This window comes from Hydra vulgaris, chromosome 04 (assembly GCF_038396675.1).
Source record: "Hydra vulgaris chromosome 04, alternate assembly HydraT2T_AEP".
Classification (NCBI taxonomy): Eukaryota; Metazoa; Cnidaria; class Hydrozoa; order Anthoathecata; family Hydridae; genus Hydra; species Hydra vulgaris.
The window spans coordinates 8645001-8855000 of NC_088923.1; the positions used below are offsets into that span (position 1 = coordinate 8645001).

The 210000-nt window shown below is 28.4% G+C and overlaps 4 protein-coding genes and 1 long non-coding RNA gene across 7 annotated transcripts in view; 2 read left to right on the top strand and 3 right to left on the bottom strand.

Moving 5' to 3' along the window:
- Positions 1-12905, bottom strand: part of LOC100215728 (TBC1 domain family member 2B) — an 84807-nt gene extending 71902 nt beyond the window's left edge. The window contains exons 1-3 of the mRNA XM_065795374.1: positions 12479-12905; positions 9527-9569; positions 9278-9311 (exon numbers count right to left, since the gene is read on the bottom strand). Coding sequence (XP_065651446.1) covers positions 9278-9311; positions 9527-9569; positions 12479-12598 — 197 coding nt within the window. The 5' untranslated portion in view covers positions 12599-12905. The remainder of the gene's footprint in view (positions 1-9277; positions 9312-9526; positions 9570-12478) is intronic.
- A 9736-nt stretch (positions 12906-22641) lies between these two features.
- LOC136079544 (uncharacterized) lies at positions 22642-26130 on the bottom strand. The gene is made up of 2 exons (XM_065795375.1): positions 24286-26130; positions 22642-23163 (listed from the first exon to the last, which is right to left on the bottom strand). Exons 1-2 carry the CDS (start codon positions 26072-26074, stop codon positions 23132-23134), a joined length of 1821 nt encoding a protein of 606 aa, XP_065651447.1. The 5' UTR covers positions 26075-26130; the 3' UTR covers positions 22642-23131.
- Positions 26131-49962: 23832 nt separating this feature from the next.
- On the top strand, positions 49963-167849 carry LOC136079546 (uncharacterized). Of its 3 annotated transcripts, none has more exons than XM_065795376.1 (10): positions 49963-50304; positions 52181-52292; positions 60338-60475; positions 108887-109090; positions 124017-124292; positions 143867-144337; positions 150172-150660; positions 151263-151538; positions 167077-167267; positions 167373-167849. In XM_065795376.1, exons 1-10 carry the CDS (start codon positions 49987-49989, stop codon positions 167394-167396), a joined length of 2499 nt encoding a protein of 832 aa, XP_065651448.1. In that variant the 5' UTR covers positions 49963-49986; the 3' UTR covers positions 167397-167849. The 3 variants fall into 3 exon arrangements, with proteins under 3 accessions (XP_065651448.1, XP_065651449.1, XP_065651450.1); XM_065795377.1 differs by having other exon boundaries at positions 60341-60475; XM_065795378.1 differs by lacking the exon at positions 124017-124292.
- On the bottom strand, positions 88027-95787 carry LOC136079545 (uncharacterized). Its single transcript, XR_010638015.1, has 3 exons — positions 95619-95787; positions 88274-95337; positions 88027-88195 (listed from the first exon to the last, which is right to left on the bottom strand). It is a non-coding gene; the product is annotated as an uncharacterized LOC136079545 (long non-coding RNA).
- Positions 167850-179829: 11980 nt separating the features above from the next.
- On the top strand, positions 179830-181392 carry LOC136079160 (uncharacterized). The gene is made up of 3 exons (XM_065794882.1): positions 179830-180142; positions 180252-180823; positions 180922-181392. Exons 1-3 carry the CDS (start codon positions 179830-179832, stop codon positions 181390-181392), a joined length of 1356 nt encoding a protein of 451 aa, XP_065650954.1.
- The last annotated feature ends 28608 nt before the right edge of the window (positions 181393-210000 follow it).

A 210000-nucleotide genomic window follows, 5' to 3' on the forward strand; every position in this document is an offset into this window, starting at 1 on the left:
TATATATATATATATATATATATATATATATATATATATATATATATATATATTTATATATATATATATATATATATGTCGTGTGTATATATATATACATATCAGGGGCTATTCTAGACCATTTTCAACAGCGCCAACCATATTTGGGCTCCGATATGGGCGCCATCCAAATTAAAAAATAAAATATGCATTAAATATTGGAGCTCTTTTTCCTTCTTTTCAAATTAGCCAATTAATAACCATACTTTAATTGAATAAACAAGTTTTGCCATCCAACAACCATGATATTCAAGATGCTTATCTTGAACATCATATGTCTTTTTTCAATTAACCATCTTTAAAACCTATTTTGCTTCAACCAATCATCTTTAAAACCTATTTTGTTTCAACCAATCATCTTTAAAACCTATTTTGCTTCAACCAATCAACTTTAAAACCTATTTTGCTTAACCTAATAAACTGTGATAATAGCTTATAAAACTTTATTGTTATGTTTATAAAATTTTTGTCATAATATTATTAAAGTTTAATTGATGTAATTTATTAGTCAAGTCATTTTTGTATATAAGCTATTTTTGTATATAATTATGCCCTCAACAATTTTCATTTCTGTATAAAAACTGTAAATATAATTTAATAAACAAAATAAAAGTAAACAAAGTAGTCGTATTAACAAGCTATTTCGGCAGCATGGCATCCATGGCGAAAATGATTGGAAAATTTGATGGATCTGGAGATGTTGTAGAGTGGCTGAAAAAGATCAAACTGGTGGAAGAGCTGCAAAAGAGGCAATCTTTTATTGATCATTCTGTTATTTCTTAAAGGCAGTGTGTTGGCATTATAAGCAACTTGGGGAGAGCCAAAAAATCTTTGTTGCGGACATTGAAAAAGCTCTACTAAGTGCATTTGCAGTCAATGGTTTCCAAGCTTACGAGCAGTTTAGAGATCGGAGATGGAATGATGGTGAATCTGTCGACGTGGTATTTGGCCAGTTTGCGTTAACTTATGGGTTTGACCAACATTGAAAGCAAAGAATTATTGCTAAGAGCGTTCATAATTGGATTGCCGAGTGAAGTTTCAAAGCAGCTATGAGCGCAAGTAAAAATATTTGGGATCAGTTTACAGCAGGGATGCGGAGTCCCAAAAAGGACTCCGGATTTGAAAATTACAAAAAGATTACTTTATCCTAGTTTTTGGTATCCAGGAGTATTAAAAATATAAATATGTTTATGGACTACAAATAGAAAAAAAATTAAGACTTTTAGGTTAGAGGAACAACTGTTTTTTGAACCCGGAGTCCTTAGGTATAATGGTGGCATGGACTCCGGGACTCCAGGACTCCGGGCTTAAAAACAATAAGTTTCAAGTCATTAAATCTCATGAACTTTTTTTCTTATAGCAGATCATAAGTCAACAATCATGTTTAGAGCTTCTGGATACTACGGACTTGAAAAAAGTAGAGATATAAAGCCGGAGTCCTTTTGGGACTCCGCATCCCTGGTTTACAGGATGCTTTAAACCATCCAAGAGTACACATGACAGAAATGACAAAAAAAAGAGTATGTTTCAACAACAATCTCTGGGTTCTATAAAAATGTTAAGAAACCATCTGCTATTGATTTTTAACTGCTAAATGTTATTGATTTTCAACTGCTAAAAATGTGGCAAGCCTGGACATAATGCCCGATCTGTTTTTCGAAGAAACAAATTGTTATTTTGCAAAATTTTGTTTATTGCATCAGGGAAAACTCAAATGGGAAATCGCCAGCGCCAGCTGTTTCCCTAAACAACTAACGGCGCTTCCAATAGGCATTGTGCAGGTAAACAAATTTGCAGGAAAAGCACTGGTTGACAGCGGATGTACTCAAACTATTATTTAAAACAACATGGCTCAGAAAGCTGGTGTTCGTGTCAGAAGAAATGAACTAATGGTGTTGGCTGTTAATGGAGAATTTGTGAAAATGGAAGGAGAAGCTACAGTAACACATTGAAGGAAAAAAACTCAAAACCTCAGTAACGACTCTAAAAAGTGTTATCAATGGTATTGATGCTATTATTGGTATGGATATCATTCATCGCTATGGAGGAGTGCACTTATACAATGGAAAAATTGAATTTGGTTTTGTTTTAATTTATACAGAGAAACAAGCTGTTGGTATAAAGGAAAAGGATTTTGATGCTTATTTTGATGGTACAAAATGGACTGCTAAATATAACGACCTCAGTAACGACTCTAAAAAGTGTTATCAATGGTATTGATGCTATTATTGGTATGGATATCATTAATCGCTATGGAGGAGTGCACTTATACAATGGAAAAATTGAATTTGGTTTTGTTTTAATTTATACAGAGAAACAAGCTGTTGGTATAAAGGACAAGCATTTTGATGCTTATTTTGATGGTACAAAGTGGACTGCTAAATATAAATGGAAACAAGGTCAACCACAACTGAAAAATTTTGTTGCGCAGTAAAAGGTAAAACCCCAGTTGATACATCAATTTAATGATGAGATAGACTTATGCGTGAAAAATGGCTGGTTAAAACCATGCAACAAAGAAGAAAAAAATACAGAAGGGATTGTCCCATTAATGGCTGTTGAGCAGGAAAATAAAGGAAAGAAAAGACCTGTTTTGGACTTTCGCAAATAAAATCAGTATGTTAATTCATATAATACTTTAGGTGACACATGTAATGAAAAAGTTAGAAAATGGTTAACTGTTGGTGACAAATTTGCAACGCTTGATCTTAGATGCGCTTATATGCAAATACACATCGATCCGAGTTTATGGGAGCATCAGAGGGTAGTCTACAAAGAAGAAAAATACTATCTTACACGTCTTGGTTTTGGGTTAAATTCTGCCCCAAAAATAATGTCTTCAATCTTTGGCAGTGTGTTGAATCTCAATGCAGGTATTAGCGAAGCAACTGACCACTACATTGACGATATAATCATTAATTTGGAAAAGATATCAGTTGAAAAGGTCGTAAACCATTTGGCGCGTTATGGATTGGTAACCAAAGAGCCGGAGCAATTTGATACTGCAGGAGTGTTAGGTTTGCAACTATTTAGAAATGAAAACAAGGAGATTCGTTGGAAAAGTGGAAACATGATTCCAAAGTCACAAGATATCAAAAACGAAAAAGTAACACGATAGAAACTTTTTTCAATATGTGGACACTTATTAGGTCACTATCCTTAAGGAGGTTGGCTGGTTGGCTCAGAATTGCCTGCAGTTTTATAAAACGTCTTATTCAAGGAGATGCTTGGGATGATCTAATTGGAGATCAAGCTCAGTCATGGTTGATCGAAATATTGCGCCGATTGGAAGTTAGTGATTCTGTGAGAGGGAAATGGAATGCTAAAGGGATTCAAAATGGAGCAACATTGTGGTGTGATGCAAGCAGCATGGCCATGGGGGTTGCTATAGAATATGATGGCATAATAAATGAGGATGCAGCCTGGTATCGAAGTATAAATGATGCCATGCATATTAATATTGCTGAATTAGATGCTGTGGTACGTGGGATAAACCTAGCTGCTAAGTGGGATATAAAGAATCTGTCAGTATTCACTCATTCAATAACAGTTCATGGATGGGTAAAAAGTATGTTGACTGAAAGTCATCATACTATATTTCGATCAAATGGATTATCAGAAATGCTTATCAAAAGAACACTTTCTCTATTGCAAGACTTAATAAAAGAATGTAATATAAACATCGTGTTAAAATGGGTTCGATCCTCCAAAAACAAAGCTGATGTGTTGACAAGAGTTCCAAAGACTTGGTTGAATGAGCTTTCACGAAGAAATACTAAAGAACTATGTGGAGTAAGTATTGCTGAAGAAAATCGTAATTGTCACTCAAAGCATCATTTTGGCATTAATCGGACAATGTTTACAGTGTAACAAAGACTTCCGCACGTATCAAAAAAAGATGTTGAAGAATGTGTTTGCAAATGTTGTCAATGTAAATCAATTGATCCAGCATTGATAAAATGGGAAAATGGAGTGCTAGATGTACCAGACACATGGTATTGAACTGCTTGTGATGTGACTCACTACAAAGGGTTGCCATATTTAACAAAGAGTGACTGCGGATCAAGTTGTTTGCAGTTTGGAGAAAGTTGGCTTGCAAAGATACCAAAAGTGTAGCAAGTCAATTGGAATCCATATTTAGGGAGCATGGCCCACTGCAAAAACTGTTGATGGATAATGGAGTGGTGTTTAGATCCAGTGAATTTTCAAACATATGTAAAAAATGATTTGTAAAAAAGATATATAGATGTGCATATAGACCATCAGGAAATGGGATTGTTGAGCGTAACAACCGCACAGTAAAACAAACAGCTGCGAGGGCACAAATATGTCTGTTACTAGCTGTATTTTGGTACAATGTAACACCAACAATGGGAACACACGAGGAATCTGCACCTGCTTCTCAATAAAATAAGTATGTCTGTTGACTATCAATTCAAGAGAAGAAAAACACAGAAACTCAGGAAAGATCACAATGAGTTATGAAAACTTATAGAATCGGAAAAAATGTTTGTTAGCCCCGCTGATGCAAAGTGCACTTCAGTTTGGAAAATTGGTACTGTAACTGACATAATTACAAACACAAACATTAAAATTGATGGTGTACCTAGACATGTGCAAAATGTGAGAATAGCTCCTGCCTCAAATTCTATAAATGCTTCAAATAAAATTGTTATCAGTGAAGAGGTTGACAGTGATGAAAGTGATTTAGAAGATTTAGACATTTTTGCTGCACAAGAAGAAGAAACCAAAGAAACAGTTGTTGACGCTGAGGAGAAAGCTGACAGCATAGAAATTGTCGACAATTTATAACCAGTGATCAGACGATCAACCAGAGAAAGGAGAAAGCCGACATATTTAAATTACTATGTTACCTAAGAACTTTAGTTCTTAGGGTGATGTGATAATAGCTGATTGTTTTAAAACTTTATTGTTACGTTTATAAAATTCTTGTCATAATTTTATTAAAGTTTAATTGATGAAATTTATTAGTCAAGTCATAAGCTGTTTTTTTATATAACTATGCCCTCAAAAATTTTTGTTTCTGAATAAAAATAGTAAATAGAATTTACTAAACAGAGTCAAAATAAAAGTAAACAAAGTTGTCGTATTACCATAAGCTTTAAAACCTATTTTGCCTTTAGAAAGTTATCAATGTGTTGTAAAGTTGTAAACGTTGTTCAGGTTTAAATTTTATAAAAGTCTTTTAAGTGCTTTTTAAACAGTTTTACAACTTATTTTAAACTTATTTTAAACACTTTTAAGGTGTTTTTTAAAGACTTTTACAATTTACTTTAAATTTATTTTAAACACTTTGTGTTTTTTAAATACTTTTTTCAGTCAAGTATTTCGTACTTGTATTCTAAATACAATTTTGGATGTGTTTTTTTTTTCAATGCCTTATAAAATACATAATATTTATTAACTTTTTTTATTAATATTTTTTTTTTTTTACTATTAATTGATTAGTTAAGCATAGCTGATTATATTGTAATTCTATTAAGGTATAGAATATACAATGATGTCACGTAGTTTACAACTTAAGAGATTTTTAATTAACTATTAATAGGGTTTCTAAAAAACCGCATATATAAAAAACCGCGGTTTCGGTATTAATTAAGAAAAAAGCCGCAGTTAAGCCGTGGTTTTTGGTTTTTATTGTTAAATAATGAAACTTATTTAATTTTATCTAGCATTGTTTATTAAATAAGTTATTTAAACAAAATGTTTTAACATTATGTTTACATTTTGAAATAAAACTTACAACGACTTATTTTTATTGTAAAAAAATTTCAGCTCGAAAAAATGCGTTTGACATCTGTTGATGTGGGTTTTATAGAGAGAATCGCATTGTAAATTTTTTCAAGATTTTATGTTCTTCTTCCTGTATTTTGGTACAATGAAAACTCTTGCTTAAGTTTTTTGAATTGATCAGTAGATTTAAGCAAGTGTGTGATGATATCTTTATTGAGAAGTGCGTTTAATTCATCCTAAAGAGAAACAGATGAACTTTCCAATGTACATGTACATGGTGCTTCAGCTTGTAGTGGTTCCTCATCATTAGAAGTAAATCAAAAAAAACCTAAACGCAAGTTTTCCAGCAAATTTAAAAATTTTGGAATATAATGGAACAACTGAAGGATCTTTCAGACACCTTAACAACTGCATAACATTTCCATTAATTCTTTCATCGACGTGTTATTTTAAATTTGAATGCAATAAAGATGCAATCTCTGTATTCATAGCAAATAGTTTTGGAAGCATGAATTCAAGAACAGTATCTGCTTTCAATAATGTTGCATCTTCTCTGCTATGAAATTCCACTGCTAATTTTACTGGCTCTAAAGCAGCATGTAATGAAGCTAATGACTCAAAATCTAAATTGTTGATTGTATCAAGAGCATTTAATTCAGCAAAAATCCGGAATAAACATTTCTTAGTTTTTAATAAAAGTGCAGCCATGAAAAAAGTGAATTTCAATGATAACGAATATCTTGATCCAGTTTGATTTCTTTACCAAATTCCTCAGTAACATTTTTCTGAAAAATTTGATTACCAATTAATGACATTTTTTTGAATTTCACTGCTATTCGTGTATTAATTAAATTTTTATGGTAGTCAACATTAATCTTAATGTTTACTGATTCAAAACTAAAATTATCATTGTATTAATATAAATGTATAAATATTCATCCTCTTCAAAATCACTGTCCATTTCCTTGGAAATCTCTTGTATAACGTGTTGCATACACCAAGATGAATTTCACAATCAAAGCAAAACTGATCAACAATGTCCATTAAATGGATGAGCTTCTGATTGATTGCTGCACCATCTTGAGGTGAACCTACTATATCTCTATCCATACAGACACCAAATGAATTCAAATGATACTTAATATTTTGAATTAAACTTTCAGCTGGACAAGAACTATAAATCTTAATGAGGCTAGTATTATATATTTTTTTACATTCACTTTCATGCAGGTTGACACCAATGTGTGCCTTAAAGATGTGTATTATTCATGAATTTAGCTGAATTTATGTCCCATTTGAATTTTTTCGATAATTTTTTGTTTCACCACTTCCTTTTTATAAGAAAAATTTTGATGGAAATTCATCACAGCTGTTGGACTTTTAGGAAGATGATTACCTCTTTGTTGAATTGATGAGCAAATAAAATTGTTCGTATTTCCATTAATTGAAACACCATCTGTAGTTAGATCAGCTACAATTTATTTAAGGCTCATTTTTTGTAAACAACTGTCCATGGTTTAAATTTTTTATTTCCGTGGTGGATTTGAACTGCTGCTTGATTCTCCAGTCAAAGGACTATCGATAGTAAGTCCACGACACAAAATATGATTCAGCAAAGTAGTTGTGGATCCACAGGAGCATGTTACAACAGAACCGTATCTATTACAGCTGCCTTCAGCATCTCTTGAATTTGGAATTTTACACCAGATAGCAAATTTCCAAACTGATGACATGATTTTATTATTTAAAAAAAATTAAAATTATACTTTAGCCTTTATATATATAAACTTTTTTTTAGAATACTTGAATGATTATAAAAATTAAAAGATGTGTTAAGCTTTCCAGCAAAATACAATCTAAATAATAAAATGAAAATTTAATTACTTTTAAATTTGTTTTTTTATACTTCTCTATAATAAATAAACGTTCAAAAGACATTATACAAAAAAATCACCAAAACCATTTTTGAAAACCGACTGTTTTGATTTATATCTGTTTTGCAAAAAATTGTGGTTTTGGTTAATGGTTAAAACCGATTGGAAACCCTAACTATTACTGTTAATGTATTTATACAGTTTTAATGCAAATTTTCAAGGGTTTTAATGCAATATAATTTACTAAAATCACAGAAATTGTAAATGGAGAATTTAATTTTGTAAAGATAAAGAACAATGTAATTCAATTGTTTTGTTGGGAGAAAACAATATATATATATATATATATATATATATATATATATATATATATATATATATATATATATATATATATATATATTAGGGTGCATCCAACGCCCCATACATTCAAAAATTGATCTGTCCCTATTCTTAAAACTTTCTATTGGTTCTCACAAGACACCCTGTTAAATTTTTTCAAAATTGAATGAGATTTAGGGGGGCCACCTCAAGTCTGAAACTTGCAACAAGACCCTAAACAGAAGGAAAAAAAGTTTTTCAAAAGTATGTCATGTTGGGTCGCAAAAGAAGCGAAACTTTATAAAAATTTCAAAAATAGTTATCATTTTTTGTTAAAAATACCTTGAAAATTTTTTTTGACAAAAACATGAAAAAAAAAGGTTTTTTTTAATTTTTTGTTAAAAAATAATAATTTTTATGCAATAAAACTTAGAATAATAATTCTTGTGTAAAATTTTGTTATTTTTGAAATTTTTATAAATTTTTGCTTCTTTTGAGAAGAATTATTAAATAAAAAAACAGAAATAATATCTAAGTACTGTCACGAAAACAAGTTCTTGCTTGACAACCACGAGCCCAAAGATTAAAAAACTAAACCACACTTGCAAATAGTAACAGTTTTATAATTGTTTTTGAATGCCACAATGTTTATTAAGAGTATATTTTTCATGAAACCTTTAGTAGTAAAAATTAAGTAGTTATTTTTATTCAATCTTGTCAAAAAATCAATTATATATATAAATATATATATATAAATATATAAAAATATATATATATATATATATATATATATATATATATATATATATATATATATATATATATATATATATATATATATATTACAATGGCATAAGATGATATAGATTCAGATTCTAACAAGATTCAATAAAAAGATAGCATGTCATCTGACTCAGGAACCACAAGTCTAACATTGTCTAACAAAAAGAGTGTTGGCCAGATGTAAAATCTCAATGAACTCTTGTCTTTACAAATTGACAAACTTCAAACCTGCTAAAGCATTTAAATAATTATTCAAAAACTCTAAAAACTACTAACAAAAAACTAGCAAAAAAGCAATGTCTAAAACTTTTAAGGAACTATTAACTTCCCTCCATATTCCTAAAAAAAAAAAACTCATTCCAGGAACCCAATTCTTTCATAACAGGTTCGCTCAAACAATGATTATAAATAGCATAAAGTATATTCCATATAAATAAAATCTAAAGCACTAACAATACTAACATAACTAAATATATCACTTTAAGAGTTAGGAAAAGTTAATTTACCATCTATGCTTCCATCCTTTGAGTATGCCTTTCGCTACAAAAAAAAAATCACAAAAATTTAAAAAATTAGTATCAACAACAATGATGATGATAACAATGAAGGTTATGATGATGATGATAATAATGATGATGATGATGATGATGAAGATGATGATGATAATGATGATGATGATGATGATAACAATTTAAAACTTTAGTAAGTAAAACATAAATTTATACTCTTAAGAAATCACAAAAGTTTCAACATACCACCTAGTTTTAACAGGTACCCGCACAGACGTTGATCATTTTCCTAAAAACATACACATAAAATTTAGGACATAAAATGGATAAAGGCATTATGTTGCAAAAATGCACAGAAAAAATCCATTTATTTATGCAGATAAAGATTTTAAGCAATGCTCTTTCACATGAACTTAAAAATATAAGCCATAAATATGAAACATGAACTTAAAAATATAAACCATAAATATGAAACATGAACTTAAAAATATAAAACATAAATATGAAACATGAACTTAAAAATATAAACCATAAATATGAAACATGAACTTAAAATATAAACCATAAATATTTATATATATTTGCTATAGAAAATTATCTAGAACAAAGTATGTTTAAAACTTCATCTTTAAATATCTCAGTCCAATATTGGACTAAAATAACACCTTCATCCAATTATCTTTTCAACATAAAGAGCCAAGCATATTTAGAAAAAAAAAGGCAGAAATTATTATTCATTATTTAAGAAAATAAAAAAAGATAAGTCATTAAAGACCTTTAGGCGTAAATACTAGTACAAATAAATTTTTTTTCAAAAATCATTCAGCCTGAAAATAAGCAGAATAAAGTGTTGATTAATGGGGCAAGTGAAGCTTTTTAACCTCCAACATAATTATGGGTAAAATAAGGAAAATCTTGTCAACATTAAAGAATAATCTTCCTAGCGATAGTATACAATAAAAATAATTAGTACAGATCTTCAAAACAGGTTAATACCAGAAATGGCATCTGGTTGTAAATAAATAAAACAAGATGTCCACAATGTTATACTGAACAAATAACAAAATGACAAAATGACATTTTATACACAATTGTGGAGTCAAAATAATAATAAAAATTTAAAAATTAAAATCTCTTGATATTTAAAATTTAGATATTTTTCAAACCCAGATTTCTTCGATATTTTGTTATTTTTCTTGTTTTGACTTCTTAGTCATTCTTCAAATTAAATCAAAAAATTGAAAACTTTCACTTCTTATCGAATATTACATGCCAATTATAAGGTACTGGTGGAGCCTCAAGAAATCATCAAGTATATAAAAAAAATTACTTTATTGGTCACAGGGTTAGAGTCAAATACATATTAGTATTTGAATTTGTATTTGTATTTGGTAAAAATAGACTAATTCAGTGTATTTGTATTGTATTTAATTAAAAAATTATTTTAAGAAATACCAAGAAACTTTTTCTTTTTTTTTTAACATAAATTTAAAATTTGCTTCTAAGGGATATTTGTTAGAAGACTTGTTTTCATTCTTCTATTTAGTAGACTATTTATGATTTATTTAAGTTTAACACCATTACGTACAGTATATAAATATATCTTCTATTCTATTTATTTCCATTCTATAATTAATTAACAGTTAAAATAAGATTCCTTTCGATTAAACTTTTTTCAGAATATTCTACAAAACAAGCATTAAAAAGACATTAATTTTTCTTTAAAATAATCACTAGAATGATGGTCATGTTTAGCTTGCAAATAGTTAATTATTTTACCTAGCAGTATAACAGTAAAGCCTATGCATTGAACCACTGAATTGGATATTATAATATAATAAAGATTTATTGAAAACAACTGATATGAGCATAACAATTTTTATATACACGAATAAAAGTTTGTTTTAAATATGTTAGGATGTTGATATAAAAGTGATTATAAGTTTGATTGTGATCCATAATAATTAACAAGTTGATTCCATTTACAAAAGTCACACTATGTACAAGTGTTGTGAATGGCTATTTTTTTTATTTATTCAGAACCTTATATTATATATGGGTCAATCCTGTTCAGAAATTCACTTTTATATTTTTGACTTAATGTTAGATTAAATTTAAAATTATTTGCCCTCAAAATATATATTTTTATCATTTAGTACTTCTTAATACTCTTTTGTTAGCAAATAGACACATAAATAGCCTGTTCTGTTGATTTTAAATAACTTTCTTAAGACTACTTGTTTTGTTTAGATTGTTTAATACAGGTTATAATAATTTTATAGAACCTTGTGGAACACCGCTCAGCATCTCTAACCAATCTGATTTTGTATTGCCAATTATAACACGTTTTTTTCTATTTGATAAATATGCTTCTATCCAATTTAGCTTTTTTTTCTATACCATAACCACATAATTATTATTAATATTATTATTGTTATCATTATTATTATTACTATAGTTATTATTTATTTATAAATTTAGTTATTATTTTTGTATAATTATGATGTTGTTGTAATAGTTAAACTAAGAGTTTTTATAGTAAATATCATGCATCATAAACATAGGAATTATTTCATATTTAAAAAAATTTTAAACTACATTTATTTGAACTTTTCGATTTTAAATTTTTTTATTTTATATTTTGAATTTTTATATTTTAAACTAAATAAATAATTTATGTAAGATCATTTTACATATTAAATAAGTATTCATTAAATATTATCTTTAATGAAAAGAATACTTTTATTTACATTTGTTTTAAAAGAATATTAAATTTAAATTATTTTGAATAACTTTTAAGATTTACTGTTTTTAAAATTAGTGGAACATTTGAAGAATGATCAAATATCAACTGTTGAATCAAATGTGTACAGATACAAGAACAGAAGTGAAAAGTTGTAGTTTCAAGCTTTATTGCAATCTTAAATTTAAAAAAATTTTATAATTATTTATTTATTAGTTAAAATACCAACTTAATTGGTTTAAAAACCAATTAAATAGTTATTCTGAATTTAAGATTGCAATGAAGCTTGAATTCACAACTTTCCAGCTCTATTGTTGTACTCGTATATGATTCAAGTCTTAAGTAAACATTTACGTGTGACTTTTTTAAACAAACTAGCTTGTGCAAAGTTAACATAGCTATAAGCAAAACTTTTTTAAACAATTAAAAAAAAATTATTATTAAAAAACTACTACTTGTTTCGGTTTGTTTTCATGATTTAGATCTTCGATACTTCTACTTGAATTAAGAGATCCCAATAGCTCCCATTCACTTTCAGTAAAAGGAGACAAGCATCGATAAGTTCCAATATCCATGATAAGCCATTAACAAACTTGAACTTTAATTTCATAGGACCAACATAGTGGCACAAAAAGAAATTGAAGTAAGGGTATTGTAAAAAATTCTTTAAATTTAAATCTATTCTTTATTGTTTACATAAATAACTACTCAAAATATCTATTAACAGATTAACAGTTTTCAACGAAGATGAAACAGGATTTTCTTTATTTTCAAAATATTGGTTTGATTTTAACCGGTAACAATTACAAACGCAATAACCAAATAATTTTGCGGAACGAATTATAAAGTTAGCATCATAGATCATATATTTCTTGCGACTATGTTTATATTGAGTAGTTAGTAACCGCAATATCAGGATTACTTATCAATCAGGGTACATAGTCCCAAATACTTAAGGTGTACCGGACATGAATTATACATTTCCGGTTATAAATCATATTTACCGGGTATGTATATTATTTGCGAATGACCGGCCGGTTATAAAGATATTGACTTAAGTGCAAATTTTTTTTTACCACGAAAAATCAATTAATTGATGCAAACAGTTTAAAATTTGAAAAAAGATCTTTAGAGTTTTTGGGATATAATTTTGAGTTAAAGTGACGATGGACATAATAGCTTAAATTTTTAGCCCCTCCTGAGAGATTAGATTCATGATCAGCTTCCTGTTCTAAGCAATCAAAAAGTAATTAAATATTCTTGTCTTGACTTGTTGTCAAGACAAGAGTATATAGTTGCGTCGTCAGCAAAAATTTTATTCGATAGAGTTAGGGGTCGTCCATAAAGTACGTACGCCAAAATATTTGAAATTTGACATCCCTCCCCCCTCTTGCCATGCGTTCTTTTAAGCCTCTACCCCCCTTAAAAAGTACGTTCGTTTTTCAAATACCCCCTCCTAACTATTTTTTTTTTAATAAAAAAGTTTATTGAAAAAAAAAAGGTGGAGGCACCTTAGATACTTTATACAACAAAAAATCCTTTTTTTTTTCCGAGACACCATTGTGTGGGCTTGGCCGAGAGGTCAAAGATATCAATTACGAAGGCGGAGACCGGAATTCGAGTCCCGTTGAAGACCTTAATGTACTATTTTTGATTTAATGATCACACCTATCCAAAAATGGTCCCAACCTCAATTTTGAGGATCAAAAAAACGACCGATGAGGCATTAATCTGCAAGGTCTCAGGTATCACCAGATGTAAAAACTAAAATCTAATCTCTATAGCCAAAGGAGAAAAACACATATAAAGTTTTTTAGCGCTACTGATTGCACTTGGAGCCCCGTTGTAAATCTATTTTGTTTGTTTTTTTCACTTTTGGGTTAAAGAGTCTTTAAAAAATATCAAGAACTCTTTACATAAATGTGTTGGCTATAACCTGACAAAAAATCAGCTCTTTAACACTTGCAGTTTGTGTACAGGGACCTAAAGTAAAGGGTATGGCACTAAAAGCCTCTTTAAAAAGAGACAACGGATGCTTTACGTTTTTATTCTAACCTTATAATAGACTATGGAAGTTTCAAAATTTAATAGAATGAAGCCTTGGCATGTATCTTTCAGGCAAAAAAATAGAAGCAAGATATCTTTTATCTGTACAAAGATATAGCTTTTAAAGTAGGAATCTCGCCTTTGAAAAAACGGCCAAAATATAGCAGCTTTTTGTGGTTTTTATGCTTCTTAAAGATTCAAAATTACATCAAATAACTAATTTAGTAACAATATCATGTGACTAGTGGAAATGGGATTCTATGGTTATTAGACTTCACACTTGTGTGTACTTTGTCTGCAAAAAGAGCGCTTATTTTGTCCAAGTTTGTATAAAATATGGGGAAGAAAACACATAGTTAGAGGCATTTTTTCTAATTGTTCTGAATTGTTGTTTTTGTTTAAAATGATTGACCAAATATTGGATATAATAAAAATATTTTTTCATATTGTAAAAATTACTTAAGAGTTGTAAATTCAAAATTAATTAGTAATTTATAAAATAATTTCAAAATTAATGCTAGAATCAAGTTTTTTTATATAAATGAAATATGTATAACCTTGTTGTGCTTTTTTTATTGTATTGAAGTATCTCCTAAAATCTTTTATTGCTTTGACCAAGTTTTTGCTACTATTTAAAAATGTGAAAACAAATGTTTCTTATTTTCCGGGAAAAGCCACAACATTATAGTAATTACATTTAAGCAGTCAACAGCCTTAACAACTAAAAATATTTTTTAACAACACAAGCTTGTACTGAAGTTATTTTTCAAAGATCAGTTTTCTAACCACTGAAATACCATATAAAAGAAAAACTCATCAAGATTGTCAGAAATCTGAATGCTTCTTTTGTTTTTCAAAATGTGACAGGAATATTTCTGATTTCATCAAGGAAAGAATACTAAATATTTTTTCTCGAAATTCCATTGATTTTAGGGATGATAGAGTTCCATTGAGCTTATGCAATTCCTGAAGAGAAATGGTACAAAAGCATGGCAAAGGAGATAGAAACTTGCCTCTTTCCAAGCTACATGGCTTTAACAAAGTAATTATTAGACCAAAGACCAGGGGATTTGATTCTTGTAATTGTTTAATATGCCAGGTTGGTACTAAAAGTACATTCTACAAAGCTCATTTTTTCAACCGATCAAGATTTGAAAGAACTATAAGTAGCTTTGATAAACTATGCTCAAACTGTCTCAGTGTGGTCAAAAGAGGAATAACACATGGTTGTTCAACACATGGTTGTTCAAGCCACCAAGTTTGAAAACTTAAAGAAAATGATAGCAACTAATTCCAGAACTGCTGTAACAATTGCGTCTTCTGTAATAACTCAAAAGGTATCCTCTCCATAGGGCACAATTAGGTTGAGCAGAGAAAGTGGTAAAGCTTTAACTATTACTCCAGGTCCGTCCAGAGCTCAGTGCATATCAAGAACTTCTCTAACTACTTTAGACATGGTTCAAGTTCAGATAAATACTGGTCTTTCAAATAAAAAGATGCAAGAACTGGCTGTAGCATCAAACAAAACTACAAATTCAAAAATTGCTGAAATAAAATTTAGGGAAAATTTTACAATGGCTGGTTGGAATGTTGAAAGTTTATTTAAAGTTCACTTACAACAAAAAACTGATTATTTGGCAAAAGTTGTTCACTGCAAGAGTTAAGGGGATTTTTATAACTCAATTCTTAGAGTTAGAGCAATCGCTTTACTGGCTCTCATCAAACTAGGTATTGATGGTGGAGGATCTTTCCTCAAGTTCAGCTTGAATGTTATCTCCAATAGTGGATGTCAAAATGTCAAAACAAGTTCAGCCTCAAATGACAAAAGCTTATTGACTGTAGAACATGGGAAAGAAACAAGTGCCAAGCGTCAGATACTTGTTGCTGTTGCTGAAAACATTTCAGAAACTTATGAAAATGTCAAAAAAAATTTAAGTTTATTTGGGAAAAGTTATGTACCTTTCTTTATTGCATGTGACATGAAGTTTGCAAATATCATCTGGGCATTCAGTCTCACTCAAGCAAACACCCTTGCTTTCATTGAGAAAGAAAATGAAAAAATATGCGCAAAGGATTTTTATAATGTTATTTATAACCCATTGTTTGACCAAGAAGATGTCAAATAAGTTATTGAGTTTATTCCCCAAATAGAACTTCATCTTCTCCTTGGAATTGTCTTTAAAAGTCATCTTTACAAATCAATACTAAAAAAAAGGCCTAATGGCAAAGATTGACCTTTACTTCCCAAATTAAAATTACAACCTTATGATGGTGGAGAGTTTGTCGGGAATGATTGTCATAAGCTTCTGAAGAATATGGATGTTTTGCAAAGAATTGTTGAAAGAGAAAAAGCAGACCATATGCTTGATTTTGTGAAAACATTCCAACATTTTAAGAGTGTTGTTAGCTCCTGTTTTGGAAGGACATTAAATACTGCATATGTTCAACATATCAAGGACTTTAAAAACTCATATCTTCAACTCCCAGGCACCCCAAAAGCCCATGCAGTGTTCTACCATGTTCCTGAATTTATTGATTCAAAGGGTACAGCATTGGGCATTTTTAATGAGCAATCAACAGAAGCCTTGCATTCAATCTTCAGTGCTCAATGGGCTAGGTACAAAAGAAACTCTGATCACCCTGGTTATGGAGACCAGTTACTAAAATGTGTTATTGACTATAACAGCAAACATCTTTGAATTCGATTTTTTAAATATTTTATTTTTTTTAAAACAGTTAAACAGTGATTTCTAGAATTTCATTCTAGAAATAATTGATACAACATTTGTTGATAAAAAATATTCTTGTCAGGAATTTTTGTTTATATTATAAACTATATTAACTTATCTATAGTTTCATAAAATATCATAAGTTTACAAAAAATTATTCAGAAGTATATATCTTATTTTGCAAGTACTAAATAAAAAAATCTCAACAGCAATTTGAAGAAAAAGTAATAAACATCATAACACCACCATAAAGTAATTTTTTTAAAAGGAAATCATTTTATGTCTGTATGAATGTGTTTTTGCAATGGGAGATTAAGGTTAAATGGTATTTCCTTTGTTTGATATCTTGTTAAAACTCATTTCAGTAAAGATATATTTCTTCTTTAAATTAAAAAAAGTTGTTATTATTGTGTGCATTTCATTTTCATGTGCAACGCTATGCACTAACAATGGCACATTATTTTTACTTAAACTATTAAAGAGTGAATCATAAAACTGATCACACTTCCAATGTGAAACAACATCAGGACACATTACTTAGAAACACCCAATATGATTTTAACATTAACCATTTGCCTACAACTGTAACTTTCTGAAAAACCATCTAAATTAAAACAACTAAAAATGCAAAAAACCCAGATATCTTACACTTGGAAACCCAAATATTTGAGAAAACTGATGTAAAAACAAACTGTGTGCTATATCAATTAAGGTGTTATTAAGCCAGCTAGGTGAGTCTCCTAAAATATCTAAGGCCTTGTTTTTAGACTGTATTGACAAACTTAAAAGAAAACTTTAGAAAAATTTGAACCTCCAAATCATCTTTTTACAATGATACTATTATTAACAAATAGCTTTTTTCAAAGCTTTACCATTACCAGTTTAAACTCTGAACCTTTTTCTTGTTAATTGGTTTAAGGAAAATAGGCAGATTTTATAAAACATCTAAAATTTTAGAGTTTTTTGAAGAGTACCAAAAATCTATAAAATAAAGTAGTTACATAAATTGTTAATTTTTCAATATATTTACTTGAATGATCAGTAACTGTAATAATATTTTTTTCCCCCAAGTTTTGTTAAGGCAAAAGGTCCAAAAGGTCTAAAGGAAGTTTGTGTACATATGGCCAGATTTTTTCAATGCCCAAATTAAAGGCCCCAGAGCTGTCTAAAAATAGCAAAACTGATACGATCACAACTCTATACTAATTACTTTGTATTAGTATAAGGGTAATTCTCGAGAAAAGTAACATTTTCAATAGTTAATTTTATAAAAATTAAATATTAAATTTTTTAAACTAAATTTTTTGTGGTTATAGCTTTGAGTTAAATGTCAGTTTACTAAAAAAAAATTAAAAACTTAAAGCGTAATGCACAGACGTGACAACTTTACCACAGACGTTAAGAGTAATATCACTTATGCTGTAACAGCTATAAGTGTTGTTCAAGTAATTTTCAAAAATAATAATCATCTGTAATCAATAGTTTTTATTAGCTAATATAAAATAGTATATGGTACAAGTTTTTAAAATTTTTTAAGTGTTATTAGTACGTAAATTAGCAAATGTTTTTGAATGGTAAATCTTGTGGAAAACTGTATTGCCCCCTGTTGTTGAGGTTTGGCTGGCACAATATAAATACTACATTGCCTTTATCGATGACAGAGATGTCATCTTTCTCTAGAAATGAGAATAATTCCTGGCCAGATCTTCTCAAAAAATTTATGACAAACTCATTTCCATCTGCAACTAAGGCTTGAATTAACCCAACATAGTATTTGACAACTTTTTTGGAAGTTTGAAACTTCACAATCACAAAGTCATTCATTTTAACAGACAAGTTGTCCTCCTCACTATCGCCGTAAACACTGTGATAACCTAGTCTTGTCTTTTTCTTTTTACATTTACTTGGGCATTGGTTTTCTTGTGCCAAACCTTTGGATATTGTTCCTTCAGCAAGTGCTTTCTTCCTTTTCAAGGATCGTTGACCTGGTAAAATATGTTAAGGAATTTCTTAAAACAGAAACAAATAAAATTATTTATAAAAAAAAAGTTACAAAATTAAATAACAGTTAAATAAGGTTTTTGATGCACAACTTATTTCAATATTTTATGAAAATACAAGGCTCGCTGAAATACTAAATATTAATGTTCAAACATTCTTGATGGCTAAGTACCTAGAACATTTAAGCAATGCAAAAGTTAGCAATATTCAATATGAGCCAATTTAAATTTATACATTAAAAGGATACGAGGATGAAGATCTGTCAAAGATTCAGTAGGGATTAGTACTTCTCCAATACTATAGTGATTGTATTTTGTACCATTGTCACATTCAGTGCATGTCAGCCTTCTCATATACAACGTTTCTTTTTTAGTGGAACTCCAAAACACCTCATGAACTTGTAAAGTCTCCTTGAAAGTTGTTAGGTTTTTGGGTACACATTTCTCATAGAGATTGAAATCTGTTTTTTTAATAGTATAGATGGTTATACTTGGACACTTTTCTTTTATTTCTTGAACCAAACAATTAATATCAGGAATGTCTGCCATTATTTTGATACATCCCCCTATTCCATCAGGGGCACTTTTTCTGTACCCCTTTTCTGTGAAATGCCGTCTCATTGTTTTAGCTCCAAACTCTTTTCGAAAAAAAGTACCTAGCAAATAGAACATGAACTTGTTTCGGTACTGTTGAGAAGTACTATCGCTAAGAAAATGAACTGTCTCAATGATAGGCAGCTTTTCTTTCAAGTCATTAATAACAGGCTTTAAATGTGCACAGATCCCAACAAAGTCGTGTTGCCTGTTATCTGAAAATATACAGTAAGATTTGGCCTTTATTTTGTTTTCAGAAATACTGTAATAGTACGCCACAACTGTATAGATTGACACTTGGTTTCTTGATCCACCAAAATGGAGCGATTGAATTTCTTTTGAGTATTTGCAATTGTAATTTTCTGAAAAATTACAATGAATGAAAATGTCCCTAGGCCCCAAGTTATTTTTTATTTCTGATGTAGCTTTGTACTGGTGTTTTATATTGCATACATGCCTCATAAACTTTTCCAACTTGTTTTTAATAAAATGTAAAAACAACTGTTTTTTAGTTAATGTTAACTCTCCTTTTACAGTTTTGAAACATGTCTTCATTTTACCTTTTACCAAAACTTCAACTCTTTTTTTAGACCATTGGGGAAAAGTTGCTTGTTCATTCTCAAGTTCTTTACAAACTATTTTTTTGTTTAAACAGCATACTCCACATTTTCTTTCTAGGCACAATTCTCTCAGCTTGCCATCACATGTTATACTTTTTAGCAAGTCATTGGGATATTTATATGCCAAAATCGTTAAAGTATACAACTTTTCAAGAACCAAAGCGAAATTCTCATGGTCAATACAAAGACATGTATCTCGTTTACGGAAGTCTGGTTGAACTACCCAAAAGGGTCTCAATTTACAAAATGTGCTATAAGATGTTGAATTGAACTCGTTTGTTTTTTTAAAGTCATTATACAAATTTAACATTGTATCATTCAATAGTCTTTTCTGTTTTTTCAGTTTGTTTCTTGTTATTGTTTCTTTTTTCCCAGCAGTAAGCCTACTAGAACTATCTTTTTCTAAAAAGTTTTGTACTTCCATCCTAAGTTTTCGTTGATTCAGTATATTTGAGAGTTGATGTGTATGGCATGGATTGCGTGGTAAGATATATCTAGAAGTAAGATTGTTAAGGCTTCTTTGAAGTCTGTACTTCTTTATTATCTTTCAGCCTGATACCCTGGCAAAAATCATTTTTCCGTTAATACATCTCTCAGTAGAAAAATTGATTGTATTTGTGTCTTTAACATTTCGCTAAAAAGCAAGCTTTTCTTTACTTCCTTTGAGCATTTTGTACCACGAGTCATTTTTTTAACCACCTTTCGAGGAGTATTATCTTTTGCAGACTGCAGTCTGTAGAATTTTTGTTTGTATTTATCACCTCTTTGCTTTAACAATTTGTTTTTTTCTTCTAATTTTTGGATTTTTTTCTTTAACCCATTTCTATACTTTCTACGAATTTTTAGCCCACTGCTATTTTTGGAACTAGATTCTTGACTGGGACCAGGAAGTACATTGAAGTCTAGTTCATTGTCGATAGGAATATTTACAATTGGACTTTCAGGTGGTGTTGACAAATATTTAATTAGTTGTTGTCTTTTCTTTTTCATTTCTCGACTTCTTTTTGTCCTTTCCTTCCAACCTTTTCTTACTGATCTTTTATCCCTTTCTGAAATTTCATGAATTTTCTTCCGTGTTGCTTTTTTTCTTTCTCTGTCTTTTTGTTTTTGTTCTTCATACTTTTCTGGGTTTTCAGCTTTCATCTTCTACCTCGCCTTTCCCATACTTAGTTTTTTCAACTCTCTAGTTTTTTCTATCTTTTCCATCTTTGTAATCTATCAGGCTAGAAACATTTATCTTTTCTCTAATAATTAATTGGCTAAATGAGCAAAGTTTTAAAATATTAAAAATAGTATAAATAGACATTAAAAAATCCATATACAAGTATAATTGTTATTTTTTGTCACGTCCGTTCCACTAGTGTCACGTCTGTTGCTTCCTGTATTCCACAGATGTGACAGATTAAAGGAAAAAGCCTAAAAGGGGTGCTATGTTTTGAGGCTAGGACTCTTTTCCCCTTGGAGTAAATATGTCCAGGTAATAGCTAGTAATTAAAATTATTGCTTATAAAAAAATAAATTTATATACTCCATAAATGTTTACCACAGATGAGACACACTCACACTAACAAATTCAACTTTTAAAGTTTCAACGCTTATTAACACAAAACAACTCCACCAAACCTTCCTTCAATTTTACTCATTAATAAAAATGTCTGGTATTTCAGCTAAGATAGCAACAGAGAGCACTACTGCTTCATCCTACAGCTTTTTTTTAACGTTAACAACTCTATCTACAGACGTGATCCTTGAGCTGGTGACACGAGCTTCAATCACATAAAAGTTACTTTGAAAATATGTTTTGAGGAAAATAATTTGTCAACTCTAATTTTAATGTGTTTTTAATTACTTATTACACATTAAAAAAAAGTAAAGCACTTCTATCAAGGAATAAACTACTAGGGATTAGCAAAAGGTCTGGGTGGTGACATTCCACGGGCGTGACTTGTCACAGTCTGTGGAACATAATTTATTCACTGAAAATACTATTTTGGATTGGGTTAGATTAGTTTAACATTGTATGAGGTGTAAATTTATTATTTGTACCCGTTAAAAATAAAAATAGTATTAACTTGAAAGAAAAAATTAGTGGTGACAGTATATTGCTACCTTTCTGGAGTACGGCTGTTTCAGGCGAGCTTTACGGCTTCTTGTTATTTTTAGAAAATATTCACGTATGGGATGTTACTAAAACCTTTATAACTTTTATAACATTAGAGATAATTTTGTTCTGTAAAAAGAATAAAAACACCAATAAAATGTTTTATCTGATGACATTTCACAAATATATTAAAAAACTTCTTTAATTTTAGAATAAACGCGTCAAATGACGAACTTTGCTAAATTTTAGTAATTTGATGTTACTTTTTATAAAAAAAAATCAAAAAGAATATATTTTCGATATTTATTATTTAAATATACACATTGTTGGACTATTTTAAAAACAAAAAAATCTTAACTAAAACAGATTTATTTTAGGCCAGTAAAGATAATTGAATTTTCACAAAATTACGAAAATGTCGTTATAGGGGAATAAACTGTTAAATGACTAGTTTTTGAAAATTCATTCTATTAAATAAAACCAGATTTAAATTAAGGAATATTTAGCCTAAAAATTAAAAGCTTAAGCTTTTAAAAAACTTTTTATTATGTGCACACAGTTCTGATAATATATTGTGAAAATGTTAATAAATAAAGACTCGCCAACTTTAATTTATTTTTGCGTGTTTAAATATACAAATAAAATTTGAAATTGTTTTTATTCTCTTAAAAAACTATTCTATAATCAGTTGGTCCACTGATAAGTTCTTTAAGTAGTATTTCTTTGTACACCCAGTTGATACTAGACTCATACTTCATTTTAAACCAGAAGAACGGTTGCTTGACTCGATATTTTGTGACAATAACTTGTACTAATTCTTAAATTATATTTTTACACCAATTTATATGAGAATTACATTCCATTCGTTAACAAGAGTGGAGGTAAGTAGAGCAGCATTACCACAGAGGTAGAATTAACTTCTAATGATAATAATCGTTAGTCATTTTATCAATGCTAACTCATCGCCTAACTAATACAAAGTTACACTCCCAACAATCTTCCCATTCGATGTATAGTTTTAATAATTTCCTTTCAGCAGAATACATAATGCTAAATAATAATAAAAAATATAATACAATACAAATAAAATATTTATTGACAAATAGATGAACAAGATATAATAGGATTAATCTTATCTGATGTTAGTTGATTAGCCTCAAGAGAAAAAACCCGGCTAACTTAGTTTATTTTATAGTTCAAAAATTGTCTCGCTAAAAAAGTTGTTTTCATAAAATTCAAGATATTCTTGTTTGGGTCGTAAGGTATTAAGGTCACGTGATTGTTTAAAAATGTAAACAAAAATTTACGCATAAACAATAAAAATTTGTTGCTAAACCAGCCAGGTTTGATTACCATATTTTTTAACATAGCTGGAGATACATAAAATAATTTTTTGATTTTCATTTTTATAAAGAATTGAATTTTCAATAATTTGGTGCATATTACAAAAAAAATTTGATTTACATTGTAAAGTGATAAAATTAAAAATAGAAATGCATTAAAAACAAACTTTTCTTACAAAAATGAGCAATATACACCAAAAATCAGATAGAATAGACATTTATTGATAAGTGTTCCAAATTTCAACTATCAAACATGTAGCTATGTCAGAATATCTTAGTTGGTTTAAGGTGGTAGTATAGTAATTAGCAAAAAAAAATCACCTTTTTCAAATAAAAAAAAATTCTACAATGTGTAATATAACATCAATAAGCAAAAAAAAAAAAAAAAAAAAAATTATGACAAATCTTCTTCAGCATAATTATCGCTGAAGGCCCATAAATGGGGTAAACTGTGACAGAGATTTTTCAAGAACCCTTATATATTTTTTATTGAAAATTTGGCTGGTGATATATTACATGTGGCATTGCAACATAGACTAGAAGATTTTGATATGGTCAAAAAAATCAAAAAATATTTGCATTTGTGTAAAATTTTGCAATTTTGGGGGTAATTTATGAAAAAAAATGATTAAAAATTACTGAACGAGAGAAGCAATAAAAATTATCCTAGTGTATGTTGTAGATACTAATGTAGTGAGTATGTGTGCCAAATTTCAAGTAAATCTGATAATTGGTTTTTTAAAAAATCCACGTCGCAAACCCCAAATACATGATTTTGAGAAAAACGCAATTAAAAAAAAAAAGGAGAATAAAATAGTTCAAAATTCACCACTTTTATAAGTTACACCTTCCAGTTCTTCATTTTGGTCACAAAAACCTTTTTTTATTGCTCTTAACTTTTTTCTTCTTGATTTTACTTTAGTACTACATTGTTTTTCTGCTTTAATGATTCGTTTATTGTCTTTACGTAAACAGTAATTTTGCGCATTTACACCAAATTCCATTCCAAGCTCATTAAACAATTTATTTAAGAACTGCTGCCCTTCATTAAAATTTAGTACAGCTGAGGCTACTCCTATACTTAGAGCAGTTCTTTCAATAAATATATCTTTTGGGCATCGCTTCCATATCAACTGGTTTAAAGACTCATTGGGATTCTGCGTTTTTCCATGCAAACATTTTTCAAGAAGTTTATCGGAACCAAGGTCTATAAATATTGGTTTGATGGTGTTGCAGACAGCAGCGGGAATACAAATATTTTCTTTATATGAAATTTTGCCAGTCAGTTTGTCAGACTGGAATTTGCACCAAGAATCTTTGGTACGCAAACAAAACTGATGACGCGTTTCGCCATCACAACTTTCAGAACAGTGAAAAAGTACAGCTGCAACACTCTTTTTCATTCCATATAAATTTCCAACGTTTTGCCTTATTGCCTTACCATAATAATTTTGCAATGTATTTATAACATGTTCTGTTAAGCGACCTGCTCCTCCTAACTTTTTGCCATCACATAAAGTTTCTTTATTTTGTTTTTTTAAGTTTCTTAATCTAGTACCAACACGTTTTTGAATATGCCCAATGCACTCTGCTTTTTTTATTTCAAAATCTCCATAAGGTTTTGCAGAAACGACATTAACATATGAACTGCTATCTCCATCTCCTAGAAACGTTGTATATCTCAAATTATTTTTTTTTTCAGAACGCAAAAATATTTTTATTGTACCACTTGATTCCATAGAGGAGGCTGAACCGGTATGACTGATTTTGCACTTTTTATAATGTAAGGAGTGAAAATCATTATATTCTTCATGATGTGTGTACTTTTTTAACTCCCATATAGAACACAACTTACAAGTTTTTGTTTCTATTTCGTAATCAACACACTTACCATTTTCTACAGCAACAGCTGTTACTAATCCATTGTTTGAGGTGTATCCACGTTTCTGCCATGATCCATCAAACCCACAAATAATATCTTTAGATGTTTCATTGATTGATAGTAACTCATTTGCTGCATTTGACATGCTTTTGTCAACCAAACTTTGATAGACATCCAACATTATGTGCAATGTGTCATTATAGCAGTTTTTATTCATTGGAGGGTTCATGTTCATAATTCCACAAAATGTTTCTATTGCTGAAAATCCCTTACCCATTTCACGAAATGCAATTACTGTACGAGTGTTTATGTCAAAGCGTTTTCGTCCAACACAATTAATTTTTTTATCCATTTTAGCAGATGAAAAAAAAATCGTTTCCCATTCACAATCACTGCAACAAATTTTTAGTCCAATACTTAGGCCATATTTTTTTGAAGAATCAAACTGCATATTTACTAACTTGTTACATTCTGGGCATTTAAGGACCATTATTGCTTTTTTAAGTAAACCAAAGTTCATAATAAAGTTAAAGTCTTCATTTATCTGTTGAGGTTCATTTACAACTTCTTTGTTGAACAACTTCTTGTAGGATGAGGAACATGGTATGTTTTCAACTGAAGGTATGGCTACGGTTTCATTATTTTTGCAGACATTTGTATGTCTGTTTCCATAAAACTTTCTTTTCTTATTTTGGTATACTCTTTTAGAAGATTGTTTTCTTTTCGTTCGACCCATTACACTTTTATTAAAATAAGATATTTAAAAAATTGACTGATGTATACTACACTATAGACTATTCGTGAACTTATAAAGAGCATAAAATAGCAATAAAGCGTGCTCATTCGCGTATAAATCGAGTCAATAAACAAGAAGTAACTGCTGATTAACAATTTTCATTATAAAAGTTTAGCATGAAACTGTTTTTATTATATTGTTTATATATAACTGTTTATATTGTTTATATATAACTGTTTTTATTATATTGTTTATATATAACTTTGATTGCAAAAATCCGTAGCAACCTGGTAAATAAAGCGTTGCTACGAATAAAAATTGATATTGAACAATTTAAAAGCAATTTCAGAGGTATATACTGATTTTTTTATTATAAAGCAAGATAAGATTTCGACTCTACAATAGTTATATTAGCTAAAAAATGTATTTTTGAAAAAATGAATTTTTCAATTTTAATTACTATACTACCACCTTAAGACAAGTTTTCCGTAAAAATCGTAAAAAACAGAAAAGTGATCTTTGGATCATCTTTAGCAATATTTTAACAACATCTTATTTTAGTCCGTTTAATGGAAATATTCATTTAACAAGGAAGGATAGTTCTTTTACATTTTTTTTATTTGAAGATGAAAGAATTTATAGAAAAAATACTATTATTTTAAAGTTAGTGAATTTTTATACTTTTTACGCGGAAATACTTTTCTTTTTTTAAAACACAAAAATTCTTGCGACGTCAAGCTCGCTTTTATATTGAGTGAAACAGCCGTGGGAGAACCACCCATAAGTATATTGACTTATACTAATAAAATTCCATCATATATAAGGGTTTAAAAATCAGTGGCCCTAGGTACAATAAGCTTTTTTTGAACTGTACCTAGGGTCACTTGATGAAAATTAGGTTCAAATCCATAATAAATTTACATTTAATTGAATTTTAGATTGTTTTCAATAAACATTTCTAGTAATACTTAATTGCAACACCTACATATATATCAAAATTAACTAATAATTCTGAGCAAAATTGACAAATAAGTCAATGCATATAATGGAAGTCCCTAAACAACTGTGGGTTTTGAGATGCTGAGACAGTACAAAATTAACTTCAGAAACATACAACAATATAAAATATACAATAATAATAAACTCTTAATCATAAATTATATAAAAGTTTAACTTATATGGTGGGTTATATATATACATACCACAAAGTTGACATTTTTTTAAAATAGTAATTCATTATTCCATCAGAGAAATACTGCTAAACATCTTTAACAGAATAATTATTTAACAGATAATTATTTATTTGTCGCTTTTTGAGTTTATACCTAACGGAAACAAGGCTACTTATTTAGCGATAGATTGAACCTACCTAACAGAAGCATTAGGCCGTATCTGCGCATGCATGACGCTTGCGCAGAACTGACTGTCTACTTATTTAATGCAACAGCGGACGTTTTTTTTAGGCACCCCTCTTCAGTAAGCCCGTAAAAAATAAGATCAGTAATATTGAAAACAAAGCCTAAAACCCAACGCCGAGGGTAGGCTACCCATACCCCTTATTTGAAGGAGGGGGGGGGGGGGAAGCAGCAAACTTTGTACCTTTTTGCTAATTTAAGGAGCTTTTTATTTTAGCAAAACCTAGCGGAAAAATTCGGAAGATTTGAGACACTAATAACAAGTTTTTTTTAGGGGGCCTCCGTCCCATTAGCCACGGGACTGCGAAACCTGTTTTTTGTCGACTCAAAAAATAGGCTGCCTGAAATACTCAGGGCCAGTATATAAGAAGTGCATGGGCTCTAGCAGGATTTTTTGATGTTCCAGATAGGACACTTTCACACATTGTTCAAACTCCAAACTTAAGTATTTATATTTCGTTTTAGATAATCAAAATGAAAATTTTACTTCATTAGTGCCTTCACTTGGGCAGGGTGGAGGGTGGAGGGGGCAAGTAATTTAGGGCTTTTTTGCTCCCAGGCTTCCACCATCCTAATTTTTTGCAAGGCCTCCTCATTTGGCATAGATATAAAGATACTTAAGTTTAGAGTTTGCACAATGTGTGAAAGTGTCCTATCTGGAACATCAAAAAATCCTGCGGGCGCTCATGCATGTGTGTGCCAAGAGGGAAACTAAACGCTCTATTCCCTATACCACACATCTTTTTATGTTAGCAAACTAGAATCTTTAATGAGAATTTTAACTTTTCTATTGATTAGCTATTTAAGTGTGATAAATTAAAAAATCGAAGTACGTACTTTTAAATTGAAAATGCGCTTTTGTACGCTTTTTGAAGATCCCCTACCCCCTACCCTCTACGAGCGAACGTACTTTATGGACGACCCCTTATTTAGATGTTGTAGAGCTATGTCAAATTGTACAGCCGCGGTGCAGTGATTTGAAATTATGTAATAAAATAGGCGAAATTGATAAAGGAGGCGTGAATTGCCTAGTTGAATGTTCTTCCGCGGTGCTCTGTGATAAGACCGTGAGGGCTTCAGGGAGCACCTTAATATCTACATTAAAAAAAGGATGTTAGATTGTCAGGAACATTAAAATGATACTCAATACAAATCAAGAATAAGAAACTACCTTTTTGTATCCCAGAAGTTACTGGTTGACCTTCGAGTATGACTTTGATAATGTGGGTAAAAAAAAAAGATTAAATGTTCTTAAAAACTTTACTAGATACACCATGCGAAGCCACCAGACGAGACAAGAATACCAGACTTTATTCGAAGTATATATATAGCTTAAATAGTTTAAAGAGTATTAAAAGATTCTTAGAGAACACTTTTATAAGAATATGATCGGAATATTGTCAGAACCGCAAGCAGTAAACGAGTTTTAGTCGAATTGGCTTGAAGGTCAAACAATTGATTAACCTATTTGTCTGGAATAACAGGAGGAGTGTGGCCATTATATTTAAAATTCAAATTAGAGAAAAAGTTTTAAGCAAACAATTCTGCATTATTCATGGGAGACGTAATAAAATCAGACCCATGTATTAGAGATGGAATGCTAGACTAACCTTTGCTAATGACACTGTTAATGATTTTTCCAAAAGACTCGGTCAGTTTGATCAGGAATGACATCAAATAGAGTGCTTTTTTGAAAAGAAGGAGAACGATATTGAACAAAGACAAATGTGATTGAGTAAAGAGGTGCTAAACGGAAGCACATAAAAGAAAGATTACAGGATTTAAGCCCGGTTTCACATGAATTGATGCGAAAGTATATGTCCAAGTATGTCATCAATCAAGAGGTAATAGCCTTTAACACTAAGATCAGAAGATGAAACAGCCTATTTTAACTTTACTTTCGAAAAGAGAAAGTTAGTCTGGTGAATTCTCTTAAAAAAATTGTTGTAGGTTTCATGATAACCTATACGTTTGGTAAACCAAAACTTCTTGGGAAAATATTTCCTGTAAACAAATTAAATTCTTAATTTATTTTTGACTTTAGAAGAAGTAAGAGAGTCTAATGGTGAAGCAAATGCAGTTCCATGTGACGGAAATAGAAGAAGCAGCAATATCATACTTTGCATATGACATATAATATCAAAGTAATAACTATACTTGATGTAGTAATAATTATACATCGCAAATGGAGGAAGTATTTTCTTGACGGCGAAAAGCTGAAAAATAGAAAAAAGAAAAAAGAAAAAAGAAAAAATTATTAAGAATAGAAGATTTACAAAAAACTAATAACGTGAAAACAATGAAAATATTAAAGACTATAAATTGAAGAAAAATATTAAATAAACAGAACAAATAAAAGCAAAGTTAAAAGAAAAAATAATCCAGACCCTAATAGTATAAAGAGGAGGGGGGGGGGGGAGTTTTTTAAGGTTTAAGTCATAAAACTTTTTAGTTAGTTTTTGAGAATTTTAGGATTACACTTATTTAATCTATGTAACTGTTAAAATAGGTCATATTGGTATTCCAACAATTCAGTATTTATTTGCACCGCACAAAACTATTGAAATTTTTTATCACTTTTAGACAGCCTCCCTTACTTACTTTCATTTTCAAACAACATGTTTTGTTAAATATGAAAATTTTCAAAAAAACATTTTTTCCAAACAGGGGTTAAAGTAGAATAGAAAATTCAGTGGAACGGTGTTAAAAAGTTTAACTTGTGTGTTCAAAAGGATGCGGAACACCCCATTTGGGTGTGGAATTAGTCCTTCAATTTTTTGCTGTGGGTGCATTTTTGTAAGGTACATTTTTGATGTATTTTGAAGTCTCGGGTGAATACCAAAATACTACTTCTAATTAGCGTTACTTCTGAGGTTTAGCGTTATGAGGGAAGGGGGAGGGGTCAGAAACATAAGTGGAGGCAACGGAGGTTGGGGGAGGCACACTTACCCCTGGAAAAAACTTTTTTTGCACTTGTGATAAATATATTTTATTGAAGCTTTTATATGCCTTTAATTATCACTATTTGTACGTCTAAGACTCTAAACAATTTAAATTTTGAGTTTGCTAAATTTATTTAAGTTACAGCCACCATGTAGAATCAGGTTGTAAGCAAGAACTCTAAAACTCCCAAAAAAGACCAACAACAAATCAACATGATAGGTACCATTGCCAAAGAATCAAAAGAACGCGAAAACCGATCGAAGAATATCGTTATCCATGGAATAAGCAAATCAACATTATCCGACCAGAACGACCAAAAACAACTTGATCAAACTGAAATTAACAAAGTACTCGACCTTATCAGTGCTGACAAAGACAAGTACCTTACTTTTTTCCGCCTTACACCTCGCGACTTTGTGGGTATCCCAATCAAAACGGGACCGCTAGTCATCACATTTCCTGACAAAAGCGACCGCAACCATGTACTAAAACTGTCCAGCTTGTTCTTTCGAGCCCCAGCAAACCAAGTCAACTATACCACACTCTTTGTAAACTCTGACTTAACGGCAGTCGAAAAAAACTTAGCATGGCAACTACGCACTGAAAGCAAAAAACAAAACGCATCTCTACCTGCAAAATCAACAACATTGTTCGTAATACGAGGCAACAAGATCAAAGAAATTACCAAAACCAGATAACCACTAATCAACCAACGTCTCCAATTGACCACACCAATAAACAACCTAGCACTCAACTGCAAACCGTCTTTAAATACCCAGTACACTCCTGTACCCAACTCAACAAATAATAAATAGCCAACAAACTCAACATCAAATAACCACAACAGACAACGTACGTTGACTTCAATAAGCCAAAAATCTCTTCCAATAAGCTAAAAACCAAAATTACAACAACCAACACAACCAAAAGCAAAGCCAGAAAACTTATCTACTGAGCCAATAACCCTTGCTCACTTAATGGTCAAAAAATTGATGATCTAAGAGCCAAAATAACCTCAATAGACACTTTACTTCAACCACGCATAATTTTGATTGTCGAAACTTGATTCACCAACACATCCGACACAAAAATAGCTGGGTACCAACTGTTTAAAAAAAACAGATTCGGAAGAGGAGGAGTAGTGGCCATCTGCACAGAGGAAAACCTCGATTGTTCTTTTACCAAAATTGACCAACTCAACCGCACCACTATTAAGCAAGTCTGGATCAAATTAAAATTTAACGAAGAATCAATTCTAATTGGCTGTCTTTACCGCCCTCATGACCTAAACGACTCAACGCTCAATGAAATAGTAAGCTCAATAAGCACTGCCTCTGACAAATGCAACTAAATTGGGTGCTCAACCTCACTGGCGTACGGCGACTTCAGCAACATTGTGTATTTAAATGTCGACGTAAGAGGTGGCATCGCGACTGTTGCATACATACAATACGATTGGCCAACAAATAGCAAATTTCAAATTCATCAAAATCATTTCAAATCATTCAATCTATCACACTTGACAACCTATCACAGAAAATCATTTGACCCAGCTTAAAACTTTTCCAACCTATTACAGTACTCGTGAGGAACCTCCAAAAAGTACTCTTGACTTGATCCTGACCAACAAACCAGACCGATTAATTTACATAAAAGAAGCTAGTCCTCTCGGCCACACAGCCTAAGGGCAGGCACACTGTCTTATTGAGGGAAGTATAGCTCTCACCAAACTAAAAACTAAAGAACCCAAAATAACTAATTCCTCTAACTTGAGCAAAGCTGACTACAACTCAATCTCTACGCATATCAAAACATTCGACTGGCATTCCGCTTTTGACAGCTTAAAATTTTCCGAAAAATATCAAATATTAATCGACAAATACAACGAAGCAACCTCGTTACACATTCCGTCAACAACTTCCGCATACACTAACAAGCACAAAACATGGGTGACCATAGATATTGCAAATGCTGTCAAATTGAAAAGCGAACTCTGGGGCAAAATTATTGCAGCCAGCCAAACAAACATGCCAACTCTACGCAAACAGCATAAAAAAGCAAGCAAAGCAGTAAAAAAACTAGTAAAATCTGTTTTTGCTTACAAAATGGAACTGGTAAATAATAGCAGGCATGACCCAAAAATCATCCATTCGTACGTCAAAAGCAAACCAAAACACATGCCCGCATCCGTCAACTTGAAACAACTAATAATCAAACTACAACAGATCCTAAAGTAATCTGCAACAGACTAAACGAATATTTCCAATCAGTTTTTCGAAATTGAGCCGCTAGGGTCTATAGCAACATTCAACCTTCGTTCCTCAAGCATAAACCAACTGACCACACTCGCATCATACGAAAAAAAGAAAAAAGAAAAACCGTCAAAGAAAAACTTTCGAACCTGAGCAAAACTAAATCAATGGATTTTGACGACATTCATCCACGAGTCCTGAAATACTGTGCTGCAGGCTTAAAGCTGGCAAAGTACCGTCTCAATAGAAGAAAGCCGATATTACTCCTATCTTCAAAAAAGTTTGCAAGTTGAACACCTTAAACTATCGACCTATCTCAAGCACTTCTGTCCCTTAATGGAAAGTTTTTTACACAAACTTATTACTGACCACTTGAACAAAAATAAACTCATCAACTCTGCTCGACACGGGTTCCAAAATAGAAAAGGTTGCGTCACAAACCTACTCGAAACTTTGAATATCATATTCACAGAATATGATATCACAAAGTTCCGCACCGTCGTCTGTTGCACAAGCTGAAATCTTACGGAGTGTCCGACAACTTGTATGAATGCATCAAGAGCTGGCTAACCAACCGCCTAAAACGCGTAACCATCGGTTACAATAAATTCGATTGGAAAACAGTCTCTAGCGGTGTGCCACAAGGATCTGTTCTTGGACCACTCCTGTTCCTTACCTACATTAACGATTTGCCTGACAAAATACAACACCACTTTAAAATGTATGCAGATGACTGTAAAATAATCGGAATGATAGAATCGAACCATGATATCATAAAACTCCAAGCCAACATCAATAAAGCAGTGAAGTGGTAGCACACATAGCTCATGTCATTTAATTTTGACAAGTGCAAAGTTATGCACACTGGGAGCAGCAACAACAAAAAATTGACTGCAATTTATACAATGAATAACCTGGACGGCCAACTGCACCAGCAATCATGCACGTTATCTGAACGAGACCTAGGCGTTTTTATGACAAGCAATCTAAAAGTTAAATGACAAGTCTGGGCGGCTGCATCAGCTGGCAACCGAATGCTTTGCAGGCTCAAGATGGTTTTTTGAGGTCGAAGTTCTGCATTATGGCGCACACTGTATATTTAGTACGTTCGCCACTCTAAAATACCTTCCGTATACTCAAACTATCAAGCCTTAACCTGACAACATTAACTGAACGACGAGAAAGAGCAGGCCTTATCGAGCAATATAAAATTATGAGCAAAATTGACAAAGTTAACTTTCAGGTCCCTCAACTTCAACCAAACACGGAATCTTCAAAGACTAAACTACCAAAAGCACAACTTGTCCGAAACTGCGCTGAAAGAATTAACTTCTTCACCAACTGTGTTGTAAAATTATGGAGTTCTTTAACCCAAAAAGCGGTGGACGCAAAGTACTTGAAAAATTTCACACACAAACTTTCTTTGCTCTGTATTTTCATGTCAGAGAGACCTGGTGTGCCACTCTTTGTCAACAATTTGTAAAACTTTTTTGACTATGAATAAACCAAACCAAACCAAAATTTGGTTAACAATTATCGTTTAAAAAAAAACATTCAATATTATTTTAATGATTGGGTTATTTAAAAATATTTACACTACCTATTACTGAAACAAACATTAAAAAAGAAATTTACTTTTTTGCTAGTTTATACAATTTTTTTTAGCGAGATTTCATTTCCATCGGGAACGGTACGTTCGTTGGACCCCTTATAAACATTATACTGACATGTGATATCTAGAAGGCATTGTATAGACGTCTTACGGACGTCTGTGCTCGCCTCTAAAGTCAATGTTTTCGGCAAGCTTACATTCGATAAAAAATAATGTCAATAAAAACATTGTTTTGTCATTGTTGATCACAGATAATCTTTAATCTTTTGAAACTACTCTCATCATAAACAGGTAAGGAAAAGTCAATTCAATTTTGTAGAGTATAGACAAGTTAGGAAGATATGATGTCAGCTATTTTTTTTTAAGAATGGATGTAGGTCCTTTATTTGTAATTCAGTCGTCATTGCTGGAGATACTGATGCATTCATTTTAAAGGTAAGGCCAGTGCGAGTAGGTTTTACGTGGGGAGGAAGGGCCATACGGGTTTTTCCATAAAATATTTGTAGCACATCGTTAGTGTTTTTATATACTTTCATATGTTGTTTACCGTTTACAAAATCATTGTAGTTTTATGAACATCTATGAACAGTCCCAGTAGTTTTGATACACTGAGCGTTAAAAGGTGCCTTAAGAAGTCCTTACGGTCTCATCACAGAGCACCGTGGAAGAGCATTTAAAAGAAAGTTTATGCCTTCTACCTTATTTATGTTATAAGACTTGTCTAGAGGTGGCGTTGAACCACGGATATCTAGCTTCTGAGGCGCCCCCACCGTCTCCTATATATCCACCCTTGTCGAAAAGAAATAAAAGTGATCCTAAAGTATACAATTATAATTTTAGAATCACCATTATTTCAACAAACAATTTAAATAAGTTTTTTAACATTTAAGTTCAATTTTGTTTGAGGATGATACCCACTGGTTTAATTCCACTTAAGATATCAGCAAATTATTTCAAAAAGTGAATCAAAAAACTTGATAAATTGTTCTAATGGTTTAAATCAAACAAATTGTCTTTAAACATCGTTAAAACTAAATACATTTTTATACCATCGTTTTCATAAAAACCCAGATATTCCCCTAAAACATCCTGATTTTTTTATTGATAACAAATTAATAAAAAGAGAACAGTTAATAAGATTTTTAGGTGTACTGGTACTGTTAAGTACTAAGATTTTAGGTTGTGGTACTGTTAAGTACTAAAGTTTTAAGGTGTGGTACTGTTAAGTACTTAGGTTTTAAGGTGTGGTATTGTTAGGTACTAAAGCTTTTAGGTGTGGATAAAAAATTAACCTAGAGGAACCACATAGGTCTAATTAAAAATAAAATATCAAAAAGTATGTGTGTATTGTACTAAGCCAGACAAATTTTTAAATCTTGTTTGAAAAACTTTTACTTTTCTTTAATTTTAAACATTGTTTAAAGTTGCTTGGTGCAGCACTAAAGTTGCTTGGTGCAGCACTAAAGTAACGAAAGTGAATAAAGTGCTTAGTAAACAATAACAGAATATAAAGATAAACTCAAATGTAGATGGTTTCTCTCACACTCAAACATTATTTAATAAACTCATTATTCTAAATGTATATAAACTAAACTTTTATCATACTTTCATTTTCATCTTGAAACTTGATTTTAAAAAATCACCAAGTTTATTTAATTTACTTTTTGAAAAAATAAATCACATATAACCTAACAGATTTTCAAAAAACAATTTCATTCAATCGAAATCATATTATTCAGCTACTAAATTTTCAATTGCTAACTTTTTTTTTTTTAATTTTTATTTAGGTGCCGGAAGAAGTCCTTACGCACTTGCCTTTTTCAATGAAATTTTTCTGAATTTAAATAAATGACTTTTACTGACTGCTTTTATTATATGATTCTAATGAATGAATGAATTACGCTAGTTACTCTCTTGTTAAATGCGGTTTTTATTAATTAATTAAGTCTCAAGTGACCAAGCTCTCTCCATAATTTTTGTGCATAAATTTCAAATGGATTATTGTTAAATCTATTTTAATATAGAATATGCCTCGAAACAATTTACATGCAAAGAAAAAAGCAATACACCGAAAAGCAAGTAGCGCTTGCGGTTGTTAAAGTACAAAGCGGTGAATTTTCACTTAACAAATCTGCTAAATCATTTAACATACCAGTAGCAACTCTTCACAGGTGTTTCCACGGCATTTGGTGAAACAATTGGCAGTGGTTCAAGCACGAGATTTTCAAAACAACTTTAATCAGTTTTTGTAGATACGCTCATCAAACTATCCGATTGGGACTTTGGAAGAACTTACAATAACTTCATCACACTAGTTACAGAATATTTGCAACACCCAGTGCACTGAGTTTTATTGCTCCAAAAAGTGCCACTGAAAAACTCAACTCAACCTCAAGTACCTCAAAACGACTCAACATCATCACAAGAATAGAAAAGTTTATTTGATTGTTTTTTTAATTGTTATTATTGATTGCTTTTTGCTTTTTAATAAAGTGTTGTTTTAATTACAAATATATTTGCGTGTTTCATTCTCCCCGAATTTCAGTGTAAAATGGAATAAATTTTTTTTTTCAAATAAAGTTTCAAAAAAACTTAAAAAATATTATTTGATTTTTACATATTTAAATACAGCTCAATATTCTCTGCAACTTTAAAAGAAAAAAAATTTATTTTCTGTAAAAAACAAATAATTAAAATCCTTAGCTATTCCATTTGACCCCATTATATATTCTATAGTCTCCAAGAAAGATCAAAAGTAAGAGTTAATTCTAGAAGATAAAGGGTAGACTCATCGAGTACATTAAAGTTCATAAATGTTGGAAGATCTAGGTTATTGCGATAAGGATAAGCTGAAAAAAATTGAGTTTTTATCCGAGTTAAAGTTCACCAGCTACAGAGAGCACCATGTTGTAGCAGAAGTGAGCTCCTTTTTAAGTACAAGAATAAATGGTAGTATTATCAGCTAATAATGATACCTTAGATGTTGGAATTTCTGGGAGATTGTTAATTTAAATTAAAAAAGTAAAGGTTCAAGAATAGAACTATGACGAACCTGAAATTACAGGATATGATGAAGAGTGTTGTCCATCAAGGACAAATTTTATACTACGATTGGTAAGGAAGGAGTCAATAATCTTAAAGATGTTACCTAATACACCGTAAGAAAAGAGCTAATAGAGAAGACCAGCATGCCAAACTTTATCAAAAGATTTAGAGTTGTCAAGTACAATAGCCTTAGTCTCTCCATATCTATCTAATGCACGATGGAACCTACCAGTTATTACAGTTGAAAAATCAGCAGTAGAACTAAAAGATCGATATCCATATTGATGATCAGAAAGTGAGTTTCAAGTAAGATTCAAGATAAGAAATTAATTGTTTGTTAATTAAAGAATCAAAAACTTGCTTATGATAAGAAGAAAACTAATGGGATGGTAGCTAGACGAGTCAGATCGCTCTTAAGACTTTTTGAATATCGGTATAACAGATGCCAGTTTACAGCAGGCTGGAAATCAAGATTCTGAAAGACACTTGTTAAATAGTTTTGTTATCAGTAAAAAATTTGTTATCAGTAAAAAGAAAGACTTCTACCAAGGGCCTTTACGTAGAAAATTACGGAAAGAGTCCCAGTCAGTTTTAAGTTAGCTTTAAGAGGTACAATGATTAGGGGATTTTAATGATGAAGTAGAATGAGATAATAGTTTTAGAAAGATCAAGCCGTGATCAGAAGCATCTTAGGGTAAATGTGGAAAAACTGAGCACTGAATAGGATCAGAAGGAAGACACAAGTCGAATAGAGAAGACAAGTGATTCGGATTGCCTGGAAAGCTAGTTGGAAAGTTATATAGATGTGTTAGAGATTAAGAAAGACAAAAGTTGTGGGCCTTAACACCTGCAGAGTTACTGACACTAGAGCCAATTCATTCAGTGTGATCAGCATTTAAGTTACCAACAACAACGATATCGGCTAAAGGATAAAGAGAAAGGGCTTAGTCAATTTGATCAAAAATAACATCAAAAAGAGTGGAGTCTTGGAGTCTTGAGATGAAGGAGAGCAATATACAATAAAGAGTAAGGCAATAGAGTGAAGTGGTGCCAAAACAAAAGCACATAAAAGAATAGTCTGTGGACTCAAGCCTAGTTTCCCGACAAATGTGTGAACTCTTATGAATGTAAATGTCTTAATGGGTAAATTCCTTTGAATGTAAATGTCCATAACCATCAACACTAAGATCAAAAGATGAGACAGCCGAACTCAAATTAGGCTCACAAAGAGCAAGGTCTCGTAATTTTTTCAAGAGATAAGGCTTAACAGAAGAAAAGTTACTTTGAAAACCACAAATATTAGGGAATGATAGATTTAGAGAACTTGGTGGTGACAATGGTTTTTTGTGTCTTATAGTTTTTGGCACTTTTTTACTCATTTTTAAATTTGTTAAAAAACTTGACTCGAAACACATATTTTACTTAGTACACTATTTAATAGTCCAATCAGTTTCCTCATTACAACTAATAAACCCTGAACCGTAACAGAGGACTACAATTATGGCCTCGAAAATGCACACTAAAACTTTGATCAATTTAGCTATTGATTGAATTAGCCTCTCTAAGAGCTACTACAGAGTTCGGGAAACCTGACTTGCAACCGGCCTCAGAAACATTAAACTGAGTTTTAGAGCTCTGTCCTCATTAGGAGATAATAGAATGAGTTGCCTAGTCATAACAACAGAGACACAAGTAATACCTATGCAATGATTGATGAAGATCCAGCATTCAACTTCCTAAACTGGAAACAATGCATTATAAATACATCTACGCCAGTCGAATAGATGAAGGAAGAGTGCAAAGCAGATCAACAGGTAGAACCTGTTTACCCCTTAAGTCTTTGGCTAGGATGTCTTCTACAAGATAGTAGCCAGTTGCATTTAACGTCTGCTCAAGCTATTTTTTTTTATCGAGACACCATCTCTAGCCTTTACTAAATCAAGATCCCTGAAGCATGGGGATGTGTTAAGTCAGAGTTCGCATCTCCTAGTTTTTGCCTAGTAAAGTGTACCTCACAAGGTAGCAGAACATGAAGCAGGTTGTACTGGGTTACATATTACCAGTTGCAGGATAACCTGACCTGACATTTAAAACAATGACAACAGTTTAGTTCAGTTTATTTTAGTTTATTTTGGTGGTCAATAATTTAAAATATTTACAACAATCCGTAAAAAAATTATACTGTTTTAAAAAATCTTAAATGTTCGCCATGTTTAAATTATCAGCGAAGATGCATTAGGCACCTCTATACTAACAGTCTTAAGATACTTGTGCACATCTGCGACACAATTACCATACTTTAAGAACATAACAGAATACCAGAAACATAGGTGAAGAGAGTTTAATTCCAGATATCAATTAAAAATTCTCTTTTGACTTATTTAAATGTTCATCATGTCGATTTTTAAACATGTTGACCAAAATCGCGTCAATTACTATTTGCGGCAGGGTATTTCACTGCAATACAACACGGTTCGTGAAGAATTTCTCTCTTGGCATGCAATTGAGTACTCTTTGCTGTGCAAGTTGTTAATTATGACCACACATAATATACTTTGACGAAGAAGGACGATTGAATGGTACGTGAAAGTTTATTTCATCAATTTCTTGCATGAAATTGAAAATTAAAACTAAATCACCTTTTTTTCTTCTTTCTTCAAGTGTCGCAAGACCTAACATGACTCTTCGCTGCTTGGTGGTGAAATGCTTAATCTTAGAAATTGTTTTTGTGGCACAATTTTGAACTTTTTTTAGCGCTTCTATGCCTGCCCGTTGGTACGGTGACCACGCTTCGATGACGTACTCGGGTTAAGAACGAATATATGTGGTGTACAGTTCTTTCCACAGTGAAAAACTACGGCTGCGAAAAGGTTTTTTTAGTCCCCTAAAGGAGCAATTAGCGTTCACCACAGCAGCTAAAACTTGAGTATTGAGTTTAAGATCATCCGAGATAAGAACTCCAAGATCTCTCTCTAAATGAGTAACTTTTATTGCAAGTGGCAGGCCGTCTGGTCTTGTCATGAAATAGTCTCATTTTGATACTTTTTTCTTCGGCCAGTATGCATGACTTTACACTTTTCAGTTTGTTTCAGTATGCATTGCTGGCTCATGATCTTTAGGTTATGTGCTAGCAACTGTGTGCTAGTGCTAGCTTTGTCCAAGTCTGCTTGGAGACTCTCCGCGTCCCGGTCAAAATTTATGACGCCAATAATTTTGATTTCATCAGCATAAAACTTGATCTGATGTTCCAATTTGTCGGGAAGATCATTAACGTATAGAACAAACAGTAATGTACCTAAGACTGAACCTTTAATTTCTTGATTTAAAAATATATGGCTGATGATTGCCGCTAGGAAAGAAACTCTGAGTAGCGACAAAAATTTTGTATTTTCTTCATTTTAATATTTATTAAATACATCGGATCTACAAAACATTTGTTTTCATATTATTGATCACTGTTAAACAAAAAATATAATTTTTGGTGCTTTAATAAAACAAAAAACATTATACAAATATATATATATATATATATATATATATATATATATATATATATATATATATATATATATATATATATATATATATATATGTATATATACACACACACATATATATATATATATATATGTATGTATATAAATTAGTGAAAAAATTTATCTTATTTTCTTCGATAAGTTGTTTGGCCATCAGTAGGCTCATCAGGAAGCTGATGGCGAAACAACTTGTTGAAGAAAAGTTAGATAAGGGTTTTTACTAATTTATTATTGCTCTGTTCTTTAAGAACATTGAGCGCTCTATTTGTAGAGCACGCTAACATAATTTATATATATATATATATATATATATATATATATATATATATATATATATATATATATATATATATATATATATATATATATATATATATATATATATATGTATGTATACATATATATATTCTCTGTGACAAGACCCAATGGTCTTCTTTGAGTATCCGCGTTCTTTATTTACTTTTTATTTATTTATTTTTACGATATCTTCACTTGTAATTTTTATCTTTTAAGTTTGTATTTGTATCTTAAATATTGTAATAAAGAACAAACAAACAAATATATATATATATATATATATATATATATATATATATATAAATATATATATATATATATATATATATATATATATATATGTATATATATATATATATATATATATATATATATATATATATATATATATATATATATATATATATATATATATATATATATATATATATATATATATATATATATATATAGTTAAAAAGACTCTAATTGTTAAAATAAAATTTTAAAGTTTTCTTATATTATAAATATACTATACACGATTGCTCCATATACCACCTGCAAAATCAACATATGCTAAAGACGTTTTTGCGGAACGCTAAACAAATGACGGAACTAAGAATAGGAAGTAACTTTAGCAATCAGAAATTATCAAGAGAGGAGCAAATCTAAAATTGAAATTTCAAGTTTTCTACTTGAATGAGACATTATGTTTTGTGTTATTATTATTTTTTTTTTCAATTTCTTTAAATACAATAACATAAATACAAAAATTCAAATTAAAACAGCTTGAGCAAAAACGACTTGTAATTGTAAGAGAAGTTTTCTTATATCACACACTATTCTGTATAAAACGTTATATAAGTGAATTTTTTACATTTGCATATAACATATTTGCTTAATGTTATATTATGTTATATTTGACGCCATGCAATAAAGCTGCGCTTATTTAAAGAACCCGCTTGAAAAGCGTTGACTAATTGCAATTGGTATAAGAAATTGTAAATTGGTTTGTTTTTCAATTATTAGTGGTTTAATGGGCTGTCATCGGTATCATTTTATGGGGGTTCGAATCCGCTCCATAGAACAATATATTTTTAATTTTTACAATCTGGCCGTATATATTTATTATGGGTGCACTGATGCCTACTTTTTGCCGATGCAGATCTCGAATGGTACAGGCCGATACCGATGCATCGGGATCGATACCAAGCAAGCTTTTAAAGCTTGCTTGGTTGATAAAGTTTGCTTAATTTTAATGCTTGCTTATTTGCTTTAAATATTTTAACGCTTAGTTGCTTTGCATAAGTTAGTTAGAAATTTTAAATCTCTCTCTCTCTCTCTCTCTCTCTCTCTATATATATATATATATATATATATATATATATATATATATATATATATATATATATATATATATATATATATATATATATATATATATATATATATATATATATATATATATATATATATATATACAGTATCGGACAAAACGAGTGCAACCAAATAATGCTAATTTTGTTTCTTTATATAAAAGTGCTGCATTTTTTCAATTTAGAGAAATAACTATGTAACTGTTTAGAGACAAAGTTCTCAATTTTTATTCATCTCAAAGTTCATTATTTGTACACGAAAATTAATAAATTAATCAATAGTATTAAAAAAAGTTGATTTTCTTCTGGACAAAACAAGTGCAGCTCGACAAAATGTTGACCAAGCTGTATTTCGCTATCAATATTTTGTGGCAAATCCTTTGTTGTCGACCACAGCCTTGCATCTTCGAGGCATAGATTTGATCAGGTGATCAATGAAACTTTGTGGAGTCGCTGCCCAGGCCTGTTGAATTTGTTTAAGCAGTTGATCCTTATTACAAACACCTTCACAATTAATTCTGCGGTTGACGATCTTCCACTGGTTCTCGATAAGGTTGAGATCCGGAGATTAAGGCGGCCACTCCATTATCGATAGGTGGTTGTCTTGAAACCACTGCTTGACTACTTTTGCAGTGTGTTTCGAATCGTTGTCTTGCTGAAAAACTCATTTTATTGGGATATTACATTTAGCATGAGGTAACATAACATCTTTCAGGATGTTTTTATGCATGAAACGGTCCATTATTCCATCGTTTCGATGTATTGGACCTAGACCGTTACATTGCCTCCACCATGCTTCGCGGTCTTATGGCAGTAACGTAAATCAAGGCGTTTTCTGGCCGGTTGACGTACACGGCAAATGCCATCGCTCCCAATGATGTTGAACTTTGATTCATCACTGAACAGGACAGTTCGCCATTTCTGCACATTCCAGTCAATATGAGATGTAGCAAACAGGAGTCTTTTCTTCTGGTTTTTTAGTGAAATCAGCGGTTTCTTTGCAGGGCGTCGAGAAAACAATCCGGCTTCAACAGCACGTCGTCTGATTGTTCGGCCCGATACAGGCAGCTCTAACAGCTTTTGTATCTTGACTGATGATATCCAGGGATCCTTTTTGACAGATCTGACGATCATAGAATCCTCTCTAGAAATGGTGGAACGCGGTCTTCCACCTTTGTTATCTGCTACCGACCTCCCCGTAGAACAATGTTTGGAACATAGTCTTGATACGGTCCATTTTTTCACGCGATATTTATCACAAATACTTTTTTGTGACATTCCACTTATGTAATCGCCAATAATTTTCTTTCTTAGTTCCAATCCAAGACTGCCGGTAGCCAGTTTTGCACTTGAAGTCATAAAAATAATAAAAATAAATAATCACGCTTCTTAAAGCTTACCGTGTTGCATTTACCTTGTGATGATACAATAATGCTCTGTGGAACGCAACGTCTTGGTTGGATGTGGACTGTATTGATGTAATGAAACACTTGTTGTATTTCACTTCTTGTATTGACGCTCTTCGATAAAACATTTTGATAAAACTCACTTCGATAAACTGTCTTGATAATACTGACTGATTGACTTCTATATACTGACTAAATTACATGTCGATTTACATGTCTCTTATATAGTAAAATGAAGCTGTGTGAACCTGTTCTGGAAGATTCTAGATGCTACTTTTCGATGCTTCTGGAAGCTTCTGGATGCGTCTGGATGCTTCTGAATGTTTCTGGATTTTTTTGGATGCTACTGGATACTTCCAGATGCTTCTTCTGGAAACTTCTTGAAGCTTCTGCATGCTTCTGGAAACTTCTGGATACTGCCAATAATTATTAAAAAACTTCCTTGACGTTGACACGGACCAGACTTAAGAAAATGAAACAAACCAAAAAAGTTGCACTTGTTTTGTCCGCTGCAAAATGGCACTTGTCAACGAAGTTCTGCCTGTGTGCTGTCACCTGTCAGCTGATTGCTCATGTCATGGCATGCTATGACTCCAGACTCCTGAACTGTTTGCTGTGGTAGTATAGTTCGTTTCGTTTTTAAGACATGTTAAATTAGGAACACTTTTTAGCATTATTCGATGTTGGTTGTAAATGTACATACAATATAAAAAAACTGATTTTTCAAAACAATCGGACGATTGTTACCAGGACCGATGCAAGCATCGGTACACCCCTAATATTTATAGCAAAAAAAAAAAAAAAAAAAAGGCTTAAAATTGTTAAAACTTTAACGTTTTTTTCTTGTTACGTGATTATTTTTTTTCGCCTCCACAGCTGCACTTTCTGGAATAGCAAAACTGTTTTATTAAATTTTTCTTTATTAAGTTTCAGACAATAATTTTTTTTAGACCGTTCGCAAATTTCTCCCGGTGTTTTGATGTTTTTAAAAATTTTAGGCTTTTTGAAAAGTTATCTTCCTTTCGTTTGTTATAGTTTATAATATCTTTATTTATGTTAAGTATATAATATCTATAAAACTTCAAAAGTGTTTTATTTTGTATTTTTGAAAAATTAAAAAAGGTGTTAAGAAAAAAAGTTTCCAGTGGTAGGATGTGAGCCACAGCGCTTTGCTTCAGAAACTCTGCAAGCTAACCACTTCGGCCACCAAGGAGTATTAATTGTATTGTATTAGTTAGGTTTTAACTCCATTTAATAAACAAAAAACTTTATTAAAAGTTAAACAAGTTCTATAAATTAAAATTAAGGAGATACTATCGATCAAATCTTAAGGAGATGTTGCCGCAATACAATTTTCAAGTGAAAGTAAAACTGTAAAACTTGATTTATGTTTCAATATGTTTTACCATTACAAGTTTACATAAGTTAGATATTTGCATACATTTTTGTTCACATTTTCTTTTAAATAAAGCTACTCTCTCGTTCATTACCTCAGTTGCATTGGCTGCCAAGAGTTCATGTCAAACATGCGCGAAGGGATACTAACTAAGTTCTTGTCAATCCGTATCTATAGACATCTTAGATGTCAAGTTAATGAAAAATTTACCACTTTTTTAATCTGAAAATGCCAAAAAAGTAATTGCAAATAAAGTTTTTTGTTTAAAAAAAAAAAGAGTTAATGCCGTATGGACCCTTTAATTTTTTTCTCAGAAAAGTTTATTATATCTGCCTCAGAATCAAAAAAGAGTTTCTTTTTTAGGGTACCATTAGATGGTGCTTAAGATGAAAGAAAAATTGTGTTTGGTTTCTTGTTATTAATGTGACAAGCAATTTTAATGCAATCATATATAAGAATGTCATGACACTAAGGTTACTCCTCAAAGGGTTTTGCGAGACACTCTTACGAAAGAGAACTGGAGTTAGCAGAAATAAAAAGAAACAGTTCCTTTTGTCGAAGTTCATGTTCCTTTCTTATCTCTGTCTTATAATACTTTTTCTTTTTCAATTTTACAAGAGAAGACACTTTCGAAAGTATTAGTGATCCTTTTTAATTTTAGTTGATCTCTTTGTGTTTAATTCCGTTACTGAAAGTAAACTAAGCACTTATGCAAAATCGAGAGTTTTCTCATACGATTTCCCAATAAATGATAGACATATCATGACATCGGTTTCCAGTATTTGGCTAAACCATATCTTATATTTATTGCTATGGGTACTTCCTTTAAAGTTACATTTCCAGTTTTTTTTGGAGTAGTAGAAGTAAAAAAACAATAACAAAGTCGAAATCATCAGAATTATTCTTCAAGTGAGCAGCTTGTTCAAATTTATCTTGTCGCATATTTTAAGATATTCATGAATTTCCTTTAATTTATTATTTGCAAAGCATTAAAAAGTTCATCTTGTAAGTTATTGTAGTATTGATAGAACTACTGATTTGCTTGGTCAAGTACCTTTATGATTTCATTTGTTTCAAAGTGATTTAGGTGCAAATACAAATAAAGTGATATTCTTTTTACATAAAAATAAATTTTTTTAAAGGCGAACCGTAAAGAATGGCCATCAGAAAGAAACACAATCGGTTTCATTATATCTCACTTGGCTTCCTACCCGCAGCCAATAATAAAGTTTTATTGTAAACCAATCTCCGTTGTTGCGATGATTAAAATTTTGATGTTGTTGATCGCCTTTTGTAGTACCACTTGGCTTGTTATGCATTTTTGAGCCTAAATAACCTGACACAAAATCTCTTCTTGAATTAAAAAGCAAAATGTCAACTATTTTAATTATACAACTATAATTAAAATAATTTTAATTTATTGTTATTTTAAGATATTTTATTAAAAACTTGAATTTATAAACCGTCAGCCGAGAACCAAGAGGTCGTATGTCCACATTATGTGTTTTTTCTGATAATTATCAATAAATATTTAACAATCAATGGAGTATGTGTCCAATAAATCTAGTTTTAAGAATGATACAACTTTTAAAAATATTAAAAAAATTAGTCGCACATTCTGGCTATAAGTCTTAACAAATTAAATTTTAAAACTTGATTTTCTCGGAAATACAGAAAAGTGGACATACGACCTCTTGGTTTTCGGCTGACAAAACGTCTTTTCAAACATCGTTCTAGCTGTTAATGTTTCTTCGATACAGGAAAACACCTCATTAAAATATAATCAAACAACCGATGTTTCATTTCATGTTGCATGCTGTGAGTTTAATATTATTTCAATCTAAACTAAGTTTTCGAAAAATTTTTAGTTAGATACCAAGTGTTAATTATTAATGGTTTTAATCTTTAATTGACATAATAAATTTCATTAAAGTTTTCTTAGTTTTGAATTACAACAAGTTTATGGGTGTATTAGAATAATATTTTAGTGTCGCCAAATGATTTAAAATTTTACTCCAATAATCAACGTTTAGTTAGATTTTTTAGATTTATAACTGTAGATTTTACTTTTATGAAAGAAAAAATATTTCATTTAAATTTTTAATGATTTAAATCTTTTAAATCTATAATAAATTTAAGAAGCCGTAGAAGGCTTCGCGTAGGCAAAGTATTAGATATTATATAGGCTATGTATGAAGCTTTACTTTTATGACATTTAAACTTTTAAACTTCATCAGATTTTGTGATTAATTTTGAAATACTTAATTGAATCATTTAGTTTAATGTCTTTATATATATATATATATATATATATATATATATATATATATATATATATATATATATATATATATATATATATATATATATATATATATATATATATATATATATATATATATATATATATATATATATTGGTTTAATAAACATAAATGCTACCACTATTTTTGAATCTTTTTTGCAGTGAGCTCTAATTTTAAATAAATAATTTAAGTATAATTTAATAACTTTTTTATTGTATTTTTTTGCTATTGCCTATTTTGTCGTAATTAACAAAAAAAGTTAAAACTTATATCAAACTTAAATCAACATGGTTTCGTCAATAAAAAAGCGAGTGTGACTAATTTTTTGGAGTCGATTGGCGTGATGTCAAAAGCATTATCTGACAAGGTTTCTATGGACTTTTATAGACTTCAGTAAAGTGTTTGATATGGTTCCTTTCGGTTACTCCGCAACTACTTAAAATTCTATACACAGCCTTTGTACGGCCTCATCTGGAATTTGCGGTAGCAGCCAGCAACCCATCTTCATGAATAGATATTGATAAAATCGAGAAAGTACACAGAAGCGCTACCCGTTTAATAACTTCGTACCGTCATATGTCATACAAAGATCGTCTGAGTATACTAGACTTAACTTCCTTAGAAACCCGTTGCATTAGGGGAGATCTGATACAGGCCTATAATGTTATTAACAATATAGATATTGTCTTTTGGAGTGAACTCTATGTCCATCGTGTTGGGGTGTCAAATAAAATAAAAACTAGTGAACATCATCTAAAAAATGGCTCGTAAATTTGCTCAAAATTGCGAGCAAAAGCACCAGTTTTTTACAAATAGAATAGCGAATCATTGAAATGCAATGCTGTCAGAAATTGTATGCGCTTCATCTGCTAACAGTTTCGAGGCTCAGCTTGATGTGGAAATTTTAAATAACCCGCATAAGTATCGAGATTATAACTAAAAAAAAAAATTAAGTACAAACTTTATACTTCATACTATATGTCAATGTAAATTTTTACATATTGATATAAATAAAACTACTACTACTACAACAACTACTACTACTACTACTACTACTACTACTACTACTACTACTACTACTACTACTACTACTACTACTACTACTACTACTACTACTACTACTACTACTACTACTACTACTACTACTACTACTACTACTACTACTACTACTACTACTACTACTACTACAACTACTACTACTACTACTATTACTACTACTACTACTACTATATTTTATTACCGTAGGATGTTTGTATATAAATTTAAATAAGTTTTTTTTTAACCCAACTGAAGATGACTATAAAATAGTCGAAACATGTATTGTAATTTTATATGTTCAAAAAATGGTTTTTATTAATAAGTGGAGAAAATCGGTCTTATTTCTTGATTGTTTTATTTATATTGTGCAGAAAAGAAAATTTGGAAATATATATATATATATTTATATATTATATATATATATATATATATATATATATATATATATATATATATATATATATTTATATATATATATATATATATATATATATATATATATATATATATATTTATATATATATATATATATATATTTATATATATATATATATATATATTTATATATGTATATATATATATATATATATATATATATATATATATATATATATATATATATATGTATATATGTATGCATATATATATACATTTGTATACATATATATATGTATATGTATATCTATATATATATATATATATATATATATATATATATATATATATATATATATATATATATATATATATATATATGTATATATATATATATAGAACAAAAAATTGATTTAAAAAATATAAAAAAATTACATACAATTTTCCGCGTGTAATCTTTTTTGCAAAGTTATATACTTTTTATTTTAATGTATATAGAATATTTTTATATATATTTATTCCTATATTCTTTATTCTAATACATATACCATTTTCGTTTATTTAAAGATTTAAAACTTAGTCTTGATTTTTCATTTAACTTTGGCAGCCTGATTAGTTTTTCAATTGTAATAATTTTTTAAATAATGGTCAATCTATCTTATTATATTAATTTTTGATATAATAAGATAGATTGACCATTAGTGGTATGCACCAATAGCTAGCCAACGTCAGTACTTTTAGAAATTACTAGAGCTAGAAAGCTGATGACATTCCTTTTTTTTACTGTTACTACACAACATTAGTAATAAATGAACGACCACTTATGGCGCATACCACTAACGGTTCGCTAAATAAAATATTTAAGAATGTAAAGTATATTAATATTACAATCATTTTTTTTTAATTTTATCAAGACTCAACACAAAAAAGAAAAAAATGTTACCTGTCTTCTTGTTTTGTGTATCTACTTTCTTAACAAACTCAAAGGCGCAGTTTATTTATCCAGAAAGAAAGTTATCATCTCGCTACTCATTCACTGTTTTTCAAGATAGACAAATAACATATAGTACAAGTCTTGTGGAAACACACAGGGATTACAAAGATTGCATTACAGCTTGTTATAATATTTTTGATAGATGTAAATCTATAGATATCCAAATTGTGAGCAATACAACTATAATTTGTCGATTTTTTAGAGAAGATTCTCCACCAACTCAGTTGGCAAAAGGAAATCTCTTTGTTTCTACAAAACCAGTACGGTATTTCTTGTTTTTGTTATTTACGGAAAATTTACGGGAAATTTTGTTTTCTGAGTTCATATATATATATATATATATATATATATATATATATATATATATATATATATATATATATATATATATATATATATATATATATATATATATATATATATATATATATATATATATATATATATATATATATGTATATATATATATATATATATATATATATATATATATATATATATATATATATATATATATATATATATATATATTGATTCCCGTTTTACTTTCTTGTTGACCCAGCTGTTATTCATAATTGTTTTATTAATTTATATGTTAATTTGAAAAGTTTCATTTAAAGCTTTTTTAAATAATTTGATAAGACCTAAAAATAAATATACATAAAAATGGGTCGAAAAGCAGTAAGCAAAGAAACAAAGTGGCAAATAATAGGTATGAAGGATGGCTTATACCTATTAATTGCCACTTTGATCAGTAATAGATAAATTGCAAGGAAATACAAAATTTCAGAAAATCGCGTTAGATTTACTCTAAAGATATTTAAAACAACAGTTGGTATCCAACGTCATACAGGATCAGGAAGGTTAAAAAAAACTACTGAGCGCAAAAAGAGTCTTACATTTCATCAAGTAAGAGCCAATCCGAGATTAAATTTTTGTGAACTTACTAACGCATTCAACGCGAACCGTGAAAAACATATTTTGTCAAATACAGTTAGAAATATTTTATCAAGACAAAAAAATTGGTGTTTATAAGCTGTTAGAAAACCTATGTTGACAGCCAGAGATCGGCTCACAAGGCTGGGTGGTCTTTAAAGAAGTCGGAGCAAGTAATTTTTAGTGATGAAAGTAACTTTGAAGTAGTAAATAGAAAAAGCAAAGTTCTTGTTAAAAGATTTAAATTGGAAAAGTATAGTAATCGCTTCGTTTTACCGAAAAGTGGCGGCGAGAGTTTTAGTTTTTGGAACTGTTTTAATTAAAACGGAGAAGGAGTGTGTAACATTTATACAGGTCCAATCAACCAACATAAATATATAGCGACGCTAGAGAACAGCAAGGTTCCATCAGTGGACATGTTGATCTATTGAAACAAATGGTGGCAATTTCAACAAGATTTGGCGCCTGCCCACACAGCTCGAACAGTAAAAGCATGGATGAAAGAAATTAAAGTAGATTTATTTGCCTGGTCAGCTATACCAGATTTATTACTAAATTTGAATCCAATTGAATCTATTTAGGCTTGAATGGAAAATATGATCCATAAATAGCCTAAACTAAGAATTAGATACCATTTGGAAAGGAGTTTCAAAAGAAATCTTGAACAATCTTGTAAAATCAATGCAAAAAAGATGTGCTGCATGCAAAAAAAATTTGTTTAAAATAGATTTTTCTCGCAAATAAAAAAAGATTGTTTAATATCATCTTTAGTTTTTATTTTATGGCAGTTTAAATATGCTTTAAGAAACAAAATTTTGCAGCGCCTATTTTTTTTGAAAGCATTGTGTGTGTGTTTATATATATATAAATAAATAAATAAATAAATATATATATATATATATATATATATATATATATATATATATATATATATATATATATATATTTATATATATTATATATATATATATATATATATATATATATATATATATATTAAGTGCAATGTCGACAGCGTACTTTGTATTTGTCTCAAATCTGTGTAAAGTCTTGAAAATAACTATTAATATGAGTTGTTTTTGTAAGTTTATATGTTTTAATAGTCGAAAAATTTCTCTAATAGCATGAAAAGTTTTTCAAGGATTTAAATTACATATAATAAAGTTAAACTATGCAGACTTCAAAATTTATTTTCTTTAGCCAAAATGTTCTCTCAGCTGCAGTTTAACATCGAAGCCTTGTGGAAAATGCAAATGCTATCCATCATGCTCAGCAAAAAATCGGCGACAGCATATATGTAACTGCACAACAGGTATAACACCATTTTTCAACAGGTAGTAGTTATGTTTTGATTAAGTAAAAAGTTAAGTAAAATAAACAAATTTTGGAGAGATTTGTCTCATAAATAAAAAATTTAGGTAATATACGTATTAAGCATCTTTTTAAATTTTACGATTTTATTTTAAACATTAAGGTCAGGAATAGTGAAGTCGGATTTTATCTGGGAGCGTCAAAAAACTTTATATATATATATATATTTTTTATACTTTTATTTCCCTTTCACCTCCCTTTTTTACCCAAAAAAAGGGAGGTGAAAGGGAGGAAGAGAGGAAGCAAACATCGAACGAACTGGCGTAACTGGCGTAAGTGCGAAATTTGCATAAGTGCAATGCAGTTGCAAAAACTGGCATAAGTGAGAATCGTCATAAGTGCGCCAAAAAAATTTGCAAGCATTGGAATAAATGCGAACTGATATAAGTGTGCACTTATTCCAATTTGCGCTTATGCCAGTTTTTGAAAATTCCTTCAGCGCACTTATGCTAATACGCACTTATTGAGCCTCCCAAGCGTAACCTTATATTTTTAAACAATTCCAAATAAAAATTTAGTAAAAAATCTTTTTTTTTATTTTTATAAAAATATTAAAAGTAATTTAAATAATTGCTTAAAAATCTAAATAATTGCGTAAAAATTTAAGTGACCTTATATTTTTGAAAGCCGCTACAATAATTTTAATAATTGCTTTAGTTATATCACATCATTAATAACAAAGCCATGCTAACTCCAGAGCATACTTTATTTAAAACTTGCGCTCCTTGTATTTCTGTACATAGATTTGTTGAAGAAACTGTGATCAAAATAAAGTTTTTCTCAACTAAAGTTTTCATAACTTTTGTTTAACACTCACTGTCTATATTGTGAAGTCTTGCACTTGTTTTCTCCTCTATAAATGTTTCTGTAGTAGTAAATGAGAAATATCTGTTTTATTATCTCTTTGAAAAATTTTCCACTGATATAAGACAAGCAGAAGTCATTTTAAGAAGCTCTTCATCAATGAAGAATAAACTTGTTTCTGATTATAAAGTGTTTGACTTTATAATCATGGCAATTTTTAAAAAACCAAGAAAAAAAACATTCTGCCAACAAAACAACACGATAAAAAATTGCATGATCTTATGTGACATAAAATGTTTTTATCCAGGGTCCAGTAAGAAGTCTTCCAAATACTGCAAACACAGACATTTGTTTGATTGCGGTTGTATTACAAAATATCGCTCAAAGAGTTGCTTTTACACTTTGCTTTGTTAAAATAAAATAAGTATGCAAAAGAATGTGAAGGAGGTTTTAACGATACCTTAGAATAATACCTCATGGTAATTTGTTATTGTCTAAAAAATTTACAAATTCTTGTTGACCATCTTTTATGTCTTTACATCTTTACATTTTTTTATAGCAAAATTAACCAAGGTTGCCATGCAATCATTTCTAAAAACTCTTATTTTCTGAAGGCCTCATTGCTGAACAGCAAGATGTGGCAATTGTATTAAGAGGGTGAAAATGGTAGTTTATTTCATTAAAATATTTCTTCCAGGTGGCGTATACTTTGCTCATGATAAGATGAATAAGATCAAATCAAATCAGATGTATTCTGAAATAGATTTTACATTTCCTGGGATATTTACATATAGTACAAGTACTAATTTTAAGTAAACACCATAATAAGAAATTAAAACACCAATCTAAAAAAACAAAAAACAAACAAAAAAAACAACAAAAAAACAACAACAAAAAAAAACAAAAAAAAAAAACGTAAAAAAGTACATTACTTAAACGAAAAACTTTTGGAATAATAATTAAGTAAGAAGTTTGATAATTTAGGACAAAATTCAAATTACTTTTATACATCTATCTAGAATAAAAGACTTTTATATACCTAATTGAAATATAGCAATAAAAGAGAGGTAGATTATAATAATATACAGTAACAACATTGTAAATAATGTAGTTATATAAGTATCGGTAAAAATAATAGGTAATAATAATAAAAACTCCAGTTATTGGTAATAATAATCAAAATAATAATACAAACGATAAAGATAACAATTCTATTATTAATAATAATAATAATAATAATAATAATAATAATAATAATAATAATAATAATAATAATAATAATAATAATAACAATAATAATAACAATAATAACAATGATAACAATAATATTAATAGTAATAATAACAACAATAGCAACAATAATAATAATAATAACAATAATAAAAAATAGCAATATTTATAATAGTGAGAGTTGGAAATAGAATAGTGATATTAATTTGAGAAAAAGTTAAGAAAGAGCAAGTATTAGTAGTAATAAATCAGCATTGAAATGAAGAAAGTAGTAGAAAAGAATTTTAGAAAAGATCAATTATTAGTAGTTATAGACCAGCATTGAAGTGAATAAGGTTAAGATGGATAGTAGATAGTTAGTAGTAGAGCAGCATAGAAATTAGCAAGAATACTTCTTTAATAAAAAATTAAAAAGACTGTTTTTGAATTTGGAAAATGTAGGGAGAGATTTTAACTGTGAGGGGAGACTATTACATGTGCATATGCTCTGATATTTAATCGATTCATGCCAACAGCAACTCCATCAGAAATTGTGTTAGTATTTTTCTGTTAATTTAATTGCGAGATTCAAGTGAAAATAAGAATTTAAAAACGAAGAGGTTTAAGTAAAAATAAGAATAAATAAAAGCCATGATCAATGGGATTAGTAATATGTTTTCCAGCTGTTTTACAAGGCAGTTGGTCCAAATCATTGACTAGGCATTAATCTTTAAACGCTATATGAAAACTGTTTGTAAGAACACTTTTTTGTGTTATTGCATCAAACCCAAGAGTAATATACTAAGTGGATACTAGTTTCTTTATATAAAAGTGCTGCATTTTTTCAATTTAGAGAAATAACTATGTAACTGTTTAGAGACAAAGTTCTTCAAGTTTTATTCATCACAAAGTTCGTTGTTTGTGCGCGAAAATTAATAAATTAATCAAAAGTATTTAAAAAAGTTGGTTTTCTTCTGGACAAAACAAGTGCAACTCGACAAAATGTTGACCAAGCTGTATTTCGCTATCAATATTTCGTGGCAAATCCTTTGTTGTCGATCACAGCCTTGCATCTTTGAGGCATAGATTCGATCAGGTGATCAATGAAACTTTGTGGAATCGCTGCCCAGGCCTGTTGAATTTGTTTAAACAGTTGATCCTTATTACGAACACCTTCACGATCAATTCTGCGGTTGACGATCTCCCACAGGTTCTCGATAGGGTTGAGATCCGGAGATTGAGGCGGCCAATCCATCACCGATAGGTGGTTGTCTTGAAACCACTGCTTGACTACTTTTGCAGTGTGTTTCGGATCGTTTTCTTGCTGAAAAACCCATTTTTATTGGCATATTCCATTCAGCATGATGTAACATAACATATTTCAGGATATTTTTATACATGAAATGGTCCATTATTCCATCGATTCGATGTATTGGACCTAGACCGTTAGCAGAAAAACACCCCCAGGCCATTACATTGCCTCCACCATGCTTCGCGGTCTTATGGCAGTAACGTAAATCAAGGCGTTTTCTGGCCGGTTGACGTACACGGCAAATGCCATCGCTCCCAATGATGTTGAACTTCGATTCATCACTGAACAGGACAGTTCGCCATTTCTGCACATTCCAGTCAATATGAGATGTAGCAAACAGGAGTCTTTTTTTTTTCTGGTTTTTTAGTAAAATCAGCGGTTTCTTTGCAGGGCGTCAAGAAAACAATCCGGCTTCAACAGCACGTCGTCTGATTGTTCGGTCCGATACAGGCAGCTCGAATATCTTTTGCATCTTGACTGATGATATCCAGGGATCCTTCTTGACGGATCTTACGATCATAGAATCCTCTCTAGAAGTGGTGGAACGCGGTCTTCCACCTTTGTTATGTGCTGCCGACCTCCCCGTAGAACGATGTTTGGAACATAGTCTTGATACGGTCCATTTTTTCACGCGATATTTATCACAAATACTTTTTTGTGACATTCCACTTATGTAATCGCCAATAATTTTCTTTCTTAGTTCCAATCCAAGACTGCCGGTAGCCATTTTTGCACTTGAAGTCATAAAAATAATAAAAATAAGTAATCACGCTTCTCAAGGCTTACCGTGTTACATTTACCTTGTGATGATACAATAATGCTCTGTGGAACACAACGTCTTGGTTGGATGTGGACTGTATTGATGTAATGAAACACTTGTTGTATTTCACTTCTTTTATTGATGTTCTTCGATAAAACACTTTGATAAAACTCACTTCGATAAACTGTTTTGATAATACTGACTGAATTACATGTCGATTTACATGTCTCTTATATAGTAAAATGAAGCTGTGTGAACCTGTTCTGGAAGATTCTAGATGCTTCTTTTCGATGCTTCTGGAAGCTTCTGGATGCGTCTGGATGCTTCTGAATGTTTCTGGATATTTCTGGATACTACTGGATGCTTCCAGATGCTTCTTCTGGAAACTTCTGGAAGCTTTTGCATGCTTCTGAAAACTTCTGGAAACTTCTGGATACTTCCTTTAATTATTAAAAAACTTCCATTACGTTGACACGAACCAGACTTAAGAAAATGAAACAAACCAAAAAAGTTGCACTTGTTTTGTCCGCTGCAAAATGGCACTTGTCAACGAAATTCTGCCTGTGTGCTGTCACCTGTCAGCTGATTGCTCATGTCATGGCATGCTATGACTCCAGACTCCTGAACTATTTGCTGTGGTAGTATAGTTCGTTTCGTTTTTAAGACATGTGAAATTAGGAACACTTTTTAGCATTGTTTGATGTTGGTTGCAAATGTTTTGTCCAATACTGTACATAAAGACTTAGGTGATGGCCAAACTTAAAACAAAAATTATTAATGAAAGTTGATACATTTCATCATTTAATATATCAACATTAAGTTAATGTGCTAAAAATTGAATTAATGTGTTTAAAAAAGTCTATTTTCCAAATAGTCATTTAGGACGTTATATGTATCAATTTTTGAATCTTTATAAGTTAAAGTTAAAATATTTTAGTACATATTTTTAATTTTTTTTGTTTTTATCTATTGCATCTTGAAGATGCAATCGATAACTAATAAAACTTCTTGGAATAATAAAACCTCACTAATAAAAATAATGGAAAATCGGCACTTACTTATATTCGCAGTATATGTAATAAAATTTCTAAATTCTCAGAATCTTAGTGTTTTTTGTGTTGTCGAAACTTAGTTAAATAACAGTTGTCTGCACTGGACATTATGCTGTCCTTCGCTGACAGAAGAAGTAAATGTGGTGGAGTAGCAATATTTTTTAGCAGTTTTATACAATATACAAAGGTTGATATACCACCTGAGTTTCATAAATTGGAAATTGCCTGTGTAGATATAAACATTAGTGTCATATATTCGAAATTATCGGTTATTATTGCAGTGGTAGTAAAAAAGCCAATGACAATTTGGAAACTAGTGTCAATTGTTTTGTTATGATGTGTTTCAATGAAAGAAGTGTGGTTATACTATGATATTTTTTACTTACCTGATCTAGATTGGCACTATTTTTGATGGTCCGGATAGTGCTATGGATGACTTTTTTTTATGTTTTTTAAACAACTATGGTCTTACTTAGTATTTTGACCAATCAACTCGCAAAAATAACAACTTAAATCTTGTTTCGTGTTCTTCCTCATCGTTTATAAGGGATTTCTGCATTAAACCACTTATTATGAACAGTGACCAATATGTAATTCCATTTACTCATAATTTAAGGTACTTATATAATAATGATGAAAAGAAAAAAAGTGGGGCGAGTACCCCTCGGCCCTCCCCGGTGTTGTCGGCTCTGCCTCATTATGTTAGTATATTGATAAATGACAAAGTAATTGCATGGAAGAGATCAAAAATATCAGGTTAACCTGATAACAAAGCAGCTTATAAATCAATTGTCTCAAAATGTTCTGCTGCCATTAAAAACATTATGCATCAAATAAACTAATGATGTTACGAAAGAGGAACCTTGGTACTTTATTTTATTTTGTAAATGGCAAACTGAACTCAAGTAGTAAACTCAATGAGATTATTCGATCTGATAATACACTTTCTTAAAACAAAGAAGAAATATCTCATAATTTTAATAACTTTTTTGTAAGTGTTTTTATAATCGGTAATTGCTTGTTACCTAAGTTTATAGATCGTGTCAACGCACATTCAACTTGTCTGATGTTCATTAACTTCCTGCTTTCTATCGTAGAAAAAGCACAAAGGGTGCTTAAACTAACCACATCTAATGGTCCGGATGGCATTCAAACGTTCTACTAAAGCATTCCGCTAATAATTTAGCTCCTTAAACTATTTGCTTGATTCAAAACTGGTGCTTTATCATTAAAGTGGAAAGTCATTCCGATTCATAAAATGGGACTAACAATTAACCCAAGCATTTAGAGACTTATTTCTTTGACATTTACTTGCATATATGTATTTTTCTATATGTATATACATACATACATATATATATATATATATATATATATATATATATATATATATATATATATATACATACATACATACATACTATATATATATATATATATATATATATATATATATATATATATATATATATATATATGTATATATATATGTATATATATATATATGTATATATATACATACATACATATATGTATATATATATACATACATACATACATATATATATATATATATATATATATATATATGTATATATATATAAATATGTATATATATATACATACATACATACATATATATATATATATATATATATATATATATATATATATATATATAAATATATATATATGTGTATATATGTATATATATATGTATATATATATATATATATGTATATATTTATATGTATATATATATGTATATGTATATATATATGTATATATATATATACATATACATATATATATATATATATATATATATATATATATATATATATACATATATATATATATATATATATATATATATATACATATAGTAGGATTTTCCGAAAACATTTTTTGAAAAGTCTGCTGATACCCCTAAATGTGTTCTATGTCATAAGTTGATACTAAATTTAAAAAATTTTTAAACAAAAAAAATTTTAGGGGTTGCTTCAAGACCCTTAAACATCAGACGGGTCCCTAATATTTAAAAACAATTTTTTTTTTAAAAGCATATAATATTGTGTCTTAAAAGAAGTGAAATTTTATAAAAATTTTAAAAAATAATAAAAAAAATTTATGAAAACATAAATAAAAAAAGTTTATTTAAAAAAACTATGAAAGTATTTACCTTTTTTATTTTTTGTTAAAAAACGATTGTTTTTAAGCCATAAAATTTAAAACAGTAATCTTTATATAAAATGATTATTGTTTTTGGATGTTTTGTAAAATTCTGCTTCTTTTTAGACCCAACATAATATGCTTTTAAAGAACTTTTTTTTTCAAAATATTAGGGACCCGTCTGATGTTTAAGGGTCTTGAGTAACCCTTAAAAATTTTTTTATTCAAAAATTTATTAAATTAGTATTAATTTATTATATAGAACACATTAAGGGGGTATCAGCAGACATTTTCAAAAAAAATTGTTTTTTGGAACACCCTAATATATATATATATATATATATATATATATATATATATATATATATATATATATATATATATATATATATATATATATATATATATATATATATATATATATATATATATATGAAACTTCAAGTTGAAGAAAAAAGTTAGATAAGTGTTTTTTACTAATTTATTATTGTTCTGTTCTTTAAGAACATTGAGCACTCTATTTGTAAAACACACTAACATAATTTATATATATATATATATATATATATATATATATATATATATATATATATATATATATATATATATATATATATATATATATATATTTATATATATATATATATTTATATATATATATATAGTTATTTTTTTAGCAGCAGGAATTACAAAAAGTTGCCAAGAACATTACAATAATGGTTTCACTCAAACTGGTGTATTCAAAATTATTTCGAATGGCTTTCCAATTGAGACTATGTGTGAAATGGATAAAGTTGAGCATAAAAATCCTAAAAGTGAGATTTTTTTGAAGTAAAATTGTAATTTTAATTATTAGCTTTTAATAACAGATAAAAATAAATCACTGATAGAAAATTATAGATAACAAATATAAGATAACAACTTTAATTTAATGTAGATAAGAATTTAAAAAGTGCACTTTATTAAGTGCACCAATATTTTTCTTCTTTTTAAGTAATAATAAAAAATATGAAAGTGATAATTTTAGTTTTAAGGGAACTTTAGAAAATGGAATAGCTTTTTTTTTTACTAATTTTTTTTTATTTTTTACTATTTTTATTTAAATAAAGCTATAACCTGGCCAAAACCTTTCATTTAATATGATAGGTGATCCGGTTTGATTAGGTTTTTAAGATCTAAAACCAATTAATTTTAATTTTTTTAAATTTTTATCATTCAAAGTAAGGTCTTGATTTGTCCTTGGTTTTTAGAATTGTAAATTTGTTCAATAATCTTTGTTTTGTAAATTTTTCTTATCTCGGAAGTAATAATTGGAAGTTAGGATAATAAAAAAAGGTGAAAACAGCAGAATTTAAAATGTATAATTATTAATGAATGTAATGAAATGGAGATAGTTCATAACTAGTTATCTATTAGGCTATATGCTTTGTAACTTGTTAATGTGTGTGTGTGTGTGTGTGTGTGTGTGTGTGTGTGTGTGTGTGTGTGTGTGTGTGTGTGTGTGTGTGTGTGTGTGTGTGTGTGTGTGTGTGTATTTTAAGCAGCATAGTAGCACAAAATGCATTTTTATTTCGAACAGATTTATAGTCTCCAATAAACCACCTTTATTGTCAACTCTACAGTTACAGTCCATGTGAGAAAGATCTAGATAAAACACCAATAAAGTTTAATACATTTTCACATATACCCACCAGAAAAAAAAACGTTTTTAAAACGTTTTAAATACGCATATTGAAATCGCTCCTAATACGTCTTTGTATAGTAGAACGCAAATCTGAGAACACATATCGATAAGTCGTTAATAAGGCGTCTTGAAAATACGTGTGTTATCTCAAGTAAAAAAACGTATTTTAAACGTTTTTCAAAACTTACATAAAATGTCTAAAATGCGTTATTTTTTAGTATAGAACGCAAATCTAAAGATACGTGTTTTAAAGATATCTTTTAAACCGCTAAATTTAGCGGTTTAGCAATGTTTATAAACATTGGGTCTTTTTAATAAATTCAAACCATAAAAAACGACACATAAATTTTTAGTTTAAATTCAAAATTTCTGATAAAATAATATATACAGTAAATTATATATATATTTTATAATAAATTATATATATGTATCACCTAATGAATATAAAATGAAATTAATTAAATCTATTTTGGCGAAAGTTTTAACTCAGTGGGTGAATTTTTCAACTTGTTTCCTACAATTTTCGTATAGATCTTTGATCAGCATTTGACCATTTGGCCATAACTGCGCTTATAATTTTATTAATATTATTATATATATTATTATTTATATATATATATATTATTTATTATATATATTATTATATATATTATTATTATAAATATAATACATTATACATATGTATATACTATATAAAACCGTTAGTACAGATAATTATAACAGATCTCACTGTAAATTGCACTACTGTACTCTAATTTGTCAAAGGAAATCTTTTTTTTTGAGGTACTTTAACGGTCCTTTCCCTTCAAATTCATTTTTGATCATAGCTCAACACTGAACAATCTAAAAAATGAAATGGTACAAAAAAAATTATATATATAACCAGATAATTAACTATTAAAGATATGTTTAAATCATATTCACAACTAAAATCGAAATGTTTTTAAATTGTTACCAGAATTAAATATAATTATTTAAAAAATGTATTAGTTATAAATTTACTTTGTTATTATATAAATTAAATTAAAAAATTTTAAATTTATAAAAAAAAAGATAAATCAAAATATATAACATAGATTATTAATTAGCATTTGTAATATTTTTAATTAGCATTTGTATTTTTTATTAACATTTGTAATATTTCATTTAAAATTCACATTAAGATGAATTTAATTAAAAAAATCAAATTTAAAATTATTAAAATTCAAAACTTTTAGATGTGCTAAAAATAATCATTAAAAACATTAAAGGATCATATTAAACATTAAATTAAAATTTCAATAATGAAACTAGATTTGAATTAAAGGGGAAAAAGCAAGGCCAAGTTTTAGTTGAACAAACATAATATCCATTATCTTGTTTTTCTTTAAGAAAATAAAAACCATTTTCAATTTGAAAGACTGAATTACGAAAGCATATAGATGGAATATTAGTTTTAGCAACTCGAATTTGATGTGTAATACTCACTAATTCAGCTTGACGTTTTGCCACTTGAACAATAGGATTTTTCGAATTTCTAACAAAAAATTTTAACACCTTCATATAGTTTTCAAAAGGAAATGCAAAAACTTTGTTAAGTGAACACTGCATACTAATAACATCTTCATGAATATGTGATAAACTATGTACATTAAAACACAAAAACTATTATCATAGAAATGCTTAAAACTTTTTACAAAACATGATGATAACGAATGAGCAAAATTAAGGTGATCTTGGTTGCCTTGCAAATTCTGATGGTAGTTTACCATTTAATGCTAAAAGACAATCAGTAATAGCTTTTACTTAAGTGGTCGATAGTTTACATGATTTTGGTCCACTTTTTAGAAAATTGAGTAACCTTTTCACAACACCAAGACATACCAAATGCATATAATCCAAAACAAAATCGTTTAAACTAACTTGAGAATTAACAAGAGAACTCAAAAAATGTTGATGAGTATTTTTGTATTTAAAATTATTAAAGTCAGTAGTATTACGAAGTGAAAAATCTTTATTGTCATTAAATATTACTCTGTTATCTATATATGACCCCTTAATTTCACATTGTTCACATGAATAAAAGCCTCTATGGCTAATAGTTTCCTTAAGAAAGGCACGAGCAGGAGCATCACAAATAAAAGATTTAGTGGAAAATTCATAAGTGCAACTTTTATAAGTAATGCCTTTAGCTTTAAGTAAACTAATTTCAGCAATAAGGTCTTTTAAATACTCAGAAGGAGAACTAGATTTAGACATACCGCAAAAAAGAGCTATCATAAAAACATTAGAAGCATCAAATAAACCAAGGATAGGCCATATCTGAACCTTAGATGATTTAAATATGGGAACTCCATTAACATTAACACAAAGTTCTATCTTACTATTTTTATTAGTGTAGTTGGGTATTATTTGCAACTTTTTTTAATGCCATTTTTTATTCCAAAATAAATGTAGCGACCCTCACACGTTTCCTCACATTCAAAATGCTTGGGTGTCTTAAGTAAGGTACAAGCATCTTTTGGGAGTATATGCCCTTGTTTTCTAAGCATGGCTAGTAACTCATTTGTACAAAGTCTGGGAAGATTATACTTACTTTCAATGACAGCTAAATCTTGGCTTAAAGTTGGATTATCTTTTTTATCAATATTATCTTCATTGTTATAACAAAAATCAAAATCTGAAGATGTGTTTTCTTCACTAAAGTTAGAATCATATTCGATTTCTTTTTCTAAATAATTTTTCAGCATTGTTAATTAAGCAATTATTTTCTGTGTGAGAGAGTTCACTGTTTAGTATAGATGTGACTGGGTATAGAAATTTATCTTTTAAAAAAGCAGATAGTTCACCTGCACCCTTCTGTACCTCCGAAAATAAGCCATATATTTTTATTTAATTTACTTATAACTATAAAAAAATAAATTCAATTACAACCAAACATTAGACCCTAACCTTAAATTCAAAGCTAAAACAAATTTTGAAATAAAAGCTGTTTTCTTTATTCTAAAATCTATATATACAAATGTGAGTATATATATATATATATATATATATATATGTGTGTGTGTGTGTGAGTCTGTGTGTGTGTGTGTGTGTGTGTGTGTGTGTGTTTGTGTGTGTGTGTGTGTGTGTGTGTGTGTGTGTGTGTGTGTGTGTGTGTGTGTGTGTGTGTGTGTTTGTGTGTGTACAAGTAATTAGAGCAAAAAGTAGTTACATCATGTTGCACATATAGCATATTACAAATCAAGTTCAAGATATTATGAACTTACTACTTATTTGTGCATAAAGGTTATATATCTTTTTCTTGATTTTTTTAAATCTTTGTTTGAATTCTTTTAAAACCACTCTTGTCACTAGTCAAAGTTTTAATTTTACTTTGTTAACACTAATCTTACCACGACTTTGCAATTCAAAAGTTCAACAATTTCTAAAAATAATGTGATTTTTATACAAAAATAACATTTATTAAAATAAGCCATTATAATAAAGAGTCGATCTTCGTTGTTACAATAGTTGTAATGTTTTAATTAATATTAGCTAAATGCATCATTATTAATGCAATAAAGTAGCTATATAAAAAAAAAAAACATAATTACACCTTTTTAAAGTACCTAGTTATGCTATTATGTTATTTATTAGTAAAAAGTAGATTTTTATGATAGAAAAATAGTATATTTCATGAACCCAGTTTTTAGCCCAAAAATTGCCAGGTTTTCATTAGGTTTTCCTATGTTAACTATAACTATATATTATATTAGACAAACGATCACTTTACGAAGTAGTTTAATTCAAAGTTAAAAAAATGGCGTTTATCAAAATCCTCCTAATTACGAAAGCATTTTAAAATAATTTCGATTTAAGTTTTCAAGTGTTTAGAACAGCGGTTCTCAACCTTTACATTGCCGCGACCCTTTTAATACAACCCCTATGATATAGCGACCCCAACTGTGAAATTATTTACGCTTATAGGCCTAAGTAACTGTACTTATGCTGTTGTTATAATATAAAATTGTATTTCGCAGTATAAATTTTCGCATATACAGGAATTATTTTCATTGTAAAAACTGAACATAGCTAAAGTTTTATGTTTAATCACAAAACAATATGTAATTACATTCAAAATAGATTTGTAATTATAATTAAATTACAAGTAAATGAATTTTTATTTTTATGACTTGCATTTATATTTACTTTTCTATATCACGTATTTACTATATTCATGTTGCATACTTATATGAAAATTTGAAAAGCATGACGTACCTCACACTTGCGAGGGTGTCCACCAAGAAATTGATGTATATAGATCATGAATTTCTAACACTCTTATTGAAACCTCTCTTATAATTCTCCATCCCCTCAAGAATTCTGTCATATTTATATTTTGAATAATCGAGTCTAGTTATATATAGATCTCTTAATTATTTTCTTTCAAGTATGATTGCATTAATTAGCATCCTCATGATTATATTATTCAGTATTAGCCTATTCAATTAGTCCCATTAAGTTTGTCGAGTGATTATTTACGACAACTACCACTGAAAAAAATTTGTACAATAACATCATGTTAGAATAGAGACAAAAATCCCCATATTTCGATAGTCTTAGGCGACCCCTGGGAAATTCGACCCCTGGCGGGGATGCGACCCACAGGTTGAGAACCACTACTATGGAATGACTAAATAAAAACGTGTTCTTCTAATCTAAAAAACGTCTTGTCTAGCTCAGCTGGGAATAAAACATATTTTATGCGTAATATGAAGATGACATAATATACCGACTTTAAAAAACGTTTAAAATATGTTTTTTTCTCATCTGCGCTAGACAAGACATGTTTAAGATAGAAATAATACGTCTTTTTTACGTATTGTGCCTGCTGGGTATAGAGATGTCAAGAAAGTAGCTTATAGCCAATAAGAAGTTTCTACTTTCACAAAAAACTTTATATCGGACTAATTCAACTCCAAAATGTTCAACTTCTAGTTGAAAAATAAGCCATTATAGCATCTGACATGAGTTTTTGATTTTTTTTTATCAAAAAAATAACCAGAAAGCAGCTTTTAGGTACATCAAAGCAAAAAAATATTCTAACAGTTTGATCACAATTTTGTTATCATTTTTTTTTACCTAACATGTGAAAAAATAATGATAAATAATCAAAATGCCAAGCATTTAAAGTCAGGTCAGGTCTAGGATCATCATGATTACCCTGCTACTGGTAACATGTTATCCAGTACAACCTGTCCTGCTGCCTTGTAGGATTCACTTTCTAAACAAAGGCTAGAAGAAGTGAACTTCTTGTTATCAATACTATCTAATATCTGTCATGCATGTAGTAGTATCCATTTTTGTTTGTTATATAGTTGAACGTGGATTAGTTACTGTGTTAGATCAACTGTAATTGTCACTGAATAGAAACATACAGTATATGTATTGTATTTTTCTATACATATATACTGTATGTTTCAGAACCTCGGGTACAGTTTTCATTCATCCATAAGTTTGTATCTTTGTGTTGTGTATGAACCTCTCGATAGGTGTCAGCTCACCCTTAACTTTATGTAGGTACATAAGTTATGTTTAAATATGTTAAATGAAATGTTTTTCTTAATGCATACCCAATTTCTCCACTTAAATATGTAAGAGTATTGCGTGCGAAAGTAACTTCTTTTAAATACTCTGGGTCAAGTCAGGTTCATGATCATCACAATCACCCTTCTGCTAGTAACATGTAATTCAGTACAACATATTCCGCGTTCTGCTGCCTTGAAAAAATCACTTTTCTAATTAAAGACTGGAAGAAGAAAAATCTGAATAAAAATACTCTTGCCTTAAGGCGCTTGCTTAAGAAAAGACTAGAGATGGTATCTCAATAAAAATATTCTTCTTGGGAAGATATTAACTGCATCCAACTACTGTCTCGTAGAATGCCTCCAGACAAATTTTAGGGTAGGAAGAAAAGTTCTATTGACAAGTCTTACACCCCTTCTTTGTTTGTTAGACTGGCGTAGATGAAATCATGTTTTACATTGTTTCTTGACAAGGATGATGAATGCTAGATCTTTTAGACTGTACTCATAGATTTTTGCTTATGTCTTCTTGATAGTGGCTATGCAGCTCTTCCTGTTACCTTCAAATGAGGGTACAGCTCAATAACTGGAAGGCCTTCAGGCAAAAACTTTAGGGTAAGCAGAACAGTTCTGTTGACAAGTCTTACAACCATTCTTAATTTGTTAGACTGGCGTAGATGTAATCATGCTTTACATTGTTTCTTGTCGAGGATGTTAAACGCTGGAACTTTTTGACTGAAGTCATAAATTTTTACTTGTGGTTGTGGCTATGCAACTCTTCCTGTTATCTCCGAATGAGGGTAAAACTCTAACGCTCAGTTTAATGGTTCTGTGATTACAAAGAATGTTAGACAAAGGTATGTCTAACATTCCATCTCGAAGATATGGGTCTTATCTAATTACCTCTCCCAAGGATAAGGCAGAGTTATTTGCAAAGAACGTTTTCTCTAATTGGTCTCTCGAATCGAATGGACACACTCTTCTGGCAACTAATCTAGAGTAATTTGGATATCTATTAAATATTCAAACCACTCTAGATTTTTTTTTCTAAAGTTGTTTCTCTATTAAACTTATCTATGGTTTATATGTGCATACATGTGGTTTATATGTGCCCAGACAACATTCCTGTCATAATCTTACCAACAGTTAGTTCAAAACTCTTTTCAATTATCTCTAAACTATTTAATAAGTGCTTGACTGAATCTTGTTTTCATTCATTTGGTCTTTCTGCTCAAAATGGAAAATTCAATAAGTTATCTCATCAATATTGAAATTATTAATGCAGGGTTGTTTTTAAAATATCAAAGGGTTGTTTAAAAATATCTTTTTTAGTATATCAAAGGAGGAGTATGAAACATTTAGCCATTAACAAGACTCCAAAAATTCACAGGAATTCAATCGCTTAAGATACATTATTTATTGCAATCACAAAAGAAATCTTTAAAACATTAAGTAATTTCGAATAAAAACATTAAGTAAGTGCGAATAAAAACATTAAGCAATTGCGTATAAAAACATTAAGTAATCACCAAATAAAACATTAAGTAATTGAGATTTGATTGAGCAATACAAGCAATACAAGCAATTTCAAAATATCATGTGATCTTATCTTTTGTCTGGAGTTCGATGACATTTAAGCAAACAGCCTGATGAAGGTTTGAAAGCCTTGGTTATTATTATTATTATTATTATTGTTATTATTATTGTTATTATTATTGTTATAAATAATCTACAATAGAAGTAGTTAGCTTCTATGAACAGGACATCTAAAGATGCCATGCTATAGTAGACTTTATTCTTGTGGAGCGACAAAAATTATTGTATTTGTTTTTAAACTCGATGACAGAATGTGAGGGAACAACAAAGAAAGGCAAGGCGTTCCATTGGGATGCAATTCTACTAAGTAAGAAGTTATGTCTGTGTAAATTATTTAAAATTTCTCTGATAATGGCATGGTTGTGGATTTTGATTCGTAAGTTTCCTGCAAGACAGTTTGATAACAAGTAGGTGTTATACTTGGATTTAGGAACTTGACTTTATTAAAATTCTTGTAGATTTTAAAATACTGAATCAAATCACATTTCATTTGTCATTCTAAAAGTGTTGTTAATCCCAAATTTGCCAATCGAGATTTGAAGTTCATGTTTCTTAACTTAGGTGCAAGTTTAGTTGCTCTGCGTTGAATTTTTTCGAGTCTCTCAATATTTTTAATTAAATAGGAGTTCCATACTGGAACCCCTATTTAAAGTAATAACTACCCCATATAGGTAGTATATAGTTTTATAAACATAATAGGATTCCAGTTAATAAAAGCTCTTTTAAGAATACCAAGCATCTGGTGAGCTTTTAATGCTGCATTACTTATTTGATCAGACCACTTAAGTTTATTGTTAAAATAAATTCCTAGTGACTTTTTAATATCAACATTTTCAAAAGGAATAAGACTGTTTAATAAGTTAAGCGTACCAAAAGAGTAGTCTAAAACATCGAAATCACCATAAAAGCTTATTACTTTGCATTTATTTATAATAGATTCCATGCCCCAAAGCTTAGACCAATGCAGTAAGAGATCAATATCTTTTTAGACTAGTTCTAGATCAGATGAACTTTCGATTTTTGCAATTAATTGAGTGTCATCAGCAAATAACTTACAGAAATTAGATAAAAACGAAGTATCTTTTCCATAATCTTACAAACGACAGAAGTTAGTGAAATAGGCCAATAGGTTTCTAGTACGATAGTACGACAACCTTTCTTGTGAATGGGTAAGACATTTGCAAGCTTCCAATACGATGGAATTTAATCAGAAACTATGGAGCATTTAAATATAAGTAGAAGTGGCTTACTGAAACTAGCTCAGCAATTTTTTAAAATATCTTTGAAGTATCAAGGGATGATGATAAAGTTTCTAAATTTTTGCTAGAGAATAAAGAGCTGACGTCTGGAGAACAGATTGCATTAATACTAAACATTGCTAAACTTAAGTTACTTGTGATGGGAGAGAACAATTTTGAAAAATTGAAGATTGAAACATTCTGCAATTGATAAATAGAACAAATTACAATTTCACAAGATTTTTGACAGTTTACAAATGAATAGAGCCATTTCGGATTGGGTTTACAATTTGAAATAAGGTAATTCTCGTATTTATTGATAGCAGTTGTAACTAGTTTTTTAACGATACAAATTTGCTTATTATAAAGAACGCGTACAGTATCTTTATGTTTAGATGAAGCGCATTAAATTTTCTTAAATAGACTAAATTTTTCTCTGCAAGCTTCTTTAATAGCAGGATTAAACCATTTAGGATTGCATTTATTGTAACAAAATCTAGCGGTACGTTTTGGTATACATAAGTCGCACAGTTTTATTATATTCTAAACGGAAAAGTTCGAAACATTTGTCAGTTAACTTGCCATAAAATAATTTAGCTCTATCAACAGTATGAAGACACTTACTAATTTCAACGCAATTTTTTTAATCTGAACTCCCAAATAAGATATTGTGTAAGTGATTTTTTTGTGTGCAACTGAGGGGTGGTCTAACGTTGACTTTGTCTATTCAATTTGGATCATCACAGAGCAAGATGTCAAGGTTATTATTTTAAAAATTTGTCTCACGAACAAATTGCATATAGAATAGAGTTGCGAAGGTAAAATTTAACGGAAAATTTTGAAAATTTACCGCCTAGTAAATTTTGAAATTTTTTTTACTTATTTTTATTATTCTTAAAAAAAAATTTTTTAAGGAAAATTTACCCTCTTTGAATTAAAATTTACAGGTAAATTTTGAATCAAATTTTATCGGAGAATTTACACCACTAGTATAGAAACAGTCGTTGAAAAGATTAAGAAAATCATGGCTTGATTATTTATTTTTGTAAATATGCTTCAAAAAATAGACCAAATAGTATCGTTGTGATTGAAGTCACCAAATATTACAGTGTTAGTGTATTTTCTACAAATAACTTTGCACGCGCATATGATTTGTTAATAACTATATTAGATTCTTGATTGATGTCATGATGACGATAGACACAGCCAATGAGTATGCGCTCTTAGCCAATACTCACCTGACACAAAACTTGTTCGCTTTTTTGGTTGTTATTAAATTTACATTCCAACAATTTGATATCATTTCTAATATAAATTGCAACCCCACCACCTCTTTATTCTATATTGCGTAGATATACTGAATAACTGTCTAATTGAATCAAAGAGATTGGAGTGAACCAGGTCTCTGTGACAGCAATAATATGTGGATATTTAAGCAATGCTATTGAATTACAACAAGTTTGTTGTCGTTTGTTGATTAATTTTAACAAGTTGATCGAAGCTTCTTTGATTATGGCTGAAGACTCAAACCTTGTTCTGGATTTGATCCCACAAATGAAACTACGCATTTTTTTAGAGGGTTGTTGAATACATTTTAAAGAAGTTTTTATAGTTTTGGCTGGAAGTAAAAGGTTGCTTAACATACAAATGCTTTTCACTGTGTCAATTTGCAAAGAAATATCTTGCGCATTCATTTATGAAGTCATTAAAAAACCTTTTAAATTTATAATATTATTAAAAATTATATTATAAAGTTTTATTTAATGTGTGCAGTGAAAACAGTATTGTGTATCGTGTAGTAAAAACAGACTTTTTTATTTAACATAAAAAGTTTAATATTATATGAAAAAAAATTTTGTTTAAAAGGTGCTAATTAAAAAATGTTTTTCATTGAAATCATTAAAGACTGAAATCTCCCTTGGACAAAATTAAAAACTTTTTATATTTTGAAAAGTTAATCTGCCATATGTATGCATTTTTACCTCGAAAGGGTTATGCTGGTAATCACCACAAAAAATAATACTGAAGTTTACAGACTGTGAATATAATCTAAACCAAGCTTTCGTATTTTCATTTGTTTTAACAAAGTGTTTAATTACTTGCTATGAATATGTCTATATTTTTTATGATTCTCCTTCTATTTAATATGATATAATAATTTTTCTAATTGGTTTCAAATTAGAAAGTTTGATATGCTCATGCATGATAAGGCAACTTGCCATCTGGCGAAAATTGTCAAAATATGTTTTTTTTTAGCCATTTCTTCAATTCATTGAAATAAATATTTATTAAGTTTGAAATTTGAACAACTAAACAATCTTGTTGATGAGCATACAAGGTAATGCTGGTTGTTTGAGAAGCAAGATAAACTCTAACTCTACCAAACGTTTCGTCTTGACTTTTTTTGATTGTTATTGAATATGCTGGTGTTATAGGATATTAATGACATAGACATACACAATAATATTGATGACTTTTTAAAATAAGAGTTAAACAAGAGTCTGATATAGCCAACCGAACTTAAGAAATAAACTATTGCTAACAGAAACATTGGCTAAAATGTTATCAACATAGTGTTTACAAATGCTATGTTGATGACTTTTTTGCTGCATTGCCATCAGAAAATGATGCATGCCAGTTTTTTGACTATATTAATAAAAGACATATTTAAAAATCTTTTTTTACGGTAAAGGAATCTAAAATCTCTTTCTTGGACATTAACATACACGCTGTAAATAGTTCCTTATATACTCCCATTTTTTATAAGGAAACGTATGCAGGCTTTCATACCTCCTTTTTGTTGTTTCATGTCTTTTTTACACAAGGTAAATTTAATAAATGCCCAATCGACAGAACCTTTAAAATCAATAATACTAAACTTGGTTTTTACTATAACATTAACAATCGTTTTAACATTATCAAAAGCAGGGGTGTTCTCTCATGGTTGTCTGGTGGCACTGAACGATTCGTTTTTTCCAAGGGCGATTGAAAAAAAAAATGTCAGTTGCCCAGCAGGACGACCAGACAGTTTGTTACTTACAAAAGTGTGTTTAAAAATATAAAAAATAAAACCATTATTTGATCTATGAAGATTTTATTCCTTACAATTATTCAAAAGAAATCTTTAAAAAGCATGTAAAGTAGTATACACTTCGTTTAATGATTAGTACCCTGTTGTGCGTTATATAATTTTACTAAGCTTAATAAAATGAAGCTAACACGCGTTTTTAAGTGCGACCGCATGCAGTCATGCACTGTTTTTTAAAATAAATGTAGAGGTTTTACAAATAGTGATTTTGCCGAATACCATATACTCACTTGCCCGAAGCACCGAATATTCGGTGACACTTTTGGTTCATTGAAGTGAATACGTTTACTAGGCTGTGTACGTTAATGTCTAATTTGTAACTCGGTGGTGTTACAGCGCGAATAATTTGTTGACTGTTACATCAAGTTGTTTTCATTACAGTCATGTATAATAGTTTCATACTCTTTAAACCATTCAAAAAGATTACGAAAATAACCAGCTCAGGTATATCTTGCACTTCTGAAGTAATTTGAAAAGTTGTTATTGATAGGTATGGCACAAAGAACTCTAAACTTGTTAAATATGATAACTTTTCCAGGGTGACTAAAACCAGAACTTTTGATTTAACTTATGATTTAACTTTAATGGAAATGTCAATTATACGGAAGGCTATTTTATTGATGCGCGTTTTTTAAAAACTAATTTCAAGGGGTTAGTTAAAACCCAACGAGTAAAACACCAAAAAGTATGAAAGCTCTGAAAAAGATTAATTTAGAGAAAGGTAATCTTTCTCAGTGAAAGGCTGCTTGACACTGATGAATCTCCACCGGTGTCTAGTAACACCAGTGATGATTTATCTCCATTTAGTAAGAAAAAGTAATGTAAATAAAAATGATTAAACCAATCTCTACAAAAAATATGGGCACATATGAAGATGTGGAAAAGCAAAGTCATTTGCAAATTAAATGAGCTTTTACGTAATACTATTCGCCTAAATTGGTCAACAAACCCTTACAAATTGTGGTCAGCAAGTACAAAACATCATCGTAACAGAACTTGGAAAAAATTTTTATTGTTTGCCAATGGCAGTGTACATAGTAAATGGCTATTTTTGAAAATATATATATTTTATGAGGAATTTGCAATCATTTGCTATCATCAAATGATAAAAGTGTTGTTATAATAACTTAGCACTTTAGACTTTAAGTATCAAATACGCCGATTTTTTTTGTAACAATATGGTATTCGGCCGAATAGTTTGCAATATTCGGTCGAATACCAAGTAATAAAAAAAGTAGTTTTTGTAATGAAACTTTTGTTAAGATTGACAAAAAGAAACGACATGAAACAGACATCGACTACGACAAAAATGACAATCTTTAAAAGTTGATTTGCCCTTATGATTGATACTGTTAAAGATTCTCCTGATGTCACGAGTGCCTAATTTATGAGATGAAATACGAGATTTTAATATATATTTATAATACAAATAGTATAATTCAATATAACTTATTTATATATATATATATATATTATTTATATTATTATATTATATTTATATATATATAATGATAGATTTCAATATAATATATATATATATATATATATATATATATATGTGTGTGTATATATATATATATATATATATATATATATATATATATATATATATATATATATATATATATATATATGTATATATATATATATATATATATATATATATATATATATATATGTGTGTGTATATATATATATATATATATATATATATATATATATATATATATATATATATATATATATATATATATATATATATATATATATGTATATATATATATATATGTGTGCGTATATATATATATATATATATATATATATATATATACACACACATATATATATATATATAAATACATATATATATATATATATATATATATATATATATATATATATATATATATATATATATATATATATATATATATATATATATATATATATATATATATATATATATATATATATATATATATATATATATATATATATATATATATATATATATATATATATATATATAAATGGTACCCTAGTAGTACCCCACTCAACTTGTTTCTTCGCGCAGCGGTTCAGTTCGTTATGGTTTGTTTCGAAGTTATAGAGTTGATAGAGGGTTGTGACCTCAACTAAAGTAGCCTAAACAGGTTTTTTCGGCCATGGGGAGGTAAATTAACGCAACAAAAAAAAGGCTAGACACGAATTAATAAATTCTCTCCTTTTCTTTTTGTTGCGAAAACATCATAATACTTTTTTTACGATTTATCTGCATACAATTACTATTAAACGAAAAGTTTAATTGTTAGTAAAAATTTTTTTCAAATAAATATTCTTCCGTATTTACAGATCACAAACTGTTACAATTGTTAGATTTAAGGATTAAAGATTATTTAACGTGGTTTCGCTAAAATGCGCAGTTAAATTATTTAGGAATACAGTAAATTTGCCCGTGAAATGACTTTTTTATAACTATTTAATTTGATATCATTAAAGCATGTCTTTTATTTTTTTATATAAAAAAGCTTTTTCTAAACTTTGATTTGAATATATACCGTTAGTTAAATATTATTAAAAGTAGTAAATTATCACTATAAAAATGCCGTAAATAATATTTCTCATGACAAAGTAAATGTTTTTAGTTCGGTTAACGTGTTGTTTTTTTTTTTGACTTTCTCCTCTGGGTTAACAAAAAATCCATTGACTGTTTAAAAGGGTAGCGTTTGACTTTCGTCACGCGGTTAAAAAGCACATAAAGTTAAAACTAAGGATTCTGGGATCGAAATGCGGACAAACATCTCAAAAATATATAACAACGATGTAGTTAAGGCATTTTTTAAAAATCAGAGCGTCTGTATAATATTTAGTTGACTACGACATTTCCGTTAAATGATCAGGTCTGTGAATTATGAAAAGACAAAAAAAAAAAAAAAAAAATTTTGCTGTATCATAAAATATAAATGTTTGTAGCGAAAAAACTTTTTTTCTTTTTATTTAGCCGTACAAATATTTACAAGTTCCTTGTTTCATAATATATATAAAAATAGCAAGGACGAGAAGAAGACAGATTTGCCTTATCACCAAGTCCCTTGTTTTTTCTAGACATTTATATAAATACATTGTAACTAAAATTAAAAATTAAAAGTGAGAGAAAAAAGAAAAATGTTTCAAAGAAGTTAATATAAAATGCAAAATAGTTAAAGTCTTTCAAAGTTGTTTTTAATACAAGTTAAAGAAGTAGTTTTTTCTCAATAACACGAAGATTAACTTACGCTCATGCAATGCTATATATATTCAAATTTAAAAGTTATTCATTAAAGTAAAATTGTAATAAATCATTCAAGAAAACCAAAACCAACAGCATAAAAAGAAAACATGAAAAATGAAAACATAAAGGTTTATTTATAATCAGAAGACACTATATATACATATATATATATATATATATATATATATATATATATATATATATATATATATATATATATATATATATATATATATATATACATGTATATATATATATATACACATATACATATATGTATATATACACATACATAAACACACATATATACATATACACACACACACACACACACCCATACACATATACACACATACATATATATACATATATAGACATATACACACACATACACATACATACTTTTTCATAATATAATTGAATATAATGTATGTAATTAAAGACTTTAGACCTTTTCAGACAAACAAAGCATGCACTAATAAATAACTTTCAAATATAACATTTTTATAGATAGATTTAAAAAAAATTCTCTGTTTTTTCATTATTAAAAAGTAATAGTTTTAGCTTTTATTTAAATTGTTCAAGAGTTGTAAGTTTTTTAATATTATTACTAATTATCTTACTCCATACATTAGGCCCTCTAATAGTTATTGAGAACTTGGTTGACTCATATATAGTTTTGGGTTGTACAAAGTTGTTACTTGAATATTTAGTCATGTATTTGTGTTGAATTTTATTAAATAATTTTTTGAAGATATTTGATATTGTATTATTATTAGTTTTATACATAAAAATTAGCAGATGATATATATTTATTTGGTACAAGTTTGATATTTCTAGATTGTTGAACAATGGTCCAGAATGTGAGAAGCGGTGTGCATTTGATAATAATCTAATTGCATGTTTTTGTTTCCTAAATACTTTTTTGTCTTTGACTTATTGGTGATTGCACCAGGCAATGTTTGCATAATTCAGATAGGAATGAATAAATGAGTAATTTATGTATTACAAACATGATTGATCTAAGTATGGTTTTGCTTTATAGAGTAATCCGATATTTTTAGAAATTTTATTTTCAATCATGTTTTTGTGGTCTTTCCAATTTATGTTTTCATCTAGAATTACACCAAGAAATTTCATTGAACATTCTCTTTTTACGATGTATTCTCCAATAATAATTTTTGGAAGTGCAAGAGGGATTTTATCTTTTTTATGGAGGCGATGAAAAATAGTCTAATTAGTTTTAGTTAAATTAATTGTAAGTTTATTCATATTTAACCATTCGGTTAGTTTTAGAAGTTTATTGTTGACCGTTTTAAATAATGTTGTTATATCACTGTGAGAATAAAATAAATTTGTGTCATCAGCAAATAAAATAGAATCTAGAATATTAGAAGCTTTGCTTAAATCATTAATATAGATTAAAAATAAAAGTGGTCCTATTATAGATCCTTGAGGAACGCCGCAAGTTAAAAAAACTAACAATATTTGACATATTGTTAGTTTTTTCATTCCCGAATGAAATATATTGTTTTCTATTAGATAAGTAGCTTTTAAACCAAGCTATATTTATATTTTTGATTCCGTAGTTTTCTAATTTTTTAATTAAAATACTATGATCAACAGTGTCGAACGTCTTACTAAGATCTATGAAAACACCTAAAGTGAACTTGTTTTTGTCAAAACCTTGAAAAATAATCTGCATGAGATGAAGAATTGCATGATCAGTAGAGTGTCCTGTTTTGAAGCCAAATTGTTTGTTATAGAGAATATTATTTTTTTCTAAAAATGAGTATAATTTGTTATACATAATGCGTTCTAGTATTTTCGAGAAGCATGGAAGAATGGAAATAGGTCTATAGTTAGAAATATTAGTATCATCTCCAGATTTAAAAACTTGTATTACCCTTGCAATTTTAAGTTTTTTTGGAAAGACTTCTTGTTTAAACGAAAGATTAAATATATACAAAAGAACTTTTTTAATATAGAAAATACATTTAACTACAACATTACTACCAACATTATCAAACCCTTGTGCTTTGTTTAATTTTAATGAACTCACAGCATCTAATAATTCTTTTTCAGTTAATTCAGCATTTTCCATAATTGAATTGCTAGGAGTCAAGTATTTCTCCTTGTTAAACTCACTGTGTTGTAATTTTGATGCTAAATTTAAACCTGCATTGACAAACACCGCATTAAATGTTTAATCAATTATAGATTCTTTAGTAATATATTGATGATGATAGTTTAGTTATTTTGGAAGACCATTTAGCTTAAGTGTTTTTTTTCCAATTACTTCTTTGATGACTTGCCACGTTTTTTGAGTATCGCCTTTAAATTTTATTATTTTATTTGAATAGTATAATTTCTTTGAAAGCTTTATAATTGATTCAAAGTGACTTTTATATTTTTTATACCTTAATTCATTTTCATAAGTTCTTTTTTTCAGAAACGCTTCATACAATCGTTTTTTTTTTTTTTTGATGATTTTATTATTCCTGGTGTAATCCAAGGGTTTATAAATGTTTTAGTTTTAATAATTTTTGTTACCACTGGGAAAGCTTTATCATAGTGTTTTTTGAATATTCGAAGGAAACTGTTATAAGCAGTATCTGTGGTTTGAATTTGTAGAATTTTATCCCAGTTTTCAGAAAATATAGAATTATTAAAAAGTTCAATAGAAATGTCATTATGTATTCGATTTGTAATAATAATTTTTTTTTTGAGGGGTGTGTTCGACACTTTATGCGCGATTATAAATATTGGAAAATGATCCGATATATCAGATATAATTATTCCAGTTTTTATTTTATTTTTTGTATATTCATTAATTATTATTTGATCAATTGAGGTTGCTATTCCTAATAAGTTGTGTTGGTTTATTTATAGTTGGAATAAACCCATTTTGAAATATGATGTTCATAAAATTTTTTACATTTTTATTTGTGTCGTAATCAAGCGCATTATAATTAAAATCCCCAACAAAAAAGACACGTTTGTCACATAAAGTTTTGTTTTTGATTAAATTTTTAAAGTGTTTTTCAAAAAATTTGTTATTGCCAGATGGCGGTCTGTACACAACATGTACAATGATGTTTTTAGTGATTTTATTTATAACTTCAATCGTTAATGATTCGCAATCATTACTAGTTGCACTAAAATCGGTTAGCGGTTTAAAATTTAAAGAGTTGTGGATAAATATACATACTCCTCCACCTATTGTCTCAGAATTTCTGACTTGATGAATAACTTTATAGTTTTGTAGTAGAAAATTTGAATCTTTTTCAACTTGTTTATCTCAACACAAGGTCTCTGTGTGACAAATAATTTTAAAATTAATTTCAACACTATATAAAAAATCTTTAAATTTATCAAAATTTTTTTGAAAGCTCCTAATATTTAGGTGTAAAATAGAGAACTCATTAATATCTATATCAGCAGAAAGATTAGAAATATCGGAATTATAATAAGAAGGGCATATGTTGCTAAATATTTCATCAGTGTTAAAAAAAATTAACGTCTGGATCTGAATGATTCTCTAAAAGTATATTTTTATTTGTCTGGAATGCCCTAAAACTAAATTCACAAAAATTTATACCTTCCATAATAACAAGAAAGGTTATACTAACAAAATACTTAAAGTACAAAATAAAATAATTAAAGTTTAAGAGGTAATTTCCTGAATTCTTTTACTATTAATTTATCATAAATTACAACCGAAAACATACCATTTTTCCTATGTATCTTCATCTGCTCGAATAGTTTTTTCCTGATAGATGCAGTTTCCGATGAATAATCCTCATTGATATATATTCCCGATCCTTTTAGTTCACTCGCACTTTTTAAAACTTTTACTTTATCTTTGTAATTTAACAGTTTCATTACTATTGATCTTGGTCTGCCTGCTTCAATTTTTCCTGACCTGTGTGCTCGCTCAATCACAATTCCTTTTAAATTAAGTTTTTTTTCAAAAATATTTAATACCTTTAGTTCGGTGTCATCCCAACTTTCATTTTCATTTTCCGATAAACCCTCTATTTGAAGATTATTCCTTCTTTGTCTATCCTCAAGCTGCCTTAGTTTATTATCTTCCGTATCTCTGCAGACCATCAATTCTATCGTTTGTTAACTTCAGATTTCCGCTTATTAGTTTTAGAATATCACTATGTTGCATAATAAACATTTCGTTGAATATATCTCGTACAAGCTTTATTGAAATAATTTGTTCCTCGTTTGATAATTTATCCAAGATGTATTACTTTATTTTATTTATGTTCTTTTTTTCCGTTATTAGTTCCTATTTTTAAGGATATATAAATACTAAAACTTAAAAATACTACAATTTATTTTCTTTTAATTATCAAGCTTTTTTTTTTTTAAATTTTCATAAAATCTCAATCACATGTTCAAATTTGAATACGATTTTAAATAAATACGTTGTTTAGGTAAAATGAACATCATAGTTTAATAATATGTATGATCTGTTCTGATCATTTATTGGCAGTTTTTTTAATTATAAGTTCTTTCTTGGTAGGAATTCTAGTACTTTTTGTAAAAATTGATAGAAATATTCTATTTTGATAGTTATACATAGTTAATATAGGTCAGAACCAATTAGAACTATGATCTATAAAAAATTAAGGCACTTTTTCATAAGGTTTTAACTAAATTCATGTTAACGCCGACGAGCGAAAGTGATCTAAAGACTCCAAAATGGTATTTTTTAGATTCACTATTAGTGGTAGTAAAAAGTTTTGAAAATTATATATATAAAAAAGAAAAGTTTCTTTAAATGTTAAAAAATTTAAAACAAAAAAAGTTATACGATCTAAATCTATCAAATAATTTGTAAATCGCCTTAATTACACTGAGAGTTTTTCAGTTTTCAATACAAACTTTCAATAACTTTTTGAATTCTTGTTTAGTGTTTCATGAAATTTATCATCATTTTAATCATTTGTGTTTATCTTGTTTAGTTTTATCCGAAGGTAAGAAGTTGTTTTAAAGCATTTCTTTGAATACATGAATTTATCGGTGGACGTAACCATGTTCTTTAGTTACCATAACAGGCCCGTAGGAACAAAAATTATACAGGGAAGGGGGGGGGGGTAGTTCTTTTTTTTACTACTACTGTGAGGGAGGGGGAAGTGAGGGGGGCAATATTATAGATCAAATGGTAGTAGGTCACAAATTTTTGTCAAAGAAACTTACGACGAAAATACGGACAACAAATTAGGTCTTTTCTATCCTTTTTTTCTTTTATAACTTAATTTGTAATCGTTTGCTTATTTCTAAAAACTAACTTTTTTTTCTAAAAACTTTTTATTTGAAATATTATTTGTGGAAGGGGGGGGGGGGGGAAGAGGGAGGGGGCAAATGCCCCTGCTGACCCCCCGGTTGTTACGGGCCTGAATAAGAAAATTACGTTACTTAATAATTTAATAAACGTTTCTGTTGCAATTACCACGCTATTTGTAAATAAGTATTGAAAATTGTTTAAAGTATTTTAAACATTAACTATATTTTAGTAAATTTAATTTTAGTAGTTATTTGTGTTTTAAATAATTAGTAATTAAATCTATAAATACTTTAAACAATTTTTAATCAATATTGCATAACTTATTTACATATATTGAATTGCATAATATTTTAAAAATTAACAAAAGTTTTACGTCTTGTATTCGAATAACAATTCAAATAAAAAAACATAAGCATTCATTAAACCTATTTACTGTTATTTTAATTTTAAAATCTTGATTTAAATATTAGTAAATCTGTTCATTTAACTTATACTAAAGGTTAATAATTTTTAAGTGATTTTAAGACGCCTTTTAAATTAAAGATAATTAAAGAAGAGATAATAACGCTAAACATAATTCAAAAAATGTTATATTTTTTTGATTAAAAAACATATTATTATTTAAAATATATATATTTTTTTATTCATTAAGTCTAATATAAAAAATTCATGTTTAATAATGTTACATTTACTATGGATTTTTTAAACATTAAAGACATTGAAGTTTAAAAATAATAAGATTTTAATAAAACTTTTATTTAGTTATTGTAATCGTTATTTTTATTATTTTTAAAGTCAAAAAGAATATGTAAAAGAAACAAAACATTCTGAAAAAGAAGTAACTAAAATAAAGTGAAAATTATTTATACACTACTGCATTTAAAACCGAAATTTTTTTTTTATAACTTATAAAAACAAAAGAAAAGCTAAAAGATAAAATAATTTTCGGGCGCTTTTTTTTGGGCGCCCATACCGCTTCAGCGATACTAAAACAGGCCTGGGTTCGTCCCAGAAAATGGTTTTAAATCTTTTTAAATTTACTTTTTTTTTTTTGTATTAGTACTTGTATAAGGATTACACATTAGGCCACTGCCTACTAGGTGTTTTTTTTTAAAATCATAAAGAGTCACCCTGGCATTTGTTTATTGCAATGCTAATAACACAAAACAATAACATTTACTTTTTTTAATGTTACTTTCACTTCGGGAAATTGGATTTAATAATCACACTTTTTTAGCCATTTTGATATGTTTTATAAAATATTTTTTAGTGGTCTAAAAGCCCGATTTTCTACTTTTGGTGCCCGGGTGCTATAATAATTTTAGGGGCCCACAGATATAAATATAATTTATGGTAACAGGCTTCTTGGATTTTTGCAGTTGGTTGAAAAAAAATGTTCCAAAGATAAAAACAGAAAAACTATTGAAACTAAGGTAAATCAAATTTTTAAGAATTACAATAATTTTATGCGTATTTTTAGTCATTTTGAATAGTTGCTTAACTAATTACAAAAAAAAAAAAGTATTAATAGGAAGTTCATTAGCGTTTGAGGGCCCCTAAATCGTGGAACCTGAGTCCATTTCACTAACTGCCCCCCTCCGCCCTGAAAGTATATGTAATTAGGAATTTAATATTAATATTTCATTCAGGAGTTATAGAAAAAAACAAATAAACAAAAAGTATAACTAATATACTAGATATTCATTTTATAAAATAGTCACATAAACTTATTTAGATGCCTCTGAGGTTAATTGATTGAGAATTGTTAGGCATATCTATTACCTAAAGGTTTAGGTTTGATTTAATAGACTCTTTCAGATTTTCTGACGTTATGCAAAGAGTTGTTGGGAACTCAACCTGAATATCATCAACAGAAACAAGATAATCCCAAGACTCAGCATCAAAATTTATTTTCATTATGGATTTCTGCTTAAGCTTTGGTTTAAAAGTAATGTCTTCTGTCAATGCTCTTATTTTAAGGATTTGGTTGAGGACTTGATTTTTTATATTCAGATTTTCATCCAGCGGCATGCAGTACAGGAAATTTTCTTGAAAATAACAATATGAATGTCCTTGTAAGTTGTTAAAAACAATGCTCTGAATCTTGCTGTCTTGAAGTTTGACTAGTTGAATGGTTTTGTAAAGAAGTTGACATGCATCTTTGTATTTTCTGAAGAGCTTAATAGCGAACCACACTACACGATAGACTTGAACAATATATTTAGTTAATACTAATAACTCAGGAGATGGTTTATCATTCCTAACATAAACCATCATTATTCTTAAGGCTAGAGTTAGCCATCTATCATGAAAAATTGTTTCAGGTTTTTTTGCAAGAAATTTTTTAGATATAAAACCTTTTGAGATACCCACACAGTACTCATAAAGCTTTTGCTGGTCTGTACTAAGATTGCTTATAACCTCACTGCTAATAAACAACTATAATTCCGAATATATGGGAACAAACTCAACCAATAGCTGTTCATGAAGAGTTTGATGAGATGCAACATCTCCAATAGGCCCCTTATAAGACTTAGGACCATTTGTGTTTCCATATTATTCAGATATGTGTTGCAGTGGAAGTTTAACTTGATGAAACATACATCCTAAAAGGTCAAACTTCTTTTAAGAAATTTTCGAGTTTTATAACCAAACCGTTATCTGCACCTGTATTAGAAGTTGTGTTATCTACAATAACAGCAACTTAGCTCTGAACACTATTATATTATGTTAAAACATTTGCAGTAGCGTTTGCCATGGTAGCGCCAGCTCCATTAGGTATAACTACACGAGTGAAATAATTTGGTGCTGTTGGCCCATATTCTGCTGTAAATGTAAGATGATGTTCTTCTTTAGTTGAAGCAACAATAATAGGATCTTCATCAGTGTTATAACTGGCAGAATGTACTAATGTAGACTTGTCAACTTTTCTATCAATTCCAATAACCTTTAACTCTTTAACATCAGTTAAGTGTTTAGAACTTATGATAATGCTGATTCTTTTTTTTCAGTTATTATTTGTGATTTATTAGATTTTTTTACAATATCATAGTCTATTAATACAGCTGTTTTCAATGCAGCTGTTGCAGCATAGCTTATTTTGAACCGTATAGCAGCTTTTGCCAAATTTGTTAAATGAGTATAGTTTTTTTCAACTGACACGGTTATAGAAAAGTCTGGAACAGATTCAAACTTATAACTCAGTATATCAGATTGGAATCACATTGAATTTCGGCAGCTTAATACATCTTTTTATCTTCTCGTTAGTTTCTCTCTCTTGCTTTCTTTTTTCTCTGGCAGCTGCTTTTTAATCTACTGTACCAATTTGAAATCTTCCTGTTATTCCAATTTTCGATGTTTGATCTTTTTTAAATACTCTCTATCCAACGGTGGTACCTAAAACAATTTTAAACATTTTTTAAAAGGTGTTTACTCAGTTCAATAATAAACTTGTTAAAATAACTCTAGAATAGAATGAATACAATGAAATAGTCTTAAATATATTATACAATATCCTAAACACCTAAGAAAACTACAGTTCAAACCATCTCTTAGGCCTTTTTATTATTAATAATAAAACAAAATAAAGTATTTTGCTGAAAAAATGAAAGAAAATTTTATTCTATTTTTATTTTTTCACTCTGACGTGTATTTGATTGTTACTACAGATTAAAGAATTAAATAAAGATTAAAGAATTAAATAAAGTCTAATTTTTAAAATTAAAATTATTTACCTTTTTGCCGCTTTCACAGAGACAAGCAAAGTGTGTTGTTTTGCAATCCAAGGGATTCTTACACTTAACAGATCTATGCATAAAAAAATTGCATGCATTATAAAAATATTTAAAATCTATTAGAATAATTTTAATATCATTTTTATAAAAAAGCATTACAAAAAAACTGAAAACAAAAACATATCATTTAAATTATAAAATTATGTAAAATTATCCAATACAATCTTATTAATTTAGCATTTAACTTATACAAAAATATTATATCAAGTTATAAACAATTATTTGTATAAAGCTTAGCACATGCTAAAAATAAGTATTGCATATAAAAATGAAACTTACAATTTCCCTTACCTATTATTGCAAGCTACTACTAAAAGTTCACAACCACAAGAAGACAAATCAAGCAAATGCTCAAAGTTGTAATCAAGATATTCCTTGTTTTTGTTTGCATTTTTGCATTTTCCTTCAGCAGATAAAACTCTCTTAAGAAATCTAGGAATTTTTTTGGCTACTGACTTCTTGCGGATCAGAGGAAGCTTAGGATTTACTCTATTCCAGAGACTGATCAACTCATTTGTTACTTTTGAAATTATCTCTGAAGAACTAATACTTGTTAATTCATACATATTTTTACAAATAAGGTATGAATATTGAATTACTTGTCTGTAGGTTGGAAGCTCGCTTATTGGAAGCTCTGATGGCAAACCAGTATACCTCTTGCTTTCATTACGAGTTCTTAGTTTTTTATTATTTTAGGCATTTCCCTTCATGTGTGTGTGTATATGTATTATATATACACACACACACAAAAACATTTTTCAGGGTGACTCTTATTAAATTTTAATCCTGGCAGTGGCCTATTACACAAAGGAATCTTTATACACGCTTAATAAAAAAATTGTTATAAAAATCAATAGTTAAATTTGTAAAAACAAAATTTAAATTTTACAAAAATTTAAAAGTTTACCAATTATGAAGTAACATAAACTAATTAACATGCTAGTGGCAATAAATAAAGCATTACTCCATCAAATAATCTAAACTTTTGATTGTTTATTTTAATTTGGATCTAAATAAACATGCTCATTGAATAGTTCAAAATAAACTCGTGCTTTTTACAATTCTTTTTGATTGCATTGCCTCTTATTTTGTAAACTTTTCACACAATTAAAAATTGTGCAATATATATCGTTGCTTGTTTCTGTGAAAAAACAATTCTTGTCTATAAAATCTTTTTATAGACAAGAAAATAATCTTGAGAGTTAATAAACTCCATATTCCACACTTCTGAAATAAAGCTACATAACTAAGGCTATACTGATATATAACTTGATACATGCTTATGTTTTTTTACAGATAACTTTTAGGACTTTGTTTTAACCCTCAAATTTCTTGAGCTGAAATATGAAAGTTGATAATTTGTTGATCCAAGAAAGTCGTAAAAGTAGAAAATTGATATTCATTAAGGTGATAAAGTTATGTTTTTCATGCTCATATAATAAAGGACTAAATGATACAATAAATCAACAATAAAACCATGGCTATTTCCTACAAGATATAAACTTTTATCTATTATCTGCAAGATGTAAACTTTTTGTTTAAATATATAATTTCGAAAGCATTATTTTTCTTTCAATCTTTTTTTAAAGTTTGTCATCGAATCTTTAGTTATTTCTATTTTATTTTAAATACACCAGCTTAAACATTCAAGGTAGAATCTGATGAGAATAAATCCAAATAAAATTTTTTTATTGCACTTTTATACACATTTTCTTCAGAATAAGTATTAAGTTTCTTTGCATTTTGTTATGTTTGTCCGCATTTGATAAACATTTGCCAGAAAGTTTTGGCAAAAGTTTATCAAATCTGTTTTTAGAACCGCAACGGTACCCCATTTGTCTAATTTAACTTAACGTAATCGTTTTTTCACGGATACTTATTTAACGTATCAAGTCACGTTAAATAAGTAGACCGTTAAATAAGTAGACAAATTGAACAGTCGAGGCATTTTTTGTTAACCCAGACAAACAAATTTAAAAATAACTTACGTTAAACGAATTTAAGTCAAGCGAATTGTTATTTCACGGCATTTTTATAGTAATAATTTACTACTTTTAATAATATTTAACTCACGAAGTATATTCTAGTCGAAATTTATATCTTTTTAGTATAGTATGGTAAGAAACATATTTTTAAGAAAAGCTTTTTTCTTTTCTTAGGTCACTTACTGGGTAAGTATACTAAAATAAAAAACATACTTTAATGATATCAAATAAAATAGTTATAAAATAGTCATCTCACGAGCAAATTTACTGTAATTAATAAATAACTTCGCATTTTAGCAAAATGTTTCACATTAAATTATTTATCTAACAACTGTATTTCAAATTTAATATTTAATTAAAAAAGAGTTCTCACTAACAATTAAGCTTTTCGATTAAAAGTAATTGTTACTTGATCGCACGCACATAAATAGTAAGGAAAGTATTATGATATTTTCACAGCGGGAAGAAAAGTGGAGGATTTATTAATTAGTGTCTAGTTTTTTTGTGTGGGTTAATTTACCTTCCCAAGGCCGGAGAAAGCCACTACAGTCGAGGAGGCTATTTTAGTTAAGGTTACAACCCTCTCTCAACTCTGTAACAACGAAACACAAACCATGACGGACAAGGCTGTTTCGCGAAGAAACAAGTTAAGCGTGGTACTACTAGGGGCGCGGTGGTGATCAAACTCGGAACTTCTCGATTATGAGGCGAGCGTTCTACTACTACATCACTATTGCACTACTGCTGAATAACAACCTAGACGGTTGTTATTCGACGATTTTAGCGGTGTTATGTATATAGCACAATAATTTACTATTTCTTACTATGTGATGCTTTAAAAGACATTAAAGAAACGACACACTTCATGCTAAACTAAAACTTTATTTTGAAAATAAGATCAAAAAATCCTTACGCAATATAAATAACAAAATAAAATAACATGGTTTCTATGTCCTTTTGAAAAAATTTAACTTGGTTGAAACTTGGGCATTTTCGGAAGAAATTCGATTTTTCCACATGAAATTACAAGCCTATATAATATAGAAATATAGTATAACATAAATTGTATAATAAAAATGCAGTGAAAAAAAAAATTAAATAATAAATACCTGCTTTTGTGAAAAGAACTTAACAACTGGATTGATCAATATATGTTAATGAATTTATTTACAAAATGAACTCTAAATTTGTGCCAGAAAAATTTGAACCTTTGAAATGTATGAATGTTAAAAATGCTAAAACAGTCATGCCATTTACAAGCCAGAATAGTCTAAACTATTACAGTATTCTATAATAAATTGATCAAATATCTCATTAAAATTAAAAATGACATAACCATATTTTTAAATATTACTCTTGTTGTAGTAGAAGTACTTATAGTTAACTGCTACAAAAACAAACGCTTGTAAGTAAAGAACTTAGTTTAATAACAGTAGCTATTAACTATTATATCGATAATCCTGATTGATATAATAAATAACTGATAAGAATAAAAAATAAACTACAAAGTAAGCAAAACAAATCATCATGCCAATAACGAAATAAAGAAGAAGTAATAGTTGACCTAAATTAACCAATTATATAACTTTAAACGACTATAAGACATATATAAACATAAAATAAATAACTAACTTATTAGTTAAAATTTTAAATATATTAAATAACTAAATAAACTAAACTATTAACTAAAACATAAGATACATAAACAAACCGACGATAGAAAACAAAAAAACTTTTTTATGTGTGTTATTTAATAAAAACTAAAAAAACTGCAGAAACAACAGGATATATAAACACTAATGATGTAACAGGAACTATAAATCCATATCCAGAAAAACTTGAATGACAATCAATTATTATTATTTTGTCTGCACTTACAAAAATGATTGCAATCAATAGAAAAGACAGACCTTTTACGACTCTTACACAGTAATGAAGGGAAACATTTCTAATACACCATTCTTAATACATCTCAGGTAATGTTGCCTCATATCATTATGTTTCCATATAAATAAATTTGGATCGATACCATTACACAAAGCTGTAGCATTTGCTATTGCAAAAAGACCACAATCATTTCCATTTGGTTGCGTTTGACAATCCATTACTTCGACAATTAAAGAACTGCTTGTTTAACAATTCAAGGATGAATTGTCAAACAAGTAACTCTGTGCACTATCAATGGTATATCATCTTTATTTGAACTAATAAAAAGTGAGTTGCAGAACTAAATACAAAACCGGGAAACAACATCAGAGGACACATTACTTAAAAGCACCCAATGTGATTTTCTAACATTAATTATCTGCATAAAACTGTAATTTTCTGAAAAACCACCTGAATAAAAACAACTAAAAATACACAAACTTTGAAACCCAGATATTTTAGGAAACTGTAAACTTTGTGCTATATAAATCAAAGTGTCATCAAGACAGCCAGATGGATTTCTTAAAATATCTAAGGCTTTTTCTTTAGATTATGTTTACAATTTTGAATAAAAAACTTTAGAAAACTTACATTTACTTTTTTAATTATACTATCTCTACATTTACTTTTTTTAATTATACTATCAGATTTAACACTTTCTACAACAATATCAACTGGCTTTTCTTCTTTAGCTGCTAAAATGTTGTTATTATAAATATAGTTACTATTACTATAGTTATTATTAGTATTACAATTGCTAGGAGACATAGGAAAATCACTTCACTAACTTTTATTTTCTTTCTTTCTAAACCATGCATTAATGTGGATGCAATCTTTAATGCTGTGGAAGTAGAGTTTGTATTTTCATCACATGGTTTTTTGTTTATATGTATTTGGTCAGTGATTTGCAAACAATAATTATGTTCTTTTAAAATATCTGAAGAGAGAAAATTTTTCACTAAAACCTTGTCACCTATTTGAAAATTAAAAGACTTGAAACTTTTTAAATGTTTTTTATCATGTTACTTTAGCATTTTTTTTGCAATATTGGAATCCATTATTTGTTGAATCTGTGATTCAGTTGCATTACTTTCTGCAATGTCAATATTATTTTCATTAAAATCAGGATCATTATCATTAAGAGCTAAAGATGAAAAAAGTTGTGCCTCCCTGCCAAACATTAAAGAAAATGGAGTGAAATTAGTTGAAGATTGTACGCATGTACGGAGACCAATTAATACTGGTTCTAATAAAGTATCCCAATTATATTGGGATTCATTAACTACATTTGAAAGAGCTCGCTTAATAACCTGATTTGTTCTCTCATCCTGTCCATTTGTTTGTGGATGATAAGCAGATGTCATTAAATGCCTAATATTGAAAGTAGAAAACAAAAATTCATTCAAGCTATTTACAAATTCTCTACCTTGGTCTGATAGTACTTTTTTTGGAGGGCCAATTCAATAAAACAAAGTAACAAGACACTTAGAAACAAAAAAAACAGATTTTTCTGGTATTGAAAAAGCTTTAACATACTCCAAAAGTCAGTAACAGTTAAAATGTATTTATTACCTTGTGTTGTAAGAAAATCATTTTTAATGCAAAGAAGACAATTATTATATGAGAAAATTTGATAAAAAATATATTCAATTGAAATATTTAACCCTGTTACCTAGCCAATAAAAAGCATTTTTTTAGCTTAATTCTTGTGTTATTAAGGCCAACATGAGCTCCATGATTATAGAGTTGTGCACATCTAAAAGCATGTTTTTTTTCTTTACCTGTTAAAAGAACTTGCAGCTTATTAGAAGCAGTTACATATTACAGCCTTATATTTAAGAGGAAAAAATAAAAAACAAGTGTTTCCACACTTTCATTAAATCACTTTCAAAATAAATGTTTATTTGAAGACTAGTTTAAAGAATATTATTTGTAATGTTTACATTTGTATGCCAAAGGTGTATGCAATGGTTACTTTTGAGTATTGTATAAGTTTATGCAATATTATTCATTACAGAACTATTTCTGTAATGTTTAGAATCGTATATAAATTAGGTACGTGACATGAAATTTTAAAATTAATCAAACACTAGATTGTTATATATCATTCGAAAGGTTTTTAATTCAGTATTTTAAAGGTGAAAAAATTATGAAAATTGAACAATTCTACAAAAAGTTATGGCATTTTGAGTACCGAATTTTTGATATATGGACTTCTTGAAGAAACTGTGATCAAATTTGAGGTTTTTTTAACTTAAAACGTCATAACTTGGTCAATTCTTATCGAAATACATACAACTTGGTATCAAAAGATAGGTCTAACAAAGGGCAATATATATATGCAAAGGGTGTACAAAGAGCGCTAGAGGAGCGTCTACAAAACTTTTTATTGTATTGAAAAATGTAGATTTTTTAAAAGAAAATATTATTATTTAATTGAAATTCATAATTTTTATTTGTATTTTTTAATATTATAACAGGGTACCATCAAATATGATTTGGATACTTTAGGTTGATAGGCTAAAAGTCCTTTTGGCTTCGGGCGCACCCTCTGATCCAATATCAAGATTATTACTTTGTATCTTCATATAAAATGCATGCAATTTAGTATCAAAAGAAAGAAAGGTTTTAAGGATAAATGCGTGAAAAGGGTGCAAGAGGCTATTATTCAGAAGCTCAACACCTCTCACACTTTGGGTAGGGTGGGTTAAAACTTAAATATTATTTTTTTGTAATAATAAATAGTATTTATATAAAACACAAATTTTTCATAAAAAAATCAAACTCAACTATATACAAAAATTAATATACAAAAATCTCCTCTTCAAAAACCTCTTTTATCATCAGGCCCATATGCAAAAGACCCTTTTTGATTTAGGCCCAGGGTGGCTTTGGCGCTAAACCAAGAAATCACTCCTAGACAAGTCTATATTTAAAACAAAAATATTAAATGAGTGTTCAAAAAATTAAAACTAAAAACAAAAATTAAAACACAGTAAAAATCTTGCCAATGAGGTCTTGGTTTTCACTCTGGGTGCAAGATGGCAGTGATGACGTGGATGAAGCTGGTAAATTTAATTTTTTAAATTTTAAATGTGAAATAAGTTTAATAAAAATTATAAAAAATAGTGTTCATTTAGTAAAAAACCATTTAAAAAAGCAAATTTACAACATCATTAAGATATATCTACCAAGTTCCTCCCTTTTGCGCCTCTTACCTCCTTTAGTGTCTAGAGTGTCTTTAGTGTAATAGAAAGTGAGAAATACCTTTTATATTGTCGCTTCAAGACAACTTGCACAGCATCAAGACAAGCAGAAGTCATTTTTTTAAGCTGATTATCAATGAAGCTTATACGAGTGTTAGTGGTTAGCAATGGAGCATATATTGATTTTAAAATGTTAGGGGCAAGAGTATTCCCAAAAAAATCTGTTCTTCTGCAAAACTGAGCAGCTGTATTAAATTTACTATTTGTAATTATTAGCAAAACTTTTTTTCACTAACTGACTACCAGAAACATGATCAAAAGTTGCATCCTCGCCTAAAACATAAAACTTTTCCATTCAAAGCTCGTTAGGGAGTTTTCCAAACAATGCAAGTGTGCACATTTCTTTTATTGCAGTTTTATTACATTCAAGCGACATGAAACTGCACACTCAAACGATATGAAACTGCAATTGTGTCAAGAGGGTGCAAATGGCAGTTCAGCTCATTCAAAATCTTGCCCCAGGTTGCACAAACTTTGCTTATAGTAAGATGGTTGACCGTCTGACATTGTGTTAGATATATTTTCAATAATCGAATTATGACATTCATCGAAGCTACTTTGGTAAAAATCTGAATAAACAAATGCCATATAATCAATTGAAGTGCATATATGACTTTTATAATCAAATGCTGTTCCTCCTGGTAACTGATCTAGAGCAAACACAAGACATTTATCTTATGATGTTAAGTTAATGCTATTAATGTGGACACTTTCTTGTGTTGTAGCATCAAACCCAAGAGTAGGATTATTATTATGCATAGCCCACTCTGCTGCTTGCAAATCTGGAATACTGCTATGTTCACGAGCTCTTTCCTCAACAGTACTTCGATGAGGAATATTATTAAAAGTAACACCCATATAATACCCTATTTTGCTCATAAGATATGGAATGTTACTTGTTGGTTATATTACACAACAGCATATTATAAATTATTAATCTTATTTGTAATAAATATGTTTTTTCATCTTCTGGCATAATTACATTTCTTTCTTCCTTAATCTGGAGCAAATCATTCTCCAAACTAGCAATTACCCTGTTACTTGTAAAAAACAGCAACATTATGCTTAGTTTCGTGTTGCCTTAACTTATGCTTTTCATTTATTTTTCAAAGCTTTTTTTTCAGCTTTAAAGTAACGAATCTGCTCACTGTAATTTTATTTTTTTGTGTGTGTTTTTTCAGATCTGGTATTTCTGCCCTTACAGCTTTAATTATTTTTACTTTTTGTTTAACATTTTGTCTTAGAATACGTAATTGGTTTGGTATGCTGTTTAATTCAGCTTTTAAAAGTGCTAACTTGTTCCAACATTATTTGTAAGAGTTAGCTTTTTTTTTTATAAGGCCTAATTTCTCTCTAAATATATGCTTAGTTATGTCTCATTTTCTATAACCTGCAGATGTTGATGTTCAACTATTTAAAGAAGATAAAACATTAATATTGGTATATGAAACATCTGAGAAGCCTGATGATAATACAATATTAGACAAACTTGATATATGGCTTAAAAAAGGTTTATTGCAAAATTCATAAAAATTTTTTGTAAATAATAAAAGAATATGTCCATTTCTACAAACTGTATTACACTCTGTATTAGACAAACTTGATATATGGCTTAAAAAAGGTTTATTGCAAAATTCATAAAAATTTTTTGTAAATAATAAAAGAATATGTCCATTTCTACAAACTGTATTACACTCTGTATTAGACTCAATGCATATTTGCGACAATTCAAAATTAGCAGTTAAATACTTTTTGCATTCACTATAAAACCCAAACTTTGTTTTTGGCCCCATGATAGCAGAAAAAAGTTTAATTTTTATAAATAAAATATAATATATTTAAATAAAGGTAAATGTAATGACATTAAAATCCTCCTCACTGCAAGTATGCGTTATTGAAGCTTAAAAAGTTATCTAATTAGAGAATAATGTTAAAGTGTCTGAGTATGCTTTTTTTTCAATGAAATTTGGCAGGTAGTAAGAAAAAAGGTTATTAAAGGTGAGAGAAAATATTAGAAAAATGAACCAGCATTCCTTCGATACATACTTGATGTCCAAACAATAACAAAATTTTACCTAATTGGAGTAGAGTTTTAAAGTGTCTGTATGCTTTTTTTCAATACAATTTGACAGGTAGTAAGAAAAAGGTTATTAAAGGTGAGAGAATATATTATTTATTAAAGAATATATTAAAGGTGAGAGAAAATATTAGAAAAATGAACCAGCATTCCTTCGATATATACTTGATGTCCAAACAACAACAAAATTTTACCCAATTGGAGTAGAGTTTTAAAGTGTCTGAGTATGCTTTTTTTTCAATGAAATTTGGCAGATAGTAAGAAAAAAGGTTATTAATGGTGAGAGAATATATTAGAAAAATGAGCCAGCATTCCTTTGATATATACTTGATGTCCAAACAACAACAAATTTTTACCTAATTGGAGTAGAGTTTTAAAGTGTCTGAGTATGCTTTTTTTTCAATGAAATTTGGCAGGTAGTAAGAAAAAATGTTATTAAAGGTGAGAGATTATATTAGAAAAATGAACCAGCATTCCTACGATACATACTTGATGTCCAAACAACAACAAAATTTTACCTAATTGGAGTAAAGTTTTAAAGTGTCTGAGTATGCTTTTTTTTCAATGAAATTTGGCAGGTAGTAAGAAAAAAGGTTATTAAAGGTGAGAGAATATATTAGAAAAATGAACCAGCATTCCTTCGATATATACTTGATGTCCAAAAAACAAGCAAATTTTTAGCAACAATAAATTCATAATAAATAAAATTTTAACTCAAAAAAAATCATGTAAAATTAAAGTTCCATAATTCTAGTATTCAAAAAAATATCTATGCTGATACATATTTCTAAAAAAAAACAGAGCAAAACAAGTTCATACCATGCAACTTTTCAACTAACTTGAAAAAGCGTGTCACAGAATTTGGCCGAAAAAACAGCTTTGTAAAATCCGGATTTACGGGTACCTATATAAATTATATGCAAACGTTTACAACACATGTAAACATTGGTAAACACATGTGACATATGTATGCAAAACGTGTATGCAACGGATACTTTTATATATGTTCATTTGTCAAATGAACAATAATTCTGCAATTTTTACAATCGCATATAAATTATACGCAAATGTTTACATTTGTATACAATGTTTACATTTTATCTGAGATTAAATTCTAAATCTTCAAAAAAAGTCCAAATACAAAATTATTAATACATACAATAATACAAAAATATTAATACATACCAGTAAACTGAAATTTTTAAACATATTTTAGAAATGATTTACGCTGTTTTAAACTCATTCATTTCTTAATTGTTCCATCATAAAGATATTTATTAACATCTTCAACTGAGTAATCGTGGTCAGTACTGAATAAGTGGAAAGTTATTAAACGCAAGCGCAGTAAAATTTGCTTATTTCAAGAATTTTAAATATGGCCACGGATACCGAATATAAAAACTTTCTCATTGACAAAGTGCTACTTTTACTATTTTTGGCCATTAAATATGCATTTAGCCGTTTATTAAAAGGAAATTATTATAAAAGTAACTACCAGTATATAATGCATTGATTCAAACAAAATAAAAAACCTCTCCAAATGAAAAAAGTATAGATTCAACAATAGCTGCTTTAGTGTGTTTTGTTTATTGTTTTCAAATCCTTTTAAAATATAAAAAGTTGTTATTATTTTATTCACTATAGCCAATATTACAGGTCTATCTTAAAGTTGGGTGTTGGGTAGTGGGTAAGTTGTTGGTGAAATAAATAAAGCTTGAGGTGCTGGCTGTATGGCCAGACTAGTTGGTAATGGTAATTTTAACAAAAAAAAGAATTTATAAAAGTAAATTTAAAAAAAATAGTAATAATACTTAAAATAACTTTTGTAGACTTTGAGAATCTATCTAAAAGTATTTACTTTATAGGTAAAGTTGAAATTTGCTTCAATATTAAACAATATTAAATTACTCACAAACATTATGTTACTATGTACAATATTATAGTATCATATAATATAAAACTTTTGACTGGGTAATATACTTTAAATCTTTGTTTCAAATAGTATTTGTCACACAAAAAACTATCCAACAAACAATCCACAGCAAAGTTGTCCTCAGTGAACATTTTTGTATGTGAATTCTAAATCTTATACTCAACAATAAATTTGTTAACAAAGATGAAATAAACAAAATATTTGCATCCAAATATAAATCAAATAAAGTTGTTTTAACAATCATTAGCCAAATCGTCTCCCCCCCCCCCTCAACCCATTTTCCAGTTACGAAATTCAGGAAAACAGAATTTAGGTACCAATAGATACTTTATTTTACAATAAAATTTGGCAAGTAGAAAGAAAATTAGTGCAAACAGTTTAACAGATAGTTTTAAAAAATAACCGAACTTTTATTTGACAACATCTTACCATTTTATTTGACAACGTTTTACCATCAACAAAATTTTCATGAGCAATTAAGTCAATAAAAAAATCTAGTAACCATACATAAAAGTCACATATAAATTGAGGTAAACTCTTCTTTTTTTCAAAAACAATCTAAATTTATATATGTTTCTAAAAAGAAACACAACAGAAACACGTTTCCTTGATGCTACTAAAAAAAAAGTTCGAAAAACGTTTCTTCAGTTTTTTGGCATCGGTATCGGTATCGGCATCGGCCTCATTTTCCGATTTTCCAACCGATGGCATTTTTATATTTTTATCCTGCATTATGATAACAATTAAATAATAAATAAACTAAACTTCATGCATTACTTAGAATTTTTTTGATAAATTTTTATTTTGACTTTGTTTACAGGCAATATTGTTTTATTTTTAAGATGATGTTTATAAGCTTTAATTTAACAGCTGAATGTACTTATACTTTTACTATTATTGTGTTGTTTTTAGAATAATTTTATTTTTTGTTGTTCTATTGTTAAACTTAAAAGTAACTTACTTAAGCATTGTTATCTTATGTGTTCAAGTATAATCTACTATATTTCTATATTTTTATTTGTTATTTTAGTTTTATTTCAATTCACCTGCCCAAGGCCATTGCATTCGAGTAGGCTACTTTAGATTTGGTTACAACCCTCTCTCAACTTTATAACTCCGAAACGCAAACCTTGACAATAAAGTCCGCTGCTTGAGAAACAAGTTTAGCGCAGTACTACCAGGGACATGGTGAGGATAGAACATCACAAAATAAAATAATTATAAAAACATTTTAATTATCTAAAAATAGTTTAGATACCTAAATAACATATGATTGTTGTTTAGATATCTAAATTACTATTAAATTAATAAAGAATTTATAGTAAACTGCTTATGATACTACAATTTTCTTTTTAAAAATGAAATGAAAAGGGTTCCTCGAAAATTGTATTTATTTTTTAAAAGTTTACTTTTCATAATAAAAAAAAACTAAAAAATGTATATTTTTTTAACTGAGTTTTTTTAATATCTTTTATAATAATGGTTTGACTCTAATTTGAGTTCAAGTATTTGTTTACCAGTACTGATTCTATGAAAAAGATTACATGATTTAAAGTTGTATATTAATTCATCGGTATCAGCATCGGTATCGGCCTTTTCCCATCCATCGGCATCGGCCAAAAAAGTGCTATCGGTACATCACTAATATATATATATATATATATATATATATATATATATATATATATATATATATATATATATATATATATATATATATATATATATATATATATATATATATATATATGTATATATATATATATATATATATATATATATATATATATATATATATGTATATATATATATATATATATATATATATATATATATATATATATATATATATATATATATATATATATATATATATATATATATATATATATATATATATATATATATATATATATATATATATATATATATATATATATATATATACAGTATTGTGAAAAAGTTAAGAACCACAAAAAAAAACAAATCATAATTTATTTTTATTTTAAAATTTTTTTTTAACCGAAAATATTTTTCTGGTAAAAAGAATAATAATAATAAATTTTAGAAAATAGACAAACAAAATAAAAAATAATAATAGTGATAAAAACTTTTAAACAAATATAAAAATGTATTTAAAGTTTTATAGGTAATTTTTATTTTAAAAAAATTGTGAAAAAGTTAAGAACTTTAGGGCCACTTCTATTTCTTGTTTATATAAACGATTTAAATAAATTTTCTAACATTTTAAATACAATTTTATTTGCAGATGATACCAGCTTGTTTTATTCCAATAAATATATTATTCCAAACATTAAACAAAGAACTAGACAAACTAACCCAATGGTTTAAATCAAACAAGTTATCTTTAAATATTACTAAAACAAAATACACTTTATTCCATCGCCTACATAAAAAATCAGATATTCCCTTAGAACTTCCGGACCTTTTCATTGACAATCAATTAATAAAGAGAGAGCAATCAATAAAGTTTTTAGGCGTGTTTCTTGACGAAAATGTAACCTGGAGGGAACATATAGGTGTAGTTGAAGATAAAATATCAAAAAATTTAGGTATAATGTACAAAGCAAAGCAGTTATTGCATCAATCTTGTTTAAAAAACATTTACTTTTCTTTTATTCATTGCTACTTAAGTTATGCGAACATTGCTTGGTGTAGCACTAACGCGACGAAAATAAAAAAATTGCTTAGCGAACAAAAACAGGCTATAAGGATAATTTCAAACGTAGATCGCTTCTTACACACACAAACACTATTTAATGAACTCAATATCCTAAATGTATGTAAACTAAACCTCTATCAAGTTCTTATTTTCATGTTCAAACTTGATAAAAATATATTACCAATCTTATTTTATTCAATTTTTGAAAAAATAAATCACATATACCCTACTAGATTTTCAAAATACAACTACATTCAATCCAAAACTTATTATTCCGCTACTAAATTCTCTATTGTAAACCGAGGACCAAAGTTGTGGAACATAATATTAAATAATGAAATGAAAACTAATTATTCTCTAAACCAATTCAAAACAAAACTTAAGCAATTACTTTTGTTAACTGAAAATGAATTAAATTTTTTCTAATAAAACTTCTTTATATTAGAAATCAATAATTAATAGTTAATTAATTACTTTAGATTATTAATACATAATTAATCAATAATTGTACATATATTTTTATCATTTTAAATGATAATCTTCTTTTTGAGAAATTTATTTTTTATTTTTGCGTTATTTATTAATCTTTTACGTTTATTTTATACTGTTTATTTGCTTTTACTTAATTGGCAATGAAAAGTATTATAAATATAATTAAATAAGTTAAACTATAAAATGCTCTACCAATAAAATGTTTTTATATAAAATCATATCTTCTTATTTTTCAAACCAATTCTTAAATGTTATTTTTGTCATTTAATATTTTAATAAATTTTGTTTCTTTTATTTTACAAAGCAATTGTTATATCTTATTTTTTGAAAAACTATAAATTTTAAACGATATGCGATATATTTAAATTTTCTTTTTTAATATATATCAGAGATATATACATTGAAACTTTATTTTATTGTCAAACTATATTTTGTCTAGTAATGACGCATTTTTTGGGGCTAAATGATAAGACTAAATTTGTCTTCTTCTAGCGCCAGTCATGTAATTATTTTTTTATAAGTTACGACTGTAAATTTTTTTTTATCGGCAAAGTGTAAATAAAAAAAAATAAAAAAATAAAAAATAACCACAGAATAAAAAACGATAATTTTTACCACCTAATACCGCGTAATTCTACCATGAATTTTTAAGCACTCATTTATACGATTTGGCATTGAGTCTATTAAATTCTCTAAAATATGTTTGGGAACATTTCCAAGTATTGCTGGTAAAATATTGCGCAACTCCTCAAGGCTCCTTGGTGCTTTCTTGGCAATCTCTTTATCAAGCCAGCTCCAAAGATTTTCAATGCAATTTAGATCTGGGCTATTTGGTGGCCAAGTTAGACGCTCAATATTTTTACTTTCGAACCATTCAGAGACAATTTTAGCCCTGTAACATGGTGCATTGTTTTGCTGAAAAATGAACGGAACGCTTTGCTCAAGTGCATCAATTGACGGTAACAAGTTGTTATTTAAAATATCGACATAATAAGTAGAGTTGAGTCGACCATCAAATAATTTAAACATGCCGAGACCATAATATGTCATGCAGCACCATATTCCAACCGACCCGCTACCTTGTTTTATTCTTTGAAAGATACAATCGTGATTTTTCTGAAGGCTGCCTGCGAATCATAATTCGGTTTTTTCGATTATCAACCTCGATATTCATCTCATCACTGAACATTACTGTCCTCCATTTTTGTTTAGACCATTCTTTGACGGTTTGGCAAAATTCTTTTCGCTTTTTTATATGTCGTTTGGTAAGTCACGGTTTTAGAACAGCTTTTTTCCATAACATATTGTTAGCTAATAGTTTCCTACGCACAAGTGATGCCGAGGCTTGACGTCCATTTAAAAGCTTCCATTCCCTTCTTAATTCATGCGACGGCATGGTTCGATTTTTCTTTGCCAACCTGATTAAAAGGCGATCATCATTGGGTGTCGTCAAACGCGGTCATCCAGAACGATGGCGATCAACGTAAGATTTCGTCTCTTTGAATCTTTTGATGATTGTTAGCACCGAACTATGTGATCGCTTTACTATTCTTCCAATTTCGCGAGCGGATTTACCTTCCTGGTGAAAATGCACCACTTTTACACGATCTTCATAGGTAATAGCTTTTCTGCTCATTTTTTCAAAAGGAAAGAATTTTTTTTTGTTTGAAAATAAATACTTTTTTTAAAAGTATTTGAAAAAATTAATTTTTTTCAAATGTTTTTATTGGTTCTTTGGTAATAACTCAGGTCATTAAAAGAATATTTTAAAAAAAAGGGAAAAATAAATTTAAAAAGACGTTTCCGCCGCATTTAGCACAAAAAATTCTTTGTGGTTCTTAACTTTTTCACAAAAAAAATATTCAAAAAAATTAACACATAATATTTAATCCTTATTTTTTATAGGTTCTATTAACTAACTTTCAAAAAAGAAATTTTTTCCTTTTTTCTCATGCTATATTTAATATGTTTGAAAAAAAAAGACTATTTTATTATCTATAGAATAAAAATTAATTAAATTAATTTGAAAAAATTTTTTTTTTTTTATTTAGTGGTTCTTAACTTTTTCACAATACTGTATATATATATATATATATATATATATATATATATATATATATATATATATATATATATATATATATATATATATATATATATATATTTATATATATATGTTGTTGCATGTTATAATGCTACATATATATATATATATATATATATATATACATATATATATATATATATATATATATATATATATATATATATATATATATATATATATATATATATATACATATATATATATATAGATGTTATAATGCTACATATATATATATATATGTTGTTGCATATATATATATATATATGTTGTTGCACATATATATATATATATATATATATATATATATATATATATATATATATATACATATATATATATATATATATATATATATATATAGATGTTATAATGCTACATATATATATATATATATATATATATATATATATATATATATATATATATATATATATATATATATATATGTATATATATATATATATATATATATATATATATATATATATATATATATATATATATATATATATATATATATATATATATACGCCATTAGCCATAAATTAAGGCTCACTATTTTTTTAATAAAACATTAGTTCAAAATAAAATAAATTAAAAACTAAAATGTTTTTTATTTTTTTAATTTTTTAATATTATAAAGAAAATTGAAAAAGAAAATGCATTATGAAAATCCAAAACAAAGATCTAAACATAATGATTTAAATTCCAAAAATTAAAAAGTAATGAAACATGTTATTTCAATTTCCCTATCCTTAATGTAATCTGTTTCAGTATAACGTTTTTAAATATGTGCAACAACTGAATATCCAACAACTAATATTTAACTTATTGGCTATATGACAATAAGATTAGCTATTTGACAATGAGTCCTCGGTTTTAAAGAAAAATAGATTCGTAGCGTGTTTTTTCAGAGATTCTCAACCATAATTTTAGAGTTTTGTGCTGTATTCCTTTACTCGTTATGTAGCTTTTTTAATATATAATTTATTTGTGTTTTTATTAGTACTATTACATAATTAAAAATTAAAAAATTAGTGTTAATATATGCTAATAAAAATTAAATTAAAAATATCAAAGAAAATCATCAATTTATTATATTATTTTTAAAAATAAAGCTGTGAGCAATAACTTTTGATCAACAAAAAAAATTGAAATAATATAGTAGATGTTATAATGCTACATATATATATATATATATATATATATATATATATATATATATATATATTATATATATATATATATATATATATATATATATATATATATATATATATAATTATATAATTATTACATATATAACTACAGGCATAGAAAATAAATTTTAGGGAAACAACATCTCAATTAAATAGTAAATTCAATATTAATTAATTAAAACTAATGCAATATTTAAAAAGTTGAATATTTTTCAAAATAATCTTAATCAAACAAGATATTAAAAAAAGTCAGCTCTCATTTATGACCAATAGTATATATATATATATATATATATATATATATATATATATATATATATATATATATATATATATATATATATATATATATATATATATATATATATATATATATATATATATATATATATATATATATATATATATACAGGGCCGGCTCAAGGTATATGGCGCCTTTGGCCATTTTTCAATTGGCGCCGGCCCCTCCCCTCTCCCTCCTTGTACAAAAAAAATAAATCATATTATGGAAATTCGTGGTGAACTTTCAATATTTATTTACAATTAAACCTTTCTTGCTTTTACAATAGCAAACGATTTAATCATATCTTCTAAGTCCAATTCTTTTGCAATTGCTTGTTCTATTGATGACATTGTCAGACCATCCATTCTATCCTGTTTCATTGTTGAGCAAAAATACGTTTTGATTAATTTCATCCTGGAAAAGCTTTTCTATGCTGTTGCAATAGATACAGGTAGAGTTAAAAATATTCTGAGAGAGACAAATAAGTTTCCCAAAGCTGCATTCAAATTGTTTGAACAAATAAAGTCTAAAATATTTCTTGGAGAGTAGTTTACCTTATAATGATTTCGCCAATACTTCATCTCTTCAGACAAGTCAGTTCCAGAAACATCTTTCAACTCATTGCAAGATATAATTTTTCTAAACCCATGCATCTTTTTATAGTAATTTATCTTCAGTAATGTACTTGGCATTTAAACTGTAAAGAAAGTTGAACTGATTATTATGCTGCATAAGCATTTCAAACCGATCCTGCAAAGATCCAATAGCGTGATCTAAAATGCTGTTAAAGACGTTAATCTTAAAGCTTTCCTCTTCAGTCATTGATTCCTCTTGACTTTCATAAGCAAACATTCTTTTTTTGGTATTACCACGCTTTTTTTCAAATTCGGGCACAATATCTAGCTTAACAGACAACTTTCTTGCAGTTTCTAACATCTTTTGAAGTTGTTTATCAGTTCTATAATCTTTAACATTTTCCAAAGAGTTAGAAACTAATGAAACAGCCTGAGGAATATTTAAATTGATTTCTTGAAGAGATTTGCTGATTATTTTAATCTGACTCAGCACATCATACCAAGTGATAAGGAAGCAAACAAATTTAAAGTCAATTTTCTGCAGTAGTGCTCTGGACTTTGTTTTTGGTTGCTGTGACTGAAGATACAGGTAATACGATATTCCAGAAGCTTTCTAAAGCTTGTATTATCTCTCTCAGTTGATGTTTCAATGGTTTTAATGTATCAATTCTACATGCTCATCTGGTTTCACAAAGTCCTTTCAAAGCATATTCCTTGACTTTTCCCTGACTTTTTAGCATAAATAATAGCATTTTACACAAGAATTATTATTTTAAGTTTTATTGCATAAAAGTTATTATTTTTTAACAAAAAATTAAAAAAAACCGTTTTTTTATGGTTAATGTCTAAATTTTTTTCGAGGTATTTTTAACAAAAAATTATAATTATTTTTAAAATTTTTCTAAAATTTTGCTTCTTTTGAGATCCAACATGACATACATTTAAAAAACTTTTTTTTCTTCTGTTTAGGGTCTCGTTGCAAGTTTTAGACTTGAAATGGCCTTCCTAAATCTCATTCAATTTTGAAAAAATTTAATTTTGTGTCTAGCGAGAACCAATAGAAAGTTTTAAGAATAAGGATCAATTTTTGAATGTATGGGGCATTGGGTGCACCCTAACATATATATATATATATATATATATATATATATATATATATATATATATATATATATATATTATATATATATATATATATATATATATATATATATATATATATATATATATATATATATATATATATATATATATATATGTGTATAAGATATCAGAGTGGCCCGGCAATTTTTGATTCGATTGTGCCCGACTTTTTCCTGACTACAATGAAATTTCCCTGACTTTCCGATATAAGTATTTGGTAGACGCCTGTGTTTGTATTCGGAGGAAGTTTTGTTTTATTGTTACAGAATATATTTCTTTTCTTCAAAAGTGTATATCAAATAACATAACTCAAAAATTGTTTTAAATAAAAACTCCAATATATACTAAAACAGCAAAGAACTTAATGAAGGAACACAGAATTAGCTATACAGAAAGCTATTAGTTCCTGCTCGTAACGAAACAAAACACTGGTTATACTCAAGTAAGAAATTAATTGATTAATTAAATATATCTCTTCAGAATAAAGTAAGATTAAACGACTATGAATTAATTAATAGTATAATGACCAAGTTAAAAAATTATCATTATATTACATTATATTTTATTACTTTTGACATAGTTAATTTATATCAGTCCATACCCATAAACGAAGCTATTCCAGTTATTATGGATATATTAAATAATGACATCGACGACTTAAAGACTCAAACAAAACTTTCGCTTGTAGACACACCAAATAATAGAACTTTCGTTGAGTATTTGCTATTTTTATATGAAAACAAAATCCGAGTAGTGTCTAATTCAGATCCTATAGGTTTGTCCTTAGTGGTTGTTATTGCGGAAGCGTTTCTACAGAGTGTAGAAAGAAAAGCACTTAATGTGGCTGTTATTCATACATGCGAACCAAAAACTTTTATGAGATGCATTGATAATTGTCGCGCTCGCTTTAACTCAATAAAACAACAACAAATGTTTCTAATTATCCTAAAGGAACAAAATCCTGCCATAAAATACATTGTTGAAATCGAAACCCTCTAAAAACAACTTAATTTTTTAAATAATAATATTATGAACACAATGCATGGAGCTTATGAATTTCAAATACATCGAAAAAAAGCAATAACTAATATTCAACTTAAACCAAATTCAAATATCAATCCTAATATTATCATAGGCGTATTCAAAGGGTTTTTATGCCGTGCAAAAAGAATATGTTCTCAAAAATACCCCCAACAAGAAATTGATTTCTGAACGGGAAAGACAAGAACAATTTAACTGATATAGGTGCGCGGTATTACGCGGTGTATTGGTAGAGCGCTCGCCTCATGGTGGTACCGCGCTCAACTGGTTTCTCCGCACAGCGGCCTTGTTCGTCGAGGTTCGTGTTTTGAAGTTATAAAGTTGAGAGAGGGTTGTAACCACAAAAAAGTAGCCTCCTCCACCGAAGTGGCCTTCTCGGCCAGGGAGAGGTGAATAATAATAAAATATCACCAGAAACTATATAATAAGATGAAAAAAATACCAATTATCAACCAACTAACAACCAACCATTTGTAAAGCTACCATGAATACCAATTGTTGGTACTAAACTTAGAAAAGAATTTAAAAAACAAGACATAAAAATTATATTTACATCAACTCCAAATTTAAACAATATATTCTGTAAAAATAAAACAAAACTTCCTCCAAATACAAACCCAGGCGTTTAAATACAAACCAAGGCGTTTACCAATTAAAATGTTCATGCAACTCAATATAAATTGGCGAGACCAAAAAGAAAATTCCAAAAAGACCAAAAAGAAAATTCCTGAGCATTCCAAATCATGCCAAGGTTCGTTTGACTGGTTAAACCCGAAAACCATATCAGTTACTCCAGAAAATCATATTCTGAAAATTCGAGAATCCCTGGAAATAAACAAAGCCCCCAAGCTTTTGTTGTGATAACGTCACAACAAAAGCTTGGGGGCCATTTTATATTAGATTATCTCATGTCAACATTGAATCCTATTTTGTATTTCCTCTTGTTCTTTTTAATGTTATCATTTTAACGGTTTGTTTTCGTTATAACAATTTTCTTTGTAACGATTTAACTTGATGTCATGAGGTATAATAAAGCATATAATCAGCGTCATCAGTAATGACGCTGATCACAGTAGATCAGCGAAATATCGAATAATGTATATATATTAAAATAAAAACAAATACTCTTTGGTGCCTAATAGAAGGGGGGATTGGAATAAGCGGGGGGTTGGAAATATCACTAAAACTTAATAAGCAGGGGGGCTAGAATAAGCGGGGGGGGGGGGGGGTTGAAAAATTTCGAGTTTTTTTAAATACTTAAAGCAATAACTAAGTAATGTTTTTGTTAATTATTAACATATATATTAGTGTTTGAAAACAAGTAAATATATAATAAAGAAGTACTAAAGTCCAAAGAAGAAATATCAACAGAAGTCCAGAAGTCTGATATTATAACGTATACAAGTAAATAAGTACTGTAAAAGATGACGTGACGATAGAAAGAAAAAAATTTATTTTTAATGAATAATGACGTAACGATAGAAAGAAGAAAATAGAACGTTTTTTTTTAAAACAAAGTTTTTTGAATGATTTTAATAATAATAATAATAATAATAACAATAATAATAACAATAATAATAATAACAATAATAACAATAATAACAACAACAATAATAATAATAATAATAATAATAATAATAATATATATATATATATATATATATATATATATATATATATATATATATATATATATATATATATATTATATACATATATATATATATATATATGTATATAATATATATATATATATATATATATATATATATATATATATATATATATATATATATATATATATATATAATATATAATATATATATATATATATATATATATATATATATATATATATATATATATATATATATATATATATATATATATATAATATTCTTTCTTATGAAACATTTTTTAGCCTGTATGTGAATTTTATAAAAAAAGTAACAGTATAAATTTTGTAACTGACAGGTGCTAAAGTGTATTTTATAACAAGCACATGGTAAAACTTTTATGCTGCGACCAAGGTATACCTTGCTGCTAACGATAGCAACTTCAATTTTTACCATCCTCCTCTAATAATTAAAGGAGGATGGTAAAAATCGAAGCTGCTATCGTTAGCAGCAAGGTATACCTTGGTCGCAGCATAGAATTTTACCATGTGCTTGTTATAAAATACCCTTTAGCACCTGTCAGTTATTAGATTAATAATTATTTTAGTTAATTAATAGTTATTAGACTAATAATTATTTTAGAAATAGAGGATCTTAAAAAGTTAATTTTTTAGTTAACTTTATCAAGTGCTACTTTAAAGAAACAATTTTGATATTTTGAATTTATTTTTGCCTTTCCAATCTATGTTTTTGAATTACATAATTATATAATGGCAAAAATTGAAGCTGCTACCGTTAGCAGCAAGGTATATTTAAAGGTATGTTTAAACTATATATTAATTCCAAATTTGGATTTATATATGGTTTAAACACTAGGAGAATAAAACCTCCACTTTGGTGTGATAAAGAGGATTGTCATTTCTTGAAATGTGTCACAATAAAATTACTCAGTTTTAATATTTTAATCCGTTTGCAAAAATTGAAGAAAATATAGTTAAGAGAAAGTTTGAAATCCATAAGAGTGTGGAGGCATAAACATAAATTTTAAAAAAGTGAAACTAAGTAATAAGTAAATACAAACTCTTTAAATTTTTTTTATTGTAATATGTTTTTAATTAAATTTAAAGGAAATAAATATGGCAAAGCTGTAGTTTTTCCATACCCCCAAAACTGCCAATGATGGGTACACATATACTCACTTTTTTTAGTGAACTTTAATATTTTTTATTTTAATACACACAATTTACTTTGGATTTTGGTTTGTCCATGTCAATGTAGATAACAATGTAATCTAGATAACAATGTTAAAAATTGTCAGAAATGTTTTAAGATTCATATTCTGTATATAAACAGAGTTGTAAAGGTGTCAATATTTTTTTAGTTAATACTCAAAAATGCATGCAGCAACCATCAGCAATCATGTCGTTTTCATTTGCTTTATCAGTATCATACTGTGTAATTACTTGTGCACAAAAAAAGTACGACACAGTAATTTTTAACACTCCTTGTTTCTGCGCGAGTTATATTGATGTAGATAATTGGTGTAACGGGAGGTCATGTACAAGGTCTGAGTACTGTAAAATAGGTGAGAGTTTTATTTGTACTTAGGTATATTATGTTTAATTTCTGAGTATAATAGTTTTGATGTTTAATGCTGAATAAATGTTTCTATAAATCATGATATATTTAAATATTTACCTTCATTAATTGCATTTCTTTCATATATTCATTTAAATCATTACTTGGTTTTTTTGTGAAAAAAAAGTGTAACAGTTGTTAATTTATTCCTTGTTCATACTTACGATAAACATGTTTTATCTGTCTTATTTTAAAGGTAATTAAAATTTTATGGTTCTTAACAAATTTAAAATTGATGTTAATTTAAGCACGTCACAATAAAAACTATTTATATAAAACCTTGTCAGGTTGTTTTATTTTGTGTTTCATTACCCTAAACTGTATTTTTAAATGGTGGAGGAAAAAACTGTTGCTGAAGAAAAAGTTAAATATAGAAAGAGAGGTAGACATTGGAATGACGTTGAAGCAAAAATACTAATTAGTAAATGGTCTAAAAATAATATTCAAGAAAAGTTGAAGTCATGCACAAGGTTTGCTTTGTTATAATGAATTGAAATAAATATTTGTTTTCTTGTTTATAAAATACACAAGAAAATAAATGTTAATGAATTGTAATTTTTATATAATATTATTGTATATGTTTATAAATAATACACATATTATAAATAAATCTCTTGTTTTTATTATTATTAGTGTGATATTGCGTTATTGTGTTATTGCAATATTGTGTTATTATATTTATATTATGTATATTGTGTTCCTTTACATTTTAAATAATATAATAACAACCTTACTACTAATTTACTTGTATTAGTTTTGATCTGGTCTACAACAAAATTATTGTATTATCTTATTAAACAATGGATCATAAAATATTCCTAGAAACTCTTCTAGATGAACCATCAGAAGAAGAATGTCTATTATGGAAAAGAATGATACAAACGTTTATCTTAAAAGCTAAAGTAATAGATGCAGATAAGTTAGATGTCTTATTTGTTCTATGTGGTGCTAAATCTTTTCCACTCATTGAGAATCAGTTTAACTTTGAAGATGCACTAACTATTTTAGTCAATAAATTTTCAAAAAAAAACTACACCTATAATGATACATCACATGTTAAGAATAACAAAGCAACTTGAATCAGAGTCTGTCGATTAATTCATGGAAAAATTACAAATTTTAGTAAGAAAATGCCCCATGAAACTACTAACTGCAAATGAACGTAAAGAAATCCAATGATTTGCTAACGCCTGCTAGAATCATCTAGTGGTTCACTAGAAAAACTTTTACTTACAGCAACAACTATGGAACTTGCAATCAAAGACACTAAAACTTTTTCCCTACCTAAACAACGTCCTATTTTTGCGGCTACAAAACACTCTTGTATTTGATGTGGATGTCAATAACATGACAAGTCTCAATGCAATGCTTGAGAATAAAGCCAAAGTATCTAAATAAAACACCTATAAAAAGTGCGGCAACAAACTTCAAGTGCAATAATGACATCAACCAAGATAATGTCCCACATACAGCCACAATCTTAGCCTATATAAATCAAAAATCAGGCCTTGCCAATGCAATAATTAATGGAATACCTGTGCAAACCCTTATCGACACAGGCTCTGAACTATCATTCATTTCTCTAATTTTTATATCTAAGAACAACCTTAACTTTAACACAAATATCAGGAAATCAGTTTGTCTTGCAGATAATTCACTCTCACAATTGTATGAATTTAAAAAACTCCCATTTGGGTGCACAAATTTCGTAGTCATCTTTCAATGCACCATGGATTATTTTGTCTTAAAATACAAACTACAAAAAACTTACCCTTACCTAGATGACATTATATGTGGATCTAATCAAGAAGAACACAACAAAAACCTCACAGCATTTAAAATAGCAGCAAAGGATTTTGGAATGAAAATGAACAATAAAAGTGTAAGTTTTTTCAAATCTCACTCTGTTTTCTTGGAGACCTAATAGAAAACAGAATGTTGAAACCAAATCGTGAATGTTTCCAAACCTTACAACAATATCCTATTCTAACTAACATTAAACAGTTAAACAGCTTGATAGGCTTCTTCGCATACTATGCTAAATGGGTTCCTAACTACCATTCTGACTAATTCTCGTGACTCAATAAGCAAAAAGATCCCATTCTCAGATAAAGCTATCTCTCCCATTAAGCAAATAAAAGACCAACTAACCTCTGCATCTTTAGCTACACCTTACCCAAATATTCAATTTAAACTTGAAACTGATGCTTCTCAAATTGCTGTTGGCGGAGCGCTAAGTCAAGAAGGAAGCACTGTTGCATTCTTCTCCAGAGTCCTATCAAGGCCTGAAAGTCGCCAATCTGTCATAAAACGAGAAGCAATGACTATTATGGAATGTTGTTGTCAATGGACCCATCTACTGTTTTCTGCTCCGAAGTTCGATATTTTAACAAATCAAAAAGCTGTTTCCTTCCTTTTTAATCAAGGACAAGTTTCCAAATTAAAAAGTGACAAACTTACAAGATGGTGCTAAGAACTCTCTGAATATCGGTTCAATATTTCATAGATCTGGAACAGAAAATATTGCAGCAGTTGCACTCTCTAGAGGGTCATTCCATGCCTAATGGACCAAAATTTTAGGATTTCAACATAGACTCCTCAGATTTTGATGAAACTTAGTGGGTTTGTTAATATCAATAAGAATAGCAATTCCTAAAAATTTCAGCATAAAATCTTTTGTGGTCATAAAATCATTAGATATGGTCATTTGAAGTTTATGATTTTTCCAAAAATAAAAACTTCAGTAGCAAAAACACATTTTGTTCATACTTTGAAGCTCTAGATTTAAAAACAAAATTTCAGAAAACCTACTAGTTTTTTTTTATTATACACAACTCTAGACTTACTTTAATAAAACTTTGACATTAAGTTCTTGAATGTCACATTTTTTCCATAATGGCTACTTAAAAACCCCAAAAAGTTGTTTGCAAGTTTAAAAAGTTGATTTTTCATGAATCAATATACAAAACCTGCAGTTTAAGAAGTGAAAAGAAATATTTTTTTAGTTTCTATATATGGTAGGCTTCTAAATTTTCAGAAATTTACTGATAAGATACAATTCAGTAAAAAATTAAAGACCTCTAAAAATGGCTGGGACTAAAAATTAGGAAAATGTGCCTCTACTTCAAACCACCAGTAACCTAGGATCAACACTGGCTTTAATAAGATTTTTTTTCTCTTCTAATTTAATTGACTTTATCTCAGTGATTTCAGAAGAAAAAAAAAAGTAGGTAATCATGGGGAAGTTACAAAATGAGAACAATGAAAATTACCCAAAATGCATTAAAAACAATGAAAGTAAAGGTATTGTTGTACTTTAATTTGTATTATATATTGTAATAATTATGTATGAATTTAAAAGTATTTCATAATAAGTACTAGAGATAAGTCTTTAATTAAGCCTGAATTAAACTCAGATTTTAAATAACCCTAGCTCTTTCCTGCCCCCTCCCCCTCCCCCATCCATTTACTTTTTAACATGTTTTTAAAAAATGTAATTAAACACTTCTCCTTACATGTTGTGTTTGGTTTTGTCTGACGTATGAAGTGCCTTTATGCCCAAACACACCACTAAACATACATATAAAAACTGAAATTTAGTTTTTAATAAGCGAGATGTTCTGAGTTTGATCCCCACCACGCCCATGGTAGTACAGCGCTCAACTTGTTTCTCTGCGCAGCAGCCTTATTCGTCAAGGTTCGTGTTTCGGAGTTAGAGAGTTGAGAGAGGGTTATAACCACTATTAAGTAGCCTCCTCATCTGTAGTGGGCTTCTCGGCCTTGAGAAGGTGAATAACGAAAAAAAAAAAAAAAAAAATGTTTTCATATAAAACTTATTAGTAGCTTATTAGGTAAAACTAAAATGTAAGACTTTTTCTTTTTTTTTTTAAACATCTTTGCTTCCAACAAGGCTGCAAGCAACCGCTAATTAGAGTAGGAGCAGGTCCAACTATGTTTACAAAGCGTTTTTGCACCTTGTCTAAGAGAGAAAGGGTATCATTAGAAGATCCGCCCCAGATATGACAACAGTATTCCATACAAGGCTGGATCTGAGATTTATAGAGATAGAGAATAGAATCTGAAATAAGAAAGTGTCAAGCTCAATAAAGAGATGCAACCTTAGCAGATGCTAATTTTGCAACAGATTTGATATATGGTTTCCAAGAAAGATCGGAAGTAAGAGTTAATTCTAGAAGATGAAGGGTAGATGACTCATTGAGTACATTACCGTTCCTAAATATAGGAAGATTTAAATTATTGCGATAACAATTGGCTGAAAAAAATAGAGTTTTATCTGAATTAAAGTTCACCAGCCACTGTGAGCCCCATGCTGTAGCAGAAGTGAGATCTTTTTCAAGCTCAAACGCCCCCTCCAAGCAATCAGAGAGTATTGGCTTCTTATCATGACAAGAATAAATGGTAGTATCATCAGCAAACAATGCCACCTCAGATGTGTGAATGTCTGGAATATCGTTAATGTAAATTAAAAAGAGTATAGGGCCAAGAATTGAACCTTGAGGAACCCCTGAAGTTACAGAATAAGAAGAAGAGTGCTGTCCATCAACTTTTACACTATGATTGGAAAGAAGGATTCAATAATCTTAAAGATGTTGCCGGATACACCATAAGAAGAAAGCTTATGGAGAAGACCAGCATGCCAAACTTTTTCAAATGCTTTAGAAAAGTCAAAAGCGATGGCCTTAACCTCTCCACCTTTATCTAATGCATGATAAAACCTATTGGTTATAACTGTTAGAAAATCAGTTGTAGAACAAGATGTTGAAATCTATATTGATGATCAGAAAATAAGTTGTTAGATTCAAGACGAGAGATTAAGTGTTTGTTAATTAAAGGTTCAAAAACCTTGCTTATGATAGGAAGAAGACTAATCGGTAGGTAGTTGGAATCAGATCGCTCTCCAGAATTTTGGAATAAAGGGATAACAAATGCCACTTTCCAGCAGGCTGGAAAACAAGACTCTGATAAGCACTTGTTGAATAGTTTTAAAAGTATAGATGACAGCTTTAGAGAACACTTCTGCAAAAATATAACAGGTTTGTTGTCTGGGCCACTAGTTGTCAAAGAGTCTAAGCTAATCAGTCTAAGGAAATGACTTTAGATACAGAAGCTGGAGTGATTAGAATGTCATGCAATTGATCAACCTATTTTGACAGCAATATCAGGTAGAACGCAACTAGTGGAATCACAAGATGAGATTGATAAAAAATTCTTAGCAAACAATTCAGCTTTGTCTTTAGGTGAGGTGACAAAGTCTGAACCATACAAGAGAGGTGGAATTACAGATTTGCCTTTATTATTGATATTATTAATGATTCTCCAAAAGTCACGAGAGCCTAATTTTTGTGATGAAATATGAGATTTCATGACCTGAGAATAGCGGGCTTTGTAGTTAGACAAAATCTTTTTACAATGGTTTGTAGCACTAAAAACAGACATCTGTTTTCTGGAGAATTGTTTTGCCGATAAATATGGAAGTAAGTTTTAGTCTAATATACCTAATATTTAATATCATGACTATAAATTTTATAATATTTTTCCAATCCATTTACTATTCCTATTAATTTGACTTATTTGATTATCATTTTTAAATTTAGATTACATCTTTTTACAAGTTTACAAGTTTACAGAGTTAAATGACTTTACAACACAATGCACAAGTTGATTATGTAATAAAGAATTTTATTATGTAATAAACAATCAATATAAGCATTGAACCTTTGAAATAATTTTTGATAAAAAGCTTAGACCAAAGTGGTATATTCCTATTGGAGGTGCTTCAGGTCTCCATTAAGTATGTGTTTGTGAGTACCACCAAAATGCAAAACTTTTAGCTTTACAAATACCAGATATTTCAGACCATAAAGACCTTTGACATTAGTTGTATGTGACTTAACAAATCGAAACTGCATGCTGCACAGTTGCAATAACTGCTCAGAAACCAACACACTAAAAGAGTATCTTACTGCTTTGTTTGATAGACACAGCATGGAAGATATCACTTTTAACCAGTGGCAAAAAGCCAACAAAAAACATGGTATAGTTCCAGTAACTCTCCCTGTGTATGTTTTTATTGAAAAAGCTTGTCAACAAATAGACCAATTTAGAGACCACCATTGTATAGCCAAAAATCAAGCAGCATGTTTGCAGCATCTAAAAATACCATTACCAAGTAATCATATTTACATAAAATGTAAAATTGTTTGTATCATTTCAGATCATTTGCAACACAATACTTATACACAATATATATATATATATATATATATATATATATATATATATATATATATATATATATATATATATATATATATATATATATATATATATATCAGGCCTTGTTACGAGATTTCGCTGCGTAGCGAAAACGCGTAGCGCATTTCTAAGTAACTCAACTCAGCAAATATATTTTGCATCGTTAGAAGTTATATTGCGTCACTAGCGTCTTTACAAGTACCGCATTGTAATTAAAGTTATTTTATTAACGCGTTAAAAATCATACAAACAGTTTGTTTTTTTCTCACTATAACAAAAGTTACAAATAAAATCTAAGTTCTTATTAAAAAAATCATTTTTATTATTTTTTTCAAATATGAACTAAATTTTATTTTGAAAAAAATATTTTTTTCATGAAACGTAAAATATTTGTTTATTTTCTTATGATTTTGTATTTGGTTTTTGGTTATTTTATTAACTGTTAATACATTTTTTCTTATTTAATTTGTGAACTCTTTTTAATAATGTTTTTAAACAATAGTTTTTTTTTGTTATTTATCCAGTTACCGATAACATGTTCGTGATCATAATTTATTTTCATAAATTAAATGAACGTCATTAAAACTTTACGTTATTGAATTAACAATAAACAATATATCTTATTAATAAAATATTTACATCAAAATAAATTGTGCATTTTTTAAACTTATTATGACTAAAAATAATTTTTATATTTAAAAGGAATTTATATATTTAATTCCTTAAGATAAAACTTAAAACACTTTTTTTTTTTAACTAATTTTTAATAACAAAAAAAAAATTATGAAACAAACTGTTTCTTTAACAAAAAAATCTATTATTTTACAATTGCGGTTAAACTTACGACTTTATTTCTTCTGAATAAACGTCACGTTAACGGTAATCAAAAGATAATTTAAATATTCTAAAAGATATAAGTTTTTGCGTAGCGCAAAACTGCTGAACGCGTAGGCAAATCGCCTTTTCGCAAGCAAAATGCGAGCTGCGTAGCGCTTCTTAACAAGGCCTGATATATATATATATATATATATGTATATATATATATATATATATATATATATATATATATATATATATATATATATATATATATATATATATATATATATTAGTGATGTACCGATTAATCGGTGTCAGTATTGGCGTCGGCTTAATCGGCCACTTTTTGTACAGTCGGTATCGGTATCGGCATCGGCCTCATTTTCCGATTTTCCAACCGATGGCATTTTTATATTTTTATCCTGCATTATGATAACAATTAAATAATAAATAAACTAAACTTCATGCATTACTTAGAATTTTTTTGATAAATTTTTATTTTGACTTTGTTTACAGGCAATATTGTTTTATTTTTAAGATGATGTTTATAAGCTTTAATTTAACAGCTGAATGTACTTATACTTTTACTATTATTGTGTTGTTTTTAGAATAATTTTATTTTTTGTTGTTCTATTGTTAAACTTAAAAGTAACTTACTTAAGCATTGTTATCTTATGTGTTCAAGTATAATCTACTATATTTCTATATTTTTATTTGTTATTTTAGTTTTATTTCAATTCACCTGCCCAAGGCCATTGCATTCGAGTAGGCTACTTTAGATTTGGTTACAACCCTCTCTCAACTTTATAACTCCGAAACGCAAACCTTGACAATAAAGTCCGCTGCTTGAGAAACAAGTTTAGCGCAGTACTACCAGGGACATGGTGAGGATAGAACATCACAAAATAAAATAATTATAAAAACATTTTAATTATCTAAAAATAGTTTAGATACCTAAATAACATATGATTGTTGTTTAGATATCTAAATTACTATTAAATTAATAAAGAATTTATAGTAAACTGCTTATGATACTACAATTTTCTTTTTAAAAATGAAATGAAAAGGGTTCCTCGAAAATTGTATTTATTTTTTAAAAGTTTACTTTTCATAATAAAAAAAAACTAAAAAATGTATATTTTTTTAACTGAGTTTTTTTAATATCTTTTATAATAATGGTTTGACTCTAATTTGAGTTCAAGTATTTGTTTACCAGTACTGATTCTATGAAAAAGATTACATGATTTAAAGTTGTATATTAATTCATCGGTATCAGCATCGGTATCGGCCTTTTCCCATCCATCGGCATCGGTATCAGCATCGGCCAAAAAAGTGCTATCGGTACATCACTAATATATATATATATATATATATTATATATATATATATATATATATATATATATATATATATATATATATATATATATATATATATATATATATATATATATATATATATATATATATATATATATATATATATATATATATATATATATATATATATATATATATATATATATATATATATATATATATATATATATATGGGCATTTCCATTTTAGTGAGTCAAAATAAAATGAAATTAAAAAATGAATATTTTTTCAATTTGGAAAATGGAATTCAAAAGAAGATATATGATATTTTGATCCAAAGGAAAAATTATAGATCACAAGTTTTATTTTATGTTATATTTATTCAAACTTCTTAATAAATAAAAAATATTTTCAAGACAAAAAACAAAAATTCTTATTACATTTGATTATTTGTTTAAAGTTGATTTCATGGCCCAGATTTTTTGATTTTTAAATATAATGATATCTTTTAACATTTTATTACCATAAATTGCAATTAAGTATCTTGAAAGTATCTTAAATTTTATGCCAAAGTGAACGGCATTATAAATTTCTATGCATGATTTAAAAGATGTAATTATTTGAAAAAAGAAGTGTTAAAAGTTTCTATGAAACTGATTTTTTTTACTTTGCATATTTTTAGGAATTGAATGGCAAAAGTATTTTTTTTTTTCTATGACTTTAGCATTGTTTTTTTGCATCATGGACAGACATTTCATGCACGGACAAATATTCATCAGTGCATGATAATTAGTTTCATAAGCTTTATAGCATTCCCAGTAAACATATGTCTTCCGGGATATATCCTTCAGGTGTCTTATGAATGTCTGGGCGTCCAGGAGACATCTTACAGGTGACCTCCGGACGACACGTGCCCAATGGGTTTGAATTGTATATTTGTTGATTAATTAGTTTGAGTATAATTTAGTTAGATTGAAAATAGTTGCTTAAAAGAATTTAGAATTAAAATGAACAAAATTAAGCATTCAATAGTTCAGAAAAAATTTACAAAGAAACATCCAGAATATTGGATTGCTAAAACTAATTGAATGAAAAAAAAAAAAAGAGCTAACATGAACGACATGGAAAAGGAGGAATTTTGTCGAAAAGATTGTGAAGAAAAGATCGAAAAGAAGCGAAAGTCAGAGGTAAACCAATCTACATCTGATATTGAACAGTCCTTTTTATTACCGCAGAGTTTTGGAAAGGCACTTAAAAAAAATAATTCAGCATTACCTGCTAATTCAAACAAAAGAAAATACCTTTTGAAAGAAGTTTGTAAATGTAAAAATATACTACTTTCTCATATTTCAGAGTCAGGCCCTGACTATGCCGGTTTGGATGATGTTCTTAATTTTTATTTGCAAAAAGAAATCAGTAGAATAGCTCCAGGGTGCAAAGATGTTTCTATTAATAAGAGAAGATATGACACATAATTTATATGTAGGAATCACATTTTATTTAATAAGGTTTTCAGTTTTTGTAAACAGTTTTTTTTTCTTTTAGAAACAAATTCATCATATGCTGATGACCATAGGAGAAGCATATTCACTTTTAAAAGTGAACATATTAATTTAAATTTGGGGAAATCTAAGTTTTATTAAGTTTTTTTTCTGCGGCCATTCTATTTCAAGCTAGTAAATGATCTTCCCCACGATATTTGCCTTTGCATATACCATGAAAATTTCAGGTTGTCAACAAATGGGCATTCAAAAAATTTTTATATTATGTCAGACATAGTTGACAGATCTGTGTGTAATCAAAACAACCAATTTTGCATGTTTATGGAATGTGAAGCGAACTGTGGGTTGGCAAAGTTTGATGAATATGTATCTAATGCTGGTAGAGCAAAGACATACTTTGCCGAAGTATTAGAAATTGTAGATAATATGGCACTTGCTAAATTCTAAATGAACAAAATGAACTCATTTTTATATACTCATCTGTTAGGTTAGGGTTAGGAACTTCTCCTGGCATGACTAGCGTGAATTAAAGACATTTGTACCGCAACCACATTTGATAACCGTGGACGCATTATTATCAAGCCGAAGTGTTACAACTAAACTTATTGTCAAAAATTTGATATTATATCTTTCTCATCTTTAATATAATATACTAAGTATATAATACATTATCTTTAATATAATAAATTAAAATGTTTTTTAATTAAACATGTATTTAAAATAATTAATATTGATATATATGTTATTTATGATCTATCTATGAGTCACTATCTATTGATTTCCAAAAATACAATCCAAAAATGACTGTTTACATGTTCCGTTCGTTACTTTTTTTTTGTCAGTGCATGATTTTGGTTTAAACCACTATTGTGTAGCAAAGATACATCGTGGAATGCTGTAACTTTGTAATAATCTTTAAGAATGCTTGTAAAATTACCTATAAAAACAAAACACCCGTCACTGATTAATTTTTTTCCCAATTAATTGATAGATATAATAAAATATGTATAATAAAAATGATATGTATGTATATGATATATATATATATATATATATATATATATATATATATATATATATATATATATATATATATATATATATATATATATATATATATATATATATATATATATATATATATATATATATATATATATATATATATATATATATATATATATAAAAGATATGTATAATAAAAAAAACAATTAGTTACTAAATTTTGAAACACATTTTCAATGACTTTAAAAGAAACCAAGCTAAAACAGGATTACTTTTGTTAATAATGTTACTTTTTAGTTTAATAACAAGGACGTTATTAAAAAAATTAATTTTATTTTGGCTTGTTTTTTACAAGTGTTTACAAAAGCCTGCAAAATTTTACTTATTTGCTATTACTTTAAAAGAAACCATACTAAAACATTGCTTTTAAAGCGTGCCTTTATTTAAACTCTTTTATTGTTTAAATGAAGTAATGTTCGTTTGCGTACTAAAAACACTTTTAAACGTTTTGAAAAGAGTTTTTAAGTTTTATTGAAATATATATAATTTAATAGGATATATAGAATTATTTTGTTTATTATAGTTAAATTTATTATTATAGTAATAATATCATATTTTTAATATTATATACTTAATATTATAAGTAAAATAATATAATAATTTCATATTAAGTATTTAATAATTACTTATTAAATACTTAATACAATATTATTATTTTTAAAGGTTTAAAAAAAGAAAAGTCAATACAACTTCTATTTTATTTTTAGCTCCCTTTTATTTTAATTTCCTCAAGTTAATATGTTTTTTTATAAGTAAATAAATTTAACGAACTAAATTAGGAAAAACTCACTATTTTGTATTAATATAGATAACCATTTACAATCATTAAGTTATTGCATATTAATAAGGCTGTTTTCCACAAGACAAGATTATTTCGTCGATAAGCATGTGCAGATAAAACATTTCTGCTAATATTGCTGATCGATGCAGCAAAAAAAAAAAGATGATTGTTATGAATGAAAACCAATCATATTTAAATATGATTGGTTATCATGTAAAGTTAACAGTAAAAAAAAGCGAAAGTATGTTGTTTCTTTTAAATGGCAACAACAACAATAAACAAAATGCTCAACTTGATGTCCTTATTTACTTAGAACTTACCCTGAAAATTGGCAAGCATTAGCAAATTCATCAAATAAAGATGAATTTACTAATGCTGCCAATTCCGAAAGTTTTTCTTCACAAGAAGGTTTATCTTCTTTCAGAGTTAAATCATTTATTACTTCTTGCAGTAACAGTTTTTCAATAGAAGTGTTTCTATGAGAAGTTAGTATTTTCTTTGAATGAAATAAAAAATAAATACAAAAACTATTTTATATATATATTTTTTTCAAAAGCATGTAGCTATAGCTGCCATTTTTCAATGATAACGAAAATAGTAGCGTGAAAAATAATGCAGAAATCAAAATGTCGTTTTGTCATGACGAAAAAGTTAAATATCATTAATTTGCACGCACTTTGCAAATGCATGAAATATTGTTTCGAAATAATAAAAAAATGAATAAATTCAATAAGCATGTTTAACATATCTAATAATTCATTAACTAGAATAAAAGTTATTTGAAAATAAATCTCTTTTATAATTTAATAAAAGGTTATTTGAATAAAAAAATTATTTAAAATAAAACTCCCTTTTTTGAGATATACTTCTTAAATTAGACGTTTGTCATTAAATACGAACATCAACGTTTATTAAAAAAACAATTTGTCGTGCCCTGTAATAATAATAATGATAATAATAATAATAATAATAATAATAATAATAATAATAATAATAATAATAATAATAACAATAATAATAATAATAATAATAATAATAATAATAATAATAATAATAACAATAATAATAATAATAATAATAATAATGATAATAATAATAATAACTAGCTGTCATGACCCTAAATTACAGGTCTAGGGGAGTTTATTTCATATCTACCTCTATTTTTATACTTATTTAGCTATTTATATATCCCCTATTTCTTCACTTTAATGTTTTTGATCAAAAGGTAGAGAAATAATTTATTTAAATGGTAGAGCAAAATAAATAAATATGTGCATTTTATTTGCATGCTTAGAGCTTTTACCCTGAAGAAGAACTTTTACCCCGTTTATTTATTTTGAAAGATAGTCTCAGTTAAATGAAAACACCTTCCTACTTAAAAAAAAACCCGTCATTTTAATGTTCTAGATGCGCAGATTAACCTTATTGATTGGTTTTTCAAAATTCAAAGATTAAAAAATAAAGTTTCATCCATTCATCAAGACTATATCAAATTTACAAATCGAAAGAGGACCAGGAAAATAGGTCACGTGGAGCTAGGAATATCAAATTCGCCCCTTATAAAACGTTTTCAGTTTTTCAATCTGGGCGTATATATTTAAACCAAAAAAATAAATATAGCAAAGAGACTTTTAATTGTTTTTTGCCTCCATGGCAACATCCTCTCGAGTTGCAGGACAGTCTTATTAATTTTTTTTTTATTAAGTTTCAGACCATAATTTTTTTCAGACCATCCGCAGCTTATTAGGACTAATTACCTGAGCACACAAAGTTATCTTGACATACTTGCAACAATTTTCTGCCGATGTTTTGATGTTTTAGAAAGTTTAGGCTTTTTAAAAACTTCTCCCTCTTTCATTTGTTACAGTGTATAATATCTTTACATAAATCATGTATATAATATCTATAAAACTTAAAAAGTGTTTTATTTTGTATTTTAGAAAAATCAAAAAAAAAAATTTAAAAGAAAAGATTTTATTAAATGGCATATAAATGCTACAGATCAAAGTTAAAGAGATATTGTAGCAATGCCATTTTCAAGTAAAAGTTACACTGTAAAGCTTGATATATGTTTGAACATTACATAATTCAAAGTTTACATAAGTTAAATATTTGGATACACTTTTGTTAACTTTTTCTATCAAAAAAAGTGCTGCGGCTCTTTCTCACCATTACCTTGGTTGCAATGGCTGCCAAGAGTTCTGTGTCAAAAGTCCTCGAAAGGGCACTACTACTACTATTAAGTTCAGCATTATTAATCTTAATTGATTATCTTAATTTTTTATATTTTATTTAGTCCTAATTAGTTAATAAACAAAAAATCTAAACAAACAAAACCAGTAAATGAAAGCAACAGTTTATAAACAAAGCAAAACAAAAAGTGATGCTGCTGGGTAATTACAAAATTCAAGTTTAAACTGCTCAAAGATTTGCCAAATGTCACCAGATTATGAATAAAATTTTTGTTTTTTAATCAAAAAAAAAAGTAACATAAATCTAACTAAGTCTAGATGAATATACAGGAGGTTTCAAGATGATAAATAAAAATAAATTTTGTAAAGAAACAGCACATTGTATTGGGTTTCTATATATATAAAGGATGTATAGCAATTTTGAGCATTAATGGGAATAAAGTAGTCTGTGGTCACACTGCAAGTAAAAATAAAACAAATAAAATTGTTTTTTGTTATCAAACTTTGAATTTAAAATTGAACAAAATTTTTTTTAAACTTGTACTTTATTAACTCTCTCACCCAATTCCCTGTTCACAATTTAATAAAACTAAAAAACTTAAACAAAATAGTTAAAAGTTATAGTAATAGTTTTTCAGAAAGTTAAAAGTAATAGTTTTTCAGAAAAGTTTAAAACATAAAAAAAGAGCAAAAAAACATAACATTTTGTTTAAACATAAACAAAACACCATTAGAATCTGTGAAAAAAAACTTGCATAAGAGCAAAAAAAAAAAAAAATACCCAAAAAGCCCTTTCACATTTTTTTTTCCAATTATATATACATTTTTCATAGGTGTCATCTATCATTATTAAAATCATACTATAATTGTAATATTGATTCATTTTTATATGTTTATTTTTTATTAACATTTTTTTCAGGAGATTTATCAACTGATTGCACATTAACATCGTTGAGTTATAAGTATTTAATTTATAAATACAGAGAGTCAGTTTATTTTAACGTAGATTCATGTGTAAATTTTTGTACAAATTATCAGAATATAAACTCAACTTATAATGGGTATGTTGCAAGTGGAATAGCTGTAACAAATGATGACTGTCAATGTCTTTATGGATTTACTGGTAAAACAGCATCTGCTTATTATGGATGTTTGTATTATGACAATGCTCCAACAACAGTTACAAACTTTAAAGGTAGAAATAAAATGTATTTGTTTATTATTTACTATAATTAAAACATCATAACAAACTTGTGTACGTTGGTAGTTAACTAGCTTTTTATTTTTTTTAAATAAATTTACTTCCAATAAGGCTGCAATCAATCACTATTTAACTTGTGAGTTAATAGAAAGCAGAAAAAGAAAGCGGTTAATAATAAGCATAAAAGGAACTGTTACAGTATAAGAATGCAACTTTGCTGAATGACAAGTTATACGAAATTGAGTTTTAGTTAATGGAACTAGTGATGATATCTTGCTTGAGTAGCGGCGGTGGTATGACTATGTCTATGTATGACGGTGGTATGACATTTTGTATTAGAGTGACTATGCATCGCTCTAATACAAAATGAGGAAATAGGCTTATAAATAAAGAAGCATTTAACATTTCGAGCTGATTTTTTCACATGACATTGAATTTTTGTTTATAGTTCTATATTTAAAAGAAAATTATCCGGTTTTTGTAAAAAAATAGTTTACTGTATTTGTTTCCGGTTCATCCGGACTAATTACCGACTAATCTAGAAAGTTACATAAGTCTGGATATTTTTATTCAAAAAACAGTTGGCGCCAATATTTTATAGAATTTTACAAACTATGTCATTAACACGATTTAATAATAAACAATATATTTGAGTATAAACTTATTAAAACGATAAACAAATCTGCTATCATCTGATTCTTTGCTCTTTAGTTTCTTATTAAGTCTCTCAACATTCTAATAGATATTTTTAATAACTTGTGGGTATGAAAATAGTTTTTTTTTAAATCCAACGTAGAACATACTTAAAATGTTATACTTATCAGTATAACATTTTACTTCATGATAGATCTTTCTAGATTAGCTAATTACTAGTTAAAATTTATTAAATTATTTTTGTAAATTTTTTTTAAAAACAAAAAACAACACAACTTTGAATGTTAATTATAAACTATATTGATATTTTTTTTACCAAAAAAAAAAAAAAATTAACAAAAATATTCTAACAAAAATAGTCAAAACTATTAACAATAGCATAACATAAAAAAAAAACACTTGATAGAGTTTAAGTTAGGCAAGCATGACTAACTCGTGCAGTTTTGTTTTCCTTGTTTCTGGCCTCAATAGCACTCTCAGACGAAGAAACTATTAGAGGATACTTAAAATACCTAAAAAAAGAAGCATCATGAATTATCATTTTATGCACAGATTGTGACGTAGGTATGGTTTTTTTAAATGTGAAATGATTGCAAATATATATTGTAATGATGTAGTAATGATTGCAAATAGATATTCAGATTTCTGATTGAAAATCTATATATCCGGTCTTGTAATCGTGTGATTCATATCAATGAGTAAGTCTCGAAATAACTTCTTTATTCTGATTTAGGTGCTCTTTAATGTACACTATAAATAATAAAAAAATACATTGAAGCATATACAACATCAACAAAATTAAAAAGTTTCTTTGTGAAACATAGTAAAAACAATTTGTGGGTAGCTGTGTGTGTGTGTGTGTGTGTGTGCGTGTGTGTGTGTGTGTATATATATCTATATATCTATCTATCTATCTGTATATATATATATATATATATATATATGTGTGTATATATATATATATATATATATATATATATATATATATATATATATATATATATATATATATATATTTTATATATTATAATTTAATATTCATAGTTTATTCAACAATAATAATAACAACCTAATATTTAAAACATATTGTACTCACAAGAGATATTTACTTTGTTGATTTTTAACCAAAAAATGTTTTATATTTAGTTAGAAACAACTTTTTTCTTTTTACACAAATTTTTACACTCACTGTGTAACCAGCCTAAAAATGATAGAAACATGGACTGCAAAAATATAGCATATGCAAATACATTTTTACTTGTGAAAATGCCTTATGAAAATATGGCTTGGAGGAAAATCATCAAACAAAAGTTTGCTGAAATTGAAAGTTACCATTTTAAAACAATAAACTAGGCTCAAGACTAGGATACAAATGCATCGCTTAATTAATAACTTAAAGACTAGGAACAAATGCTCCGCATCCAGTTTTGTTTATTATACTTATTAACTAACCAACTTTTAATAAAACCCACTAGAGTTGAATTGATTTTATACAATGTTACTACAGAGTTAGTCAGAATATTATTTCAATTCTAAAAAGTCTATTCATCGCAGAACATTTATAACAAATAAAAAACTGGCTACCTCTGTAGTAAGATGGCCTAATCCATCAATCTTTATGGACACACAAAAACAATTATGCAAACATTTTGTTTTCTTATCTTGGTTTTTAATTTACAAAATGTATTGTTTATTTGATAAGGGATCGTCCATAAAGTATGTACGTTTTTTTTTTGCCTCCCCCCCTCCCCCTCACACACATTTTGCCATACGCTTTTTAAGTAACCTCCACCTCCCTAAAAGTACCTACGCTTTTACCAACCTAACATTTTATGATATTTTTTTAAATTTAGTGTCTCCGTACCTACCAACCCAACATTTTATGATATTTTTTTAAATTTAGTGTCTCCATACTTTTATAATTGACCTACTGTACCCCCTTCTTATATGCACCATTTGTAGACCCCCTCTTCCTCTCCGAGCGTACATACTTTATGGACGAACCCTAGCATGCAAAAAAATTGAAGAAATTTGAAAATTATCGTATGTAAAATATAGATATAGTGAAAACCCGGGTTATTTTACACCTAAAAATCCTGCACTTAAAAAGGCAAATTAAAAAAAATTTGAAATAAATATTTTTTTATAAATTAATGCTTACTTCTTTCGGTTAAAAAATATTAAAAATATTAAAATTGAAAAATTTTTTCAGAAAAGTAAAATCCTATTTCTGCTTTGCAATGCATAGTGAGGTGGTATTTCTGCTTCATGATGCATACTGCGGTGGTAGGATTAGTAGAAAAGAGAAAGTGATGCAACCATATAATGATGGGACAAAGGCTCAAGCTTGCCAGCTAGAGCAGGCCAAACAACATTTATAAAACAATTTTGTCTAGAAGTTTTTTTTGTAGAACCAGTATAATTATGACAACAGTAATTAATTGAAAATATTGTACTTAAAAGTAGTTTTCCGTTGTTTTCTCAAAATCATTTTATCTGGACTCAGCGCGTTTTGCAAATGGGCTCCTCATATGATGATGATGATGATGATGATGATGATGATGATGATGATGATGATGATGATGATGATGATGATGATGATGATGATGATGATGATGATGATGATGATGATGATGATGATGATGATTTTGATGATGATGATGATGATGATGATGATGATGATGATGATGATGATGATGATGATGATGATGATGATGATGATGATGATGATGATGATGATGATGATGATGATATATATATATATATATATATATATATATATATATATATATATATATATATATATATAGGATATATATATATATATATATATATATATATATATATATATATATATATATATATATATATATATATATATATATATATATATATATATATATATATATATATATATATAGTATATATATATATATATATATATATATATATATATATATATATATATATATATATAGTATATATATATATATATACTATATATATAAGATGTGTCCACACATACTTTTGACACAATGATTTATTTACACCCACTCACATTAAGTTCTGTGTGATATGAAAATAAAAGATTTGTTTAAGATTTTCTGCCAATTTATCAAAATCGTCAATTTCGTTATATTTATATTATATTTATATGTCAAAGTTTATTATTTCAATAAAACAACATTTGCACACATTAAAGGTTTGCAAATTAAAAAGTTAAAATCATGATAAAGTTGATATCATCAAGTGCAAAAAAAAAGAGTAAATCAAAGCTTTCTGAATGTATAGGTCCTGGAAAATATATGGTTGCATCAGAGTTACCAATGCTAAGAAATCTTTTTAGATATCGCCTGATAGTTTTTACAAGAAACAAACAATAAAAATAAAAGAAACTATCCAATGAAATACTTAATAAATTATGTTTACTTAAAGTTGATTGATAAGTGGATCCAAGCCAATACTTTATTTTTATATCCTGTAACACATAAAACATCTTATCACTGCAATATTAGTAGATGATTGGAATATAGCCAGTCTGGCTGCCATAGGGAAAGCAAGCCTGAATAATAAAGATTGATTCATGACTAAACTTGACAGGTTATTTGATATACTGAATTGCAATTCCCAAATTGTAATTTAGCACCAAATTATAAAACATAAACTAACTGGTTAGTGCACTCCATATAAATGAACTTCCTCTTTTATTAAAAACTCTTGATGGAGAGACTGAGCAGCAAATGAAGAGGGAGTATAGTAGCAAATGGAAATTAATCAATCTTATAAAAATATGGGTACAAAGCAGTTTCTATCATCAGAATTGGAAATATACCAAGAGACTTGGCTTTATTCGGAATTGGGCCAGTTAATTATTCCAGATAGTTGACAGCTGCCTTTAGATTTTGCAGAGTTTGGGTCTCAAAACATGGATGGGCAGAACTTAAAATACTTTGAGTTAAAATGAAAAAGCTAGAGTTAGTACAGAAATCAACCCTGATGATGCAACAACACTTAAATAGCTTATCTTTGGGTTATCTCTTATGAGCATGTTCTTATATAAGATCTTACAACAGATGAAGTAAAACAAATAATATTTGAATGTTCCTAGTTAACCTTGTCAGTCAATTAAGGTCAAACAGGTAACTGAACTAGCATGGAAAGAATATTTTCATGAAAATAAAAATGGTCTTATGAGAAGGCTGTACTTATTGAGACAGTTGATATCTATTGATTGATCAAAGAAAGATTTTATCTTAACGACAAAGATAAAAAAAATGTAAATTTTGTTCTGTTATATAAATAAAAAAAAATTGATATAAAAAATAAATATAAAAAAATCAATCAATAAATAAAAGATAAATAAATTAGTTAAAAATAAATAAAAGGTATATAGTTGTCAATTATAAATAAGCAATTATAGATTTTATGTTAAAAAAGCAATTCAAAACTATTTGATCAACTCTTATTTTGACAAAAAGTATGCAACCACAAGCAGGGCATAGTCGGATCCAAGATCCGGAGCCAAATACTTGGGTACCTGTACCACTTTTTTATTGAACCAAACAGATCCGGATCCGGATCTGTTTGGTTCGAATATTCCCTTTTTTTTTTATATATAAATAAACTTTTATAATATTGATGTTGGATACTATTAAAGTCAACCCATAGTTTTAAACTGTTTCACTTAGAAGCATTATAATATTTTAAAGCACTTAGAAGCATTATAATATTTTAAAATTGTTTTAGAAAAACAATTTTAAAATGACTTTCCTAGAATTTAAAAGCAATGCTCCTATTTGGGAGCATTTCTTAAAGTGCAAAGTAAATGAAGCAGCTCAATGCAAAACTTGTAACATCATTTTAACAATCAAAGGAGGCTTTAAAAGTGTTATGCAAAAGCATCTAAATATTAAGCATAAAATCCTCAATGGATGGCACTCCATTGAGGATTTTATGCTTAATATTTAGATTCTTCAAGGTTCAATCTTTTGCCCTATACTCTTTTTAATTTACATTAACGATCTTCCAGATATTCTCACATCTAAGGTGGCATTGTTCCCTGATGATACTACCATTTATTTTTGTCATGATAAGAAGCCAACAGTCTCTGATTGCTTGGAGGGGGCATTTGAGCTTGAAAAAGATCTCACTTCTGCTACAGCATGGGGCTCACAGTAGCTGGTGAACTTTAACTCAGATAAAACTCAATTTTTTTCAGCCAATTGTTATCATAATAATTTAGATCTTCCTATATTTATGAATGGTAATGTACTCGATGAGTCATCTACCCTTCATCTTCTAGAATTAACTCTTACTTATGATCTTTCTTGGAAACCTTATATCAAATCCGCTGCAAAATCCACTAAGATTGCATCTCTTTATCGAGCTCGACACTTTCTTATAAAAATTCTTATTTCTCTAGTTTTTTCCTCGAACATCAGTTCTTTGAAATTTGCTTCATTCATTTTGCTTTCCTGATTCTTATAATTTACAATCTTTCAAGTTGTCTGTCAATCGTTATCTTGCTCTACAAATTTCCTCTTTTCTCTTCCCATAACTTCCAATTCTAATAGTAGTTGCTTGCAGCCTTGTTGGAAGCGAAGATGTAAAAAAAAAAAAAATTGCCATTATTCAAGCCTCGGAATTAGGAAAAATGAGGTTGGCAATAATTCTCCAACCTCAATCTTTTGGAGGTGGGCAAAAAAAGTTTGATACAAAGGTATAAAACCATAAAACATAGAAACAAGGTTGGCAATTTTTTTCTAACCTCAAACTTATTTAGGTCCGCAGTTAGGTTGGCATTGCTAAATGCCAATCCTAATTCTGAGGGTTGCATTATGACATCCTACAAAAACAGTTCATCCCAAAAAGATATTAGAAATTTTGTACAAGCAAAAAATACTTTTATCAATATACTAACAGACCTCATTGCAATTCATGGACTTTCATTTAACACCGTAACTAAAAGTAAGAGAGTACAAGAATTTGCTTTAGCCAAAAGACAAAAAATACCTTTTAGTTTGATTTCCATTAAGACTATTTTACTGGATCATGCTAAAGACAACAAGGCTCAATTAATGACTGAATTAAAAGACATAAAAGCTAACATTTTCAGATTTTGCTGTTTATGAATATGCATCAATTAAAATGCGTTGTTATATGAATATTAATGTGCACACAAATGTTAGCCTTTAATCTCTTGGATTTGCATGTATTTTTAGGAGTATGCCATCTGAAAAAACTGTTGAGTGAAAAGTTGAGTGAATTAAAACTAGAATATAATAATGATATTGTTAGTACAACTACAGATGGTATCTGTTATGGTTAAATTTTGGCCATTTAATTAACCCACTACATCACATTTGCTATGCCCATGCAATCCATTCAGCAGTAGGGGATGTACTTTATGTGAAACCAACTGAAGTTTTAGACCAAAACAATAATTTTAAAATTAATGGTAGTAAAGATGAGAGTGAGGATGACAGTGAAGAGCTTAATTAAGGTGAAGAGCTTGGCTACATCAAATTTAAAAATAGTTTAGTAGGGGTTGTCATTATAAAAGATTATTATTTAGTTAAAAAAAAGTTTGCACAATAATTAAATTGTTTAAAATACCTGTTAAAATTGACAATATATTGCACTTGCATGCAAAATCAGAATTTGGGCATAAATTTAAACCTATTTAAGATTGCTCGACACGTTGGAACTTATTATTTGATATGGTTGACCGCTTTGTAAAGTTAAGCAAATGTACTAAATTGGCACTTATCCAAGTTAAGTCTCCAGTAACAATATCAGATTCAGAGCTGTTAATTCTTAAAGGTTTAGTTTAGGCTTGAACTAAATCTTTAAAAATTAGCAGTTCTAATCTTTAGGCCTGTAAAAAGTTTTAGCAGAAAAAGTTTTTTGTTTTGTTTTAAGTCAACTACAATCATATGAATCTGACATTAATCAAATGCTGACATAAGCAAAAACTTATATCAAGCTTAAAAAACAAGAATTCTAAGCATTAGAAATCCTAATTTGATTCACATGAAAATGTCATGGAATATTTAAACAAATTTAGTTTTCTATTATCTGGTATTTTTGGTGCTTTTGGAGTAAAGCAAAAAAAATCAGCAGTTACATTGTTAGCTAAAGACCTTTTACTACAACTTTTACCTCAAGCAATCAAAAAAAGTTTGTATAGAAGATACTAACATATAGGTAAAAACTAACCAACCAACATCTTTTGAAAGTAAAAAGGCCTATTGTTCATATGGATTGTTTGTAACCAAACTTAGGAGTAGCTTAAATGATAACACTATTGATAAATTATGTTACTTTATTATGTTAAATTATGTTACTTTATTATGTTAAATTATGTTACTTTATTATGTTAAATTATGTTACTTTATTATGTTAAATTATGTTACTTTATTATGTTAAATTATGTTAAAAAGTTACTACAAAAATAATAAAAGTGATAAAACTTGAAACTAAAAATGTTTGTTGATATGAAATGCTTCAAAGAATTTATTTCACACAATTAAATGTGGTTATATATATTTTAAAATTAATAAAAATTCCTTGTGTAAAGTATTTTTTTAATTTGTTTTAAATCCAGGTAGGATTCAGATTCAGATCCTAATTATTTTTCCAGATTCGTTATACCCTAACCACAAGTAAAAATTTATAGTTCTTGTAAGAAATTTTTTTGTGAATATAAGTTTTTAGAATACAAAAGAAAAAAGTAATATGACACACCCTAATTAACATTTTTAATAATAACTTTTTTAAATTAAATCTAATACATAGACATACCTAATTAACTTTTTTAAATTAAATCTAATACATAATTATTAATACATAGATTAGATTTAATTAAAAAAAGATTTTTAATTATATCTAATCTATGTATTGTTAGTTTAATATGTGCAATCAATCAAACAACTTTTAATACATAATTTTTGATTGTAATAAGTTTGAGTTTACAAAAACTAAAAGTGCAGTATTTAAAGTAGTCTATTGACAAGGGATCGAATGTTTTCATCAAAGGGAGGTTGGAATGAAAGGGGTTGAATGTTTTCAGGAAATGTAAAAGATGGAATTAGTATCAAGTTCATTGGTGTCATTACTTAGATGGCAGATAAATTTTTGTATATATGTGTTTAAATACATTGTTGATTTTTTGGATCTGGAACTGAATTTGAAAGTGAAATGTGAATGATTATTATTGTGTAGACTTATTGTGATTATATGGTTTGGATTGTTTAAAATTTGTTTGAGTTAGCTGAAGTATACAGCATCAATATGTTTATATAATGGGAAGGGTTGGTTCACAGCATCAAGTTGTTATCAATGGAAAGATTGCATCACAAGGATCAATACCAGCTGCATTTAGAAAATGGTTTTGAAAGACTTGCATTTTGGATTTAGTTTTTATTGGTCCTAGAGGTAAACACAGCTGCGTTGTATGTAAAGTGGCTAAGGCCAAAAGCACTGTAAGCAAATATAAGCATAGGTTGAGACCATCAACCAAATATTCTGAGTTGCTTAAAGAGAAATTTGTTAGTTGCAATTTTATTATATTGGCTAGACCATTATTTGTCAAATTTGAGGCTTGAATTGAGGTCGATGCCAAGGTATTTACACGAGTTTACAATTTCAAGAATTTAGCCTTTTAATGCATGACTGGCTTTGCACCTCCGTCAAAAACTTTGCATATGGCAAAGTTTGCATATTGTTGAGAAATATTTTATTATCATTGCACAACTGTTGAAAACTGCTACTTCTTGTGGAAGTATTTCTTGTCTGTAATGCCCATTAGAAGATAGTTATTTGTGTCTAGTACATAGATGAGAGAAGAGTTTGGGCAAAGCTTCTTTGTATCACTCTTGGTAACACATTGCTTCATTCGTAGGCTTTTTGTTGAGTATGACTAAAAATAATGCTTAGGGTTTAAAAGTCACTTTCAGTCACAATCCAGTAAGATGAAACCATGATTAATGGTTCATTTTGAGTTATTACCAATTATGTAAGCTAGGATATCATCTGCTTATTTCTTGTCTGTAATGCCCATTAGAAGATAGTTATTTGTGTCTAGTATATAGATGAGAGAAGAGTTTGGGCAAAGCTTCTTTGTATCACTCTTGGTAACACATTGCTTCATTCGTAGGCTTTTTGTTGAGTATGACTAAAAATAATGCTTAGGGTTTAAAAGTCACTTTCAGTCACAATCCAGTAAGATGAAACCATGATTAATGGTTCATTTTAAGTTTGTGCATGGAAAAATGTGGTTAACAAGGCTGTATGCTTTTGCAAACCAAAGAATACATCAGTTAATGAGATATTGTGTTCAATAGCATATCCCCAGTCATCTATTACTTGTACGATGTAATTCTTCCAGGGGGAAAACCAGGAAGAAAAACATTAGCTATTTGATAATAGTTTATCTTGTACATACAGTATAATATGTTTTGCAAGGATGTATTTAACTAATTTGCATGTTGCAAATGTTGCAGAAATTGGTTGGTAATCAGTTGGTAGAGATGGATTATCAACTTCTGAAATGGGTATGATGTTTACATAAAGTCATTCAAATAGTACAATACATTTGTTTCAATGTCCCTTGCAATGATACTTTACTTTTAATAGTTGAACCGTCTTTAAATTTAGTTTTATCACTTGTAATAAAACTGAAAAATTTTTTAAAATCAACTTTATTAAAAATAATCGTACCAATTTCTTTGTCAGGTTTAGTGTTTCATTTTTTCTAAATTTTTTCTAAATATTTTTTTCTCAGACAACTTAATGTTGTGTATTTATAAAGCTAGATGTTTGATAAATGAGAAAGATTACTTCTAACCTTGTTTTTAAATTGAGTGTAGAAAGAGTTAGCAAAATCGTTAAAAATTTTTGAATGTGGTTGCAGAAGTAAATGTGTAAATATTTTTATCAAAAAACATAAAAACAATAAAGACTCTGTTTATATTAACAGACAAATAAACTTATTAATATAAAAATCTATTAATCTATAAAAGTTAATCTATCCTAAGCTGCTCAAATCTAATGTTGTCTTCAAATTTTCTTGCACTAGCTATATTGCCAGTTGTATTAGAGAAACCTCCAGGCCTTTGACAACAAGTATTAATGCACACCTTAAAAGGGATAAACAATCTCATGTTTATAAACATTTAAATTTATCAATTAATTGTAAAAATCTAAATAAGAACAATTGTTTTAAGGTTTTGGAATCTGCCGAAACAAATAAAAAATAAAAAAGTGTTTAATATTTAAGTAAAATAGCTTTATATGGTAAAAAGTATTTGCATCCTATTTAACATTTAGGAAATTGAAACTGTTTTTCTCTAATTGAATTTAAAATAAGTGAATAAAACTAATTGAAATAATTACCGAACTAAATATATTGTTGTTAATTCAAAAATGGGTGGCAAAACATATGTAGGGTATCATAGGAAAGATAATTTTGTAAAACATAATGTAGGAAGACCCAACACATTATTAGCAAACATTTGCTGTTTTGTACAAAAGCTAATAATTGTTTTTGTAATTAATTTACTGAACATTAAAGATCAGACATTTTCAATCAGTTTTTGGTAGTTTTTTTAAGAGAGAAAAATAAAAGCATATATATGTAACATGGTATATATAAATATAATAAATATATATATATATATATATATATATATATATATATATATATATATATATATATATATATATATATTTATATATATATACATAAATACATATATCTCTTATACTGCTGATTTAGGTGGCAGTGTGACATCATACTGAAATAGCCTGCTTCCGGGGTTTTCAGTACATACATTGACTGACAAATAGCCTGACTCACAGTGAAGTGCTGCTACATCGACTGAGGGTTTAGAATAAGACAGCAATCTTTTCATTCATTATTCTTCGTTTTCTTCTTTTTCTAAAATAACTGTATTATAAATTTGCTATAGTATATATATAAATATATATATATATATATATATATATATATATATATATATATATATATATATATATATATATATATATATATATATATATATATATATATAAATATATATATATATATATATATTTATATATATATATATATATATATATATATATATATATATATATATATATATATATATATATATATATAAATAAATATATATATGTATAGTTATAATTTAGTAAAAAACACTTATCTAATTTTTGATTACTTCAACACTGTGTTTCACCTTTATGATATTATTGCTCTGTTATTTCTCTCTATTATTTACTTACTCTGTTATTTATCTCTATTATTTCTACATTATGATATTATTGCTCTGTTGTTTTAGAACATTGAGCACTCTGTTTGTAGAATACACTAACATAATTTATATATATATATTTATATATATATATATATATATATATATATATATATATATATATATATATATATATATATATATATATATATATATATATATATACATACATGCATATATATATACATACATATATATATATATATAAACACAAAAATATATATCAACCCTCGGAACTAGGGTCGACATTCGGCAATGTCGACCTAACTGCTGACATTAAAGTGTTTGAGGTCGGCAAAAAATTGCCGACCTCGTTTTTATGTTTATGTTAACCCCTTTGCATCAAACTTTTTTTGCCGATCTTATGCCAACCTCTAACAGGACCTGTTAGGTCGACAATTTATTGCCAACCTCATTTTTTTAAATTAAACACACATAAATATGTGTATATATATATGTATATATATATATATATATATATCTTTATATATATATATATATATATATATATATATATATATATATATATATATATATATATATATATATATATATATATATATATATATATAAACACGCATAAATATATATATATATATATATATATATATATATATATATATATATATATATATATAAACACACAAAAATATATATATATATATATATATATATATAAACGCACACACATACACACACATATATATAGTAATATATTTGAGCTGTGACCAATAATTCCGTGAGTGTACCAAGTACACTTAGACGACTATATCATTATTCAGCATAGTTACATTGTTTAAAATCTATATGTCAAGTTTAGCTTCAAAATAATTCACAGAAATAGCATTAATGGCATCAGTAGGTTGTCGATTTCAGTAAAAAGATGCTCTGTTTGTTAAAAAGTAATGCTGATGTGATAATCGGTCATTTTGTGATTATGTATCGTTTAATGACCTCTTGCTGATTGGCAAAATTTCATTAATTAAGTTTACTTTTTCAATTCCATTGAATAACTTATACATTTGAATCAAGTCACCCCAAATCCATTTCTCAACTAAAGTAGTGAGACCCATTTTATCTAATATTTTCTCATAACAGTTTTTTTAGTGGTGATATCATTCTTCTAGCACAATGCTTTACCTTTTCTAAGAGATTAATTTTATTTATAAGACATGGTAACCACACAGATACAACAAATTCAATTAATGGTCTTACAAAAGTTGTGTATATAATTTTTAGTAATTCACTATTATACCCAAAACTTTATTTACTTTACTTGCACATAGAGTTATTTGATTTTTCCATTTCAAGTCAGAGTTAAATACTACACCAAGATCTTTTAGGGCGACAGTGGTACTTATAGATATATTTTGCATAAAATAAGTTCTTTTTGGTTTTTTTTTACCATAGTGCATTATCAAACACTTCTCAAAATTAAACTTTATTAGCTATTTGTTGGACCAGTTGATAGCTTTATCTAAGTCATTTTGCAATAGGTTAACACTTACTTCTCAATTAACCCTTAGTAATACTTTTGTATCATCAACATACATTTTCAAAATACTAATAAAGTTCTCAGGCAAATCATTAATATAAATAATAAATAGTAAAAGGCCAATAACCGAGCCATGCGGCACACCACAAAATACTTCCTTCCAAAATGAGACAGTTTCTCCCATGACAATTCTTTGTCTTCTATTTTTTAGAAATGCTTGAATCCATTTTAATAATGTACCAGAAATCCCATAACATTTAAGTTTTATCAATAGTCTTTTATGGGACACTGAATCAAATGCCTTTGCAAAGTCTATGTAAATTACATCTACAGGTATATTCTGAGATAAATAATACGAGATTGCACATAATGTCTCAATAAGGTTGGTTGAACAAGATCTTTTTTTTAACAAAGCCACGTTGATTTTTCAAAAGAAGATTATTTGCATTTAGAAAATTCATAATTAAATCTTGCACAACCCCTTCTTGAGTTTTATAAGGTATGCAAGTGAGTGAAATTGGATGATAATTCATTGGCGACAGTTTACTTCCTTTTTTAAATTGAGGCCTAATATTGGCTGATTTCCACTGAACAGGTAGTTTACTAAGCACAATGAGCTCTTCCATATGTGCAATTTTTTAAGAATAAAGGTTTAATAAGATCTGCTCCACACGACTTCTCTGTATTTAAACATTCTAATCTGTTAAGAATTCCTTTGTATGAGATTGTATCAAAATCAAAATTTTTATTGATTTTAGATGCAAATGCTGGCAAATTAAAGTCATTCTCATGAACAAATACATCTTGCAACTTGTTATTTAGTAAACTTACGATCTGATTTGGATCATTTGTCAATATTCAATTTTCATTATTTAAAGCTTTCATTGAGTTATTGATCTGTTGTTGGCTATTCACATATTTGTAAATTAACTTTGGATTTTTTTTCAAACATCTTTACTTCCAACAAGGCTGCAAGCAGCCAGTAATAAAAGTTGGAAGTTACTGAAAGTAAAAAGATAAAGATTGTAGATAGATAACGATTGACGGACGACTTAAAGGATTGCAAATTATATGAATCAGGAAAGCATGATAAAGGAAGCGCATTCCAATGAGCTGATGTTCGAGGAAAAAAACTAGACATATAAGCGTTTTTGGAGCACTTAGGAACAGTCACAGAAAAAGGATGAGACTTAATTGAATGACGAGTAACACGAGAATGAATTTTAGTAGGTGGCACAAGAGATGCTAGCTCTTTAAAGCAGTGCCCATTATAGTATTTGTAGAAAAGAGAAAGAGAAGCAACACTACGACGATGTGATAATGGTTGGAGGTTGGCTGCAAGAACAGGTCCAACTATGTTTACAATGCATTTTTGCACATCTAAAAGATAAAGGGCATCATTAGAAGAACCGCCCCAGATATGGCAACAGTATTCCATACAAGGCCGGATTTGAGATTTATAGAGATAGAGAATAGAATCCGAAGTAAGAAAGTGTCGAGCTCGATAAAGAGATGCAACCTTAGCAGATGCTAATTTTGCAACAGATTTGATATATGGTTTCCAAGAAAGATTGGAAGTAAGAGTTAATCCTAGAAGATGAAGAGTAGATGGCTCATCGAGTACATCACCGTTCATAAATATAGGAAGATCTAAATTATTCTTAGCCAATGTCACAATGGATTATTCTTAGCTAATGTCACTAGGTTTTTTTCATAATTTTTTCTAGCTTTTCTTGATTCGTTTTTGAATATCTTGCAAATTTTTTGGTATTCATTCACAAGAGAAGAAACTTTCCATCCTGAGGAACAGTTGCAAAATCTAAGGGTCTTTTTCAATTTTATAATTTTTTTAAGATCATTGTTTATCCAATATATTCGCTTTTTTTTAATATTTTATTTTTTAATTAGGAATGTATAGTTTATACGCTGCATTCATGTAAAATATAAATATATTATACATTTATTGAACTGATTTCCCATTAAAATAGGTTAACCAATCCTTATTAGAAAACAATCTATTAATTGAATCGAAATTTGCTTTCCTATAATCTCGTACAGTTGCTTCCTCATTTATAAAACTTTTCTGATCTAACAAAATTTTGTAACTTAGAACTAAGTGCCCTCTTTCAATATTTCCTAGAGCTGGATGTGGTTCAATTTGGAATAATCTATTCTTTTGTGTTGTAAATAATAAATCAAGAGTGTCAAGGCATTCATTGTTCAATAATTGAAACATTGGAAAAGAAACGTACTGAATGAGAAAATAATCATTCAAAATATCATAAAATCTGTATTCATGAGAGCTATTATTGTTTTCGGTCAATTTTATAACACCTGTAGACCATTTAATGTTTGGAAAATTAAAGTCCCCCATAATTATAATATCCTTGAAATTGCGTTTATCAACATATGATCTTGCAGTTTCAAATACCTTATTGAAGATTTCCATATCAACTATTTCATCTGGTCTGTATATACATCCTAATAAATAACTATCGTTATAGATAACAAATGCAACCCATATTTCTCAATTTTGTCGGAACTCAGAGTTTTATCTTCAACTTGATAAGATAAAAAATTGTTATCTATGTATATTGCAACACCACCACCAATTCCACCATCTTTACGATCATTTCTATAAAAAAAGTAACCTTTTAAATTTGAAATAGAAGTCTCTCTGAACCAAGTTTCTGTTACTCCAATAATACATGGATTTACATCACTACATAATACCTTGAACTCCACCATTTTATTGTTTAGTGAAGTTGCATTCATATATAAACACGTAATGTGGTCAATCAGCTTGTAGTTTCTCAAATTTGACAATTTTGTTTCCACGAATAGCATATTGAAATGTAGTATCAGCAGCAAGTTGAGAGATTAGCTTATTTCTTTCTTGTCTTAATTGGAAACCTAACGTTCTCTCTGCTTCAGTAAGATCTGGTGAAATATACATGTTTTTAAGGTTACTAATGTTAATTTTTTCGATTGATACAAAAGAATGTTTCTCATACTGGAGTTTTCTAATTTAACTAAAATCGGACCCGGTGTTTCCTTTTTTTTTTTGTCCGCAATCTTCACACATTTTTTGTTTTAACCTTGGCTTCAAGATTATTAAATAATTCCGCAATTTTTTTATTATCATCTTCAATTTTTTCAGATTGCAACGATTTTTCTGATTTGACTATTCCATAAACAAGTACCTTTTTGGCTCTTTTATTTCTTTCATTTTGTTCATTGACAGTTGCATTTACTACTGATAGTTGCTCTGGTGATCGCTTTTTACTCACTCCGCTAATTCATCCAGAATTTTTAAGTGGTGGGAAATCTGCCCAATTCTCTTCCATAGACTTATCTCTTTTCTCTAAATCAGAAAGTTTATTGCTTTTTTCGGTTAATTCAAGTTCTAATTTAAAATTTTTTTTTCATCATTTCATCAATCTGCTTAGTATGCTCTATTTTAAAAGCATTTAATTCCCACTGAACAGTTTGAGAGTTCACCATTATTAGAAGTTGATAATATTATTCAATATATATTGCTCGATATATATTTCTTAATTTCTTAAATCGGGTTGTGACTATATCGAAAGAATCCAGCACAAAGCTACTAAACTAGTATCATCAGTTAGAAGTCTTTCCTATACAAAAAGACTCGAAGAATTAAACCTAACTACACTAGTGGAAAGTAGACAAAGAGGAGAGCTAATACAAATGTTTAAAATTATGAATAATATTGACAAATTAGAAAAAAGCAGCAATCAATCATTTCGGCTGTCAAAGTGTACCTAATAACACACTCACTGGCTGTGCCAGTTACAGCGTATTATGTTAGTTATTCTACAAATAGAGTGTTCAATGTGCATAAAGAACAGAGCAATAATAAATTAGTAAGAACACCAATTTAATTTTTTTCTTCAATATGTATATGTATACATTGTGTGTATATGTATATGTAATGTGAATATGTATATACTAAAAAGTTCATGGGGGCCCGTGGCACCCGTTTTAACAAACTTTTACACTTGCAAATGATATTTATTTTGAGAAGTGAAGTGAAGCCAGTGAAAGTAAATAAATCTTTTATATATATATTATGCATACCTAATGAGTGTTGGTAAGTGAAAAAAAAACAAAATTAAAAATTTAAATGACTGAAAACAAATATTAAAAATAAAAAATTCTAGGTTAAAAAATTTCATTAAAGAATTTCTCTATAAACTATATTACTATCGAGTCCTTAATAAAGGGGGGGGGGGGGGGAGGCCTTTAACAATTTTTGGAAAAATTTCCCATCCAAATCGAGCTTATTAAGACCCCCTCCCCCCCCTTTTTTTTTAATTTATTTATTAGGAACTTGTTTATTAATTTTTAATTGTTGTCAGCAAAACTTTATATCTCAAAACTAAAATAAAAAATCAGCGAAAATTGGCCTTAACAATTAGAAAATAATTCTTTCAGTCATTGATAAAAACAAAAACTTGCAGTGTAAACAGGCTTTAAAAATGTAAACAGTTCAGTGTAAGCAGGCTTTAAAAATCGTCGACCTGGTAATCTCGATTCAGCATATTAAATCCTATTGAATTTATGTTAAAACGGCTGTTCAAAAATGCTTATTTGACCGCAAGCCACGCTAGAATTAAATAGTTTAAGGCATATTTTGTGAAAATATTAGTTCGGATTTATAAACTAAACTTTTTTTGTAAAAAATACTTATATTGTATCATACAAAAATTCCTACTCCCCTATTTATTAACTCCCCATTCTCTCTCCCCCTGTTTACTATATCTAGACTAAAATTCCCAGCCCCCTCCTTTTATTTCTCCCCCCCCCCCCTCCTTTGTATTAAGGACTGGAGAGTAAGAGCATTAATGATAACTTTTTCCTTTAAAAGAATGACATTTTACAGGCATTTATGTTATTTATTAACTGAATTAGTTATTTATTAACCGTCGTGTCTTTTATTATATTAATATTTATTATTATTAATATATTAGCATCAATTAGTTAATTAATAAAAAAATATTAAAAAAACGAAAATAGACTCCAGTAGGAATTGAACCCGGAGTGCAGGCACCACGATCAAATTTATTAACCACTACACTACACAATTTTGTGATTCAATAAGTTAATAAAGTTTAAATAAAAAAAATTTGTTTTGACGAATGATATTTTTTAAGTGATTAACGTGCTTAAAATAAAATAACTTCCGCATGATTATTACATAAGTGTTATGTCAGCGTTACACTATCAGGAAATCAGGAAATCAAGGAATCAGTGACCTGGGTAAATATATATTAGATTATGTATATATGTATATATTATGTATATATATATATATTTATATATATATATATATATATATATATTTATATATATATATATATTTATATATATATATTTATATTATGTATATATATATATATGTATATTTTGTATATATATGTAAATATATATACATATATATATATATACATATATATATATATATACATATATATATATATATACACATATATATATATATATTTTTTTTTTTTTTTTTTTTTTTTTGTTATTCACCTCCTCAAGGCCGAGAAGGCCACTACAGACGAGGAGGTTACTTAATAGTGGTTATAACCCTCTCTCAACTCTATAAATCCGAAACACGAACCTTGACGAACAAGGCCGCTGCGCAGAGAAACAAGTTGAGCGCAGTACTACCAGGGACGTGGTGGGGATCGAACTCGGAACCTCTCGCTTATGAAGCGAGCGCTTTACCACTACACCACTACCGCATTTATATATATATATATATACTTATATATGTATACCGCATATATATATATATATATACTTATATATGTATATATATATATATATATATATACATATATATATATATATATATATATATATATATATATATATATATATATATATATATATATATATATATATATATATATATATATATATATATATATATGAATATATATTTACATATATGATACAATATACAATACATATATTTTATATTTTTTATATTTATATGTATTATATGTTTACATATTATATTTTTTTCATAATTGCATTATAAATATTTACTATTTAAAATTTTCTAGAAGTCAACGAGCAAGCAATACAAAATTCGAACTTAATTACAACATTATCTTTTTTGGATAAGACGTTTTCAATTTCTTTTATGCTAAAACCGATGTCAAATAGAGGCATGCTGTATAATATTATTCATTTTACTATTTATGGTAATATTGGGTATTATGGAGAAAGAATCCCTGGTGTATGGCTTGATGAATATTCAAGATTATGCATTTCTTTTGCGCTTAATGGTAATACTAATTATGATTGTTATACCCCACAGCTATCACTAAACGTATGGTCAAGTCTAATTATTACACAAACTGAATTAAATGGAGATTATACATACACAATTTATTTAAATGACAAAATTGTTATCAATATAAGAAATACTCAGCCACAGTTTTTTAAAAATGTCAATGTTTATGCATCAGATCCATGGCATAATGCATTTGATGGTTATATTAAAGATCTCAAAATTGTTAATGGATATGTTGGTTAGTTTTCTTTTTAAATAAAAGTTTTTTGTTTTTTTGTTCAATTTTGATTCCAAATTTTAAGTGCTTATATTATGTTTATGAATATATTATAACTTATATTATTTTTGTAATAGTTAGGATTTATAATAATTGTTTTATTTATTTTCAATTCAACCTTACCAGTTTGAACTTGACAGCAAGAAAAATAATATCAGCCAATTGGTTAATATAGATTCTGCTATTTTTACTTAATGAAGTTTATGTAATATAATAAAAATTATAAGAAGTAAATTAATCTTATCCTCCTTTATTTACCTTGAAATTGGTTGTCTTATTATGCTTTTCCTTAATTTTCAAACATTTCTTTGATGTATTAGGCTCACCTAATACATCAAATGTTATCAATACACATTTCTCAAAACACAAAGAAACTAATCTTGTAGATTTTACTTAACTAATTTAAAAAGTTTTATTTAAATGTCTTTATTTTTATTCAATTTTAAATTAAATAAATTCAAGTTCTATGATTAACTTAAAACATTACTGATGTACAAAAAAATATTAAATAACAAAAACCATCACCACTATCAAATTGTTTTAATCTATCTTTTACAAATATTCATAGTCTTTGAAGTAATTTTACATTGGTTAAATCTTAACATTTGCAAAATTTATCAGACTTATTTTAAGACAAATTTGAATTCTCAGTGTTAATGGCCATTATTCTTAGATTTGCAAAAGTCACATGCTTGGTGTAGACATAAAATTACATATCAATAATTTGTAGTGAAATCAAGTTTGAATCCTCTGACTATTCTTTCATGTGTTTCCATTAAGAGAATTTTCACTCTGTCGCTTTTCTCTTTGTTCTTTACCATTCAATGATCTCCCTAATTCAATTATCTCTCTAAATTTTTATTCTCTTACTTTTTTTTCAGAATCATTGTACTAATTACAACTATTGAAAAGCTGACTGGGATTTTTTTATGATTTTGAAAGTTTTCTAACAGTGTCATCAACAAACTCATCAAATATTTTATCTCTAATTCATGGGTCAGATTTTGTTTCCTCCCCCATTAATAAAGCAGAGCTATTTGCAAAGAACTTTTTCTCTAATTTATCTCTTGAATTTAATGACCACAACCCTCATTGAATATTAATCATTGTTAGATATCCAAATCAATCTTTATTAACATTATTTTTCTTTTAAACATTTTTACAGCTTGTGCAGATAACATTTCTGTGATTCTGTGAGTCTTATAAAAGTGTTCTCCATAATCATATACGGTGTAACTTATAAAGATACGAAAAGCATTTTAAAAAAAATAAGGACTATAAAGAACTGTATGATGACAAAACTCTTGATGAAAATTTACAAAATTGGTTCACTGAAAATATTTAAAATGTTTTAAAATATAATAAAAATACCTTTTTAAATGAAAAATTTATGTTGCAAGAGCTTTTTAAATCTGCAAAAAATGTCCCTTGCAAAAAACATATCTTTAATACTCCTTTAAACTATTTAACAAGTAGTTAACTGAATCTTGTGTTCCTGCCTGCTGAAAAATGACATCTGTGGTTCCAATTTTTAAAAACTCTAGAAAATACTATGACCTCTCTAACTATCCATTATCCATCTGTCTTCTCTCTATTATTATAAAGGTCTTTGGATCTTTACATAACCTTTTTACCTATTCTTTACCTCATCTTCATAACAATATTGCAACTTACAATCAGATTTCAATCTTACTATCTGACAATCAGCACAGATTTCAATCATTTTATCTACAGCTGAAGCGTTAACTCTTTCATGCATTAGACGGCGAGGCAAGGGCTTTCGAAGACTGGTATACTAGACTTTTCCATAAGCTTCATATAGTTACATCTGAAAAAGTCTTTAAAATTATTTTCAATCTTTTTTTTTTCTAACCACAGTATTGAAGTCTTCCTTTAAGGCAAGCACTCTTCATTATTTCCAGTAACTTCTGGGGTACCACAAGGTTTTATTCTTGGTCCTGTATTGTTTTACATCTATATGAATGATCTTCCTAACAATCTAAAATATAAAAGTAGTTCTATTTGCTGGCGACACAACTATATACTCCAGCTTTGACAAAAAGTCATCCCTTTTTGATTGCTTAGAACTGCTGATCTCGCTTCTGTGACAGTTTGGGGCTTGAAATAATAATGAATTTTAATCTAGACAAAATCCCTATTGTTTTCTGTTTTTAACTACTGCATTTTTTTAAAAATTCAAATAATATCCTATGATAACTTCTAAATTATACACTAAAATGGCAGACCTCAAAAATTACCAAGAGATGTATTCAATTAGGCACATAAAGAGAAAATTAGATAAGAAACACAAACCTGACATACTTATTACCCAAAAAAAAGAAAAACAAATTTAGTATGTTTTAGTATTGTAAGTTCAGCACTGAGAATTACCAATCTGAATGCGATATTAAGCATCATAAAAGAAAGCTTGTGCCCTTTTCTTTGTCTTTTTATAAAACAACTGATGAATCAAAACTATTATTAGTCAAGTGATAGTAAAAGCTATAAAAAGATTGAAAATTTATGTCTTGTTTTTGGTTTTTGGATTAGGAATAGAAGACCACAAGTTTTGACTTAATTTCTTGACAAATAAATTTTTTTTGCATAAATTTATTAGAAATAACATGTTATGGCAACAATACAATAGTGCTAAATGGATTTTTTTTTTTTTCTTTTTTTTTTTTTTTTACATCTTCATTTCCAACAAGGCTGCAAGCAACCACTATTAGAGTTGGAAGTTACTGGAAGAGAAAAGATAAAAATTGTAGAGCAAGATAACGATTGACAGGCGACTTTAAAAATTGCAAATTATATGATTATCAGGAAAGCAAGATGAAGGAAGTGAATTCCAAAGAACTGATGTTCGAGGAAAAAACTATAGAAATGAGAGTTTTTAGAGCACTTAGGAACAGTCACAGAAAAAGTATGAGACTTAATTGAATGATGAGTAACACGAGAATGAATTTTAGTAGATGGCACAAGAGCAGTACCCATTATAGTATTTGTAGAAAAGAAAAAGAGAAGCAACATTATGACAATGTGATAATGATTGGAGGTTGGCTGCAAGAGCAGGTCCAACTATGTTTCCAATGCATTTTTGCACCTTGTCTAAAAGAGAAAGGGCATCATTAGAAGATCCGCCCCAAATATGGCAACAATATTCCATACAAAGCCGAATTTGTGATTTATAGAAATAGAGAATAGAATTAGGAATAAGAAAGAGTTGAGCTTGACTAATAGATGCCATCTTTGTGGATGCTAATTTTGCAATGGATTTGATATACAGTTTCCAAGAAAGATCGGAAATAAGAGTTAATCCTAGAAGATGAAGGGTAAATGACTCATCGAGTACATTACCATTTATAAATATAGGAAGATCTAAATTATTGTGATAACGATTGGCTGAAAAAGTTGAGTTTTATCCGAATCTTATCTTTATCTGAGTTCACCAGCCACTGTGAGCCACATGCTGTGGCAGAAGTGAGATCTTTTTTAAGCTTAAATGCCCCCTCCAAGCAATCAGAGAGTGTTGGCTTCATATCATGACAAGATTGAATGGTAGTGTCATCAGCGAACAATTCCACCTTTATCTAATGCGTGATAAAACCTATTGGTTATTACTGTTAGCAAGTTAGTTGTAGAACGAGAAGATCAAAATCCATATTGATGGTCAGAAACTAAGTTATTAGATTTAAGATGAGAAATTAAGTGTTTGTTAATTAAAGATTCAAAAACCTTGCTTAAGATCGAAAGTAGACTAATGAATGGTAGTTAGACAAATCAGATCGCTCTCCAGAATTTTTGAAAATAATGATAAAAGATGCCGCTTTCCAGCAGGCTGGAAAACAAGACTCTGATAAGCACTTGTTGAATAGTTTTAAGAGTATAGATGACAGCTCCGGAGAACACTTCTGCATGACAACAGGTATGTTGTCCGGGCCACAAGCTGTAGAAGAGTCTAAGCAGGAAATCACTTTAGATACAGAAGCTGGAGTGATACGAATGTCAAGCAATTGATCAACCTGTTTGTTGGCAATATCAGGTAAAACACAACTAGTGGAATCACGAGATGAGTCTGATGAAAAGTTATTAGTAAACAATTCAGCTTTATCTTTAGGTGAGGTGACAAAGTCTGAACCATACAAGAGAGGTGGAATTAAAGGTTTGCCTTTATTATTAATACTATTAAAAATTCTTCAGAAGTCACAAGAGCCTAATTTTTGTGATGAAATTTGAGATTTCATGACCTGAGAATAGTGGGCTTTGGCATTAAACAAAACCTTTTTACAATGGTTTCTAGCAGTAATAAACAGATGTCTGTTTTCTGGAGAATTGTTTTGCTGATAGATATGGAAGAAACAATTTCAATTGGCAATCGCAGCAGCACAATGTGAGCAAAACCATGGAGGAGAGTGAGGCTTGACCTGGAATCGTCGAGTGGGAACAAAAGATTCCATGCCAGCCTGAATCCACGAAGTTATGTAAGAAGCACATTCGTCGACAAGAAGATAAAAGATTTCTACCCAAGAGCCACCACGAAGAAAATCACGGAAAAAGTCCCAGTCAGCTTTAAGGTAGTTGTAAGAGGTACAATGATAGGGGGATTCAGGTGATGAAGAAATATTAGTTTTAGAGAGATCAAACTGTGATCAGAAGCCCCTACGGGTGAATGTGGAGAAACTGAGCACTGACTAGAATCAGAAACAAGACAAAAGTCGAGTAGAGAAGGTAAATGATTCGGGTTATCTGGAAAGCAAGTTGGAAAGTTGACTATTTGAGACTGATTGAGAAAGGCAAAAGTTGTGGGTTTTAATGCATGCAGAATTACTGACAGTAGAGCCAACTAAAGGTTTAGAGAATTTTGTGATGATGCTGGTTTTTTGTGTTTTATAGTTTTTGGTACTTTATTCATTTTTAAATTTGTTGAAGAACTTGGCTCAAAGCATAGATAGTACTCAGAACACTGTCTTATAGCCCAAGCAATTGCCTCTAACTACTAATAAACCCTAAGCCGTAACAATGAGCTCCAAATATGGCCTTTGCAATGCACACCAAAAGTACAAACAGGGACACCATCTATGCGCAACATGACACTGTTAATACTTTAATATTTTTCAGCTGTTTATGGAATCAGCCTCTCTAAGAGCTACCACAGAGCTCTTTAGAGATAGGCTTTAGAGATACAGCTCTTTTTTAGAGCTGTACCCTCATTAGGAGATAATTGAATGAGTTGCCTAGTCATATCAACAGAGACACAAGCATTCGACATCCTAAACTGGAAACAATATATTAAAAGTACATCTGCGCCAGCCTAATAGATGAAGAAGGGGTGCGAGGCTGTTTTTTATTTGTTGTAATAGTTATTTAAATGCCTGCATTCTATTACAATGAGAAAATATAAAGCATTTTTTATAAGTATTAAAAACTTTTAAAGCTCTTTTTCATATTTTTTATCAAATAAGTAATGATATTATTAAAAAAATGGACAGCTAGTGTGAAAATACACAGAAAACTCTTATCTTAAGAAATATATATATATATATATATATATATATATATATATATATATATATATATATATATATATATATATATATATATATATATATATATATATATATATATATACATATTCATATATATATTTTTCCTAGTTCTTAGGGCTGACATATATATATATATATATATATACATACATACATACATACATACATACATACATACATACATACATACATACATACATACTTACATACGTGTGTTTATATTTATAGATAAAAACATTATTTTTTTAGATTTTGTAGATGAGGTCAGTGAGTTAGTGATTAAAAAAAATAATTTGATTGCATTATTATCATACTTGGACGAAGCATACTCAGTTTCATTTAAAATTAAACCCAATTCCTATTCAAATGGATGGAAGAGTGTTATTCATTTAACCATTGGGAAAGATTTAGATAATTATGGTGATAGAACCCCAGCATTATTTTTTTGTGATGATAGCTCAGGTAGATTATACATTACTTCAGCAGTTAACGGAAATAAAAATTATATGTTCATCACCCAGCCACTTCCGCTGAATCAGTGGTCTAGCATACAAATATCACAAATCCGATTAAATGAAAAGTATGTATTTTCAGTGTATTTAAATGAATCAATGGTTCATAGCATTGAAAATACAAAGCCACAATCTTTTGAAAATCTTAAAGTCTATGCTGCTAGTCCTTGGTTTGATGCACAAGATGGCTCCATTAAAGATGTCAAAGTCATAAGTGGAAGTAATGGTAAAAAAAAAATTTTAACTTGTTGTTTTTTTGAACATTTTTTTGTTTGTTGAACATTTCATTTTAAAATTGTTTCACTATTGCTCTGCAAATGAAGCATTTGGTGTTAAACTATTTATAGAATTAACCTGTTTTTTAGTGATGTCATGATTAGTGATGTCATGATGAGTGTGTCTATTAGAATTAGGACGTGAATTAAAGAAAAAGTTTTTTTTGACAATAACTTATGATTTCTTACTCTAATAAAAAAAGCTTGTTGTTTATATAAATACTTGAAAAATTTTAACTGCGTGATATTTTATTTTTAAAAAAATGCTCTTGGTAAGCAAACCACAACAAAATTTGACTAGTCTTTTTTTTTTAATTTTGCTAATTCTTTGTTAATTTAAGTTTGTTTTTTTTAATGCAAAGTTTTAAAAATCTTTTTTTTTAAGATTTATTACTTTTAAGAAGCTACTTTCTGTTTTTGTTGTTTTTTTCTTTTTCGATTTTATTCTTTTAGTTTTATTTGAGGGAGCTCAAAAATTTCTTTTTGATGATTTAAATTTCAAATTGTATTGGACATCTTATTGATGATTTATTGTTTTATGATTTTCTTTTAGGAGTCTGGATTCCAATGATGACACGATTCGCTAGTTGGGAAACAACTTTTTGGGATAAGACCTATGAGTCTTATGAAAATGGTTTTGGTTTGGTAAATCAACAATGGATTGGCTTAAAAAACCTTAATCAAATAACAAGCACTTTTTTTACAGATATGAGAATTGATTACGCTTTCAAGGAAGATATAACATTTAGTACAATGTATTATAATGTTACAATTGGCTCAAGTGAAGAGAAATATATCTTTCAATATGAAAAGTATAATCCAAGAGGATGTAAGTTTTTTGTTGTTGTTTTTAATCATACTACTAGTTTAAAAATGTTTAAAAAAAATATTTTGAATAGGTAAAGCAATGCATTAGTTTTCCTTTCTTAAAGTTTTTATGCTTTTTGTTTGGTTGATTGTTGTTGTTGTTTTGTTTTTTATTTCAACATTAACATCATTTTTTAATGAGGATGTGTTATTGGAATCATATCTTGGTCCTAATAATTATGCCGTTTGCCTGCATAACATTTTGTTAAGTTTTATAAACTTTAATTAGGAGTAATTAGTAAATCTATATCAGTGAGTTAAAGGAATACCTTAGAAACGTACCTAGTTATGCAGTTATCTAAGCAAGTACTTTGTTTTTAATTTTGTAAATGAGACATAAAAATAGGTGATTAACAAAGTTTTGATCATTTGTAAAAAAAATTGTATTCATTTAAAAAAATAATACATACCACCTAAAATCTTACTAAATCACTTACTGTAAAATGTTTTTAATGTCATTTTTTTACTAAATTTTTTCATATTTACTCATTTGCAAAATTTACTCATTTATGTTCTTCTAAACTCGCAATAAAGATTTACTTAAGTTCTAACATGTTTACTAAGCACCTAATAAAAATAGTATTTGCCTAAATTTAAGGTAAGAATATTATATTACTTTTTTTCTATTTATTATCTTTATTTTTTCTAACTTTAGAGTTTGAAGAATACAAGCAATTATGTTTGTATAAATTTGAAGAAAAATAGGGAATTTAGGCTATACACAGGTCAGAAATTGACCTTTTAGGTTTGATTTTGGAACCCCCCAAATATTTTTATAGATTCTATTTGAGAAACCTTTAGTTTACACAAAACTGTAAAAATTAAAATTATGAGGGTGGCACATTTTTAGAAAAGACATTTAAAGGGGGCTGACCTATTAAATTCTCATGTTCAAGTGAAGCAACTTCCAGAAATGCTGCAAACCCTTAATTTTTACATACTAATACCAATATATAATTGCCAATATCAAATAATGGTGTTCTGCCAAAAAAAAAAAAAATTTTTTATTTGAACATAGAAAAACAATGCTTTTAGGGCACCGACCACAAATAAAAAATTAAATAATAAGTAAATACTTTTATTTCAAGTAAATAATTTTGAATGAAAAATATTTTTGTACTACCTTATAGTTAATGAAATTTTATTCATTAATTAATTTTATTCATAGAATTCAAATTATAAAAAGTATATATTACAGTTCAAAAGTTATGACTAAAATATGTTTGTTCCCCTCCCCTTTCCAAAAAAATTAGAAAATTTTAAATTTTACATTTTTTTTTTTAAACATCTTCGCTTCCAACAAGGCTGCAAGCAGCCACTAAATAAAGTTGGAAGTTACTAAAAGAGAAAATATGAAGATTGTAGAGCAAGATAACCATTGACGGATGACTTAAAGGATTGCAAATTATATGAATCAGGAAAGCATGATGAAGGAAGCAAATTTCAAAGAGCTGATGTTCGAGGAAAAAAACTAGACGAATAAGCGTTTTTGGAGCACTTAGGAACAGTCACAGAAAAAGGATGACACTTAATTAAATGACGAGTAACACGAGAATGAGTTTTAGTTGATGGCACAAGATACGCTAACTCTTTAGAGCAGTGCCCATAATAGTATTTGTAGAAAAATGGAAGAGAAGCAATATTACGACGATGTGATAATGGTTGGAGGTTGGCTGTAAGAGCAGGTCCAACTATGTTTACAATGCATTTTTCCACCTTGTCTAAAAGAGAAAGGGCATCATTAGAAAATCCGCCCCAGATATGGCAACAGTATTCCATACAAGGCCGGATTTGAGATTTATAGAGATAAAGAATAGAATCCGAAGTAAGAAAGTGACAAGCTCGATAAAGAGATGTAACCTTAGCAGATGCTAATTTTGCAACTGATTTGATATATGGTTTCCAAGAAAGATTGGAAGTAAGAGTTAATCCTAGAAGATGAAAAGTAGATGACTCATCGAGTACATCACGATGAGTCAAAATCATCAAGCAATCAGAGGGTGTTGATTTCTTATCACAACAAGAATAAATGGTAATATCATCAGCAAACAATGCCACTTTAGATGTGAGAATATCTGAAAGATCGTTAATGTAAATTAAGAAGAGTATAGGGCCAAGGATAGAACCTTGAGGAACCCCTGAAGTTACAGAATATGAAGAAGAGTGCTGTCCATCGAGGACAACTTTTATACTACGATTGGAAAGAAAGGATTCAATAATCTTAAAGATGTTGCCGGATACACCATACGAAGAAAGCTTATGGAAAAGACCAGCATGCCAATCTTTATCAAAAGCTTTTGAAATGTCAAGAGCGATGGCCTTAACCTCTCCACCTTTATCTAATGCACGATAAAACCTATCAGTTATTACTGTTAGCAAATCAGCTATAGAATGAGAAGATTGAAATCCATATTGATGGTCAGAAAGTAAGTTATTAGATTCAAGATGAGAAATTAAGTGTTTGTTAATTAGAGATTTAAAAACCTTGCTTATGATAGGAAAAAGACTTATGGGATGGTAGTTAGACAAATCAGATTGCTGTCCAGAATTTTTGAAGATAGGGATAACAGATGCCGCTTTCCAGCAGGCTAGAAAACAAGACTCTGATAAGCACTTGTTGAATAGTTTTGAGAGTATAGACAACAGCTCTGGAGAACACTTCTGCAAGACAATAACAGGTATGTTGTCCGGGCCACAAGCTGTAGAAGAGTCTAGGCAGGAAATCACTTTAGATACAGAAGCTGGAGTGATATGAATGTCAAGCAATGGATCAACCTGTTTGTTGACAATATTAGGTACAACGCAGCTAGTGGAATCAAGAGATGATATTGATGAAAACTCTTTAGCAAACAATTCAGCTTTGTCTTTAGGTGAGGTGACAAAGTCTGAACCATACAAGAGAGGTGGAATTAAAGATTTGCCCTTATTATTGATATTATTAAAGATTCTCCAGAAGTCACAAGAGCCTAATTTTTGAGATGAGATGCGAGATTTCATGACCTGAGAATAGAGGGTTTTGGCGTTAGACAAAACCTTTTTACAATTGTTTCTTGCAGTAATAAACAGACGTCTGTTTTCTGGAGAATTGTTTTGCTGATAAATATGGAAGTAACGGTTTCGATTGGCAGTCGCAGCAGCATAGTGTGAGGAAAACCATGGAGAAGAGTGAGGCTTGACCTGGAATCGTCAAGAGGGAACAAAATATTCCATGCCAGCCTTAATCCACGAAGTTATGTAAGGAGGCTTGACCTGGAATCGTCGAGAGGGAACAAAATATTTCATGCCAGCCTAAATCCACGAAGTTATGTAAGAAGCACATTTGTTGACAGGAAGACAAAAGATTTCTACCCAAGGGCCATCACGAAGAAAATCACGGAAAGAATCCCAGTCAGCTTTACTGTAGTTGTAAGAGGTTCGATAACAGGGGGATTCAGGTGATGAAGAAGAATGAGATATTAGTTTTAGAGAGATCAAACTGTGATCAGAAGCACCTAAGGGTAAATGTGGAGAAGGATCAGAAACAAGACATAAGTCAAGTAGAGAAGGTAAATGTTTTGGGTTGTCTGGAAAGTTGACTAATTGAGTTAGAGATTGAGAAAGGCAAAAGTTGTGGGCTTTAATGCCTGCAGAATCACTGACAGTAGAGCCGAGCCATTCAAAGTGGTGAGCATTATAGTCACCGACAACAACTATATTAGCTGATGGATAAAGAGAGAAGGCTTGGTCAATATGATCAGAAATAACATCAAAAAGAGTGCAGTCTTGAGATGAAGGAGAGCGATATAGAACAAAAGAGAAAGGCAATAGAGTGAAGTGGTGCTAAACGAAAGCACATGAAAGAATAGTCTATTTAATAATAGAGGGTGAATTAATAGCATATAATAATAGAGGGTGAATTCTTACGAATGTAAATGTCCAGGCCAAGCATGCGACTATTGGAGTCTTTACGAATTAAAGGAAGATAACCATTAACACTAAGATCACAAGATGAGACAGCTGAACTCAAATTAGTCTCACAAAGAGTAAGTAGGTCTGGTGAACTTTGCAAGAGATAAGACTCAACATAAGAAAAGTTACTTCGAAGACCATGAATATTAGTGAATGATAGGTTTAAAGAACTTGGTGATGATGATGGTTTTTTGTGTTTTATAGTTTTTGGTACTTTATTCATTTTAAAATTAGATTGAATAACTTGACTAGAAGCATAGATAGTACTCAGAACACTGTTTAATAGCCCAACCAATTGCTTCATTACTACTAATAAACCTTATGCCGTAACAAAGGGCTCGAAATGTGGCCTCTGCGATGCACATCAAAAGTACAAAAAGGGACACCATCCATGCGCAACATGGCACTGTTAATACTTTGATATTTTTCAGCTGTTGATGGAACCAGCTTCTCTGAGAGCTACCACAGAGTTCGGGAAACCTGACTACCAACCGTCCTCAGAACCATAAAACTGAGTTTTAGAGCTGTACCCTCATTAGGAGATAATAGAATAAGTTGCCTAGTCATATCAACAGAGACGCAAGCAAAACCCATGCATTGAGTCAAGAAGATCCAGCATTCAGCATCCTAAACTGGAAACAATGTATTAAAAATACATCTGCGCTAGCCTAATAGATGAAGAAGGGGTGTGAGGCTGGTCAACAGATAGAATCTGTTTACCCCTTAAGTCTTTGCCTGGGAGGCCTTCTATAAGACAGTAGCCGGGTGCATTTAACATCTGTCCAAGATGAGTATTTTTATCGAGACACCATTTCTAGCCTTTACTCAACCAAGAGCCCCAAGGCAAGGGGTGTTTTAAGTCAGAGTTGGCATTTCCTAGCCTTTGCCTAAAAAGATATATCCTACAAGGCAGCAGGACATGAAGCAGATTGTACTGGGTTACATGTAACCAGTAGCAGGATAACCTGATCTGACACCTGTCATGACCATAACTTCTAAATGACCATATGACCATACTTCTAAAGTATGACCATACTAAAGTATGACCATACGCATGTATGTCCGTATGTGTGACCATACACATGTATGTATACACATGTATGACCATATACATGTATACAAAGTATGACCATACACATGACCATAACTTCTAAAGTACATAAGAATTTTTTAAGAAACTTGAATTTTTCAAGGAATTTCGATTTGGTTTAAGAAACTACAAAAATATTTTTCAAATGCACATGCTCCCCTCTCAATTAGGGCAGGCTCAAATTTTACGGTTTTCTTCTCAGGCTTTAATCACAGTTATTTTCTGGACACATCTATTTTTATGACACTAGTATTTTTATACAAAAGAGTATAGTTTATGGTATAAAATTAGCTTAACTTCATTAATTACCATTTATAAGTTGTTAATTGTTATTTAAAGGTAATTATGATTAATTAGATTTTTACAAATTTTGAAATTGGTATTTAAATTTATTTAATTAAAGTTTATTTATTTATAAATTTACTATAGTATATATATATTATATATATAAATTTAATATTTAATTGTATTTATTATAAATTTACTCTTGATATTTTAGTAACTATTAACTGTTATACTATACTGTTATACTCTATATATCATATGCATATATATAATATATATCATATAATATATATTTTTCATATATATTATTAAATATTGCTCATATATAGTGTTCATAAACGCCTTATTTGATATCAAAAAATGGAAGGTGATTTAAGTTAAAATTTTGCAATTGGTTATTTAAATTTATTTAATTAAAGTTTATTTATTTTTTTGTAAATTTGCTCTTGATACTTTATTAACTATCAAATTTACAGATAGTGTTCATAAACGCCTTATTTAATATCGAATAATGGAAGGACATTTAAGTTGAAAAGACCTCATAAGTTGAACAGACTTTCAGTCTGTGCTTGTTGCTTTACTAAAAACACTAAGGGTCCAGTTACAAAAAATTTGGAAAAGCCTGTTGTAAAGCATTGTCATAATGACTATAGTATTACAGTTATGAAGTATCTAGCTGGACTATGACTTACGTGTAAAAAAAATATGTACCTACTTAAACTGGAAAACTTCTTTCAATATCAGTTAAATGGAAATGGAACAAAGAATCTACTGCAGTTTTTGCAATAAATGCAAAATTGCAGTAGTTGCAATAAATGCAAAATTTGCAAATTGGCAACTTGTTTCTCCGCGCAGCGGCCTTGTTCGTCAAGGTTCGTGTTTAGGAGTTATAGAGTTGAGAGAGGGTGATAACCACAAGTAGCCTCCTCATCTGTAGTGGCCTTCTTGGCTTTGGGGAGGTGAATTATTTAAAAAAAAAAAAAAAACTTGTAAAATCTTAGGTTCTATATTATGGTTTTTTTAAATTAGTTGGAATTATATTCGTCAGATAATTCTTTAAATAAAAATAGACAAATAAAACAGAAAGAAAATAGTTACAGGAAAAGTTGGAGTTTGCAAGAGTTCAAATGCTGCTTGCTTTAAAGTTTGTCAAAAATGTTTTCAAGTTATTGGTAAAGATCATAAATGCTACCCTGGAAAGGAATCAAAGAATCTGGCAACTTATCTCTTAAATAAAGATATTAATGTAAAATATTTATAAAATATATTTCTTTAAAAATTAATAATAATACTATTATTTAAAATCTGAATGTTTCTTATTATTATCTCATTTGTAAAACAAATTTTTCACTGTCCTATTGTTTATGTTCAATGCCAAATAATGACCAATATTCTAAAAGATATATACTAAAACAATCATATGGAAAAAGGTGAAGAAATGCTGTTTTCCACTGATATGTTATAAATCTTGCTTTCTTTGAATATATTTGTAAAATGTTTTGCCTTTCTAAACATTTTTGTCAATTATATAAGTGGATCCAAAGTCCCCATAACTCTAAGTCAAGTTAGTATGAAACAGACAGAAATACCATTTTCAGAGTTTAACAAGTCAGTTGTTTGATTGCAATCTACTAAGTTCAATCAAATGTTCTCTTGAAGACCTTCAGGCAAAACGGAGTTAAGTTTGAAAGTTATATGGAAAAGAAATTGGATGATAAAGCAAAGATACTTAAGAACTTAGAAAATGTTTCTTTGGAGGATAAAAAGAAAGGGATACTAAATCATGTAAAAGAGGTTTAGTTTGTGTAAAAGAATATCAGAATATCTTGAGTTTGTAATTGAGTACAGAAAACAGGATCTTTTCAATACATTTGTAAGAGTTGGCATTTCCATTTATTTTCACTCAGAATGTTGTGAAGCATTGTCTTATAAAGGAAGATGATCCTGAGTTGCTATTCATAAGCATAATGCCTTTACCATTCATAAGCATAATACCTTTACCAGAATTTTATCTTCTCATGGGTTAGGTAAATCACATTTGTAATTATACCATACCCCTCTTAGCAGGTTTAAAAAAATGAGTGAATAGCCTTGGTGTTATACAGGAAGGTTATCATGGAGGTACATATGATGGTAATGTTACAAGAACAATATTAAAAAAAGTTGACAGTCTTGCATTAGTAATTCCGGTAGAGCTATTTACTTTAATTGACTCATTAAGGAAGTTTGACAGAATTGTGACAAGTACATTTAGTGAACCACTATATCCACAATACCACGACGTTATTCAAAACTTAACAGATTTAAACATTCTCAAACATACTGTTCAGAAGTAAGTATGATATAAACTTATAATCTTTAATAGCTTTTCTTACTTTAAATATTTTCTTTATATACACTTATATATTTTAGTTCTTGAAGAAAAGCCTCAGTGTGACATGGAAAGTACATGCAATAAGTTCTCATCTAGAAACCTTCATAGATATGCACAGCTGCTCTCTGTCAAGATATAAGATCTGCTCTCTGTCAAGATATATATAACACTAAACAGAAGCCTTGCACCAAAAAATGAAGCCTATGGTAAATAGATTTAATGTATCTGTCGTCAGCTCAAAGTATGGTGAAAGAAGTAAACAAATTGCTGAAACTTTTTCCAGCATGAACATGTAGTTATTGAGCTATATTATATTAAATGCTTAGTTAGTGAAGTTAAACAAAAAATGTTTATTAACATTTTTTGTTAAGCTTTTTTTGTATAATAAAGGGACTTATGATATTCAGGCATTTTAAAGACTAAAATCTTTTGTATACAAAGTCATATAATCACATAGTATCATATGGTTGTAAAAAGACAGATGTGTCCATAAAATAACTGTGATTAAAGTCTGAGAACAAGAAAACTGCAAAATTTGAGGCCACTTGCCCTGATTAAGAGGGGGACATGTGCATTTGAAAAATATTTTTGTAATTTCTTTAACCAAATTGAAATTCATTAAAAAGTCCTCATTAAAAAGTCCTCTTCTTTTTGGAAGAAACAGGGGGAATAAAAGTTTTTTGGTCCTAACTTTTGAACTGTAATATTTAATATTTATAATATAAATTTTATTTTTATAATTTGAATTCTTTGAATAAAATTTCATTTATTATAAGATAGTACGAAAATATTTTTCAAAATTTTTTATTTGCCCTATTTTTAGTCGGTGCCCCATAAGCATTGTGTTTTCTGTTCCCAAAATTAATTTTTTTTTTTTTTTTTTTCAACTGAACATTATTTGATATTAGTATTAGTTTGTAAAAATTTAAGGTTTGCAGCATTTCTGGAAGTTACTTAACTTGAACATGAGAATTTCATAGATCTGCCTCCTTTAAATGCCTTTTCTGAAAATGTGCCACCTGAAGGATTTTAATTTTTACGGTTTTGTGTAACCTGAAAGTTTCTTAAAAAGAATTTTATCTGGAAAAGAATCTATAGAAATATTTGGGGTGTTCCAAAATCAAACCTAAAAAAGGTCAAAGGTCAATTTATGATCTGTGTGTAGTAAAAGTTTTTTCCTTTCTTTTTTAAAAAAGTTTTAGCATTGGACTACTTTAAAGTCTTCCATAGTCATGGGTTAAGCAAAAGCTATCCTCTAGAACCACTGCACTAAAGTTAAGCAGGATGATATTATCCAGAAGTATAAGTATATAAAATATATCAAAATTAAACAGCAAGAAATGATTTGCAGAATAAGCGTTCAGAATTGTTCAAAACAATTGTTGCTTAAAAAACAGCAAAGATTTAAAATTAATTTAAACCACTTTGATTGACTGTATAATTGACTAGATTAAAAGTTATGAGGAAACCAAAGACTCTTAACAAAAATGATTGGTCAATTGTTAAACTAGTAAACTGTCTTAGATCGAAAAAAATTAATTTTGGATTTTCTTTTTATATTTGCAATACATTTAGCAAAACTTTATCAAAAACCGGAAATTTTTTTAAATAAAATTTTGTTTATTTTGTTTGTTAAAAGTTAACTGAGACTTTTTTATTAGTTTTTTTGTTTGTTTGTTAAAAGTTTTCTAAAACTTGTAGATTTTTTTTCCGTTTGTTAAAAATTTACTAAAACTTAAAGAGTGTTTTTCTGTTTGTTAAAATTTACTAAAACTTGTTCTGTTGAAGTTTGTTTGATGCTGGCAGAAAATAGTGCCACAAGTGTGGTGCCACAGGAGATAAAAATTTGTTGTATGATCACCATGCTCACCAGCATGCACCGTAGCAGAAATGCACAAGACACTTTAACTGTTAAAACCTTTGGTGTTGATCCTTGAATAGTTTCCAATGTATTTCTTTTAAAATTTCTTCAACCTTTACACCAAAATCCATATATGAAACTGTTGCTAAGAACTCAAAAATTTTTTTAGTAAATACTCAGCCGATATGTTGTGTTACAAATAAACAAAATATATGTTGAATAAGATTAAACATTCAGTATAAAAAAGTGAGACTGAACAAAGTGGAAGGTAGATAAGAAGCTCAGAAAGTATTTATGTCACCACCTCATATCAAATCAGGTTTCATCTGCTTCATTTGCAGTTAATTATGACTTTCTGGGTAATCACAAGACTGAAAATAGATAAAGTTGGTTCAGATTCTCAGATTTCTCACACCAAAATGGATGCCTTCCAAACTCTGTATCTTTGACACTCAACTTTTAAAATTCAAATAAAACATCGATGCTTACTCAGAGCAACAAGCCAAATGCTTTTATCAGGATACATTTGACTTTGAAAATAGTTATCAAAGACAGTAAAGCAAGAACATTATTCAGCACTACATTAGGGGCTGCTTTTGGGGAATTAAAGAAAATATAAAATTTTTCTGTCTCATAAGTTTTCTTTGTGTTGCTATCATGAAATATATTTTTATTATTTATAACTACATTATCTTATTTAGTCATTAGTAAATTAAATTAAAGTTTTTTCTTTTTTTTGTCAAAAATTTTCACAGTCTTTATATGTAAGCAATAGAAATGTAAATCTTTCAATTTAAAAACAAAAAATATGTTACATAGTGTTTTTTAAGTGATAAACATTATGTTGTTGTTGAGTATTGGATTTTAACCACTATTTTTGGAAGCATTTTTAATTGTTAGTCGTTGATTAACAATTCAAAACAGATTTCAGACTCATGTAGATCTTCAACCTGATGAACTTTGATTAAAAATTCAAGTAAAAAGTAGTATAACAAGTAAAAATGAATAAAAATGATATTATTCAATTTTTTAAATCAGCGTTTATTATTTATATGACTTTTGACTCCTGCTACACATATTCACAAACTGCTTAAAAACAATTAAACTGCTTTATCTTTCTCATGTGTCTTACACTTAGTGCTATGCAATAAAAACTAATTACAAAACTTTATTTATGTACCTGGTGTACATAAATAAAAACTTAACACATAAATTGGTGTTAAGATTTGGCAAGAAATGCTTAAATTTAACATTTTGTTGTACTTTCAGTAATTAATTCAAGACAAAGTGTTATAGTTGTTGCTTTTTCTATATTAGTTTTTATATGTTTTTTAAAGAGAAATCCAAACATCAGATTAAAATTGTATTCATTTTAATCAAAATTCTATTCAAATTTTTAAAAAAGTTTTGCATAAAAGATAAAGAGCTTCTATTTGGTTTTATGCAATATTAACAATTTATTTAATAAATTTAAAGATGAAACTAAAATGCCTTCTAATCATGAAAAATTCTATTATAAATAGAATTACAACATAATTATTTGTAAAAGTATTTCTTTTTTTTATAACTTGTATTGATTTAGTTTTTTTTTTTTCAATGAACAATTTGATTTGTTCTAGTTGTTATACATTTAAGTAGCAACATTTGCATAACAACATTTGTGTTGCAACAAATACTGAAGAAAAAGCCAGTCTTTAACAAACCTGCAGAAAAAACTCAATAATAATTAATAAATAACCACTAACAAATGCCCAGAGTTAAATATTAACCAGTTATTGAGTTACCTCTTATATAAAGTTAATACACAAAATAATAAGAGTATTCCTTGTGTTGATAATGCACTTTTTAAAAACCATATGGAAACAATAGATACCTTACTAAGTAAAGAGCAAACAATAAATACCTTACTAACAATAAAATAATAGCACAATAGATTACTTAAACAATAAAACAATAGATACCTTACTAAGTAATGAGCAAATGAGAAAATGAAGATTTCTTTTATCTATTTCTGACCTGCTTGAAGGGAAAAAAAACTGTTGAAATGATTGAACGCAAATCAAAAATATTGAGCTAGTACAAATATGACACTGAAATTCACCAAATGCATTGAGATTATGTCCTGTGTTTTTGATAAGGGAAACAGAAGCTAATCAAGGTTTACTAGATCTTATTACAAATATGACACTGAAATTCACCAAATGCATTGAGATTATGTCCTGTGTTTTTGATAAGGGAAACAGAAGCTAATCAAGGTTTGCTAGATCCTATTACAAATATGACACTGAAATTCACCAAATGCATTGAGATTATGTCCTGTGTTTTTGATAAGGGAAACAGAAACTAATCAAGATTTGCTAGATCGTATTGTCCCAACAACTAATAATGCACAAAAAGAATTAAATGTCAAAGGAACGTGTTGTCTGTTTGGAAAAAATTATATTAATATTGAAATTTATAACAAGATACAATAAAGGATTTAAAATTTAAACAACTCATCAGCAGACTAGAAGGTGCTGATTGTATACTTTGCATAAAAAAACTACTGAATGAACAGATATTGAGAGAGTTAGTGAAGGATTCCTTGTTGATCGATCAACAGAAGCAACATGTATGCTGTACAAAAACTAGTTAATGAGGATGATATCCTAATAAAATTGGAGATTTGCCACACAAAAAGGACTGACTAAAAAAACCTCAAATCAAATCTGATCAATAAAGCATGCATTACACATTCATAAATAAATGGGACTACCAGGTTTTTAAAACTACTGTAATGGTGTCATATAGATTATTGATTGGGTCATAAAAAACAAAAATTGACTAGTCTGAGTTCTTTAAATTAACTCGTCTGTGTCTGGCGCTTTAAACCAAATGATCTAATTGCATCCTCCAAAGTTATGCCAAGATTGTGGTTTAAATGAGCATATGGCCAGATCTCATGAACATTTGTTTTCAAAACCAGAGAGATATTTTGATATTTTGTTTGAAAAACCAAATATATGATTTGTTATGAAGTTTTTAACTATTATTAGTTTATAACATTTTTTACTGTTTTTACTTTTTATCTTAAAATATATACTGCATTATAAAACCATTAAAATCCTTTATAATATTATTATAATATTATTATAGTAACATTATTTTAAATCTAAATTTGTCAAAATGCTTTTATTTTTAAGTAATAAACTTCTTATCAATAAGTAGTGGGAACCTGACTCCCAAATTAATTCAATTTTTAAATTTTCTTCAAATAATAATAAATTACTCTTTTAGCTTTCATCTAAAATAACCTTGAATATTTATCATCTAAAATAATATTTGAATATTTATTAAAAATGCTCAAACATGGTAATGTGAAGCCAGCCCACAAATTTAGTTTAATATTAAAAATCTAAATTTTCCTATAACCAGTATTATGGAGAACATTCAAAAATCATGTTCTTGGATTGTTAAACAGTATCCACACAAATGAAAGGTGATTCAAACCAACAGTTCAGTTTATGTTATTTTTTTATTTCGTCAGAGAATAACAAATTAAACAATTAAAATTAACAAATTAAAAGTTAATTTCAATTTAACTACTTATCTTTTAAGTTTATTTTCATGAATTAATTGACATTAAGAAATTATTTGCCTCTAGTAGTTACATTGCTATGCATGTGGACAATTTATCAAGGCAAGAGTGAGAACATATTCTGTGAAAGCATGTTGTAGAATCTGTGAGGCCTACAATGCATATTCAGGATAACTTAACGCTTTCGTCGAGACATAATGGACTATAAACATTATTAACAAGAATAGTAGAAAAAAAAACAAACGAGGAACTATATTTTGAAGTGTCTTTTGAAGAGTATTATTTAGAGTACACTTGCATACCTAAAAAACAAACTTTTACAAAATAAATATCTTATTTTAAACTTATTTTTTTTGAATCATGGTCCTGTTATTACATAACAGGATCATGATTCACTAACAAATCCTCTGAATCTTTTAATTTTGTTAAAGTATAAATACATATCTATTTTTCTTGAATTGGGTTTCTTTCAGGCGTTAATAACACTTTTTCTAACACATTTTCAAACTACTGTATATTAACTGATAGTCCAAAGGTTTTAAAAAGAATTTTTTCAAGGGCTGAATATGTTACTAAGTTTGACAGTTTTGTCAGCTTTAATAAATTGTGTGAAGAATCTACTTCAGTGATGAAGTTTTATATTTTCCTTCATTTATTTTTTAGTTTACTTTTTTCACGCTGAAATAAAATAAAATAAATAAATGAAAGTTGAATATTTTTTATATTTGTACTCTTGAGTCCTTAATAAAAGGGAAGGGGGATGTATATTATTTTTGGAAAATTTTCCCATTCACCCCAAGCTTATTAAGACCTGCTTATTAAGATCCTTAAAAATTAGAAAATAGTTGTTTCAGTCACTGATAAAAACAAAAACTTTCAGTGTAAACAGGCTTTAAAAATCGCCGACCTAGTAAATCTTGATTTGTTGAAAATGAGCTTTTGACTACAGTATAAAACTTATACGAGCATATTAAATCCTATTGAAATTAGGATAAAACAGCACATGTTAGAAAATGCGCATTTGACCGCAAGCCACACTAAAATTAAATTGTTTTAGTTTAGATTTATAAACTGAAATTATTTATAAAAAAACCTTTAAAAATATTGTAACATAAAAAATCCCCCTCAAACCCCTACCTCCCCCTCCCTTCCCCCACCTTTTATCAACCCTCCCTTTTATAAATGTTTCTACTGATTTTTCATACAACATTCCTGACCGGTCATATTCTTATAATAGTGTTCTCTATAACTCACTCTCCTAAAAATTTAATAAGTGATTAATGTATCTTGTTTTCCTGCCTGCTGGAAAATAGCATCTGTGGTTCCAGTTGTTAAAAATTCTTATAAACACTCTGACCTTTGTAGCTATTATTCAATCAGTCTTCTCTCTATTAGCAAGATTTTTGAGTCTTGAGACCAACAACTTACTCTCTGATACCATCACTGATTACCAGTACTGACTTCGATCCTGTTGTTCTACAGCTGACTAAAGGTGAGCATTAGACAAGGCGAGGCAAGGGTTATTGTTCTTGATATATCAATAGCTTTCAATAAAGTTTGGTGTATTGGTATTTTTTCTACAAGCTTTCTTCATATGATGTATCTAGGGAAGTGTTTGAGGTTATTAAATCATTCCTTTCTAACTGCAGTAATAACATCAACCTTAAAAGCTAACAATTTCATTTATTTCCAGTAACTTCTGGGGCACCACAAAGTTCTATCTTTGGTCTGTATTATTTCACATCTATATTAATGATCTTCCTAACAATCTTACATCTAAAGTAGCCCTATTTGCTGACAACACAACTATATACTTCAGCCTTGTCAAAAGTCATCACTTTTTGATCGCTTAGAACAGGCATTAAATCTGATCTGTCTTCTCTAACAGCTTGATGCTTGCAGTAGCTCTTGAATTTTAACTCCAACAAAACTCAGTTATTTACTGCAAACAGTTTTTGCAATATCTCACTAACTCCTTAAATTTATGTTTTCTTGGATTTTCATTTACTACCTCTCAGAAAACCATATATACAATCAATTACAAAGTTGCACCTCTCTTTGTCGTGCTTGCCATTTCCTTACTCATGACTTCATTCTTTGCCTCTGCAAATCTTCTATTGGTACCTGTTAGGAATACTATTGTCATTTTTTGGCTGGTTCTTATGACCCCTTTTCTCTTCTGGACAATTTCCAAAAAAATACATTTTTGGAATTAAAAATAGTTAGACCTGCTCTGTTTGCCAAACTTGAACAACTGTCCCATCATTGTAAGTATTTCTTTTTTTTTCTATTTCATTTTGCTTTTAATCTAAGCTTAATGCATTCATGAGATGTTCATTGATTCGATTTTAATTTTATTTTCAAGCTGGTGAACCAGATCGATTTAATGTAAACGGTATGGTATTCAACAATTGTAGCAACTGGTGGACAGCTGATGGACAAAACAATGGTAATTGCAATAAAAATATGTTTCCGACATCGACTAATTACATCTCTTTTGGGTCAGCTAAAGAATTGCTTTCTATACAATTTTTCTTACGTACAAATTTGGAAAAGGTAAAAGTATTTAAATTTCTTACAATTTACAATTATTGTTTATCTAAGAATTGTTTTAAGTATTAGTGTACGTCGCTGTAAAAAAAATTTTTTTTTCTTTTACAGGATTTTTCTAGTAACGCACCGTAAGCTGGAGCGAAACTTTCAAAAATTGAATTTTATTTGTGATAAATTTTTTTGAATAAAAATACTAAAAACGATATTTTTAAAAATTCATTTTTAAAGTTTTAATATTTTTTATTGAAAAAAATTTAACATCATAATTTGACATAGTGAGTCATCACAATGTCAAGTTGATGTGTAATAAATAAACAGTGGCTTTTTTATTAAGTTTTAATTTTTTTACTTTTTTAAAATAAATATTTGCGAAATAGTTTCATTTGCAGTAATTTAATATTTTCGATCTTTTAGCATTTTTTTAATTTTGTTTTGCATTTTTTTAATTTTTTGAAATTTGCATAATAGAATATTGAGGATGTCTGCGGGTAAAGTTTGTTATCTTAAAAGTTTTCCTTTTAAAATGTGCATCATTTAAGGTTTTTAAAAAGAAGTTTTCTAAATCTAGAGAAATGTTTTTTTTTTATTTATCTATTATAATTATAGATAATAACTATACTAAAACAATAAATATACTAATATAAAATATTAAATATAATAACTATACTAAACAAGTATTTAAACTTCCTTTTATTGGATTTCACTTAAATTTCACTAAAACTGAAATTGATAAAGTTATAGAAAAATATTGTAAAAATGTATTAAATAATTTATATTGACAAGTAATAAAGAACATTTTTTTAAATACAGAATTTACATAAAAAATCCACTTCTTAAGCTGCTCAATTCTCATATCGTCTACAAATTTTCATGCGATGGTTTATATGAAAATACTACCAGACATTGACAACAAGAATAATGAACACCTTTCAAAGTGACAAACAAACTAATGTTTATAAATATTTAAATTTGTTCGATAATTGTAAAAATCTATTTATGACTGTCTAAGTATAAGTGTACATTGCTTAAAAAAATAAATTTGTTTTATAAGGGTTTATCTACTAGTACACCATAGCCCGATTCGAATGTTTTAAAGATTAAATTTTTGTTGTGGTAAATCTCTTTAGAATAAATAAACATTGAAAGTTAAACGTTTAAAGAATATTTAACCCATATCGATCCAGCGTTCCCAAATGGGAACAAATAAATAATTTGATGTTTTGCTAATTCTGTTAATTTTATTTACTTGCTTTAAAGGCCAGCGTTCCCAAACAAGAACATTTATTTATATCCTCCTATGACATTACCATTACCTCCTATGACATTACCTCCTATGACATTACTCTTGTTTTGCGAAAATTTTTTTTTTTTTCTGTGTTCACATACGTGGATTCTAATAGAAAATTAAAAATATTTACAAAAAAAAATTTGGTCCCAAATGGGTTAAAGATATATCGAATAATAAAAAATATGGATGATCATGTTTTTCTTAAAGTTTTTCTGGATTTTGTTAATAGTTTTTCACGGTTGAAAGTTTTTAAAAGCATTTTTACAAAACTGGAAACTATTCTCAAACGAATTTTCTTTGTGTTTCATGTTTAAAATAGTTCCAACTTTAATATTTATAGATAATATGGTAGATTAGTGGGCACTTAAAACGAAAATCAGAGTATTTTAAAAAATAGTTATACAGGAATTAAATTTTTTGCAAATAAACAATTTTTAGGGATCGCTACTCATGATCCACTTAGATATTTGGGCACTCGAACTTTTTTTTTTAATACAGAAGTTTTAATAAAGTTGCGAAAGTGCTTATATTACCCAAACCACTTGATAATATGAGCACTTTAGATTAGCCTAAAAAAATAACATTAGTTAACTACAGAAATGCCAACCTGATAATTAAAACTAATTTGTGGAATAAAATGATTCTTTATTAGCAAAACTTATTAAAAAAATCAAATTTTAAGCCACTTTTAATGAAGCGATAGTTTTATTTTTACGTCAAAAAAAAAAATCGCTATTTTTACAACTTTATTAACTCAAACTTTTTAACAATAAAAATACAAATTTTTTGAAATAAGCTACACAGATATTTTAATATTGTTATAAAATTGAAGATTTTATAACTAAATTAGAATTAGAAGAACTAAATTTTGCTTTTATTCAAAAAGCAATTAATATCTTATATAATTAATTATAATCTCGCTAAAAAACACTGGGTAACACTTGAGCATGCTCATACTATATGTATCTTTAAATGAAGTCAAAAATAGTGTCCTCTGCGTTGTTTACAAAGTAAATAAAAAATTTTTATGAAAAAATAAATATCTACACTTCAACATTAAATCTCGCGCTGATATAAATGATAATATTTTAACATTCACCGTGAAATTCACCGCGAACGGACGTGTTTTAAAAGCGTTTTAAAAAACTCATAATAATGGCGAAAAACTTTACACCAGCACAACTTAAAGAAATACTTGAAAGTCATGAGAATACTATGATGAAAATTTTTAATGATCGGATTGAAAAAATGGAAATTAAATTTAATAACTTAAAAGATGAAAACTTTACGTTAAAAAAAGAATTATCTGAGGTACAAAAAGCTGTCGAATTTATAAGTAAAAGCTATGATAAAATAATAAAATCGAACTCACAGCATTAAAAAAAAACAGAGTCAAAATACCAGATATAAGTAATATTGAAAATATTACTTATATCTGGTATATTAAAACAATAACATAAAAGAGAAAATAGAAGACAGAAGCCGTAGAAACAACTTGAGATTTGTTGGGATTGAAGATAAAGTTAATGAAACTTGGGAAGGAAGGGAACAAAAAATCAAAGAATTCCTCAATACAAAGCTTAATATACAAGTAAAAATTTTAATAGATAGAGCACATCGAGTTGGAAAAGAAATAAGAAAAAACAGATCAATAGTTTTCCGATTTCAAAACTACAAAGACAAAGCCCTAGTGTTAAACAAATATACGACGATGAAGCTTCGGAACGAGCGGTTGTACGTTAACGAAGCGATTTTACAATGGATTTACGAAGAAAGCTTTTCAAAGAAGCGAAAAAATTGAGAGCGAAAGGTAAGTTTGCTAAAGTAACTTACAATAAATTAATTACGCTTGACCTATAATTATAAAGGAATTCTTTTAATATTCTATAACCAAATTCAAAAACAAAAATTGATGACTACGAATCCTTTACTTTTAATTTTCATGATAAATACTTAAAATCAGATCTTAATACAGATCCAAATGTCAACTTTTTTAATGATGTGAACACATATTGTTCTTAACTTTATCCCAACAAATAAAAATTTAAAGAATTTCTCAATAAAAACGGCACTGAAAATCAAAAAATCAGAATCCTTCACATTAATATCTAAATAAGTCTAAAGTCACATTAATATCTAAATAAGTCTTCACATTAATATCTAAATTAAGTCTAAATAAAAATTCTAAAAAGTTTTGTGATTTTTTAGATGAAACTGAAAATATTTTTAATATAATTTGCTTAACAGAAACATGGATTTCTTCGAATGAGTTTAAAAATAATTCTATTTTCCATCTTCCAGGTTTGAAACAATTTTGTAAGACAAACAAATAAACGGGGTGGAGGAGTTCTGATTTACGTTAAGGAACACGTTGTACATAACATTAGGAATGATACGTGCGTTTCTGACGGTGATAAAGAAATCGTAACTATTGAAATTTTAAACAATAAAAAAAAAAAGTATTCTATTAAGCTGCTGTTGACCTTCTGATGTATTCTGATGTATAAAAAAGTATTCTATTAAGCTGCTGTTGACCTTCTGATGAAGTCTGAAAATCTTAGTTTCTTTTTACAGCGTAATATCATTCACAAAGGTAGCAAAGAAAACAAAATTACTTTTATAATTGGAAATTTCAACATGAACTGTCTAATTTATAAAAAGATAAAACAGTAAAAACTTTTTATGATGAAATATTTATGACAGGAGCTCTTCCTTTAATTAATCGCCCTACCAGTATAACCAAAACTTCAACGACGTTGATTGATAATACTTTGCAACAGATATTTGTAATAACAAATTACAAAAAGGAATTATAAAAACCGACATAACCGATCATTTTCCCATTTTTCTTACAATTCGCACTGCATCCTCTAATAACCCCGAAAGACAAAATATAATAAAAAATGTGTCTTCAACGAAAACAATAAAAAATCCTTTCAATATCAGTTATCACTTCTGCATTGGAAATATATTAGCTTGATGACGCAAATACAATATATAATAAGTTTTTAATACTTTCTTCTGAATGTGCAATGCAAACTTTCCACTTTGTGAACAAATAACAAAAAAAACAACCTTGAACAGTCCATGGATTACCAAAGAACTTAAAAAATCCTCTAAAATCAAACAGAAACCATATATAATATATTTAAAAACAAAATCAGATAAAATTACCAACATTTATTTGAAAAAATTCGTAAAAAGCTAAAAAAATTATTATTCAAATTTAGTTAGTAAATTTAAAAACGACTCAAAAAATACTTGGAGAACGTTGAAAGAAATAACAGGAAAACAAAAAACAAATTCAAACTACCTTCCTTAAGTAATTAAAATAAATAAAACAAATATATATGAACCAAACGAAATTGCAAACGAGTTTAATAAATATTTTATTGATATAGGAACTAAATTGGCAAATAAGATTCCTATTAGGGAAAAAACTTTTAGTGATTTCCTAGAGCCTATAAATAATTCGCTTTTTATAGATAATTTATATTCTGACTTATCTTTTGATGAGTATGAGAGAGCTTAGAAATCTCTCAAAAGAAAAAAAGCTACGGGTGCGGACGAAATAAATGGCAACATTGTCATTGATTGCTTTGAAAATTTAAAATCATTCTTTATAAAGAATGATTTTAAATTTTCAATTCAGTTCAGGGCATCTATACAGCAAGGTTTTTTTCCCCGACCAATTAAAAATAGCTAAAGTTACTCCAATTTACAAAGATTGAAAAAAATCAAATATTAGTAATTATCTCACTTCTTTAAACCTTCTCAAAAATTTTAAAAAGAATTATATACAATAGAACATACAATTACCTTAATCTAAATAAACTTCTATATAAAAATCAATTCGGTTTTAAAAAAAATTGTTCAACTGAACAAGCCATTACACAGTTCATTCGTGAAATCTCCAACTCATTTGGTAGATCACAATATACACTAGATATTTTCATTGACCTATCAAAAGCATTCGAAACGGTCGATCACAAAATTCTACTTAAAAAACTCAAATTTTATGGAATTCATGGCAAATTATTAAAATGGTATGAAAGTTACTTGAAAAATAGAAAACAATTTGTTTTCTATGGAGATTATTTTCAAAATGAAAAATTAATTGACATAAAATGTGGTGTTCCACAGGGTTCTATTCTAGGCCCACTTTTGTTTTTAGTCTATATAAATGATTTAAATAAAGCTTCTAACCTTATAAGTATCATTTTTGCGGACGATACTAGTTTATTTTTGTCAAGCAATGAGATTTATGAGCTTTTTTCAAAAATGAATAAAGAACTCAATCACATCTCTAACTGGTTTAAGTGCAATAAGTTAACTTCAAACATTAACATACACAAAATGGATCCTTTTCCACTCCCTTGCAAAAAAGCGTTTTTTATCAAATAATTTACCTAAACTTTATATTGATAAAATTGAAATAAAGAAGGAGTCGGTTAAAAGATTTTTAGGCACTTACATTGATGAAAATATTGCATGGAAGTATCATATCGACTTTATTTCTACTAAATTGGCCAAAAGTATTAGAATTCTATACAAGGTTAGATACTATCTAAGTAAACAAAATTTAATTCAACTCTACGACTCATTTATTCATAGCTATATAAGTTATTCAAATATTGTTTGGGGAAGTATCTCTAAAAGAATGTTACGAAACCTCAAGCATCGTCAGAAACACGCAATGCGTTTAATATGTTTTGAAAATCGTTTTTCTCATTCCAATATTTTATTTAAAAACGTTAAAGCACTTAACGTTTACGAACTCAATGTCTAGAATATTTTATGTTTTATGTTTCGTTATAAAAGTAAACAACCATTGTTAATTTTTAAAGATCTTTTTACCTTTAAAACTATAAACAAATATACTTTACGAAATAATAATTTATTAATTGAATCCTTTTGTCAAACAAATATTAATCAATTTTGCATAAACTATCGAGCACCATATTTATGAAACAAAATTGTTCCAAATTTTGATTTGTCAATTTCGTTTTCCGTTTTTAAAACTAAATTAAAAAACTTTATTCTTTCTACTGACAATATATATAAATATTTTTGAAATGTAAAACTATTTTCTGCTCTTGTTTATTCTACATTGTTATTAGTTATTAAATCAATTTATTATATTATATATACACGTTTGATATATTTTACATCGTTCTGGCAACAAGATCTTTTGGATCTTCTTTCAGATACCAAGTTTATATATTGTTATATAACGAATAATAATTGCAAACTGAAAAAAAAAAAAAAAACTGAACAGCGTTTTAATTAGATGAGAGCCGCTAATTACTGGGTATAAATTTATGCTAATTATACTGCTTTTTGTTATCGCGACATAAAGTCAAACAAAAAAAAAAAAATACAAAGCAACTTGAACTTCACTACTCATATTATAGAAAACTATGCTGTATGGTATGCTCATATTACCTCGGTGCACGTATTACCCAAATCTACTCTAATCCTGAGGTATAAAGTTTAAACTTATATATATATATATATATATATATATATATATATATATATATATATATATATATATATATATATATATATATATATATATACATATTTATATATATATATATATATATATATATATATATATATATATATATATATATACATATTTATATATATATATATATATATATATATATATATATATATATATATATATATATATATATATATATATATATATATATATATATATATATATATATATATATATATATACAGTGTCGGACAAAACGAGTGCATCCAAATAATGCAACCAAATAAAGTGCTGCATTTTTTCAATTTAGAGAAATAACTATGTAACTGTTTAGAGACAAAGTTCTTCAAGTTTTATTCATCACAAAGTTCATTATTTGTACACGAAAATTAATAAGTTAATCAAAAGTATTAAAAAAAGTTGATTTCCTTCTGGACAAAACAAGTGCAACTCGACAAAATGTTGACCAAGCTGTATTTCGCTATCAATATTTCGTGGCGAATTTCGATCCTTTGTTGTCGATCACAGCCTTGCATCTTCGAGACATAGATTTGATCAGGTGATCAATGAAACTTTGTGGAATCGCTGCCCAGGCCTTTTGGATTTGTTCAAACAGCTGATCCTTATTACGAACACCTTCACGATTAATTCTGCGGTTAACGATCTCCCACAGGTTCTCGATAGCGTTGAGATCCGGAAATTGAGGCGGCCAATCCATCACCGATAGGTGGTTGTCTTGAAACCACTGCTTGACTACTTTTGCAGTGTGTTTCGGATCGTTGTCTTGCTGAAAAACCCATTTTATTGGCGTATTCCATTCAGCATGAGGTAACATAACATCTTTCAGTATATTTTTATACATGAAACGGTCCATTATTCCATCGTTTCGATGTATTGGACCTAGACCGTTAGCAGAAAAACACCCCCAGACCATTACATTGCTTCCACCATGCTTCACGGTCTTGTGGCAGTAACGTAAATCGAGGTGTTTTCCGGCCGGTCGACGTACACGGCAAATGCCATCGCTCCCAATGAATTTGAACTTCGATTCATCACTGAACAGGACAGTTTGCCATTTCTGCACATTTCAGTCAATATGAGATGTAGCAAACAGGAGTCTTTTCTTCTGGTTTTTTAGTGAAATCAGCGGTTTCTTTGCAGGGCGTCGAGAAAACAATCCGGCTTCAACAGCACGTCGTCTGATTGTTCGGTCCGATACAGGCAGCTCTAATTGCTTTTGTATCTCGACTGATGATATCCAGGGATCTTTCTTGACGGATCTGACGATTATACAATCCTCTCTAGAAGTGGTGGAACGCGGTCTTCCATCTTTGTTAGCTGCTGCCAACTTCCCCGTAGAACGATATTTGGAACATATTCTTGATACGGTCCATTTTTTCACGCGATATTTATCACAAATACTTTTTTGTGACATTCCACTTATGTAATCGCCAATAATTTTCTTTCTTAGTTCCAATCCAAGACTGCCGGTAGCCATTTTTGCACTTGAAGTCATAAAAATAATAAAAATAAATAATCTTGCTTCTCAAGGCTTACCGTGCTACATTTACCTTGTGATAATACAATAATGCTCTGTTGAACACAACGTCTTGGTTGGATCTGGACTGTATTGATGTAATGAAACATTTGTTGTATTTCACTTCTTGTATTGATGTTCTTCGATAAAACACTTTGCTCACTTCGATAAACTGTCTTGATAATACTGACTGATTGACTTCCATATACTGACTGAATTACATGTCGATTTACATGTCTCTTATATAGTAAAATGAACCTGAGTGAACCTGTTCTGGACGATTCTAGATGCTTCTTTCCAATGCTTCTGGAAGCTTCTGGATGCGTCTGGATGCTTCTGAATGTTTCTGGATATTTCTGGATGCTACTGGATGCTTCCAGATGCTTCTTCTGGACACTTCTGGAAGCTTCTGCATGCTTCTGGAAACTTCTGAAAATTTTTGGATACTTCCTTTAATTATTAAAAAATTTCCGTGACGTTGACACGGACCAGACTTAAGATAATGAAACAAATCAAAAAATTTGCACTTGTTTTGTCCGCTGCAAAATGGCACTTGTCAACGAAATTCTGTCTGTGTGCTGTCACCTGTCAGCTGATTGTTCATGTCATGGCATGCTATGACTCCAGACTCCTGAACTATTTGCTGTGGTAGTATAGTTCGTTTCGTTTTTAAAACATGTAATATTAGGAACACTTTTTAGCATTGTTCGATGTTGGTTGCAAATGTTTTGTCCAATACTGTATTTATATATATATATATATCCCAGCGGGCACACGACGTTGGAATAACGTTGAAATAACGTTGGTTGACGTTGATCTACGTTGATATATATATATATATATATATATATATATATATATATATATATATATATATATATATATATATATATATATATATATATATATATATATATATATATATATATGTATATATATATATATATATATATATATATATATATATATATATATATATATATATATATATATATATATATATATATATATATATATAAGTAAGTTTAATTTTGCTGTGAGCATATATTCAGCAAGAGTGCTCGATGAATGATATCAGAGCTATTTAATTGATTGAAAAATACCACTGATGCAATCAAATGATTTGAAAATATACCAGATAAACAAAATTGCGTTTTTATTCAATTTGACATTGTCGATTTTTACCCCACTATTACATCAGAAATACTAAGTAATGCAATACTGTTTGCAAAAAAACACACAAGTATTAGCAAAGAGAACATCAGAGTCATTAAACATTGCAGAATGTCCTTGCTATTTTTTAAAAACAAAACGTGGAAGAAAAACTTAGCACACGACTGCTTTGATGTCACAATGGGTTGTTTTGACGGTGCAGAAGTTTGTGAACTGGTGGGTCTATATATATTAGACTCACTATCTAAAATAATAAATAAAGAAGACGTTGGACTATATCAGGATAATGGTCTGATGGTACTTCGTAAAAAAACTGGATCACAAATTGATAGAATACGAAAAAACATAATTAGAGTAATATAAATGATCGGTTTTATAATAGAGATCCAAACAAACCTACCCGCAGTCAACTTCTTAGATGTATCCTTTAACTTAGAAAAAAGCTCCTATCAACCTTTCAAAAAACCAAATGAATATCTACGTTACGTCCACTCTGATTCCAACCACCCTCCGCAAATAGTAAAGCAAATCCCCATCTCTATCAACAACATATTATTACAAAATTCCTCAAATGAAAAAACATTTAATTTATCTATACCAGAATAAGAAGATGAATTGAGAAGAAATGGCTTCACTAACTTTAATTTAAAGTATAACCCCCAAAAAAGAGAAAAAAAGACAAGAAAAAGAAATATCATATGGTTTAACCCCCCGTACAGTAAAAGTGTTTCTACCAATGTCGGTCATATTTTCCTTAACTTAATCGACAAACACTTTCCAACATCCTACCCCCTAAGTAAACTATTCAATCGAAACACCATCAAATTGAGTTATAGCTGCACCAAAAATATCGAAAGTATAATAAAAAGCCACAACAAGAAAATTAGTTCAGAAAAACCAAAAGAATACCCACCCTGCAATTGCATAAAGAAAGAAAACTGCCCTTTAATAGGAAAATGTAGAGCCTCTTATTTTGTTTATAAATGTATAGTATCCCCCCCCTATCACCCCAGAAAAAGTATATATTGGCCTAGCAGAAGGTGAATGGAAGAAAAGATGGGCTAACCACAAACACTCATTCACAAATAAAAAGATGAAAAATTCAACCACCCTTTCAAAGTATATATGGCAGATAAAAGAAAAAGGTACGCAAAAAATATTAAATAAAAAAAACAGAAATTATATCTAAGTGCCGTCACGAAAACAAGTTCTAGCTTGACAACCACGAGCCCAAAGATTAAAAAACCAAACCACGCTCGCAAATAGTTATAGTTTCATAATTGTTTTTGAACGCCACGGTGTTTATTGAGTATATTTTTTAACGAAAAAAACAATGTATTTTTTACCTGATGATTGCTAAACGCATGAGACTTTTAGTAGTAAAAATCATGTAGTTATTTTTATTTAATTTTGTCAAAAAATCAATTATATATATAAATATATATATATATATATATATATATATATATATATATATATATATATATATATATATATATATATATATATATATATATATATATATATATATATATATATATATATATTTAAACAACTTCAAAAAGTATTCTACAATACAATACTCACAATAGAGTGCTCAATGTTCTTAAAAGAACAGAGCAATTATATATTAGTAGAAAATCATTTAACAAAAATTTTTTCCATTTGACACTGTGTTTCATCAACAAAGATTCATCAGATTTCTGATGAATCTTTGTTCATGAAACACAGTGTCAAATGGAAAAAATTTTTGTTAAGTGATTTTCTACTAATATATATATATATACATATATATATAAATATAAATATATATATATATATATATATATATATATATATATATATATATATTTATATATATATATGTATATATATATATATATATATATATATATATATATATATATATATATATATATATATATATATATATATATATATATATATATATATATATTTATATATTCGATGGTACTCAAATATCACTAAAATTAATTTTTATAAAGTTATAAGAATATTGCAAAGATGTAATAATGTATATTTAAATGTAACAAACTGTTTTTGCATAAAAAAGTTCCTTTCCTAAGATGCTTAAGTCTCGTTTTGTTTACAAATTTTCATCCAATCGCTAATATTTGAGAAACTTCCAAACAAGTGACAAACAATATAATGCTTATAAACATTTAAAATCTTTCATTAATTCTAAAAATCAAACTATGATTGTTTTAGAATTTACGATACCCTACCCAACCAGCCCCTCTTTTCAAAACAAATGGAAAATAAAAAACCTTTTTTTTAATTTTATTTATTATTTTGTGTGCTTTCCAATAATTATATAATTAACAATCGTAATTTATTGAAACAAATATTTACACCAGAGGGGCTAGAAAAAGACACACCTAGTCTTTTACCAAGCCCCAAAAAATGCATTCTCAAACGAATACAACGATGTAATATTATACGAAAAAAAATATAATACACAACTTTCAGAACATTTAGTAATACAAAGAGTTACATTTATGAATTGGTTTCTAAAATAAAATATATATATATATATATATATATATATATATATATATATATATATATATATATATATATATATATATATATATATATATATACTTAATTTTATTTTACTAACCAATTCAAAAATGTAACTCTTTGTATTACTATATGTTCTGAAAGTTGTTAAAAATAATAAGTTGTCAAACTAAAAAATACATTTATTGTTGGTTTGGAATATAATAATTATTATTTGAATACATTTTAATTCTTTTTGTTGTTGTTATTTTTATAAAAGCTAAACAGTAATAAGTAAAAGTAGAAGATAAAAAAAAATTCAAAAAAAATTTACAAAAACGTTTTAAAAATGACAATTAAAACATTACAATGACGTTTTAATCTAACTTAAAATATAATTTAAAAAATTTTACAATACACGAGTTCAAGCGAACTTCTGCCATTATTAATATCGCGCATGAAAAAGTCCTGGAACGAATTTAGAAGGGTAAATATTTATTTTGTCAGTTGCGAATTAGTAATAAAATATAAGATGAAAGTTAACTGTGCTGTTATAGGATGTACCAATAGTTCCTATAAGCTAGAAAAGTTGAAAGATAAAACGTGTTTTCAACACGAAGGGAAGATACTCTCCGAGTGTGGATGTGAGGCACCATTTCGAATGTATTGTTTCCCTAGTTTTAAAAGAAATAGCATAAAAAAAGAACAATGGATTAGTCAGCTTAGACGAGAAGGAAATAAAAAAGGAAGTGCATGGAAACCAGGAACTGCAGATAGAGTATGCTCTGATCATTTTGTTGATAAAATTCCAACTGTTATGAACCCTAATCCAACAATAAATATGGGTTTTTATCAATCTGAACAAAAAAAACCTAGAAGAACTTTAATGAAGCACCCAATCACTTCTTTACCATGTTGTAGAACCTTTGTTGACTGAAAAAAGTATTGTCACAGAGTTTTCAAGTCTTAGTTTTAATGCTGATGTTTTATCACCTATATTATCAGACCATACGTATTCATTGAGCTTACCACAACTTAACTATTGTACTTCATGTGAATACAAATCTTCACTTATCACCTCTTATGTTAGTAAGGTAAATAGCCTTACTAATCAATTAAAAAAGTCAAAAATAAAACAAAAAGTCAAGCTTAAACAAAAATTCTCTTGGAGATTAGTTAACAATGATAAAAGAATGAACTTTTATACTGGTATATCTTCGATTGCTATTTTTAATGTTATTTTTGGTTTGTTAAAACCATTTTTACCCTCCATTCGTTATTGGAGAGGCCCAAAACATTCACGTAGCAAAGTTAAACAACTAAAATCTATATCTAAATGTAAACTGTTATCACACAAAGAAGAGTTTTTAATGACACTTATGAGGTTGCGCTTAGGTTTATTAAATGAAGATATTGCTGATCGTTTTGACATTTCAAAAGCTTTGTGTTCTAATATATTTACCACTTTTATTAGAATTATTGCTTATATTCTCGGAAATGCTATTATTGTTTGGCTCCCAAGTGAAGTCATAAAAAAAACTTACCAGAGTCCATTGTGAAAGCAAAGCATCACAAGTGTAGAGTGATTCTTGATTGTTTTGAAATATTTATTGAACGTCCAAAGTCCCTTTACAACCAAGCAGTGACTTGGTCTGATTACAAGCACCACAACACTGTCAAGGTATTAATTGGTATAGCACCAAATGGGTACATAACGTTTCTATCTAAATGTTACGGTGGAAGAGCATCAGATAAATTTATTACAAGTGACAGTGGTTTTTACAATCTGTTGGAAAGAGGCGACGAGGTGATGGCAGACAGAGGATTTCAAATAAGAGAAGAACTATTATTCTGTTATTGCAGTTTATCAGTTCCACCAGGTGCAAGAGTAAAGAGTCAAATGACTGCAACTGAATGCAAGAAGACTACTGATGTTGCGAACTTAAGAATTCACATTGAAAGGGCCATAAACCGAATAAAAACTTTTCGAAGCTTAAAAAATGTATTACCCATTTCTATGCTTCATCATATGGATGATATTATTTTATCGTGTGCAGCTTTATGCAATTTAAAGCCTGCTTTAATAAAAAAATAATTCAAGCTTAAAAGTTTAAAACATAATTTTTAATTTAGTATTAGTCACGCGTGCTTAATACAAGGGGGTGGGGAAATTTTAGTCCAGATCTAATAAACAGGGGGATCTTAATTAAAGGTCAGATGGCAATTTTTTTGTTTTACACAACACACATGATTTTTTTATAGATTGACAATTTTTTAAATCTGATTACACTGAAAGTTTTATTTTTTATCTGTGAATGATATTATATTTTCCATTTTTTAAGGCCGGTTTACACTGAATATTTTTCTTATTTTTGACATTTCAACATTTTTGACATTTTAGCAAGTAAAAATTAATAAGATTTGTGGGTAGGAAAATTTTCTGAAAATTATTAAAAGCCCCTCTACAATTACTCTTGAGTCTTGATTGAGATTTTTGTTAAATTTTCCCATCCACTTTTTAATAAAACCCTCCAGTTTGTTAGATCTGGACTAAAATTCCCACCCACACTTTAATTCCCTCCCCTTGTATTAAGGACTCAATAGTAAGCACGTGAGAGTATTAAAATTGTAAATTTTTATAATTACTTGTAAGGGATGCCGGACACCACCGTGCACTTTTAATGAATATATATGTTTCACACTACTACTGCTTTTTATTATTATAAATAGCTTGAATAACCATTTTGATTTTCAGTATTTTCTTTACCTAAATATTTGTACACCATTATTTGGATCTTATAATAAGACAATAAGTTATTGTTTCTTTTTCTAAACTCAATAAAAATACCAATTTAAATATAAGAAGGATTTTATAATTAAAAAAAAAGATTTTACAATTTTGTTCCAATCAGTTAATAGAAAAATCTACAAAGACAGTTTTTAAATAATGATCGTTGTAGTATTTAAAAAAATCAACTTTCATACTCAACCAACTAGCTTCATCAAATGCAACTTTATCAATTTTATACCCATGAGCTGTCCATACCATAAAATAACAATTGTTCATCTTAGCAGTTCCCATTTGAACCTGACATTGAGTATAATATCTATGTTTTTTATTAATGACAAACTTGTTATTAAAATTTTTTTTAACATAAGGAAGAGATATATTTGGATCTTGTGGTGTTGTATGGTTAATTGAAAATGGGCATTTTATTTCTAAACAAGCTGGTGGGCAACACGAGCATCTGATTACTCTATCAGGGCTTCCACCTATATAGGGCATTTCAACATCTAAAAATAATCCGCATTCATTTACAGTTAAATTTTGATGAAGAGATTTCATCACTTCAAAAAACTGCTTTGCTGCTTCTATTTGCTCTCCCATACTTTAATGCAGGTATATCTGGGTTCACAAATGTTAGCCCTGAAATACTTTGGTGTAATGACCACATATCAACTTTAATGCCCATGTTAATTTTTTCAATTTTTTTTAGAACATCATGAGCTTTTGAAGCAGTTATAACTCGCTTTCAAAAATTAAACCAAAGCTCATTTGTGCTTTGACCTACAGTCATATGCTCTATATCAGTAACAATTATTTGAGTCATATTTGTTTTCATGTTTTCACTGAAGGAAAATTTATTGTCTGACATAACAATAATGGCTATTTCAGCAGAGTTAAATAATAAATAATTGTGTATATCAGGATATAATAATATTGGCCAACAAGTTAGGCCCTCGTCTTCTGATAACCAGCCATTACTGAGCTTAAAAGGATCAGGTAATTCAACACCGTTAATAAAAAGTTTTTTTTGTACTTAGTATTTATATCATGTTCTTCAGCTGTTTTAATAGGCATAACATTATTTTCCATTGCACAATATACTCGAGCTGCAAGAATTTCTTTCTTTCCAGATATCTTCAAGCCACGAAGACGTAAATAAGACTTCAATTCTTCAACTTTCATACTACATACTATATCATAATCCATTTTGATCTATATATGTTTTATATTTGTTTAAAAGATTATTGGCTTAGTTTATGTTGTTTGTTTATACTTCGTTTACTCAAGAATTAAAAGCTGACTTGATTTAATTCCCTCATAAACTCGATCCAGTTTTTTTTTAAATTCTCCGTAACGCGGCTTGAATTGGTGTATTGCGTTTAAAATATTTAGTATTTTAAGGAATAAAACTTAAAAATTTGTTTGTAATTTTACAAACAAGCAAGAAAATATAAAAAATACATTTAATTATTTGTTCAATTTACAAAAACTTATGAGATTAATGTTTAAAAAAAAATATTACTAATAACAGTAATTAATTAAATAATTATTATTACTAGCAGAAAGCAACCCGTATTACGGGTTATGGTCGGTCTGTTACATAATTTATAGTGGTTTTCAACAATTTAAAGTTGCGAAACTTTAACTAATACCCTTTTTGAAAAACGCCTTCAAATTGGAATAATTAATCCATCTGTAAAATTAACATAAAAAATATGTGGAGGTAAAATAATTTACCAATTATTAAACATTATTTTAACTGACATAGGTCGTATCAGTGTAAGGCAGAACCATTTTCCTCGACATTCCTAAGTTCAACACAATACGCTTTTAGTTACTGACACAAAATAATAACACTTTATCATGCTTTAAATTAACGAAAAACTAAAACTAAGTTCTTGTAATATTTTTTATAAACTTTAATTAATTATTAAGATTAATATGAAGTTAAACAGGAGTTAATAATTTTTTGGTATTCCCTTAATTAATTTTTCTTTAAAAAAGAAAAATGTTATCTTAAAAACGTTAAATGCACACTACTAAAAAAATTTATTATATATAACTAAATCTATTATAAATAACTAAGCAATTGAGTACATATACGTTTCAAACAAAAAAAATTTAATTTACAACAAACATGTGTATAACAAATTTAAAAAAATATGTAAACTTTGATCTTTTATACACGATTTTTTTTGTATAAGCAACTCGTTTATAAGCAACTGAACTCGATGTGAAAAAATATTAGGCAACTTCAGTTCTGAACAAATGTTAACATAAGCAACTCATAAATTGCACATAAAAATCAAAGCACTCAAAAAGTTCCTTTATTTACTGTCAAATATTATTTTTATGTTGGATATAAAACATAGCTTTATGTAGTTAAAAAAATTACCGTACACGTTTTTTTGAGAAATGAAAACATTCAATTTTGCGTTAGAATTTTTTTCTCTGCAGTGTAATGATTTCTTTTAGATAAACGATTTCAAAAGAAAGTAATCACAGTAGTGTTGTTGTTGAGTATGCTGTTGACAACGCTGTTAAGATCATGAGTAAGAGAAAGTAGACAAATTTGTTCAACTTTGTTTTTACCAAAAAGATTTGTCATCGTGGTGAGTTGGTAAATATAGTGCCGAAGGAAAAATAAAAAATATGTTTGTTTGAATGTATTGTTTGCAAAAAATCACTGAAAACATTACAAGCCCTTTCGATGTACGAGTTTTGGTGTAAAAATAACTTATCACATACGGATATTGCTCAAACTGACAAAGACCCGAAATCGATGAGTTTGGATCAAATCATTGATGGAAAGAACAAGTACGATAATATTGAAAAAACTGTGAAATCGGTTTTAGAGAAGCTTGTTACTGATGTTGATGCTAGCGAATTACCAAAAGTTGCTGACAAACGGAAGAGCTATACGTTAAAAGAAAAGGTTGATGCGCTAAATGACTTAAACGATGGTATGTTAAGTAGGGATGTAGCAAAAAAGTATAACGTTCATAAGAGTGTGATTACACGATGGAATTCAAAGGAAAAAGAAATCTACAACAAGTACAACGAAAGCAAGAAAAACGCGTTATTCAGGAAATGCCGAAGAGGCGACAAACACAAAGCTTTGTTTAACAAACTTTATGACAAATTCTCCGAAGCAAGAAAAAAGGGGCTAAAAGTTATCTTTGAGTGGTTGTATGTCCAAGCGAATCAAATTCATCTACAACAAAGTCCGAATGCTGACAGATTGCCAAAATCAATAGTCACTCATTTCTTAAGGAAAAATAAGATCCGCATGCTGTGTGTTCAACGTAAGCGTCAAGCTGACGTAAAGAAGCAAACCCCGATTCTGATGAAATGGCATTCAAATTTGAGAGAAAAGTTGATTAAGTCTGGGAGTGGCAAACCCACATACGATAAAAAATGGGGGCGTTTCCCACCGAAAAAGAGAATCAATGTAGATCAAATTCCACTCCCGTTTGTAGTCGAGAGCAAACGAAAATACGAAATTCCAATGAGTAAGGGAAAAGAACAAAAGGATCATAGAGTATGGGTAGCTCAACCTGGCAGTGGGCTTGATAAGCGACAAGCTACCCTTCAAATATGTTTCAGTCCTGAAGGAATGGTGAAGCCGGCGTTGATTTTCAGAAGTAAAGGGAAAAGGATTAGTCAAGATGAAGTTTTAGCTTATGACACTGATGTAGATGTGTACTGGCAACCAAATGCATGGGCAGATACAGCGTTTTCCGTGAAATAGGTAAAGAACACTCTCTCCAATGCTGTCGCTAACCTGACATAACCTGACAGCCCAAGTCAGTGATGAGTTTTTGATGAAAATGATGAAAACATCGAACTCTGGCTTGGCAACGATGATTGGAAACTGTCGGCAAAAGATCGCCGCATTTTGATAACTCGTCGGGTCGGTGAAGCTTACCGTAAAACGACGAGAAATTTCTTCGTATGCTTAATAGGAGCTTTGCGAAAACAGGATGTCTTATCACGGGTGATGGTAGCGAGGGCGATAAGATAAATCCTGAAGGCATGCCTGCTTATGTTGTTCCACCCCCTGTTGACATTGACAACCCGGTGGAAATCACAGAGACTCCTATTCCAGACGAAGTAAAGGATAACCCTATTAATGTTTTGCCTGACGAATCAGACGGAGAAGACGAGGAACTAGATGGACAAGTAGAAAAATCAGACGGACAAGAAGACGAAGAAAGTGGAGATGAAGAAAATAAAGATCCAGCAGAAGAGAGAAACATTTTTGATTATTTTTTAATTAGAATTTAAGTGATTTTAGTTGTAAAGAGCACTCTTCTGTTAAAGGCTTGATATTAAACCGTATTTTGTCTCTTATTTGTAAAAACACTGATATTTAGGCTAAGAAATTTAAGCAACCATTAAGCAACCGAGATATAGAAATTGGCTGAAAAACAAGCAACTCGAGTTCTGACCAAAATTCTAAGTTGCTTATACAAAAAAAATCAAAATGCGTCATATAATAAACCTGAAATAAAAATTGTATCAAATAAGTAGACATTAAAGAATAGAAAAGAAAAAAAAACTGGGGGGGGGGGGTTGGAATAAGAATGTCCTGGGTGGAAAATTTTTGAAAAATTAATAAGCGGGGGGCGGGGGAGGGAGAGTCTATTAAGCACCTAAGAGTAGCTAAATATATTTTCTTGGCTTATAGTAAATTTTAAAAGCAGTGAGATCAATCAATTAAATTACCAAATAATTATTTTTAACAATAGAATGCAGCATCATTAAATTATGATAATTGGATAATAAATCGGTAAAACTATATTTAAGTTTAATTGGTGAAAAAACAAATAAAAATTTAATTAAAAAAGACCAAAACAAATCAAATATACAACATAAGATATTATTAAAAATAAAATTACAATTAAAAAAAAAAAATACAAAATTAAAAAAAATAAAAAATAAAAAAAAATCACCGTAGAAAAAGCAGCAACAAAAAAGTTATAAATATCTTCACTGATAGAAGACATTTACAACCTTTTGGTTGCTGTTTTTTCTTCGATGTCTCCCAACACCCCGGTATGTATAAGCCCTCCATTTGAAAGAGGGCTCATCCATACCGCCATATACAACTGACACTGAGCAACCTTCTATAGCTGATCGATGAATTTCTTTATCTTCCACTTCAGCCAAGTTTTTAAATGCAATAGCAAATGGGTTCTCTTCACTAATAATAGTTTGCAATCAAAACATTAAATCATTTAAGCAAAGATCATTACCATGTTGTTGCATTCTAAAATTTATTGCTACAAGTGAATTATAGATGACAATATGTCGTCAGAACCTCTTGATTTGGCCTGAGATTACCTATACGATAAAAAACTTGACCACATATTCTAAACCACATTTGACCACATAAGCTAATGTAGTTCTACCCATGAATCATGGCGGCCCATGATTCATAGGTAGAACTACATTAGCTTTAAATGAAGCAAAAAAAATAGACACTAAAATTTCTAATATATTTTTAAAAATTCAGATTGGCACTTCCATCTGCATAATTTCCATTAAATAAATCTTGTGAAAATGGTGAAGGTTGCGACAAATCTACCTTTCTATTATGGCAACATAAAAAATTTGTTTCATCAGGAAATTTCTTAGCACCATAATGCTGACAAATATAATTCATTTCTCCTAAATAATTATAATCTCGAATAGTATTACTTCTTGCTATACAATGCATTCTTTCGTATCTAGCAGCATATCTAGTATTTTGTTGACTATTAATTTCACCTTGCCTACGCCTATATCTTTTATTTCTGTGACGATTATTTTCAACTTGCCTAACCACACTTATTTCCTGCTTGTCGAACAGCATATCTATCATTTTGTTGATTATTAAATTTATTTTGCCTAAGCCTATGTCTTTCATTTCTGCAACGATTAACTTGCCAATTAACATTTCCATTTTCTAAACTTATATCTGCTTCTAGCCTAATATCATCCATTTAAACTTCACTTTTAATTGAAAGTAGTAACAAAAAATTTTTCTTTATAATTTTTTTTCTACTCTAAATAGCACACACAAATAATTTTTAAATATAACAAACTGTCATTTAAAATAAGATATACAATAATCTTATGACTTTAAAAAAAAACATATATCAGATCGGAAGTGTTTAAAAAAAAAAAACTTCTGAATTTTTTGTTTAAAAAAATTAATCTAAATAAATAAATTACTGCTTTAATTATTATTTAGTATAATCAAATCTAATTTTTTTTTTATAGTATTACTATTACCATAAGAAAAAATGTGATATGATTATACTAAATACTAAATAAAAAACTTCATGTTTCTTATTTATCATTATTTCATACTACTACTACTACTACTACTACTACTACTACTACTACTACTACTACTACTACTACTACTACTACTACTACTACTACTACTACTACTACTACTACTACTACTACTACTACTACTACTACTACTACTACTACTACTACTACTACTACTACTGCTACTACTGCTACTACTGCTACTACTGCTACTACTGCTACTACTGCTACTACTGCTACTACTGCTACTACTGCTACTACTTCTACTACTACTACTACTACTACTACTACTACTACTACTACTACTACTACTACTACTACTACTACTACTACTACTACTACTATTACTACTATTACTACTACTACATATTAAAATTCGTTTTAAATCTATTTCGAAAACACGTTTAGTTACAGAGCCATGTGTTGCAATGTAGATCCTAGCAGGTCAAATTGAATGAAATTATTTTTGACCCCTTTTTATTTAACAACTGTAATTCTGGCGGCAGGTGGTAAAAGATATTTTTTGTTCTTTGATAATTAAAAAAGCTGAAGAAGCTGATAATAAACTCTGAGAAAAATTTTTTTCAGCATAAAAAATGCTTGAAAAACCTGGGTAGTATCAATTTTATCTTTATTATTATTAATCATGTATTTTTAAATAATAGACAAATCTACCTCTTTTTTATTTATAAAATGCTAAAAAAGTGACGCATATCAAATCTTTACTTACAAAAAGATTGGATTTATGCAGTATGACCCCTATAAATTTTAAAAGTTTTACAATTACCTTTTTTCTAGATTATGTTAGACCTTTTTTGATCCACTATTGTAGTTTTTACAAATTACAAATTCTAAAAGGTTAGTTTGTTTTGTGCATTTTTAGGCAGTGTCATAAATGTAGTTTTTAAAGGAACACAAAGAGGAAAAGTGTAGTTTTTAATATTATAACAATGTATATTTTTAATATTATATTAGATATTTTCTAAACAAGTTATTTTACAAAAAAGACTTATGAAGGAATGGAATCGGAATTTCTGTGCCTAACCCAAAGTTATGTACGTAGGACATTAATTAAGTGTTTTTTTTCAAAATTCAAGACAAGCAAAATCTACAAATAGAAATCATAATGTTCATCTTATCACATTTTGAATTACATTAACTCAGACTTTAATGGTTTTCCTCACAACGTGATGATCATATTGCTCCCTAAAACTTTTCAATCCTAGAGCATCAATGATTTGCTCTGGCAAAGAGTTCCAGTGTTTACCTATCAGATTGGTACATAAATTTTGCATCTGTTTGTAATGTTTTACCGGTTGACACTTTGTTATCAAAGCATGACCAAGAGTACCACCAGCAGGTCCATCGCAAATAAAGAAGGAAAGCAACTTTAGTGGGTGATGCCAGTTAATGAGATCAATCCAACGTATCATTTTAAAATGTTGTTTTATATTACTTCTGATCCTTCTCTCAGTCAGAATGGTAAGTCGTAGTGCTTTAAGTTTATCTTTGTATGGCAGTTTTGATATTGAAAAAAATTACTTTTGCAGTTTTTCGTTGAATGTTTTTTTAAAATCATTGAATGTCTCTTGCTTGATACGGTGACCATAATTGAATTGCAAATTCTAAATGCAGTCTAATATATGTTTTATATAGCAATTTTAAACCTCTGCGCTGAAATGATTTTTTAAAAACTCCAAGTATTTGATTGGCCTTCATAGCAGCAGAAACTACTTGCCTCATAAGTTTAAGGTTATCCGAGTTCATTATTATTAATATGCTTTTTTATCGTTCATATCTTGCGGGAGAATTTCATAACTCTGATTTAAAATATAACGAATACTTTTTGACTTATAAAATTCGACAAAAATGTTTCCTATGCTATTTTGAATTCATAACATTATGAATATTATGACTTCGTGTTAAGGTTAGGGTCAGAATATTATATGTATGTTGAATTCATAACTTAAATCATTTTTTAATTTACAACTTAATTGGTAAAAATTTAGTGATTGATATTTTGTTATTTGGTTGTACTTGTCAGTATTACACTAATGTTTTAATAACCTTAGTGCAACAATGCCTTTTTTTTCAAGTGTTATAATGGAATAAATAAAAAGAGTTACCATCCCCAAGTGTCTATTTAAAGTCTGGAATTGTTATGGTGTTTATTAGATTTTGTTGATTCAATTTTTTGTTAAACACCAGTTTAGTATCTTAATTGATGTTTTACTAATGTTTTAAATTTTCATATCAAAGATTGCTTAAGTAATCATCTAAAAAATTTTCTTCTTCAAAATTAGAGAACTTGAATGAGGAGCAGTAACTAACTAAAAAAAAATCAGCAAATCAAAATAAATTTTAATATAAAAATCTATATTATATAAAAGAAATTTAATTAATAATATATATAGACGCAGAAAAAAAACAAAAATCTATTGATTGGCTGGATCATTATTATTGAAAAATAAATGCGAAATGAAATGGGTTTAAATAATAATGAAATAATTTATTACAATAACTATGGTTTATCATTGTAATTTAATAGCATTTTTTTAATTGATGTTATTACTCAGATAATATACCAAAGCAGCACACTAACTTTAGTGCAACATCGGAACAATCGCCCAATGATTTCAAGGTTGTTTTGGTCAAGGATGGATCAACACCTTCTATAGATTATTTGCCATGGGGGTAATCGCCCCTACTTACCTGATTTGAAAAAACTTTTTTTTGTAAATAATACTTGATATTTGCATTCCTTTTTTTTTTTAAAAACGCATCCAATGTAAACTAAAATATTAAAATATCTTGAAGTAATTTAAAATTATTGAAACACAAATATTTGACGAAGAATAAAGAGTTTAGTTGCTTAATTAAATACATATTTAAAACTTTGGTTTGTTGAATATTTTATCAACTTATATTACAAATTGTAATTTACAATTTACTGACTTTGCAAAGTTTACTGATATTTTTTCTGCACACATTAAGTAAGACCAATCTGACTTGTCAGTTTTTTGTCCTTTGTGTTCTTAGCCAGTTTTTAATTTCAGGGTTGAGAATCTACGTTTAACACTAGCAACAATTACAGAACATAACTTAATAATAAAAACAACTTGAGAGGATTGGGTACTGCACCTAGGTAAGTTTTTATACATACATCTAAATTTCCTATGAAAACTTTTTATACTTTTATGTCCAAGAATGACGTCATATGCATTACTGATTGAAGAAAACAGTTTCAACAATATCTTTATGATTCAGTGTGACAATACTTTTTAACATCAAAGAATACATTTAAAGACATTCCAATTTTTCATGAGAAAAATTGCATTTATGTGAAATATAAGTGCACCTTTTTTTTTAAAAAACTGATTGAGTCGATTTGTTAGAGAGAACACATGTACATCACATTCTAAAGATACAATAAGGTCATTTTCCCTAATTGATAATAATTACACTTGCTTTTGATAAAGATGTTCGGTCATTCCATTTAGATATAATTTTTCCAGTACATCAATTGCTTCTTGAATCTTAACACTTAATGTCAGCAAAGCATCATGTCCCTCAATCCATCGTGTTTCGCAAAGTAAAAGTAGTTAACTAATGCGTTAACTAATTGTTATTAAGTGTTATACATAATATTTAAACACTTAAAAAAAAATCTATTTTGCTCATTATGTATTGCATGTTACGCATTCGTTGTTTTTTTTTTAACTATCGTGCAGCTGTTATGTATTAAATAACATTAATAGTTGTATCATGCTTTAAATTGGATAAATAAAGTTATTATTTGCTTATATCATACTTTTGGACTTTTGGACATTTGGACTGGTAACTAACTAATAAATAGTCTAATAACTCAATAGTACATTATGAATTGTTTATATAATGTTGAGTCATAATATTATTATTTGTTTATAACATATTTAAATTTTCAAAATATATTTTACTTAAATAAATATAAACTAAATGAATGATTCTCACTTTATTTTTTAATTAAATAATAAACTCATATTGTGATATCAACATAAGCTCAAAAAAAATTAGAAGACTTACACTAGGCTTTACTAAAAAGAATATTTAGTCGAAAAGGTTTAGTAGAAAACCCTATAATTTTCAAGTGAGCGATTCGCCAACTTACAAACAGCTCATTCAATATGGTTACAAGTTTGAGAAAGATTTATTTTACGGGCAGAAATTGACTTTGGACTTGAAAATTGAGGTGACAAAAGACAGTTTTTTTAACCTTTGATAAATGATAACCCATTGAAAAATAAAATTTCCAGAACATTTCAAGCAGTGTCCATATACCCATTATAAGTTGGTTAGAAAAGAACTTGAATTGTTGTTTGATCTGTTTGCTTGTCAGTGTGATATTCCAATTATTAATAATTGTAAAGATAGGTGAATATATTTTAAAACAATTTTTTTGAATGTTAAGTGATAAGTATATATCGGTAGTTAGAAATCCAGTTCCCTATCCAAACTTACCGGAAACCCCCACCCTCCCCACCACCACCACCTTTTAATGTTTTCAAAAACCTTTGAAACAAATATTTCTAAAATGATTTTGATTTGATAGTAAAACAATAAACATTTAGGCAAGCTTGATGTCGAGAAAAGTGAGCGCACAATGAAACATAGTTTGTCTCTGTAAGAAAAGTAAAAAAGTAATACATATAATTTTTTTACCAGTCTCATTATGTCTTTACAAATACACTTCACAAAAATGGTAGATTAAGCAAAAGAAAAGAGCATTAATTGCTTATCTCTAATCATTTGACCGGGACTTTATATTTCATCGACTTGTCACTTTAAATTAAAACACTTTCAATTTTATAATACATAACTTGTTTTAGGTCCCTGTTATGGTAAGAGAATATTTAAAGGACAAATGATGCAAGATAGAACAAAAATGAAGTTGGAATTTAGGTAGCGTGGACCAAGCAGTGGCAACAAGGGTTGTAAAATTGTTTATTAGAGAGAAAAAAGAGGCTACTGTTAGGCAAATTAGACAGAGAAATCTTCAAACAACATCAGAAGTTGATTCAGATAAAATTTTTAGTGTTGAATCCTTAACTTTAGATACAGCTGAAAGTGACTAGTTTAAAGAGCAAATAGTTAATAAAAAATAATACTATGATATGAAGTTGGTAACGACTGCGACTAACGACTAACGACTGCGTTAATTAATGCGGTAATAAGGTAGTGGTAGAACGCTTGATTCAGAAGCAAGAAGTCCCAAGTTCAATCCCCTCCACGTCTCTGCTAGTACCGCGCTCAACTTGTTCCTCAACGCAGCGGCCTTGTTCTTTAAGATTCGTTTTTTGTAGTTATAAAGTTGAGAGAGAATTGTAAGCACATCTACGTCTTCATGGCTTTGGGGAGGTGAATTGAAATCTACACGAAAACTTTGAAATTGATTCAACTACACAGAACTTTGAAACTGAAAGGACGCATCGAGTTGGCAAAAAATTACCAGAAAACAATAAAAATAGATCGATTGTAGTAAGATTTCTTAACTACAAAGACAAAGCCACGATATTAAGAAAATACACGAAGATGAAATTATGGACTCAAAAGGTTTACATAAATGAAGAAAAAAGTGATCATACGCTGGAATTGCGAAAAAACTCCTTAATGAGGCAAAAGATTTAAGGGCAAAGGGTAAGTACGCTAAATTTATATATAATAAATTAATCACACGGAATTTATAAAAGAAATTCTTTGATCTCATTTCGGTTATGAAAAAACAAAAATTAAATGGATGCTAACGAAAACTTAAAATTTGAGTCTAGTTTTTATAATTTTTTTCAAACTAATGATTTCTTATTAGTCGAGGATTCTGATCCTGATGTTAATTATTTTACTGATTCTGATGCTTTGCAAAATAAATGCAACTACTTTTATACCCATGAAGTTAAAGGATTTCTTGATCAAAGTAATATTAACACAATTCACATTAGGGGAGAGTAGGGTATTGGCGAACACCTAAGCGGGAATGCGAATTAAAGACACCAGTTATAAAAAATTGATCATATTTATTGCTTATCAATTAATTTTACTTTTCAGTCACAAACCCTCGAAAGCAATTTAAAAAAATCTTATTATAAAATAAAAATTTATGGCAAAAATAAAACCATTGGTGTTCGGAATTATCCTACCTACGTGGGATAATTCAGAACACATCGGGGGGCAATCACAAACGCTGTTGTGTAATAACAAATAAAATGCTTATTGTAATAACTAAGTCAAAAAATTATATTATGTAACAACAACAAAAAAAGGAATGGCTTTATTTCCATAGAACCTGCAACAGAATGTTACTCAAGAAAAAAGTTGCATAAAATTATCAGAAAAAGTTAAAATCAAATTATAGTAAACAACATCCGCAGCTTCATTACACTACTGCATGTCTGGAACTGAGCATAGGATCCCTTCTCAGCAGGAAAAAAGAAATTGTCGAACTTATTTTTCTACAATGCTGTTTTGACCATGTTCGGAGTTACCCCGCGTTTGCCATTACCCCACTCTCCCCTAATATCCAAAGTTTAAAAAAAAAATTTAAATCTTTGGTAATTTTATTGAAGAAACTTGTAATCTTTTTAATATAACCTACTTAACAGAAACATTCTCTAACCAATTTTAACCGCGAAAAGTAACCGCGAAAATAAATTTATCTATTTATTGGGTAATCTAAGTTTAGATTGTTTTCAATACCACGTCAATAATAACATTACCAAGTTTTATAATGGCATTTTCAACAATGGTGCAATTCTTTTGATTAGCAAACCGACAAGAATTACTCAGTCAAGTGCTTATTTAATTGATAATACTTTAACCATTAATGTTTTTAACGTATCCTTAAAAAAAGGTATAATTAAAAATGACATAAATAAAAATGATTTTCTTTTCTATGAATATAGATAATAAATTACTTCCTAATAAAAAACGAGTTTTCAAAAAGCGCATTTTTTACAAATAAAAACCTTGAATCTTTTAAAGAACAATTATCTCTAATTGATTAGAGCATTATTAATGCCTATGTTAATACAAACTTAGTTTATAATAGGGTTGTTCGCCGTAAACAAAAACTAACGAAAATTTCGCATTTTTATCTTCCGTATTTCAAGTTGTTATTGCGGAAGTTGTTCTTTCGCAAATTCACCTTCCGTAATGCGTTATACGAAAAAAATAAATAATAATTATTCCGTAATAGCTCTTTACGAAAAGAAACTTGCGAAACAAATCATTTCGAAAGAATATTTGCGAAACAGTTTCTTACGGAAGGAGCGTTTCGGAATGTGCGCTTACGGAATAAACTGTTATACAAAAAAATATTATTATTTATTATTTAAATAAAATAATGTTGTTAAATGATTCTTCAATAGTTTTTACATATATATCTATATATCTATATACATATATCTATATCTATCTATCTATCTATCTATCTATCTATCTATCTATCTATCTATCTATCTATATATATATATATATATATATATATATATATATATATATATATATATATATATATATATATATATATATATATATATATATATATATATATATATATATATATACACACACACACTAAAAAAAAAAGTAGAAATTTCTACCTTAGGGTAGGATATGTGATATACCTTTAGTAAGGTATAATTTTCTACCTTTTAGGGTAGAAAATTATATTAAAAACAATTATTTGTCATACAATTTTCTAACTTAAAGGTATAATTTTCTACCTTATAAGGTAAAAAATTATACCTTACTAAGGGTATATCTCATATCCTACCTTAACTAAAAATTTCTACCTTTATTTTTAGTGTGTATATATATATATATATATATATATATATATATATATATATATATATATATATATATATATATATATACAGTGATCTTGAAAGATTAAGAAAGTTAGGACGAAGGTGGGGGAGGGAGGGGGGGAGGGGGAAGGAGTTGCTGAAACAGAATATAAGGGGGGCCTAACGCAACTCCAATCTAAATAAAAAAAACTGAAATTTGAGTTAGTTTGACGGAAAGGACAATATATATATATAAATATATATATATATATATAAATATATATATATATATAAATATATATATATATATATATATATATATATATATATATATATATATATATATATATATATATATATATATACTTGTATATATATATATATACTTGTATATATATATATATATATATATATATATATATATATACTTGTATATATATATATATACTTGTATATATATATATATATATATACTTGTATATATATATATATATATATATATATATATATATATATATATATATATATATATATATATATATATACAGTGACCTAGAAAGGTTAAGAAAGTTACGCAGCTAAAATTTAAATAGAAAAAACTGAAACTTTAAGTTAGTTTTGAGGGAAAGGACAACGCTTCCTCCGCAACATGTCCCTATACCAGTGTTTACATGCATTAATATTTATCAAGTACCGACTTTGGTTCACTTCCGACATTCGGTTGTTTATTGTCTTTGGCTTTTCAGAAATGGAGGTTTACTATTTATATTCTTATACATAAAAACTTAGTAAAATATTTGGTTCCATTACATTTTATGTCAATTTATCACTAATTTTTAGACTATCTACAGCTCTAAAACTTTCAGCGCTTGTATAATCCTGGTAAGCTTCTATGTTTAAATTTTTTCCCGGGGCAAAGACTCTGGAAAAGGTTGTATTTTACGTACCCGCTTTTTTGCTGCAAAATCTTGCAACTAAATTTTTACTGCTCTCCAAAATAGCCAGAGCTTTATAACTTTCAGCGGTTGTATAGTTCCAATAACGTTGGGATGTTGAAAATTGCGGGGGAGGGGAGGATCAAACTTAAAGCGTACGTACTTTATGGAGTAGTTATTTTTTAGGATTGACTACATGACCTATATCTTTTTTTGATTTCAACGACAGCATTGTTTCGCAATCACGCAATTTTATTCGTATAAAACCGTTTCTTTTTTTCCATTAACTTACTGACTCAGGGGCTAATTAACTGCTCTCTCACAACTTCGGGTAAGTAATGAATATAAAGAAAGGAACAGGAGAAAAACTGCCTTTGAGTTAAGCTAGCGACAAGTTTACATTAAAAATTAGTTCGATAACGACCCTTTTTTTTTAACCGATTTACTATTTGAGGCAAATCTACATGATCCCAAACAAATGACTTACATGCTCTAAATTTTCTTTTTTCCCTCAAAATGGGAAAGTTTATGTTGTTCAAGTTATGTTCACTATTTAACTCTTGTTCATTGAAAAATATTTTTAGTATATCTTATGAAAGTCTAGGTTTATTTATAAAAATTTACTAACTGAAAAATATCAATAATTATTATAATAATTAGTATTTTAGTTACCTAGCTAATCATACGTATTTGATTCATAAAACGTATTTAAATATTTTTAATATGCCGCGTTTCGTAAGTGTTTTTCCGTAATGAAGTTGTTTCGCAAGTTTCAGTGCGAAAGAGTTTCGTTTCGAAAGAAATTTAAAAAATAAAACCTTAAAATGTTCATATGTTGCAATACTGAAAATAAAATTTTATTATAAACATTTTGGTATATAAAAAATTTAATTTTTGCAATTATATCAGTTTGGCCAACAAAATTTTGTTATAGACTCCGAAACGTCGTTTAGCGAAATAGCTCATTTCGCAAGTGCGACTTCCGTAAGCCCTATTTTCGTATGTTGCAAAATAGTTTTGTTTCGTAATTCAACTTGCGGAAGACAACATTTCGTAAGAAGCATTTGCGAAATGAACATCGGCGGTTTTTTTTGTTTCGTAAAATTCGGTACGAAAAAAGAAAATTCCTTATTCTCAATATCCTTCCGAAAGAATTTTATTTTTCCGGAATTGTACGAAACATTCCGGTTAACAACTCTAGTTTATAACTCCTTTTTTAAAAGTTTCTATGATATTTACGGCACTAATTTCCCTGAAGTTAACTTAAATCTCAAAGCTAAAAGTATTAAATCGCCTTGGATTACAATGGGTTTGCGGAAATCTTCAAAAATTAATCAAAAATTATACATTAATTACTTAAAATGTAAAACAAATGAAAATAAAATTATATTTAAAAAATACGCTAAACTTTTTAAACAAAAAAAAAAAAATTATTTAAATTTACTAGATAAACATAAATTAAATTTTAAACGCACTTGTTTTATAATAAAAGAAATTACTGGCAGCAAAAAATGTACATCTCACCTTTTGCCAAACATGGTTAAACATAATAATGAATTTTTATATGATAAAAGACAAATTACAGAAGAGTTTAATAAATATTTTGTGTTTGTAGGACCAAATCTTGCAAAAGAAAATACTATTGCAAACAGTTTAATAAATGATCTATGTTTCCCTCTAAACTCTTACTTGAACTCTTTTGAATTATCTTTTGAGGAGTTTGAAATTGCCTTTAAAATGTTAAAATCTAACAAAGCAGTAGGCCCTGATGGTATTAACGGCAACAATATTATAAGTTCATTTGATGTTTTAAAAAATATACTCTTTAAGATTTTTTTAATATCAATTAAACAGGGAATTTTTTTACAAGCTCTAAAATTAGCAAGAGTCATACCAATATTAAAAGGTGGTGACATTGAGAATATAAGTAACTATCGTCCAATTTCACTACTTTCTGTATTCTCTAAAGTTTTAGAAAGAATCTTGTACAATAAAATTTATAATCATTTTACTATAAACAATTTATTATACAGCAATCAATATGGATTCCAAAAAAACAATTGCACTGAACATGCTATTCTACAATTTACAAGAAATATATCTGACTCATTTGAAAACTCTCAATTTACTTTAGGTATTTTCATTTACTTGGCAAAAGCTTTTGATACTATTGATCACAAAATTCTTTTTAAAAAGTTGGAGTGGTACGGAATTACTAATAATATATTTATTTGGCTAAAAAGTTACCTAAATAATCGGAAACATTTTGTTTATGCGGATGATAACGTATCATCTAACTTGTTATATATTTCTTGTGGAGTTTCTCAAGGATCCATATTAGGACCCCTCCAATTTCTAATATATATTAATGATCTACAAAAAGCTTCTAACCTAATGACAATTAAGTTTGCTAATGATTCTAACTTATTTCTTTCTCATAAAAATATTTTTACACTTTTTAGCAACATGAACATTTAACTAGCCAAAATTTCCGAATGGTCTACTGTCAATAAATATTGATAAAACTAAATGAATTCTTTTTCATCCTTATGGTAAAAAGTACCAGTTGCCTAGCAACTTACCTTTTCTTTTTATCGATAAAATAATTATTAAAAGAGTTCTAGTGACAAGATTTTTAGATGTACATATCGATGAAAATCTTAATTGGAAAAGCCACATTGGTAATTTGTGCAATAAAATTTCAAAGAATATAGGCATTTTATACAAAATAAAAAACGTCCTTGATAAACATACCTTAATTCAATTATATTATTCGCTAATTCCTTGCCATATTAACTATGCAAACATTGCTTGGGGTACCACTTATAAAAGTAAACATAAACCTCTCTATCGGCAACAGAAGCATGTAGCAGGCCTTACAAATTTCAAGGACCGTTTTGCTCAAGCCAAGCCTATTATATGATATGAAAGCTCTCAATATATATGAGTTAAATGTTTTTAATATTCTTTGTTTTGTATAATGCAAGACCCACCTATCACCCGTTTCTTTTCGTAACTTGTATTTACAAAGAGATAGAAATAAATATATTTTAAGGAACGATAATTTAATTCGACAACCATTTTCTCAAACTAATTTTGGAAATTTTTTTTTTCATTTCGCGGACCATTTTTATGGAATAGTATAGTTCTAAATACTTCTAAAGATTTTTCTCAAGAATGTAATTTTGATTCTTTTAAACAAAATCTTAAAAAATTCATTTTTTCAACTGAAAATATACTAATCTACTTTAAAATTTTTGAAAATCCCTTATCTATATTAGTATATGTATATATTTAATATATATTCTTTTTTATTTATTTATTTTTTTTTTTTTTTTTATCAACAAGCAATCATTTAACATATTTAGTTTGAGTGAATTATTTAACATGCTTTAGTTTTTAAGTTTTAGAACTCTGCTATTGTAATATTGTATGTTTATTTTAATTTTAATTTATAATATTATATTACGAACTTTTTATACTTTTATTATTAGATTTAATTTTGTAATAAAAAAATTGAACATATATAAATAAAAAGAATAAAAACATTAAAAAAAAAAAAAAATATATATATATATATATACAAAAATATTAATATATATATAAGAAAAATAAAATAAAAAATAACGAATGTATGCGTATCTGCCAATATATGTATGTTTGCTACGTTTGGAGGTGAACTATCCTTTGGTAGTGGTTTTGCGTTTTTGTCTTCAGAAGCATAAACTTAAAATTTATATATTTGGGAGTGGCTTGGTGTTTTTGGTTGTCAGAAGCTTAAACGGAAATTTGGTAATTTGGCTTAACACACAGCGATAACTATCGAATGGCTCTCTAGGTCCTTTTGCACAACTTTTTGAACAATCTGAAAATACATTATATTCAGTCTGGAAATGAAATTAAATTATATTGATTATATTCAGCGATATATAGTGAATAATATATAGCGAAAATTATTATTCAGTGATTATTTTCGGCAAATTAGATTCAGTGTACGCACGTGATTTATCTAGTAAATTATGGACATCATTGTTCGCATGAGTCAGCTGTTCGGAAGACATTGTAATTTGATTGATGCAAGCCGTAAACACCATAACATAATTGGAAATAACCATAAAAAAATTTAAAAAAATTAAAAAAAAAACGTGCTAATATTTTCAATAGCAGTATCTCTGTGACAAGACCTGATTCTTTGAGGATCCGCGTTCTTTATATTTGTTTTTATTATTTATTTCTTAACGATATTTTGACTTGTTAACTTTTCTTTTTTCTCTTAATTGAGGTTTCTTCTATAAAGCTTGAGCCTTTGAGTTTTTGTTTCTTTAAATGAGTTACTACAAGCTATTCAAACTGGTAATAAACTTACTCTTCCTGATCTGCCAAACAATTCCCAATTAGTAAAAAGAGCAGTAAAATTCATATCTGAAGCTTATAAATTTTTTTACGAACTGGTGAGAAGACTTTTTTTTGGCTAAAACCAAAACAGAACCAAAACAAGAGAAATGCAAAAAAGTTTGATACGTTAGACGTGTGTGTAATTGGTTCGTAGAATTTTTTTTAAATCTTGTTATTCTTAAAAAATTTTGAAAAAATCGTAAAAGAAAAACTAAGTATTCATTCCAATAAAAGATTTATATTCATTATACAAGTTTACAAGTTACTTTTGAACAGATAATAATCCATTTCGATAAGCTTAATCAACAAGAGCACGGACCCGAGGTGAAAAGTTAATACACATTTTTGGAGCATGTTTTACAAGTTTTTTCATGATTTGACATACTCTTGATTTTAATTGATCAACATTCTCTGGTTAAAAGGAATCAGCAAACACTTATCTTTTGATTATAGTATGAAGGAGCTCCATAGGCCAACATTGAGGGACACTGGTCGGATTATTTTGTTTCAAAACAAATGGAATTTGTTTGTTGTTTAAATACTTAACTAATTTTGAAGAATAATGTGATAAAGCTTTGTCTGGCCAAAAGATGCAAGCTTTATCAGGCCAGTGCTTCTCAATGTAGGGGATTAGTCTTCGTTGAATGCATTTAAACTTGTACATCTGGGCATCAATCGCCATTCCCTGATTCCAGATAAAGTTATCAGAAACACCATGATCACACAATGCATACCAAACACCTACTTTAAAGGGAAACTTGGTGTGACCTGAGAAACGAATCTCTTCTGGAGTTGTTGAGGCATCTTTGGCATAAAAAGTTTTACTTGAAAACTTGGTCCCATCATTCTGTGTTATATATGTTTCATCATCCATTATGATGATCGGAAGTCCACCTGCTCCCTTTGTTAAATGCTGTCAATAAAGTCGTCCAAGGGCTTTTCTTATTTCACCTTTCTTAGCTGGATGGTAAAATGATGCTGATTGAATGGTAAAATGGTGCGTGTGACAATAAACACCATGTCTGTTCAATGTATTAAAGATTGTTTTGTGACAAACATTGTATTTTGGGGCAGCTTTTGTTTGTTGTGTTATTAAATTCACGTATAAGACCTCCAATTGCAGCACCAGTGATCTTCCTAGCAGCTCCATTGATTCTACGACCATCAGTAACACCCACCATCTTCTCTGCTTGTCCGAGAACCATGTTTGAATCAGATTTGCTATAACCTGCATTTTGCAAAGCCTGTAAGCGATCTTTCTTACTCAAGTGTTCAGTACTTTTCAAGATATTGTTTGCGATTTCACGAGAAGCTATATCAAAACTGCGTTATAAACCAATGTACCCAAATGATACTAAAACAGAAAAACGACAATTACAAGCATGAGTCACCTGTATATCATATGACACAGTTTCTATTTTTAAACATGATTTATTCTAAACATATTTGCATGTTAACATTATTCTACGAATCAATTACACACACGTTATATTGTATACAACTTTCTTGAGACTAATATTATAAACTTGTATGTTACAAGTATTGAAATCAAAAACTATTTTGACAACTGAAAAAGTTTTAATTTAAAGAATGCAAGATATTTTTAAAAAAAGAATAAATAATTAAAAATATTAAAAAAAAAATAAGTTTTTAAACAAAAATCGTTTAAGTTGCTGGGTTAAATATATATATGTACCTACGTATACCAAAACATCCCAACCAGAACCAGCGAGAACAGTTGTTAAATAAATGTGATTATTTTTTTACCAATATAAAAAACAAAAACTCGCTCTCTCATATTTGCAAACTAAGGTACATTTCGCTGACTGGTTCTAATGAAATTCATTGTTTAAGGGAGAGGTGTGTCATAAATCATATCTTTACAACTCTGGTCCCAACTATTTTTAAATACACCCGATTTTAAAGAGATTTCTGTGAAAATTTGACAGAACAACTTGAAAATTGCTTCATATCTAAGTATTTTAGAAAATACTCAACTCTTCTTAAAATTTGAGAAAAAACACAAATATATGAAAACTTCAAAGTAATTTCCCAAAAAGATTATATCTCCAAATTGTCTAATTTTTTTTGAATAATGTATATATTTATGGGTCACATTAATCTCAAAGTGAGCCAATGTGTTTAGAAAATAAAAGTGTGTTCAGACAGTGGCTTATTGCGCATTACTTATAAATTATAAGAAATGTTCGAATAAGTAAACTGTCAATAAAGTACTTCAACGCATTCAAAATTGTTGTTTCCAAAGGTGTATTATATTATCAATATAATAATATTATATTATTAATATAACTTCAAAGGTGTATTAATACACCTTTAAAAACAAGTTATTTAGTAGTTTTATTTTAAGCAAAAATAAATTACTTATGTTGTGAGATAGATAATTAAATTCCACATAAATTTATTCAAAAATAAATTTTAAAAATCTATCTACCTTAAATCTTATCTAAATAATTGTAATTAAATGCGTTATGCTAATAGACGCTTGCTTTGTTTACTTTATTTGCAATACAGTATGGCGGCCGTGAATTTTAACGTCACGTGATAGAATACCATATATAACATTGAAAATTAAGCTTAAAATACTCAATTATATAACCTAAAGTAAAACTCATTGCAAGGAAATATTTACCTTTAGATTAAAGCGTGAATAAATCATCTACAACAAAACCTCTAAGATAAATTTTGATATATATGAAATTTTAATTATTTTAGACATTTTAGTCACAGAATAACCACGAAAAATGGTAGCGGATACTGATAGGTTTTATTAGTCACGCGACATTCAGCGGATGGCGTGAAATTTATTAGTATTGCGTGACATTTTAACAGTTATACTCTGCGTGACATTTATAGTTGCGTTTAAACTGTTGTAAGTTGCGCGACTTATAGCATTTCTTTGTTAAGGTTTAAAAGTGGCATGAAGTTTAAACATTTTGGTATGACATTTTTTACAGTGTAAAAAGTAGAAAATTGAAGATTAAAAACAAAAAGTTGTTAAAAATTTTAATAGTTACAATTTTTTCATCACAATTTCTAAATATATTAAACACGTAAATTTTTTTGAGTTTCTGATTCAGAAACCCCCTTATTTGGTTAATATTGTCTTATTGTTGTATTACAAACATTTATTTTGAACTTAAAAATGAGTGACATAAGCTTATCAGATGACAGTTACCGTCATTTAGTAATGGTGCCCGAGCAGACTTAAGTCTGGTGGCCAGTACCAACAGCAAAATGTAACAGCCTTTGAAGCAATGTTTTTTAATTAAAAATCTTAACGACACATTGAATCACTTTTTGAAGAAAAAACCCAACATCACAAAGTTTCACAAAATTGCTTATTTGGTTAAAATATAGAGGGTAATATATAATATATTTATATATAATATATATGTATGTATATATATATATATATATATATATATATATATATATATATATATATATATATATATATATATATATATATATATATATATACATATATATATATATATATATATATATATATATATATATATATATATATATATATATATATATATATACATATATATATATATATATATATATATATATATATATATATATATATATATATATATATATATATATATATATATATATATATATATATATACAGTATTGGACAAAACATTTGCAACCAACATCAAACAATGCTAAAAAGTGTTCCTAATTTTACATGTCTTAAAAACGAAACGATCTATACTACCACAGCAAACAGTTCAGGAGTCTGGAGTCATAGCATGCCATGACATGAGCAATCAGCTGACAGGTGATAGCACACAAGCAGAATTTCGTTGACAAGTGCCATTTTGCAGCGGACAAAACAAGTGCAACTTTTTTGATTTGTTTCATTTTCTTAAGTCTGGTCTGTGTCAACGTCATGGAAATTTTTTAATAATTAAAGGAAGTATTCAGAAGTTTCTAGAAGTTTCCAGAAGCATGCGAGAGCTTCCAGAAGTTTCCAGAAGAAGCATCTGGAAGCATCCAGTAGCATCCAGAAATATCCAGAAACATTCAGAAGCATCCAGAAGCTTCCAGAAGCATTGGAAAGAAGCATCTAGAATCGTCCAGAACAGGTTCACTCAGGTTCATTTTACTATATAAGAGACATGTAAATCGACATGTAATTCAGTCAGTATATGGCAGCCAATCAGTCAGTATTATCAAGACAGTTTATCGAAGTGTGTTTTATCAAAGTGTTTTATCGAAGAACATCAATGCAGGAAGTGAAATGCAACAAGTGTTTCATTACATCAATACAGTCCACATCCAACCAAGACGTTGTGTTCCACAGAGCATTATTGTATCATCACAAGGTAAATGTAACACGGTAAGCCTGGAGAAGCGTGATTACTTATTTTCATTCTTTTTATGACTTCAAGTGCAAAAATGGCTCCCGACAGTCTTGGATTGGAACTAAGAACGAAAATTATTGGCGATTACGTAAGTGGAATGTCACAAAAAAGTATTTGTGATAAATATCAAAAATAAGCATGGCCATCAAGTATAAGAACTTTAAATCCTGAAAGTTTGTATGCGTGAGGCAAAAAAACTGTTTTAAACCACGACGAAAAATGTTCGGATTCCATCGAGCATGAACTACTACTGTTATAATAAACATTGGCACCGCTGTTATAATAAAAACTGGGCACCGCCTTTGCACCAGTCTTTCATAACATGTTTGCCTTTATAAATTATTTGATGAGGTAAATAATTACCGAATGCGTCACAACAAGTCAAGATTGTCGTCTTTGAATAGACTACGTTGGTTTGATTCTTTTAAATAATTTTCAACAACAATAAACACGTCTTTTCTATTCATGCCGAAGCTTATATCACTCTTAAATTTTAATAAATCAACAATAATAGCTTCAGTGATGTTGCTCATCTTTCTTGGCTCTCCTCGATTATTAGATGATCCTTTTGTTCTGTCAAAAAGTGTAGATTTTGCCACATTATAACATTTAGCAGCTTGTACGTATGACATTTTTTTTTCAGTAATAACTTGAATAGCTAGCTGGATTCGACTCTCTCGCTCTTCTTTTTGTTTAAAATTATCCACATTCTTTAATACAGTAATACAATTAACACAAATGCGTTAACTTTATGGATGTTAAAAAAATATCTGTATCTTGATTAGTGTCAATTATTTTTTCCCTGGTGGCTATTTTATTTTTTATTACTTTCATGAACATAATATATTATATTATGTGCATGAAAGTGATAAAAAATATAATAGCCAATTGTCGTTAACTGTATCCGGGACTCAAAAGTGTATTTGTTTATTGCTGCTGGCTAATTTGTTTATTATTTTTTTTGGGTACATAAAATAATAATTACCTCTATCCGGAATTAGGTGTCTTTTTTTTTGAATGGTAGCAAATTTGTTATTCATTTTTTTCAATTATTTCAAAAGGTAATTTAATTTTTTTTTGGCTAAAATAATCAGCATAAAATTCTGCACAAAATAGTGTTTTTACTTTTTTAATTTTTTTGTTGCAAGTCAAAGTTATTTTTTTTACTTTTTTTTGTTTTTTTTAGTTATGAGAGATTTCAAATTGAAATCTTTCATGATTGCATTAGTTTATATAATTTTTTTTTTATATTTTTCGATTTGTCTGGTAAAAACGTTTATTAATTAAAAAAAATTATTCATAAATTCATTATATTAAAGGAGTTATGAAACTTTTTACTAAAACCATCCGGAATTAGGTTACATCCGGAATTACGGGTTTTTACGGTAAATTGAATTTTATTTGAGATTGAGTAACTCTTCCTGATGATCCAGCAATGGTGAAACTTCAAGTTGAAGAAAAAAGTTAGATAAGTGTTTTTTACTAATTTATTATTGCTCTGTACTTTAAGAACATTGAGCACTCTATTTGTATAATACACTAACATAATTTACATATATATATATATATATATATATATATATATATATATATATATATATATATATATATATATATATATATATATATATATATATATATATATATATATATATATGTATATATGGTGTAATAATCTCTTCCCTTCCAACTCTTGAAAGGTTAGGGGACGGGTGATAGGTTGCATGCGGAAAAATCAGTCGAACCACAAACCTCTTGGTTCTGAACTCTGCGCCACGTTTGCTTGGGTATGATTGAATATCTACTGTTACTATGGGGTGTTGAACTTTTTGGTTAATGTAAAGAATAAATTTGTTTAGTTTTTAAAGATTGTTTTGGTTCTTTTGGTTAGTTTTGAAAGCTTTCTTCCAGCTTTTTTGTTTAAACGCCGTTCCTAGGTATTTAGGTTTGTTCGTGGTTAAAAATTTCAACTAAACAACGCAGTATTTGAAGAGCAAACCTTTTAGTTTTAACAGAGCTGGGCATCGCTACTAAATATTTGAAAGTGCTACCGCTACCTTCCGCTTCTTTATAAATCAAGAATCGTTCCCGCTTTTCCACTACTGTTTCAAACTTTAAAACTAGCAGCGCTAAACCGCTTCTAGTCCGCAACCAAAAAAAAAAAAAAAAATTAATATCCCCTCTCTCCCACGTTGAGTTTATCATATCAATATGGGATGATAAAAAGTGACAGTTTATTTAGTGGTATACACTTTTAAAATATCTTACATGGAACTTATGGGAAACAAATTTATTTTTCCTGACCTTGTGAAGTCAACGTGTTGTTTAAATCGTTAAAGTAATGAAAAATTAATTATAGTTCAATTTTAAAGTTAGACAAAAAATAATCAAAACTATTTCTGTATTCATCTTTAATAAGTTTTTTATTTAAGAGCTTTGTGTTTCGCTTTATAAAAACAAGCTGTTAAAAATTGTGGGAGCTGAGTAATGACCTCTTGGATCTGAGAAAATCAAACTCATAGCTGTTGAGCCTCACAACGGATGCAGATGACAGTAGCGCCGTGCTGTACTTGAAACACGTCTATCCAAGCCTCTTTGAATTCAGAAGGAAACATTTCAAGCAAAAACTTGTTTTTTAGCAGACACCTTGATACCTTGATTTTGGATCACTTTACCACCTCTTCATTCACTCTACCTTCTAAGTTAATTTGTAGGTTGTTTAGCTGCCACATTTACTAAAAAACTAATTTTTTTAGTCAACTTAAGTTACAAATTAAAGATTTTTAAGGGAATACATTTTTATGAAAGACCGTAATACTTTAATGTACTTCGTGTTGTTAATAATGTACTTTTAAATTATAACTTACATCGGTGTTGTTAGCATTTGGAAAAATAATCAGTTATTTGCTGTTAATTACACGCAAAAGGTCTTCAATTATACATCTTTTTACGTCATCTATTGTATTGTTTACCGTGCTATATTCATGGCAGAGGTAGCTGACAACTGGCAGCTTATAATAAGAATGCACATGAGTTGCCATCAATAGGTCTTAGTCTTTAAAAAGATAACAAAATCTAAAAATAAAGTTAAAACTTTTAATCAGATAAGAGATAAATTTATCTTTTTTGTATCAGTTATTTAGACATTTGGTTAGCCTTTTTTTAAGACCAATTAGGAATACTAAAAGTTGCTTGGCATGCCCTATGGTGTTGTCTTTAGACAGGAGTAAAAGTGAGTCTTTAAAATAATAGGATACAAGGAATTATTATGTAACAAGTGAATTTATATAAATAATGGTGTTTTTGATTAATCAGAATTTTTGGTTTTTCATCGATATAGATTTCTTCTTCAAAAAGTAATGATATTATTTATCATACAACCACTAAAATTTCAAGAAAAACTAAAGGTACCTTTTATTTATATTTGAACAACTAATCAATCTATACTCGGAGATTGGGCATCCCATGTAAGCATCATTATCTGCTAGTAACATGTCAAATCAGACAGCTAGGGTAGCTATCACTTTTACATACTCACTTCAGACCTCTTTGTTTTCCTTTATAATCATTGGCAGGGAGTGGGGTTGGTGTCACTAGAAAATATGGTTAAGTTTCTTTAGCTTAACTTCTTCAGACATCTTAATAAAAGTATTTGAATATCGATTTTGCAAAAGAACGAAAATACCGTTCAAATGTAAAGATTGTAAAAAATTTAGATAAAAAAATATAAAAAATCATATATATTCACCTAAAAATTATTTAAATGCATTGTAGAAGGTGTTTCACCTGGTGATCCCTGGTGTCGTTAACTTTCTCTTGAGGGCTACCTTTATGTCATTTGGTATTACAGTTTTCCTATTTTGACACCATTATTTTAAAATATGAATATCGAATTAACTTTCGAATTAACTTTGTTAAAAAAACTTATTGAATACATTTTCATCCAGCTTCTAAAAAAACTTCTGCCTTGCAATTTACCATCACTTTTTATTATAACACAAACTTTTGGGTATCTATATCAATGAAAACCTTAATTTG

What these genes read in the sequence shown, in the direction of transcription:
- LOC136079544 (XM_065795375.1), bottom strand. Translation starts at nt 26,074, where the DNA reads ATGGGTCGAACGAAAAGAAAACAATCTTCTAAAAGAGTATACCAAAAT. An exon ending in AGGTGTAACTTATAAAAGTG is followed by an intron (nt 23,164 to 24,285) that starts GTGAATTTTGAA and finishes ATTATTATTTAG; the next exon opens with CATTATGTATTCTGCTGAAA.
- LOC136079160 (XM_065794882.1), top strand. Translation starts at nt 179,830, where the DNA reads ATGAAAGTTAACTGTGCTGTTATAGGATGTACCAATAGTTCCTATAAG. An exon ending in TAATCCAACAATAAATATGG is followed by an intron (nt 180,143 to 180,251) that starts GTTTTTATCAAT and finishes GTATTGTCACAG; the next exon opens with AGTTTTCAAGTCTTAGTTTT. An exon ending in TTGTTTGGCTCCCAAGTGAA is followed by an intron (nt 180,824 to 180,921) that starts GTCATAAAAAAA and finishes GAACGTCCAAAG; the next exon opens with TCCCTTTACAACCAAGCAGT.
- LOC136079546 (XM_065795376.1), top strand. Translation starts at nt 49,987, where the DNA reads ATGTTACCTGTCTTCTTGTTTTGTGTATCTACTTTCTTAACAAACTCA. An exon ending in TATATGTAACTGCACAACAG is followed by an intron (nt 52,293 to 60,337) that starts GTATAACACCAT and finishes TTATTTTTTTAG; the next exon opens with CAGCAGGAATTACAAAAAGT. An exon ending in GTCTGAGTACTGTAAAATAG is followed by an intron (nt 109,091 to 124,016) that starts GTGAGAGTTTTA and finishes CATTTTTTTCAG; the next exon opens with GAGATTTATCAACTGATTGC.